The 281,667-nt window shown below is 47.9% G+C and overlaps 8 protein-coding genes, 2 long non-coding RNA genes, 2 other non-coding genes and 1 pseudogene across 53 annotated transcripts in view; 9 read left to right on the top strand and 4 right to left on the bottom strand.

Annotated features, from left to right (window-relative positions):
- The window catches only part of Osbpl5 (oxysterol binding protein-like 5), a 68,247-nt gene extending 8,666 nt beyond the window's left edge, over positions 1–59,581 (top strand). Inside the window, exons 1-22 of one of the 6 annotated variants that reach the window (NM_024289.2) lie at positions 6,380–6,670; positions 32,521–32,677; positions 34,765–34,847; positions 38,490–38,570; positions 38,703–38,804; positions 39,132–39,335; positions 40,913–40,997; positions 43,203–43,374; positions 43,641–43,833; positions 45,008–45,192; positions 45,572–45,653; positions 47,053–47,151; positions 47,533–47,629; positions 49,011–49,109; positions 52,731–52,828; positions 53,214–53,303; positions 53,398–53,534; positions 53,960–54,145; positions 54,445–54,571; positions 55,359–55,485; positions 56,353–56,455; positions 58,386–59,581. In NM_024289.2, coding sequence (NP_077251.1) covers positions 6,620–6,670; positions 32,521–32,677; positions 34,765–34,847; positions 38,490–38,570; positions 38,703–38,804; positions 39,132–39,335; positions 40,913–40,997; positions 43,203–43,374; positions 43,641–43,833; positions 45,008–45,192; positions 45,572–45,653; positions 47,053–47,151; positions 47,533–47,629; positions 49,011–49,109; positions 52,731–52,828; positions 53,214–53,303; positions 53,398–53,534; positions 53,960–54,145; positions 54,445–54,571; positions 55,359–55,485; positions 56,353–56,455; positions 58,386–58,524 — 2,697 coding nt within the window. In that variant the 5' untranslated portion in view covers positions 6,380–6,619 and the 3' untranslated portion in view covers positions 58,525–59,581. Of the gene's footprint in view, positions 1–6,379; positions 6,671–7,814; positions 8,074–25,270; positions 25,296–32,520; positions 32,678–34,334; positions 34,848–38,489; positions 38,571–38,702; positions 38,805–39,131; positions 39,336–40,912; positions 40,998–43,202; positions 43,375–43,640; positions 43,834–45,007; positions 45,193–45,571; positions 45,654–47,052; positions 47,187–47,532; positions 47,630–49,010; positions 49,110–52,730; positions 52,829–53,213; positions 53,304–53,397; positions 53,535–53,959; positions 54,146–54,444; positions 54,572–55,358; positions 55,486–56,352; positions 56,456–58,385 lie in introns of those variants that run through there. The other 5 variants (XM_006508659.3, NM_001199227.1, XR_001778018.1 and 2 more) reach the window with 5 other exon arrangements.
- Positions 59,582–61,906: 2,325 nt separating this feature from the next.
- Tnfrsf23 (tumor necrosis factor receptor superfamily, member 23) lies at positions 61,907–82,536 on the top strand. Of its 5 annotated transcripts, XM_006508661.3 has the most exons (7): positions 61,921–62,561; positions 66,793–66,883; positions 68,270–68,398; positions 77,400–77,511; positions 78,288–78,361; positions 78,865–78,908; positions 79,751–82,536. In XM_006508661.3, the coding sequence occupies exons 1-7, from the start codon at positions 62,487–62,489 to the stop codon at positions 79,775–79,777; spliced, it is 552 nt and encodes a 183-aa protein (XP_006508724.1). In that variant the 5' UTR covers positions 61,921–62,486; the 3' UTR covers positions 79,778–82,536. The 5 variants fall into 5 exon arrangements, 4 of the variants coding, with proteins under 4 accessions (XP_006508723.1, XP_006508724.1, NP_077252.2 ...); XM_006508660.4 differs by lacking the exon at positions 79,751–82,536 and having other exon boundaries at positions 61,907–62,561; positions 78,865–79,379; NR_131763.1 differs by lacking the exon at positions 78,865–78,908 and having other exon boundaries at positions 62,468–62,561; positions 77,328–77,511.
- On the bottom strand, positions 77,729–80,096 carry E230032D23Rik (RIKEN cDNA E230032D23 gene; the record flags this gene model as incomplete). Its single annotated transcript, NR_153818.1, is given in 2 exon segments — positions 77,729–78,352; positions 79,998–80,096. It is a non-coding gene; the product is annotated as an RIKEN cDNA E230032D23 gene (long non-coding RNA).
- Positions 82,537–98,667: 16,131 nt separating the features above from the next.
- Positions 98,668–113,535, top strand: Tnfrsf22 (tumor necrosis factor receptor superfamily, member 22). 4 transcript variants are annotated; one of them, NM_023680.4, is made up of 7 exons: positions 98,679–98,816; positions 103,472–103,562; positions 104,939–105,067; positions 107,480–107,591; positions 108,368–108,441; positions 109,054–109,098; positions 109,907–113,535. In NM_023680.4, exons 1-6 carry the CDS (start codon positions 98,712–98,714, stop codon positions 109,083–109,085), a joined length of 543 nt encoding a protein of 180 aa, NP_076169.2. In that variant the 5' UTR covers positions 98,679–98,711; the 3' UTR covers positions 109,086–109,098; positions 109,907–113,535. The 4 variants fall into 4 exon arrangements, 3 of the variants coding, with proteins under 3 accessions (XP_030098979.1, NP_076169.2, NP_001298074.1); XR_003946601.1 differs by having other exon boundaries at positions 98,668–98,816; positions 108,368–109,098; positions 109,907–109,961; NM_001311145.1 differs by lacking the exon at positions 109,054–109,098.
- A 6,962-nt stretch (positions 113,536–120,497) lies between these two features.
- On the top strand, positions 120,498–140,658 carry Tnfrsf26 (tumor necrosis factor receptor superfamily, member 26). Its single transcript, NM_175649.5, has 8 exons — positions 120,498–120,545; positions 128,913–129,000; positions 129,905–130,033; positions 130,391–130,502; positions 133,418–133,494; positions 136,484–136,612; positions 136,710–136,727; positions 138,283–140,658. Exons 1-8 carry the CDS (start codon positions 120,501–120,503, stop codon positions 138,297–138,299), a joined length of 615 nt encoding a protein of 204 aa, NP_783580.1. The 5' UTR covers positions 120,498–120,500; the 3' UTR covers positions 138,300–140,658.
- Positions 140,659–147,484: 6,826 nt separating this feature from the next.
- Gm15579 lies at positions 147,485–148,239 on the bottom strand. The gene is made up of 2 exons (XR_870064.3): positions 148,130–148,239; positions 147,485–147,720 (listed from the first exon to the last, which is right to left on the bottom strand). It is a non-coding gene; the product is annotated as a predicted gene 15579 (long non-coding RNA).
- A 13-nt stretch (positions 148,240–148,252) lies between these two features.
- Positions 148,253–191,113, top strand: Cars (cysteinyl-tRNA synthetase). 7 transcript variants are annotated; one of them, NM_013742.5, is made up of 23 exons: positions 148,253–148,361; positions 155,683–155,931; positions 159,760–159,851; positions 161,150–161,238; positions 161,832–161,928; positions 162,546–162,644; positions 163,546–163,695; positions 171,617–171,757; positions 172,337–172,425; positions 173,709–173,830; positions 176,747–176,859; positions 177,673–177,801; positions 178,194–178,323; positions 178,407–178,510; positions 178,846–178,943; positions 179,221–179,410; positions 179,960–180,028; positions 183,278–183,359; positions 185,302–185,382; positions 186,417–186,484; positions 188,635–188,694; positions 189,132–189,215; positions 190,337–191,113. In NM_013742.5, exons 1-23 carry the CDS (start codon positions 148,337–148,339, stop codon positions 190,469–190,471), a joined length of 2,496 nt encoding a protein of 831 aa, NP_038770.3. In that variant the 5' UTR covers positions 148,253–148,336; the 3' UTR covers positions 190,472–191,113. The 7 variants fall into 7 exon arrangements, 6 of the variants coding, with proteins under 6 accessions (NP_038770.3, NP_001239522.1, XP_006508690.1 ...); NM_001252593.1 differs by lacking the exon at positions 155,683–155,931; XR_378611.2 differs by lacking the exon at positions 186,417–186,484 and having other exon boundaries at positions 148,255–148,361; positions 190,337–190,638.
- Gm15580 lies at positions 151,163–152,138 on the bottom strand (annotated as a pseudogene).
- Mir7064 (microRNA 7064) lies at positions 177,584–177,672 on the top strand. The gene has a single exon (NR_106031.1). It is a non-coding gene; the product is annotated as a microRNA 7064 (primary transcript).
- Positions 191,114–198,460: 7,347 nt separating the features above from the next.
- On the top strand, positions 198,461–234,764 carry Nap1l4 (nucleosome assembly protein 1-like 4). Of its 15 annotated transcripts, none has more exons than XM_030242201.1 (16): positions 198,461–199,316; positions 206,565–206,595; positions 208,097–208,155; positions 210,027–210,126; positions 212,304–212,445; positions 212,606–212,692; positions 213,926–214,057; positions 215,963–216,034; positions 218,786–218,925; positions 221,032–221,177; positions 223,627–223,649; positions 224,063–224,182; positions 226,913–226,942; positions 227,903–227,959; positions 229,458–229,493; positions 233,706–234,764. In XM_030242201.1, the coding sequence occupies exons 2-15, from the start codon at positions 206,582–206,584 to the stop codon at positions 229,461–229,463; spliced, it is 1,128 nt and encodes a 375-aa protein (XP_030098061.1). In that variant the 5' UTR covers positions 198,461–199,316; positions 206,565–206,581; the 3' UTR covers positions 229,464–229,493; positions 233,706–234,764. The 15 variants fall into 15 exon arrangements, with proteins under 15 accessions (XP_030098061.1, XP_030098066.1, XP_030098065.1 ...); NM_008672.3 differs by having other exon boundaries at positions 199,223–199,301; XM_030242202.1 differs by lacking the exon at positions 198,461–199,316 and adding an exon at positions 199,397–199,606.
- On the top strand, positions 216,823–216,949 carry Gm23297. The gene has a single exon (XR_003947160.1). It is a non-coding gene; the product is annotated as a small nucleolar RNA SNORA54 (small nucleolar RNA).
- Positions 234,765–245,197: 10,433 nt separating the features above from the next.
- Phlda2 (pleckstrin homology like domain, family A, member 2) lies at positions 245,198–246,798 on the top strand. 2 transcript variants are annotated; one of them, XM_006508597.2, is made up of 3 exons: positions 245,198–245,247; positions 245,524–246,286; positions 246,527–246,798. In XM_006508597.2, coding segments are annotated over exons 2-3 (435 nt in total). In that variant the 5' UTR covers positions 245,198–245,247; positions 245,524–245,852; the 3' UTR covers positions 246,528–246,798. The 2 variants fall into 2 exon arrangements, with proteins under 2 accessions (XP_006508660.1, NP_033460.1); NM_009434.2 differs by lacking the exon at positions 245,198–245,247 and having other exon boundaries at positions 245,819–246,286; positions 246,527–246,795.
- A 2,210-nt stretch (positions 246,799–249,008) lies between these two features.
- Positions 249,009–274,617, bottom strand: Slc22a18 (solute carrier family 22 (organic cation transporter), member 18). Of its 9 annotated transcripts, none has more exons than XM_006508510.3 (11): positions 274,506–274,617; positions 272,038–272,273; positions 268,961–269,058; positions 268,463–268,623; positions 267,821–267,953; positions 257,419–257,531; positions 256,490–256,597; positions 255,401–255,537; positions 251,291–251,392; positions 250,913–251,033; positions 249,009–249,258 (listed from the first exon to the last, which is right to left on the bottom strand). In XM_006508510.3, exons 2-11 carry the CDS (start codon positions 272,143–272,145, stop codon positions 249,071–249,073), a joined length of 1,269 nt encoding a protein of 422 aa, XP_006508573.1. In that variant the 5' UTR covers positions 272,146–272,273; positions 274,506–274,617; the 3' UTR covers positions 249,009–249,070. The 9 variants fall into 9 exon arrangements, with proteins under 9 accessions (XP_006508573.1, NP_032793.2, NP_001036225.1 ...); NM_008767.3 differs by having other exon boundaries at positions 255,401–255,501; positions 274,506–274,554; NM_001042760.2 differs by lacking the exon at positions 274,506–274,617 and adding an exon at positions 273,105–273,216 and having other exon boundaries at positions 255,401–255,501.
- Positions 274,618–281,667: the final 7,050 nt, after the last annotated feature.

Below are 281,667 nucleotides of genomic sequence, written 5' to 3'. Positions count from 1 at the left end.
AAACGAAGGCAGAATGGATCCAGGTTGTCTGTCTGCAGAGAAAAGGCCAGTTGTCACAGCACCTTTTGTTTGGCAGCCTGCCTTTTCTCCACTGAAATGCCTTTTCTGTCTTTGTGTCTGTGGCCAAAACCAATGTCCCATGGACTCCTGGCCTCAGCTCCATTTTGTTAATCTGCATTGTTTCTTTTGCCAACACTAATACTGCACAGAATTGATTCTTGGATGTTTTCACTTAAGTCAAGTGGCAAGAGCCCTTCCACTACTTTCTTTCAAAACTGTATTAGCAATTCTTTTTAAAAAATATTTACTTTTAGTTTTAATTATGATTACAAGTGTGTGTGTGTGTGTGTGTGTGTGTGTGTGTGTGTGTGTAGGTTTGTGCACTTGAACGCAGGTGCCTGTAGAGGCCAGAGGCATTGAATGCCCTGGAAGTACAGTTACAAGCTGTTATGAGCCCCAGTGACAGTGCCAGGGACCAAGTTCAGATCCTCTTCAAAGCGGTGCTTTGTCTTAACCACCAAGTCATCTCTCTGGGTCTAGCTACCTCAAAAAAATTGTTTTAATTGTCGGGCTGTTGAAGTAGCCTAACAGGTAAATTTGTTTGTCCCTCTCTCCTGCAACCCTGAGAGCCTGAGTTCTATCCATGGAATTCACATAAACATGGAAGAAATTATCTTCTGACCTACACACACACACACACACACACACACACACACACACACACGCTACCACACAGTGCCCCCTCTGCACAGCATACACACACAACAACACTAATTATAATAAAAGTTCAAAAAATCATTAATATACATTACTTGCACAAAACAATGGGTTTCTTTGGGGGTTGGTTTGGTTGCCTAGGTCTTAAAAATGTTTTTTGTTAATAATGTGTGTATCTATGATGTTAATATGTGTATATGTATGATAATAATATTGTGTGTAATGTATGATATTATGTGTATGTATGATGTTAATATGTGTGTATATTAATATTGTGTGTATGTATGTTATTAATATTGTGTGTAATGTATGATGTTAATAAAGTGTGTATTATGATTAATATTGTGTGTATTGCATGTTATTGATATTGTATGTATGATGTTAATGTTGTGTGTATATATGATCTTAATATGTGTGTATGACATATATTTTGTATGATATTAATATTGTATGTATGTATGATATTGTGTGTATTATGAGACTAATATTGCATGTATGATGTTAATATTATGTATGTATGATGTTAATATTGTATGTATGATATGTGTTTGTATGATATTAATGTATGCATGTATGATATTGTGTGTTTGTATATTAATATTGTATGTATGTTTGCTATTAATATTGTGTGTATGTATGAGATTAATATTGTGTGTATGTATGAGATTAATATGTGTATATTATATGTGCTTGTATGATATTAATATTGTATGATATTGTGTATATGTATGAGATTAATATTGCATGTATGTTTTATATCAATATTGTATGTATGTATGATATTATGTATTTGTATGATGTTAATATTGTGCACATATGTTAATATGCATATATGTGTGATATGTGTGTATGACATTGTGTATGTTTGTATGATATTGTGTTGCATTGTGTTTGTATGATATTGATATTGTGTGTATGTATGAGATTCCCCTTCACTTCCCACACCTACTTCTGCACCCTTCTACTTCCATGTCTTTTTGTAAAGATTTTTAAAGTGGTTACAAATAAATGTTTTCGTTCATAGTGGATATAACAGAACTCGATACATTTTAGTAATAAACAAACCCATATGTCCGTAATCTGGGCCAAGCATATATTTCGTGCAGACAGAGGCAACGTCATTTCTCCATTCCCAGTGTGCCTAGCTGCCCCTCATACCCCTTTCTCCTCCCCCTCTTCCTCTTCTTTCTCCTCCTTCTCATCTCCTCCTCTTTCTCATTTTCTGTGCTGGGATGGAGGCCAGATGTGCTGGTTAGGGTTTTTGTCAAACTGACCCAAGATGGTGTCACTTGGGAAAAGAGAATCTCAGTTGAGGAATTTTCTCCATCATATTGGCTGCGGGCAAGTCTGAGGGATCATTATTCTGACTAATGATTGATTGGGGAGGGTCCAGACCACTGTGTGCAGTACCACTGTGGTCAGGTGATCCTGGGCTGTATAAGAAAGCAGACTGAGCAAGCCAGTAATTGCATTGCTCTGTGGTGCCTACTCTCAGCTCCTGCCTCTGGATTCCTGCCTTGAGGCCCTGCTCTTGCCTCCCTTTATGATGGACCGCGGCCTGTAAGCCAAACAAACCCTTGCCCTCCATAAATTGTTTTGGTCATGGTGTTTAGCACAGCAACAGAGCAATAAAGCAAGATGCCAGGGTTTTTGTATGCTGGGCAAGATCTGTGCCACTGAAGATCTGTGCCACTGAGCACCAGTCTCTGCCCCATGAAGTTTTGGGTGTTGTGCTTAGTTTTGCAGTGCTGGGGTGTGCTCTGGTTACATCCTTTTCTTGTCCCACTGAAATGACCTGGACCCCCAAGTGTTGTTGAAGAGCAGTGAGACTGTGGACAGCCTTGCTCTGGTCCTGACCCAAGGAGAAATCTTTGATGTTCCTCTGTCGCCCATGGTATTGGGCATTGTGGGTTTTCTCATGCCTGGAGATACAGGTGGATGGGAGCTGCCTGCTGTGGATGCTGGGAACTGAACCTGGGTCCTCTGCGAGAACAGTATACACTTTCTAAATTTTATTTATTTATTTATTTATTTATTTATTTATTTAAGGTTTTTTGAAACAGGGTTTCAAAGTGTAGCCTTGGCTGTCCTAGAACTGGCTCTGTAGACCAGAGATCTGACTGCTGCAGTCTTAATCACCGAGCCCTTTCTCCAGCCCCTGAGTTCTGCTGAGTGCTCGCTCTGCTCCCATCAGGAGAAAAGAGAGGGCCATGTGGCTTTTCTTCCTCAGTGTGCTGTGATGGTGATGGACGTTGGCAGTTGGATCCTTTCTTCCTCTCTCTCTCTCTCTCTCTCTCTCTCTCTCTCTCTCTCTCTCTCTCTCTCCTCATAAGGGCATGGTATTCACACATGGTTGGATTTGGTTGGCATTTTATGCTTGTTTCTATTTTTCCTCTAATTGTTTTAGAAACAGGGTCTCCCTCTGTAGCCCAGGTTGGCCTGGCCAGTGGTGGGAGTATAGGTGAGCACCAGCAGGTCCGGCAGGCACTGGGTGTGGTCCTTTCTTTTCTTTCTTTCTTTCTTTCTTTCTTTCTTTCTTTCTTTCTTTCTTTCTTGCTTGCTTGCTTGCTTGCTTGCTTGTTTGCTTGCTTGCTTGCTTGCTTTTTGTCACCTCTTTGTCAGGAAGCTCTCAGTCACTCAGTCACAGCATCTGCAGTGAATCCACTCCAGGGAAGGGGACTCCTGGAGAGAAGGGAGCAGCTTTGACAGTGAGGAGATTGTGGTTGGCAGATAAGGTCAAGCGCAGTGCACGTTACAGAAGACAAATGTGAGAATCCAGAGCAGTGGAGACGGTATAAATACAGTCCTTGTATATGCAACTCATAGAAAAATTAATTACAACAAGAAAGAACCCAGACCAGATTCTTACTCAGGCCACGCCCACCTGCAGCAGCCTCTCCCTTCTGTAAAGAAAATGGCAAACCCCTACCCAGATTCTGTCAGTGACTCTGCACCCCTAAGATGACCAAGTGCGGGATTCTAGGAGGGAAAGGCAGGCACAAGGCTCCAAGGACACTTACAGGCTCAGACTGCCAGACCCCAGGCCTTCATAGGGCTATGGGGTGGGACATCCCCCACCCATATAGAGGGTGTGCCACAGCTGGATGTGACCTGCCTCCTTGCCACCCCTTATCCTCACTCCTGGCAGGGAAAGACCCCCTTTCTCTCCTGTGCTGGCCCACCAGAAACCAAAGACAGCCTAATTTCATGAAAAATCCCTTTCCCTGAGACCTGTAAGAAGAGAAACTGCTCTCTTTGTGGGCCTGAAAGCCTCATCAGAAACCCCACAGTGCTGTTTGTTTGTGGCACTGGGACCTGAATGCTCCTCGGAGTCTCACCAAGCTGCTGCTTTCTGTCTGTTTGTCTGTCTGCTTTTGGCATTAGTAACTCTGAATAAATCCCTTACCAAAAGAACAGTCTACCTCAGTATTACCCTTGAGCCTCAAGCCCCAAATCTTTTGACAAAGTGCTCTGACACAGAAAACATGTGCCCCTCATTTACCCCAGTGGAGACTTAGCACTTCTTGAAATCCATATTTGTATTACCTTCAAAGGAAATAGGGAAACTGAGGCACAAACAGGTCAAAGCCATGTGGGTGGGGTGGGGAGCCACCTGGGACCCTAACTCCATCCTAGACACTGTGGCTCCCCCCACCTTAGACGGGGAACCTCCCTCCCTATCCTGAAGGCCACAGGCTGAGTCCTTATCAACCTCAGTCTCTCCATTTTGAATATTTATTTTGCTTTGTTTGTTTGTTTGTTTTGTTGTTGTTTCAAACAGGGTTTTGCTGTATAGCCCTAGCTATCCTGGAGCTCACTGTATAGACTAGGCTGGTCTTGAACTCACAGAGATCCAAATCCCTCTGTCTCCTTTGCTGAGATTTTATTTTACCTTTAGTGTGTGCATGTATATGTGTGTGTGTGTGTGTGTGTGTGCATGTTCATGTGTACATTGTGTGCATGCATGTTCATGTGTACATGTGTGTGTACATGCATGTGTGTGTATGCATGTGTGTGTTTGTGCCCATGAATACAGTTGCATAGTGAGACCAGAAGATGGAATCAGATTCCCTGGAGTGGAAGTGACAGAAAGCTTTGAGCTACCCAGTGTGAACCGAACTTAGGAATTTGGATTCTCTGCAAGAGTAGCAGGTGCTTTTAATCACTGAGGCATCTCTCTAGCTTCTATACAAGACTGGTTCCATTCTTTCATGGGACTATTGGCCACCAATGCCAGGCAGGTGTGCCACTATAGAGCCACATCCCAGTCTCTTGCTGACATTCTTGTCCCCTGTATGGACAGGTTTTTTTTGTTTGTTTGTTTTCTAAACAGTAATAAGATCAATGGGCTGGAGAAACAGCTCAGTTGATTTAAAAAAAAAAGTGTCCTTGCAAGCAGGAGGACCTGAATTTCAGTCCCAGAACTCAAGTTTTAAAAAGAAAGGGTCAAGTATGGTGGCACACACATGTATTCCCTGCATTGCAGGTTAAAGCACAGAGCTCTCTGGTGCTTGCTGGCCAACCAGTCTAGCCTTATTGGTAAACTCTAGTCTCAATAAGAGACTCTGCCTCCAAAAGCCGAGTATGCAGCGCCTGAGGAATCACCCTGGGGTCTACCTGTAGCCTCCATGTGCGCACATACAAATAAGCCCATTCTTTCTCTTCCCAGAATCTCTATCTAGTTCACTTCAGTCGAAATAAAGCCAAAATCCACATATCACCCAGGCAAGATAAGCCTTCCAGCCTCCTTGACCTCACCTCATGCCCTTCTTCCAACTTGGCCGCCCCGACCATCCAATGAATACCAAGGGTGTAGCCTCCTCACTCCTGGAACCTGCTGCTTCTGCTGTCTTGGCTGCCCTGACTTCTGGATGCCCCAAGCTCTCCCTCCCTGCACAGCTGGAGCCGGAACCTGCTCTCATTACTGCAACTTACATGTGAGGAAACAGAGGCATGGAGAGTTGCATAAACTTGCTCTAGGCTTTCCCAGGCCTTAGAACTCATCAGTGTGCCCCTGCCCACATGACCCCTGCACAGCCCCGCTCCAAGACTCTTTCCTCTGGTCTCCATCTTCCACCATGCACATGCTGCTCATTTGTCAAGGAAAAGGAGGTTCATTCAGAAGGTCAACTCGGCTTGGATATGGTTCAGTTGGTAGAGCATAGGCCTGAAATATAGAAGACCCTGGGTTCTATGCCACAGGAAACCAGATGTGGTGGCATATACCTGTAATCCCAGCACTTGGGAGGTAGGAGGCAGGAAGATCGGGAGTTCAAGCTCATCCTCCACTACATAGTGAATTTGAGGCCATGTGAGAGCCTGTCTAAAACAGAGCAGACAAAGACCTTGAAGGAACAAGGTTCTGCGTGACAGTGCTCTGCTCAGCAGCAGAAAGATTAGAGCCTGCCTTCATTCACAAGAATACCTTTTCCAGCCCTGCAAGGAGCAGGATGGAGACTTCAGGGAAGCCTAGCTGCAGCTATGCACCTGTACCTGAACCACACAGGTGGCACTTCCTCAGTCCCCACTTGACCATCTGGCACTGGGGCAATCTCGTTCAGACTGTGTTCCTCAGCCCACCCTTCCTGCTATCATGCACAAGCCTCCCCCATTTGGCCAGTAATCTGGCTCCTATAATCCATATTCAAACAGCAAGTGAAGGCAATTTTGCTGAGACCTTGCCCCAGGGGACAGGGACCTTGTTTTCTTCTTTGAGTCCCTCAAGGACTGGCTCTAGCAACTGCTGATTTACTGGGTTCTAGCAGCCACACCCAGCTTTTTGTTTGAGCTTGGGGCAGACCTAGCAGGCAGGCTGGTCTCCATCTGTGAAGCGGCCCACACTGCACACAGTCCTGCTGGAAGGGCAGAGCCACCCCTCAGACCTCAAGAAGGCAGTTTCACCATGGCCCTGAGCATCTTGTCTGAGCAGTTCTGCATCCGAAGGCCTCGCCAGGTGACTGGGGTTGGGTAGGGATGGTCCCATGATGAACTGAGAATGAGCCCGCCTAAGTTCCTTACCTGTGCACAAGATGCTGGTACTTGCCCACCAGGTGGAACCCCTAGCCTCTGTCTAACAGGGGAGGCATGGCTAAGGCTGAGTGGACAAGGGGTCTACAGAGACTGGAAGTTGTCTATTCCAGGTTTGCACGCCACAGCCCTACCCAGTGGCTTTTAGCAGCAGTGGTTTCCCATAGCCTGGAAGCACTTCTGCTGTCCAGCACCTACTAACAATGTGGGAATCAGCTGGGGCTCTGCCCACACTCACACCGGTATTCCTGGGGTAGAAGGTTCTGCTGGGAAAGCCTCTATACCTTTCTGTGTCCTACCTGATTCCAGCGGCTGGAGGAGGCAGGCTAAACTTCCTGCTTGGGTGGCTCTTGGGAACTCTACAGGAAGGACCCTTACACATACACACACACCCCAAAGAACCTCATGCTGAGGGTCTCAGCTGGAGAACTCTAAGATCAGCCTCTATATATGGGTGGTATCAAATTAGAAAAGTGTCTTCTAAATACAAGAGGATTGAGGAGTCTAGAAAGTTCTTGGAGAGTGGTAAAGGGTGGTAGACACATAGGAGGTCTTGGTTATCAGGATAATTAGTTTAAAAAGTATTATTATTTCTATTTGTGTGTGTGTGATGTCACATGGGTGTAGGTGCTAAGAGAGGTTGTCAGATCACCTGGAACTGGAGTTACAGGTGGCTGTGAGCAGCTTGACCTGGGTGCGGAGAATGGACCTGTGATCTTCTGGAAGATCAGCATATGCTCTTAACCTGAGTCATCTCTCCAGCCCCAAGAGTCAGAGTCTCAGCCAAGGCATCCTGAAAGAAGTGTAGTGGGAATCATGGATGGTGACCAAGGGGTCCCCTTGAGCCCCTGTGTAGGACAAGGACAGTGGGGTTTGGTTTTGGGAGAGAGAGGTCTTATGTTCTGGAAGGGGAAGGGCACCGCACCCAGGTATGCTTCTCAAATAGAAGACCCCTCCCAAGATTAGCGCTGCTTACCGCCACCCTCCCCTCCTTTGGCTATTTGTGGGGCGGTGTCCCCAGCCCTGGCGCGCAGGTGCCACCGACTTGTCTATACTTAAGGATTCCTATGCCCCCCAGCCTGCACCGGGGAGGAGGCTCAGGCTCCGGGCAAGGACTGGGTCCCCAGCGTGCCTCCCCAGCAGCCGATCCGCCCTTGGTCCACCCGGGGTTTTGCGTCTGCCGCGCTCTCCTCCCTCCTCCGCCCTCCGCTCCCTCGCTCCGCCTCGCCTGGATCAGCCCTCTGGTATTTCCTGCTGCTCAGCGACAGCTGAGCCCCTCGCGGGCCCAGGCGGCCCGGCCCGGCCCCAGCACTGAGTACAACCAGCACGGTAGGAGCTCCGCTGCTGGGAGGACCGGGAAGGATGGGGCTGGTGGAAGGCCGAGAAAGGCCAGGAGGGGATTCAGCGGGCCTGAGAGGCTTCAGGGCCACAGAGCCGGCGTGGGGGTCGGGGAGCCCTCAGGGGCTGGTCTGGGGGAGCCCCTGCATAGATCCGAGTAGACCCAAACAGCAGCTTGTATGGGAAACAGCGCCTGGCTGGGGAGTCCAAATGCCTGGGGACTTCTGGGTGGCGGGTGGGGCCCGCGTGTGGGTGCGGCATGTCCAGCCCCGTTTCCCACTTGGTGAGGCTAAAAGGAGTCAGGACTAGGCGAATGGGTGGGAGGGTCTGGCAGCCTCCGACCCAGGATATGGAGGGGTCTGTACCCCAGCCCAGCAATAGCAGGGAAGGGGTGTCTAAGAGGTCCTGTAAGATCTTGGGTCTGAGATCTCAGTTCCCTGGCTTGATTCTCAGGATGGTTCGTCAGGGTCCGCAGAGCAAGTGACTGCTGACCCATCTTGCCCTTGGACTCTGTCCACCCATGGCCTCTCATAGGACTTGGCCCTGAGAGAAAGGGAGGGAGCTTGGCATTGTCCAGATGACTTGAGCTGCACTTGCGGATTTCTACGACTGGGGTGGGTAGGACTTGAGCCCCTCCCAGCCACAGGTCCAGCTGGCTTTGCCTCCCACTTCAGATATCCTGGCTTTTTAGGTCCAAGTCCCTGATCCCAGTTGTGAGTGGCTCCTGGGGTTGTGGGTAGACACCCCCAATTAGGGCCAAGGGGGGCTTTTTCACCCCTCACCCAACCTGAGCCAGGCTGGGCTTGGCTTACTAGAACCACTGATTTGAATTTCTTGTCTTTTGCTCTCTGTTTCTCCCTGGGACTTGTCACCCACTTGTCTGTACTTAAAGGTTCCTATATGTATCAACCTTTGGCTCCAGCCTCTGCTACACACCTCTGTCTGGTCACAGGAGCAGAAGTGGTGGTGTCAGGGCCTAGAGAAGTGGGAAAGACCCTTGGATGGGGTGGATATTGCACTTTTGAGTTTGTTTTCCATGTCCCCATCATCCGTCTGCCTGTCCGTCCGTCTGTCTGTCATTTCCCCCTCTCCCTTGCGATAACAGCCAAGTGGCTGACTTTCCTTACTACATTTCTGCCCCAATATCTTTGCTCAAGCAGCAGCATGGATGGAGGTGGGGGTGCTTGCTGAGATTTCGAACTTGGTGGGGTTCCAGAGGAGCGCAGAGAGCTTTGCAGGTGTCAGACAAATCAGGGTGATCTGGGTGGCAAGTGGTGACATCTGGCTGTCCCTTTCAGGCTCCTGACTGCAGATCTATTGTCTGCCTGCACGTGTATGGGGCAGCGGAGTGGAGCCTTTTAACAAACACAAGGCCTGGGTGCCAAGGAACCAAGTGTTTGCCTCTGTCTGGTTTGCTTTCGCCAGGCGGTGTTTAGAGAAGGGTGAAGCATCTGGGTGAGGCTACTCCCCCACAGTGCTGTGCCTTGTCTCAGGGAGACGGCTGTGCTGAGGCCCAACCTGAGCAGCAGCAAATCCTGGATGTCAGAGGGGTTCTCCTGCCCAGCCAAGGGGTGTGAGTCCTTCCAAGCCTGGCTCTGGGCTCTCTGCCAATACCTAAGGCATCTCTTCCCCCACACCCTGATTGTGTCTGCCATGCTGAAGATATCCAGGGTCAGTTTCCCTTGTCACCCAGGCTTCTTCCAAGAAGCACTCTCAGTACAGTAGAGATCCGGCATGGCACAAGGGGGTGGGGGAGAGACAGAAATGGCACATGCTGGGGAGTATTGTGTCTAGAATTATGTATTGTGTCTGTACTGGGGCCTTGAGCCATCTGTGGTTCACAGCCACATACAAGTAGACACACGCCACTCCTGGCACACCGGTACTGAGCTTGCTCAAGGTAGTAGGGGTGTGTCCCACCTTCATCCCCATTTATTGTTCAAGAAAAGGGTGGGTCAGAGCGTGGGGCTGCTTCTTGGAAACATGTGGGTCTGGGAGCTTGAATTCTGACTCTGAGATACAAATGACCTCAAGCACGGGGGCCTATTGAGTTCAAACGCCTCCCTGGAGGCACTGCAGGCTGTTTGCAGGGCTGTATGCAGCCCAGGTGAGCATCTTCAGTGTTGGGTGGGGCAGGGCAGTGAAGCTGGCCTTTCCACAGGCTGCCCACTAAAAGCCATACTGCCTGTCCTGGGATGATGTCCTGTTGCTATTGAAGGCTGTCCTGTAGGAAAACTACTGTTCTCTGTGAATCCTCATGTGACTTACTGAGCCTTAGCTCAAAGATAAAGAATTCACAACCTGCCCAGATCCCTAAGGGTTTACTGATCACTCATTAGAAAAATATGCATAGATAAGGAATTTTGCAGTGGGGTCAAGGACCCTTGGATTTGGATTTGGGATCCCATTGGGAATGTCTTTGCATTGCAGTTTCCAAGCGTGGGCTCAGGAGCATGCACACATGGGAAGCGGGTTGCCTTGTTCTGCCATCTCAGCTGAGGGGACTGGCACCAGTCATGGCATCAGGAAAAGGCTTGGGATGCCATTAGGGCAAAACAGAGGCTCCAGCTTGGAGTTCTTTGTCCACAGATCTAGCTGGGGAATCTTCATACCTCATAAAGAAGGAAGGATAAGAGGCAGATGTGCAGACGACTGGCCCACAGTGGGATCCTTATGAGGGTGATGATAGGCCTGTGGGATGGGAGGGGCCTAAAAACCATTGAGAAAAGGTGGGGAGCCACCTAGTCAGACCCCTAGGGTCACCCTGGTCAATGTAGCCTTACTAAGGTTATCCAGGTCATTGAGACATAAGAGAAAGCCTTTATAGGTCAAGGCAGGAGCCTGGCTGACCAGTGTAGATTGACCAGTATGGAAGAACCTAGAATATACAATGGCCTTTGATCAAGGCTCAGAGTCACTCAGGCTCTAAGCTCAAGCTTCACATGACTTTCCCAGCTCCCCACCCGCCCAGCTCCTGCATAGGACATCAGTGTTCCCCACCTCACTAGCCCTCCCTTCCTATCACACCTACCTAGTCCTCCAGCCATCAGATAGTGAGCAGCCTCTACACACCTGGACTTAGGGACAGAGCACTTATTCCAAGTCTGTGATGCTCTGGCTTCTATTCCCAGCACAGCCAAGGTGCAAAGGAGTGTGTGTGTGTGTGTGTGTGTGTGTGTGTATAGCCTGACCTTTCACAGCTCTTCTATTCACCATGGGTCTCTGGGTAAGCTCATGGTCCCAAGGGAGCTACACCTGGCTTCTGCTTTCACCTCCCCCCATTCCTCACTCCCAGGGACTCATCCGCATGCCTGGTTTTCTTACCTCAAGGCCTTGCACTGACTGCAATCTCTGTGGTCAGCTTTCCCAGATCTGATCATGACTGACCCAGGTTCCACCAAAGGTGTCACTCCTCCCCAGACACCCTCTGTCCCTGTCCTAAAGTGACTGTTTTAAATTCAGTAGCTCTCATGTTTCCTTCTTAACATAATTTAACTATATCTGAAGTTATCTTGATTTATTTAATTTGACGTCTAGATATTCGGAGAACAGTTGGGCCAGAGGCAGCCTGCGAGAGGGTACTGTCACCTAGCATCATTGTCTGCTCTCTGAATGTGAGCTCTAGGCTCAATCCCCAGGGCTGGGCACATAGTCAGCCTTCAGTACTTGTGTGAGATTAGAAAGGAAATCCCCAGAAAGTGGCAGGTCTGAAGCCAACTGTCCACCTTGCCTTTCCCTCCCCTGCCTTCCCAGCATCAGGAGGTAGGAGACCTACTGTGGCATTGTGTATGACTCTTGCCTCTCAGCCTTCAGCCTCTGAATTAGGAATGACTCCTGCAGATCAGCCTTGGTGCAGAAGACCCCTGTATCCTTATGTGGTATGTGCAGGTGGCTGTTGGCCCTTGCTCAAAGTCAGATAGTAAAAAAGAGTTAACTCACCAGGGCTCATAACTTAAGTAGAGACTTAAGAGATCTCCTATTCACAGGATGCTGGCCTGGTGTGGAGTTACCTTCCCTGGACAAAGGCCTGGGGAGTTTGGAAACCTGTAAAGTCACAGAACCATCTCTCCAGGGGTTGGTGGGCACACGGTGTGCGTGCATAGGGAGAAGCCAGGCCTTCAGGAACAATGCAGAGAATGTTTGTTGGCCTATACCTTTTCCTTTCTGCTGGGGGACAGGTTCTCACACCCAACCTGAGAATGTGAACAGGAATACAGGCAGTGGCACACGGGCAGGCATGCCCAGGGCAGGTGGGTGGGGATCCTGCACACTCTCTGGGTGAGTGCAGTATAGAGAGTTCAGGTCCCTTAGAGAGGATCAGGCCTGGGAAGTGGTCTCCACTCACAGGCTGAGGTGGCTCCTGTCTGAACTCTGCCTCTGCCTTTTTTTTTTTTCAGGCTAGGAGGGAAGCCACCTCCCAGATTCTGGTCCATTGATATAGCCAGTGCTGCTTTCCCAAGTACAGAGGTAGAGGAGCCTGGGCCTGATTAGTAGGCACAGGCCAGGTGGAAGAAGGCAGGCCAGGTTTCTGGTTTACATGACAAACTTTGTGCTCAGCTGTATCACAAAAGCACCTTCATTCAGGGGTTCAGCCTGTGGGGCAGGGACTGGAGTAGTGCTTGTGTTCTTTGTTCTGGAAGGGTGAGCCAGGACAGTGAGGGGCTGCTAAGCTCTGGACCACTCTTGGCCCCTTCAATCAGCCACAATCCCAAATGCTCAAACCACTCAGACCAGTCAGATCCCTGGTACCATACCTGGCTTCTGAGACTCGCAGGGCCCTTGGCGAAATGAGTGGATGGAAAGGCCTGGCCATGGAAACCTTACAGAAATGTTGTATCCCAAGTGTCATGCCATGATGGTTCTTTGTCTTCAAGTTACCTGTCATTGTGTGTATCACTGGACTCAAGTGAAGTCTCCAGTATTGGGTGACATCGGCCATTATGTGCTGAGTGTATTTTATATTCCTTAAAATCCCAGTCAAAGGTGTCTACTCTCTAGCCATCATCTCCCTTGGCACTCCCACCTGCTGTCACCACGGGCCTTCTGCGGGCGGAATCCCAAGTGGACCCTGCTTCTACTCAAGACCTGCCCGTCCCTCCCTTTACAGCTCCTTCTCTGCTTATGACCTTAGCCTCAGTCCCAGCTATCCTAAGCTGTCTGTGTGGGTGGTGGACACCCAACCTGTGAAAGGCAGTGATTCCGTGGGACCCCAGTGTCAGGAGCATGCCTGCTGTCGCCTACAGAGCTGGGATCCCACAACTCAGAATCTTCACGTGGAGCAGGTCCAGAGAGACCCTCTGATCCAAGGCCTCAAGAACTGTGGAGTCTCCTATTTCTGACCCCCATTTGCCTACCAATCATCGCTTGGCTTACAAACCAGATCTTTCATTAGCCAGGCCTGGGTACCAGGACTAGTATTCCGTCTCCAAGATGACTGAATGGCAGGGGTGGTAGCAATTCCCAGGCCATTCTGGCCTCTGGAGCATGCCTGTCCCCTAGGAAGACTTGGCTGTGGGAAGGGTCTGGCAGCTCTGAGTCCTTAGATGCTACCCTCTTGTTCCAGAGTTCCACATGCCCAATCCTGAGCCTTGTTTCTCCAGCCCTTTCCAGGCTTCTCAGGGTAAATTTGGGCTGCTGATGCCCCAGCTCTCATTTAATAGGAATACAAGGTTTCCTCCACCCAGCATCAAGTTCTCTATCCTTAAGGCTCCTTTACCTGACTCTGTCCTCTAACCAGCAGATCCAGGGACTCCTGTAAGTACATGATGTTCAGGCAAGAACTTCTCCAAACAGAGGTTCTCCACAGAGTAACACACACACACACACACACACACACACACACACACACACACCCCACAATGCTCCTTAAACCATTTTCTATCATTAGAGTCACAACATGTTTTTTGCACAAAAAGTTTCTGTTTATTCTAAGGAGTTTGAAAGCTGCTCCTTACCCCTCCCTCCCACAGGCTCTCACACACTGGCACAGACAGATGCATTCAGTGTCACTCAGCACTCGTGTCTAACCTGCAGCCTTGTGTGGCTTCCCCACAGCTGATGTACCTGCTACTGGTGACAAAGCCCACTTTCCCGTGGCCCCACCCTACTGTCCTGCAGTCCCTGGACCAGGACAGAAGCAGCTCTGAAAAGCAGGTACCAGCATGAGCAACAAACCTTTACCTGATGCCCTGTGGCATCCTTTGACCTCTGTGGGCAGAGGGACAGAGCAGCCAGCTTTGAAGGGAGCCCTCACCCACTGTGGCGCTATGCTGGGTTTCCACTTTGGGCCTGGCACCTGCAGGAAAGCGTGGGCCCCAGCTGCTGAGAGGCCTAGATTCTGCCTCTGAATAGCAACAGAATGACAAGTCCCTGGAAAGCAGGTCCCCAAAGGGCAGGCGAGGCTGCTAGGAAGAGGATGGCATTTGGCTACATATCGATAGGGAGTTTGGGATGTAAAGAGGCTGTTGGCTTTGACCCAGAAATTCAACCCCAGAATGTTAACCCAAGGGTGAGGCTGCTCAGGGCAGGGCTTGCTTGCTGGTCTCAACTCAGTGGCCACTGCTAGCTATTGCCAATGGCCAGACAGGTAAGCTGTTGTAGAGGGTCCTGGGGTAAAGGGGATAGAGGACTGATGTTTGACACCTGAGGGACAGATTGGTGTGCACAGCTTGGGTGGGCTTGTCCAGGCTCTGTGAATATAGGTGGTCAGACACACATCCTTGCTGCCCTTTCTTCTCAGTGAGCTCTTTCCCAATACAAGTCCTTCCCGATGGCATCCACCATAACCAGTGTCTACCTTCCCAGGAGAAATTGAACTGGGCAGCCTGGACCACTTTTCCTGTAGTCTCAACTGAAGGTAGAGGATCGAGGTCGCTGGTGGTCAGGAGCACAGCCATCTTCACCCCTACTTCCTTCAGTATGACTCGGGGCAGCTAGTGTTGGTGGCCATATGGCTATCTAACCAGCCTGAGTATAGGCCTGGCTCTGTGGACCTGCCCCGAACATGGCCCTGGCTTAGTGCCTGCATCCCTCTGTCCTCTCAGATATCCTGCCCTGGATGAAAATCTTGTCCCTGTCTCTGTCTGGGACATTGACCCAGTGTCCCCAACAGGTGTGTAGTACATGCAAGATGTTTGGGATGGGTTCAGCACCCAATACCCGGTTCATATCACCCATATCTTCTGGCACCCACATCAGTAGATATTAGCCTGTTTCTTCAGGGCACCTACATTAGTGGAGGCTAGCCTGTTTCTTCAGGGTGGGCCATCATTAGTCTAACTCAATATTCTGTATCTTTCTTTCTTTTTATTTTTTTTAATTTTTTTTAATTTATTTTTTGAGACAGAGTCTCATTACTACATGCCCTGGCTGGTCTGGAACTCCCCATCTAGACCAGGCTGGTCCTGAAGTCTCAGAGCACTGCCTGCCTCAGCCAGTTGGTTTCTAGGATTCAAGATGTGTAGTACTACACCCAGCACTTTCCTTCCTTAAAAAAAAAAGGAAAAAACAAACAAACTTTTGTGGGGCTATAGTGTCTGAGGACAGCTTGTGGGAGATGGTGAGGTCGTTCTTTCCTTCTACCATATAAATTCCAGGGATTTAATTCAGGTCACAAGGCTTGCTGGCAAGTGTCTTTTTTTTTTTTAACCAAGTGAGCCATCTCATAGGCCTCACTTATCCCTCTTTCGGATGTTTAACCTGTGGCTGGTGCACCTCATTAGGCTGAGGATTGTAATGAATATAGCCCAAGACAAAAGCATAAATTTTATTAAAATATTGTATTTTATTAAAATATTGCCGGGCATGAGTCTGGCTTTTGTTATTGTTGTTGTTTGTGATACTGGACTGAACCTCTGACCTGTAAGCTAGCCCCAATTAAATGTTTTTATAAGACTTGCATTGGTCACAGTGCCTGTTCACAGCAGTAAAACCCTAACTAAGACAATGTCCTATCCTATTGTCAAAGGTTGTGTCAAAAGGTTAGACACAACTGCTCTGTGGGCTAGAATCTCCCTGCTGCCTTACTGGTCCCAACTTCCTTCTATCCAAGCTTAGTGGAGCCCACTCTTCTCTCTAGCCAGCAAGTGTCCCACGGTTGCTGTGTGACATGTCTGTGCCATTTAGGTGTCTGCTGAGCACCAAGGCATATAGACTCTGGATTGTTAGCCATGAGGCTCCCACCCCCAGTGACCCGGAATGTGCAGACCTCAGTTTCTCTTGTTCATCTGTGAAATGGGTTGTCCTGTTGCCAGGCTGGTAGGGATGCTGAGAAGATTCGACAAGAGCATGAGCTAGATCTACTGTGAGTGCAAGGTTCAGCCAGGACACGGTTTTGTTTAGAGATGACACGGGATCTCAAAATGGGGAGAAGCCCTTCCTTTCATTAATAAAAAACGTCGATTAATAATCAAGCATTGTGAAAGCTTTAAACTCAGAAACCACATAAACCAATCGAAGCCATGCTGGCCTCAAGAGTCAGAGTGTGCCAGCTTTATCGAGGCATCCATGTTTGTCTGTATCTGTTTCAGGTTGGTTCTGAGAGGTCAGTCATACTGCTGAGGGAGGAAGAAAGGTCCCTGTGCAGTCCCTCCGCTGCAGCACCTTCCCTAGGGACTGCAGCTCCAGGTTGTCCTTGTAGCCATTCCCAGGCCTCCACTGAGTGCCTTTACTGTTGGAGGATGGGCTGTCATGAGTGGACACTATTCCCGGGCTCCAGTTATGCATGGTCCCGTCTCAATCTGGTGTTGTTTTGTTTGTCTGGTTTTTGGAGATAGCGTCTCTCTCTGGAGCCCAGGCTGGCTTGGAACTCACTGCAATCCTCCTGCCTCAGCTTCCAGAGTGCTGGGGTTTCATTCTGCTCACCCCTTCCTTCTGCTTGTGTCTCAGATGCTGTAGAAAGTAGTGCCCAGCCTTGGCAGCTGGCCTCTGCTCTGTGGTTAGAGAGCCTCCTGTTTTTCTTGCTTTGTGTGGAAATGTCTAGTTTGCTTCCATTCTCTCTGGCTGGAGTACTGTGTCCAGGTATCTTTCCAGGTATCTGTAAAGATCTTCTAAGGGATGGGTAGCTAAGGGATGTCCATCATCATTGAATTGGGATGTGGTCACATTCCAGCTGGAGTGCATTCCTGACTCTCCTGGCCTTGGGGGCTCTATCTACCACATGCATTCATCTATTGCTGGAGAAGACTTCAATTCCTCTAATCCATTTAGAGGGAAGATATTATAGGGAGTATGGTTCCCTCACCCCCAGCTTGCAGAATAAAGGCTTGTTCCCACAGATGCTTGCCAGGCCTTCCAGCATTTCTAATTGGCCAATACAGTTTGTTAATTAAAAACCAAAAAAATTGGCCTGACCTTCCCTGAGGCCCTGAGAATCCAGAAGGGTGGAGTCTGGCTGATGGACTGCAGGGTCTGCATGGAGCCAGTGCTAGCACAAGGCCCACTGTTGCCTACGGTGCCAAATGGCCTTGCACGCGTGTCTGTGATGTGATCACAGACTTCTGTACCCATAAAAATATATCAACTTTGTCAGCATTGAGCTGTTCAAACTGTGGCTGTTTTCTGTCAGCCCAGAAAGCTCAGCGGGTCGTAAGTCAAGCTTTAAATGAGCATGGCGACCCCAGCACTAACCATTTAGGACTCACACTGAAAGAGCAAGCAGGAAGTCTGTTGGACAGGTTGTCCTGTATACAGAGCCAGCAAACCTCCACAGTCATGTCCTGCCACTCACTGGTCATTTCTACCTTAGGGCTGCCTGCCTCCTGTCAATCATAGATTCCTAGGCCAGAATCCATAAGCTGGGGAGCAATTAGTGCTGTGTCTTTCCTGAGTGCTTTCTGCCTCCACTGTGTGAGGAGATCACACACCCCTAAGGCCCACCCTCCTGCCTTTCACTGGCAATGAAGGTCTGGGGTCTTCCCTGGGTCTTCTATGCTTCCCTTATCAGGCACTGTCTATAGACCCTGGTAGAGAGCCCTCAGCACCCTTGGGCATTTCAGGCTCCCTCGGTCCCTGGCACTCCTGCAGACGCTGCATATGGAAAAGGGGGAGACACCCCAGGGCTCCCTGCTGCCAGAGCCTGTGCCCTCAGCAGCTCAGCTGAGAGCCCTAATGCAGTGTAAGGGGAAAGCTGGAAGCTCCTCCCAGGCAGCCTTGGTGGACAACAGCCCATCCCTTGTGGCCTGGACACGTGGATCACTCGGGAATTTTTCCCAACTTGGGTCTGTGTCACCCGGCAGCCTGAGCTTTCCGTTGGTGTAAACTGCAGTTTAAATGAACGACCGCACATAAATAACCCCCCTCACCCTGTGCGTTATTTTTAACCTGAGTCTGTTTTCCCATTTATTTGCAAACCTCGCCTATTTGGGGAACAAGCTGTGTATGTCCAGCAGGCGCCTATGCCCACTGACTGTGGTCAGTCATCATCCTTGGGGCCTCATCCCACTGAGGATGCTGGTGTTTGTCATCAGCCATAGTGGGCCTTAGGAGCTTCTGCAGGCCACTGGTGCTTTTGCCAAGATCACACTGCTAATCTTCCTGGGATCCAAGCTTTGAACTCTGTTCTATGCTCAATGGAAATAGATAGATATAAAGGCACCAAGGACTTACCTCCTTGAAACCTTAAGTGCCATGAGAAATGACCCTCTTCCTCCAGGTATGGTGCCTTTGATTCTAGCACTCAAGAAGCAAAGGCAGGTCGATGAATTTAAGGCCAGCTTAGTCTACATATCCAGTTCCAAGCCAGTCAGGGCTAGCTGTACAATGCCTCAAAAACAAAAAACAAACAAAAACAAAAAACAAAAAAAAAACAAAAACAAAAACAAACAAACAACAAAAAAAACTATTTCCTGTGACTAAGTTCATTTTGTAGACCATTTGGCCCTTTTTAAAAAATTATTTTCTTTTTTTCTTTTTCTTGAGATAGGGCCCCAGGTAGCCCAGATTGGTCTCAAACTTACTACATAGCTAAAGATGGCCATTAACTGAATTCTGGGATTGCAGATAGGTGCCACCTCACTTGGGTTATGAGGTGCTAGTGATGGAACCCAGGGCTTCATGCACTCTGGGTGAGTACTCTACCAGCAGCCAAATCCTGAGCCCTGAAGGCCTTTTAATGGCTAACATCTACTCATGCCCTCTTTACAGATGGGGACACTGAGGTTCAGAGGTGGCAAGATCTTCCCCAGGTCACCACTGAATACAAGGCTAGAGTTAGAACCGGCACCCAAAGTGATACTTGTGCCATAAACCCAAGGTGTAGAGAAATGGTGCGGTGTTCTAGGATTGAGCCTCTGCTGCTGCTGGGCTCCAAATTCCTTAAACTTCCTGTGGGAGGGGCTATGTTCACTGCTGCCTGGAACAACAGATAAGTGGTGGTGTTAGAAATGTGAGCAAGACTTATTTGGAGGCTCGAACAAGGGAGCCTCAGCCCAAGACCCATACTTCTCTATTCAGGAAAGGTTATCCTCTAGGATTGAGCACTGTAGCTTCCTGAGGGACATACTTAGAGCCATGAGGAAGGATGGGAACATTTGGAATATCTGCCTATCTGGCCAGATCAGCTGAACCCTGGCACTCCATGGAGTGACAGATGTTGGAGAGATGGTTTGGTGATCAAGAGAACTGGGTGCTCTTGCAGAAGACCTGGGTTCCGTTCCCAACACCCACTTCGTGGCTCACAACCTTCCATGACTCCAGTTCCAGGGGTTCTGACACCCTTTTCTGACCTCCATGGACGCCAGGCGTGTATGTGCTACACAGACATACCTGCAGGCAAAACAGTCAACACATAAAACATTTAAAAATTAAGAAACACAAGCAAGCCAATCATGTTCTAACAGGTGTCAGCAGGAAGCCCTGGGACCTCTCCGTGGGGAGCAAGACTCCAAGGCAGCCTTGGCTGCTTCCAAACCTTGTCCTTCCTAGGGTCAAGACTGAGTATCATATTCATGACCGTAATCCAGCATGAGCCACTGTGGCGAGGGACTATGGCCCCTGTTTAGCAGATGTCCTTCCTGGCATAGAACAGATTTCCCAGAACCCAGTCTAGGAGACCTTCCCTGCCTCTCTGAGAAAGAGTTCAGAGATAAGCAGTATGGAGATAGAGAGCCACTGTATTGAGATGGGCTGAACCTAATGAGGAGCCTTGGAGCAGTGTGACTGAGCACTGTGTGTTAACCTGAGAGGACCATGGGTTGCTACTGAGTCCTGGTCAAGGTGGCCCAACGACTTAGGTCTCACTGACTAGCCCAGGTAAGCCTCACACACAGGATCCTCCTGCCTCTGCTTCCCAAGTACAAGTGTGTGCCCTTGTGCCTGGCTAGTATCTGCTATGCTACATGGCTAACTAAAATCACATTCAAGAACAGAATGCCTGCCTATACTGTAGCCACTGAATGCTTTACTGTCTGGTTTTGGTTTGTCATTTTTGAGAGTTGGTGTTTGTTGGTTTGTTTGTTTGTTACTATGTAGTCCAGGATGGCCCCAAACACTCCTGAGTGCTGGAATGATCTCCTGACCAGAGTTCAACCACCACAGGCTTTGCCAGGGTCATTGTCTCTAACAGATAGACGGGGGAAGCAGATTTGGAGGTCTAAGAGCCAGACCCTTTTTCCTTGAAAGCATCAAGAGACCAAAAGTGCATCAAGACACTCTCATGCTTCTCCAACTGGTCTGGACAAGACCACCCAAGCTGCCAGTTTCATCAGGAAACACAGGTGACAGGAGTTCATCTAGTCTGTCAGGGAGCAAAGCAGCGGCTTCAGGGGCAGGTTCTGAGTGTGAGCCTTTCCCCAGGAGCAGGCAGGGGGCCCACGAGCTGATCCGACCCTGGGCCCTACACATGGGGACTGGAAGAAAACAAGTTGCATTCCAACTGCTAGGCACTCAGCCATCCAGTCGCCATGCTGCCTGGGACCCATCCTCACTTTCGGGCATGGGATGGCACCTGCAGCATCAGTAGCTCTCTGCAGAGCTTGCTTTCCCTCCTGGGTTCTGGCAGACAGGTGCGCAGCAGTGGATTAAAGAGGAGCAGGAGAATCAGGATAGTACTGGGTAGGGAGTCAGGATGAGAACTCACCTCCGAGCCCCTGTTCTTTGTGTGGAGAGGACCAAGGCTGTTTGGGGGCCCATGAGATGGGGCAAGCCATGCAGCTGGGTTTAGATGCAGCAGCAGGTCACCTTGAACATCGACTTTCTAAGGCCTTTGGGTTGCTGAGAGCAGAGATTTCTAATGTCACATACGTGGGTGGGGACCACCCACTCCCTTCAGGTCCCTCTACCTGGTATGTTACCATCTTGGGCCACCACCACAGAGGACAAGACAACAGAATTTCTTCTGTGTAGTCTTTCCTCAGGCTGGAGATGAGGGCAGACTGCTTCTGTGGACCACCAGGAAGTGATCTTTCTACTGCCTTGGAGACCCGAGCTTGCTCATCCCTCCTGGCCCACTCTTGTGTGTTAATGTTAAGCACATGTTGCATGTGCTCTGGGTGCCTGGATCACTCCTGGCCCCCTCTTGAGATCTGGAATACTTAGTCTAGTCCTCTGCCCCAGAGGACAACCTGAAGGAGCCATTGCGTCAGCATGTTTACTTGGGGACGGAAAAACAGTCTTTGAAAAGCCCTTGTCCAAACAAGGAAACCCAAACTGCACTGTCTGCTCCCTGGGGACCCAGGACTCTACTCCTGAGACCAGGTCTTTCTGTCTGGGGAAGCTGCCTCAATTGCCTCTCACAGCCCTGCAGCGCCCCCTGCCCTGACAACAGCATCAGAGGCCTCTAGCAGGGGACCGCCACCCTGAGAAAAATGCAGAAGCTTGTGGCTCAGGTGCTTTGACACCTCTGACCTGATGCACATACATAGGCTTGTGTGTCCGTGTGTCCGTGTGTCCGTGTGTCCTTGTGTGTGTGTGTGTCCGTGTGTGTGTGTGTGTGTGTAGTCATGACATTGGGAGAGCAGGTGCAAGAGAGGAAGCAGGAAACAAGGACCTTGTGCTACCATACAGAGCTAAACAGTAATGACCATAGCCGCCCATTAGGCTCCCAGTTGCCTGGCACCAACCATCTCTTGATAGTCATTGGGAGACAGATTGTTTGATGATCAAGAGGCAGCTAGAGCAGGCACAAGAGACTATCTATTCTGGAGTATACCTTTACTCTAGGGTGGGGCCTCCAGAACCAGAGAAAGGCCACAGCTTTACCCCTTTATGTTTATACACAATGGGCATCCTGGCAGCACCTACTACTTGTGGTCTTAGAAACAAACGAGGGCCTACGAGCCTAGGTTAGCCATGCACCCTTAGTGAATGAGACCTATGCTGCTGCTACTTTGGCTGTGACTGCTGTGCCTGCTGAGGCTGCTGTGGCTGCTGCAGTGGTTGCAGTGGCTGCAGTGGTTGCAGTGGCTGCTGTGGCTGCAGGGGCCGCTTGCTACTTGTTCTCTCGGCTGGTCCCAATTCCTGAAAAGCCTACATCCGAGGGATTGTGGAGGCTGGTGGAGTGGACATTTTGGTAATATCATTTCAGGGTAGACATGCAAAGACGGACCTTGAGCGTAGGTGCCCTGGGACCGTGACTCTACTACATTCAGGCCTCAGGAGCCTTTAGCAGGACATGGCCCAGGCCTGGCCTGGGTAAGGTGAAGTTGGCATAATAGTGGAAGCAAAGAAAATGGGGTCCTTGACAATAAGAATCCAGACTGTGTCTCCTCCTGCACCTTCTGGCCATGGGCTCCCTGTTTTTCCACAGTTCCTGCACCCCTCCCTCTGCCTTACTGAACCTGGTGCTGATCCTACAAAGTAGTTTTCCAAGCTTAGCTTCTAGCCTTTCAGCCAGTGTTCTCCTCCAAGGGTGGGTGCTGAATAATGAGCTGACCCCGCACCCCGAGGCTTCCAACATGCCCCAGATGTTCCTTATACGGTGTCGGGTAATGCCCCCACCCCCGAATATACCCAAGCCCTCATCCCTGGGGCCTGTGAAGGTGCTCTCACTTGGGAGGGCCTTTCCATGTGACAATGAGGGTCTTAGTAAGAGATCTGCCATGGAGAACTAATGAGTCGTATAGAAGATGCAGCTACAAGCCAGGAGATGCCTGGGGTGCACAGAAGGCACAGAAGCAAGGCAGGTCCCTCCCTCGGAGTCCTTGGGGGCACTGTGACTCAGCTGGCACCTTGATTTTGGACTTGGGGCCTCTACACTATGAGCAAATAAACCTTTAAGCCATTGTGTGTGCTTCTTTGTCAAAGCTATGCTGGGGAAGAATGCATCTCCTCTTGGGGGAAGCTGATGTCAAAGGCCAAGGAAGTCCCCCCCCCCAGCTATTTATTTCCATCAGTAGGAGGCTGCATGCAGTGTGCCTGGAAGGCTTCAGTTCCTGAGGAGGAGATCCCCCAAAGACGAGAGAAAAGCAGGAGTAGTGGGCTGTTAGCATCAGACTTCATGTGCAAGTGGAGGTGGGGGCTTGAGTGGGTGCACGCGCTCGCTGCATCTCCCCGATGCGTGCCCCTTCTCTCTCTTTTCACCTGTCACCTGCTGCTCACGGGGCCTGTGGCTGTGCTTCTGGTTTAGAACTTGTCATTTCAGAGTGTGACCAGCATGTCAGTGTACAGATCCAAATTTAGGCCTGGGGACATTAAGGACAAGCCAAGCTTTCTCACCACTCCTCTAGAACTGTTTCTTAGTCCTGATGGCTCTAGGACTTAGGACCAACCAGGGGGAGAGGTCTCTGGACCCATCTGTATCTCAGTACTAGTGAACTGGCCAAGCAGCCATAGCAGAAGACTGAGTGTCCCTTGTGGTTTCCTACGGTCCCTGGGATGGGTGGTGGGATGGCCAGTGGTGTGTCCTTGTGATGAGGAGGGAGTAATCTTTGCTTTGATCCATCTGTGTAATGGGAGTAGGGGAGGAGCTTCTCAGAAGGGGTTGCCTTAAGATTTCTGGTGGGTTCTGACAAGGAGGAAGAGCTGCTACACAGTGGTCTCTGGGACCCCCGCCAGGGAGCACACCAACCCCTCCATGGAGATAGTCCAGAGTGGGCAGGTTCTCTGGTCAATCTACTCTTCCACCTGAAAAGCTATGCACCCACCTGTGGGCCTTTGGTGCCAGGGAACGGGTTCAGGGGCCGTGAAGAGAGAAACCGAAAGCAAGGCCCACAAACACTACTCCTACCTTGGTAGGGTGTGGTGGAGAAGTGGCACCTGATAGTAGTGGGCCCCACCCACTTGTCAGGACTGCCTGTAGCTCTCACTGTGGCTCTCACCTGACTGACAGAACCAGTTTCTCCACAAAGCACAGGGAAGGGCCAGCCAAGGTAGTAATAACCCACAGCATGAGATATGGTGGCGAGAATTGTCACAGCTACTTATCCACAAGCCCCCCCCCCAAGTGTAGTCACCCTCCTGTACTCACAAGCCCATGAGGCTGCCAGTTAGTAACTGGGATAATGAGATCTGCTGAGGTCCGAGGCCACAGCGTCCTGAGACCCTGGCCTCGGGTGAGTAAAGGAGGTAGGGCTGGCAGGGCAGGCTGCTCCCAGCTTGGAATCAAACTAGGAATCAACTGGCTTCATTTTTCCTCATGTTTCAGTTTCCCTGTGCCTTTTGTTTCACCATTTGTAAAATGGAAAGGAGCTAACAGCCTAGGGTGAAGTCTGGGGGAGGAATGTAGGTGGGGTACCCTAAGCAGTGAATGGGAAGGGGTCCTGGGTTCTTGGAGGGGGCAGAGCAAGGCAAGGAGAGCAGTGGGTTCCCAGGTGTCTCCACCCAAAGCTCTCCTCCTGGGCTGTCCTGGTTTGGTGTTCCTCACAGACACTGGCGGTCACTGTAGAGCATGGCAGAGTCCAGTAAGGCCTGGCCTGCCCTGACCAGCCACATGATCCTGTGTGATTCAGTGGTGGCTTGTGCCCCAGATGCCACATCTGTTGAGTGACAGAAATTAGAAGAGAGTGCTAGAAGCCTTTGGACCTCTTTCTCCCCCCCCTTTTATGTGTTGTACACATATGAGCATATATGATCTTTCATATGTGTGGGTACATGTGAATATGTACATGTGTGCACTTACATGTGGAAATCTGAGGTTGGTGTCAGGAAACACCCTTGACTGCTCTTCTACCTGTTTTTTTGAGGGAGCGTCTCAATTAAACCCAGAGTTCCTGAGTATGGCTAGTCTCCAGCTTTCCGTGCGATTCCCCTGCCTCTGCCTTCCGAGGCTGGGATTGCAGGTGGGTACCACACCCATCCGGCTTTTACATAGATTTCTGGGGGACCCAAACTCTAGTCCTTATGTTTGCATGGTGAATACTCTTAACTCCTGAGCCATCTATAAATCTTCAGGGTCTTTGTTACTTCAAGCACCCAGGATCCTGCTGGCCCTAGGCAGTGGGGAGGCCGAGAAAAGGAGGAGGGCCTGCTGCCAGCCTGGCATCTGCCATATTCAGCAAGCAGGGGCAGGAACACAGGGTGGCTCCCGAGAGAGCTGTTGATGAGACTAAACTTGCCAAACCTAGATACCCAGAAACAGCTTGGCCTCACAGGCAGCTCACTTTCAACAGCGTCACTCTCTCCCCTTGCCAACCAAGCTGCGGTGAAACTCCTTGGTCCTGTGTCCACTGGTAAGAATGACCGGGCCCTTTGGGAAGGCTCTCATGGTATGGACAGCAGAGGGGGCTGTGTGGTTGACCCCACAAACTAGGGCAGAAGGACATGTGGGGTCTGAAGCTTTGCATGGAGGAAGCCAGGATCTGGCAACCCCCAGGTGAATGAGCCCAGGTGGGGAGTGGCTTCTCAGGTACAGAGTCACACTCCAGCCTGGCAAGGAGCATATGTACAGGGTTATAGCTCATGGGACCAGGGGGCTCAGTTCACCACCCCAGCAAGTGAGGAAGCCATTGCTCATTTCATCAGAGGGAGGAACTCCTCCATCTCCAGATCTAGAACCTTGTTTTTTCCTGAAGAGGAGGAAGTCTTGGGGAGGTGGAGGGAACAGTTTGTCCCAAACTAGGACCAGGCCAACAAGTAGTTAGGGAGTTCTTGAAGCCAGGTGGACACAAAGAGGGGAGCTGCGTGGCTGAACCCCAGAGGGTCGTGTCCTTGTCCTTGGGAGTTCCCCTAATGCCTTTGGATAGTTGGTTATTAGTTTTAAGTTCCACTGCAGTCCAAATACACAACTCAACCCTCTTAAGCCAGGATGCCTCTTGGCACCAGAGGACAAGGGAGGGTAGGAGGTAACCTTGGGATACCCTGTAGTATATGGTGCAAGCCTTCCTACCCTGATCCAGAGCTGGGCCTGGCCCAAGACTAGAACTTAGTATTTAGTGTCCACCAGTCCTGTCCCCCAAGTTCCACTAGGGCCTGAGTGGGCACATCTGATGTGGGTGTTGTGTGGTGTTTGACATTGGGTCTTCCCCACAACACTTCCGGGCTCCCACATCTGTGTCCTTTGTCACTCAGCAGGTAGGGTTGAAGTAACTGTGGGATGTCTGTCTCCAGTAGTTACTTGATCTAGGGTTTTCTGGCAGGGACTACATGCCAAGGTCAGTACAATATGGACCTGCCACAGGATCAGCTGCAGCCACGTATGGAGGGGTAGAGAAACGCTCACCTCGCCATCCTCTCTGACATCAGGCCGGTCTGGCTTTGTTGCATCTCACCTGTGTGGTAGCTCCTGGCCATGTGGGTTAGCTCCTGGCCACGAGGGGCAGCCAGACAGCCTTAGATCATGTGGTGGGGCTGGTATGGCGCAGGCAGCAGAGGTCCCTCTGGTGACCTCCTTGGTCTCAGACACCAGATTCACACAGCCAGCCAGCCAACCTACCATCTTAGAGAACGTGGCTTGCTGGGTCTTTAGGACCCATCCTTCTTTCTGATTGAGAGGTAGAAGCCACACCCAGGATCCAGAACGACCTACCATATCCAGGAAGCATGAGCCTCTCTGGGGCAGAAGTCCCCAATGGGACTGCACAAGATTCTCAGAACCAGCAATGGTAGTCACTGCCCTTTGGACATCAGGTCCCTGGTGCTATTAGGGAGGAAGCAAGAGAGACTATGGCTACCTTGTCTCCTCCAGTCTTCTTGGGGTCTATCCAAGTAGTACAACCTACATGGGGAAAGTGAGGGGCTAGACCAGGCAAGCAGGTAACTCCGGGCAGCACCTAGCTTCCCTGATGGGTGACCCAATGACAGCTTCTTGTCTCTCAATCAGTCCACACCTAGGGTAGGAGTGACCTGCAGAGCCATCCCACTGGGGGAGGCATGCTGAGTATTATAGTGGGAGAGCTAAACTTGGGGTGTCTCTGCAACACCAGCCCTCCCCCCGTGGGAGCCCCTCAGGCATGCCCATTTAGTAGAGCACTGGCCTTGACTGCAGTGGCGCTTTCCCCAGAAACATGTCTGGTTGTCCCTGGGAAGCCAGGTTCTCTTCCCATCTATGTGTGGAGGCACATGGCAAGTCTGGGCTGAAAGTGGGACAGAGTTCTTGACCCCTGGTAGGCCCCTCTTCCTGGCTGCACTAGCCCCTGTCCTTCCTCTAATCCTTCATAGTGTCCCATGCCAGCTTATGTAACCACCAAGAGCATTGTCCTGATTGCAGTTTGTATCCAAAATCAAAGACTCCTCTCAGTTGGAGGGGGGCAGAAGAGACTGGGCAGGCCATGATGTGGACAGGGCTTTTTGGTGATAGCTGCTGTCATTCTATAGAGTCTGCCAGTTCTCCAGAGGATCTGCAGAAAAGTTGGGCTTGCAGGCCACGTTCCTTCATTTCTGAACTGATTTCAAGGGTTTGCACCCCAATAGCTTTTAATGAACTCGGACAAAAAACATCAGCACATACATAGAGAGGGAGGCCTCTACCAACGATAGAAAGTCCCAGCAGCTAGAGCCTCACCTCTCTCCAGGCATCCTGGCCTGTCTGCCCCCAGCAGATCCTCATGGCCTGTGAGTGAGGAAGCTACCCAGAGTCCACAGTGCCAGCCATGGGCACCCTTGGCTGCTGAAGGTACCTCATGGCCCCACTCTGAAAAAGAACCTCTACACATAGCTGCAAAATGAGTGTGGCCTCGGGGCTGGACTTCTCATGGTCCCCAGTCCTCTGCAGGATGACAGAATGGACTCAGATCAGAGCTGCCCCATCTGCTTGAGTGCATGCAGGTGGAATGGGAAGGGAGTGTGGGAATGGACAGCTTCATCGATTCCTTCTCTGAGGCTCAGACAAGCCTGGGCCCGGATTTCAGATCTCTGCCTCTTTGTGTGTGGCCTTGACCTTTCTCCACAATGATCCCATTGTTTTGGCCAAAGGTGGGCGTCTGTCAGCAATGGAGGGAGTTGTGCATCGATGGTCAGTCAGATCCTTGTTTGGAAGCTAGCTGGAGGGCAGTGAGCTAGCGCTTACTTGGAGGGGTGACCCAGCTGGAAGGGGTATTCTCCTTGGGGATTAAACTGCTAAGATGGAGGAATACATTCATTAAGAGGATAACGTAGGTGACAGTGTCTCCACTCTGTGTGAGGTGGACCAGCTGGCCAGGGGTCCTTGCCCACTTTCCAGACCTTTGTCCACAGGGACATGGGATTAATGGATCAGAGACAGTGCTGGCTCTGCCTTGTCTGCTCTGGGAGGCAACATCACCCCTGGTACCACATCAGGCTTCTATGCCTGATGGGAACCTGCGTCTGAGGAGCCTATCTGGCCCCATGTGGAAGGCAGGGCCAAGGTAGGAGTTGGAACTGCCTTCTCCCCTTGCTCTTACCCTGACACCTTCCTGTGTCCTAGGTGGCCTGTGATACTCAGCTGGGCGGGAAAGAGCAGAATTCCTGAGGAAAGGGACGAGGAGGTGCCTGAGGTCAAGGAAAGATGGCCGCACAGTGGGCGTCATAAATCTGGCCAAGCCCCTGCTTCTCCCGGGCTCAGACACATGGATGTACCTTGCCGTGAGGTAGCAGCACAGTGGAAGCTACAGATACTGTCACAACAGCAAGGATCCCAAAAGCCCCAGGCCCATGAGCCTGGGGTTCAGATAGGGAAGGATCCAGAGAGGGTCTGGAAGGGGGTGTCAGGGTCTCAGGAGGGTGTGTCTATCCCTGTTGGAAGGGAGGAGTACTGCTTTACCAGGAAAAGCAAGACGGGTCACTTCCCACAGCCTCAGGGATGGGTCTGGCCACCTGCTAGACCTTCAGGAACCTTCCTTAAAGAAGCAACTCCCGCTTTTTCTGAGCCCTCTTTCCATCCATGAGCTAGTACATTATTACATGGCCATGGGTATACCCAGTTCATGGAGTACGGAAGGGTTAAGTAGTCAAATCAGCACATGATGTGTGCCTCATACAAGCCCAATATGGCATGGCACAGATTCCCATAGGAACTGTAGGAGAACACAGGTACCAGAACAGTGGCCTGAGGAAGTGTTCTGTGGAAGAGCTGATTCTCTAAGGAAGGAGAAGAGTACCATGGAAAGTCCTGTGGAGGCAGAGGCACACTTCAGCTACCTAGGTAGAGAGAATGGGCATAGGCCAACTGGGGTGGATATGGTGACACACCTCTTTCTCTTAGCAAGATGCGGAGCCTGCAAGCCCCACACTCACCCCCATTTCCATGGGCTCGGCCAGCGAACAGGCTCTGCCTGGGCCTCATGGTATCCACACTGTCTCTGACTTGACACCCAGCTTTCATTCTCTGTGGATCAGGAGTTCAGCCACATGCCCCCTACTTCTCCCACCACACCTCAGGGTTCCAGGTACACCCAGCCCATCCTCCATTCAGAACATTGTTCTTCTAAGAGTCACATATCTCCATTCTGAAGCCAAATTCAAAATGTCCCTTTCTGATGTGTGTATGTCCCTGTCTTCTGTGGACTCTGACAGAGCAAAGACAGAAGGGTAGCTGGACAGCCAGGTCAGGTGGCCATGTGAGTATGGCCCACCAAAGCCACTCTGTCAGCACCAGCAGGAGGAAGAGAGGTGGCTGCTTCCCCTGCAGCCTATGTAGGCTAAGGAGCAGGTCTGGCTGACCCTGAACAGGAAGGACATCTATTGTAGGCAGAGTCTACCCCAAGCTGAGTTAAAGCTTTTACTTCTCAGCATTGGGATTATAGGCTATAAGGATTGAGCTCAGGCTCTCATGCTTACACAGCAAACATTTTACCAAATGAGCCATCTCTCCTGCCCCAAGAGTTTTAACAAAGAACTGCCAGGGAGGGTTTCTAGGAGCCTCCAGTGCTATGCAGAGAATGTGCAGAGTTGCAGCCAAAGAGTGGTCACCCAGAGGACACTTCTGAGTGGAATGTGACAAAACCCAGCCTGTGCACTAGGGGTGGGGATGCAGGACAAGAGCAGAGCAGAGCCATACAGAGGTCCTTCAGCAAGTTTGGGTTCAGCATTTGCCAGGACTGTGAGGAAGCCCACTGTGGTTGGCTGGAACCCAGTAGGTGAAAGAGCCAGTGGCACAGGGTGGGCAGAGCTCGGGACTAGGAGATGCATCACCTGGGCTGTGAGATGCATCTCCACCACACCTAGTGTGTGACAGTGGCATCTCTAAAGGGCACGGTGGGGCACAAAGAGGGACGGTGGAGTTAGGGTTTCAGGATAGCTCTGCAGGGCAGATTGAGAGAATCTGCTGGGCCACCAGCTGGTAGCTGTTCTGGTGTATACCTGAATTGCATTAGGGCTGGAGGTTGGGGTGTCTGTTCATGTTGACAGAGTAGTCACTGCCCTTCTCACCTCATGTGTCTGAGTATGGGTGAATGAGAAGGAAGTGGGAACCAGGCTGGTCAGCTGAGTGACTGACTGGAAAGATTTAGGGAGAGAAGAGAGAATGAGAGGGTGGATGAATGGATACATGGATGGATACATGGATGGATACTTGGATGGATGGATAGATAGATAGATAGATAGATAGATAGATAGATAGATAGATGGGTAGATGGGTAGATGGGTGGGTAGATGGATGGATGGATGAATGAATGGATGGATAGGTAGATGGGTGGGTGACTGGCTGGCTGGCTGAATGGATGGATAGATGGGTGGGTGGCTAGATGGATGGATGGATGGATGGGTGGGTGGGTGGATGGATGGATGGGTGGATAGATGGATGGATAGATGAGTGGGTAGATGGATGGATGGATAGATAGATGGGTGGGTGGATGGATGGATGGGTAGGTGGTACATAGACACTAATGAAGGGAGAAATGATGCCTGGATATGTAGGTGGGTGATGGATGAATAGGGGGAGAGAGGAGTGGACAAACAGATGGGCAAGTGAACGATTTAGTGGAGGGAAGGAGGAAGACAGAATAGTGTGTATGCTAGTGAATGATGGGGTGCACTTTCTGAAGAATCCTTCTAGATACTTACACACACCCTCCCCTGACCACACTTACTGCACGTGGGCAGATGCCTGATGGGACGGCTGACAGGAAGCTGTGAACTCTTCCCCAAGCCTGTGTCACTCAATCCCTAAAGAAAGTGAAGCTTCCAGTAGGAGAGACCAATTATGTCAACACCCTTTGTCACACTGCATGACGCCCTTTCCCTATGCAGGTCCCTAAGGGCCCAGCTTGCCTTAGTTGCCCTGGGCCTGGAACTACCCAGTTATCTGGAAATCTTAACTAAGTAATGAAATGTGCATGGGACAAAGATGGGCTTTGGGCTGTGAACAGAAACCTCTGGAACCATTGACATTCCAGGTACCTGCCCATTCCCGAATCTCACCTGGTCCCCAAGTTCAGCAGGAAATGCTATGCGTATTTGGGATCAGGCCATTGGAAAAAGAGAAGCCATTGGCCAACTACGGAGGCTCAGGCTATGTCCCTAGAAAGCTGGGCAAGAGGGGAAGCTGGTCAGTGGACTATTGAAAAACCTGTCCTTGAAAGCAGATAGATGAAGCAGGACAAAAAGTCTCTGCTTGCCAGCACCTGCCAGGAGACTCCAGAGCAGAGCATTTGTGATTCTCTTATTTATAAAAATAGCTGAGATTGGATGGCTTCTGTCCGGTGGACAGGGAAAGGCTTGGGAGGTGGCTGACCAAGCTGTTCTCAGCTGGCAGGCTGTGTTTAGGGTGAGACTGTGAGGACCTGTCACCTGCTGAAGACATTGCCAGTGGTCAAGAGTGTGGTGAGGCTGCCTATAGTTCCTCCTCTGTAACCTCCCCTGGTCCCAGAACTGCTTCCAGCAGGTAGGTGATATCATGGGCTAGTATGACCTGTGAGAGCACTCCTGTACCTTCTCACTGTTCAGGACTTTGAGTCTTGGGACCACAGACACTCAGGCAGGGCCAGAAACCTCATATGTCCTAAAAATAGAACAAGCAGACCCCAGGGACACCCAGCCTCCTGTTATCTTGCCTCCTCACTCTTCGGGGCCACCTGGTCTGCCCTCCCTTGACCTCTCTGTGGACATACCAGAACACTCCCCCTAGCCTTAGATGAGGTCTGACCATATGTCCCTGCTTCTTCCTTTCAGAAGCCCCCCAGCACCCACACCATGAAGGAGGAGGCCTTTCTCCGGCGCCGTTTCTCGCTGTGTCCACCAGCTTCTACTCCACAGAAGACTGACCCCCGGAAAGTCCCACGGAACCTGCTTCTGGGCTGCGAAAATGAGCTTGGTCCCATCACCCCAGGTTGGTACAAGCCATGGGGATCTGGGGTCCTCCTGGCTCTGCAGTTTGAGAGTTTAGCTAGTGTTCCACCCCATCTAGTACCTTCATGGCCAGTGAGAGAGTCACACAAATGGGACTATGATTGTTGTGGGCAAAGGGTTCACAGCACACTGAAGGACCATGTCTGCTGGTGAGGTTCTAACTTAGAGATGATAAAGATCAGTTATCCCAAACACTGGCTGTGGGGACAGGCACCTGACCCTAGCCCTGCTGTCATGGCTAAGTACCTGCAGACCACTTACTGGGGCTCAGTTTACTTGTTAATAAAATGGAGACATCAGCACCTTCCCAAGCAGTCCTGAATCCTAGGAAGAAACATTTCAGTCCATGCTACTTCCATGCCACTTGTGGATAAAGTTCTGGGTCCTGGAATCTGGGCCCCACCACAAAGAATGTTCTGATGGACTCCAGGCCCGTCCACCCAGGTTAGAGCCCTCTCTAGCCTGTGGGTGGCAGTGGCATTAGAGAACTTAGCCCTTCCTTTTGGGAATGGAAGATGGGATTATACTGCTCCAGTGGACTTCAGCCCTGCCTTCCCCTCTTCCCTCTTCTACCTTCCACTGCTGGATACCCAGTGTGGAGAAGACACCAGCCCTCCGTGAGGACAGGCGGAAGGCCGTGACAGGGAAGGAGAGCTAGAAGTCATGTCAACAATCTCAGCCACCAGAAGGGGAAACTGAGGCTGGATGGGGAGGGCACTCTGGACAGTCACTGGGATACAAGGAAGGTTGATACCTAGTGGCCCGTGGCCCTCACTCACCTAGGCTGCAGGAACAGGCGAGGAGAGGATCGATTGATCAATTGATCGATTGATCGATCGATGGGTCCCAGTAGGGGAGGTGGGAAGGAAAGGTGGGAATGGCAAGCTTCAGTTAGTGATCATTTTCTGGAATCTTGAGCTGTAGGACAACTGGCTGGGCCATGTAAGGACTGGGAGGCTCCAGGCCTTCTTCAGAGAATGGAAGCGATGACAGGTTCCCGGAGCAGGGGTGTGCACAGGATATGTATGGTGGAAAGAGCAGAGCTAGTGCTGGCCTGTCTCACCTGACGTGACACCTCTGCTCACCCCTCCCTACCCAGAGTCCACCTTCCCGCATGTGGCCTCTGAGAGTGGACAGCTGCCCATCCCCACCCCAGCTCCAAGGTCTGAGTCAGGGGGCTGTATGGGCAGAGAGTAGTAGTTCCTGAAACTTGGTCACATGGGGGGGTCACCAGACTGGGATGTTAGGTGACCTCAAGTGGTTGCTGCTCTCTGACCTGTAGGTAGAAATACTTTCTTGGGTCACCACCCTGGCTTTTCCGGAGAGAATATCTCTACTGCTCAGCTCCACCCAGCCCTTCCCAGAGCTCTTGGGAAGTGGTTTGCAGAGCCCCCAGCCTCCCAGCTGTTCCTTCCCGTCATACCCATCCCTGGCCTGTAGCTTCAACAGGAAGAGTTACCACCACCACCACCACCACCACCACCACCACCACAGATTCATGGCCTCTGTTCTAAATCATAGGCCCTTCACCCGCATCAGCAAGGGAGAGCGGTCAAATCACACTTGGGACTGGCTTTGGACCACCCCACTATTCATTCTCTCTCTCTCTCTCTCTCTCTCTCTCTCTCTCCTTTAAGCTACAGAGAACAGGGAGGCCAGGCAGGGGTCCTGGTGCCAAGCCTTCCTCCCACCTCTTCATCTAATCTGGAGCAAGACTATGGAACTGCCAGAGTTGTGTATTTTGTGCCTCTGAACCTGGGCGCCATGTTTCCTTGGAGATCCAAGAGCCTAAGTCTCTCTCTCTCTCTCTCTCTCTCTCTCTCTCTCTCTCTCTCACACACACACACACACACACACACACCCCTGGCCCAACTGCCCTTGTTTCCTCTAGCTCCTCCCCTGTTTCCTCTCAGTGGTTGTGAGTGCTGACCAGAGCCCCTGGGACCCTTTACTGAAGCTCACTCCACCTCTCAGAGCCACACCACTCTTGTGGCTTCCTGCCCCTCCCAGGCAGCCTTTATAGTGCACTTTTGCCTCTCTGAGTCCTGCCTACCCACTGTCTTCCAGGAAGGGACATGGAGTCCAACGGCCCATCACAACCCAGAGATGAAGAGCCCCAGACCCCAGGCTCCGCCACGAAGGTGCCACTGGTAAGAGCCAGGCTGAGGGAGGGCCAGGAGGCAGGGAGCCTAGGTCAAGGGACAGCGGGGTGCTGGCTGAACCTGAGGTCCCCATACTTAGATGAGGAAAGGCGTCAGCTCTCAGGCTGCCCGCTATCTGCATGGGGTTCAGGCAGCTGTGTCTCTTGTTTTATTAGGTGCTTAGCATAGCCCAGTGAACCTGAAAATGGGACTCCTGCCAGCCAGGACTATTTGGGGAGAAGGAAGCCCCTCTGCTTAGGGAGACCTTCCAAGCTATTAGATTTCGTTCTTCCTTCCACACTCTGCTGTCCCCTCTGCTGCCACTTCCCGGTGGTTTCCACTCTTCAGCTGTAGTAAACAGCTGCTGTGGGTACCCATGTGCATATGTATCTGGGCTACAGTCCTTTGTGAAGTTGCCAAGTACTAAGGCAATTATGGACTTCTAAAACATTCTGTGTTTAATTTTTGAAGAACTGTTAAACTCCCGTGCACTTAGTGAACACCGGCACAACACAGGTTGCCCTCCCTCAGTCCTCCCCAGCCAGCACTGGTGGTTTCTATTCTGTTTTGACTCTAGCCTTCCTGATTGGCATCTCAGTGTGGTTCGGTTTCCGGGTTGACTCAGCTCAGCATGGCATCATGTGCATCTGCAAATCTTTCACTTATCTCCTGATCGGGTTGTCCATTTTTTTCTTGTTGTGTTGCAAGCGTTCTTTATATATTCTGAATCCTCAGCCCTTCTCAGATGTGTGGTTTGTAAATGCTTTCTCTCATTTGGAGGTTGTTTCAATTACAGTTTCTTATCTTATTATAGGTATGTGTGGTATGTGTAGTTTGCATGGTATAGGTGGTGTGTGTGCATGCACGGGGAGACCTGAAGCCGATATCAGGTTGTTCTCTATTGCTTTCCATTCTATTTATGGAGGCACGATCTCTCCCTGGTAACAATTCTGGCTAGTCTTGCTAGCCAGCCCACTCCAGAATCCCGACTCTACCCCTCAATTGTTGGGATTACAAGTGGTCACAACATCTGCCCTGCTTTTACACGGCTTGTTTCTAGGGATCCAAACTCTAGCCTGCACGCATGTATGGCAAGTGCTTTACCCACTGAGTCTCCAATTTCAGCTTTTAAGTCATTTTTATAGGCTGCGGAGTTCCAGGAAGATTTCAAAATCCCCACTTCTGAAGGACCGTCCCATTTCCTAAGTGTTCCTGTGTTGCCAGGGATACATGAGGACACACAAGTGTCTGGGGGTCTCTGGTGTGCAGGCAACATGCCAAGCACAGCCTGCTGGGGGAATCCCTTCTGCAGTGCCCAGCAGGCTCTCTGCTGACTTGACCACTCCCTCAGAGCGGCCTTGGCCTTGCCTCCCAGGATGCAGTGGCTGCTCTGCCCCAGGCCCCTGGCTTGCCTTCCTTCTTCCTCTGTGGCCTAAAACAAGCACAGCTGGTTCAGGCCAGTCTGGTGAAAAGCTGGCGGCAGAGGTCAGTCTCACGGCTGTAAATAGTGTAAATAATCAGATTGACTTATTCTATGTGTGGATGTTTTGCCTCTGTAGCACCTGCATGCCTGGTAGTCTAGGAGGCCAGAAGACAGCATCAGATCTCCTGGAACTGGAGTTACAGAGGATTGTGAGCCACAAAGTAGATGCTGGGAATCGAACCTGTGTCCTCTAAAGGGCTCTTAACCACTGAGTCCTATCTTCCTGTGAATAGTATTATTGGGCCGAAGACATGGCTCAGGCACTGAAGGCTAGGCTCACCATCAGACTAGTGTTTCAAGTGAAACCATCCTGTTATTTGTCCATCTCTTCATAGTTCTTGACAAACACCAGCTGCTAGTCTGAGCAGGAGCTGAGTTAGCTGCCCCACAAGGGTGCTCGGACAAACAGCTCACCACAGAACTGGCTGTGAGCTTGAACTGTCTAAACCCTGAGCATGTCACCACCCCTGTGGTCAGAGCTGTCCTCGTTCTGGGCAGGCCACTCGGGGACTGAGGAAGAGAAATGTGGAGAGAGAGGATCGGGTCAGGCTGAGGAGCAGTCCGCAGAGTCCTAACAGGGCCTGTCCCTAGAGGCCTGCTACCTGACACATGCTCATCACTATTCTCAGCTCGAGACTGCTTCTGCGCAGCCCCCAGCCCCCAGCACTCCCTCTGGCCATCTGTAATGTCCCTATGTAGCTAAGAGGATGCTGCTCTGAAGGGGGACTACCAGGTTCAGTCCCAGCTTGGCTTCTTATTTGCTACATTGTTGCTTCTGAGCCTTGCTGTGCCAGCCTCGGGTAATACCAGTGACTTGAGCTGCTTGCTGTGATTGGTTTGTTTGTCTCTGAGACAGGGTCTTCTTACTGGGTAGCCTTGGCTGGTCTGGAATTCATTATGCAGACCAAGCTAGCCTTCAGCTCACAGAGATCAGCCTCTTTTTGCCTCCTGAGTGCTAGAATTAGAGGCATGTAAGCATTTAATGTGCATGTATAAGCCAATGAGACAGCTCAATAGGTATTGCCAGCATGCCCGATGACCCGAGTTCAATCACTGGAATCCACACTGTAAGAGAGAGCTTACTCCTGCAAGTTGTCTTTGAGTTACACACACAGCTGCAGTTCCCAACTGTGCCTTCTGTCCATAGCTGAGTTCTGGGCCTTTGCTCTCACTGTAGACACTTATGACATTCAATAACAGTAACCTCCTCCGTTAGAAATGGTCCCCTTCCAGCTGTTCTCAAAGGCACAGCACTTGAATTCTTTAGGGCTACTGTCTTCCCACCCTGTCACAGAGTTGGGGAGGGAGCAGCCATCCACAGATCAGGGGCCTTGGTAATACCGAGGCAAACACACATGGTCTGAAATGGGGGTAGGGTGCAGCCTCATTCCCAGGGCCAGCTTCTCAGTGAGTTCAAACAGCATGTGTCAGCTTGCCAGGATCACATACATTACACCTGTAGAACCCAGGGACACATCAGCAGGTGGCATGTGGGGTTTGGGGCACAGTTTGCCATCCCCAAACTGTGGCTTTTAGACCATGTTCAGGCTCCACACCCTGGACCTCAGTTTCTCTGTCTGTGTGGGGTTGTGGCTCCTTCCAGCTCCATGATTTATAGATTACTCTTCTGGGTCTGAGAAGCGAGCCGTGGGCCCAGGTACAGATGCTTGGCTCCCATCTGTAGCTGGCCTACGCACTGACCCTCGAGACATACCTCCCCCAGAACCAGTGAACCTCTCTACCACAGTCTCCTAGAGATGAGCCCTTGATGGTGGCCAAGGAGTGTCCATTCTGATCATCGTGGGAGATATGGGTGATACAGCCTAGGAACTTGACACTACCATGTCCTAGCTGCCACCAAAACTCTGTTAGTTTTCTCGATGCTGGGATAAAACGGCTGATAAAGTCACCTTAAGGGAAGGAGAATGTATTTTGGCTCATAGTTCAGGGGCACAGTCGATCATGGTCAGGGAGGAGAAGATACGGCTGCCAGGGCTGAGGCAGTCACTCTTATTACCCCCACAGTCAGGAGGCAGAGGTGAATGCTGGTGTTCAGCTCACCGTCTCGTTTTTTGGTCATTCTGGGACCCCTGCTTTCTGCTGCCCTGGTCCTGGCAACCCCAACCATACCCTAGCACCTCCAGCACCATGGTCTGTCTCTCTTGCAGGCTGAGTACAGGCTATGCAATGGATCTGACAAGGAATGTACCTCTCCAACGACCAGGGTCTCCAAGAAGGATGCTCTCAAGGTGGGCCTGGCCCAGGGTGACGACGGAGGGGATGCCCACACCCCCTATATCCTCCTTTCCCTGTGCCCTGCTGGCGATGGGGGAGCTGGGGCAGTCCATGCACTCCATGACCCACATATTCTCTGGTTGCAGGCACAGAAGGAGAACTATCGGCAGGAGAAGAAGCGGGCCACGAAGCAGCTGTTCAGTGCCCTGACTGACCCCAGTGTGGTCATCATGGCTGACAGCCTAAAGGTAAGCAGGTGCCACTCCCAGAGACTCCTATCGACTGGGGAATCCATGGCACTTGGGAGACAAGTCTAAGTGTTTGTCACTACACAGTTTGAGTGGACCCTGACTACTGTAACTAATGACCCCACCATAAAGCTGGCTTCTCATAGGTCTGCAGAGTCCCAAGTCAAGATGCTGTTGAGGACCTCACTAACTTCAGAGCTCTGGGATAGTTCTCCCAGTTCCAGGGGCCTCCAGTCCTTGTCTCTGCTCCTCATCCCCCCACCAAGCTGCACAGATGGCCCAGGGGGCAGCTCCCATGGGTGACCCTGACCATGAATCCTCCTGCAGATCCGAGGGACCCTGAAGAGCTGGACGAAGCTGTGGTGTGTACTGAAGCCAGGGGTGCTGCTCATTTACAAGACACCCAAGGTGGGCCAGTGGGTGGGCACGGTGCTGCTGCACTGCTGCGAGCTTATTGAGCGCCCCTCCAAGAAGGACGGCTTCTGCTTCAAACTCTTCCACCCGCTGGACCAGTCTGTGTGGGCTGTGAAGGTGAGCCGATCCACAGGGCATCCAGGTGGAGACTCGGGGACAACGGAGGCTTTGCCTGGGACTGCTGTCCCAAAATGGGACCCCTAGCAAGGGATCCCTGGAGGGGTGGCTATCCTCAGGCAGGCTGCTAGAAGTATGGATGAGGCACAATGAGCTATACATCAAACCCCTCATCCAGTGCTGTCTGGAGAGGAGGAAGGGACTGTCTCAGGTGTCATCCATCACCACCAGGACTGCCAGGCAGAACTGATCAGGATAGGGGTGGGTCCCCAGGAGAAATCTTGATTATATGTGGGTTTCAGAGAAACAACAAATTTTAGGGTTGTTCTGGATTTGGGATGGGGGTGAAAGACAGACTCACTATGTAGCTTTGGCAGGCCTAAAATGTATATAGACCAGGCTGGCCTCAAACTCATAGAGATCTACCTGCCTCTGCCTCCTGAGGCTGGGATTAAAGGAGTCTACTACCTTGCCCAGCTTGGGTTTTGTTGTTGGTGGTGGTGGTTTGTTGCTGTTGGTCTGGTTTTGGAGACAGGGTTTATCTTACTCTACGGCCCATCCTAACTCATGGCTCATTCTGAGGCTCAGACTTACCTACAACCTGTGGCAGCCTTCCTTCCTCATCCTTTCCGTTGCTGCAATTACAGGTATAAACCACCATGCCTGGCTGCTGCTGTTAGTTTTAAAATTAATATTCTCCCCCACTTTATAAACTATAGCTGAAAAAAACCCATTGTGGATTAAAAATACCCACTTCGCTGGGCAGTGGTGGCTCACACCTTTAATCCCAGCACTCGGGAGGCAGAGGCAGGCAGATTTCTGAATTCGAGGCCAGCCTGGTCTACAGAGTGAGTTCCAGGACACCCAGGGCTATACAGAGAAACCCTGTCTCGAAAAACCAAAACAAAAAAAACAAAAAAATACCCACTTCAAAAAATGAATTAACATGACCGACCTGGCACAGTGCGGCCTTCTTCAGCGCTCTGAGGATACTCGTATCACACAAGGTTGGGCAGCACTTGGGTTGGAGGCAGGAGGATCAGAGGTTCAAAACCATCTTCAGCTACATAGAAAGTTCCAGGCCAGCCTAGGCTGCAGAGTGAGCATAGCCCTGCCTCTAAACAAACTATCTGAAAAACCAAAAATGGGAAAAATAAAACTGTTTTATATGAACATTCTGACTGTTTACATTTATTCCAACCTGACCATGATAGGTCAGACCTTTAATCCTGGCACTCCAGAGGCAGAGGCAGGCAGATCTCTATGAGTTTAAGGTCTAGTCTAATCTACATGGCAAGTTACTGGCCAGCCATAACCATGCAGTAAGATCTTGTCTCAAAAACAAAACAAAAGGAAACACATTTATTCCAAGTAAGACAAATTTACTTACACTAAACTGCCCTTCACTGTCTCGCTGAAGTTAAAATTCAACTGTGAGTCCAGGATTCGCCTTAGGCGAATTATTAGCCATAATTGAGAAGCTAAGTGGAAGGAAAGGCTTCTGATTAGAAGGGATAAAGAGTGTACCACAGCCTTCCTGGCCCAGTGCCTGACCCTGCAGATCTCTGTCTCTCCAGGGCCCCAAAGGCGAGAGTGTGGGCTCCATCACTCAGCCCCTCCCTAGCAGCTACCTGATCTTCAGGGCCGCTTCTGAATCAGACGGTAAGTGCTACCTGTCCTGTTTCTCCCTCCCCAGGGTCCCCTAGAGTCAGACACAGACTGAGCCTACCTTACAGTGATACCCCTCTCTCAGCTAAGCCTCAGATTTCCCACAGATTAAGTGGGACTAGCCACACTTGTCAGCCCAATGCTATAGGAATCCCAGGGCTGTATGGAAGCAAGCAAGTGACAGTTGTGAATTTAATAGGTAAATTAAGTCACAGGCAGCCTAGAGGTATTCTGGCAAAAATAGGCTACAGATATTAATGTGGGCTTCCCCGAGTCCCAGATTCTCTGAACTAGGTAACAGAATCCAAGCAGCAGCCCCATTCTTAGAAGTCCTTCAAGTGACAGCTTCTAGCCAGGCTGTGGCTCCTTAACAAAGCCTCAGGACTGCACCCCCTGCTGGAAGTCCAAGGCCCTGACAACTAGGATCCAACTGTCCAGACTTGGAATCCTGCAGATAGCTTAACTGCTGGTGCTATGGTGCCTCCTGGTGGTCAAAAGTTGCATTCACACGCCCTCATACGTTGTTTTGACTGTTGTTCACTCATTCTGTCATTGAACCTGCTGGGCTCTAGGGTAAACAGGCAACCTATGCCCTCACAGAGCCTGCACACGTTGGGGGTCTGTGACCAGTAAGCCAGCCACCAGATGACAAGTCAGAGCTGAATCCCTGATTGTCAGGGGGCCACAGTCAAGGAAGAATGTTACCTGCATACCATGTATATCAGGATCGGCTTCCTGCAAGAAGAGGCAAAGAATTTCAAATGGTTCCCAAAGGCTGTGTAACATTCAGGATGTCAAGTCTTTTGTGGCAGCCACAAAATGCACATTTGGGCCCTAAGTCTAATTCTACAACCAGCTCTCATCCTGGGTTGCATAACCTCCAGAACCCACTCACTGTCCTTACAAATGTCCAGCCTCACAGGAGGTAGCACTGTGCTCAAACCAAGCCTACAGTAAGTCCAAGATCTCAAATATCCCTCAGCAAGAGGGGCAGCTCCAGGGTACCAGGTGGGTTCCCATGAATGTCCCAGTGTAGCCTCAGGGGCTCTCAAACAAAAGTCTCTGCAGCTTTAAGTTAGGGAAAGAAATCCACACTTCCCAAGGACACCCAGCATGCAAGCTTAGGAATCAAGAACTTCATCTTACCTTGAGCTGGGACCCTCACTCATGAGTCCTTTGGGCATGCATGGTATCATTTATAGATGACTCTGAGGCGTGGACGGAAGCGCTGCTGTTAGTGATCACACTGAGACATTGGTGTCACCTGCATGGGTCCCTCTCCCCCATAGCTCTTAACAGTGCCCTCCTATCACCCCGCCACACCCCTGAGAACAGTGGTATGACACAGGTCTAACCCAAGTTCTACACTCATGCACACACACTGTCACAAAGCAAGCAGAACCTCAGGGCCAAAGCAGAGGCCCTGCCCTGTCTGTCATCCCCTCCCCCACTATCCCTCAGCCCTAACTATCTCTTGCTACCTCTTGAAGTTACCTGGTCAGTGACTTTTCACTAGCACGTAAGACCCCTGCCCAGCCTCTGCCCTCCTGATGTCTATCCTACACTGTGTCAACCCCAAGGACATACACATGTGTATGCACATTCCCAGAGCTGTTGACTCACTCCAAGGCCTGGCAGGCCCAACAAGATATATCTCAAGTCTTCAGGGTCCTGATGTGAAATTGAGGTTTAAACAGAGGGCAGGAGGAGTACAGAGCTAAGAATCCTAGTCAGGGTGTGGTCCTGCCCATCACTGTCTCAGCGCCAATCTCTCCTGCAATCTCTGACACGTTCTCAGAACTCCGTGGGGTCTCTAAGAGACAAGCTCCCCTCTGTCTGTCCCCAGACTTCAGCCCTTCTCTCCCCCAGCGTGAGACTCCTGGGGCAATTCCAATGCCTTGGGGTCCACTGTTTCAATAGTCTAATGGCCAAAGGGAGGGCACACCTGTCTCTTTAGTACATATTCATTCCTGCCAGGATGGCTACATGCAAGGCTGGGGTCTGTGGAGGAGGCAGATCTTTAACTTGGCCCTAGTGAGGTGGAGTAAGGTGTGGGACTAGAAGTTTCATGACTAAAGGGCAGGGTTCCTTGGCTGGAGATTGGTTTTGGAAGGCTATTTCAGACAACAGGCAGATTAAGGTTCCTTGGTGGGGAAATAGAAGGGAAGCCACCCACCAGTCTCCCTCTGTGCCCCTTAGGCCGCTGCTGGCTAGATGCCCTGGAGCTGGCCCTTCGCTGCTCCAGCCTCCTGCGACTGAGCACGTGCAAGCAGGGTCGAGATGGGGAGCAGGGGTCCTCGCCTGATGCCTCTCCCTCTTCTCTCTACGGACTGCCCACCTCGGCCACCATCCCAGATCAAGACCTGTTCCCGTGAGTGAACGGGGTGAGAGGTGATCAGCATGGTGTCCCCTAAGCAGCAGGAGATGGGTCAGCTGGAGTGATGGACTTGTTCTTTCCGGTGGGAACCAGTCTTTGCATCCTTACTGATAAACAGGAGCAGTGGTGCAAATACAGGTCACGTAGTGTTAGGCAGTGTGCAACTTCCCTGCAGGAAAAGAGGCTGGGTACCCAGGTGGGTGTCCTAGGTCCTAGGTGTTGCCTGGAATTGGGGGCCCACTGGCATTTCTACTCTCCAGGCTGAATGGGTCTGCCTTGGAGAACGATGCATTCTCAGACAAGTCAGAACGAGAGAATGCAGAAGACTCGGATGCCGAGACCCAGGATCACAGCCGCAAGACCAACGAGAGTGGGAGCGACCTGCTAGACAGCCCTGGTGGGCCATGGAGGGGAACTACCTATGTGGAACAGGTCCAGGAGGAGCTGGGAGAGGTGAGAGCCCTGTTAACTCGGAGGGGAAACAGGACACGGCAAGGATCTGAGTGATGCCTGCTCAACTCTCCCCTGCCTGCCTAGCATGAGATGCAAGGGTGATGTGAGGGTCCAGCCCCAAACAAACAGCCTCCCTGGAGTGGAGTGTGGCCAGAGTGGACAGGCAGCTCAAGAATGATCCCCCCCCCCCCAGTCCTATACGTGCTGGGGACCTACATACACCTAGAATGACCCTGCCCCTGGGAGCTCCTCATCCCAGTCAGGCACCTATGCTGTCATGTGAGTATTGTCATGTGCATGGTGAGTGTGGATGGTCTGATCACCAGCTTGTCACAGCTGGGAGGTGGTAAAACCTTGGGGAGGTGGGGCTCAGCAGGAGGAAGTTAGGTTGCAGGGGCTATGGCCTCAGAGGGGTCTGATGGTCGGATATTTCCCTCTTTCATGTCCTGGCCATGAGCACTTGTGCTGCCAAGTGCTTCCTCCATGATGTACCGCCTCTCCAGAGGCCCAAAGCAGTGAGGCCCAACCATCCTGTGTAGCCCTGGTTGGCCTAAAACTTACTCTGTAGCCAAGGCTGGCCACAAACACCAGTTCTCCTTAGTGCTGAGATTGGCTAAAACCTTTCTTATTTTTAACTTGACTGCCTCAGGTATTTCTTATAGTAGCAGAAAACTGCCTAGCACACCCATAAACACAGAGGACTGGGGAAACCGGATTCCTGCAGCTAGAACTTCTAGACAAGAGGGTTATTTAACTCAGGGTTTTGGAGGCCAGACATACAGGATCAGGCAGCCCTGTGGATCTGGCCTCTGGTGAGGGTCTTGTGGATGTGCCATGTGGTGAATAGTACCATGGCAGTTGTGCATGTTAGAGGGAGAACCAGGATGCCAGAGTAGAAAAGCTGGTCTTGTCCCAGACCTGATGAGGAAGCTGCTCACTCCTAAACCCAGTGTGGGTGGGTGGTGACACCCATTCCACCGAGAAACTCTCTCACTCCCAAGCTCAGGATGGGGGCTGGTGACACCTGTTCAGAGTGGACATGCATCCAATGGCATCCAGTGGGCAAGGGTCAGATGTGCTGTTCTGGATCCCTGTCCCTCAGCTCCCTTAGGCAGCCCAGAGCAGGGGCTTTACAGCCCAGCTCATGGGGTCTGGTCATGTCCCTCTGCCGCAGCTGGACGAGACTTCCCAGGTGGAGACAGTGTCAGAGGAAAACAAGAGCCTGATGTGGGTGCTGCTGCGACAGCTGCGGCCAGGCATGGACCTGTCCCGTGTGGTGCTGCCGACCTTCGTGTTGGAGCCTCGGTCCTTCCTCGGCAAGCTCTCTGATTACTACTACCACGGAGACCTGCTCTCCAGGTGCACCTTCCAGCAGGAGGGGGTTCCACAACCCTATGGACTGCAGAGGCAGGGGATGGGGTGGAGCCAGGAAGAGGGAAATAAGGGTGTGAGCATCCAGGGTTCTTCCTAGAGGTGGGGGCACCAAACAGTGTGGAGTGTGCAGAGCCCTTCTGCACTGGTGTGGAGTTGGCCTCAGCACTATTCTCGATATGTGGTGAGCCCACTTGCCTACTTCTGCCCTACCTGGGAGGATGGAGCAGGGTGCCCAGGTCATCTGGGGTGAGACTGCCTCTTTTAGCCAAGTAGATGGAGGTTGGGATGGTTGGGGAAAGAGGTGCGTGCTGAGGAGGGTAGCCAGGGACCCTAGCCTGAATTAGAGCTCTCCACCCCATCACAGGGCAGCAGCAGAGGATGACCCCTACTGCCGCATGAAGCTTGTGCTCCGGTGGTACCTGTCTGGCTTCTATAAGAAGCCCAAGGTGAGAGGGGCCTGTGGGAAGGACAGGATCTCAGCCAAGGGGTTTGTGAGCCCACCATGAGTGGGACCAACTCTTCCACGGCATGGGAGAAAGCCAGCCATCTCCACCATGGCCCCAGATCCAGAGAGGTGGAGGGCAGCTCTTTGGACTTCCTGTCATACCCAGCCCAATGCTGGTCCCCATTAGGGTCCCCATTAGCTTGAGCCTTGCTCAGTGTTTGAGGAAACAGCCTTAGGCTATGTGACAAGCGCCACCACACACAACAGTGTTAGGAAAGGAGCATTTGACCCTAAGTTGCAAGGCACCTGTGGGATTTCTGAGGAACCCCCTTTTGAGAACTCAAAGCCGGACTCTGCTGGTAACAGAGCCTCCCTGGTTATGGAGTGACCTGCAGGCCCACATGGAGCTGGGGTTCCTTAGTCCATAAACTTGGCAACCAAGATTCTAGCCAGACATGGCGGTGCACACCTGTAATCCCAGCACTAGGGAAGCACAAACAGGAAGATTTCCTGAGGTTCAAGGCTAGCCGGGACTACATAAGTGAGAACCCATCTTAAAAGGGGAAGGGGGATTGGGAAGAGCTGAGTCAGTAGTTAAGTGCTTGCCATGCAAGTATGAAGACCTGAATTTCATTCGGAAAACCTCACAAGGGCTAGGTATGACAGCAGATGTTTGTGATCCCAGTGCTGAGGAGGCAGAGACAGGAGGATACCTGGGACTCACTGACTGGCTTAGCCCGCTTAGCAACTTCTGGGCTAGTGAGAGTCCCTATCTCAAAGACAAGATGGAACAGTATGCAAGGTTGACTGCCAGCTTCCACAGGCATGCACACACATGCACACACGCGCACGGATGCACGCATACACACATGGTGGGGGAGGGAATGGTTGGGGACAACTCACACGTATAATGCTAGCACTCAGGAGGCAGAGGCAAGAAAGGTTGCAATGAGTTTGATTCCAGATCTGTGTCTCATTGTAGACAGGTGAGCCTGAGGCCCAGACAGAAGAAACCAACCTAGAGTCATACAGTAAGCTAAGCTAGACCAAAGTCTCCTGGAAGCCTGGTACCTCCCAAGCTTAGCTTTGACCCAGTTATGTATGGTCTGTGCCCCAGTCCAGGGACAGTCAGATCTAGCTGTGGTCTTGAGGCCCCTCCAAGCTGAATAGAAGATAGGAATTTAGGAATTCTTGAGGCAGTACACACAAACACACACACACACACACACACACACACACACACACACACACACAACTGTAAGCTACCAGCAAAAAGTAGTCACCCCAAAGCAGAATAAGGGAGACAAAACCTCTTCTAGAGGCAGGAACAACCCTAACTGGGCCCACAGAAGTGGCTCTCTCCTCTTGGTTCCTCCAGTGCATCTTTGTGCTCCCCACAGGGCATCAAGAAACCCTATAATCCCATTCTGGGGGAGACTTTTCGCTGCCGCTGGCTGCACCCTCAGACCAACAGTCACACCTTCTACATAGCAGAACAGGCAAGACCCCACCGCCCAGCTTGCCTTCCAGCTCAGTATGTGCAGTGGGTGGTGGACAGGGGCTTGTGGGACTGAGAGTGGGGTTTTCAGTGGCCTGTACCTGCCATAGGACAGGCTTCACACCTGCTCACCATCCATGGGGATTCTCCCAGAAGGGAGGGCAGGCGTGATGGTGCTGTAGGATTTCCTGAAGGAGGGCGAGCAGCCTGACTGACTTCCCCGTGAAGGGCATCTTTGGATGACTCAGACCCCAGGATCCAGGCTCTGCCCTGGTACTTGTAGGAATGTGCCCCTCACCTCCCACTTGCCCATGGAACCCAGATGTCCTTTCTGGGATTGTCACTTCTGGAGCCTTCTTTAGACCCATCTCTCTTCACACAGGTGTCTCACCATCCTCCTGTGTCTGCCTTCTATGTCAGCAACAGGAAAGATGGCTTCTGCATGAGTGGCAGCATCACAGCAAAGTCTAAGTTCTATGGTGAGGAGACTCCTGGGGATGAGGACGGGATGGCCGGGCCTGGGCCTTGTGGAAGTGGGTGAACCCCAGAATACTGGTGGGACAGTGTATGTGGGTGGCCCTAACTCAGTTGAAAGCAGACACCTGGGGAAGCCAGGAAACAAAGGAGAAGCTTGTGGGGAAGCACTTGCTCCTACAGAGCTGCCTGACTTTATAGCTGCCAGCCACATGTGGCTGCTTGTACTGATTAAAGGGGGGTTGGACCAGTGGGAAGTGTGCACCCAACATGCAGAGGCTGTGTGTTCCATCCCTAATACTGCAAATGGATGATGATGGATATATGACAGATAAACAGACATAAGGTAGGTAGGTAGATGGATAAAGTGATAGATTAAAAAGTCAGAAAGTCAGTTGATAGATAGAAGGTAGGTAGATAGGTAGATAAGATAGATAGATAGATAGATAGATAGATAGATAGATAGATAGATAGATAGATAGATAGATGGATGGATGGATGGATGGATGGATGGATAGATAGATAGATAGATAGATAGATAGATAGATAGATAGATAGATAGATAGATAGATAATATGTAGTTTGGTAGAAAACAGAGATAGATACTAGGTAGATAGATAATAGATAATAGGTAGATGGACAGAAAATAGAGAGATAGGCTAGGCAGATAGAAGGTAGGTGTATAAATGGGAAGTGGAAGGTGGAGAGTAGATAGACAGACAGACAGACATGGGTGGGTAGATGGGTTATAGGTAGATAGATAGAAGGTAGGTAGGTATATAGAAGTGAAATCAGAGTATGAACAGTGTCCCATTGCATGTTCCATCAAGTGCTTTGGTAGCTACACCTGGCTGGTGGCAAGCATTTGAGTATCCCAGACTGGAGCAGCCATGTTCTGCCCTGTGCTGCTCTAAGCTTGAAAATGGCACTGCCCAGGAACCTCACCAACACACTTTCCCAGCAGGCCCCTGTTTGCCCTCATCTCTAGTGTGCAGGTGTGTGCTCAGGGCCTCTATGTGCCTGGCAGCAGCAGAGGGTAGCATGTGGCATCTGTGCCCAGGTTCCATTCACCCCTCCCACCTATGCTCTGGCCTCAGGCTGGCTCTAAAAGGTTCATGTTGTCCTCCCTGAAACTCCATGGTGTTGTGAGATAGACCACTAACGTGCTGCAATTCAGACGACTTCTCAGGATGCATAACAGATGCCAACTAGACAAGAGTTTTTATAATACCCAAGGCTCAGAGGTTGTGTGTCTCTCCCTCAGTGCCCCAGTTGAAGGTGCTTGGAACTCTGGGACATGTTCTAAGGACATTCAGACCTTGGGGTCCTGCAGCAGCCTGATGCTAAAGGTCTGTGCCCTAAACAGTCCCTACTCTGTCCTTGCAGGGAACTCATTGTCGGCGCTTCTGGACGGCAAGGCTAAACTCACCTTCCTTAATCGCAAGGAGGAGTATACCCTCACCATGCCCTATGCCCACTGCCGAGGTGAGCAACTGAGCCGATCCCCGTGCCCCCACCTTTTGCCCAGGCTAGCCCTCAGTTGTGGCATAGGGGGCTGAATTAGTTACTTCTCTGGTAACTGTAATGTGTTGAAAACAAAGAAGGAAGAAATTAGTTTATTTTGGATCACAGTTTGAGGGTACAGCCCATGGAGAGCGGGGGGCAGGTAGGTGACTCCAGTGGTCGTATTGGATCCATAGACTGGAAGCAGAGATGTGAACTCTGGGGCTCAGTTCATTTCTCCTTTTTATTCAGCCACGGATGACAGGGAATGCCACCCATATCCAGGGTAGGTCTTCCTTCCTCTGTTAAACCTCCTTGGAAGCACTTGCATAGGTACACCCCAAGGTGTGTCTCCTAGGTGATTCTAAATTCAGGTGGAGCAGACCAACCAGAGCAGATGCTAGGCACTGTCTGCCTATTTGAAGATGTTCCAACCTCATGGGTGACTTTTCAGAGCTGAGTGATTAACTCCAGGTGGATTGCCAGTTTCACCTCTTTGATTTTGCCTCTGGCTCCTCTTGTATTAGTGATCAATCCCAGCTATTGAGGAGGCTTAGACAGGAGGATTGAAACTTCAGGGCCCGCCTGTGCTGCAGAATGAGTTCAAGGCCACTTGGATAACTAAATAAGACAATGTCTTAAAATTTAAAGATAAGAAAGGAGCTGTGGCCATGGCTCAGCGGTAGAGCACTTGCCTATCTAGTATGTATGAACCCCAGCACCACACACCACCACCACCACCACCACCACCACCACCACCACCACCACCACCACCACCACCACCACACCAAACCAGTCACCCAGAAGTATAATGCCTGTGGACTCCTATCCACCCTCAGCCTCCAATCTCAGGCATCTTCCATGGCAAATCCAGATTAAGGCTTAGCTTTTAGCTGAAGTCCTCTGTTTCCTCTAAAGCCCACTCTGTGTATATTCTATAGATTTTAAGGATAGTGACATAGAGTTACCACTGTAATGTCAAATGGAAGAGCTTCCCTGCCTTAAAAATCCCTCTGGTGGACGCTGAGGCAGAGGCAGAGGCAGAGGCAGAGGCAGAGGCAGAGGCAGAGGCAGAGGCAGAGGCAGAGGCAGAGGCAGAGGCAGAGGCAGAGGCAGAGGCAGAGGCAGAGGCAGAGGCAGAGGCAGAGGCAGAGGCAGAGGCAGAGGCAGAGGCAGAGGCAGAGGCTGAGGCTGAGGCTGAGGCTAGTGTCCAACCCCCAGGACTTGCGAGAGAGAGAGAGAGAGAGAGAGAGAGAGAGAGAGAGAGAGAGAGAGAGAGAGGGAGAAAACAAACAAACAAACAAACAAACAAACAAAAAGAGTCTATCTTAAACCTGGTACAGTGTTTCATATCCTTTAATCTTGGCACTTGGGAGGCAGAGACAGGCAGGTCTCTGTGCGTTCAAGACCAGAGCTACATAATAAGGCCATATCTTAATACATACATACATACATACATACATACATACATACATACATACAACCTCACCTTTGACTGGGCATAGCTCTGACAACCCAAAGGATGACCTGGACAAGTGCAGCTTGATTTAGAGAGCAGAGATTGGCTTATGCCCCTGTCTCCACCCTGCCTGCCAAGTTCCTGCCTTAAGTGTCTCTAAGTCTGTGACAGAGCTGATGAGAACTTGGCCTGAGAGAGACAAGTGAATCAAAGCAGCAGGGCGATGCACACTCCGAGAAACAAGCACAGGAATGCCAGAGTCCAAGAAAGCACACGACTGTGCGTGCTACATCCCTGATCTTAGCGGGATTCTGGCCATGTGTTTTGCAGCAGTCTGGCACTCAGCTTGCTGTGAGGTAGTTACTCTGGTAGGATCTGCAGAATTCCCCCCAGTACAGTTTTAAGTGTGGTTGCTTTATCTTCCCAGTCTGGGAGCCTCATGCCCTGTGTATGAATTACATACATGTATCTCCACGGCCCACGGCAGTACCTTAAAAGATGCTCAGTAAAACTTATTTAGTAACCCATGCCTTTAATGACTCTATGGGATCTCTGTGAGTCTGAGGCTAGCCTGGTCTACAGAGTGAGTTTCAGGACAGCCAGGGCTGTATAAAGAAACTCTGTCTCGAGAAACCAAACAAATTTTTTTTTAAATTGTTTTTGTTGCTGTTCAATGGATGATTCTGGGGTCTAAGGTCTAGAGACCAGAATATGTAAGTGTCATAGTCCCATAGAAGGAAGCACTCAAAGATTTAGAGAGCAGACAAAACCCAGGAGCCAACAATGGCTGTCTGTGATCCTAGATAAGATGTAATTTTGCTGGGAGTCTCTGCCAGCTCTACAAAGCTGGATGTTCGGGACCACACAGAAAGTATCCATTGAACCCCCCAAAGCCAGGGGTTGGTCCTTAGTGATTCCTTGGCCATGGAAGGCATTCTGCAGCAATCTCTTATGACAAGAGACAGTTTCTAAGAGTCTCTGTGGTATGGAAAGCTCTGGGGACAAACTGCTAGCTATCAGGACCTGCCAAGGTCTCAGATCCTTAGGTCTGCCTCTTCCTCCATCTCATCTCTTCAGCCCTCTCTGTCTTCTTCCTGGTCCTTTTCTTTATCATCTCGTTATCCTTTTTATCTGTTTGTTTGTTTGTTTGTTTGTTTGTTTTCTAAGTCAGGGTGTCATTGTGTAGCCCTGGCTATCTTGAAACTAACTCTGTAAAACACGCTGGTCTCAAACTTGCAGAGGTCTACCATTCTCTGCAAGTGCTGGGATTAAAGGTGTATGCCTCTACTACCAGCTATCATTTTTACTTTTATTTGTCTGTGTGGTCTGCATGTATATGAAGCATGTACTTGCAGTACCTACAGAGGCCAGAAGATGGCATCAGGTCATCAGATTCCCCTAGAATTGATCTTAGATGGATATGATCTGTCACATGGGTGCTGAGACTTTATCTCCAGTCCTCTGGAAGAGCAGCCATCTCTCCAGTTCAAAGGTTTAGTCCATTGCCATCATGGCAGGAAGCATGGCAATATGCAGGCAGATATGGTGTTGGAGAAATAGCTGAGAGTCCTACATCTGGATCTGCAGGCAAGAGTGACACTAGCCTGGCTTGGACGTTTGAAACCCCAAGGCCAACCCCTAGTGGCACACTTCCTCCAACAAAGTTGCACCTATTCCAATAGGGCCACACTTCCTAATCTCTGTCAAATAGTACCACCCCAAAATGAATTAGCATCCAAATATATGAGCCTACAGGGGCATTCCTATTCAAACCACAATTATGGTGGTGGTTTTCAAATTTAGATTATGTTTTCCATATGACCATAAGAGAACTGAGGAAAAAGGCAGTTTTCAGACACATTTGCACAGTCCTGTGGGAATATGGAGAGTAGACACATCTATTCTCTAGTTCTAGGGCTGGTGCAGATGTGGTTGGTCAGACCGTGGGATCAGGGCTCCTGAAGGAACTGACCCAATGAAGTGTGTAGCATCTCCAGGCCAGAGCAGAAGCCCCTTCCTGGGACACAGTACTGAGGAACAAGCAGGGTCCTGGCTCCATCTTAACAAACCCTTCACACACTTTTCCTTGCCTGCCCTGTGATGCAGGCTTTCAGGATTGAACCCCAACACCAGTTGTATTTCAGGGATCCTCTACGGCACCATGACCATGGAGCTGGGAGGCAAAGTGAACATCGAGTGTGAGAAGAACAACCTCCAAGCTGAACTGGACTTCAAGCTCAAGGTAATGTGTACAGCTTGTGGGAGGGAATGCATGGAGCTCGAGTGGGGTTCCCCCTCCTTCTGTGTCAGGCAAAGTGCTCCAAAAGAGAACAACTGGGGTAGATTGCTTTGCATCCCCATAGGACAGACAGGGCCCAGAGAGAGAACGGTGTTGCCCGCAGGCTACACAGCACAGCCTGCAAGTCTAAGTCCCCTTGTCCTAATGGAATGGTGGCAGACTCTATAGGTTTGGGTCCAGGTCAAGACAGTAGAGTGAGGGCACCTTTTTCTAGTAGTGAGCCTCGTCTAAGCCACAGTCATGAGAATGACCACTCTGTACCTCTGAGGATGTGCCTCTGGGTAGAGCCCCCTCCTCCCTATTCATTGGTTTCCATCTGCTCTTGTAGCCTTTCTTTGGAAGCAGCGCCAACATCAACCAGATTTCCGGGAAGATCATGTCAGGAGAGGAAGTCCTGGCACGCCTCACTGGACACTGGGTAAGGCGTCATCCCTTAGGGAGAGCCTAGTTGGGCCCTAGGGTGGTCACCAACTGGGCCAGCAGCTCTGATGCTGCTATGCCATCTGGGCCAGGACAGAGATGTATTTATCAAGGAAGAGAGCAGTGGAGGCACCGAGCTCTTCTGGACTCCGAGTGAGGAGGTCCGCAGGCAGCGGCTGAAGCGGCACACAGTGCTGTTGGAAGAGCAGAGTGAACTGGAGTCTGAGAGGTGAGGCCCTGTACCCAGGAGCCCTGGTGACCACAGACGATGATGGCCAGGTGGAGGGTTGTCAGGGTCACGATGCTGGGAGCACATTCTAGGGTGTCATTGGCAAGGGCAGCCCCAGAATAGATCCCTCATGCCAGATCACCTGCCCTGCTGGGGACAGCTGGTGGGAGAGGGCCCCATCATTGCTAACAAGTAGATCCCTGCAGGTGGCAGGCAGGAGCCCTGCTTAGGAAAAAATACAGCTCATACTGTAGAATAAAAACCTGGGAGACACAGGCTTCCTGCAAGATAGCCAGCCCCTTGTCACGGAAGGCAACCAAGCAGGGAACACTCTAAGCCCCCCTTCCAAACTAGAGGGAATTGATTCTGGGCTGCCCACAAGTGGAGCCGCCCTACTCTGAGCTCATTGGTCCTTTGACCTACAGGCTGTGGCAGCATGTCACCAGGGCCATCCGTGAGGGTGACCAGCACAAAGCCACACAGGAGAAGTCTGTGCTGGAAGAGGCGCAGCGGCAGCGTGCCCGTGAGCACCAGCAGAGCCTCACTCCATGGAAGCCACAGTTGTTCTTACTGGACCCTCTCACTCAGGAATGGCGCTACCGATATGAGGAGTGAGTAGCAGGTGGCCTGGGGCCTGTGTGGTGGGGCGGGAGCTTGCAGACTGAGTCCACTGTGCCTGCCTTGGTTTGGAGAGACTGTAGAATCTTTCATCTTCTCTCCCTGCCTTCAGTAGTACCTTAGGGACGAGGCATAAGGAGAGATGGTCAGATAGACCCCCTAATCCTTCCTTGTAACCCCTGAATGGTGGTTATCCCTTGGGACACCATGAGAAGCTGGGTCTAGGCTAGGACAGAACCCTCTCCCATAAGGGTCATCACCTCTACTGACGGTCACCATCTGGATCCTCTAGCCTCAGCCCCTGGGACCCGCTGAAGGACATTGCCCAATATGAGCAAGATGGGATTCTTCATACTCTACAGAGGGAGACTATGTCTGGCCAGACAACCTTTCTGGGGAGTCCTGACTCCAGGCACAAGGTCAGTACCCCTCACCAAGGCTCCAGCCCAGAATTGATCTCAACTGTGTGTGTGGGCACCCCTGGGGCCCTCATACCCTCCACCCTGCCACCTGGCCTTTGTCCCTCAGTGCCCATCTCTGTGATAGCTCAACCCTACCTGGCAATGGGCCTTCACTGTCACCAGGCTCCTTCCTCATTGCTCCTTTTTTTCTTTCCAGTGGGGGACCTGAGATGCAAAATACTTGGTTCATGGGCACCCTGGGCCTCACAGGTCAAGATTCTGTGCCAGCCTGTCACCTCCTGAAGTCACTTTGTCCCATTCTATAGCTAAATAAACCCAGGCTCAGGCTAGCCCAGGAAAGAGGAGGAAAAGCCAACGTCCATCCCTGCATGGGGAAAGCAGGAGGGATGTCAAAGGGTTGGGGGAGTGCAGGGAAATAGAGGGAGGGTGGTGCCCGCACACAAGGTGGGACTATGAATTGCTCCGCCAGGTTGGCCTAGCCACAGGCTCTGGGTTCCAGGTGTGAATAGCATGCTGACCATGTGCCAGCCTGGTGGCAGGGCTGGCTGGTCCTCATGCCTCCAGAGGAGGTCAACGGTTTTATGTTCCTGATAGGAAACTGAGGCCACTGAGATGGAATGGCTTCAGTTCAGGGCAGGGGGAGGTTCAAACCTCCTGTGTCGAACTACAAAGCCTCAGTTCTGTCCTCCGCACACTGCCCTAATCTAGTGCATGAACGGAACACCATGTCCCCAAAGGGTCCATGGGAAAAGACACTAAGTATAGTAACTTCATCTCTTTACAGAGGCCTAGCTCTGATCGGCGGCTCCGCAAAGCCAGTGACCAGCCCTCTGGCCATAGCCAGGTCACTGAGAGCAGCGGCTCCACACCTGAGTCCTGCCCAGACCTCTCTGATGAGGACTTTGTTCCTGGTAAGTGGCTCCTAGAGTTTTATACATGCTGGTTAGTCCTGGCCCTGACTAGTGAACACCTTGGACCTTGACTAGCAGGGAGAACAGAAGGAGAGAGCCGGTCCCTACCTGCAGCCCCTCTGCAGGATAAGAAGGGCCAGGAAGTGCCTTTCAGAGATGAGCACACAGGGGCAGGAATTCTCATAGTACATCTTTGCGCATCTTACCCTGCTGTCTCCCTAAGAGATCTGCCTTCTCAGAGCCTGATGAGGGCTGTAGCCAGAGGTTGGGGAAGAGAAGAGACTGCGAGGTATGTTGCTCAGTGGTAGAATGCCTGTCTAGCACATATGAAGGCCTGGGGTCAGTCCTAGCACAGCATAAACACAGCATGATGGTACACACCTATCACCCAGTACTCCAGAGGTCACATGAGAGATGAAGAGTTAAGGTCATCTTCTGCTACATTAAGTTCAAGACCAGCCTCACATACTTGAAACCTACTCTAAAAAAATGGGACTAGGAGGAAGTGGTCCAAGGCTAGGATCTCCCTGAGCTGCAAGGATAACATGAGAGGTTGGTTGGGTTCTGTCCATTGTCCAGCCCCTGACTCTGACCCTGCCTCTGCCCTGGTGAGACTCTTGGCTCCTTTGCTCTTACTGAGCAATCTTGTCTCCCAACATTGTTCCCACATCTGCAGTGGATCATGTCTTGGTGACTCATCTCTAAGGCTTACAAGCTAGCTGAGCCTGCATCCCCTCCTAACCTTTCCCTGTCTCTCTTGTGTCTGTGCCTGGCTCCTGAGAGTGGTAAATCAGGAGTTGGGTCAGCTAGGACATCCTAGCTTACCCTGGTCTGTTTCTCCCTGCTTTCTCCACCCTGGAAATTCAGGTGGTGAGAGCCCATGTCCTCGGTGCAGGCGAGAGGTACACCGGCTAAAGATGCTACAAGAGGCCGTGCTGTCCATTCAGGAAGCTCAGCAAGAGCTGCATAGGTAAGAACACGGGAGGTGGAGGGAGCTGCCAGCATAGGGCACCACAGCCCCCCATGAAGGCGCTATTGAGCACAGGCAAGGAGCTTAGAAGAATGTACAGGGCCAAAGAGCTCCTCAGAGCCAGGGAAGCCTCCCAGGTGTGTGGAAGCATGTAGCAGCCCTCCCAGACACCTCAGGCTCCCTGTAGCTCACCAGCACCCTGCATAGAGGATCCTCAAAGCAAAGTGTCTGGAAATCACGCTACGTGACCTCAGTGGATTTCCTATCAGCACATGGTATCATGTGAGGGCGTCATATACCAAACCACTTGCTTCTCTGTAAAATGGGTTCATAGCAGACAAGAGGATCGGGAGCCGAATGAAGAGGATGTGGGGACCAAGCTTTGGGCCCATCCTCCAGACACCTCCTGATTGCCCTTGCCTAGAGGACTGACTGGTAGAGACATAAAGCTGGAAGGAAGTGAGTCAGAGCTGGGACACCCAGGAGGGTGGAGACAGGAGTGGAATGTGGTTGTGTACCTTCTGGGTCACGTAGGCTCCAGGCAGGCAGAGGTTTAGATACCTGACTGTGCGTTGGCTGAAGTCAACTGCTCTAGGTTTGGATGTTGGGAAGTCTGTTGGCTAGAGACCCTTTGGTCTGTGCAGTGGCCTGAAGGGAGGCGGTTGAATAACAAGACCCTAGGGCCAGAAAGGCTGGAGTCAGTTCCTGAGGCCAGAAATGGTACCCTGGTCCCAGGAAAGGTCATGATTCTGCCAACCTTACAGCCACCCATGCCAAGTGCAGGTTTTTCCTGCTTTCCCACGTCACAGTGTCTTCTAGAGGTCTAAAAATAGCCTCATTAACTCATGGGAGAGTGTGTGGAAAATTGACTAACAGAGGCAGAGGGTGTGGGAGATGATTGGAACATGACATCTTTCTGTGGGCTGTACTTGTCCTGTGCTTTGCCTGTAGTCGGCCATCAGTGAAGCCTTGAGTCTCAACACTTGCTGGCCCTATTTGATTCCTGCTGCGGGTCACATACATATACATATCAGCTAATGAGAGTGGGGATTCTAGGGTCTCTGGAGTTCTTCTAATGCCACAGTGGGGAGTCCCAGACCCAGAAGGCTGACCCAGGGCTAAGGAGGTGTGAAGTGGGCTGTGCCTGCTGAGAATGGAGCTAGCTCCCTGGAGGTGCTAGCCCAGGTTTCTAGGAATCCTTAAGTCAATCCAGGTTGACTCCTCTAGTCAATGTCTCAACAATACAGTCACTTGTCTTTCAAGCTACTCCTTTCCCAAGCTGTGGGGGCAAAGAAAGGGAAACCTGGTAGCTTCCCCCCCCAAAGGACTTCTGCACCCAGGAAACAGAGAGAACAGACATCAGAATCCAGGTTTGGTGGGCTTGTTCCAATGTCCCTGGTTGACACTCAGCGTAGGATGCCAGCAAGGCACTGAGTGTATCATACTCTGGAAGCTGCAAGCCTAAGATGGAAGTTTTAGGCCTGGCTCTTCTCAGTGACTCCATCCTTGGCTTTCAGACATGATCATCCTCTGTCTGTCTCTGTCTTGATCCCCTCGTCTTAGGATCCCAGACTAGATTAAGGGCCCACCCTAGTGAGCCTTTTAATGTGGCCACCTCTTCAGAGATCTTATCTCCAAATAGTCCAGTGGTCAGGACGTCAACACAGGTTTGAGGAAGTGGGCACTGTTCATCGTCACCCCAGGGCTGGCAGGAAGGATACTAGAGGCCTAGTCCCCAAGCCCAGATCCTCCTGTCCCACAGTTGACACACAGGAAGTGCAGGCCTGGGACTCCTCTCCCTAAGGAGCTCCCACCCACACTTGTAGCCATGTCCCCAGCTGACAGATATGCCATCTTGTCCCAGACTAGCCTCTCACTGGGGAGGGTGGTCATACTGGTGTTGACACAGCCTCTACCCCTTTCATTGCAGGCACCTTTCGACCATGTTAAGCTCCACAGTGCGTGCTGGGCAGGCGCCAGCCCCCAGCCTCCTGCAGAATCCCCGCTCCTGGTTCCTGCTCTGCATCTTCCTGACGTGTCAGCTATTCATTAACTATATCCTCAAATAAGAGCCCTTGGAATCAGCAAGGTGACGCCTGCAGAACTCCCTCCTAGGCACCCAGCACTTTACACCGGCCTGCAGAGGCAGTGGGGCCCACAGGCATGGCCAGTGGGACAGAAGGGTCCTCGCACAAGAGGATGACAGGTGGGGCCTGGGGCTATGAGGGTGCTGTGACTCCAGCTGTAGGACCCTCCAGGGAGCACTGGCCTCTTCTTTGGAGCCCTCCACCTAGTACCGGCCTTAACGCTAAAGCCAAATGCAGTTTCTGCCCTGCAGTGTGCCCCTGGTAATCTCAAGTTGCACTCCCAAGCCAGCCCCCACTTGCCATACGGCATCAGATCTGGGGGTCAGGAGGGCCTGTGCAGGCTTTGGACAGCCACTTACCACAGCACAGGAGAGAGTGAGGTTGCCAGGAGCAGCAGGAAGGAAGACTCCAGGATTCCCCGGAGCTCTTTGGGTGGTAATGTTGACTTCTGGACAATCTGCCCACCTTGTGCTCACACAAGCATGGACAGGCTGTAGCTACTCTGGTGAGGACACTGGGACTTTTATCCTGTTGTTAAGCTGTTTCCACAGAAGCCTGTTCAGGTAGTTACTTCACCTACATCTGCCCTACAGCCAGAGGAGCCCACCTGTGCCACAGGAGTGCCCTGGCCAACTGCAGTGTGAGTTTGTAAGCAAGAGAAGTGCCCAGAGGCTGACCCCAAAGGCCAGGGAGGCCCAAGCTTGCCACTCTCCCTGACCAATACAGTCTTCCCATTCTGTTGACATTCTGACTACATAGAATTGCAATATCTGAGGCAGCTATGTGCAGTGAGCAGCCTCTGCATCCAGCCCCTGATCCTATGTGGATGACGCTCTTCGTGTGCGTGTGTGTGTGTGTGCGTGTGTATGTATGTGAGCACCTATGCGTACTCACATTTGGAGCCTTAATACTTAGTTGGTGCCATCTCCATTGTATCTGATCCTTTCATTTTCCAAGTTTTGTATCCATTTGTCTCTGTCCTTCCCCAATCCTGGGGGTATGTCTGCTCCATGCCTTGAAATAAATGGAAATACATGTATTTCTCTTTTGGGGGAATCCTTGGGAACAAGAGGAACTTCTGGGGAGATGGAAACGCGGTGTAATATGGCTGTCTTAAGCTGGAGGTGCCAAGTGAGGGGTTCAGAAGGTGGGTGCAGGTTCACAGTGTTGAGTGAGAAGATAACCCACCTGGAGCCATTGGGAACTGGAGTCCCATCAGTCAGCCAGTGAGCAACTGTGGCATGGGAGGGATGTGGCCTGCCAGGGCATTCCAGGCAGCTTGCTTACTTGTCAGCCTCCTATAGCCAACACAGCCTTGCTGAAATGCTTAATGCTCTGTATTCTGACATAGCTCTGAGGCATCCAGAATATCCCTTGGCATCTGACAACACACCCCACACCACCTCAAAGGGAAGCTGTAGCGCCCCTCCCCAACAACCCATAGAAGATAACAGAGACCAGAGGGAATGAAGGTGGCCAAACAACACCCATGAGAGGGGACCCCAAGAATGCCTCCCTACCTCAGATGCCAGGAGAGGGTGAAGTAAAGAAGAGCCAAGTGGCTGTGCATCTACCTACCCCAGGAGTTCTCTGGAGGACCCTGCTCCTGGAGCCTCCATGAAGCAGCCAGTCACCCTGGAGCATGGATGTCTGCAAGTAGCCATTTTCTACCTCAGACATCTCTGTTTCCAGTATAGACAGGAAGCTCTGAACTCCTCACCTTCTCTCCTGCACCCTGGCCCCCATGCAGAACTAGGTCCTGTCCCTCACAACACCATCATACATCTGGACATTTGGAATGTCCTCATGAATTCTCTTTTTAACAGTTCCAAGGTCCTTTGCAGACCTCTGTTACTTTCTTGCACACTAACCTAAAGGACGTGGCTATATCTCTCCTTTTTCATTGCACTGCAGAAAGAGCAGAGAGGGAAAAAACCCCAGAATCCTCACATATTCCCAAGCAGCAAGCTACCCAGAAGCAACCTGAAAGTATCCCAAGAAAGGGTATGATATATACATATTACAATAGATAATACATCTATTCTAGGGGTGAGAAGATTCTCCTGGTATTGAATGAGTCCAACTCTTCCATTGTGGGCACCCTTCATCTCTGCAGGAAGACCATCAAGGGTCACTGGGCTCATGAGAATGTCACCCAACTGCTTTGAACCATTAGGGGCTTCCTGGAACAGTATGACATCCCACTATCCCACCTTAAAGAGCAAGGGTAGAGATGGCTGGAGAGATGACACAGCCAATAAGAGGATATGCTGTTCTTGCAGAGAACACCAGTTTGATCTCCAGACTCATATCAGGCAGATTACAGCCATGTGTATCTCCAGCTATTGGAGATATGTCACCTCGAGCCTCTGGAGGCACCTGTGCGCATGGACACGCACGCGCGCGCACACACACACACACACACACACACACACATGCACACACACACATTTTAAAATAAATGTTTTAAAGGAGCAAAGGGCAGAGGGCAGAGAAGGACCTGGAGCACAAATATCTAGCCCAGGGTAGACAGGCCTCTTCCTTTCACCTCCCCTCCACCTACAGTGTGGGACAAGGCAGATCTGTAAACTGTATGCAGAAAAGGAAAGCCACTAGCCTCCCCCTGCTCCCGAGCTACTCAGAGACTGGTGGGACAACAGCATCCACAAGTGCACAGTCCTCTCCTCTTCCCTTCCTCTACTTTCCCTCTGCTTCCCAAGGGTGAGGGACAGTTCAGCGTGTTGAACTAACCAAACTTTCTAAACACTTGTTTGTGTTTTGATTTGGTTTACTCCTGAGCAGACACCAGCCTGAGGGAAGACAAGAAATAGAAGAGCATCAGGCTGGCCAAGGAATTGGCCCCTCCCACTCCCCAGCCTAGGTGAGGGCAGATGGGCACAGGCTCCACTCCCTGGCCCTAGGGAGAGAGGCAAGAGATGAATTAAAGAGTACCAGGTGCCTGGAGCCAGGCTCCTCTTCTTTGGGGCAGCCATTGAAATCCAGGTCTCTGAGTCCTCCCTCATTTTAAAGAGGAAGTGGCATTTGGAAGGGAGATGGATGGGGCTGGTAGTGGGCCACTTTTTCGAATACCTGGAGGGGGCGGGTGGAACAGATGAACCAACCCAAGTTCCCTAGAGAAATAAGCATTCTACTTCCTGTGTTAGACTAGTAGACTTGGCTTAAATGTCCTGTGTCCCATGAGCTTGGATTGGCACACACAGTGGAGCTAAACACAGTGAAAGGAAGAAGAGGTGAGGGACTCACAGTCCAGGGATGTTCATACAGCCCTCCTCCCCCGACACACCCCCCCCAACCCCAGCACTGGAAGAGTGCCTACGAGTCCTGGATATTTTGAGGTCCTCAGAGTCAGCGAGTCCCACACAGCCCCTCAGACTCTGACAGTGAAGCCTTCAGCTGCTGCTCCAGACCATTGACCAGTGAACACTCACAGGAAAGCTACAGGGATAGAGTTACTTCAAACTTCCCCATGTTGAGCTAAGACAGTGTGTGTTGTAGCTTATCTTCCTCTTTTTGTTTGTTGCTTTTGAGAAGGTTTACAGTCTGCTGCAGTCTGACTTTTATAACGATTCCAGCTCTAGTTCATGCCTCTCCCTCCACTCAGGTCCAGGAAAATTTTTAATTAACTTATAATAAAGAGCAGTATACTGTAATGGAAAACAAACGAAGGCAGAGAATTCGACTTTAGCTTGCTGCTTATAACAAATATGATTCTGTTAATAACGTCACAGGCATTTAAAATTACTGTATTTATAGAAAACTAGATATTACTGAGCACTGATGGTGGTGGGAAGGCAAGAGTGGTGGCGCTGGACCCGCCCACGAGATTAGGCAACCATACAGAAACCAATCCGCTGACAAGAGGCGTGGCCACCAGCTTGAAATAGAGCTCCTCCAGCTGAGTGACACCATGCTAGCTCACAGCCATGGTTACCTTCAGCCACGTCTCCAGTCTGAGTCACTGGTTCCTCTTGCTGCTGCTGCTGAATCTGTTCTTGCCGGTGAGTAGATATGGCCCTGCGGAGCTGAGATTCGCGCTGGGCACCGGATCCCCGGGCTGCAGAGGAAAGCTACTGCGGGCGGTGAATTGGCTCTTCCGCCAGGGTCAGCCTTGGCACCGCCAACCAACTCCTCAGAACTTCGTCCAGAGTTAAGTGGTCCAGAGTTGGGGAATTGTGGAGGTGAAGCAGAGGCAGGGGAATGGCCAAGCGGGTAGCCAGAGAAAGTGTGTCCGGTTGGTCCCTGAGCTCCCGGACAAGACGGACACGCCTCTCCTCGCTTTCTCATCTGAAAGCGGTCCTTCCGAAGGTGACTCGGGAAAGTGCCATTGCGGACTGCAGTGGCCCGCGCGACTGTGCGCCTTGGGTGGGTCCGGCCCGGCTCGTCTTGGGGTGTAGTACTAACTACTACAAAAGGATCTGTGTGGAAGGCCTGGCTATGCCTTTCCTGGGCCTTTCGGGTCTCTGCTAAGTTCGTCCCGAGATCGCTTCTTGTCTCTTTAATCTTAAACTGCAGTTAAACCTAAGTTAGTGGGCAGCCTGATCTACATAAGGAGTCTCAGAACAGCCAGAACTACACACAGAAAGGCTGAAAACCAAAACAAACTAACGGAAAAAAAAAACCCAAAAAAACCAAACAAATAAAAAAAAAAACCAAAACCAACCAAACAACCAAACAAAAAACCTAGACAATCCTGTAAATGACATTTTAGTTACAGCCAACTTAATTTTATGTCAATTTTCTCTCATAAGAGTCTTCAAACCCAAAAATAGGCAGAAAAAGGTTTATGTTTTATAACCTGTAAGGATATCCATTTTCTAACACATTCAGATCTTTAGTTATAACAACAACAACAACAACAAAATAACCCTTAGATTGTTCTAAGATAGTATCTGAGCAGTCAGAGACCACTTACATGTAATCAGCATTTCTTTAAACCATCTAGGAGCTGGTTAATAGTAATTCTTTGCTAGCTGCTGGTGAGCAGCTTTCACAGAAATGGACCTAGAGGGCATCCAGCTTCCCTGGGAATCTCCTGGGCAAGGGGCCAGAGGATATGCAACTCAGAGGTGACTTCAAAGTTCCCAGCACTTTGAGGGACTTCGAACATATTTCACAGGCAGGTTTCACATGGGATGGCCCTTGACCCTGAAATCTCTTCCCATCCCTATTAGGGCTCTGGGGCTCCATGCCTGCCCAGGCACCGCCTGAAAAGTGGTGCATTTTGTCGTCCAGAAATCCCCAGAAACAATCTAGACAATATTAGGCTGTTTTTGTTTTTGTTGTTGTTTTAAGGTTGTTGTAAAGAAAAAATGGTGATCGTCTCAAATAATGCCACAAAAAGAAGGTACTCCAAAGAAAGACTGAGGGTGAGCTGGGCGGGGTAGTGCACGCCCTTAATTCTAGCAATTGAGAGACGAGGTAGACATGTTTGTGAATTTGGGTTTAGTCTGATCTTTATAGTGAGTTCTAGAACAGCCAGACTGTGTATGAGACACTGTCCTGTAAAAGTCAAAAATAAAAATAAAAGACTGAAGATAACATCTCTTTCAAGAATATTTTTTAAAAAGACTATCCTCAAAGAATATTGAAATTTTAAAAAATAGGGTATGTGTGTAGATTTTTGGTCTTTTGAGACAGGATTTCTCTGTGTAGCTCTGACTGTCCTGGAATTTGCTCTGTAGACCAGGCTGGCCTTGAACTCAGAGGTCTGCCTGCTGGAATTAAAGACATGGGCTGTGAAGATATCCTACTAAATCCACTGTCTAACCTGTGGTCATGTCCTTCCTAAGTGTAAGTACAGGTGAAGCAGGCCATCTCCAAGGGGTAAAATAGTATTGCCTTCAGGGCAGTGATGAAGTGTCAGCTTCAACATATAATAATGGTGACGATGAATCAAGATGAAGGTATTGAACCTAGGAACCCTAAAAAGAAGACTCCTGCCTGGCGAGTTAAGGGCAGAATTCCTGACAAAATAAATGGGCAGAGAATACCAGAAAGATAGAGATAGATAGATAGATAGATAGATAGATAGATAGATACATAGATACATAGATATATAGATACATAGATACGTAGATACATAGATACATAGATATAGATAGATAGACAGACACAGACAGACAGACGGACAGAAGACAGATACATACATACATACACACACACACAAACACACGGACAGAGAGAGAGAGAGAGAGAGAGAGAGAGAGAGAGAGATCCTATCTATGAACCAGGAAAATCCTGTGGCCAAGGAATTTCTCCTGAAGGCTGGACAACACTGGCTAGCTATGAGATCAGAACACAGTGGTAAGGATGAATGATGATGGCTCCCACAAATGTATAGATGGGCCCTAAGGGTTGATGCTGTGGAGAATTTTTTTCCAGAGTGTGTACCATAAAAATGCAAATATAAAGAAGTGAGCCTCAGTGCTCATTTTTTTTGTAAAGAGCTCAAGTGACTAGAGTAGTAAGTATATTAATATCTCCATTTAACAGATGAGAAAAGTGAGACATGGGGATGGTAAATAGTGAATATCCTATTAATCCATAGACTCTGTTAGCTTGTGTGATATCATGGCTCCACACATGTTCTTTCAATCCCCTATAAATGATCAATGATCACTACATCAAACTTTGGGGTTTTTTATGGTTTGTTTTTTGTTTTTTTGTTTTGTTGTCTTTGTTATTTGCCTCTGTTTCATGTAGCATGTATCAGTATCTGGGGTGCATTAAGTAATGGCTACTCTTGTAGAGTAACAAGGCTCAGTTCCAAGCACCCACACATGTTTGTAATTCTAGTCCCAGGAATCTGCTGCCTTCTTCTGGCCTCCTCAATCACTGCACACACATGGTATATATGCATTCAAGCAGGCACACACTCATAAACACAAATATAAATCTTTAAAGTCATCTGTTGCAGAACTAGAAATATAGCACATTAGCAATTAATTAGTGCCTAGTGTGAGCCCTGGGTTTAATCCTCAGTACTACAATAAAATAAAGTAAAACCAGTTATTTACTTACAATTACTTGAGGCTTTGAGTAATGAAAGACCAAACAAAATTAGATTTTACTTATTTGTTGATTTATTCATTTATTTTAGTATTTGATTTTGTTTATTTGTTTAAGTGTTTCCTAAAGGGTTGTTAAGTATGTCACTTGTCTGCAATTCCTGAGGCCAGAGAGGACATCAGATTCTCATGAACTGGAGTTACAGGTGACTGTGAGCCTCTTGCATGGTTGCTGGGAACCAAACTCTGGCCTTCTGCAAGAACAGAATATGTTTGGGTTTTTTTTTGGGGGGGGGGTCTTGTTGTTTTAAGACAAGCTCTGACTATCCTGGAACTCAGGAGATTCACCTTTCTTTGCCTCCGGAGTGCTTGGATAAAGATATGTACCGCTCTGCCTGGACGACATATGCTCTTACCTGCTATCTCTCCAGCCCAAGAAACACATCTAAAGCTTTGGTGTACTTAGAGAAATAGTATGTGAAGGAGGTAAATTAAAAGAAAAAACAGGGGCTGGAGAGATGGCTCAGAGGTTCAGAGCATTGACTGCTCTTCCTGAGGTCCTGAGTTCAATTCCCAGCAACCACATGGTGGCTCACAACCATCGATGCCCTCTTCTGGTGTGTCTGAGGACAGCTACAGTGTACTCACATACATAAAAAAAAAACAATTCTTCAAAAAAAAAAAGAAAAGAAAGAAAGGAAGGAAGGAAGGAAGGAAGGAAGGAAGGAAGGAAGAAAGAAAGAAAGAAGACAAGAAAGAAGGAAGGAAGGAAAGAAAAAACAAAAAACAAGGCAGAGCTCTCACTCCTTTGTCCTTTTGCAAGTTGTTCCAACTGGTGTCTCTATCTGCAGCCCCAGCATAGGGAGCAGCCATCAAAGCTTGAGGTTCAGATTATAGGATCCCAATAGGTCACAAGTTGTGCTAGAAAATTTGCTGCTGCTGCTAGAAGTGAACTAGGGATGGAGTGGAGTGGGCATGATACTGCTGTGCAAAAAGCCAAGAGCCACTAGACTTGGCAGTGGTGTATTGTACAACCTTCCATGGGCAACTGCAGGCTTCAGAGTTCTACAGCATAGCATCAGCCACAGCGTAGCATCAGATAGTCCCTGCTGGGCTCTGCACAAGGAGGCCCTGCCTTGGTACTTCCTTTTCCACCATTATCCAAACCATCCTCTGCAGTTACCATAAGTATGAGCTGCCCCTTGTCCTTTTCCACTCACAGGTAATATTTGCTATGCCTGAATCATACTCCTTCAACTGTCCCGATGGTGAATACCAGTCTAATGATGTCTGTTGCAAGACCTGTCCCTCAGGTGAGTTCTTCAATGAGACCCAGTGCCACAGCATAGACATGGGTGAGCTTTGGGGCACACCAGTGGCTATACAAGATGAGGAGGGTGTGGATCAGGGAGCTCAACTCAGCCATTGCCTACTCTTTCAAACTCTAGGAGATGCTTCCTAACCAAGGTACACAGACTGTCACCCCTAAAGGAGGCCCTCTGTCTGTTCAAGAGGGTTGGTGTGAGTATTCATTGCAAGGCCTCACTAATATAGGGTCACCCAACTCTCCATCCTTCAAGGCATGAGTTCTATGCCCATATCCAAAGGCACCCAGCTAAGAGGAAGGGTCAAAAAAGCGAGCTGGGAGGGTTAATTTCATCTACCTGTACTTGTCTTGGGTGCCAGGGAACCCTCAGCCCCCACTGCTACCACTTCCAATGGAGAAAGTGGCTTAAGTAGCTTGCTATGGTCACACTCTACCTTGGTGGCAATGTCAATCCTTGCTCTTCTGCTCCCAGTTAACAGCACATGTGCTCTGTATCAGGAACCCTGGTTCTGTAATTATTTCTGGGGAGACATAAACACCAACTGTTCACTCCAGATAACAGGAAGTGATAATAGTCACTGAGAACAGACCAAAGAAGCGATTTACCCAAGTGTGGTTTGGTGAACCATTGAGTTTATTGGGGTCGCTTTCACACCCATAGGTGACTAATGCAACTACATATTGTAATATTAGCCTAGCATGGGTGACAACTTTTTAAAGCTGTATGCCAAAAGCACTCTGCACAACTTACAGGGAGCCAGAGTCTCTTTTCTAGAGATTGTTTAAAGTGTTCTCTGGCTGTGAAAAGACACCGTGACCACAACTTTTATATAGGAATGCATTTTACTGGATTACAGTTTTAAAGGTTTAGTCCATTATCACAATGGCAGGAGGCCCGACTGCAGGTAGGGTTGAAATAGATAAAAATGGTGCTGGAGAAGTAGCTGAGAGTTCTCTGTCCACATGCAAAGGCAGCAGAAGAAAAAAACAAACACTGAGCCTGACTTGGACCCTTGAAACTTCAAAGCCAAGCTCCAGTGAAATACTTCCTCCAACAAGGCCACACCCCTTAAGCCTTTCAAATAGTGTCACTCCCTGGTGACATACATGGGCCTATGGAAGCCCAGTAGGGAGTCAGGATCTCATTCTACTCACCCTAGGCTACCTTGGTTCCTAGTCTCCTGAGGGTAAGATGTCTACAGGACTGAGTGTAGATCAGGGAACCAGCAGCCCTCATAGATCCTCAAGCACTTTGTGACAGCCCAGAGATTATTTTGAACTTGTAGTAAAGATGTTAAGCCTACCTAGAGCAAGATAGCCCCTTATTGCTGTGTGCCTGAGCAAGACTGATCCCATCTGCCCTTATCCCCAGGTACATTTGTCAAGGCGCCCTGCAAAATCCCCCATACTCAAGGACAATGTGAGAAGTGTCACCCAGGAACATTCACAGGGAAAGATAATGGCCTGCATGATTGTGAACTTTGCTCCACCTGTGATAAAGGTGAGTATGTGACTTAGCAGAGGCAGACTAGCTGTGAAGACTGGCATTAGAGTCAGAAGTACCTGGATGGAGTAGTCATGACTAATGGATGCCAGAATGCAGCCACAGAATCCCCACTGGCATAAAACTTGTTTCCTGCCGATGGGCATGGTTGTACAATGTTTAATCCCAGCACACAGAAGGCAGAAGCAGCTGGTCTCTGACTTGGAGGCCACCCTGGGTTTTGTTGTTTGGTTGGTTGGTTTTTGGTTTTTGTTTCTCGAGACAGGGTTTCTCTGTGTAGCCCTGGCTGTCCTGGAACTCACTTTGTAGATACGCTGGTCTCGAACTCAGAAATTGGCCTGCCTCTGCCTCCTGAGTGCTGGGATTAAAGACATGCATCACCACTGCCCTGCGAGGCCATCTTGTTTATACAGTGAGTTCCAGGGCCGTTCCACAGGCTACACAGTGAGACCCTGTCTCAAAATAAAACCAAGGCAAAAATTATTCATTATGAGTTAAAAAGGACTCCGTAAAATCAGTGTCAGAAAAAGCACAATCATAGCCTTCTGCCTTTTTTTGAAGATAATTTTTCTTCTACTTGTCAATTGAATGCAGAACCTAGTAAAACACATGCTGGTACCTAGAAAGATCATACCTCTGTGGATAAGCAATCATGTGTGCTTCCCAGACACACAGAGAAGAGCTAAAAGAGTAGGTCAGAGGGCACACAGATCTGGGGAAGCAGCAGAGAGACGAGGGCCACACCTGCAGAAGTCTTGACAGGATATAGAAACATAATAAAACCTTTTTCACAAACTTTAAGCAGGCAGAGCATGGTGGCAAATGCATATAATCCAAGCACTCTGAAGATAGATCTTTGTGAGTTCAAGGACAGCCTGACCAACATAGTGAGTTTAAAGACAGCCAAAGCTACATAGTAAGACTCAATCAATACACAATAAACATACAAACTTTAAGCATTTGTTGGAGGACTGGAAGCAGCTCACAGAGTGCCTGCCTAGTATGCAGAAGAAGGCCTGGGTTTGTTCTCTGACGTAGAGGGGAGTGGGGGCGAAGATTCTGTTTTGTGTGTGCATGCATGTGTGCCTATGTACACACTCCTATGCCACAGAATCATGTTAAACTAAGTGGCAAATACTACAATATCTCATGCTTCAGCCCTGTCATTTGCATCTACTAAACATAGAGATGGAAACAGGCTGAGTATAGCAGCACATATCTCTGGTCCCAGAGCACGGGAGGCAGATATAGAAAGGACACTTTAGTGTGCAGCCTAATTGTAGAAATTAGGTTCTGGTTCTTCCTCTCAGCTCCATGCACCCTGAAATAAGACTTGTACTCAGAATATATTTATAAATACCTTGGCCATATAGCTAGGCTCTTCTCTGACTAGATATAACTTTGAATAACCCATTTGTCTTAGTCTACAATCTGCCACATGGCTGGTTGCCTGTGCTCAGGTACCATGTGTCTCCTCACATCTTCCTGGACCAATCTCCTGCCTGGCTCTATCCCAGAATTCTTTCTTTCTCTCAGTTGTCCCACCTCCTATATCTTGCCTAAGCCATAGGCCATCAGACTTATTGACAGATGCCACATCCATACAAACATAAGATATTCTCTCTACACAGCCTGATCTATGTTGTGAGTTCTAGGACATCATGACTACACAGAGACATATTGTCGCAAAAAAAAAAAAAAAACAACAAAAAACAAAAACAAACAAACAAACAAACAAACAAAAAAACAAGGGCTCCAGACAACCGGCCACCTTCCTGGTGAGAGCACAGGGGTCCGCCCGGCCCTGAGAGGTTTCTGCCTCAGGCTCAGGCGGGAGCCACCTTGGTACCGGGATTCCGTGGAGGGCAGGCTGCACGGGTGAGGGTATGGAATACAGAGGCCAGCAGTTTCTGGGACAGGCGAGAGCCAGAGAGCTTCTGAGGCGGCGACATCTTCGGCACCAGACAACCAGCCACCTTCCTGGCCAAAGCAACACAGCTTCTGGGACAGATCCTGTTTTGGGCCTTCATCTTCAGCCAGGAGGAGGTCCAAACACCAGATAACTGTGCACCTTCCCTGAAAGAGGAGAGCTTGCCTGCAGAGACTGCTCTGACCACTGAAACTCAGAGGAGAGAGCTAGTCTCCCACGTCTGCTGATAGAGGGTAACAAAATCACCAGAGGAACAATCTCTAAACAAAGATAACTATAACAACTAACTCCAGAGATTGCCAGATGGCAAAAGGTAAACGTAAGAATCCTACTAACAGAAACCAAGACCACTCACCATCATCAGAACCCAGAACGCCCACTTCGCCCAGTCCAGAGCACCCTAACACACCTGAAAAGGTAGACCTGGATTTAAAAGCATATCTCATGATGATGGTAGAGGACATAAAGAAGGAATTTAATAACTCACTTAAAGAAATACAGGAGAACACTGCTAAAGAGTTACAAGTCCTTAAAGAAAAACAGGAAAACACAACCAAACAGGTAGAAGTCCTTATAGAAAAACAGGAAAACACATCCAAACAGGTGATGGAAATGAACAAAACCATACTAGACCTAAAAAGGGAAGTAGACACAATAAAGAAAACCCAAAGTGAGGCAACGCTGGAGATGGAAACCCTAGGAAAGAAATCTGGAACCATAGATGCCAGCATCAGCAACAGAATACAAGAGATGGAAGAGAGAATCTCAGGTGCAGAAGATTCCATAGAGAACATTGACACAACAATCAAAGAAAATGGAAAATGCAAAAAGATCCTAACTCAGAACATCCAGGAAATCCAGGACACAATGAGAAGACCAAACCTACGGATAATAGGAGTGGATGAGAATGAAGATTTTCAACTCAAAGGGCCAGCAAACATCTTCAACAAAATTATTGAAGAAAACTTCCCAAATCTAAAGAAAGAGATGCCCATGAACATACAAGAAGCCTATAGAAATCCAAATAGACTGGACCAGAAAAGAAATTCCTCCCGACACATAATAATCAGAACAACAAATGCACTAAATAAAGATAGAATACTAAAAGCAGTAAGGGAAAAAGGTCAAGTAACATATAAAGGCAAGCCTATCAGAATTACACCAGATTTTTCACCAGAGACTATGAAAGCCAGAAGAGCCTGGGCAGATGTTATACAGACACTAAGAGAACACAAATTCCAGCCCAGGCTACTATACCCAGCCAAACTCTCAATTACCATAGATGGAGAAACCAAAGTATTCCACGACAAAACTAAATTCACCCATTATCTCTCCACGAATCCAGCCCTTCAAAGGATAATAACAGAAAAAAAAGCCAATACAAGGACGGGAACCACACCCTAGAAAAAAACAAGAAGATAATCCCTCAACAAAACTAAAAGAAGACAGCCACAAGAACAGAATGCCAACTTTAACAACAAAAATAACAGGAAGCAACAATTACTTTTCCTTAATATCTCTTAATATCAATGGACTCAACTCCCCAATAAAAAGACATAGACTAACAAACTGGCTACACAAACAAGACCCAACATTTTGCTGCTTACAGGAAACTCATCTCAGAGAAAAAGATAGACACTACCTCAGAATGAAAGGCTGGAAAACAATTTTCCAAGCAAATGGTATGAAGAAACAAGCTGGAGTAGCCATTCTAATATCTAACAAAATCGACTTCCAACCCAAAATAATCAAAAAAGACAAGGAGGGGCACTTCATACTCATCAAAGGTAAAATCCTCCAAGAGGAACTCTCAATTCTGAATATCTATGCTCCAAATACAAGGGCAGCCACATTCATTAAAGAAACTTTAGTAAAGCTCAAAGCACACATTGCACCTCACACAATAATAGTGGGAGACTTCAACACACCACTTTCACCAATGGACAGATCATGGAAACAGAAACTAAACAGGGACACAGTGAAACTAACAGAAGTGATTGTGGGGAGCGGGTGTGGCGGCAGTCCCAAAGGCGCCAGGGACTGCAGCTAAGTCATATGACTTGCACCTGACTTCCTCATATAAGACACAAACATCTTGAGTGCTGCGCAGGTGTACCAGGATACAGGTGAATCCAATTTGGTGGAGATTTACCCCTGCTGCCCTGATTAGCTGAAGCCTCGTGACTGGCGAGGGGGCTTGCCCTGCGGTGCGTGGATGAGAGAGAGTATAAAAGGAGTGAGAGGCCCAGGGTTCGGGGGAGATATAAACAAGAAGAATCAGGACTGAATAAACTGCTGTTAGAAGGACTGGTGGTCGCGTCGTTCTTGCTGGTCGAGAGCGGGCACGACAAGTGATGAAACAAATGGACTTAACAGATATCTACAGAACATTTCATCCTAAAACAAAAGGATATACCTTCTTCTCAGCACCTCATGGTACCTTCTCTAAAATTGACCACATAATTGGTCACAACACAAGCCTCAACATATACAAAAATATTGAAATTGTCCCATGCATCCTATCAGATCACCATGGACTAAGGCTGATCTTCAATAACAAAATAAATAATAGAAAGCCAACATTCACGTGGAAACTGAACAACACTCTTCTCAATGATACCTTGGTCAAGGAAGGAATAAAGAAAGAAATTAAGGATTTTTTGGAGTTTAATGAAAATGAAGCCACAACATTCCCAAACTTATGGGAAACAATGAAAGCATTCCTAAGAGGAAAACTCATAGCTCTGAGTGCCTCCAAAAAGAAACTAGAGAGAGCACACATTAGCAGCTTGACAACACACCTAAAACGTCTAGAAGAAAAGGAAGCAAATTCACCCAAGAGGAGTAGAAGGCAGGAAATAATCAAACTCAGGGGTGAAATCAACCAAGTGGAAACAAGAAGAACTATTCAAAGAATGAACCAATCAAGGAGCTGGTTCTTTGAGAAAATCAACAAGATAGATAAACCCTTAGCCAGACTCACTAGAGGGCACAGGGAAAGCATCCTAATTAACAAAATCAGAAATGAAAAAGGAGACATAACAACAGATCCTGAAGAAATCCAAAACACCATCAGATCCTTCTACAAAAGGCTATACTCAACAAAACTGGAAAACCTGGACGAAATGGACAAGTTTCTAGACAGATACCAGGTACCAAAGCTAAATCAAGATCAGGTTAATGATCTCAACAGTCCTATATCCCCTAAAGAAATAGAAGCAGTCATTAATAGTCTCCCAGCCAAAAAAAAGCCCAGGACCAGACGGGTTTAGTGCAGAGTTCTATCAGACCTTCAAAGAAGACCTAATTCCAGTTCTTCACAAACTATTCCACAACATAGAAACGGAAGGTACTCTACCCAACTCATTCTATGAAGCCACAATTACTCTGATACCTAAACCACAAAAAGACCCAACAAAGATAGAGAACTTCAGACCAATTTCCCTTATGAATATCGATGCAAAAATCCTCAATAAAGTTCTTGCTAACTGAATCCAAGAACACATCAAAACAATCATCCATCCTGACCAAGTAGGTTTCATCCCAGGGATGCAGGGATGTTTCAATATACAGAAATCCATCAATGTAATCCAGTATATAAACAAACTCAAAGACAAAAACCACATGATCATCTCGTTAGATGCTGAGAAAGCATTTGACAAAATCCAACATCCATTCATGATAAAAGTCTTGGAAAGATCAGGAATTCAAGGCCCATACCTAAACATGATAAAAGCAATCTACAGCAAACCAATAGCCAACATCAAAGTAAATGGTGAGAAGCTGGAAGCAATCCCACTAAAATCAGAGACTAGACAAGGCTGTCCACTCTCGCCCTAACTATTCAACATTGTACTTGAAGTCCTAGCCAGAGCAATTAGACAACAAAAGGAGATCAAGGGGATACAAATTGGAAAGGAAGAAGTCAAAATATCACTTTTTGCAGATGATATGATAGTATATATAAGTGACCCTAAAAATTCCACCAGAGAACTCCTAAGCCTGATAAACAGCTTCAGTGAAGTAGCTGGATATAAAATTAACTCAAACAAGTCAATGGCCTTTCTCTACACAAAGGATAAACAGGCTGAGAAAGAAATTAGGGAAACAACACCCTTCTCAATAGTCACAAATAATATAAAATACCTTGGCGTGATTCTAAGGAAGTGAAAGATCTGTATGATAAGAACTTCAAGTCTCTAAAGAAAGAAACTAAAGATCTCAGAAGATGGAAAGATCTTCCATGCTCATGGATTGGCAGGATCAACATTGTAAAAATGGCTATCTTGCCAAAAGCAATCTACAGATTCAATGCAATCCCCATCAAAATTCCAACTCAATTCTTCAACGAATTAGCAAGGGCAATCGGCAGATTCATCTGGAATAACAAAAAACCGAGGATAGCAAAAACTCTTCTCAAGGATAAAAGAACCTCTGGTGGAATCACCATGCCGGACCTAAAACTGTACTACAGAGCAATTGTGATAAAAACTGCATGGTACTGGTATAGTGACAGACAAGTAGACCAATGGAACAGAATTGAAGACCCAGAGATGAATCCACACACCTATGGTCACTTGATCTTTGACAAGGGAGCTAAAACCATCCAGTGGAAAAAAGACAGCATTTTCAACAAATGGTGCTGGCACAACTGGCGGTTATCATGTAGAAGAATGCGAATTGATCCATTTCTATCTCCTTGTACTAAGGTCAAATCTAAGTGGATTAAGGAACTCCACATAAAACCAGAGACACTGAAACTTATAGAGGAGAAAGTAGGGAAAAGCCTCGAAGATATGGGCACAGGGGAAAAATTCCTGAATAGAACAGCAATGGCTTGTGCTGTAAGATCAAGAATCGATAAATGGGACCTCATAAAATTGCAAAGCTTCTGCAAAGCAAAAGACACTGTCAATAAGACAAAAAGGCCACCAACAGATTGGGAAAGGATCTTTACCTATCCCAAATCGGATAGGGGACTAATATCCAATATATATAAAGAACTCAAGAAGGTGGACTCCAGAAAATCAAATAACCCCATTAAAAAATGGGGCTCAGCGTTGAACAAAGAATTCTCACCTGAGGAATACCGAATGGCAGAGAAGCACCTGAAAAAATGTTCAACATCCTTAATCATCAGGGAAATGCAAATCAAAACAACCCTGAGATTCCACCTCACACCAGTCAGAATGGCTAAGATCAAAAACTCAGGTGACAGCAGATGCTGGCGAGGATGTGGAGAAAGAGGAACACTCCTCCATTGTTGGTGGGATTGCAAGCTTGTACAACCACTCTGGAAATCAGTCTGGCGGTTCCTCAGAAAATTGGACATAGTACTACCGGAGGATCCAGCAATACCTCTCCTGGGCATATATCCAGAAGATGTCCCAACCGGTAAGAAGAACACATGCTCCACTATGTTCATAGCAGCCTTGTTTATAATAGCCAGAAGCTGGAAAGAACCCAGATGCCCCTCAACAGAGGAATGGATACAGAAAATGTGGTACATTTACACAATGGAATACTACTCAGCTATTTAAAAAATGAATTTATGAAATTCCTAGGCAAATGGATGGACCTGGAGGGTATCATCCTGAGTGAAGTAACCCAATCACAAAGGAACTCGCACAATATGTACTCACTGATAAGTGGATATTAGCCCAGAAACTTAGGATACCCAAGATATAAGATACAACTTGCCAAACGCATGAAATTCAACAAGAACGAAGACCAAAGTGTGGACACTTTACCGTTTCTTAGAAATGGGAACAAAACACCCATGGAAGGAGTTACAGAGACAAAATTTGGAGCTGTGACGAAAGGATGGACCATCTAGTGATTGCCATATGCAGGGATCCATCCCATAATCAGCTTCCAAATGCTGACACCATTGCATACACTAGCAAGATTTTGCTGAAAGGACCCAGATATAGCTCTCCATTGTGAGACTATGCCGGGGCCTAGCAAACACAGAAGTGGATGATCACAGTCAGCTATTGGATGGGTCACACGGCCCCCAATGGAGGAGCTAGAGAAATTACCCAAGGAGCTAAAGGGAACTGCATCCCTAAAGTGGAACAACAATATGAACTAACCAGTACCCGGGAGCACTTGTCTTTAGCTGCATATGTATCAAAAGATGGCCTAGTGGGCCATCACTGCAAAGAGAGGCCCATTGGACTTGCAAACTTTATATGCCCCAGTACAGGGGAACGCCAGGGCCAAAAAGGGGGAGTGGGTGGGTAGGGGATTGCGGGGGTGGGTATGGGGGACCTTTGGGATAGCATTGAAAATGTAAACGAGGAAAATACCTAATTAAAAAAATGTTCATTGATATGAAATAAAACATCAGATTAAAAAAAAAAAAGACAGAACCATTTTCCACATTCACAGATCCCTGATGCTGTAAGACATCTGCAGAGAGCTGGACTGAGAGTCCTCCCTGCCTGTGCTCCCTGCTGTATTCTGAGAAAGGACAATGCCTAGATTCAGAGAATTGTGAGAGGTGACATTTATAGCTTGAGTGTTTATGGTGTCCTGAACTATAAGCACAAGGTTAAAATGGAACACCCCAATGGGAAAGCCATCTTCTTTTATAAGCCACTGAGTAAGTCTCACTTAAGGAAGGTATACACCCAGAGCCCAAGGGCCCACTAGGGCTCTGGGTACAAGGTCACTAGGTGCTCTTCATAGAACAATAAGGTGATTAAACAAAGCATCTTCAGAGATGTCTGATGGAGATGGTGGCTTCTGGAGAGGGAACTTTGTGGGGCAGAGGTGTGCCTACAGATCAGGACCACCCATGTTGGAGTCCTCAGGGCAGTGTGATGCTATTGCACAGGATGCTAAACAATGGACCTCCCAAGCCATCATCTCTGGTCTGGGTACCACCCCAGAGGCCCGAGGATGAGGATACTCCCAGTAGTGCTGCTTAGCACTCAGTACATCTGTGATGGGAATGTGAAGGTTTACCAGGACACACTGTGTTCCTTTCAGGTGACAGTGGGGTCTGTGTGCATATGTAAGCGTTTGCACCACAACCTGACCCTATTCTTCCCTGGATTGCAGACCAGAATATGGTGGCTGACTGTTCTGCCACCAGTGACCGGAAATGCGAGTGCCAAATAGGTCTTTACTACTATGACCCAAAATTTCCGGAATCATGCCGCCCATGTACCAAGTAAGTACCACTGTGGCCTGGGTAGGTGGTAGCTTTATATGTTGCCTGAATAGCCTCTAATGTCCAGGGAGAGGGACAGTCTGTCTCATACTTTGGCAGATGACATTGTGTGATGAAGACTTTGTGGTCTGGGTGGTACAGGACTTCTTGCTGGAGATCTCCATGGCTAATGTCCCTTGAGAGAAAGTAGACAACACCGGGTAAAGCACTAGGTTTTCCTGAGTTAGGTCTTCCAGAGGGTTCTTAGTGTATTTGGCTTTGGAAGGGCTGGGTAATGCCTCATTCATTATCAGCAAGGTAGTACTGGGTTAACATGGGGGTTCAGGGATGAAACTGCTGGGCAAGGTTTGGGAAATCCTGTGGTTTCACCCCTCAGTAAGAGTGTTGCTTCAGTCAGATGGAGTTGTTGAGTCCTAGGGGCACCAGCACAAGCCACTTACAAAGGACTGTTACTTCTCTGGGGAATCTAAACTCTGAGTCTCTTGAGAGAGGCCAGGCAGGCCTCTCCTTTTCCTCACTGCAAGTCCACCAAAGAAGCTATGGACATCAACGGAGGAGGAAAATGTAGTAACTGACGTGTATTAAGTAGTAATAACACGATACTGTCTGAGATGCCAGTGGGTCTGGTGGCAGCTGTGTGGCCAGAACACTGTTGCAGATCTTGGATCAGGATGCTGCCTGATGTGGTTTGGAGGGGCATCACGCCTTGCTGGACATCTGCTGCTGATGAATGCAGGAGGGGTCTGGCAGGATGAACTGAGGGTGTCTCTCTGCAGGTGTCCCCAAGGAATCCCTGTCCTCCAGGAATGCAACTCCACAGCTAACACTGTGTGCAGTTCATCTGTTTCAAGTAAGACAGATATATTTTTAAATACTATGGCTTTCTCCTCCTCCTCCTCCTCCTCCTCCTCCTTCTTCCTCTTCTTCTTCCTCCTTCTCCTCCTCTTCCTCTTCTTCTCTTTTTTTATTTTTTGAAAATTTTCTTTATTTACATTTCAAATGTTTCCCCCTTACCAGGTCTCCCTTTCAGAAACCCCCTATCCCATCCCTCCTCCCCCTGCCTCTATGAGGGTGCTCCCAACCATCCACTCCCATCTTTCCTCCCTGGCATTCCCTACACTGTGGCATTGAACACCCTCAGGCCCAAGGGCCTCTCCTCCCACTGATGCCCAACTAAGCCATCCTAGGCCACATACGCAGCCAGTGCTATGGTTGTCTTCTTATTGAATGACAATGTACATACCATAGCATTAACAGTTTCAAAATGGACATCAAAATGAAACTGAATACCAGCTCCTCTATCTGTTACAATGTCTCCCAAACATATGTCTCTCTTTGACCCACCCTCCCAAGAAGATCTGCCTCAGTGGTCTGGCCTACCTGAATGGTTCATGGAGGTAGAGTCGCCGTGTGTGGCTTTTGTGTCTGGGTTTCAGCATCATGTTTCTCTGCATGGATGGGGGTTTGCTGCACGTATGCCAGTGCCATGTGTGTGAAGAAGCGTCAACTTACCTGGGACTGGAGTTCCCCGTTGTGGTTATGAGCCACCATATGCATGCTGGGAAGTGAACCGGGGTCCCCTGCAAGAACGCCTTAACCACTGAGCTACCCAACCATCATGTATTAAGGCTGATCTAGGCTGAAGCTCTGTCATCGCCTCATGCCTTGTCACGGTTGAATCATCATGTACCACCCACGCTGTCTCATTCCCATGTTAATGGCATTTTTAATAATTCCTTATAATATGTAGACCCTTACACCAAATATTCAGTGGGGAAAGGGCAGCCTCTTCAATAAATAATGCTAGCCTGGCATTAGTGGCGCATGCCTTTAATCCCAGCACTTGGGAGGCAGAGGCAAGTAGATTTCTGAGTTTGAGATCAGCCTTGTCTACAGAGTGAGTTCCAGGACAGCCAGGGCTACAAAGAAAAACACTGTCTTGAAAAACCAATATAATAATAATAATAATAATAATAATAATAATAATAATAATGCTAGCAAAAGAACCTATACCTATGAAAGAATGAAAGCTGTAACTGTATTTAACAACATATGAAAAATTGAGGGTTGGGCTAAATCTCAGTGGTAGGGTATTACCCTACATGCATGAAGCCCTAATTTAATCCCCAGTACTGCCAAAAATACAATAAATTCAACCAGGGCACACTGGCCATGGCCTATAATTCCAGCATTCTGTTCTTGAGTTGACCAAAATATTTCTTGTTTTTCCCACTTTTAGATCCCAGAAACTGGCTGTTCCTACTGATGCTAATTGTCTTCTGTATCTGAAGAAGATAAAGGTTCTACAGATGGTGTCTGTAGCTTCCTTTTATTGCTGTGAAGAGAAACCATGGAGGCAACTCTTTCATTTTATTTTATTTTTTAATGTCTTGAACTTGATTTGAAGACCAGGCTGGACTCAAACTCACAGAGATCCGGACTAGGCACCTCTAATATAGGAAAACATTGAATTGGGACTGGCTTACAGTTTCAGAAGTTCTGTCCATGATTATCATAGTGCGAAGCATGGAGGCACGGAGGCACACATGGTGCTGGAGAAGAAGCTGAGAGTTCTGCATCTTGATCTGCAAGCAATAAAAGGAGACTGTGTGCCACACTACACATAGCTTGAACATAGGAGACCTCAAAGCCTGTCCCCACAGTGACAAACTTCCTCCAACAAGGTCATACCTCCTAATAATACCATTTCTTATGAGGCAAGCATTCAAACACATGAGTCTATGAGGGCCAAACCAATTCAAACCACCACAGGTTAACAATTGCCCTCTGCAGCTCTCTGGTGGAGGCCCTCCTTGAGAGTAAGTAACAATTTAGATGAAGGCAAGTCCTGGTATCAGGTCCAAAAGAAACTCAGGATGAATGGTCCACTGTGGTTCCTATTAACATACTGAAGAACATGACCTCACCTTAGACTTCTCCACCTCACTGGCTTCCCTTCCCCTAGCTTCTCATTCCCAGGTAACCCTGCCATTTTTTGGTAATGTGCCTTCTTGGTTCTTCCTCTCCTTTCCCCCTCTCTTCTGGTCCTTATTTCTCTTCCTCTCCCACTCTCCACCAGCCGCCTCTTAAGGCCTGAGTCAGTCTGCAGGCCATGTTTAATCTACTACTTTCTCTCTGCTCTGGACTCATCCAGATGTCTCTGGCTGAGCTCTCCCTCCTATCTACAATAAAACCCTTCCCCCTAACCAGAAATGGAACAGTTTTGTCCTCACTTTGTACATCTGGTGCCTGAAACCAGAGAGGAATATATATGACCCCATCCAAGAGACTCAGCCTCTCCTAGCCAAACCATGCTGTTGGTTTGACGACTTCCTAAGGTATGCATGGATGGATCACTTGTTCCTGCAGGCTTCTGCAACCTACCATAGTGAACTCCAAACCTGGAATTCACCTCTTCAGCTGCTTCTCCCCTCTACTTGCTCTAACCATTTGCTTCTCCTCACCATAGCAGGAAATTTCCACTTGCCTAGGGGTGTGGTCAATGCCTTGCTATCACTACTCAGAAATTTCCCCTTGGCTAGAGGTGTGGTCAGTGCACTGCTCTCACTGCTCAGTAAATTTCCACTTGCCTAGGGGTGTGGTCAGTGCCTTGTTCTCACTGCTCAGTAAATTTCCCCTTGGCTAGGGGTGTGGTCAGTGCCTTTTTCTCACTGCTCAGTAAATTTCCTCTTGGCTAGGGGTGTGGTCAGTGCCTTGCTCTCACTGCTCAGTAAATTTCCACTTGCCTAGGGGTGTGGTCAGTGCCTTTTTCTCAATGCTCAGTAAGTTTCCACTTGCCTAGGGGTGTGATCAGTGCCTTGCTCTCACTGCTAAGTAAATTTTCACTTGCCTATGGGTTTGGTTAGTGCCTTGTGCTCACTGCTCAGTAAATTTCCACTTGCCTAGGGGTGTGGTCAGTGCCTTTTTCTCACTGCTCAGTAAGTTTCCACTTGCCTAGGGGTGTGATCACTGCACTGCTCTCACTTCTCAGTAAATTTCCTCTTGGCTAGGGGTGTGGTCAGTGCCTTGTTCTCACTGCTCAGTAAATTTTCACTTGCCTAGGGGTGTGGTCAGTGCCTTGTGCTCACTACTCAGTAAATTTCCACTTGCCTAGGGGTGTGGTCAGTGCCTTACTCTCACTGTTCAGTAAATTTCCTCTTGGCTAAGGGTGTGATCAGTGCCTTGTGCTCACTACTCAGCAAATTTCCACTATCTAGGGGTGTGGTCAGTGGCTTGCTCTCACTGCTCAGTAAACTTCCATGTAACTAGGGTGTGGTCAGTGCTTTGCTCTCCCACCATGACCAGCTCTCCTATGATTTCCAGATGAGGAGTGGGGTCAGTTGGACAGAGCCCTCAAACATTTATGTGTCCCCAAGCAGAAACCAAGACCAGGGGTGTCCACCTCGATTTTGGTAGGAGTCCCCTGCTGCCACAGGACCAAAACTGTTACCTATAGGTGCTCCAGCCCAGCCTCACAGAATCCTTCAATTGGGTGTGTGCACTCCTAGCACCAGATGGTCCCACAGCCTGGACAGCAGGGAGACAGCCAGCTCCTCCCAGAAGTAGCCAACAATCAAGCTTTTTGGCCACCCCCATAATGATGCCCCAATGTCAGCAGGAAGAAATCATAAATGAATAAATACATCACCCCTTATTCTTTTATTATCAACAGAAGGCTGGAATGTTTGGTTTCAGAGCCCTGGACAAGTTGCTTAGTTGCATATTTTACATACCAAAGCAGACCTGGCCTCCAGGTTCTCCCAGCATCCTTCTGTCCTTACCTGGCATAACCTGCCCCCAATCCTGAACTTCCCACCTAGGGACTGGGCTGCCATTCCCGCAGAGGCTCTTCCCTATATAATCCAGAGGATTTTGGTCTTCCTGTTCTCTCTCTGCACATGGGCACTTTCTCTTCCCCTTTGCCTTTTACCCCATACCTGTGGTAACTTCCCTCACCTTCTTCCCTGGGTCAGTGAACTCAACTGAGAGCAATATTCCAATAAAACTGTGTTTAATATAATCTAATCTGGCTTGAATTGGCTCATTTCACTGGTGGAAAAATAACTTATCATCAGGGAGTATTTCTAACTCTTAAAAGGGCAAAGGGGAGGGTATAGTTCAGTGCTTACCAGTTTCTATGGTTAATTGAGTTAAGGTCTCCTTTAAGATTGGACTCAATCTTTCTACCTGTCCTGAACTCTGAGAATGATGTACATGGTGTAATTTCCAATTGACTCCCAAGGCTCAAGGTATACCTTGTACAACCTAAGATATAAATGCTGGCACATCGTCAAATCCTAAGGAACACCATACCTGGGAGGAATTCTTCTAAGAGTTTCTTTGCCACTATATGTAAAGTTTTCTTTTTTCTATCAGGAACATTTCAGTCCATCTTGAAAAGGAATCTACAAAAACTAGCAAATATCTATCCATATTGACTTGGTTGGATCTCAGTGAAGTCCAATTTCCAATATACTCCTGAGGCAGTTTTTCTTTCTCTTTTACCCTTGGCACAGGACCTCCCAATAGGGTTGGTACCCATGAGTTGAGACATCTGGAGACTGTGTCTTGCAGAATCTGGTCCAGACCAGGGATATAGTAGTTCCTGTTGAGTAAACTGGTCAATTTAGTCATACCTAGATGACTCCAACTATGTAATTGTGTCAACATCCTTTCAGGATCCAGGGAAGGATTCATCTCCCATCAGTGGTGAGGTGCCATCCTTCCTTGGTATAGGTGTTAGAGAGCCTTTGAATGGTATCCTCAGACCTTTTGGTGACTTCACCTAAAGGTCTACCTAATTCAGCAAATCCAGTAATCCAGAGCTTCACTTATACTATCCTGCTGACCCCCAAAATTCCCTGAATCAATTTTTCACTGATAGGATGGGAATTCCTAACATTGTTTATGGGACTTGGATAAGGACTTCCTATCTTCCTGGAGGTCAAATCCCAGGTACATGGCCTTCTTGGTGCAGAGTTAGGCCTTCTCCTCAGACAACCTGTGTGCTGGCTGATTTTGTGTGTTGACTTGACACAAGCTGGAGTTATCACAAAGAATGGAACTTCAGTTAAGGAAATGCTTCCAGGAGGCGTTTTCTCAATTATTGATCAAGTAGGGAGTGCCCATTGTAGGTGGTTCTATCCCTGGGCTGGTTGTCTTGGGTTCTATAAGAAAGAAAGCTGAACAAAGCAGGAGAATCAGGACAGTAAGTAGCATCCCTCCAAGGCCTCTGCATCAGCTCCTGCTTTCTGACCTGCTTGAGTTCCAGTCTTGATTTCCTTTGGTGATGAACAGCAATGTGGATATGTAAACTGAATAAACCCTTTCCACCCCATCTTGCTTCTTGGGCATGATGTTTGTGCAGGAATAGAAACCCTGACTAAAGCACGTTGGTACCAGGAGTGGGGTATTCCTGTGACAACCTGGCCATGTTTTGAGGAGGACTGTGGAAGGACTTTGGAACTTTTTGCTAGAAGAGTCAATGGGATGTGAAGAGCTCTGTGGGATGTTGCTTAGGAGCTTGGAAGATAATGTGAGAACAGTGCAGAAAATGGAGATCTGACTTGTGAGATTTCAGAGGGAAAATTAGAGACTTTTATCAGGGCCGTTGCTGTTTTGATTACCAAGTTTCTGTGGTTTTGGTTCGCTGCAGGTGAAGAATCCGCTGTGATTAACAAGATGCCAGAACTACTAAATCAAAACCTTTGCATTACTGGGAATATTGATTCTGGTTAGCTGGAGCCAAGAAATTAGTGGTGATTAGGAAGATACCAGCATTACTGAGGTGAAATATTCTGGGAAGAGTTTTCTGAGAGCACAAACCTCAAAGTTTGTGTAAGGCTGTGTTCCAGAGAGACCCTTGACTTAGTAACATGTAAGAGTCACCCAGGTGGTACAGGTTTTGAAGGCATGAAGGGGTCATGGAGAGCAGCTGAGGCTCAGCACTGTGAGAGGCTGTGGAAGGTCATTAGTGAAGGTGCAGCCTCAGTCTCAGTTGATGGCCCAGGACTGAAGGGGTCATGCAAAGAAATTGAGGCTTGGCACAATGAAGAGAGCCTATGAGAGGCTATTGGTGAAGCCCAGTTGCAGGAGAAGACACCAGTGTTTTGGAGATGCCAATACCATGAGACGACCACCAAGAATAGGAGCAGCAGTAGAGTGCAGGCAGCTGAACGAACAGCTGCAGTTTGATTTTGCTTTTGATTGTGACTGGGCCCTGGTATTTTTCCCTCTTGAAGGAAGAAGGTATTTTAGTGGAGCCCACATTTAAAAGACTTTTCATTGTAAAAAGACTTTGTATTTTAAAAGAGATTGGACATATTAAAATGATTAAAATTTTAATATGTAAGAATTTGTAAAGACTGGAACTTTTAAAGTTATTTAGATCTTGGGGATGAATAAGAAAATAAGGATTGAGACTTAACAGTGATGTGTTTGTAGGTCAAGTTGAGAAGGGCTGTCTTCCAAGAAGCGAGAGAGCTCATGCCCAGGTTTAGATTTCAAAAATGTTGGGCCACTTTTGGAAGCGGTTTTCACTGTGCCTGCATGGCCTAATTGGTAAACAAGCAATGTGCACATGTGGGAGAGTGTTTTCGTGCCAAGTCATGGCCCATCCCGGGGTGTGGTGATGAGGCTCTGGGAGAGCAGCCAATCAGGTGTGGACATGCCACACTAAGGTGTATACAAGCAGCACCTTTTTGGTGCTTGGGGTCTTCCTCTTCATCTTGAAACTGGTGTAATAAAGTTGCTGCAGAAGGATCCGGTTTCTCACGCGTGTGTTCTTGCTGGCGAGACAATAGTGCGTGTGAGAGGCCACTGGTAAAGAGGAAGAGAAGCCTACCACTTGGGGCTGGAGAGATGGCTCAGTGGTTAAGAGTACGGACTGCCCTTCCAGAGGTCCTGGGTTCAAATCCCAGCAACTACATGGTGGCTCACAACATCTATAACGAGATTGATGCCCTCAATACAGGTACAGTGTACTTAGATATAATAAATGAATAAATAAATAAATAAAGGGGGAGGGGGAGGAGAAGGAGGAGGGGGAAGAAGAAAGAAGAAAGAAGAAGAAGAAGAAAAAGAAGAAGAAGAAAAAGAAGAAGAAGAAAAAGAAGAAGAAGAAAGAAGAAGAAGAAGAAAGAAGAAGAAGAAAGAAGAAGAAGAAAAGAAAGAAAGAAGAAGCAGCCTACCACTTGCCACCATAGGCCTAGATATTTCAAGTGTGCACCCGACATAAAGATTTTTCCCATAAGGTCCTTAACTTTACCTTCTGACCTTAGTCTATATATGTCCAGTTCCCAATCAACTGACGACTGAAAACTGCTCCAAATCAAAGCCAGTTAGCCCTAGACTAGAACCAACATTTCCAGACTGACTCAAAGCTGCCTGCTCTAGCCCCATGTGGTCCCACAGAACTTGGCTAGGCATAAACCAGATGTCCCCAAGCCTGAACTCTTTCTCTCTTCCCTGTCTTTGACCAGCATTCCAGCCTTTCTGTGTCCTGATGATTACATCATAATCTCAGCTAAGAAGCAGTTACAGATGAGATTATGCAGGCCTTTGTCATTAACAAAAAGTTAGAATTTGGGGTTTAAAAAAAACTCTGGACAAATGGCGAACTGTGGTTCCTATTAGCATATCAAAGAGCATGCTGACCCCAGGCTCACTCAGTACCTGAGGCTCTTCTCACCCCACCAGTACCTTAAACTTCTCAGCCTCTTTGGGCTTTCCTTCCTCCAGTTTCTCATTCCTATATAACCCAGCCATTTTGGTCATGGACCTTCTTGGTCCTCCCCCACCCCCCCACCCCCCCACCCCACCCCCCGTGCTCCTTAAGCCCCGCCTCTCTTGGCCCTCCTTGTTATTATGTTTTATAAAGCAATATAATTGTAGCAGCTGTGGGGATACCTTGGTGGGCCCATGCTGAGGTGTCCCTCCCACCCCCCAGGAATCACTCAATGCAATATGCCTAGTATAAAAGTAAGTTTATTGGGGGAAGGGAGGGAATAAGGACCTACAAGGAGAGTAGGGACAGTGCAACAGAGAAAGGGAAAGAAGGAGTACAGAGAGGAAGAACAGAGAGAGAGAGAGAGAGAGAGAGAGAGAGAGAGAGAGAGAGAGAGAGAGAGAGGTAGCCAGCTGGGAGCATGTGGGGACAGAGAAAGAGTGAAGAAGGGCAAGAGAGAGAGTGGGTAGCAAGTAGTCTTACAGGCCTGGTTCACACCTGGCAGGCCCCTAGTAAGCTGTTTCTAGGTAGGTGGCTGGTGGGTGGGGACTAGAGGAATTGTCTGTAAACTAACACTCCTCTCTTGTCGCACCCCTCCCACTGTGGTCTGGGTCAGTCTGCTGGTCATATTTAGTTTCCTACTTTCTCTCTCTGCTCTGGACTCTTCCAGATGCCTCTGGCTGGACTCTCCCTCATATCTAAAATTAAAAACCTTCCCTTCAAACATACCTTGGAGCAGGCATGTCCTTGCTTGCCTTACACTGGGGAGATTGTTGTTATTTTAATCCCCCACCCCAGACCCAGTACTCTCTCCCCACCCTGGAGAAAGCCTTGGATTGCACTGTGTTGGATTCTGGACCCGAGTCACCTCTTGAAGCAGCAGGGCAAGATGCTTGCTTCCTCTAGAGGTCCACCAGTCAGGTTTACTTGAGCCAGGCAGGATTATTTCTTGAGGGGCTGTTAGATTCATGAGTAAAGCTGGATTTACTCTCTTTTACCTGTTTTACACCCATACTGACAGATCTGGTGGCTTAAAACAACAACAACAAAATATTTTTATAGAGACTATGATAGAAGTCTGAAAAGAAACTGTGGTTGATTGTGCAATCCTGAAGATGAAACCTGTGAGTTCCTGGGAATTCCAGGCCAACCATTGCTACATATTGAGTTCCAGGCCAGCCTCAGTACAGAGAGAGACCCAATCTCAAAAGAGAAAATGAAAAAGAAAAAAACAGGGCTGGAGAGATGGCTCACTGGTTAAGAGCACTGACTGCTCTTCCAAAGGTACTGAGTTCAATGCCCAGCAAACACATGGTGGCTCACAACCATCTGTAATGGGATCTGATGCCCTCTTCTGGTGTGTCTGAAGACAGCTACAGTGTACTCATATAAATAAAATAAATCTTAAAAAAAAAAAAAAAAAAAAAGAAAAAATAGACTTAAGCAAACACGAAGGTCACAAGTGTGTCAGAGAGAAATACTAAGTCAGAGAGACAACAAAGCAGTTAAGAGCTCTTGCTTCACGCAATAGTGAGCACTTTCATCTGCATCCCAGGCACAGTCCTGCACAGGCTTCCTTCTCAGAGCTACAACTCAGGCACCAAGTAAAAGAGAAACAGGAGGACCCCCTGGGATGTCAGCCTGCTGAAAGAACATAACTTCCAAGTTCAAGGGCCACCCTTGCTTCAAAGGATCTGATACTACTTAAGAAAACCTCAACTTAAATTCTTTGTTTTGCATTTATGAATTTATTTGAGTGGTGTACGTGTGCCTGTGTAAGGATGTCAGAGGACAGACAACCTGTGGGAATTAGTTCTCTCCTTCCAATATGTGGATACCAGGGATTCTGAACTCAGGTCATCTGGCGAGGCAGCAAATGTGGGAGGTGATACCTGGCTTTCTTTGATTCTCTTAACTTTTTAGCCTGAATTTTAAGTGCATGTTTCAAGGTAAATTACAGTTTGAGTTTGTGCTTTTCCGATTGTAGTTTTATGATAATCCCACCAGGCAAGAATAAGACCACTCCCACAATTTTTAAGCCAAGTTTGAATCAAGCTTTATTAAATACTGGCTAGAAATGAACACAGGTCCATTCCTAGGCTAACAGAAAATGTCAACAAGTCACATTTTTCAGAAGCTTAAAAAAGCAAACTCGAGGGAGACATGTGTGAACTGGAGGCACCCAGAAGCCTGTACTCTGCCATATGGCCTCCCTGTGATGGTTTGTATATGCTCAGCCCAGGGAGTGGCACTATTAGAAGGTGTGGCCCTGTTGAAGTAGGTATGTCACTTTGTGTGAGGGCTTTAAGGTCTTCATCTTAGCTGCCTCAAAGCCAGTATTCTGCTAGTAGCCTTCAAATGTTGAACTCTCAGCTCCTCCTGCACCATGCCTGCCCAAACGCTGCCATGCACCTGCCTTGATGATAATGGACTAAACCTCTGAACCTGTGAACCAACCCCAGTGAAATGTTCTTTATAAGAGTTGCCTTGGTCATGGTGTCTGTTCACAGCAGTAAAACTCTAAGATAGCGCCCCCTGCAGTGGGAGCCACTACCACATGCAATTATGTGATAGAGGGATAGGAGAGAATAAGAAGCACTATGAACTCGAGCCCCGAGGTACCTTGCCAGTGGAGGCACCGGACACCCGCAAAGGCCCACACGGGATTCCCCACGGGATCCTAAGACCTCTGGTGAGTGGAACACAGCCCCTGCCCCAATCCAATCACGCAGAACCTGAGACTGCGGTAAATAGGGAAGCGGAATACCCGGGCCTGACCTGGGGCACAAGCCCCTTCCGCTCCACTCGAGCCCCAGGTTACCTTGCCAGCAGAGTTGCCCGACACCCGCAAGGGCGCACACAGGATTCCACACGGGATCCTAAGACCTCTAGTGAGTGGAACACAACTCCTTCCAGGAGTCCGGTTCAAACACCAGATATCTGGGTACCTTCCCTGCAAGAAGAGAGCGTGCCTGCAGAGAATACTCTGCCCACTCAAACTAAGGAGAGAGCTACCCTCCCAGATCTGCTTATAGAGGCTAACAGAGTCACCTGAAGAACAAGCTCTTAACAGAGACAACTATAACAGCTAGCTTCAGAGATTACCAGATGGTGAAAGGCAAACGTAAGAATCCTACTAACAGAAATCAAGACAACTCACCATCATCAGAACGCAGCACTCCCACCCCACCTAGTCCTGGGCACCCCAACACAACCGAAAATCTAGACCCAGATTTAAAAACATTTCTCATGATGATGATAGAGGACATCAAGAAGGACTTTCATAAGTCACTTAAAGAATTACAGGAGAGCACTGCTAAAGAGTTACAGGCCCTTAAAGAAAAGCAGGAAAACACAACCAAACAGGTAGAAGTCCTTAAAGAAAAACAGGAAAACACATCCAAACAGGTGATGGAAATGAACAAAACCATACTAGAACTAAAAAGGGAAGTAGACACAATAAAGAAAACCCAAAGCGAGGCAACACTGGAGATAGAAACCCTAGGAAAGAGATCTGGAACCATAGATGCGAGCATCAGCAACAGAATACAAGAAATGGAAGAGAGAATCTCAGGTGCAGAAGATTCCATAGAGAACATCGACACAACAGTCAAAGAAAATACAAAATGCAAAAGGATCCTAACTCAAAACATCCAGGAAATCCAGGACACAATGAGAAGACCAAACCTACGGATAATAGGAATTGATGAGAATGAAGATTTTCAACTTAAAGGGCCAGCTAATATCTTCAACAAAATAATTGAAGAAAACTTCCCAAACATAAAGAAAGAGATGCCCATGATCATACAAGAAGCCTACAGAACTCCAAATAGACTGGACCAGAAAAGAAATTCCTCCCGACACATAATAATCAGAACAACAAATGCACTAAATAAAGATAGAATATTAAAAGCAGTAAGGGAGAAAGGTCAAGTAACATATAAAGGAAGGCCTATCAGAATTACACCAGACCTTTCACCAGAGACTATGAAAGCCAGAAGAGCCTGGACAGATGTTATACAGACACTAAGAGAACACAAATGCCAACCCAGGCTAATATACCCGGCCAAACTCTCAATTACCATAGATGGAGAAACCAAAGTATTCCACGACAAAACCAAATTCACACAATATCTTTCCACGAATCCAGCCCTTCAAAGGATAATAACAGAAAAGAAGCAATACAAGGATGGAAATCACACCCTAGAACAAACAAGAAAGTAATCCCTCAACAAACCAAAAAGAAGACAGCCACAAGAACAGAATGCCAACTCTAACAACAAAAATAATAGGAAGCAACAATTACTTTTCCTTAATATCTCTTAATATCAATGGACTCAATTCCCCAATAAAAAAACATAGACTAACAGACTGGCTACACAAACAGGACCCAACATTCTGCTGCTTACAGGAAACCCATCTCAGGGATAAAGACAGACACTACCTCAGAGTGAAAGGCTGGAAAACAATTTTCCAAGCAAATGGTCTGAAGAAACAGGCTGGAGTAGCCATTCTAATATCGGATAAAATCGACTTCCAACCCAAAGTTATCAAAAAAGACAATGAGGGACACTTCATACTCATCAAAGGTAAAATCCTCCAAGAGGAACTCTCAATTCTGAATATCTACGCTCCAAATGCAAGGGCAGCCACATTCATTAAAGACACTTTAGTAAAGCTCAAAGCACACATTGCACCTCACACAATAATAGTGGGAGACTTCAACACACCACTTTCATCAATGGACAGATCGTGGAAACAGAAACTAAACAGGGACACAGTGAAACTAACAGAAGTTATGAAACAAATGGACCTGACAGATATCTACAGAACATTTTATCCTAAAACAAAAGGATATACCTTCTCCTCAGCACCTCATGGGACCTTCTCCAAAATTGACTATATAATTGGTCACAAAACAGGCCTCAACAGATACAAAAATATTGAAATTGTCCCATATATCCTACCTATCAGACCACCATGGCCTAAGACTGATCTTCAATAACAGCATAAATAATGGAAAGCCAACATTCACGTAGAAACTGAACAACACTCTTCTCAATGATACCTTGGTCAAGGAAGGAATAAAGAAAGAAATTAAAGACTGTTTAGAGGTTAATGAAAATGAAGCCACAACATACCCAAACCTTTGGGACACAATGAAAGCATTTCTAAGAGGGAAACTCATAGCTCTGAGTGCCTCCAAGAAGAAAGGGGAGAGAGCACATACTAGCAGCTTGACAACACATCTAAAAGCTTTAGGAAAAAAAGGAAGCAAATTCACCCAAGAGGAGTAGACGGCAGGAAATAATCAAACTCAGGGGTGAAATCAACCAAGTGGAAACAAGAAGAACTATTGAAAGAATTAACCAAACGAGGAGTTGGTTCTTTGAGAAAATCAACAAGATAGATAAACCCTTAGCTAGACTCACTAGAGGGCACAGGGACAAAATCCTAATTAACAAAATCAGAAATGAAAAGGGAGACATAACAACAGATCCTGAAGAAATACAAAACACCATCACATCCTTCTACAAAAGGCTATACTCAACAAAACTGGAAAACCTGGACGAAATGGACAAATTTCTGGACAGATACCAGGTACAAAAGTTGAATCAGGATCAAGTTGACCTTCTAAACAGTCCCATATCCCCTAAAGAAATAGAAGCAGTTATTAATAGTCTCCCAGATAAAAAAAAAGCCCAGGACCAGACGGGTTTAGTGCAGAGTTCTATCAGACCTTCAAAGAAGATCTAATTCCAGTTCTGCACAAACTATTTCACAAGATAGAAGTAGAAGGTACTCTACGCAACTGATTTTATGAAGCCACTATTACTCTGATACCTTAACCACAGAAAGATCCAACAAAGATAGAGAACTTCAGACCAATTTCTCTTATGAATATCGATGCAAAAATCCTTAATAAAATTCTCGCTAACCGAATCCAAGAACACATTAAAGCAATCATCCATCCTGACCAAGTAGGTTTTATTCCAGGGATGCAGGGATGGTTTAATATACGAAATTCCATCAATGAAATCCATTATATAAACAAACTCAAAGACAAAAACCACATGATCATCTCGTTAGATGCAGAAAAAGCATTTGACAAGATCCAACACCCATTCATGATAAAAGTTTTGGAAAGATCAGGAATTCAAGGCCCATACATAAACATGATAAAAGCAATCTACAGCAAACCAATAGCCAACATCAAAGTAAATGGAGAGAAGCTGGAAGCAATCCCACTAAAATCAGGGACTAGACAAGGCTGCCCATTTTCTCCCTACCTTTTCAACATAGTACTTGAAATATTAGCCAGAGCAATTCGACAACAAAAGGAGATCAAGGGGATACAAATTGGAAAAGAGGAAGTCAAAATATCACTTTTTGCAGATGATATGATAGTATATATAAGTGACCCTAAAAATTCCACCAGAGAACTCCTAAACCTGATAAACAGCTTTGGTGAAGTAGCTGGATATAAAATTAACTCAAACAAGTCAATGGCCTTTCTCTACACAAAGAATAAACAGGCTGAGAAAGAAATTAGGGAAACAACACCCTTCTCAATAGTCACAAATAATATAAAATATCTCGGCGTGACTCTAACTAAGGAAGTGAAAGATCTGTATGATAAAAACTTCAAGTCTCTGAAGAAAGAAATTAAAGAAGATCTCAGAAGATGGAAAGATCTCCCATGCTCATGGATTGGCAGGATCAACATTGTAAAAATGGCTATCTTGCCAAAAGCAATCTACAGATTCAATGCAATCCCCATCAAAATTCCAACTCAATTCTTCAACAAATTAGAAGGAGCAATTTGCAAATTCATCTGGAATAACAAAAAACCTAGGATAGCAAAAACTCTTCTCAAGGATAAAAGAACCTCTGGTGGAATCACCATGCCTGACCTAAAGCTTTACTACAGAGCAATTGTGATAAAAACTGCATGGTACTGGTATAGAGACAGACAAGTAGACCAATGGAATAGAATTGAAGACCCAGAAATGAACCCACATACCTATGGTCACTTGATCTTCGACAAGGGAGCTAAAACCATCCAGTGGAAGAAAGACAGCATTTTCAACAATTGGTGCTGGAACAACTGGTTGTTATCATGTAGAAGAATGCGAATCGATCCATACTTATCTCCTTGTACTAAGGTCAAATCTAAGTGGATCAAGGAACTTCACATAAAACCAGAGACACTGAAACTTATAGAGGAGAAAGTGGGGAAAAGCCTTGAAGATATGGGCACAGGGGAAAAATTCCTGAACAGAACAGCAATGGCTTGTGCTGTAAGATCGAGAATTGACAAATGGGACCTCATGAAACTGCAAAGCTTCTGCAAGGCAAAAGACACTGTCAATAAGACAAAAAGACCACCAACAGATTGGGAAAGGATCTTTACCTATCCTAAATCAGATAGGGGACTAATATCCAACATATATAAAGAACTCAAGAAGGTGGACTTCAGAAAAACAAATAACCCTATTAAAAAATGGGGCTCAGAACTGAACAAAGAATTCTCACCTGAGGAATACCGAATGGCAGAGAAGCACCTGAAAAAATGTTCAACATCCTTAATCATCAGGGAAATGCAAATCAAAACAACCCTGAGATTCCATCTCACACCAGTCAGAATGGCTAAGATCAAAAATTCAGGTGACAGCAGATGCTGGCGTGGATGTGGAGAAAGAGGAACACTCCTCCATTGTTGGTGGGACTGCAGGCTTGTACAACCACTCTGGAAATCAGTCTGGCGGTTCCTCAGAAAATTGGACATAGTGCTACTGGAGGATCCAGCAATACCTCTCCTGGGCATGTATCCAAAAGATGCCCCAACTGGTAAGAAGGACACATGCTCCACTATGTTCGTAGCAGCCTTATTTATAATAGCCAGAAGCTGGAAAGAACCCAGATGCCCCTCAACAGAGGAATGGATACAGAAAATGTGGTACTACACAATGGAGTACTACTCAGCTATTAAAAAGAATGAATTTATGAAATTCCTAGCCAAATGGATGGACCTGGAGGGCATCATCCTGAGTGAGGTAACACATTCACAAAGGAACTCACACAATATGTACTCACTGATAAGTGGATATTAGCCCAAAACCTAGGATACCCAAGATACGAGATACAATTTCCTAAACACATGAAACTCAAGAAAAAAGAACACTGAAGTGTGGACACTATGCCCCTCCTTAGAAGTGGGAATAAAACACCCATGGAAGGAGTTAAAGAGACAAAGTTTGGAGCTGAGATGAAAGGATGGACCATGTAGAGACTGCCATATCCAGGGATCCACCCCATAATCAGCATCCAAACGCTGACACCATTGCATACACTAGCAAGATTTTATCGAAAGGACCCAGATGTAGCTGTCTCTTGTGAGACTATGCCGGGGCCTAGCAAACACAGAAGTGGATGTTCACAGTCAGCTAATGGATGGATCACAGGGCTCCCAATGGAGGAGCTAGAGAAAGTACCCAAGGAGCTAAAGGGATCTGCAACCCTATAGGTGGAACAATATTATGAACTAACCAGTACCCCGGAGCTCTTGATTCTAGCTGCATATGTATCAAAAAATGGCCTAGTCGGCCATCACTGGAAAGAGAGGCCCATTGGACATGCAAACTTTATATGCCCCAGTACAGAGGAACGCCAGGGCCAAAAAGGGGGAGTGGGTGGGTAGGGGAGTGCGGGTGGGTGGCTATGGGGGACTTTTGGTATAGCATTGGAAATGTAAATGAGCTAAATACATAATAAAAAATGGAAAAACAAAATTAAAAAAAAGACACTAGAGAAGACAAGACACTACGTAAATAAAGTGATTCAAGAGCCACACACAAAAAAAGAAGCACTATGAAGTAGGTAGAGAGGAATAGCCTGATGTGAGTAGTCTGCCCTACCATCTGAGGTCATGGTGAAATCCTGGCCAGTGCTGCTGCTGAGGGCCATGCTTTGGTCTGTGAGCATGCAGTAGCAGGGAACTCTGGCTCATATCTGTGGCTCATGTGGTTACCACCAAAGATCCTGCAGATGTGCCATAGGCTGGCACATGGAACCATATTGATGTCCAAGGCCTGGGCATAGCTTTCCCTGCCCTTCACTGGCTGCAACACACAAGAGAGTAGGCATTATACCTTGCCTGGACAGCACAGTTCAGCTGGCTCTGGTGGTAGGGGCATGGGAAAGCTGCCCTTGCCACCCATATTCTGTGTAGTATCGTGGGTCAGGGAAAGATGTCCTCCCCCCATTGCCCCTTCCAGCTGCTAGTAGAAAGTCCAGTCCCACTTGCTTGCTCCCACTGCCTTCTCTCAGGTATTCCACACCACCACCCCGACCCCTGCAGCTGTTCAGAGGTTCCGCAGCCCCTCACTACCAGGGGTATGCATACTGTTATTGTGAGTCTTTGCAATCAGTGCCCTTCAGGCTGTGTGCATCTAACAACCTGGCCTGGGCGTGCCCCTTGTACCTCAACTACGCATGAGTACGTGTCTGTCTCTTGCTTCTTCGTCTGGTCCAGGTCAGAAATGGAAGGGGTCAATGCTCTCATGCCCGAGGCCTGTTCCCACGTTCCCACAGCCTGCCTGCCTGCTCAGTTCATTGCCATACCCACTCCAGGGGAGTCAGTATGACAAGTCCAAAAGCTTAGCCGAAGTTCTGAGGCACAAAGTTTCATGGAAACTGGTCTCCTGGAGAGTCTCTGGCATCCCATAAATAAATATGGTCCACAGTTGTGCTTGCGATAGTTGGTGGAGGGTTCTGAGTGCTTTCCTTCAGTATTGTTTTATTATAGGTGCCCCAAAGGAATGATTTGACAAATAGCTAAGTTAGATTGAACATTGCTTTCTGGCCTTCACTGGTGTCCCAATATCCTAGGCAGTCGTTGAGCCCAACATGGGATTGGGATTTCGTAAGAACATTATTCATTCAGACAAAATGCCTCCAGTGTTGAAAGAGAGATAGTGAAAGAAATCAGGCATTACAATTTACTGGATAGAGTTAGAAATTTCGGGGCAAGTTTAACAAAGAAAGCTTAGAATTCTTATTATAGTCATATTAGACAGACTAGATTCCCTAATAGAGGAAAGTTGCTGGGCTCCTCTGGTAAATGGAGGTCCCCCACAAAACACTTAGAATGACAGCCTAGTCACTCCCATATGCAGGAATTTACAATGGTCTAGGAAGAAGGAGGGTTGTAGTTTAAGGATGACTAGAGTATTGCATTATTCATGAAAAGGTTAGCAAGAGTGAAAAACCCCTGGTGCAAGTTTTCACAAGGCTCAGAGGAATACCACACTTAGGTGCTTACTAAGGGACCCCTGGTGGTGGGTTATACAGTAGACTAGAATTGTGACTAGGGTGTGAAATCTTCACCTGGCTCCTAGAATAGCTGACTTTAGATAGGGCTGCTTTTATCTCAGTTGTAATCACTGCCTGGTTCCTGCTAGTCTTTTATGTATGTATTTCTCTGTTTTTTGTCATTATGCATCAGATGACTTCAATGTACCTTGGCTGATGTGTCCCCTAACTTCCTTGTTTTCTTCTGTAATATAAATCTGTTGGTCACTTTGAGAAATTACATTCAGATACAAAACTCTCTTGTGTTTGTGTCTGTTTGCCACTGGCCAACTTCTTGCCCACCTGAGTACCGGGACCCTGATTTTTCCCCTAGGTTGAGGGACCAACTGAGTCCAGCCTCTGGCACCTCCATCCCACCTTAAAGAGCAAGGGTAGAAATGGCTGAAGAGATGATACAGCCATTAAGAGGATGCTATGATCTTACAGAGAACACCAGTTTGATCTCCAGATTCATATCAAGCAGATTACAGCCATGTGTATCTCAAGCTATTGGAGATATGTCACCTCGAGCCTCTGGAGGCACCTGTGCGCACGGACGCTCGCGCGGGCGCGCGCGCACACACACACACACACACACACACACACGCACACACACATGCACACACACACATTTTAAAATAAATGTTTTAAAGGAGCAAAGGGCAGAGGGCAGAGAAGGACCTGGAGCACAAATATCTAGCCCAGGGTAGACAGGCCTCTTCTTTTCACCTCCCCTCCACCTACAGTGTGGGACAAGGCAGATCTGTAAACTGTATGCAGAAAAGGAAAGCCACTAGCCTCCCCCTGCTCCCGAGCTACTCAGAGACTGGTGGGACAACAGCATCCACAAGTGCACACTCCTCTCCTCTTCCCTTCCTCTACTTTCCCTCTGCTTCCCAAGGGTGGGGGACAGTTCAGCGTGTTGAACTAACCAAACTTTCTAAACACTTGTTTGTGTTTTGATTTGGTTTACTCCTGAGCAGACACCAGCCTGAGGGAAGACAAGAAATAGAAGAGGATCAGGCTGGCCAAGGAATTGGCCGCCCCCACTCCCCAGCCTAGGTGAGGGCAGATGGGCACAGGCTCCACTCCCTGGCCCTAGGGAGAGAGGCAAGAGATGATTTAAAGAGTACCAGGTGCCTGAAGTCACGCTCCTCTTCTTTGGGGCAGCCATTGAAATCCAGGACTCTGAGTCCTCCCTCATTTTAAAGAGGAAGTGGCATTTGGAAGGGAGATGGATGGGGCTGGTAGTGGGCCACTTTTTCGAATACCTGGAGGGGCCGGGTGGAACAGATGAACCAACCCAAGTTCCCTAGAGAAATAAGCGTTCTACTTCCTGTGTTAGGCTAGTAGACTTGGCTTAAATGTCCTGTGTCCCATGAGCTTGGATTGGCACACACAGTGGAGCTAAACACAGTGAAAGGAAGAAGAGGTGAGGGACTCACAGTCCAGGGATGTTCATACAGCCCTCCTCCCCCGACACACACCCCCCAACCCCAGAACTGGAAGAGTGCCTACCAGTCCTGGATATTTTGAGGTCCTCAGAGTCAGCGAGTCCCACACAGCCCCTCAGACCCTGACAGTGAAGCCTTCAGCTGCTGCTCCAGACCATTGACCAGTGAACACTCACAGGAACGCTACAGGGATAGAGTTACTTCAAACTTCTCCGTGTTGAGCTAAGACAGTGTGTGTTGTAGCTTATCTTCCTCTTTTTGTTTGTTGCTTTTGAGAAGGTTTACAGTCTGCTGCAGTCTGACTTTTATAACGATTCCAACAATAGTTCATGCCTCTCCCTCCACTCAGGTCCAGGAAAATTTTTAATTAACTTATAATAAAGAGCAGTATACCGTAATGAAAAACAAACGAAGGCAGAGAATTCGACTTTAACTTGCTGTTTATAACAAATATGATTCTGTTAATAACGTCATAGGCATTTAAAATTACGTTATTTATAGAAAACTAGATATTACTGAGCACTGATTGTGGTGGGAAGGCAAGAGTGGTGGCGCTGGACCCGCCCACGAGATAAGGCAACCATACAGGAACCAATCCGCTGAGGAGAGGCGTGGCCACCACAGCAGCTCCTCCCAGCTGAGCAGCAGCGGCGTGCTTGCACTCGGCCATGTTTGGCTTCTTCTGCAGCTTGGTGTCCAGTCTGAGTCGCTGGTTCCTTTGGCGGCGGCTGCTGCTGCTGCTGCTGCTGCTGCTGCTGAATCTGCCCTTGCAGGTGAGTAGATATGGCCCTGCGGAGCTGAGACTCGCTCTGGGCACCGGATCCCCGGACTGCAGAGGAAAGCTACTGCCGGCGGTGAACTGATGGCGGGCTGTGCCATCAGCCTGGGCATCGCCAACCAACACTTCAGAACTTCGTCTGCTCTTAAGTGGTCCAGAGTTGGGGGATTGAGGAGGTGAAGCAGAGGCAGGGGAATGGCCAAGCGGGTAGCCAGAGAAAGTGTGTCCGGTTGGTCCCTGAGCTCCGGGACAAGGTGGACACGCCTCTCCTCCCTTTCTCATCAGAAAGCGGTCCATCGGAAGGCGACTCCGGAAAGTGCCATTGCGGACTGCAGTGGCCCGCGCGACTGTGCGCCTTGGGTGGGTCCGGCCCGGCTGGTCTTGGGGTGTAGTACTAACTACTACAAAAGGATCTGTGTGGAAGGCCTGGCTATGCCTTTCCTGGGCCTTTCGGGTCTCTGCTAAGTTCGTCCCGAGATCGCTTCTTGTCTCTTTAATCATAAACTGCAGTTAAACCTAAGTTAGTGGGCAGCCTGATCTACATAAGGAGTCTCAAAACCAACCAAACAACCAAACAAAAAACCTAGACGATCCTGTAAATGACATTTTAGTTACAGCCAACTTAATTTTATGTCAATTTTCTCTCATAAGAGTCTTCATCCCAAAAATAGGCAGAAAAAGGTTTATGTTTTATAACCTGTAAGGATATCCATTTTGTAACACATTCAGATCTTTAGTTATAACAACAACAACAACAACAAAATAACCCTTAGATTGTTCTAAGATAGTATCTGAGCAGTCAGAGACCACTTACATGTAATCAGCATTTCTTTAAACCACCTAGGAGCTGGTTAATAGTAATTCTTTGCTAGCTGCTGGTGAGCAGCTTTCACAGAAATGGACCCAGAGGGCATCCAGCTTCCCTGGGAATCTCCTGGGCAAGGGGCCAGAGGATATGCAACTCAGAGGTGACTTCAAAGTTCCCAGCACTTTGAGGGACTTCGAACATATTTCACAGGCAGGTTTCACATGGGATGGCCCTTGACCCTGAAATCTCTTCCCATCCCTATTAGGGCTCTGGGGCTCCATGCCTGCCCAGGCACCGCCTGAAAAGTGGTGCATTTTGTCCTCCAGAAATCCCCAGAAACAATCTAGACAATATTAGGTTGTTTTTGTTGTTGATGTTTTAAGGTTGTTGTAAAGAAAAAATGGTGATCATCTCAAATAATGCCACAAAATGAAGGTACTCCAAAGAAAGACTGAGGATGAGCTGGGCCGGGTAGTGCACGCCCTTAATTCTAGCAATTGAGAGACGAGGTAGACATGTTTGTGAATTTGGGTTTAGTCTGATCTTTATAGTGAGTTCTAGAACAGCCAGACTGTGTATGAGACACTGTCCTGTAAAAGTCAAAAATAAAAATAAAAGACTGAAGATAACATCTCTTTCAAGAATATTTTTTAAAAAGACTATCCTCAAAGAATATTGAAATTTTAAAAAATAGGGCATGTGTGTAGATTTTTGGTCTTTTGAGACAGGATTTCTCTGTGTAGCTCTGACTGTCCTGGAATTTGCTCTGTAGACCAGATTGGCCTTGAACTCAGAGGTCTGCCTGCTGGGATTAAAGACATAGGCTGTGAAGATATCCTACTAAATCCACTGTCTAACCTGTGGTCATGTCCTTCCTAAGTGTAAGTACAGGTGAAGCAGGCCATTTCCAAGGGGTAAAATAGTATTGCCTTCAGGGCAGTGATGAAGTGTCAGCTTCAACATATAATAATGGTGACGATGAATCAAGATGAAGGTATTGAACCTAGGAACCCTAAAAAGAAGACTCCTGCCTAGCAGTTAAGAGCAGAATTCCTGACAGAATTAAATGGGCAGAGACCACCAGAAAGAGATAGATACATAGATAGATAGATAGATAGATAGATAGATAGATAGATAGATAGATAGATAGCAGAGACCACCAGAAAGAGATAGATAGATAGATAGATAGATAGATAGATAGATAGATAGATAGATAGACAGACAGATAGATACATGGATAGATACATAGATAGATACATAGATAGATAGATACATAGATAGATACATAGATAGATACATAGATAGATACAAAGATAGATACATAGATAGATACATAGATAGATAGATAGATAGATAGATAGATAGATAGATAGATGATAGACAGACAGATACACACACACACACAGAGAGAGAGAGAGAGAGAGAGAGAGAGATATCCTATCTATGAACCAGACTCCTGCTGAAGGCTGGACAACACTGACGAGTATGAGATCAGAGCACAGTGGTAAGTATGAATGAGGATGGCTCCCACGAATGTATAGATGGGCCCTAAGGGTTGATGCTGTGGAGAATTTTTTACCAGAGTATGTACCATAGAGATGCAAATATAAAGAAGTGAGCCTCAGTGCTCAATAGTTTTTTGTTTGTTTTTTTGTTAAAGAGCTCAGTTGATTTGTGTGCTTAGTTTGAGCTCCTTCCCAGTGTTTGGGTATCAGTCAAGGTAGGTTACTCAGAGAAGGAAGTGGGGAGGAGATAGAACGTCCTGGGAACATATGAACTGTTCTATATGCATTATTTAATTTCACAACCCTAAATAGTAAGTATATTACTATCCCCATTTTACAGATGAGAAAAGTGAGACATGATGATGGTAAATAGTGAATCACCTATTCATTTATAGGCTCTATTAGCTTGTGTGATATCATGGCTCCACACATGATCTTTCAATCCCCTATGTGATCAATGATCACCACATAAAGTTTGGGGTTTTTATGGTTTTCGCTCTTGTTTTTTTGTTTCTTGGGGTTTTTTGTTGTTGCTGTTTTGTTTTGTTATTTGCCTCTGTTTCATGTTGCATGTATCAGTGTCTGGAGTGCATTAAGTACTGGCTATTCTTGTAGAGGAATAGGACTCAGTTCCCAGCACCCACACGTTTGTAATTCTAGTCCCAGGATTCTGCTGTTCTCTTCTGGCCTCCTCAATCACTGCACATACATGGTGTATATGCATTCAAGCAGGCATACACTCATAAACACAAATATAAATCTTTAAAATCATCTGTTGCGCCAATGGTGGCACACACACTCAGCACTCAGGAGGCAGAGGCAGAGGCAGAGGCAGAGGCCAAGGCAGGTGGATTTCTGAGATCGAGGCCAGCCTGGTCTATAAAGTGAGTTCCAGGACAGCCAGGGCTACACAAAAAAACCCTGTCTCGAAAAACAAAAACAAAAACAAAAAAAACAAAAAACAACTTTAAAATCATCTGTTGCAGAGCTAGAAATATAGCACATTGCTAATTAATTAGTGCCCAGAGTGAGCCCTGGGTTTAATCCTCAGTACTACAATAAAATAAAGTAAAACCAGTTATTTCTTTACAATTACTTGAGGCTTTGAGTAATAAAAGACCAAACAAAATTAGATATTATTTATTTGTTTATTTATTTATTTATTTTAGTATTTGCTTTTGCTTATTTGTATAAGTGTTTCCTAAAGGGTTGTTAAGTATGTCACTTTTGTCTGCAATTCCTGAGAAGGCCAGAGATGACATCAGATTCTCATGAACTGGAGTTACAGGTGACTGTGAGCCTCTTGCATGGTTGCTGGGAACCAAACTCTGGCCTTCTGTAAGAACAGCATATGTTTGTTTTTTGGGAGTTATGGTCTTGTTGTTTTAAGACAAGCCCTGACTATCCTGGAACTCACAGAGATCCACCTTTCTTTGTCTCTCGAGTGCTTGGATAACGATGTGTACTGCTCTGCCTGGACTCCATATGCTCTTACCTGCCATCTCTTCAGCCCTAGAAACACTTCTAAAGCTTTAGGGTTCTTAGAGAAATAGTATGTGAAGGAGGTGAATTAAAGAAAAAAAAGGGGGGCTGGAGAAATGGCTCAGAGGTTCAGAGCACTGACTATTCTTCCTGAGGTCCTGAGCTCCTGAGTTCAATTCCCAGCAACCACATGGTGGCTCACAACCATTTGTAATGGGATCTGATGCCCTCTTCTGGTGTGTCTGAAGAAAACTACAGTGTACTCACATACATAAAATAATAAACAATTCTTCAAAAAAAACAAAAAAAAAGAAGGAAGGAAGAAAGGAAAGAAAGAAAGAAGGAAAGAAAGAGAGAACAAAAAACAAAGCAGAGCTATCACTCCTTTATCCTTTTGCAAGTTGTTCCAACTGGTGTCTCCATCTGCAGCCCCAGCATAGGAAGCAGCCATCAAAGCTTGAGATTTGGATGATAGGATCCCAGTAGGTCACAAGTTGTGCTAGAACATTCGCTGCTGCTGCTGCTGCTGCTGCTAATGATGATGATGATGATGATGATGATGATGATGATGATGATAAAAGTGAACTAAGGATGGAGTGGGGTGGGCATGATACTGCTGTGCAAAAAGCCAAGAGCCACTAGACTTGGTAGTGGTGTATTGTGCAAGCTTTCCTGGGCAACTGCAGGCTTCAGAGTTCTACAGCATAGCATCAGCCACAGCGTAGCATCAGATAGTCCCCGCTGGGCTCTGCACAAGGAGGCCCTGCCTTGGTACTTCCTTTTCCACCATCATCCAAACCATCCTCTGCAGTTACCAATAAAAATAAGCTGCCCCTTGTCCTTTTCCACTCATAGGTAAAATTTGCTATGCTAGAATTACACTCCTTCAAATGTCCCGCTGGTGAATACTGGTCTAAAGACGTCTGTTGCAAGAACTGTTCTGCAGGTGAGTTCTTTGCTGGGACCCAATGCCACAGCATAGACATGGGTGACCTTTGAAGCACACCAGTGGCTATACAAGATGAGGAGGGTGTGTGCCAGGGAGGTCAACTCAGCCACTGCCTACTCTTTCAAACTCTAGGAGATGCTTCCTAACCAAGGTACACAGAATGTCACCCCTAAAGGAGGCCCTCTGTGTGTTCAAGAGGGTTGGTGTGAGTATTCATTGCAAGGCCTCACTAGTGTAGGGTCACCCAACTCTCCACCCTGCAAGGCATGATGAGTTCTATGCCCATATCCAAAGGCACCAAGCTGAGAGGAAGGTTCAGAAAAGGGAGCTGGGAGGGTTAATTTCATCTACCTGTACTTGTCTTGGGTGCCAGGGAACCCTTAGCCCCTACTGCTACCACTTCCAATAGAGAAAGTGGCTTAAGTAGCTTGCTATGGTCACACTCTACCTTGGTGGCAATGTCCATCCTTGCTCTTCTGCTCTCAGCTAACAGCACATGTGCTCTGTATCAGGAACCCTGGTTCTGTAATTATTTCTGGGGAGACATAAACACCAACTGTTCACTCCAGATAACAGGAAGTGATAATAGTCACTGAGAACAGACCAAAGAAGCGATTTACCCAAGTGTGGTTTGGTGAACCATTGAGGTTATTGGGGTCGCTTTCACACCCATAGGTGACTAATGCAACTACATATTGTAATATGAGCCTAGCATGGGTGACAACTTATTAAAGCTGTATGCCCAAAGCACTCAGCACAACTTACAGGGAGCCAGAGTCTCTTTTCTAGAGATTGTTTAAAGTATAATGTGGCTGTGAAAAGACACCATGACCACAACTTTTATATAGGAATGCATTTTACTGGATTGCAGTATTGAAAGTTTAGTCCATTATCACAATGGCAGGAGGCCTGACTGCAGGTAGGGTTGAAAAAGATAAAAATGGTGCTGGAGAAGTAGGTGAGAGTTCTCTGTTCATATGCAAAGGCAGAAGAAAAAAACAAACACTTGGACCCTTGAAACTTCAAAGCCCAGCCCCAGTGATGCACTTCCTCCAACAAGGCCACACCCCTTAATCCTTTCAAATAGTGTCACTCCCTGGTGACTTACATGGGCCTATGGAAGCCCAGTAGGGAGTCAGGATCTCATTCTACTCACCCTAGGCTATCTTGGTTCCTAGTCCCCTAAGGGTCAGATGTCCACAGGACTGAGTGTAGCTCAGGGAACCAGCAGCCCTCATAGATCCTCAAGCACTTTGTGACAGCCCAGAGATTATTTTGAACTTGTGATAAAGATGTTAAGCCTACATAGAGCAACATAGCCCTTTATTGCTGAATGCCTGAGCAAGGCTGATCCCATTTGCCCTTATCCCCAGGTACATTTGTCAAGGCGCCCTGCGAAATCCCCCATACTCAAGGACAATGTGAGAAGTGTCACCCAGGAACATTCACAGAGAAAGATAATTACCTGGATGCTTGTATACTTTGCTCCACCTGTGATAAAGGTGAGTATGTGACTTAGCAGAGGCAGACTAGCTATGAAGACTGGCATTAGAGTCAGAAGTACCTGGATGGAGTAGTCATGACTAATGGATGCCAGAATGCAGCCACAGAATCCCCACTGGCATAAAACTTGTTTCCTGCCGATGGGCATGGTTGTACAATGTTTAATCCCATTACACAGAAGGCAGAAGCAGCTGGTCTCTGTCTTGGAGGCCACCCTGGGTTTTGTTGTTTGGTTGGTTGGTTTTGGTTTTTGTTTCTCGAGTCAGGGTTTCTCTGTGTAGCCCTGGCTGTCCTGGAACTCACTTTGTAGATACGCTGGTCTCGAACTCAGAAATTGGCCTGCCTCTGCCTCTGCCTCCTGAGTTCTGGGATTAAAGGCCTGCACCACCACTGTCCTGGGAGGCCACCTTGTTTATACAGTGAGTTCCAGGGCAGTTCTAAAGGCTACACAGTGAGACCCTGTGTCAAAATCAAACCAAGCCACAAATTATTGATTATGAGTAAAAAGGACTCCGTAAAATCAATGTCAGAACAAGCACAATCATAGCCTTCTGCCTTTTTTATAAAGATAATTTTTCTTCTACTTGTCAATTGAATGCAGAACCTAGTAAAACACATGCTGGTACCTAGAAAGATCATACCTCTGTGGATAAGCAATCATGTGTGCTTCCCAGACACACAGAGAAGAGCTAAAAGAGTAGATCAGAGGGCACACAGATCTGGGGAAGCAGCAGAGAGACGAGGGCCACACCTGCAGATGTCTTACAGGATATAGAAATATAATAAAACCTTTTTCACAAACTTTAAGCAGGCAGAGCATGGCAGCACATCTGTTTAATCCCAGCACTCTAAAGGCAGATCTCTGTGAGTTCAAGGACAGCCTGACCAACATAGTGAGTTTAAAGACAGCCAAAGCTACATAGTAAGACTCAATCAATACACAATAAACATACAAACTTTAAGCATTTGTTGGAGGACTGGAAGCAGCTCACAGAGTGCCTGCCTAGTATGCAGAAGAAGGCCTGGGTTTGTTCTCTGACGTAGAGGGGAGTGGGGGCGAAGATTCTGTTTTGTGTGTGCATGCATGTGTGCCTATGCACACACTCCTATGCCACAGAATCATGTTAAACTAAGTGGCAAATACTACAGTATCTCATGCTTCAGCCCTGTCATTTGCATCTACTAAGCATAGAGATGGAAACAGGCTGAGTATACCAGCACACATCTCTGGTTCCAGAGCACAGGAGGCAGATATAGAAAGGACGCTTTAGTGTGCAGCCTAATTGTAGAAATTAGGTTCTGGTTCTTCCTCTCAGCTCCATGCACCCTGAAATAAGACTTGTACTCAGAATATATTTATAAATACCTTGGCCATATAGCTAGGCTCTTCTCTGACTAGATATAACTTAGAATAACCTATTTGTCTTAGTCTACATTCTGCCACATGGCTGGTTGCCTGTGCTCAGGTACCATGTGTCTCCTCACATCTTCCTGGACCAATCTCCTGCCTGGCTCTATCCCAGAATTCTTTCTTTCTCTCAGTTGTCCCACCTCCTATTTCCTGCCTAAGCCATAGGCCATCAGACTTATTGACAGATGCCACATCCATACAAACATAAGACATTCTCTCTATACAGCCTGATCTACGTTGTGAGTTCTAGGACATCATGACTACACAGAGACATATTGTCGCAAAAACAAAAACAAAAACAAAAAAGACAGAACCATTTTCCACGTTCACAGATCCCTGATGCTGTAAGACATCTGCAGAGAGCTGGGCTGAGAGTCCTCCCTGCCTGTGCTCCCTGCTGTATTCTGAGAAAGGACAATGCCTAGATTCAGAGAATTGTGAGAGGTGACATTTATAGCTTGAGTGTTTATGGTGTCCTGAACACAAGGTTAAAATCGAACACCCCAATGGGAAAGCCATCTTCTTTTATAAGCCACTGAGTAAGTCTCACTTAAGGAAGGTATACACCCAGAGCCCAAGGGCCCACTAGGGCTCTGGGTACAAGATCACTAGGTGCTCTTCAGAGAACAATAAGGTGATTAAACAAAGCATCTTCAGAGATGTCTGATGGACATGGTGGCTTCTGGAGAGGGAACTTTGTGGGGCAGAGGTGTGTCTACAGATCAGGACCACCCATGTTGGAGTCCTTAGGGGCAGTGTGATGCTATTACACAGGATGCTAAACAATGGACCTCCCAAGCCATCATCTCTGGTCTGGGTACCACCCCAGAGGCCCAAGGATGAGATACTCCCAGTAGTGCTGCTTAGCACTCCGTACATCTGTGATGGGAATGTGAAGGTTTACCAGGACACATTGTGTTCCTTTCAGGTGACAGTGGGGTCTGTGTGCATATGTGAAGGTTTATACTGCAACCTGACCCTATTCTTCCCTGGATTGCAGATCAGGAAATGGTGGCCGACTGCTCAGCCACCAGTGACCGGAAATGCCAGTGCCGAACAGGTCTTTACTACTATGACCCAAAATTTCCAGAATCGTGCCGCCCATGTACCAAGTAAGTACCACTGTGGCCTGGGTAGGTGGTAGCTTTATATGTTGCCTGAATAGCCTCTAATGTCCAGGGAGAGGGACAGTCTGTCTCATACTTTGGCAGATGACATTGTGTGGTGGAGACTTTGTGGTCTGGGTGGTACAGGACTTCTTGCTGGAGATCTCCATGGCTAATGTCCCTTGAGAGAAAGTAGACAACACCGGGTAAAGCACTAGGTTTTCCTGAGTTAGGTCTTCCAGAGGGTTCTTAGTGTATTTGGCTTTGGAAGGGCTGGGTAATGCCTCATTCATTATCAGCAAGGTAGTACTGGGTTAACATGGGGGTTCTGGGATGAAACTGCTGGGCAAGGTTTGGGAAATCCTGTGGTTTCACCCCTCAGTAAGAGTGTTGCTTCAGTCAGATGGAGTTGTTGAGTCCTAGGGGCACCAGCACAAGCCACTTACAAAGGACTGTTACTTCTCTGGGGAATCTAAACTCTGAGTCTCTTGAGAGAGGCCAGGCAGGCCTCTCCTTTTCCTCACTGCAAGTCCACCAAAGAAGCTATGGACATCAACGGAGGAGGAAAATGTAGTAACTGACGTGTATTAAGTAGTAATAACACGATACTGTCTGAGATGCCAGTGGGTCTGGTGGCAGCTGTGTGGCCAGAACACTGTTGCAGATCTTGGATCAGGATGCTGCCTGATGTGGTTTGGAGGGGCATCACGCCTTGCTGGACATCTGCTGCTGATGAATGCAGGAGGGGTCTGGCAGGATGAACTGAGGGTGTCTCTCTGCAGGTGTCCCCAAGGAATCCCTGTCCTCCAGGAATGCAACTCCACAGCTAACACTGTGTGCAGTTCATCTGTTTCAAGTAAGACAGATTTATTTTTAATTTCCAAGGCCTTCCTCCTCCTCCTCTTGTCCTCCTCCTTCTCCTTCTCCTCCTCCTCCTCTTTCTTCTTCTTCTCCTCCTCCTCCTTCTTCTTCTTCTTGCTCTTCCTCTTCTTCACCTCTTCCTCCTCCTCCTCTTCCTCCTCCCCCTCTTTCTTCTTCTTCTTCTTCTTCTTCTTCTTCTTCTTCTTCTTCTTCTTCTTCTTCTTCTTCCTCTTCTCCATATTTTCTTTATTTACATTTAAAATGTTTCCCTTTTTCCAGGTCTCCCTTTCAAAAAACCCCTATCCCATCCCTTCACCCCCTGCCTCTTGAGGGTGCTCCCACTCCCGTCTTCCCTTCCTGGCATTCCCTACACTGGGGCACCAAATACCCTCAGACCTCTGGGTCTTTCCTCTCACTGCTGCCCAACAAAGCCATCCTCGGCCACATAGGTGGCCAGTGCTATGGCTGTCTTCTTATTGAATGAAAATATACATACCATAGCATTAACTGTTTCAAAGTGGACATCAAAATGAAACTGAATACCAGCTCCTCTATCTGTTACAATATGTCTCCCAAACGTATGTCTCTCTTCGACCCACCCTCCCAGGAAGATCTGCCTCAGTGGCCTGGCCTATCTGAATGGTTCACAGAGGTAGAGTTGCCATGTGTGGCTTTTGTGTCTGGGTTTCAGCATCATGTTTTCTCTGCATGGATGGGGGTTTTCTGCATGTATGCCTGTGCCATGTGTATGGGACTGGAGTTCCAGATGGTTGTGAGCTGCCTTGTGTATGCTGGAAACTGAACTTGGGTCCTTTACAAGAAAGCCTTAACCACTGAGCTTCCCAAGCATCATGTATTAAGGCTGATCTAGACTGAAGCTCTGTCAGCGCCTCATGCTTTTTCATGACTGAAGCATCACATTGTCTCATTCCCATGTTAATGGCATTTTTAATAATTCCTTATAATATGTGACCCTTGCACCAGACATTCAGTGGGTAAAGGGCAGCCTCTTCAATAAGTAATGCTAGCCGGGCAGTGGTGGCACATGCCTTTAATACCAGCATTGGGAGGCCGAGGCAGGCAGATTTCTGAGTTTGAGATCAGCCTGGTCTACAGAGTGAGTTCCACGCAGCCAGGGCTACACAGAAAAACACAGTCTTGAAAAACCAAAATAATAATAACAATAATAATGATGATGATGATTATAATAATGCTAGCAAAAGAACCTACACCTATGAAAGAATGAAAGCTGGAACTGCAGTTAACAATGTATGCAAAATTGAGGGTTTGGGCTGAAGCTCAGTGGTAGGGTATTACCCTACATGCATGAAGCCCTAAATTCAATCCCCAGTACTGCCAAAAATACAATAAATTCAACCAGGGCACACTAGCCATGGCCTATACTTTGAGCATTCTGTTCTGGAGTTGACCAAAATGTTTCTTGTTTTTCCCACTTTTAGATCCCAGAAACCGGCTGTTCCTACTGTTATCACCTTTGAGTGTGCTAATTGTGTCCGTTGTTGTCTTCCGTATCATAAGAAGATAAAGGTTCTACAGATGTTTTCTTAGCTTCCTTTTATTGCTATGAAGTGATACTATGGAGGCAACTCTTTTATTTTATTTATTTTATTTTATTTTTTAATGTCTTGAACTTGATTTGAAGACCAGGCTGGCCTCAAAATCACAGAGATCCAGACTAAGACAACTCTAATAAGGGAAACATTTAATTGGGACTGGCTTACAGTTTCGGACGTTTTGTCCATGATTATCATAGTGGGAAGCATGGCAGCATCTAAGCAGACATGATGTTGGAGAAGGAGCTGAGATTTCTGCATCTTGATCTGCAAGCAATAAAAGGAGACTGTGTGCCACACTATACACAGCTTGAACATAGGAGACCTCAAAGCCTGTCCCCACAGTGACAAACTTCCTCCAACAAGGTCATACCTCCTAATAATACCATTTCTTATGAGGCAAGCATTCAAACACATGAGTCTATGAGGGCCAAACCAATTCAAACCACCACAGGTTAACAATTGCCCTCTGCAGCTCTCTGGTGGAGGCCCTCCTTGAGAGTAAGTAACAATTTAGATGAAGGCAAGTCCTGGTATCAGGTCCAAAAGAAACTCAGGATGAATGGTCCACTGTGGTTCCTATTAACATACTGAAGAACATGACCTCACCTTACACGTCTCCACCTCACTGACTTCCCTTCCCCTAGCTTCTCATTCCCAGGTAACCCTGCCATTTTTTGGTAATGTGCCTTCTTGGTTCTTCCTCTCCTTTCCCCCTCTCTTCTGGTCCTTACTTCTCTTCCTCTCCCACTCTCCACCAGCCTCCTCTTAAGGCCTGAATCAGTCTGTAGGTCATGTTTAATCTACTACTTTCTCTCTGCTCTGGACTCATCCAGATGTCTCTGGCTGAGCTCTCCCTCCTATCTACAATAAAACCCTTCCCCCTAACCAGAAATGGAACAGTTTTGTCCTCACTTTGTACATCTGGTGCCTGAAACCAGAGAGGAATATGACCCCCATCCAAGAGACTCAGCCTCTCCTAGCCAAACCATGCTGTTGGTTTGACGACTTCCTAAGGTATGCATGGATGGATCACTTGTTCCTGCAGGCTTCTGCAACCTACCATAGTGAACTCCAAACCTGGAATTCACCTCTTCAGCTGCTTCTCCCCTCTACTTGCGCTAACCATTTGCTTCTCCTCAGCACATCAGGAAACTCCCCCTTGCCTAGGGGTGTGATCAGTGCTTTGCTCTCACTGCTCAGTAAATTTCCACTTGTCTAGGGGTGTGGTCAGTGCCTTGCTCTCACTGCTCAGTAAACTTTCCCTTGCCTAGGGGTGTGATCAGTGCCTTGCTCTCACTGCTCAGTAAATTTCCACTTACCTAAGGGTGTGGTCAGTGCCTTGCTCTCACTGCTCAGTAAATTCTCCTTGCCTAGGGGTGTGGTCAGTGCCTTGCTCTCACTGCTTAGTAAATTTCCCCTTGGCTAGGGGTGCGGTCAGTGCTGTGCCTTGTGCTCACTACTCAGTAAATTTCCACTTGCCTAGGGATGTGGTCAGTGCCTTGCTCTAACTGCTCAGTAAATTTCTTTTTGCCTAGGGGTGTGATCAGTGCCTTGTTCTCAATGCTCAGTAAATTTCCCCTTGGTTAGGGGTGTGGTCAGTGCTGTGCCTTGTGCTCACTACTAGGTAAATTTCCACTTGCCTAGGGGTGTGGTCAGTGCCTTGCTCTCACTGCTCAGTAAATTTCCACTTGCCTAGGGGTGTGATCAGTGCCTTGCTCTCACTGCTCAGTAAATTTCCACTTGCCTAGGGGTGTGATCAGTGCCTTGCTCTCACTGCTCAGTAAATTTCCACTTGCCTAGGGGTGTGATCAGTGCCCTGCTCTCACTGCTCAGTAAATTTCCTCCTGGCTAGTGGTGTGGTCGACTATGTGGTCAACTATGTGGTCCCTATGATGGACTGACCGAAGAGGAGAAGACTAGAGCCTGGTTTACTGATGGCTCTGCGCGTTATGCAGGCACCACCCAGAAGTGGACAGCTGCAGCATTACAACCCCTTTCTGGGACAACCCTGAAAGACACAGGTGAAGGGAAATCTTCACAGTGGGCAGAACTTCGGGCAGTACACATGGTATTACAGTTTGTTTGCAAGAAGAAATGGCCAGATGTACGATTATTCACTGACTCATGGGCTGTAGCCAATGGATTGGCTGGATGGTCAGGCACTTGGAAAGATCACAATTGGAAAATTGGTGAGAAAGACATCTGGGGAAGAAGTATGTGGATAGATCTCTCCAAATGGGCAAAGGATGTGAAGATATTTGTGTCCCATGTAAATGCTCACCAAAAGGTGACTTCAGCCGAGGAGGAGTTCAATAATCAAGTGGATACGATGACCCCTTCTGTGGACAGTCAGCCTCTCTCCCCAGCCATCCCTGTCATTGCTCAATGGGCACATGAACAAAGTGGCCATGGTGGTCGGGATGGAGGTTATGCTTGGGCTCAGCAACATGGGCTTCCGCTCACCAAGTCCGACCTGGCTACAGCTGCTGCTGATTGCCAGATCTGCCAACAGCCGAAACCAACACTGAGCCCCAGATATGGCATCATTCCTCGAGGTGACCAGCCAGCAACCTGGTGGCAGGTTGACTACATTGGACCACTTCCTTCGTGGAAAGGACAGCGTTTTGTTCTTACTGGAGTAGATACCCTTGGATAGGGGTGTGGTCAGTGCCCTGCTCTCACTGCTCAGTAAATTTCTACATGCCTAGGGATGTGGTCAGTGCCTTGCTCTCACTGCTCAGTAAATTTCCACTTGCCTAGGAGTGTGGTCAGTGCCTTGCTCTCCCACCGTGACCAGCTCTCCTATGATTTCCAGATGAGGAGTGGGGTCAGTTGGACAGAGACCTCAAATATTTATGTGTCCCCAAGCAGAAGCCAAGACCAGGGGTATCTACCTGGACTTTGGTAGGAGACCCCTGCTGCCACAGGACCAAAACAGTTACTGACAGGTGCTCCAGCCCAGTCTCACAGGGTCCTTGAATTGGGGTGTGCACTCCTAGCACCAGATGGTCCCACAGCCTGGACAGCAGGGAGACAGCCAGCTCCTCCCAGAAATAGCCAACAATCAAGTTTTTTGGGCCACCCCATAATGATGCCCCAATGTCAGCAGGAAGAAATCATAGATGAATAAATACATCACCCCTTATTCTTTTATTATCAACAGAAGGCTGGAATGTTTGGTTTCAGAGCCCTGGACAAGTTGCTTAGTTGCATATTTTACATACCAAAGCAGACCTGGCCTCCAGGTTCTCCCAGCATCCCTCAGTCCTTACCTGGCATACCCTGACCCCAATCCTGAGCTTTCCACCTAGGGACTGGGCTGCCATTCCCCCAGAGGCTCTTCCCTATATAATCCAGAGGATTTTGGTCTTCCTTGTTCTCTCTCTGCACATGGGCACTTTCTCTTCCCCTTCCCCTTTCTCCCCATACCTATGGTAACTTCCCTCACCTTCTTCCCTGGGTCAGTGAACTCAACTGAGAACAATTTCCCAATAAACCTGTGTTTAATATAATCTAATCTGGCTTGAATTGGCTCATTTCACTGGTGGAAAAATAACTTATCATCAGGGAGTATTTCTAACTCTTAAAAGGGCAAAGGGGAGGGTTTAGTTCAGTGCTCACCAGTTTCTATGGTTAATTGAGTTAAGGTCTCCTTTAAGATTGGACTCAATCTTTCTACCTGTCCTGAACTCTGAGGATGATGTACATGGTGTAATTTCCAATTGACTCCCAAGGTTCTAGGTATACCTTGTACAACCTAAGATATAAATGCTGGCACATCGTCAAATCCTAAGGAACACCATAGCTGAGAAGCTGGGAGGAGTTCCGCTAAGAGTTTCTTTGCCACTATATGTAAAGTTTTCTTTTTTTTAAATCAGGAACACTTGAGTCCATCATGAGAAGATATCTACAAAACCTAGCAAATATCTATCCATATTGACTTGGTTGGATCTCAGTGAAGTCCAATTCCCAATATACCCCTGAGACAGTTTCCCTTTCTCTTTTACCCTTGGTACAGGAACTCCCAATAGGGTTGGTACCCATGAGTCGAGACATCCGGAGACTGTATCTTGCAGAATCTGGTCCACACCTGGGATATAGTAGTCCCTGTTGAGTAAACTGGTCAATTTAGTCATACCTAGATGACTCCAAATATGTAATTGTGCCAACATCCTTTCAGGATCTAGGGAAGGATTCATGTCCCATCAGTGGTGAGGTGCCATCCTTCCTTGGCAGAGGTGTTAGAGAGCCTTTGAATGGTATCCTCAGACCCTTTGGTGACTTCACATAAAGGTCTAGCTAATTCAGCAAATCCAGTAATCCAGAGCCTCGCTTATAGTATCCTGCTGACCCCCAAAATTCCCTGAATCAACTTTTCACTGATAGGATGGTAATTCCTAACATTGTTTATGGGACTTGGATAAGGACTTCCTATCTTCCTGGAGGTCAAATCCCAGGTACATGGCCTTCTTGGTGCAGAGTTAGGCCTTCTTGTCAGACAACCTGTGTGCTGGCTGATTTTGTGTGTTGACTTGACACAAGCTGGAGTTATCACAAAGAAAGGAACTTCAGTTAAGGAAATGCCTCCAGGAGGCCTTTTCTCAATTATTGATCAAGTAGGGAGTGCCCATTGTAGGTGGTGCTATCCCTGGGCTGGTTGTCTTGGGTTCTATAAGAAAGAAAGCTGAACAAAGCAGGAGAATCAGGCCAGTAAGTAACATCCCTCCAAGGCCTCTGCATCAGCTCCTGTTTTCTGACCTGCTTGAGTTCCAGTCCTGATTTCCTTTGGTGATGAATAGCAATGTTGAAATGTAAGCTGAATAAACCCTTTCCACCCCATCTTGCTTCTTGGTCATGATGTTTTTGTAGGAATAGAAACCCTGACTAAGTTGGTACCAGGAGTGGGGTATTCCTGTGACAAGCTGACCATGTTTTGAGGAGGACTGTGGAAGGACTTTGGAACCTTTTCCTAGAAGAGTCATTGGGATGTGAAGAGCTCTGTGGGATGTTGCTTAGGAGCTTAGAAGATAATGTGAGAACAGTGCAGAAAATGGAGATCTGACTTGTGAGATTTCAGAGGGAAAATTAGAGACTTTTATCAGGGCTGTTGCTGTTTTGATTGCCAAGTTTCTGTGGTTTTGATTCGCTGGGGATGAAGAATCCGCTGTGATTAACACGATGCCAGAACTACTAAATCAAAACCTCTGCATTACTGATACTATTGATTCTGGTTAGCTGGAACCAAGAAATTAGTGGTGATTAGGAAGATATCACCAACATTACTTAGGTGAAATCTTCTGGAAAGTGTTTTCCAAGAGCACAAACCTCAGCGTTTTAGTGAGGCTGTGTTCCAGAGAGACCCAAGGTTGTACCTCGTGCTGCGGCTTGACTTAGTAACATGTAAGAGTCACCCAGGTGGTACAGGTTTTGAAGGAATGAAGGGGTCATGGAAAGCAGCTGAGGCTCAGCACTGTGAGAGGCTGTGGAAGTTCACTGGTGAAAGTACAGCCTCAGTCTCAGTTGATGGCCCAGGACTGAAGGGGTCATGCAAAGAAATTGAGGCTTGGCACAATGAATAGAGCCTATGAGAGGCTATTGGTGAAGCCTAGTTGCAGCAGAAGACACCAGTGTTTTGGAGAAGCCAATACCATGAGGCGACCACCAGTAGAGTATAGGCAGCAGTAGAGTGCAGGCAGCTGAACAGTTGGAGTTTGATTTTGCTTTTGATTGTGACTATGCCCTGATATTTTTCCCTCTTGAAGGAAGAAGGTATTTTAGTGGAGCCCACAGTTAAGAGACTTCTAATTGTAAAAAGACTTTGGATTTTAAAAGAGATTGGACATTTTAAAAGGATTGAAATTTTAATATGTAAGAATTTTCAAAGACTGGAACTTTTAAAGTTATTTAGATCTTGGGGATATATAAGAAAGTAAGGATTGAGGCTTAATAGTGATGTGTTTGTGTGTCAAGTTGTGAAAGACTGTCTTCCAAGAAACTAACTTCCTTGTTTTCTTCTGTAAAGTAAGTCTGATGCTTTGAGAAATTACATTCAGATCCAACACCCTCTTGTGTTCGTGTTTGTTTGTTACTCGCCAACTCCTTGCCCACCTGAGTACGGGGACCCTGCCTTCTTCCCCAGGTGGAAAGACTCCGACTGGGTCCAGCTGGTGGCAGTTCATGTCACAGGCCTGAACCCACCTGGACACACTCACTTTCTGTTAGCACAGTCTCATGCCACTGCTGCCAGCACTCTTACTCCCTTACATTCTGGTCCTCCACACCAGCTCGAAGGCAAGTGATTCTCTGCTAATACAAAATACATTTTTCTCTATGCTCTATTTAGTGTATATATTCTCAAACAAGTAATTTAACAAAAACAAGTTTTCTAACTCAGATATGACCAATTGATATAGCTCTCAATCTTGTCAGAAGTTGCCAATTATTAATATCTTTAAGTTTATGACAGACAGAATCTCCCAAAGCCTAACAGCTTACCCAACAAGGTCTCAGAAGATATAGACACATCTACAAGAGGCTGTTTGGATTGTGGTATGATAACCATTGAGAAACACTGTGGACAAGACTGGATATCCTAAGAGTCAACTGACTCATATTGCCTAAGTCAAGGTGAGTCATTTCTCATTTCACATGTTATCTGTTCCACAGAGAAAAGGCTCTTTGTCTTCTGGGCTTGAAAGCCAGACTAACTCTACCCAAGTCGCCATGAGACCACAGGGAACTGTTTAGGTAGTGGATTATAGATGAACTCTGTCATTTTTAATTAATACGTGACTTCTAGATTATAATTTATTCATCCCCACATTTCTGACTACATTGACAGATAACGTAGCTGTAGCTTGACAGCTAGAAAACAGACCTAGCTCCTTACCCTAAGGCAATCTACAACTATATTTACTCATTAATAAATTCATTAACTATCTAAGATGCCAGATTTCTTACAGACTTCATGATAAATGATATATAAGTTCAGATACAGGCTTTCACAGATGTAATCTGTTACTTCCTTACCTAAACTTTGTTTCCATTGACAAAATGTCTCATATTTCCTCTCCTTGCTATACCACTGCCCTAACATTAAATATCTCCACTATACAATCCAATTGAATAGTCACAAATTCAAATTTTAAGTTTTCTTTGGTTGTCTTTTAACTAAATTTAAAGTGATGTATATTCAGTCTCCTAGACAAGAGGAAAAGACCCTTGATCCTTCTGCTCCAAAAATGGCTCTTCTTAAGGATTCTTCATGTTGTTAGCTCATGTTGTTATTTCTTTTGTAAACTTATAAGCTACAGGAAAACCACGCAGTTCTATCTCTCATGGACCAAATAGACTCCATCCAGATAAGTACATCTGCTAATCAATAGCCTAAAGTTCCCACTTATTACCTATTCTAGAGGGTGGGATTCCTCTGGGTTTCAATGTACATCTAAGAAAAAAAAATCTCTTTTTCCCAAACATACGTAATCTTTTTCTCTACCTATAGTGTGTGTGTGTGTGTGTGTGTGTGTGTGTGCGTGCTTCAGCATCTTGTCAAGTCCAGGTGCTTACTACATCTAGGACAGCTCTAGAGAAGCAACTTCCAGATGCTCCAATCTCCTCTCACAGACACAGATCCTTCTACTAGACTTGTTTCTTCTGATCTATCCACAGACAGTCCACAGACCCTGGACAGCAAGGAAAAAGTCAATTCTCCTAAGACTGAACCAACATTCCCATACCCTCTTTCCTAGGTTTCCTAGAGATACATGGCCCCAAAATCAGCAGGAAGTAGATAAAGATCACAACAACCCTATTCCTGCTCCACCATCACCTCTTTCTAATTTTTTCTTTTTAATTAAATCAAAATGGGGGAATGTTAGCATTTTGTCTAAGCTCTACCCCACAGTTACTTAGCAATGGCCAGGTATGCCTGACTCATTATAAAAGGGGCTGCTTGCCCCCTCCACTCTCTCTTGCTCTTTCCTTCTTGCTCCTTCTCTGTTCTCTTGCCCCTTCCCTGCTCTCTCCCCATTCCTCTTCCCATCTCTCTCCACATACTCATTGCCAGCCCCCCTCCCCCTTTCTCTGTCTCTACTACCCTCTCATCTCCCATCCCCATGCCCTGAATAAACTCTATACTATACTGTCATGTAGCTGGTCTTGAAGGAGGAAGAGATGCCTCAGCATGGGCCTGCCGAGGTACCCCTTCCCCCACACCTGACTACATACCCACCAAAACATATTCCTCCTCTATTTATCTTTTTATAAACACAACAATCTTCTGTAAATATTAGTTTCCAGCATTTCTGGAGGCATCTGTCCTTAGGCAGGGAGGGGCTTACAGATTAGAGGCATTTTTGTTTCACACACCTCTTAGGCACAGTAATAAAAACTTAAAGCATAACTCTGTTTCTCACATAACCTGAATAAAAAGCAGTTTATCTGGGATGGCTGAGAACTAGCCAACTATTTTTCTCCAGACACTGTATGCACCTATGTGGCTTTTTGGAAATTACCATAAACCTAGCTGATGTCAAGTGACTCATGACTTCCTGGTAGCTCCTCCACTCAGCACTCATGATTGCTGACTGGACCAGCCTGCTCATTCACTGAGCTTCTGATGAACCGTTTCCTTTACTCTTTTCTCTCTTTCTTTTTTTTTTATGCCCTAGAGTTCTGCATATCCAAACATCAGGCCCAGCCTTGCCACATCCTCAGTCATACCTGTGAGGGTGTCACACCTGTGGTACTTCATCAGAGCCAGTGTGTGTGTGTGTGTGTGTGTGTGTGTGTGTGTGTGTGTGTGTATAGAGGGAGGCAGGGAGGGGGAGAGAGAGAGAGAACAGAAAGGGAGTTGGATGTAGTAGTCCATGCCTTTAATTCCAACACTCAGAGGCAGGAGAATATTCATGAATTCAAAGCCAGTTCAGTCTAGGTAGTGAGCTCCAAGACAGCCGGGACTATCTTGAGAGAACCTGTCAAAAAAAGAAGGAAAGAGCCGGGCAGTGGTGGCTCATGCCTTTAATCCCAGCACTTGGGAGGCAGAGGCAGGCAGATTTCTGAGTTCGAGGCCAGCCTGGTCTACAAAGTGAGATCCAGAACAGCCAGGACTATACAGAGAAACCCTGTCTCCCCCTAGGGCAGCTCTAGGCTTGTGTGTGTCAGAGGGGGTCGTCTCTGCTGCCTGAAGTATTGGTTGTTGGGGGTCTATGATGCCTATATTGATTGATTGGTGGAGGTCTCTGCTACCTGCAGTATTGATTTGTGAGTGTTGAATAGCAAACTCAGGACCTGAGGTCCCTCTCCCCACATGGCCCAGCTCAGTCTGGTCCACTCTGGACTCTCTCAGCTGTCTCTGTGCTCTCCCACATACCAACCATAGACTTTCTCTTCCACCATACCTAGGAGTTCTTTTCCTTTCCATTTCTTTTTTTTTTTTTCATTCACTTCATAACAATAACTACTGAAGCAACTCTCTAGCACTAACAGTAAGCATTTTTAACCACTGAGTTCCTCCACCTTGTTTTGTTGAGATATGATCTCTGGAGCATGCTGAGTAGGCTAGGTTTCTTGGTTTTTGTTTCATTTTTGTTGTTTGTGTTTGATCAGGGTTTCACATAGCCCAGGCTGGTCTGGACCTCAGCTGAGGATGACCTTGAGGTTTTGAGCCTCCTACAGACATTTCCTTTGTGCTAGGATTACAGGTGTGTACTATCAGTGACTGGGTAGCCATGGTAGGGGTGGAACGCAGGGGATGCATGCCAGGTATCATTCTACCAACTGAGTCACATCCCTAGCCACCAGCTCCCAAAGACATATCATATAGACTTTTGCAATCAAGCCAAGTCCACCCATCCACCTTCAGAACTTTCCAATCTTACTGAAATAAAACTGTAACCCCATGAGCTACTTACTCACTGTCCGTCCCTCTCCAGTCTAGGTGTTTCATTCTGCTTTCTGCTTCAGTAGGCCTGAGACTCTAGGGTTCTCAGAAGTAGATGCATAAGCTCTTTGTCCTTTTGAGACCATCCAGCTCCTTGTGGCCTAGGGCTCTGTAGGGACGCCTAACGTATATGAGGCTCTCCTTCCTCTTTATGGCTGACCCACAGTCCTGGTCTAGTTCATTGGTCAATGCATGCACGCATCGCTTAAGCTGCCTCAGCTTTCAGACTTCTTGACGCTGAAGTGCCTTTTGCTGCTGCTTAGTGCCAGTGGAGCCCTGAGAGATTTTGAAGAACTTCTCTGTAAACTTTCAAAACACTAACAGCTCAATTGAGCAAGGAAGTCAGTCTTTCTTTGGACCGGAAGCAGGGGGTGGTTTTTTTTTGTTTTTGGTTTTTTTTTTTTTTTTTTTTTTTTTGCCTCGCTGGCAAGGCAGCATCTGGACTGCAGCAGGCTAGTCCTCACAACTCCTCAAGCATCTCTCTCGGCTCTGCCTTGTCCTACCTTTTTTTTTTTTTTTTTTTTTTTTTTTATCATGACCAGGCTGCGACTTCTGCTACTGCTGGGGCTGCTTCTGAGGGTGAGTAGAGGCACAAGTGTGTGGGAACCATAGCGGAGCCCCAGCAGGCTATCATGGTCACAGCAGTACACAGGATCTTGTTTAGTGATAAGGCTGGGTCTCCTTTCTCAGCTCCTTTCCTGTATGGTGGAGGTGGAGAATGGGGTGAGGGGATTTAACAGAGAAGGAGTTGGTTTTATATCTTTATCTTTTCTTGTTACAAAGCAGTGGAACCCCCCCCCCCCATTTAACTTTTCTCTTTCCTCTTCTCCTCTCCTCTCCTCTCCTCTCCTCTCCTCTCCTCTCCTCTCCTCTCCTCTCCTCTCCTCTCCTCTCCTCTCCTCTCCTCTCCTCTCCTCTCCTTCCTTTCTTTCTTTCTTTCTTTCTTTCTTTCTTTCTTTCCTCCTCCTCCTTTCTTTCTCTCTCTCTCTCTCTCTCTCTCTCTCTCTCTTCTTTGTTTTTTTTCTTTTTTTGAGACTAGTAATTCTGGCTGTCCTAGAACTCACTGTGTAGACTAGCCTGTCCTCAAACTCAAATTCACAAATACCCATCTACATCTGCCTCCTGAGTACTGAGATGAAATGCATGATCCAACATGCCTTGCTAACTTTTCTACAAAAATGGTTTCATCATTTTCTGAGAGTCTCTTGTTCCGTCTTACCTTATAAACATTTGTCTTTTATTTTAATTATATGTATGGTGTGCGTGTGTGTGAGAGAGAGAGAGAGAGAGAGAGAGAGAGAGAGAGAGAGAGAGAGAGACTGTATACCTATGTAGAGTGCCTGTGGAAGCTAGTGGGTATCAGACTCCCTAGATCTAGAGTTACTGATTATTGTAAGCTACCATGTGGGTGCTGTCCTTTGCAAGAACAAGTGCTCTTAACTACGGAGTCATACTTCCAGCCACTAGTTTTTATTTTTAATAATTTTTCGTTATTTTACTTATTTATTGGGGGGTCAAGAGTTGGTTCTGTCCTTCAACCATGTGGCTCCCAGGAATCAACGTTAGGTTATCAGGCTGGCTAGCAAGCACCTTTCCCTCTAAAGCATCTTGCCAGTCCATTCCTCCTCCCTCTTTTGAGGCAGATATTATATAGCCCAGACTGGGCTCCCAGCCTGGTCTTCATACCTCAGCTTCGTGACAATTGGAATCCCAGGCCTGAGCCGCCAAGCCTTGACTACAAAAGTTGGCATTTTTCAAGTGTGAGGTTTTTTCCCCTCAAAATTGTGCTGTCAGCCTGGTGTGGGATGCATAGGCCTGTAATCCCAGTACTTGGGAGGATAAGTAGTTCAAAGTCGTCCTCAGCTACATAGGGAGCCCAGATTATAGAACACTGTCTCAAAATTGCTGTTGTTTTGAACTGCTAATGTAGCTGGTTTGTGATAGAAGCTGACAGAAGCAGTCTGACTCTCGCTTAACCTCACACCAAACAAGAGTGAAAGTAGCCTGAAACAGTGACACCTTCCTCCCACTGTCTGTTGAGAAAAAAAAAAAAAAAGAGAGAGATTCTCTCTTCTAGAAAATAGTGCCTTCCAAGTGGCTGGCCTTCAGTCAGTGGTCCTCAGCTACCTCTGGGTTTTTGTGAACCTCCAAAGGTGTCAAGTGTCCACAGGCTAAGAAATGTGCTCAGCTCTCTCCCTAAGGGACTTGCATGGATGAGCATGTGATTCTGGGCACTTTCTCAGGCTTATGAAGTTCCTGACCTCTGGCGAAAGAGCACAGAGTCAATACAGCTATAATTAAAATATTTATTGATTAATGTTAACAGGAAAACAATCTCTAAGATTTCCATGCAAACTGAGTGGTAAAGAAAGGGTATATATAGCCGGGTGTGGTGGTGCATGCCTTTAATTCCAGCACTTGGGAGACAGAGGCAGGCAGATTTCTGAGTTTGAGGCCAGCCTGGTCTACAAAGTGAGTTCCAGGACAGCCAGGGCTATACAGAGAAACCCTGTCTTGAAAAACAAAAACAAAAACAAAAAAAAAAAAGAAAGGCATACACACACACACACACACACATATATGTATGTACACATATGTGTATATAGGTATATATGTGTTTGTGTATATATATATTGAATTTTATGTTCATTTAAAATTTTTTTTGACTGCATGTATGTCTGAATGAGGGTATCAACAGCCCCTGGAACTGGAGTTCCAGACAATTGTAGCTGTCATGTGGTCACTGGGAACTGAACCCAGGTCCTCTGGAAGTGGTCTTAACTGCTGATCCATCTCTCCAGCCCCAGAAAGAAGGGCTTTTAAAGGCAAAAATTGCGAGAAGTCTTTGAGTATCTGCACTTGCAAGCCTAGAGATGTTTTGATCTGCTAAGATTAGGTCGTCAAGGTGTCCTGAACGTCTGCATGAGCAGATTACAGAGGCCAAGAGCGAGTTAGTAGGAACATGCCAAGTAGAGATGGTTACTGTATGTGTTTGCATGGGTGGTCACTGAGTCATGTTTGTCAGGATGTGATCAAAGAAGAGAGCTATGTGAAGATTCTGAGTACTTGTGAGAAAACTCCAAAAAAACAAGACAAGAGTCTTGTGACCCCAGTTTCTTCAAAAACAGGAAACTGGTTTTGGAATGTATTTTCATGTCCCTCCCAGGTATAGCAGATAGGAGTGAGCTCGCTTCAGACTATTCATCACAATGACTGTTACTTATTCATATGCCTCTGTGGATAAATAAGTTTTTGCCACATGCATCTTGCCCTTGTGATTGTACACTTTATTCATGTGCCTCTTCTTAATCCTCAGAGTATAAATTATCTGATGCTCTGAATAAAGTTGGCTATTGCCTGAGATTTTAGTCAGCCTCACGTATCAGCTCCCACTCTCCCAGGTCCCACTGACTCTAGAGCACAGGGTCACTAGGAACTTATCTTCCAGGGACAGATTCAGAGACAAAGAGCTAGTTCGTACGAAGATGGATGCCTAGTATAAAGTAGAGTTGGGTTTTTTTTTTTTGTTTGTTTGTTTCTTTTTATTTCTTTTCCTCTATCACATGAGAATTTGAAAAGCCGTATTGTCATTTCCTCTCCTGTGGCTTCCCTTTCATCAGAGCAGAAGCTTCAGTGAGTCACTGTGTTTAATTCTAATGTTTATAAAACCAGGGAAAAGAAAGTATTGTTCTTTTTCAAGTTATGATTTTCCCTGGTCAGGCTGCCCAGTGAGCCACCTCTGTTGGATTTACCAGGAAGTACTGGCATGTTCAGCTTTCTACCTGGCTTCTGAGGATCTAAACTCAGGTCCAGGTGCTTGTGAGACACATGTTTTACCAACTGAGCCATCTCCTCATTTATTATTAATTAATTAATTAATTAACTTACTTATTTGGTGCTTTAGACTGGATGTGATGGCACAGACTGTAACCGCAGCATTTGGGGCAGTAGAGGCTGGAAGATCACTACTTCAAGGTCATCCTCCGCCACACAGTGAGAGCCCATACATGAGAACAGGAGATGATGGTTCAGTGGATAAGTCTCTTGCTATGCAATCTTTAGGACTGAAGTTCCAATCTCTATAGCTTATATAAAGGCAGTTGGGTATGGTAGCCCATCTGTAACCCCACCCCTTAGGAAGCCCAAAGTGGCAGGGTTTCCTTCAGGCGAGCCCTAGATTTAGTGAGAGACTGAGTCACAATAAACAGAATGGAAATAAATCAAGGGTGGAAGACACCCAAAATCATACTCTGGTCTCTACGTACACATGCATAAAAATGCACAGGATCTATACATGTGCCCACACCTGCACATGTACCATAAACATATACACATTAAATAGATAGATAGATAGATAGATAGATAGATAGATAGATAGATAGATAAGAACATTTTTGAGGGGCTGGAGAGATGGCTCAGCGGTTAAGAGCACCAACTGTTCTTCTGAAGGTCCTGAGTTCAAATCCCAGCAACCACATGGAGGCTCACAACCATCCGTAATGACATCTGACACCCTCTACTGGTGTGTCTGAAGACAGCTACAGTGTACTTACATATAAGTAATAAATAAATCTTTAAAAAAAAAAAGAACATTTTTGAATGAAAATGAGGACATGACCACTCCTGGGTACAGCTGAGGAGAAGTTTTTTATTATAGATGTGAGAAGCTAGGACTTTGTCACAGGTCCTTGTGATGTTGTAAGAGCCTGGTGGCCAGCAGAATGCTTTAATATGTTAAATAGGCACCACAGCCATTTGTCCTGTTTCTTTGGAACCTGACAAACATTAGGGCTGAGGATGTAGCTTCCTTTGGTGGACCTTGAACTAAGAATCCTCCTGCCTATCTATCTCCAAGAGCTGGGAACACAGGTGTGTGCCATGATATCAGTGCTGTATGGGGCTGAGAATGGAAAGCAGGGTCTCATGCATGCTGGACATACATACACTCTGACTCAACCACATCTTCAGTCCTTTGATTTCATTATTTTATTTTAAAAAGTTTGCCCATGCTAGAAACCATACCCAAGGCTTTGTCCACGGTAGGAAGGCAGTCTAATGCTCTGCTCCATGACCAATCCCCTTTTCAATTTCAGAAGGCATCAGTGCCCTTTTTAAAATAAAATTAAAGCCTGGGATGGATGTACACACCTGTAGTGAAGCTATAGAAGACCAAGGTAAAAGAATGACTTAGCCTGGTGTGGTGGTTTGAATAAGAATGACCCCTAGAGTCTCATACATTTGAATGCTTGGTCATTGGGGTGTGGTGTTACCTGAGAGGGATTAGGAGGTGTGGCCTTGTTGGAGGAAGTGTGTCACTGAGGGGAGGGCTTTGAAGTTTCCAAGGCTCAAGCCAGACCCAGTAGTTCTCTCTTCCTGCTGCCTGCATCTGGATGTAGAACTCTCAGCTACTTCTCTAGCGCCAAGTCTGCCATGCTCTGAGACTATAAACCAGCCCCAATCAAATGCTTTCTTTTATAAAGAGTTGGTTGGTCATGGTGTCTCTTCACAGCAATAGAGCACTGACTAAGACATCTGTGCAACTTACCAAGAACCTTTCTCCAAACCAAAACCAACTAGATGGGTGGTGGTAGCACCATGCCTTAATCCCAGCATTTGGGAGACAGTGGGAGATGGATCTTTGTGAGTTTAAGGCCAGTCTGGTTTACAGATAGAGTTCTAGAACAGCTATGGTTACATAGAAAAATTCTGTCTCGAAACCCCTTCACTTCCCCCACAAAACTAAATATGGGCCTGGTGCCCAGTCTTGTAATCCTAGCTACGCAGAACAAGGCAAGAGGATTGCAAGTTCAAGCCTTCCCTGAGCTACAGAATGAGTTCAAGGCCTGCCTGAATATTTAATGAGACTCTGTCTTAAAATAAAAACTACACAAAAGACCAGGCATGAAGTTCAGTGGCAGAATGTTTGTCTAGCAAATATGAAGTCCTGGGTCTAATTCCTGGGGATCTGGGGGAGCAAGCCAGAGGCTCCAAACAACCAAACAACCCCAGCTGTCAAACTTGCCAGTATTTAGCCACCACTCATGCAGGGTTAGATGCTCTTTCCCTCCCTCCCACCTCCTTCCCTCTCCATGTGTAGATGAATACACATATATACATGTAGGTCCAAACAAGAGGCTGCTGTCTCCCTAGATTATTCTTGAGGTGGGGAATAATTTCTTTTAAAAAACAACTTTGTTTTTATAAAAGCTGGCTGTGGTGGGTTTCCCAGCACTCGGGAGACAAAGGCAGGAGGATCTCTGAGTTCAAGGCCAGCCTGGTCTGCAGAGGACAGCTGGGACTTCACAGAGAACCCCTGTCTCCAGAAACAAACAAACAAAATTTAAAGGTATGGAGACTTCCACAGGTGTGGGGCGCATACATTCAGTCAAAACACTCATATACATAAAAATAACTAAATTTTCAGATTAAAAAATACATTTATGTGTTAAATAAGTTTATGTGTACTGTGTGCATTCCTGGTGCCCACAGAGGTCAGAAGAGGGTGTTGGGTCCCCTGGGACTGGAGTGTGCATGGATCTTTGCCTCCATGTGATTACTGGGATTAGAACCCAGGTCCTCTGGAAGAGTAGCTAATACTCTTAATCGCTGGAGTCAGGATCTTTCAGTGAACCTAGAGCTAATCCATTCATTTCTGCTGGCTTCCAATGGCCTTCAGGAATCTGCCTGTCTCCATCTTCAGGGCTGGAATTAGAAGTGTTCAGCATGTCCAGGGTATGTGAATGGTACTATTACAAATTTAGGTCCTCATGCCCAGGGATGTGTTCTTGCAAGTGTCTGCCCACCTTGAAAAACTGCTCAGTAGATTATTTTATGTGTTTGTTTAAAGGCATTTTATGTAATCTATGTTGGTTAATATTCAACCCATGCTCCACAGTCTGAAATTCATGCTTCTGGCAGGTTCTCCAACACGAGTGTTTTATCTATAAGGGTTTTAGGGCATCCTAGTTCTTGGGGGCAGGAAAGAGTTCTGCCTTTCCTGCTCCAAACACCTCTATGTTTGGAGCCATTTTAAACAGCAAGATAACCCATGCAATACAATGAAAAAAGATTCAGAAACAAGGGTGACTGATATCTGGTAAAATTGGCATACTAGAGATAAAGCATGTCCTTGCTTGCCTTCAGCTGGGAGGATGTGTCAAATGACTCAGAAAATCTTAACAGCCCAGTGTGCTCGCCAGCCTGGATACATAGCAGGTTCCAGGCTATTGAGACTACATAGTGAGAGGATGTCTCAGCATGTGTGTGTGTGTGTGTGTGTGTGTGTGTGTGTGTGTGTAATTAACTAATTTAGTTTACTGAGTCCTCCAAAAGAACAGCAAGTGCTCTTCACTGCTGAGCCATTTCTCCAGCCCTAGGGAGCTCAATTTTTTTTTGACACTTTGTGCATATTAGTGAATAGCTGAAAAATACCACTAATTTTGATATAGGAATAAATACTAGGGAATAGTTGTATTGACAAATACACAGTTTTGAATAATGAGGATCAAATATACTGATTAAATAAGCAAACATGAAACTGTGTCCAAGATTAAAAAAAAAAAAAAAGGCTGGAGAGACAACCTCCAGCATCCTGTAAAAGCCAGGTATGGCAGCATGTGTCTCTAACTCCAGCACAGGGAGAGGTGGGGGCGTGGATTCTGTGAGTTCACTGGTAGCCATTCTAATCAAAACTGAACTCTGAGTTCTGTCTCAGTAAGACCTGGGGCCAGGGTGTGGCCCCGTGGGTAAAGGCGCTGGTCATGCAAGCCCACCAGCTTAACTCAATCCTCAGAACCATGTGTAGAAGGACAGAATGGACTCCACGACATTGTCCTCTCATTTCCAAATGCACACCATGGCACAGGCACATGCTATAATAGTGAATAAAAGAAGGCCAAGCCCCGGTGGCACACATCTTCAATCTTAACCCTATGGAGGCAGAGGCAGGCAGATCTCTGAGTCTGAGACCAGTTTGAGCTACTTATTAATTTCCAGAACAGCGAGGGCTACATCTCAAACAAACAAATCAGTAAAGTTATAAAAAACTGAGGCCACATAACGAGCACACTTTGTATTTATACAAATGTACATACATGTACAATATGTGAGCACAGATACACACAACTTTACAAACATACTTTCTGTTTTGTTTGTTTTGTTTTTTGAGACAGGGTTTCTTTGTGTCATCTTGGCTGTAACTTTCTTTCTTTGTTTGTTTCTTTGTTTCTTTCTTTCTTTTTTTTTAGAGATTTATTTTATTTATATGAGTACATTGTAGCTGTCTTCAGACACATCACAAGAGGACACTGGATCCCATTACAGATGGTTGTGAGCCACCAGGTGGTTGCTAAGAATTGAACTCAGGACCTCTGGAAGAGCAGTCGGTGCTCTTAACTGTTGAGCCATCTCTCCAGCTGTAACATAGGTTCTTAACATGTAGGTTACAGCTGGAGAGATGACTCAGTGGGTAGGACCATGGCTGCTCTTGCAAAGGTCCTGGATTGGGTTCCTAGCACCCACATGGTGGCTTACAACCATCTGTAACTCCATTCCTAGAGGATCCACACCCCCTTCTCTCCAAGGACATCAGGCATGCATGTGACTTACGTATATGCATACAGAAAAAAAAAACAGTTATGCATATAAATGAATCAGAGGAAAAAGTGTAAAGTGTAGGTGTGGCCTCTGAAATAAAGATAAACTAGAACATAAACAATTCACTGACATCAAAGGCTCATAGTCGCACAGGCCACACACCAATGGCAAAGACACAAAACTACCTGAATTTAGAGCCGGAGGAACCAGACGTGAACAAAATTGTAATATATGCTCTGCAGGAAGGTTCCATAGGGGAACCAGGCTCAGGCTGGGGGCCACTCACCTCCTCTGTGCTGAGAGTCACATAAGGATGGCTTCTGAATGTAGCTTTCCCCTTTCTGATTCTAGGTAGCAGTCTGCAGTGTAAACACTATAACCCTGTGTAAGATTGGTGAGTTCAAACATGAGAACCTCTGCTGCCTACAATGTTCTGCTGGTGAGTCCTAGGATGTTTTGCAGAGGTCTGGCCTTCTGACTGGGAAAAGATGCTACAGGCCTTTAGCTAGGGTTGAACCAGAGACTGCACTGAGAGAGGTGGAATCTGACTGAAGAAGGGAAATGGGTGTCACCTTGGCAACCAGCTGCTTCTTGTCCTCCTATCTACCCTTCCCCTACCCAAGCACTGCCCCTGGCTTTGGAGGGTAGAAACCAGAGAGGTGGGTGTGGTGTATTCTGCAGAAACAGCAAGGAGCTACTGAAGAAAAGGCATATGAGTGTCTGCACCTGGACCCTGCCCTCATCCCACACAACTATCAACGCATATCTGTATGCACACCTACCTACAAACACATTTACATGTGCACTTATGTGCAGATGAGTCAGTGGACACCCACTGTACACACACTGACCTGCACACACTTACGGGCACACAGCCATGTGTGGGCACATCCCTACAAGCACATTGCAGAAATGAGATGGGACTGACTTGACTGACCAATGCAGAAGCCAGCATGTGTGCAGAGCTCATATTGTTAGGACTGTGTGTCTCTCCTGTGCGTCTGCCATAGGCTGAGAACATGGCCACTGTGTCACTAATGTGCTGGGTACCTTGATCAAGGACTTCATCTTTAGAATTTGGAGTTCTGCGAAACCATCCTGGGCAGTCAGGAACCTAGCATGGGAGGGGGAAACGGACATATAGGCTGATTGTAGACCCGCTCTCTGGAACAGTGGGGTAGAGAGGAAGAACCTTACACAGACACCCTGGAGGACATCAGTCTAGAAAGTTCCAAGGAGATTAGGAGCTCAGGAGTGGGTAGTGTGAGAGGTCTGGCCACCAAGGGTATCAGGGAATTGGGTTTTTGCTGAGCCTCTAGACACTTCTTTTTCCTCTCACATAGGCACTTACCTCCGGAATCCATGCCAGGAGAACCATAATAAGAGTGAATGTGCTCCATGTGATTCTGAACACTTCATAGACCACAAAAACAGAGAATCTGAATGCTTTCCCTGCTCTGTGTGCCGGGACGGTAAGTGTGGCCATGGGGGCAGCCTCCTCACTGATGGTTAAAGCATGCAGACACTTAGGGAGAGGGGCCACAGGTAGATAAGAAAGATGGCCAATTCTGGCTTCTTCACACTCCTTACATGATATGAAGGCCTTGATGGGCTTTTTCTGATCTCCACCCCACCCCTCCTCTTATGGTAGAGTCCTTGATAGAAAAAGTTGGGGGCTGGATCCTCCTTAGGTGGGCCCTGCTCCTCTCCTAGGAGGCTGTTAGGGTTATGTGTCTGGGGTGAAGAGCTTGTAAAGGTGACTTTACTGTGTCATAGAGTGGTGTACATTAGGACAAACTTCCACCGTGATGACCGACCTGTTTCCACAGACCAAGAAGAAGTGGCCAAATGTTCCCGTACAGCTGATCGTGTGTGCCAGTGTAAGCAGGGCACCTACTGTGACTCTGAAAACTGTTTGGAGAGGTGCCACACATGCAGCAGGTACCAGCTAGGGGGAGGGATAATGAGTGCAGATCTCCGCTTCTGCCCACTAGCCCCCTAGCCTCCGAGTCCCTGTCTGTAGAGGGGCGCCTTAGGGAAGCACCTGCCACACAGACGAAATCAAAGGATGTTTCCTCCTGGAAGCGGCCTGGAGTTGGTGCTCATTCATTTGCTATCTCATTCATTCACTCAACAAACAGCCTTTGAGTCCCAACAGTGAGACATAAAACATAATGCTACGTAGGTATCTCCACCACCATTAGTGGTGAACCGGGGATGAGGCTAAGTTGGTAGTGTTTACATGTATGGCATGTACAAGGCCCTGGGTTCTGTCCCCAGAGCTGTACCTACCAGCTATGGTGATCCTGGTCCTGGAGAAGTAGAGACAGGAGGATCGGTAGCTCAAGGCTAACTGCATAGCAAGTTTGAGGTCAGCCTGGGGTAGAGATGCTGTTGCAAAAACAATACTGGTGAGCGAGTTCATGAGCATGGGGGCCACAACACATTTGGTTTGGAGGAATCACTCTGACAAGATTACCTTTGAGTAGAGACTCAGTGAATCAGGGAAAGATGGAGACAGAAAGTTTTAGGGGAAAAGAGCTCTAGGCAGACAGGGTTACAAAAGTGACTCACTGCAGGGAAGGAGAGCGAGGGAGGTTCCCCAGGGAGAAGCATGTACTGCTTTCCTAAGGACCTGAGCTGAGTTCACTGCACCCACATCAAGAGACTCACAATTGCCTATATATAGCTCCAGCTCCAGGGACTCCAGTACCCTCTTCTGGCCTCTGTGGGCACCTGCACTCACAGACACAGACACACACACAGACACAGACACACACACAGACACACACACACACCACACACACACACACATACATGCACATATGTAAACATAAAATAAGTCTTTAAAAGAGGAATTCTGTGGGGCCAGGGATGTAGCTCAGTTGGTTGGGTGCTTTTGTGGACTGGGATTCAACCCCTAGCACCACATATACCGTGTGTGGGTGGTGTGCCTTAATCCCAGTATTCCTGGAGGCAGTGAGCAGAAGTTCAAGGTTATCTTTGGTTACATAATGAATTTGAGGCCAGCCTGGGCTACATAAGATTCTGCCTTAAAAAAAAAAAAAAAAAAGATAGGGCTGGAGAAATGGCTCAGCAGTTAAGAACACTAACTGCACCAGGCGTGGTGGTGCACGCCTTTAATCCCAGCACTCGGGAGGCACTGGCAGGAGGATTTCTGAGTTCGAGGCCAGCCTGGTCTATAGAGTGAGTTACAGAGAAACCCTTTCTCGAAAAACAAAAAACAAAAAAAGAAGAGAAAAGAAGAGAAAATAAAAAGAAAGAGAAAGAGAAAGAGAAAGACCACACTAACTGCTCTCCCAGAGGTCTTGAGTTCAATTCCCAGCAACCACATGGTGGCTCTCAACCATCTGTAATGGGATCTGATGCCCTAGTGTCTAAAGACAACAACAGAGTACTCATATACATAAAATAAATAAATATTTTCTAAAAAGATAAAAAATTTTGGTGACCACTTAACAAAACTACAAACAGGGAATGAAAACAGGAATTTATTCTTGTATGGTTCTGGAGCCCAGAAGTCCTACATCAAAGGTACCCCCTGGTCCTCACGCCATCTGCAAGCTCTGAAGCAATGGTTCTTAACCTTCCTAATGCTGCAGTCCTTTTTAACACAGTGTGCTGACCCCCAACCATAGTCTATCTATTTTGGTTTTTTTTTTTAAGATTTATTTATTTAATATACGTGAGTACATTGTTGCTGTATTCAGACACACCAGAAGAGGCCACCAGATCTCATTACAGATGGCTGTGAGCCACCATGTGGTTGCTGGGAATTGAACTCGGGACCTCTGGAAGAGCAATCAGTGCTCTTAACCACTGAGCCATCTCTCCAGCCCTATTTTGGTTTTTCAAGATAGGATTTCTTTGTGTAGTCCTGGAGATCCTGGAACTTGCTTTGTAGACCAGGCTGGTCTTGAACTCACAGAGATCTGCCTGCCTCTGCTTTCTGAGTGATGGGATTAAAGGGCTGCCCTAGAACTACCCAGCTCAAAAAATTATTTTTGTTGCTACTTCATAACTGTAATTTTGCTGCTGTTGTGAGTCATAATGTAAAAAAAATCATAAAATATGTAAATATTTATTTTTTTATGTGCATAGGTGTTTGCCTGAATGTCTGATGCCCATGGAGGCCCAAAAAGGGTCTTGGATCCCCTGGAACTATAGTTGTAGCTGCTTGTGCACCACAATGTAGATGTTGGAAATAGAATCTATGTTCTCTAGAAGAGCAGCAAATGCTCTTAACCACTAAGCTATCTCTCTACTCACATGCACCCTTCTTTTATTTAAGTCAGGGTCTTACTGTGCATCATTGGCAGGCCTGGAAGTCACAATGTAGACCAGATTGGTTTGAACTCACAACATTCTGTCTCTATTTGCTTCCCAAGTGCTTTGATTAAAGGCATTCACCACCACACCAGGCAATGGCTCACACCTGTGAGGCAGGTTATACACGCATAAACATAATTCAGAAATCACTGAACTGTGAGATCGGGAGCCTGATGTGAATAAAGACTGCCTTCAACTCCAGTATGGTAGAGGCTTTTGCTTGTTTACGCCTGCTTGCCTCTTCCTTATTCACAACATCTTTGCCTCTAGGCAGACTTTCCTCTATGTGGTCTTCATAGCTAGGTGCTCTAGCCAGGAGGAGAGGGGGTTCTTCCTCCTAAAAATCACAGATGCCCCTAAACTCTAATCTCCTCAGAGTGCTTTTGCCAGAATGGCAAGGTATAGTAGCTGCGTTGGAGCTGATTCTCCCTAACCCTGTGGGAAGTGAAGAGTGAGTTCTGGGCTGCCTGGGTGGGAGGAAGTAACACACCCTGTTTTCCTTCCAGCTGCCCTGACGGCAGAGTCGTCAGGAAATGCAATGCCACAATGGACACTGTGTGTGACAAGTTTGACTCAGAGCCAGGTAAGGACATTGAAAATGTTCACTGCTGTACTGACTAATTTTTATGTCAACAACACAGGCTAGAGCTATTTAAGGAAAGAGAACCTCAACGGAGAAAAACGGCACTGGGCAGATTGACTGCTAGCCATCCCTATGGGACATTTTCTTAATTAGTGATTGATATAGGAGGGTACAGTCCATTGTGGGTGGTACCACCCCTGGGCTGGTGGTCCTGGGTTCTATAAGAATGCAAGTTGAGTAAGCCAGTAAGGAACACCCCTCCATGGCCTCTGCATCCGCTCGTGCATCTAGGTTCCTGCCCTGTTTGTGTCCCTGCCCTGACTTCCTTGATGATAGTCTCAAGCTGTAAGTCGAAATAAACCTTTTCTTCCCCAAATTTCTTTTGGCCATGGTGTTTTATCCCAACAATAGATACCTTAACTAAGACAGTCGAGAAGGTAGCATTGACATCTATAGTCATTACTAAACTCTACCACAGAAGGAAAAATACCCAGTGACTATAACAAATGACTGGCCACGTGCCAATAAAACTTTACAAAAGCAAGCAGTGGGCTGCATTTTGTCTTGAGGCTGGAGGTCAGGAGTCTCATCTTTGGGCTGGAGAGATGGCTCAGCTGTTAATGTCTAGGCTCATAACCCAAAATACAGAAATCTTGTCTTAGTCAGCAAACAGATTCCCTTCTCAGACCTCAGTCTCAAACCAACGTTTGTGAGTCTGGGCCTTCTGTCTGTGTATCTGTCACTGGTTCTGTTTTCAGGGAGGGCCCTGATGTCTGAGGGCTGGAAATCTCTTTGTCCTCCATCTGCTGTGTAGTGTGAACACCTCTGAGAGCTGAGACATGTTGGTTTACCTTTCAAAATCAGCTTTTCCACTTCCAAAGAAGTTCTGTGTGTATATATGTGTGTGTGTAGTGTATGTGTTTGTGTATGTCTGAGTGTGTGTGCACATGTGTGCACCTGTGTGGGGAGGCCAGAGGGCAACATTGGGTGTCTTCCTCCATTGCTTTCCCCTTTTTAAAAAATGTATTTTATGTATGTATACATGCATATACATATATAATATATACCATATATTACATACAGTATATAGTATACATGTATATGAACGTGTCATGTGTGAGCAGGTGCTCACCAAAGCCAAAAAAGGATGCTGAATCCCCTGGAGCTGGAATTAGAGGTGGCTGTGAGCCACCTGACTAATCTTGGGTCCTCTGAAAGAGTAGCTTGTGCTGTCAGCCACTGAGACGCTAGCTCTCCAGCCCCTCCACCATTTTTTTTTAAGACAGGGTCTCTCACTGAATCTGGTGCTCACCAGTTTGGCCGGAGTGGTTTTAGGTAATGAGCTGCAGAGATCTGCCTGCCTCTGCCCTGCCATCCCAGTGTTGAGGTTACAGATGTGCACTGTGTGGGTGCTCAGGATACAAACCCAGATGCTCACGTGTGTGGCTAGTACTTTGCCAACTGAGTCGTGGCTCCAACTCAAAGAAAGTTTTCGTTAAAAAAACTACAAGCAGAAAGGGGCTAGAGAGGTGATTTTGGGATTTTAAAGCCTTTGCTCTTGCAAGGGACCTGGGTTCAATCCTAGCACCTATATGGTGGCTCGCCACCAACTCTTAGTCCAGCTTCATGGCTTTGAACACTGTCTTCTGACCTCTTTGTGTATTAGCCACACAAATGGTGCACATATGAACATACAGGCAAAATACTCATACACATTTTTTTTTAAAAATCCTACAAGCAGCAGGCTGATAAAAGCACTTGCCGTGTGGATTTCAATCCTGAGAAGCCAGAAACCAAAGTGGAATGGAGAGAACTGAATGAAGCTGTTTGTTTTTTTTAAATGGGGCCGGGGAACTCAGTGGATAACCGTGCTTGCTCCCCAAGCATGAGGCCCTGAGTTCAGATCTCAGAACTTTGTGCAGTGTGCTTCCTTCTCTGGGGCTCACTGGCTGTCAGCCTGGCTGCAAGTTCAGGGAGGGACTGTGCTGTCTCAAGGGAATAAGGCAGAGAGTGATAGGAAGGACCCCCAACATCCTCCTCTGACGTCTGCATGCATATGTGTGTGCGAGAGCACACATGCACACACACACACACAAAGAATGTAATAGTGAATAACTAAAAATGGAATTTAATTAAAAATTAAGTAAAAATAAACACCCAAGTGTGACAGGTCTGTAACTCCATCTCGTAGGCTATTGAGGCAGGAGGACCTGTGAATTGAAGGCCAGTCTGGGCTGTATATCTAGTCCTAGACCACTCAGGGCTACATAGCAAGATCTTGTATTAAAAAAATATGTAAGTAGGAGCTGGAGAGATGACTTATTATTTGAGAGTATGTGTTGCCATTGCAGAGGGCGTCTAGCACCCACATGGCAGCTCACAACCAAAAGTAATGCCTATGTAACTCCTGGTCTAAGGGATCTGGAGCCCTCTTCTGGCCTCCACAGGGACTGCAGGCACACAAGGGGTAGACAAAACACCTATACACATACAAAGAAATATTTAACACTGAAAATAAAGTAAATAAATTATAAGCAAACGTTTTAGAAAGATACTGAACACCAAAAACAATAAATAATAGCATAAAATATAGTACGGTCTTATCTGAGACTAAGAAAGCCTTTAGGTTGAGTTCTGTGTGGTGTGTGGAAGAGACTGGCTTCACTGACCCTCAACTATTCATGTTGCAGCTGACAGAGCCTGGGGTCCACAGTTCCCTCTAGCCTGTTCTCTCCCCCATGTATCTGCATCCTGGGCTCTCCCTAGGCTGTGATTTCACAAGGAGCCAGGCCAGGACTCCTGAATGTTCTCAGCAGTCTGTGGGCAGCAGAGCCACCTGCTGCTGTTCTAGTGAGGCACACCCATTGCTCCTTCCAAGGACCTCATCAGGAGCCCATGGGCTCAGAGCCTAGACATGAAGCAGGAACTTCTGTGGTCTGTTACTCTAATGAAGTCTGCTCTGCCTCAGCTGTCTTCTTTCTCGTTCCAGGACAGTCAGGCTCTCAATGTTTCTGCTTCTCTAAGCCTCTGGGTATTGTGGTTATCATAGCTGCTTTCATCATCATCATTGGCGCTGTCATCATTTTGATTCTCAAAATCATTTGCTATTGTAAAAGAGGTGAGTGAATGCCTGGCAGTGGTGGCACACAGACAGAGGAAGCCACTGTACCAGTAAATCTAAACTCACTGTGTCTATCTTTTTTTTCTGATTTCAGGAGAGAATATTCAGCTCTGTAAGTAGTGTGCTGGGAATTCTTTGGGGCGGGGGGGGGGGGGTGTGCGGAGAGGTGTCAGAATCTCATATAGCCAAGGTTAGCCTCAGACTTGCTATAAAGCTAATGATCTTAATTTTTTTAAAAAAGGTTAAGCCGGGCATGGTGGTGCACACCTTTAATCCCAGAACTTGGGAGGCAGAGGCAGGCGGATTTCTGAGTTGGAGGCCAGCCTGGTCTACAAAGTGAGATCCAGGACAGCCAGGGCTACACAGAGAAACCCTGTCAAAAAAAAAAAAAGGTTTATTCAAAAAGTATATGCATGAGGTCCCTCCCACCCCCACTATTTGTATGTTTGTGCAGTGGCTGGATCCCTTGGCACTGGAGTTACTGAGCCACCATGAGAACTGAGTCCTTAACACTGAGCCTGACCAAGAGCTCCCGGTTCTCTTTCCTTTACGTTAAGTATTACTACACCTAGTTTCCCAGTCATTGTGAGTACGATGTCTGTAGTCTTTTCCTAGAAATTCATGATGGTGGCTCCTGACCCTCCCATTGCTGAGGGCTCAGGTCTTGTTAGGGTGGCGATACAGTTCCAGAATGCTGGAGATGAGGCAGCCCAGGCCTCCCTACCCGCATCGTGCAGTTTAATTTGTGCCATGATGTGTTTGTGTTCTCTTTATGAGAGCTGAAGTCTGCTCTGAGAATAAACAGAGTAGAAATTGAGGCACAGAAAATCAAAGGGAGGTGTGTTATCTTTATAAAGAGTTCCTTGAGATGTTGTAACAGATGACTGCAAAGTGGGGGTCAGCTCATCAGGGATGTACTGTCTCCTCATTCTCATGGCTAGAAATCTAAACCTAGAGCTAGTCAGTCCTTGGCTTGAGGCAGCTTAAACTGTGTGCCATCATCTTCAGATGGCCCTCTCTCTGCCTGACCAGTCCTTGGAGTATGTCCTCACCTATAAAAATCTATCCAACTAAGACCCTAGCTACAGGAGACGGGTCAGGACATGGATTTATCTTTTGGAAGCCATAGATCACCCCAGGGTAGGCTTGTCTTAGAATCTCTCTGGTCAGATCCTGATGTCACATGGTGTATCTCTCCCTGGCTGGCCCTCCAAATACACGGCATCTCATCTTCTCAACATGCCTTGGGTGGGGCTAACCACCTTGCCAGGCACTTCCCTGAATGCTGGAGGCTTCATTAGGATAAGGAAGGGCAAGGTCAACCTCCATAAACTATTCACCCGGAGCCTCTGGCCTTCCTAGAAGACACCAGAAGTTCTTTCCATTAGGCTTCCATTAGACACCATTAGTTCTTTCCATGTCAGGCTTCGCTGCTTTCTGCCACCTGAGTAACAGATGGATAATAGGTTAGTGACAGTCTTGATCAGCCCTGTCCCAGCCTGGGTCTCCTGACCACTGGGTATTACTTGAGGACACAAAGAGCCTCTCCTATCCTGAGAAGCAGAATCACAGAACCACTGCAACTTTCCTCCTCAACATTCAAGAGATATAAATAGACCGACCCTTGGTTGTGTGTGTGTGTGTTCACTTTGTGTTTTATTTTCCAGCCTCCACTATGCTATGAAGCTCCGGAAAGTAAGCAGATGGCATTCCTGAAGATCACTGGATTTAAGGAAGTCGAGGAAGCAATGAACACTATTGTTTCTAAACTGGAGACTGACCTTGCAGGAATGTATTTGCAAACTGTGGCAACTTAGCTGCTAAAAATTGTGTTTGCTTCACCCTCGAGCTAGAGTCAAGTGTCCTTTGATACAGGACTGAAACATTCCAAATAGCCCATCTGAATTTGGAGCTGACATTCATCCCACTGCATACCCCGTGGACCCCCAGATATATGATGTGCCCTTCTCTCTTGTGAAGACCAGAGGGTTTCTCTCTGTATGCAGCCAGAGGGCTTCTCTCCTTGAAGCCTGCCTTGGCTGGCCTCAGAGTTAGGAGGTTTTGTGCTGTGAACTCGTAAGCTAAAGTCAGTTTGGGTTCATGGTGCTCAGTATGTTTTCCTAGAAGGCAAGGATGGGAGGACCCAAAAATGTTGTCCTTTGAGCCCACATCAGGATGTGGCCCAGACAAGGTGCTTTGTTATCCATAAAAACCCATAACAAAGCCCCTGGCAGGCCAGCCTGAGCAACTGTGGACTTTGCCACATCAGACACTGGGAATAGTGTCTGTGTTTTTAGGCTCTCCATCCCCCAGGCATCTCAGAACTAGCCTTAGTCTTTAGTCCTCTCAACCCACAGTGAGCAGATGGAGGTGTGAATGGGAATTTCTCAGAAGCTATGTCTACATAAGTTAATTGATTAATTTATTATTATTTTATTTTATTTTTGGTTTTTAATAAGATAGGATTTCTCTATGTAGCCTTGGCTATCCTGGATCTCCCTTTGTAGGCTAAGCTGACCTGGAACTCACAGAGATCCACCTGCCTCTACCTCCTGAGTGCTGGGATTAAAGGCATACACCATCACTGCCTGGCTTAACATTTTAATGATGTAGAGAGGCATAGCTTAGGCTGTTCCAACCTAAGCAATGTCTTGCCTCCCTCTGGGTCAGAACTAACATGCTGTAGAGGGCACAAGGTTCTTGTGCTCACAGAGAAGTAGACCTGTTTTCCACCCAGATGTCTGGGAATGGATATAGTTAACATCCTGGTGTTCTGTGCTATTTGTAGACCTAGCACACACTTGAACAGACTATTGTCTTTGTTTATCCCAGACTCTTCCTCCATAGGCCTTTTGCCTGCCAATAGGCCCTTTTCTTGAATACTGTTGCTCAATAAATCTCATCCTTATAGGAGATGTCACTGTCACTTGTATATTAGAAAAGCCTAGGGGACCTCTGTGCTACCTGTAGGGCCAGGCCACTCTTGACTGCCACCGATTTTTATATGTGTTTATCCCAGATTTTTTCTTCTTAGACCTGTATCTCCAGCACTGTTTGTGAGTCAATAGACCTCTACCTCTGCCAAACTTATCTTGTTTTGTTTGTTTGGTTGGTTTGTTTTCTTGGTGTAGCCCCAGATGTCCTGGAACTCACTCTGTAGACCGGTCTGGCCTCAAACTCAGGAATCTACCTGCCTCTGCCTCCCAAGTGCTGGGATTGAAGTTGTGCATCACCATGCCAAGCTAACAGATCCCGTCTTTACGGAAGAGGCCATAAGTACTTTGTAAACTGTGTCAATGTCAACCTGTCTTAAGCATTATTGTACATAAGTGACCGAGTTAATTATCATCAAAAAACTTCCCCCGGAAATTTGTGCTGTGCTTAAATACAGCTAAAGTAAACTGCTGGGGTCAGACTCTAGAAGTTTGACCTAGCATAGGCTAAGTTGTGTTGAACTGGATTTCCTTTTGGCCTCAAATGGATCATTAGGCTGCCAGCCTTGGTGTTTGCAGAGATCCCCAAACATCCTGACAACAGATTTAAACCAAACCAAACCAAACCAAACCAAACCAAACCAAACTAACCAACACTATAGAACTATTCACTTGATAAAACTATTCTCCACCAGTCCAAGTACTGTGAATGCTGTCATATATCTGAAGCCAGAGCTGAGATTATCACTGTGCTGTAACGTTTAACCCTTCCTCTAGTGTGTCTGAAGAACGCCTTACTTTATAACTTTTTGTTCTGTTCTACAAAACTCCATGGAGCCATGAAATTGGGGTACCTAAATCTATGCTTCTAGGGCCATGGTCACTGAAATTTGGGTACGAAATAAAGTATTTCTAATTCCTTTTGAAAGCTGTGTTTTTGCTTCTACTTCAGGACTAGGGATGATGTCAGGCCCCAAGACCCGTTTGTGTGCTTTGAGCTTTTTGAAATATTAATGCTACCAAGGTGGTGCTTCTGCTCAAAGTTGTACAATATCACAGTATGTGCTTTGACCATTTCCTTTTTCTTTGTATTATGTGATGGTTGATTCTTAATTAAAAAACATTTTACTTGATATGTAATGATGTGTTTTAGTTAGGTTTCTATTGCTGTGGCAGACACTAAGACCAAAAGCAGCCTGGGGGAAAGAGTTTGTTTCGTTGTACACCTTGTAGTCCATCACGAAGTAAAGTCAGGGCAGGAATTCAAGCAGGAACCTGGAGGCTGGAACTGAAGCAGAGACCACAGAGGAAGACTTGCTCCTTATGGCTTTCTCAGCCTGCTTTCTTGCATACCTCAGAACCACCTGCCCAGGGGGTGACACCACCCACAGTGGGCTGGGCCCTCCCACATCAATCATTTTTTCAACAAAATGTAGCCAAGTGTGATGGCCCAAATCTTTAATCTCCAAATGGAAAGCAGGCAGATCTGTATGAGTTCTAGGCCATTCTGGTCTACATATAAGTCCCAGAACAGAGACTAGAGAGACCCTGTCTCAAAAAATAAAAGGTCCCACAGGCTTGCCTATTGTCTTATGGAGGCAATTTTTCAAATATGGTTGAAATGTTGAGATAACTCAAGCTTTTGGCAAGTTAACAAAACAAAACAAAACAAAAAACAACTAACCAGGACAAGGGGTTTTGCCCTGCATGTGCCTATGTACCACATCCATGCCTGGTGCCATGCAAGCCATAAGAAAGCCTTGGAAACTCTGGAGCTGGAATTATAACTGGTTATAAGCTACATGGATACCAGTAATTGAACCCAGGTTCCACTGAGTCATCCATCTAGCCCCCTGAGGGTTAATTATGGTTTTCAGTACAACATGATCTCTTGTGCATGCCCTGGCTCGCCAGCAAGAACGACGCTGCAACAGGATCCTTCTGCACATTGGGAGAGCTTGATTGCAGAGGCGAAGAGACCCTAATCCCAGAACTGGTGCTGCTTATATAGGCCTAGGAGAGGCGTGTCTCACACCCGGATTGGTTATGCATGGGTTATGCTTACCACCTCATTTGCATGTCTCACATCTGATTGGTTAACATGTCTCTCATCTGATTGGTTAACTTCTTTCTCATCTGATTGGTTAACTTGTCTCTCATCTGATTGGTTAACTTGTCTCTCATCTGATTGGTTAACTCTCAAAACCTCATCTTGGCAAAAAAAACTTTACTGCCTATGTATGCGTGGTGGCCAGCGGTAACCAGCGCCACCCTGCAATGGCACATGTGGCTTCCCACAATGATCTAGAGTCGCCCAGGAGGTGACTACAGGCATACCTCTCAGGAAATTTCTAGATCCAGTTAATTAAGGTGTAAATAAACTGTGAGCCCAAACACACTTTCCCTGCTTTTGTCAAGTGTTCCCCCTGTCCCCTCTCTGAGACTCAATCATACTCTGTAGATTAGGCTGGCTTTCCTCTGCTTCCTGAGTGCTGGGATTAAAAAAATATACACCATCATACCCAATAGGTCTTTTGTTTGTTTCTGTTTTGTTTTGTTTTTAGACAGGGTTTCTCTGTGTAGCCCTGGGTGTCCTGGAACTCATTCTGTAGACCAGGTTGGCCTCAAACTTGGGAATTGCCTGCCTCTGTCTCCAGAGTGCTGGGATTAAAGGTGTGCACCATCGACAGACACTTTTTTTTTACCTTTTTTTTTTTTTTTTTTTTTGGAGACAGAATTCCACTCTGTAACCCTAGACAAGTGCCTTTTAATAGTGTGCACCACTACATTTGGCTGTTGTTTTAATATCATATTAATGTGTGTTTGTGGGGGGTGGGGTGGGGGCATATCCACCTGAGTGCAGGTGTCCTTGGAGGCCAGAGAGGTCGGATCCCCTGTAAATTAGAGTTAAAAAGCAACTGTGCGCTGGGAACTGAACTCTGGTCCTCTGAAAGAACAGCATATGCTCTTAATTGCTGAGGCATCATCCCAGCCCCTGGGGTTGATTTTTCAGACAGGATCTCACTCTTTGCCCAGGCTGGCTATCTGTGCAGTCCAAGCCTCAGACACACAGTCATTTGTAAAAGCCACCACATCAAAAGTTAATGCTTGGAGTCCCGAAGAAAGAGCAGTGATATGCACAGAGAGACACATGGACTCTCTGGGTTCCTTATACATGGAAAAGAGAACCCTATCTTACATTTTGGTATATTAAAAGGCTGAGTGGGGTTACTGGGTTACTGCGAGTGTAGGCCTTATCTACAGCCTTAGAGGTCAAAAGTGGTCAGAGCTTCCTGTGAATATACTTCCCTAAAATGGTACAGCAAAAGGCATTTCCTTTGGGAAATCAGACTACAGTGGTTTCCATTCGGAAGAGACTTGTGATCACCAAACAGAGATAAACTGAATCACAGATTACCTTTGAGTTTAGATTTACCCTTGTTGGAGTCCACTGAAAGACCCTCACTCACAAAGACCTGAGACAGAGATCACTGCAAACTGCAAGAGGTTTATTGACCAAACGTGTTGGGGTCCCTCAGCACTCAGGCAAGAGGAGACCCCAAAGGAACAAAGAGCACACTTTTTCTACCTTGTAAGGGGCAGATTTAGGCAACAGAGCTAGCTGGCTTGTTCTAATTAGTGTAGCAAGTGACCCTTTCAGGCATTGGTTGGTTTGCATGGGGTGACTACCTTTGGCCTAGTGCCTCACTCTGCCTGCCCTTGTTTTTTTTTTTTTTTTTTTTTTCTCAGCATTGTTTAGTCGGCCAGCTTTCTTATCTGGTTCTGCACTTGGCCTGCTAATATAGTTTGGAAAGTCCCTTCAGAGGGGAAAGGGGCTGGGTGGTCTTGAATTTATTTTGGATTCTACACTCTCAATGAAAGCTTTACAGGCTGTCTGTATAGCAAATCATCCTCCTGCCTCAGCCTCCAAAGTGCTGGGATCACAGGTACGTGACCATCGCCTGTAGCTCCTGCCTTACGCTTTTTATACTTATTGGTAGTGTTAGGAATGAATTCAGGGTTGAAAAGAGACCAGCACACCAATGAGAGCAAAACTTTACTTCTGACCATAGGGCACACAGGGGCAGAACAGCAAGCAAGCATACAGGGATAGAAAGTTTACTCAGTTCTTATTCTAACACAGGTGGTGATTGTGACTTTTCCCCATTGTCTGCGGTTTTTTAAGGTGCACAGGTAGGGCTATAGAGTTGACTCACGGCTTGAGAAGTTGAGAGCACTTGTTGCTCTTGCACAGGACCTGGGTTCAAGTCCCAGCACTAGGGGATCTGATGCCCTCTTCTGACCTCTGTTATACTGGGCATACTTATGATATACGTGTATACAAGCAGGCAAAACATTTGTACTGGCTAGTTTTGTGTCAGCTTGACACAAGCTGGAGTTATCACAGAGAAAGGAGCTTCAGTTGAGGAAATGCCTCCATGAGATCCAACTGGAAGGCATTTTCTCAATTAGTGATCAAGGGGGAAAGGCCCCTTGTGTGTGGGACCATCTCTGGGCTGGTAGTCTTGGTTCTATAAGCGAGCAGGCTGAGCAAGCCAGGGGAAGCAAGCCAGTAAAGAACATCCTCTGCATTAGCTCCTGCTTCCTGACCTGTTTGAGTTCCAGTCCTGACTTCCTTAGTGATAAACAGCAGTATGAAATTGTAAGCTGAATAAACCCTTTCCTCCGCAACTTGCTTCTTGGTCATAATGTCTGTGCAGGAATAGAAACCCTGACTAAGACAACATTCATACACATAAATCTTAAATGTTTTTTTTTTTTTACAGGTGCTAAGGAAATTAAGGAAATTGCTAAGGAATCAGAAACTTAATTCACTTACATCCCAAGAATGCAACTGGACCTATGTATGTGACTGTGTGGAGGGGATTAATACATTTGCATAAAGGTTCTTTTTTTACAAGATGGAGGAGATAAAAAGACTGGAACATTTTGTCCTAAACAAAAGTTTTAGGAGCTTGAGAGATGGTTTAGCAGTTAAGAGCACTGACTGCTCTTCCAGAGGTCCTGGGTTCAATTCCCAGCAACCACATGGTGGCTCACAATCATTAGTAATGGGATCTGATGCCCTCTTCTGGTGTGTCTAAAGAGAGCAATGGTGTACTTACATAAATAAAATCTTTTAAAGACCTGTTTGACAGAAAAGACTAGTATTTAATATTTCTTATAGTATTATACACATGACATTCTTCCACCCAAAATTGTATACTTTGTCAATATGTGCCTTGGTAATTTTAGTAATTTTTTCTAGACAGAGTCTTATATAATTCCTACTGGCATCAAATTCACTTATAATTGAGGATTAATTTTTAAAAAGATTTTATTTTATTTATACGAGTAACTGTAGCTGTCTTAAGACACACCAGAAGAGAACATCAGACCCCATTATGGATAGTTGTGAGCCATCATGTGGATGCTGGGAATTGAACTCAGGACCTCTGAAGGAGTAATTGGTGCTCTTAACCTCTGAGCCATCTATCCAGCCTTGGAGGATGATCTTAAATTCCTAAGCCTCCTGTCTCAATCTCTGGAGTCACAGGTATTCACCACTATTTTCCCTGGCAAAAGTTACGAGTTCTTTTTGGTGATGGTTGGTAGTTGTTTTTTGGTTTTGTTTTGTTTTTAATTTGTAAAAGAGAATCCCGCTCTTAGCTGATGCTATACTGGAACTATGTAGCCTAGGCTGCCCTCAAATTGTGGTAATTCTCCTTCCTCAGTTTCCCAAGTGCTAGGATTGCAAGCATGTGCCACCATCCCGCTCTCTGTTGTGGGATTCACCAGAGAAGACTGCAAAGACATGGATTTAAGACAACAGAGAATCTTTATTAGCTGGCCAGCCACTACACTGGGTGTTCAGAGGATCCCAATGTAGCACTGAGCCTTTCTCAGGGTAAGTTTTTAAGCACAAAAACCATGTTTTCAGTTGACATAGTTAACAAAAAGTTAGACAGAAGCAGAAATACAGAAGTTGTAAATCAAGGCTAATACATTTAGAGACTTTCCCAAACTTGTATGGACTTTGACGGATTAAGTCTTTGTTTTAGTTTTGGCCAGTGTACTGTCTACATGCTGAGTTTTACAGCCTGAATGATATTTTCATCATGGAGTCATTTGTGATAAGGTCTGAGGCCCTGTTATACTCTGGGCTTTAGTTTTTAAAGTACTGGTGTTATAGGGCTGGAGAAACAGCTTAGCAGTTGTCTTAGTCAGGGTTTCTATTCCTGGACAAACATCATGACCAAGAAGCAAGTTGGGGAGAAAAGGGTTTATTCGGCTTACACTTCCATACTGCTATTCATCACCAAGGAAGTCAGGACTGGAACTCAAGCAGGTCAGAAAGCAGGAGCTGATGCGGAAGCCATGGAGGGATGTTCCTTGCTGGCTTGCTTCCCCTGGCTTGCTCAGCCTGCTTTTTTTTTTTTTTTTTTTTTTTTTTTTTTTTTTTTTGAGATAGAGTTTCTCTGTATAGCCCTGGCTGTCCTGGAACTCACTTTGTAGACCAGGCTGGCCTCGAACTCAGAAATCCGCCTACTTCTGCCTCCTGAGTGCTGGGATTAAAGGCGTGTGCCACCACGCCCTGCTCAGCCTGCTCTCTTATAGGACCCAAGACTACCAGCCCAGAGATGGTCCCACCCACAAGGGGCCTTTCCCCCTTGATCACTAATTGAGAAAATGCCCCACAGCTGGATCTCATGGAGGCATTTCCCCAACTGAAGCTCCTTGTTCTATAATAACTCCAGCTTGTGTCAAGTTGACACAAAAGTAGCCAGTACGGCAATTAAGAACCTGGCTACTCTTCCAGTGGACCTGGTTTTGGTTCCCAGTAACCATGTGACAGCTCACAACCACTGGTGTCTCTAGTTCCAGTTGTTGGGGGTCTGTTGCCCTCTTCTGGCCTCCTCAGGCACTGAACAGATGTAAATGCCGGCAAAACATTTCTACATGTAAAATAAAAATTATCTCAAAAACTTTAAAAAGAAAGTACTGGCAGCAAAAATACAGTATTTTTGAGAAAGTTGTGAAGTTAGCAATATATGCTCTGATCACTTTAATATGTTTAATACTTTATGTATGTATATAATGGGTTTGTATATGCTTGGCCCAGGGAGTTGCACTATTAGGAGTGCCTTGTTAGAATAGGTGTGTCACCGTGGGTTTGGGCTTTAACACCCTCATTCTAGCTGCCTGGAAGCCAGTCTTCTAGCGGCCTTCAGCTGAAGAGGTCTAACTCTCACCTCCTGCCTTGATGATAATGTACTGAACCACTGAACCTGTAAACCAACCCCAATTAAATGTTGTCCTTATAAGAGTTGCCTTGGTCATGGTGTCTCTTCACAGCAGTAAGACCCTAACTAAGACCTATGTGATACATTATTTCTCTGCTGCCCATGAAATGAACCAATTCAAGCCTGATTAGAGTACATATAGGCAGGTTTATTAGGAAGCTGCTCTCAGGCGAAAGTTCACTGGCCCCAAGGACTGAGGCCAAGGAAGTCACCATGGTGGGGGAGGAGAGAGAAAGAGAAAGGGTGTGAACATAGAGAAGACAGGAGGAGCGATGAGGAAGACCAAAACATCTGGTTTATATAGGGAAGAGCCTCTGGGGGAAGGGCAGTCCAGCCCCTGGGCTGGAAAGTTCAGGGTTACAGCAAGGGTATGCCAGGTAGGGACTGAGGGATGCTGAGAGAACCTGGAGGCCAGGTTTGCTTTGAAATATAAAATTTGCACCTCAGTCCCTTGTCCCAAGGGTACATAACCAAACAATACATATTACCAAGTATCAATTATTTTTTAATTAATTATTTATTTATGTTGAGACAGAGTCTCTTATGGAGCCATGGCTGACTTGGAACTCACTGAGAACTGCCTGCTTCTCCCTCCTGAGTTTCCAGGAATTAAGACCATGGTTGCCAGAATATATATATACCAGAATATATAATTGTATTTATTTATTTCCCTGCACACACACACAACACATGTCTTTTTCACCACAGGCATGCAAAGCCCACAAGGATCAAAAGAGGGTTAGGATCCCATGGAACTGAAGTTACAACCGGTTGTGAGCAGTTGTGAGTGCTAGAAATCAAACCGGTGTCCTCCAGAAGAGCAGCCGTGCTCTTGACCACCGAACCATCTTCCAACCTCAAAACGGAGCTTTTAAAAAAAAAAAAAAATTGTGAGACAGGGTCTCGCTATATACCTGGCTATGTTTCTAAAATAATACTTTCCATTTCTTCTCATAAACCTCCCTCTGATGGTGTGTCTTGGGAGGCGACATCAGGAATTAAGGAACACACAGGAAATAAAAGGATTCAGGAGAGAGTGTAACAGGAACCACCTGTTTCCAGGCTTGTGTGGCCTTTTGGAGAGTGTCTCAGAAAAAGGCGTCTTCCTCGCCCCTCTCCTCCAGTCGCTGAGTCCCTTGCCCCACCCTTTCCCTTGCATCTCTTTAATCTCTACTCGTTTTGCCCCGCCCCTCTACCCAGCTCCTCGCCCCTCCCACTCCCCCATTTCGTCCCGCCCCTCCCAGCCCTCTTCAGCAGCCCGGGTTTGCGCTTCTCACTGTCTTAGCCCTTTGGTGTCTATTAAGTTCCGCGCCAGCGTAAACCATAGTATTCTCCCATCATGCCCCACGTCGGCGTCAGTTTGCAGTTGCCTAGCTACTGGACATGCCCGGAAGACGACTGGTGGGGCGGGACTTCCGGCGCCGCGGTTGCATCAGATTCTGGAAGGCGTCTGTGGCGGCGGCCGCGGGTCTTGATTCCCAGTGATGGCAGGTTCCTCCGCGGAGCAGGGTGAGGTTTGCGGGATGACTGTGGAGCTCTGGGTACAAGCATGGCCCGAGTAGGCAGTACCGGGCTGGGGCTGTGTGGGCAGCATGGTCCAAGGAGGCAGTGCCCAGGCCAGTGCTGTGGCGACAGCGGTGGAACGAGTGGGTAATGCCAAGCGAGCCAGGGGTTGGGGGCAGCAAGACCCAGGGACTCAGTGCTCAGGTCGGGTCTGTGGGGACAACCATGGACTAAGTGGGCAGTGCCCAGACCAGTGATCCGAAGATAGTAAAGGCTTAAATGGGCAGTGGCAGGCAAAGGCTGTTCGGCAGAGGATCCCTGGGCGGGAAGTGACCAGCCAGGGCTCTAGAGTGGAGGCTATTGGGTTGGGCAGTGGCTAGGTCAGGGCTCTAGGAACAGTGCATGCCCAGGTGGGCAGTGACAAGCTAGAGATCTGGATTAGGCAGTGACTGGAGTGGGCAGAGATGGATCCTCAGGTGAGTAGTATCCAGTCCAGGGCTCTGGGATAAAACGTTCTCCGGTAAGCCTGTGGGGACAGCCGTGGCCCAAGTGGGCAGTGCAAAACCAAAGCTCTGGGGATGGCCAGCGTCTCAATGGACAGTGGCAGGCCAGGACCTGGGGGTGGCTGCCATGACTCCCTGAAGCTAGAGTACTCCTTGGTGGGACCTGACTCCTGTCTTGTAAGTGCCTCCCTTCCTCAGCTTCAATTTTTTGATTGGGTTAAGGCTAAAGTTTCCTTGGATACTCAGCAATAGGAGAGATGGTCCTGTTTCAAATAGCCTGACTCTAGTTGGTACCTGGATGAGACCTCACCACTCCCCCTCCTGCCCTGGCTGGACTTTGGGGGTAAGGCAAAGGCCCAAAGATTGTTTTGGTCTTCTGCCCAAGCAGGTGGGCGGAAGGGCACATGAGGTTGGTACTTAGGGAAGTAGGGCAGAGGAAGCAGGGACTCCGTGTACGCATACATGAAAGAGCTTGGGGATTTATGAAGGCTTTAATCTCCAGTGTGGTCAGCAGTCACCACAGAGACCTGTCCAGTCAGAGCATCACTGTCAGAGCATCATTGGCAATCTACTTTATTGCCAATTGGGAGATTCCCTCAGAAAGCAGTCACTTACGTCACCCCAGGGTAGACCTGGGCCTTGGCAGATCGCTGAAGAGCAGTGTCTTTTCTCATCTTTTTAGCAAGTGGGTTCTAGAAAGAGCAAAGGCCTTGGCCCATATCCTGGAAGGTGAGAAGCAAGCCTTCAAAGGCAGAATGCTTAGTGTAGGTTTTAGTCTCTGTGATGAAGCCAGAAATTAGATGTGAGCTCTGACTTCTCAGTTACCTGTCTCCAAGATCTCTCAGGCATCCTGTGGTGCTCTGTGGTTACTGTGGCCTTGCTGGATTCTGATCACCTGAGTACCCAGATGACAAGACTGCTTAGCATGTGCCTAGTGACAGTGGTACCTACCTTTGTATTCTAGCATTCCACTCAACTGGCATGCCTAGTTTCTATCTGCTTCACCCACAGCAGCTTTTGTAAGTCCACCTAGACTACTATAACACAGAAGCATGGCCAGCAGCTCCACCCTGAGCTGCCCAACAGGTCTAGGATCACAACTATGCCCATACTCACATTACAGGAAATGGGTCCTGCCACTGAGGGTGGTGTAGTCATAGGAAGAACTTGGAACAGTGCCAGGTGTGTAAGGACCAGGTCTGTCAAGAATGGGACTCTGCGACTCCATCCATCCATCCATCCATCAATCCATCCAATTAGACAGGGTTTCATATAGCCCAGGCTGGAATTCCCGATCCTTCTGTCTCCTATAGGGATGGCAGGTATCACAACACCATGTCTAGCTTCCTCTTTGGCTTTTAAGTAAAAGTGTATACATGATGTGCAGATCTCAGGGGAGATCACAAGTCCTGAGGGAAGATGATCCAGGAGTCAGAACTTCCATGAAAATCCAGGAATGGGTGTGTGGTGGCATGTGCCTGTCACTCAGTAATTTTAGTGCTCCAGAGGCAGAGGTAAGGGGATCTCTAAGAATTCAAGGCCAGCCTGTTTTACATAGTAAGTTCGAGGCCAGTCATAGATAATAGATACATAGTGAAACTTTGTCTCAAACAAATTAACAAAAAAACGAAAGAAAAAAGCAACTCAGAGAAGGTAGCCACTTTTAACAAATCCAACAAAGCTATGTGTGGCTACACATCAGTAATTCTTACACTCTGGGAGATGAGGCAGGAGGATTACCAGTTTGAGACCAGCCTGGACTACATGGGATCCTGTTTTAAACAATATAAAACCACTCAGGAACTGGAAAGCCACAGTACAGAGATGGCCTTTAGTTGCAACTTGAGGGCACTGGGGTGATTGCTTTTCCCTTCCTGTTTCCTCAGAAGATGGCCGAAGCTCTGAATGACGTGGGACACAATGTCACCCAGAGTATGGGATCGCAGGCTTATTTCAGGCCCTCTGATAGGTGGAGCTCATCTCAGGTGCCAGATTTTCCCCATAGCTTAACCACATAGTCTTCATAATCATGCCTAACATGTAGTCTGCCACAGTACAAGTCCCAGGGCAACTGCAACGGTGCCTGTGTTCCTTGTGACCCTTCCTGTGCAGATGAGCACCCTGAGGTCTAGAGAAGTAAAGTGTTCAGTCTGCCATCACCACAGCTAGAGACAGGCCAGGTACCCCTGGGTGCAGGGACTTCAGCTACCATGTAGCGACCCTTTTTCAGAATCTCTTAGAATGACCAGGTTGGTTCCAGTTGCCAGGTACAGGAAGTAGAAAACAGAGCAAAATAGACCTCTCTTTTTTTTTTTTTTTTTTTTTTTTTTTTGTTTTCTGTTTCAAAATGCTTTATTTTTACTTGGTCCAAGATGTGGGAGAGGCTCCAGGGCAACTGTCTAGTGGCTTGAGAAGTTCATTCAGGTAGAGGTCCTGTGGCGGGTTGGTGCAGAGCAGAGGAGGGAGCCCCTTGGAAGGCACAGAGGCCTCCTAGTCGTGCTTGAGAGTGAGGCGCTCAGATACTCGCCCAGAGATCCCTGGGGCGTGCCAAGTCTGCGCTGGTTGTGGCCCTGCCAGCCTAGGGAGGTCAGCCAGGTGGTTGCCCATCTTCTTGATGAGCGTCACCTCCTTATCCAGGAAGTGGCTTTCCAAGGTGTCACAGAGATGAGGGTCTGTGCGGGCAGAACCCAGGGCATGCAGATCCACGAGAGCCTGGCTCTGGTTCTTCTCCAGGGCCAAGGCAGCTTCCATGGCCTCCTGGGTTTTACCCCATTCATCTTGGGGTGGTTTCTGCACATCCTGGAAGGGTGCACAGCTCCCACGATTCTCCTGCAACTTGAGGAGACACTCGGTGCCCTCACTCTTCTCCTCAGCCAGTTTGAAGAAGAAGTGGCCTACGCCCTCCAAAACCACGTCATCCCGATCAAAACAGCACAGAGAGAGGTAGGCATAGGAGGCCTGCAGGTGCAAGTTGACCAGTGCAAGTTCTCAGCAGCTTCCACTTTGGTGGAATAATGGCTGATTCAGAGTATGGAACTAACCTCGAAGACAGTGCTAGCTGGTCCTAAGAGCCGAAGGCAGCGAGGAGATGGTCCTGGAGGCTGTGACTGGAGAGACTTGTAAGGTGGCTGGAAGCTATTAAAGTGTGAGTCCCCGGATCTGTTCCGTCCAAACACGGTTGAAGCAAGACACAGAACCATGGGACCTCCAAGGCACTGCCAAAGTGGACCTTTTTGAAGGATGCAGATATTTGCTTATCTTTGGCCTTATGTTCATTCATGGCAGTAGCCTCTGAATATATGAATGTTTTCTGGCATCTTGAGCAGCAGCTCCTGGTGGCAGTAGAGTGGGAACCCCATAGGGAACATATGGGAAAGGAGAAGCAGGAGCAGCTAGAGGGCCCGGGGGTGGAGGGAGGGGGTGCCCGGGGGCGGGGGAGGGGGTGCCCAGGGGTGGGGGTGGGGTGCTTTTGCAGGGAGGAAACAATCTGCAGGTGTGGTTACTTTTGGGACATCTGCAAGGTGAGGGCTTTGAGGGACCCTTAGCAATAGTGACAGTAGTAGACAGAAGTCAAGAGCAAGTGACGGTATAGCCCCGTGTCAAGTCAAGGCTTACCCTCTGGGAGCTTAGGGGGCTGCTCCAAGAAATGCTCTCTTCCAGTGTACTTGAAAGGGGACAGGGCCAGGTGCTGAGAGCGGTGTGAATGCTGATGGAAAGAGCCAGGCAGGGTGTGAATGCTGAGCGGGTGTGAATGCTGATGGAAAGAGCCAGGCAGGACGCTGCTTCCACATGTTAGGACTATGGATCATTGGAAGTGATTTTTGCTTCTTCGTTGTGCTGAGTGCCAGCTCCTGTGTAGTCTCAGTGGCTGATTGGTCTGTAGCTGTGTCAGTTACTGTCTACCTCTGGGACGGTCCCACCATCAGAGCGCTCTGCTCTTTGTAAGTTCAGGGGATGAGCTGCAGGTGTGCCCTTCTGTGGAGGCAGAATAGTTTGACCATGATGTTCGAAGGGTCCTGGTGACATCAAGTTTGCCGAATGGGCCTGGGAGGAATTTTTTTGTTGTCAAGCAATGAACAGTCAGGGAATGGCTTAACCGACTCCCCTGAGAAAGCTGACCTGTTCTAGGCGTTTCCTCCAGGAGTGTCTGCACAGCTCCAGCTGGAGCACCTTGCACATCCTCAGTTCCCCTTCTCACCTGCAGGCTTTGCTCCCTCACAGTGGTCTGGGCTGTGCTACCCAGAGCCTTTGGGATCCTGTGGTCAGGCACATTCCTCCAGGGAGCCTCTGGAGTACTTCAGTGATTACAATCATCGTAATGCAGGAGCAATTATAGTAATGACAGCAGCAAGCCTGGCGCTGGCTCTTTGCCAGAGGTTTGTAAAGCGTGTTAAGTGTAATTGCACTTAGAGCTCCAAGGCTTTATGAGGCTGGTGGTATTAAGTGTGCTTCCTTCTGAAGAGGGCAGGTGCTTAGCCTGCTGGCAAGGCCCATCTTCCAGAGCTCTCTGCAGCCCAGTGCTGTCTCCCAATGCTGGCCATAGCAGTTATCATTAGGGAACCTCGTGGGTACTTAGAGAGGAAAACAAGCGATGAAGTAAATATTTGGAGTTTTCCTGGCCATGGCTCAGTGGTCTCGGGGACTGCTAGGCAGGGACTGCCTTCCTTCTTGGGTAGCCTCTTTATCTGGGAAGAGATGTCCTGTTAATTTCACCCAAGTGGCCTAGAGGCAGGGTCATGAGAATGCAGTTGGAGGGCCCTCTTTGTAGAGCAGAAGGCCCAGATCTAGTTCTGTCACCTTGGCTGAGGGGCTGGAACAAGGGGTTCTTCTTCAAAGCCTACAACTGGGTCCTGAGAGCCTCTTGCTTAAAGAAGGAAAGGAAACTGAAACTGGGAATTGTAAAAGTAACTTTTATTCTCCTGTAATAATTGTTACCCCGAGGCTTACTGCCTCAGTCTACTAATCTAGGCCTAGAATGCTTTCAGCCTCTGAGACTTACTGCTGAATAAGCTCGCCCTTTCTAGTTCCTTCTGAACTCTAGTTGGCTGGTTCAACTCAGCTGCTCTGGTTCAAACTCCTCTCCAAGCTGACTGATTCAATCTGCTTTCTCTCTCTTGGCCTCTCCTGAACAGCTCTGCTTGGCCTCATATTAACTTTGGCAATATGTTCCAATCTTCTGGCCCCTTCTCATTCTCTGGCTCATTCTGTCTTCACCTGTCTCTATAAAACTCTCCCCATAAAACTACCTCCTCCCTTTTTCCTCTCAACACTGCCCCTTAAGTAGCTTCTCTTTCCTCTTTCTTCTTATGAGAGTCGAGCATATTCTATTCCATCAAATCTTTGTCTGCTTCATCACTCTGTCTGCCACACAATTTGACATCATTTTCAAACATGGGTGCTTCTTTCTACAAACTAACTCTACCTTCATTGTTTGGAATTAAAGCTGTGTACTAAGGGCTGAGTACTGAGGAAAAGATACAGGGCTTGCAGTGTCCCATAGGGTTTCTACTGCTATGATAGAATAAATACCATGACCAAAAAACACCCAGGAAAAGAAGGGTTTATTTTTTCAACTCTCAGGTGACATTCTGTATTGCTAAAGGAAGTAGGGTAGCAACTCAAAATGGGGCAGGAACCTGGAGGCAGGAGCTGATGCAGAAGCCATGGAGGGGTGCTGTTAACTGGCTTGCACCTTAGGGTTTGCTCAGCCTGCTTTCTCACACGTCCCAGGACCACCAGGGATGACACCACAGTGGGCTAGCTCTCAATTACTAATTCAGAAAATATGCCACAGGCTTGCTCCTAGGCCATTCTGGTGGCAGAATGTTCCCAACTGACGTTCCCTTTTCCTAAATGACCAACTTAGACCTAGTTGACATAAAACTAGCTAGGACATGATGTAAAAGTCCAGCCACGATAGAAGCTTAGACTTCTCTCCTCCTGGAGCTCATGCAGAACACTGCCTGGAGACTGTCCACTCTCAGGGGTGTGGGTGATGGCAGTCATAGCTGTTATATACCCTTTGTAGCAGGTGCCCCAGTGGAGGGGTCAGGTGTCCTCAGAGCAGTTCCTCCTGGCAGCCCTGAACACTCTTAGTGGGTTTGGAGAACTTAGGAAGGGATATGGTATTTCGCTTCTGGAAGCCATATTTGTTCCAGTCTACAGGCTTATGCGTGGCTATGTCATGTGCTGAGGGCTCTTCAGCTGCTACCCTCTCCGCAGCATGCAAGTAGCCATTTCATTAATTGATTAGTTTATTTTGTGGTGCTGGACATCAAACCCAGAGCCTTATACTTGCTAGGTGAGTACTCTGAGCTACATCTCCAAGAGATTTGCCTGCTTCTGCCTCTGCTGAAATTAAAGGTGTACATGAAAATGCCTGACCCAAGTTAGCCATTTTAAAGTACACAATCCCTGGCATTAATCCCTGGCGTCACTCACGGTACTGCAGACCACCTCAGTATACATATGAAGCCTTTCCTTAAGGCTTTAGGAGGGAACCTGACCTGCCCCACTGTCACCCTGCCATCCTTCTGCATGCCCACCCTGTGGTCCTTCCTCTTCTGGATGTCTGACACGCAGGAAAGGGCTTTGACAAACACAGCTGTCTGGCTCTTGTACCTTGGAAGCTTTCTGTGCGCATACCTGACATCCTGTGACCTATTTGTTTTTTTCTATCCTGTGCCCTCTTGCCTGCCCTGTCTGATGTTGCATCTCCCCTACTCGCTTGCCTGACATGTGCTGTTCTGCCTGCTTGCCTGCCTGCCTGATGTCATGGGTTGTCTGCCCTCTGGCCTGACATCCTGTGCCCTCTGTCTTTGCAGCTGCCGACTACAGGTCCATTCTGAGCATTAGTGACGAGGCAGCCAGGGTGCAGGCCCTGGACCAACACCTCAGCACGCGTAGCTATATCCAGGGGTACTCCCTATCCCAGGCAGATGTGGACGTGTTCAGGCAGCTCTCGGCCCCTCCCGCTGACTCAAGGCTCTTCCACGTGGCTCGGTGGTTCAGGCACATAGAAGCGCTCCTGGGTGGCCCCCAAGGCAGAGACGAGCCCTGCAGGCTTCAAGCAAGTGAGTAACAGCAGTGAACCTCTGCTTCAAGGTCAAGGGCATGAGGTGCTACAGGGCAGTGGATATCCTGCTGGAGACTCACCTCCATATTTCAGTCAAGTGTTCCTGTGGGGCAGAAGCCATGCTTGTTGGGTCTGGTAGGATAAAGTCATGTAACCAACATGTAGCTCAGCGCCACCTTTGGGACCACTTCAGGGCCATACTAGATGCTGTTACAGACCTGTCTTGGGGTTCCACTAATGCTTTGATGGGAGTGGCTCTTGGTTCTTGTCTTTAGTCCCATAGGTTACATTTGTTTCTCTTCAGATGCAATGTCACTAAATATTGGATCTGTATTCATTGACCAAAAAAATGCATAAGTCTCCTGTCTGCTTTGAAATGAAGTCAGTCATGCCTGTGGGTGCTGCTGGTGTCACTGGGCACAATTGTTAGGATGAGGAGGCAGGACTGGGAAGGCTCTGGCTTGGGACTCCAATGGTTTGTCATCTTGATCTGGCCATATGGGAAAGCTCCCTTCTGTGGGTGCTCCTTTCTGACGTTGCCTGAGGCCCTTGAGCCCCAGACTCCCTTGGCTGTAGTACACGTTTCCTTTATGTGGAGAGGGCTGAGTGCTGACTTATGGTAGTCCCTGCTATGGCCTCCTTGAGGCTTTGCAGGCTTGGGTTGGGAACTTGGAGCATGTTGAAGAGTCTCCTAGGGTCAGGAAAAGTCTTGACTTTTCTGGATTATCCCAAGTAAAACCCTGTCCCAGCCTAGGTGGGAGGTGTGGCTGCATAGTCTCGCCTAGACCTCTGCTGTTCCTGTATCCAGCACTGTCCCAGGTGTCCACTGTGTTCCAGATGTCATATATAACACCAGGTGTCTTCTCCAAAGATCTCAGGGAGTCAGACTGAACACTGTGCCCCAACTCCAAGTTAAGGCAGTAGGAAGGGGGGCCAGGGATGGGCCCTGGCCTCAACAGCCAGCCATCTAGGCTTCATTTATGGTTCTGGGAAGAACCAAATAGACATACCACTATCTGTGCTAGTGGACACAGCAGAGCATTGCTTCTCAGGGGCCTTGTGACCAATGAAGAGAAGGGCCTCCCACTACAGGCAGCCACTATCTACTGAGGCTTCTCTGAGGGATGCTGTTGAATGGAAGAGGGACCAAGGACAGCACTAACGTCCTCTAACAGGGTTGCCCTGCTTCCTCTAGCACCACAGTTGCCCACAGGGCCATGAGGTCCTTGTAATCTTGTGAAGAAAATGCATTAGGTCAGATCCCTAATGTAGAAACATGCAAAAGCTGAGAGAGGAGGAGGCTGGAGCTGGGCTGCCCATAACTGTTCACTGGCTTTTGGCAGGCCCAGGCTCCAGAGTCCACATCATGTCTCTGGATTAATGGTAGCTCTGTCTGCCTCCATACGGCTATGAGGATTAGAATTCTCCCTGTCCTGGGTGTCTTCTAAAGCATGCTCTCCAAATGAGAAAGAACACTTCCTCACTTCAAGCCCACAACATAGCCCACCGTTCTTACTGCTTGCTGTTCTATACATAAAGCATGTCCCATCTTGTCTTCACCACCCTTGCCTTCTCAAGGCTGAGGCCCTAGCAGCAAAGTATCCTCTCAAACATGGAAAATGTATGTGTTCTTTTTAGCCTTCATAGTTCCCTTCCTGAAGAGCCAGCCCACTTGTCACCATCCTTCCCTCTGTCACCCTGTGTGGTTCAGCATGGAGGTCCACTCCATCCTCGGGCTTTGAGCTTGCTTGGGGGCTCTCACCTGGATGTGGGCTCAAGCTCCTGCATTACCTCACACCCTTAGAGCTGGCCGTTGCTTCCCAGCAGCTTCTCCATCCTTGAACCTGCAGCCTCTTGCATCCTATTTTCAAAGTGTAGCTGTCTGCGTTACAAAGCTGCCTGTTTTGTAGTCAGTGACACTTGCAGTACTAGACCTGTGCCACCACAGGTGCCTGGCCCAGAGTGGGACTGTTTCAGAAGAAACCTAAAGAGGCTGACAACACCTAGGAAACTGCTGTGGGTCCTTAGACTGTGGGTTCAGGGAGAACCTAAGAACCTCTCCTGTGTGCCCTGTTGACCCAGAGAACCTGTGAAGGCAGGCTGTTGTATATCTTGCCCTGTTGCACCCTTTTCCAATCCAGAATGTGTCTCTGCCGGATGAGCTTAAAGCCTGTCACTGGGCTGTGGGTCTGTGGCAGCGTTCAATGTAGCAGCCCTTGGTAGTGTCTCTTCTTGTGAGAATCCAGCAGCATCTCCATTTTTGGTGTCACCTCTGGGTCTTTTGAGGAAGTACAGTTTCAGAATCCTCCCATCACATTGAGATACTTTCTGGTCAGGTACTAATGTGCTCAGGGTAAGCTGAGACTGAGCTTGGTGTCTGGTGAAGAGTTGGAGTTTCCTCCATCCCAGCCTCTGTCTGCCCGTGATGGGACCCCACACCTGGAGGAAGGAGCTCCTGCTTGCTGCTGACTGCTGTCTCCCCTCCCTCATATACCCCCACACAGTGATGGTCCTCCCCTTCATTCTCGTTAATAGCCTGTTAATTACCAGTCTCCTTTATTCTGTCTAGTGTGATCTGGGCAAGGATGGAGCCTGGGGATGGCCCGTGCCCTTAACAGATTTCTCTGTGACTTAAAGCAGAATCAACAGGTAGACCTATTGAGGTGTGGTGTCACTTATAGTCAATTTTGCATAGGAGTCAGAGGTGGCCAGAGGCAAGAGAAGTGTCCATGGTGAGGGAAGACCAGGACCAGGTCAGCTCAAGACCTTCCACCTTGCTCAGCAGAGGTGAGGGGGGCAGAGGGACTGGACACCAAGGTGCATTAAGGTCTGCCACAGGTGGTCCAGTGAGATCCATACTCGTAGACCTGCATAGGGGAGCAACACAGGGCCTGGCTGTCAGCAGGACTAAGGAGGAAGGCAGGTATGCCCGACAGAGCATGGGCAGGCTGTGGATGGTCATATGGTTTCCTGGTGGGTTTCAGTCAGCTTTTCTAGACTGAGATTGTGAGGCTTGAAGCATCACCCTTGTGACATCTCAGAGTACCCAGGCATGCAGATTAGGGACGTCCTTTCTAGAAACAGGTCTGTCTTCAGGGAAAGACCTTCAGGCCTCAGATAAAGAGGCCTGGGTCATGTATCCAGAGAGCAGGCACTGCCTGAGAGAAAGAGGCTAGGCTGTGGAGCCTGCCAGTGTGGACCGGCCTGGGTCAGGGTGGGAGTGCAACAGACTTGTATCCAGAGCTTAGGGTCAGTCTAGCTGTGGGCCAAGCCAGATATGATGCCAAGGACAGAGACAGGAGGGGCTGGAGGCTATTCTTACCTTAACCTTTGTTGCACCCGGTGACTTGGAGGTGGCCTGTGTATCACAAAGTGTCCACAGACTGTTACCTTGCCCAGGCAAAGGATCCTGAGAGCTGGAGGCAGCAAGGGCAGCAATGACACTGCCATGTCATAGTCAGAGCCTATGGAGACCCAGAGGCATGGACAGCATTGTGTGGGGATGGGTGCACGGCCAAGGGCTGGTGGGAGGTGTGTGGCATATCATGAGGGTGTTCTTGAGTCTCTCTGGAGGTCTTGTTGGAATGCAGCAGCAGAAGGTGAACTGAAGATCACAAGCCACATACATGCCTTTAAGCCTAGCACTGAGAAGGCAGAGGCCAGAGGAGCCTCCGTTTGAGGCCAGCCTGAACGACATGAGAAGTTCCAGAACAGCTGGGGCTACAAAGCGAGAATCTGTCTCAAAAGCACAAGTGCCATTGCTCAACCCTGGCGTTGAGAGCCAGAGGTGACCTGCCATGTGACCCATCTGTTCTTGTGCTTCCAGGTAAAGGCCGGCGAGTGCAGCCTCAGTGGTCCCCCCCAGCAGGGACTGAGCCCTGCAGGCTCCGCCTCTATAATAGCCTCACCCGGAACAAGGTAAGAAAGTTTGCACATGACTCCCATGTTCCCTCAGTTTAAGCTCAGAGTCCTTCTGTTACTCCAATGCTGGGCTATGGCCTCTGCATCTTCTGTTTCTCCTCTGCCTTGGCTTCTGCAACCCAGACAGAGCTGTGCACTGAAACAAGGGTGCAGATGCCTTGTACACGACAGTACTTTGGGGAAGTCTGCCTGCTGGCCTCTCAGCATTGGCCAGGCCTGAGCGTTCAAGGTCCTAACAGCCAAGCCAAGTGCTGGCAGCTTTCAGGAGGACTCATGGCTATCATACACTGTCCTAAGCGAAGCAGATTAGGCAAAGTGGCAAACCCGCCAGGTGGTGTTGGAGCCCAGCATGTGCCAGGAAGCCACTACAGCCTCTTAACCTGATAGGCTCATCATGGTTTGCTATACTTAGCTCACACCCATAGTGGCACAGGCTTCAGAAAGCTCTCCAGTTGTGGGATGGTGATTATTACTTTTTTATTGTTTTACTTCTAATTATGTGTATATGTGTGTATCTATGTGGTGCTATGAGCATGTGAATACAGTGCCCACCGAGGCCAGAAGCTTCAGGTTCCTTAGAGCTGTGAGCCACCCAGCATGGGTGCTGGGAATTGAAATCAGGTCCGTCAAAGCAGTATGCATTCATCTCTCCAGCACCCTGGCTGAGTGTTTGATCACATGCTCAGCAAGCAGGAGACATGTCTGGGACAGGTCCCATCGACTTACGTAACTCACTGGTAGTGACACCTCCCAGAGAAGTCTGTGACTGTTTGGATGCTCTGGCCCCTAAGCCGGGCTCCTCTGGGAAGGACAGACCTTGGCTAGCTGCTCTTAGCCCTTTGTTCTTTATCTGAGGAAGATGGCATCTGTGCCAACCTCCTGAGGTGGTTATCTAGAGCAGTTAGGATCCAGGCTGGTATTTGTTAGCTGCAATTCTTGCTAAGCCGACATTTTCACAACAGCAACTTTGTTCCCTTCTCCACTCTGAGGAAGAAGAGGAGGAGGAGAAGGAGGAACATTCCAGGGAGGGAGGGGGTGAGGACACCTCACCAGGCTCTCACTACACAGCTTACTGAATGCTATGACTTTATCAGTAAAACAGGAGACAGGAGGGTCTTGCTGGTTGTGGCTTAGGCCTTTGAGGTGGAGGTAGGAGGATTGTGAATTCAAAGCCAGATTCTGGCTCACAAATAAATGGCCCTCAGCCATCAGTTAGTGTGCTGTCTATGGCTCCTCTTGCTGTGCTGTGGAGTGTCTTGAGTTTCTGGTGATGGCATTCCTTGTTTTTTAACAAGGATGTATTTATACCTCAAGATGGGAAGAAGGTGACGTGGTACTGTTGCGGGCCGACTGTCTATGATGCGTCTCACATGGGACATGCCAGGTGGGTCTGATGCTGGGGATCGGTACTACTGGAGAATTAAAGAGCCTGTGTTGCCATCCTGGAGTCTACCCAGTCACTGTCTCTACCCCGGTGGATATGTGATGTATACATGCAGACCTAAGGTGTAGTGGGCCACGATCCCTTCCCTGACACACAGACACACACGTTAACGGTGTGACTTTTCGGAGTTAATGGCTGATGGGGTAAAAGCCATGGAGCCTGTCCCTAACACGCTGAATTTCCTTAGCCTGGGTGTCTGGTCCAGAAGTGCTGAGGGTCGCAGGTTTTCGGATTTTGGACCATTTTCATCTAAATGGGAGGTCTTGGGGATGGAACCCATACTAAAACCCAGCATTTACCTATGTCACGTGTATCCTATGTACATATTCTAAAGGTAATTTTAATTCTTAACAGTTTTGTTGATGAAATATTATAGCATGGAAGTTTGTCTTTGTGGCATCGTGTGGGTGCTCAGAAAACTTGGATTTGGGGGTGTTTTCAGTTTTAGGGTGCTCAGTTTGTTCATGTTCTTGCAATATCAAACTAACAGGCACTGTGTGCCAACTGGGGAACTGTGCTTTCTGCTGCTTCAGGTCCTACATCTCCTTCGATATCCTGAGGAGGGTGCTGAGGGATTACTTCCAGTATGATGTCTTTTACTGCATGAACATCACAGACATTGATGATAAGGTAAGGGGGGCGCCTGTGTTAACATTCAGACCTGATGGCTAACATGAGAGGAAGCAGGACTTTGAGATAAGAAATCCAGCTGCCCACCGTCACTTAGGAGGCTGAGACTGGATGATTTGAGTGTGAGGCCAGTCGGGACTGCATAAGGACTTACAGGACTGCTGGGCCACATGGATGGACAGATGGGCTGGAGAGGAGGCAGGCTCGTGTCTGGCCTAATAAACAGTGAGTCCCTGCAGTGAACCGATACACAGTTTATGCAGAGGTAGTCATTTGCACAGGTGCCTAGATGCTTCGAGAAATCTGCAGATTCTGAGCATTGGCTAAGTTCCCATAACTCCTGGTTCTTTGTGGAAGCAGGTCCTCTCTGTATCTTGCTAGCTGAGAAAGTTGGGGCCTCAGTGACCTGTATTTAGATACCCAGATGTTCACAGTAAACCTCAGCCCCACTTTGCAGGTACAGAAGGAATGGTGGTAATGGTGTCTCACAGTGCCATAGTGTTTGGGACCTGTGTCTGTCCCCATGCCTCTTCACCCTCACTCAGCTGCAGTGTAAGAACAGTTCTACACATGGGAGAGAGTGGACTCTGATCATAACCAGTCTCCTACCTGTACAGATCATCAGGCGGGCACGGCAGAACTACCTGTTTGAGCAGTATCGGGAGCAGAAACCCCCAGCCACCCAGCTCCTGAAGGATGTCCGTGATGCCATGAAGGTAAAGGCCATGGATACCACCCTTGCCTCCTCCTAGTGCCTCTTAGGCCCTTTGTAGGACTCAAACCAGCTTCACTGGGGACCCAAAGCCACAGCAGATGTTGCCCCTGCCAGGCCTACAAGACAGTCACCAGATCAGAGTTTTATAGGCTAGGGTGTGGGATAGGTAGTGTTCCTATCGCTTAGGGGAAATACCTGATGCATCTCCATCCCTCTTGCTGTCTGGTCCTCAGTGTTAAGGTCGCGAGCAATCCGACGACCAATTCTGACCACAAGGCAGACCCTTGATCTGTAAGTTCTCATTGTGTTCATGGTGCTGTGACCTCCACTGAGGAAGTATGTTCTCCACATCCACACCTCTGCTCTGAACGAGCCTCCTTTCAATGTGTGGTTCCTAGATACGTCTTAGTTATTTTTCTATTATTACAGTGATTAAACACTGACTGAGGCAACTTACTGTTTATTCTGGCTTATGGCTCCAGAGTCATGAGCCCATCATGGCAGGGAGGCACTGTAGCAGGTGCAGAAAGCCAAGAGCTCACATCCTCAGGCACAAGCACAGAGCAGGAGGAGCAGACTGGACGCGGTAGGGCATGGCTTAAGATCCCAAAGCCTGCATCCTCCAAGCCTCCCCAGAGACAGCACCACCACCTTGGGACCAAGTATTTAAATACCAGAGCCTACAGGAGCCTACAGCCTCTTTTAAACCATCACACTAATGGTGAGACTAGATCTGTCTGTTTCCTGTCACACACCACCCTTAGCAACTGCAGTAACAATCTGGGATGCTCACGGCATTGTCCTGGGAAGAAATTAGGCCTGAAATTAGAGCATAGCTATCTTTGGTCTGACAGGACTGGAAACTCATACCTGATGTGTTTGATGTGTTCTTATGGTTGTAGCCATTTTCAGTCAAGTTAAGTGAGACAACAGATCCCGACAAGAGGCAGATGCTGGAGCGGATCCAGAACTCTGTGAAACTTGCCACAGAACCACTGGAACAGGCTGTGCGATCCAGCCTCTCTGGAGAGGAAGTAGACAGCAAAGTACAGGTGAGCTCTGGCAGGTCCTGGACGGCCCATTTGTATGAAAACGTCTTACTGTGCACAAGATTGATCCACACTCAAGGTGACCCAGGCCTGTGGCGCCCTTCTTCGATGTTTAATCACTGTCCCATCCCATCTGGGATCCCAGACTCTAGTCCCATTCTGCAGGCATGGAAGCTCAGCACCACTGGGCTTGAACCTGGGCTAACCTGAGAACCCATATCGCAGCTGCCTTCCCCCCATGCTCCCTCCTCCCTCTTCTACTTGGAATGCAGGGGAGCAGCCGTCTGTTTTCCACAGTTATCCACTGGCTCTTCCCCTATGTTTCTTGGTAGCAGAAACAGAGCCAGCAGTTGAAGGTGAAGTGAGCAGCAAGTCATGGCTGGGTGCAGCTGGGGCTGTCCCTCCCTCTTGCCAACTCTCCCCTCCTAAGAAAACCTCCTTAAGATAAAAGCGAGGGCATCTTCCTGCTCTCTGTCCTTCCCCTTCTGGCTAGCACCCCCTGCTGGCCACTCTTTAGCCCTAGCAACCAGACACAAGGATCACGGCTGTAGGTCATCAAGCAGAATGAAGGTGTACTTGGGAGAGGTTTGGCTTCAGTGTTATAGATTGGGTTCCATTTTGCCCCCACCCGAGCTGACCATTCTACCTTTGCTGTCTTTTTCTGTTCAGTTTTCTCTCTTCTGTGTTCTCATAAGACAGTCTGGTGTTAGGCAACTCCATGAGTCCATGCAGATACTCTTCCTTTTTTTTTTTTTTTTTTTTTTTTGGGTTTTCGAGACAGGGTTTCTCTGTGTAGCCCTGGCTGTCCTGGAACTCACTTTGTAGACCAGGCTGGCCTCAAACTCAGAAATCCACCTGCCTCTGCCTCCCGAGTGCTGGGATTAAAGGTGTGCACCACCATGCCCGGCTCCATGCAGATACTCTTAAGGGCCATGTTCTTTCCCTCAGCTGTGTTTTTGAGATGGGTTCACATGAGGTCATTGCCATTCCTCTGGGAAGAACCTCTCTGATGCTTCTGAGGTGACCAACAAGCTCACCATATGAAGCACTGGTTGCCTCGACCCTGGCACCATATCCTGCCTTCTGTGTGTCTGATGGTTGAGGGACCTTGAGCAAGTGCAGTTTTATTTCTTGTGGTTGGCATCTCTCAGCACAGTGTCTTCCGGGTTCATCCATGTTGCAACGTAGGCCAGCATTTCTGTCCTACCTAAGGCAAGTGTCCTTCCATTGTTTGGTGGACCCTGGCTATCCACTCCCAATTCTCTGTCTATTTATGTTGTTCTGCTGTTTGCTGTTGCAGTGCTGAGAGCATGGTATACAAATCTCGGTTCTAGACTCTGCTTTTAGAAGCTCTTTGCATATGTCAGAAGTGGGATTGCAGGATCCCACGTTCTGCATTCTGTTTACATCATGGTAGTCTGCTGACACAGCACATTTGCGCGTTTTCACCAGCATTTGACCAATACCTTTGGTGATAGCTGTCCCTGTGAGTGGGAGGCAGTCCCACCTGTGGCTTATGTTTGCATTTCCCAAATGCCTGTGTGCATCCACGTGTGAGCTGTGGTGTGGCATCTGTGGTGCAAGTTTCTAGGAGTTTCTTTAGGCCATATTCTAACATGGAATTGCTGCTGAGTGTTACACCATATATTTGGGTGACTCTTCGGAGTCCCCAACACTCATCATACATCCCTGGGTTCTCTGAATGACCTGTGGAACTCAGTGCGGAGTTGTATTGTTCTCTGAGATTGGTCACAGTGACACAGGTGGGACACCAGGTTGAGAACAGGCAGATGCTGCAGGATTCCACACCCCTCTGAATCGGCCTACACCCAGGACAGAGCACGTGCTGTCCTGGAAAGATCAGCCATGAAGGGAAGCTCACAGGAGCCTCAGCAGTCAGGGCTGTGGTTTCTCCACTCAGCACAGTCAACAGCTATCCAGAGCGTCCCAACCATGTCCTTTGGCTTTTTTGTGTTGGTTTATTTTGTTTATTGAGATAGGGTCTTTTCACAGTCTAGTCTGGCTTCAAACTGATTATCCTCCTGCCTCAGCTTCCTAAATGCTGGCATTATACATGTGACTAACACTGTGGGTTCTTGTGAACCTTTGTGACACTAGTTTGATTAGACTGTTGATAGCCATTGGTGATCAGCTTAGCCTCTGTCCTTTCCCTTTGTAACCTTGGTAGTTGGAACTCTCTTGACAAGCAGACCCATTCCAAGGCTGTCCCCTTATGGAACAATAGATGCTCCTTCACCCAGGAAATTCCAACAACTTAGAGGCTTTGTGTAAGGAACCAGGTATCTGTAATTATTTTATAGTGCCACTGCTTCTCATAGAAATACATGGTTTAAGTTTCCTCCATTCCTTTCCATGGCCTCATAGCGCCTGTCTTTTTAGCACTGGCTAATACTCTGTATCCCATTGTCTAGATAAGACCCACTTGTTTATCTGAAGGGTATCCTGCTTCCAGGTCTGGCAGTTATGAATAAATCTGCTATAGACAGCTGTGTGTGGGCTTTGTGTGGACATACGTTTTCAGCTCTTTTGGGTAAATAATGAATGTAATTGCCAGATCATATGGCGAATGAATGCTTATTTCTAAAGTCTCTGCAGCGTTCTGCACTTCACTGGCCTTAAAGGAGTCCCCACTGAGGTGCCATCAACAGAGTCCTGAAGACTCTGTCACTATCATAGGTGTGGGGCTTTTGGTAATTGGGATGGGTTTATTTATTTGTTTGGTGTGTGCATGTGTGTGCAGAGGTCAGAAGAGGGAGTCAAATCCTCTGGATCTGCAGTTACGTGGTTATGTGTATCTATACTAGGATCCAGATTTACCTTGCCATGGCTGAGCATCAAAGTGCTCCTAACCTCTGAGCTCTCCAGCCCCTGTAATTGTTTATTTTATTTTATTTTATTTTATTTTATTTTGAGACAGGGTCTTTCTTTTATCTCAGGCTAGCCTGGAACTCATGTAGACCAGGCTGGCCTTGGATTCATAGAGATTCCCCTGTCTCTCTCTCCTGAGCGCAAGGATTAAAGGTGCCTGCCACCATGCCTGGCTGTGCTGGGTTTTAATTAGTATTTCCTTGATGGCAAGTGTTGTCAAGCACCTTTTCATGACTGTTTTGGAGCTATTTTAAGGAATGGTTTAAAAAATGTTGATCTTCATTTGTTCATTGCTACTTGTAGCAGATAAGTATCTGTTCTTGTGATAAAACTCCAGGGACGGGCTGGAGAGATGGCTCAGTGGGTAAGAGCACTGACTGCTCTTCAAAGGTCCTGAGTTCAATTCCCAGCAACCACATGGTGGCTCACAACCACCCGTAATAAGATCTGATGCCCTCTTCTGGTATGTCTGTAGTCAGCTACAGTGTACTTATATATAATAATAAATAAATCTTTGGGGCTGGAGCGAGCAGAGTTAACCAGAGCAAGAGGGGCCGACCAGAGCGAGCAGAGTTGACTGGAGTTAGCAGAGGTCCTAAAAATTCAATCCCCAACAACCACATGAAGGCCCATAACCATCTCTATAGCTACAGTGTACTCACATGCATAAAATAAATAAATAAATCTTTAAAAAAAAAAAAAAAAACTCCAGGGACAAAGGCAACTTAAGGAAGAAGGAGTTTGAGGGGGTGGCTCCAGGTGGTGGCTCATGGTTCCAGAAAGAGTCCATAATGATGGGGGAAGCATGGCAGCAGGAAGCCGAGCGAGCCAACAGCAGATGGGGAAGGCTATAGACTCTCAAAGCCCACCCCCACTGATGTACTTCTGCCAGCAAAGTTCTACCACCACCCCAAATAGCACCACTATGAGGGACCAAGTCTTCAAATATTTGTACCTGTGGGGACATCCTCCTCCTAACCACCACACTGCTATACCGATTCATTGAGTGATTTTTTTAAGATTATATTTTTATTAATTTGTCAGGGTGAGAGCACATACCACCACATGAATGAGGAGGTCAAAGGACAACTTGCAGGAGTTGATTCTCTCCTTCCACCATGTGGGTCCCAGTGATTGAACTCAGCTGTCAACCTTGGTAGCAACTGCCCTTATCTGCTGAGCCCTCTCACCAGCTCATGCTGAGTAGGTTTCTGTCTTCTCTTCCTCTTCCTTTCTCCTTCTCCCTCTCCCTCTCTCTCTCCCCCTCCCTCCTTCCTTCCCTCCCTTCCTTTTTTCCTCCCTCTCTTTCTCTCTCTCTCTCCCTCCCTTCCTTCCTTCCTTCCTTCCTTCCTTCCTTCCTTCCTTCCTTCCTAGGGTGGTTGTTTTTTGTGTTACTGCAACAAATTCCTGAGGCAGCCAACTTAGAAGGAGAAGTGTTCTATTGAGTCAGCCTCAGGGGTTTGCGGCCTTTGTTGGCCCTGATGCTTTGTCCTGGGGTGAGACTACACAGCATGGCAGCAAAGTGGGATGGAGGATGCTGCTCCTTTTGTGGCTTTTGGAAAGCAGAGGTGGGAAGGGCCCACCCTAGTGGCCTGACTTCTGCTAGGCTCTACCCCCTCTCTTCACAGCCTGTCAACGCTGAGAGGCAGCCCTTTGATAGACACTGACATCTTGGCCTACACTGTGACCCTCACAAGTGGTCCTCGGTTTCCCTGCTTGTCTGGAAAAAGCTGATTAGAGCTGGCCAGGGTTGGCCATTTCCTTCTCCAGTATTCTTTGCTCTATTGAAGCTTTGGCAGGTTCCTCATTGGTTAAATAGCTTTCCTGAAGTCAGTGTCATAGGTCATGGAGAGTGACTATACCAGAATAGTAAACTAAAAATTATAGAGATGTATTCCTTATAGTTCCTGAGGCTGAGAAGTTAAGGATCAAGGGATTCTCCATCATCCACTGTCAGAGGGCAGATTGGGAAGAGAGGGCATGTGGGAAGGTCACCTCTGGCTCTTACACGGTGCACACTAATCCATTCACTGAAAGGCAGTGACCTAAACACCTCACTTTCTCACACAGTATCAGCGGTGAGTCCGTGGCTTCTGGGAAACATGAAGCCCAGGGCAGTTGGGCAGGCAGGCTTTCTGTACTTCAGAAAGGCCCCTTCTCCTCGTGTCCCACAGGTATCAACCATGAGAACCTGGTAAAGCATGGTGACTGGCTTGGGAGTTGACCCTGGCGAGTCCCTCCAGGCTTATCTGTCACATTGCTGACTTTGTTGCCCAAATGGCTCCATGAGCTGTCTGCTGTCAGGACCTCATGTTGTTCCCTTAGAGCTAAGAAGAGCCTGTGCTTTTGTTTCTACCCCACACCTGCTGTGTGAGTGGCACAGTGTTTTTTACACTCCCTGCGTGTCCTCACTGCTGGCATTGAAACTAAAATCCAGTCTTTTTTTCTTCCGAATTTATAGATTTGGAGGTCATCTGATTAGGGGTCAAGTAAGGTTAGTTTTTTTCTGAGGTATTTCATCTCCTGTCATGTTGAAGGCAACTTAGTCTCTAGAAGTACTCCAGCCCACTGTCCCCTGCACTGAATGGCCAGCATGGACTTGAAGACCAGCCTACCTCTATCCCTAGTCAGTGGCCTGTTTCTGGGGCAGCTGTTGAAATCTAGCCTCCTGCTTCCCGTTTGCTGAGCGATCTCTGGCAGGCTATCTTACAATCAGTATAGCCTAGGCTAGCCTTTCTCCCCGTTCCTTGGTTTCCTGAGTGCTGGTACTGCAGGTGTGAGACCCAGTGCTATAGTGTCTCTTGGCCTCTGGTTGCTGCCTCATGGGCTCCTTCTCTGAAGTAGTCCAGTTGTACACACCCATCCTTTCCCAGCTCGCATTTGAAGCAGTGCTGAGTGGGAGTTGTCACCCAGCACACATCAGACTGCTCACCTCTGAAATAGTGCTGCGTGTTGTAACTGAATAAATGGCCTAAAGTACATGCTCCCCCTCTTGTCCAAGTAACCCCGGGAGGTCAGAACTCAGCTCCTTCACAGTTCCCAACTGCATGCTGTAGTCTCTTGCTTTTAAAGCTTCTGTTATGTGTCTCAGCCCTCTGCCCTTTCACCCCAGTCTCTTCTCGCTGAGGTCAGATGCACTTTCATGACTTCCATTCTCTGCCCAGCATTTCCTGAGCATCCATTGGTCCTGTCGCCTGTAGCTGTTAAATTCAGGTTTCTGGGCTGGGGAGACAACTCAGTAGTTAAGAGTGAGTGATTCAAACGACTTGTATCTCTAGTTTCAGAGCACCTATTGTCCTCTTTAGCCTCTGTTTATACTCACGCTCAAGTGGAAGACACATATGAATACTCATGAATAAAAATCTTTTTTAAAAAGTGCAGGATAATGGTACCCCCTCACCCCCCTTGCTGGTGGATGCTGGCTGGGCTCTGTAGCCTATACCTTTCCAGAGCTCCCAAGAACACTCACAGTATAGATCAGGCTATACTATGGCTTTGGTGCCATGACCTTTGAATGGACTAGATTTTGATGGTACCCACTTTCTTAGGGATTGGATCCCCGTGGAGCCAGCTTTCCCCTGGACGAGACAGTTCCTAGTCGCGCCTGGATGGGTTGTCCCTAGGCTCTGAGTCTTCTCTCTTTGGCAGTTTTGAAGAAGCACTGCTGAGAGTGGGGAGTCCAGCTGTTGGCGTCCATTCCAGTGAGGTCTCAGGGGTGGTTTGCAGGATGTGCTGCGTGGGTACATTTTTCTCCAAGCCCCTGGGCTGCCCTGCTGACTCCCAGCTCCCAATGTCAGCAGTAGCTAAGGACAGAATGCTGTCCTATGAATTATTGTCTCTCTTCTGCCTAGCTCCTTCTAAAGACTCTCTTGCGGCTTCTTGCTATCTCATAATATGACCAGATACGCATGTGCTGCCAGCTTGCAGGCTGTCACCTGAGTTCTGAGAAGTCCTTGGGCATTCTCCTGGATTCCTGCGGCTTCCCTTCCTCTCTCTGGAATTCTTGTTAGAGGCCTAGCTCTGTTCTACCCTTCTGGTCACATTCCATTTTAGGTGACTTCAAGTCCCAGTCACCACTCCTCTCCAGCCACCCTGCCCTATCTCTGGAGTATGTAGTGGTTAGTAGACTGTATCTCAAAGTTTACCCTCAAAAACAGAGGGTTTATTCCTCTGTTCACACTTGCCTGGACTATCTCCATGGCATCTGTGGCTCGCTGTTGCCTGTCATCTAAAGGTTACATTTTTCTAGACATGACACTTGTACTCAGTACTTATCTGTAAACTCGGTCACTACTCTTTTCTTTTTTGAGATAAGGTCTCTCTATGTAATCTGGGCTGTTCTAGAACTCTCTGTGTAGACCAGGCTGGCCTCAACCTCTACCTCTGCCTTCCAGGTGCTAAGATTAAAGGCATGCCACCACACCTGGCTTCCTTATTTATAGCCCAGACTGGCCCCAAATTCATAGTAGTCCTGCCTCAGCCTCCCAAGTGCTTCAAGTAAAGGCATGAGCCACCAACCCAGCTTCCTTTTGCCTTTTCTGTGTCCCTTACCCCTTCATGTGGGGAAGAATGTGAGCGCCCTGGAAAGGTCTGCCTTGCTACTTCCAGGAACACTGAGAGCATTGCTGGCCTGCGAGCTTCCCTGCATCCTTTCATGCCAGTGTGCCAGACCTTGTGACCTCCCTAGTGTCCTTGCTGTGCCAGGTCATCTGCATGTTGTCCTCTGTTCCTTGCTCTTGGCTTTGTGTCCCTGTGATGGAGTACAGACTGCCTGTATGGCCTCACAGCCCTGCACTGCTGAAGGCAACATGCTCAAAACATTCTTCCTGGGACGGTGAGGACAGGCATTTTCTCACCCAGCAAGAGCACACACAGTTGGTACATGTTTCACACTCACAGTGGAGCATGTTTCACACTCATGGATGCTGTTCTGCAAGACTGCTTGTGACCTCAGGGCACTGATTGGCTGCTGGCATCTTGCTGGTTTTGCTCGCATGAAACCTAGCCCATGTATGGTGGGTCTCTTTTCTCTTAGGTGTTGCTGGAGGAAGCAAAGGACTTGCTCTCTGACTGGCTGGATTCCACAGGTGGCAGTGAGGTGACTGACAACTCGATTTTCTCCAAACTGCCCAAGTTCTGGGAAGAAGAGTTCCACAAAGACATGGAAGCCCTGAATGTGAGTGCTTTGTATTGCCTGGTCCTTGCTTTCTCAGGCCAAGACCTGTGGTCCAAGTTCTTATTTTGGTAAAGCCACAAAGCCTGTGGTCCACAGCATCTTCATTTTGCAAGCTCAGTGAGTTGCTGACTAAGCCTTGAACTTGAATGAAGGGTGAGATGCTTCTCCTTATTTTTGTGTTTTCATGCGTATTGTTCCCATGACTGACACTTAGGACTTTCTTGAAAAGGCGTCAGAAACCCAGGGTCATAGTCTTCATGACTGTACAGCGGCCATACTCAGGTATCAGCCACCTCCCCTGCCCCAGACAGGGAGGGACTAGGTCTCTTGTCTACCTTGTGTCTCTTTTCCTGCTGAAACATTTCTCTGTCCCTTACCTTTTATTTTAAAACAGGGTTTCTATGGAATATCCCCGCAGGCCATAAACTTGGGATCCTTCTGCCACAGTGTCCCACGGAACAGGGATGCCACTTCTTTGCGGGCAGTTCCAACAGTCATGTGCTTTTCAAGGAGTGTGCTTAGCAAAGGCTGAAGTTTTCACGCTTGTCAGGAGAAAGTGCTGAGACTCTGTCCCCACAGGTTCTCCCTCCTGATGTCCTAACCCGTGTCAGTGAATATGTGCCAGAAATTGTGAACTTCGTCCAGAAGATTGTGGACAATGGTTATGGGTGAGCATGAGAAACCTCTCCTTCTGTGCCAGGCCGCACAGCTCCATGGGGAGAGAGTCTGGGAACGGGAGCCACACCTTCTCACCGCCCGGCCCCGCACCTGACCTAACTCCTCTTCACTCTAGCTCCCCTGCAAGAACTTGCACTACATTACGGATGAAACCCTTGCTTCATACATACATAGTATGCCGTTGTCACAAGCATTTAACTGGGAAAATGCCACTTTGCTAATTGAGTCAGGAAGCAGGCTGGAGAGGCAGATCTGACCACAAACTAGCACCCAGCAGCCATTCTTTGGAAACTCTGTTACAGGCTTCATGACTGCCCAGAGGCCTGTGCTCAGCTGTCCTCAGCCTCCTCTTCCTGCCGACAGGGAAGGACCAGGTTTTTCTGTCTACTGCGTGTTTGTTTTCCCACTAAACCAGCCAGTGTGGTGGGCATTATGCTAGCAGAGCAATGAGAATCCTTCTGAGTGGCCCAGTGGCCTCCCCTAGGTGTTATCAGGAAGACCTGCCTGAATATCTGTTTGGCAGCTTGACAGTGATGACCGTGTCAGTTGGGGCCATGATAGTGCACTTGGATACTGCAGGGCCCCTCGAGACATTGGTACCATTCAGACACTTGAAGAGTGTGTCTCCTGTTGCTTGGCTGTGATTTTAGTGTAGACATTACCCAGCTCACTGCTACTGCTTTAGCATGTCTGACAACTGCAAACTTTCCCATGTCACTCAAGTTAGCCTTTTCAGAGGAGTCTTAACAGTGAGTTTCGGACAGAATCCTGGTGTGCACCTGCTGACTGCATCACTGGACCTGGTCTCAAGTCCCTTCTCTGCTTGCTGGCTGCTCAGGCTAGAGAAGAGAGGACTCTATGCACAGTGTCTGCTGCAGCTGCCTCTGGAGTGACAGTGCCATTCCACTCCACGTGACCGATGGCTGCAGGGCAGCAGGAGACACTGGTCTAGCCAAGTGGCAAGCTGGGTCAGAGAGGACATTCTTCTGTGCTGAAATACAGTAGAGACATAGAGAGAGTCATGACAGGATTACACAGTAGAATGCAGACAGAAGAGAAGGTGTGTCACATGAGGTTATGCCATCGTTGGGCTGTTGAGTAGGGATGCCTCGGGAGGCATCCCTGTTGTTCCTACTCGGCCCATGAAACTGGCTTCTGACCAACTGCAGAGAGCAGAGGATTGGTGGCCTCAGGCCTTGGCAGTTCCTAGCCCTTTATGTTCTCTCTCCAGTGCTTTGTGTGTGGCTGAGATCTCTTTTCCTCCTGTTTCCAGTTATGCTTCAAATGGATCTGTTTACTTCGACACAGCCAAGTTTGCTGCTAGTGAAAAGCACTCCTATGGGAAGCTGGTGCCTGAGGCCGTTGGGGATCAGAAGGCACTTCAGGAAGGGGAAGGTAAGAGCCCACGGAGCCCATGTGGAAGTAAAGCTAAGCTGTTCTTCCTCATTCGTGGCCCGCGCCAGGTTTCTACCTCCTGGTCATGGTGGAAACATGGTGGTACATGGGCATCCGTGTACCCTGCACAGGCACATGGAGAGCAGGCTGCTTCCCCTAAAAGGAGTGCCAGGAGTTTTCTTCTCAAGACAGCATTGCTTAAGAAACAGAGAAGTCAGCACTGCACTGCCCTGACACAGAGCTCCTGGGTCTTCAGCTGCTGTAATAGGCACTTGTCAGAGAGGCCCCGAGCCTGACCCTAATCTGTTCTGATGGAGCCCCTGACACAGATGCCCCAGAGCCTGTGACAGAGTGTGTTGCTTAGATGTATGTGCAGCGATGTGTGTTTGGTGATGTTGTTCTAAGTATTTTAAACACAGGTGTCAGGGTTTTCCTGGATCAGGAAGAGCCATGTGAAAACACTTTTCAGAAGTTTATCCCACAGTAAAGCTAAGTAGAGGCTCACAAAATCCAAGGTTTGCAAAGCACGCTGTCCTTAAGATGAGGAATTACCTTCATGCCAGGTACATCTCCTGATGACCTCTTGTTTCTAAGAAGTCAGTCTAGCCACTAAAATTTAGACTTTATAAAAATATCAGCTTTGGGGCGCTATTCTAAAGAAATAGCAGAAGTGAAAAGCTCAACAAAATAACATGGGAACCTTGGCAAGAGAGGAACTAAGCCAGGTCATCACTGATGTTGGGCCCAGTGGTGGCTAGATGAAGTGTTTGGTGTTAAAGAGGTGACTTCACAGTGATAAAGCTGAGGGCTCCAAGACCACATGCTGACATGTGCCGAATGCCAGCCTTGCATACTTTGCAGAATCAGAGAGGTTGGGTAGGCAATGGTTAACAGAGGACTAAAAGCTTTGAATATGCTAGGTGTGGTTGAAGGAATCAAGTAACACCTTTCCCCTTTGACATTTTGTTTATATTGTGTATAGTATTTGCTTGCCTGTATGTCTGTGCACCATGTGTGTGCCTGGAGCCCGAGGAGGTCAGAAAGTGGGGGTTTCAGATGAACCCAGATCATGTCAAAGAGTAACCAGTGCTCATAACCACTGACATCTCTCTAGCTTCTAGGATCTTTCCCTTTTATGTTCCCAGACCACAGGCCAGGTGCAGAAAGTTCTGAGCTACTCCCAAACAGTCCTTTTATTGTCTGGCCAAGGTGCAGGTATGCAAGGCCTTCACACTATAGGGATGGGAGACTGGAAAGCTACCTGAGTCCCTAGGAGGAAAGGAGACCACAGAGCCACAAAAGGCGGGTATAATGCTGACCGCCAGGTACATGTAGCTGGGAATAAACAGAGAGGAAGGAAATGAGCCAGGCAGCGAGGCAGGAAACTAACAAAGAAAGAGCAGTGCTTGGAGAACACAGAGGAGTGAAGGTAAAGGCAGGTGAATGAGAGCTGAGAGCTGACTCTCCACACTCACAAATAACACGGAACCCTGGCTGCCGGCCTAGATTGGCTGAAGAGCATGTTGATAGCTGTGGTTCTGGGTGCTTCTTGCTGGCAGAGAAATGGCAGAAAGGAACAGGAGCCAGGCTAAGGTTTGTCCTGGGTGCTGTGTGTATCTGCATTTCTCATGAGGAGATTATTTTCATCTGCAGATGAGCACACCAAGACGTAACAGTAATTGTCTCTGGGCCAGGAGGTGGCAGCAGGAGTCGTGCTCAAGCATTCTGCATCCAGTGCATGTCCCACATCTGGAGCTTGTGTTTCAGGATGCCCTAGCACTGTCTCCCTCCCACCACAGCTCAAAAATGGCTCCTCCGAGTTCGCTTCCTAGAGTAGCAAGGGTTCTTCCTTTTCCAGGGCTTCCCACGGGCTCCATGGATGGAAGAACTGGATAGGCTTCTGTAGTCCAGGGCCTGAGCCTGAGGTAGAAGGAAGGCATTTACTCTGTCCATTCATCTAATATACACTTGATCCCCAGTGGGGTCCCTATCTCCTTAGCAGCTCTGTCTGCAGGTCTTTTGTGTACTTGGAGACAGTGCTATCCCTCTTGGGTCTCTAGTCATCTGATACCTGCCCAAGTGCCTCTGGCCAGTGGTTCCCTCCACCACCGCTGAGAGGCCTCAGAGAAGCTGGCCGGAAAGCCACCTAGCAGGCACCCTCATCTCTCTCAGCCGTTTTATCTGCTGCTTTGTGAATTCAAGGGGGAGTGTCACCATTCACCTCAGCTTCCACAAAGTGGTGCACAGCAGCTCGGCCACACCTTTGCCCCTCTGAAAACCAGCATGCTGGCAGCTGAGTGTGCTCTTGACCCTGGGCTCCCACCTGCATGAACCAGATTCCCCGAGCTGTACTCCAGTGAGCCACACATCCACTTAGCTTCAGCCCAAAGTGCAACAGCCTCCTACAGACAGGGCGTCACAGCTCAGGAGGCAGGTGTATCTCTAGAACCAGCACAGTAGCTGAGACTCTGGCTCAGAGTCAGACTTAACTGCTGATAGGCAGTGATCGGTACTCAGGTCTGTCACAAGTTAATTGACTAATAACAAGAAAGTTCGACTGTGGGCTGGTGAGATGGCTCAGCAGTTAAGAGCACCGACTGCTCTTCCAAAGGTCCTGAGTTCAAATCCCAGCAACCACATGGTTGCTCACAACCATCCTTAACAAAAAGCTGATGCCCTCTTCTGGAGTGTCTGAAGACAGCTACAGTGTACACTCATATAATAAATTAATAAATAAATAGATAGATAGATAGATAGATAGATAGATAGATAGATAGATAAATAAAATCTTTAAAAAAAGAAGAAGAAGAAAAGAAAGAAAGTTCGACCATGGACACACAGAGTGGCTTTGAGTGCTGACACTCCTATAGGCACCTGATACTAAATGACCCTCCCAATGCCTTTAACCATTCACAGGTGATCTGAGCATCTCTGCTGACCGCCTTAGTGAGAAACGCTCTCCCAATGACTTTGCCTTGTGGAAGGCCTCCAAGCCAGGCGAGCCATCCTGGCCTTGCCCCTGGGGAAAGGTAAGTAAGCCACTGGTGGGAGAAGGGGCAATGAGAAAAGATGGTGTCATAGGCTGCTAGCATAGCTCCTTTAGTCCTCTAATGGGCAGCTCTGTTGGTGGAGTGGGTGCTGAAAAAGGGTGGGCAGTGCTGCTGGGACCAGAACCTAGTTCTGGAGCAGTGAAGAGCTGCTGGGCACATGGGAGCTGGGCCTCTGGGCAAGCAGCTTCTCTTCTTAGGTCTCAGTTTCCTGATCTGTTTAGTGGGGTGTAGTCAGATTGGCTGCCTTGGAGACTTCTGCTCTGGGTTTCTTTTCTTTTCTTTTTTTTCTTTTTTTTTTTTTAAAGATTTTATTTATTTATTATATGTACATATACTGTAGCTGTCTTAAGACACACTAGAAGAGCGCATCTGACCTCATTACAGATGGTTGTGAGCCACCATGTGGTTGCTGGGATTTGAACTGAGGACCTCTGGAAGAGCAGTCAGTGCTCTTAACCGCTGAGCCATCTCTCCGGCCCTGCTCTGGGTTTCTATGCATGTAAGTTGATGTTCTTGGTGCCGAGGTCCAGATGAGTATGTGACATCCTTGACTTGGGTATATGTGGCTATTTGCCACTTGTTGAATGCTTGGGGATCTAGAAATAATTTCGAGACTCTAGCTCAGCCACAGCACAGACTGACTGAACCATATAAACAGGTTTTCCCTTGGTTTATTCCTCTGAAGATTTTGAGCTGGTGCAGTGAGGTTCAGAGGCATAAAGGTCATTTGCTTCAGTAGTAAAGGCCTGGGCAGGTTTGGAATGGTCAGCAGGGCCCTTTATGTCTCTCTAGGGTCGTCCCGGATGGCACATAGAGTGTTCTGCTATGGCAGGCACGCTCCTGGGAGCCTCAATGGACATTCATGGTGGAGGGTTTGACCTCCGCTTCCCCCACCATGACAATGAGCTGGCACAGTCGGAGGTAGGTAAAGACAGGTTGCCTTGCTAGAAAGGGAGCTGATGTCCTCCTGCTCAACTGGACAGACATCAGCAGCACCCTCAGGAAGAGCCTCCTGATAAACTTGACAGCAATTTTGGGAGCCAAGGGAGGGTTGAACCCTGGTCATTTTGTCTGAATCCCAGTGATAACAGCCTGACCTTCACTAATAGGCAGGCTTAGGTTCAAGCAAGTCCTGCCCGGCTGGCAGGTCACCAGCACATTGCCTCCAAGCCTCAGGTGCTCCACTTAAGAGAAGTGGCACCTACCTCATGCACGGTGCATGCACCATGCATTAAGTACCCAGCACCTCTTGACAGGTGAGATCTCACCCCAGGCCCCAAGCCTTGCCTTCCTGTCTCTTTCTTTGTACTCAGGCCTACTTTGAAAATGACTGCTGGGTCAGGTACTTCTTGCACACGGGCCACTTGACGATAGCAGGCTGCAAGATGTCCAAGTCACTGAAAAACTTTATCACCATTAAAGATGCCTTGAAGAAGCACTCAGGTGAGCACAGCTGCTGCAGGAGCCCGTGGCGTGGGTACCAGCAGCTGCTTGGGAATAATGGCAGCCATGTGTCTGCTCCCCAGCACGGCAGCTGCGACTGGCATTCCTCATGCACTCATGGAAAGACACACTGGACTATTCCAGCAACACTATGGAGTCTGCTCTTCAGTATGAAAAATTCATGAACGTGAGTGCTCAGTTCTTGCCAGAGGTGGGAGGGGCATTGTGGGTGGTGTGGGTCTTCTGATGTAAGCCAGGGCACAGTGATGGCCACTTGGTGCCTCTTCTTAAAACTGATAGCTGCAAAGGGAAGACCATGTTCACATGCAGACCATTTCATTCTGACTCAGGCTTCCTGCCCAGGGACTATGTCACGTTTCTGTCCCAAGGAATAAGTGTTCTTTTAGAACTCTGCATTGTGCTGACAGATCTCCCCTCAAGTAACATCATGTCAGTAGGATGACAAGTCTTGGTAGGTAGAAGCTTGTTCAAATGCCATTAACCTGCCTTTTATAACTTCAGGAGTTTTTCTTAAATGTGAAAGACATCCTCCGAGCCCCTGTAGACATCACTGGCCAGTTTGAAAAGTGGGAAGCTGAAGAAGTGGAGCTAAATAAGAAGTAAGGTGGAGCTTTTTCCTTGGTGGGGGGTGGAGAGAGAGAGAGAGAAAGAGAGAGATTGTGTGTGTGTGAGTGTGTGTGTGTGTGTTTGTTCTGGGATGGCTGGCTGAAGATCTCTCTCCATCATAGCCTGTCCTGGGTAGCTGATGAGGCCAGGCCCTGTCACATGTCACAAGTGCAATACTTGCTGATGGCAGTAACTCTGGTTGCTGGGCTCCAGAGAGCTGTGCTGGAGCATCAGGCCTGACTGTTGCTTCCATTCCTCTTCCTTACTCAGCTTCTATGGCAAGAAGACCGCAGTTCACGAAGCCTTGTGTGATAACATTGACACCCGGACTGTCATGGAAGAGATGCGGGCTTTGGTCAGTCAGTGCAACCTCTACATGGCAGCCAGGAAGGCTGAACGGAGGAGGCCCAACCGGGCTCTGCTGGAGAACATTGCCATGTACCTCACCCACATGCTGAAGGTGAGCCTGGCGATAGGGCCATGATGGAACTTAGCTCCTGAGTGATACTTGGAAGCTACCACGTGCTAACCAGAGTAGTCATCCTGGTTGGAGGCCTCCCTGAAGTGTGAGTAGATCCTCAGAGCCACCTATAATCACAGCTGTTGGTCATTGCTCTTCTCCCATCTTGGAGTTTGAAAGCAAAAGCCAGTGAGTGACAAGGCCTTGGCTCTGAGCACATCTGTGCAGAGCAGTTCTGGCTCCAGGCCACCATGCCCCAGAGCAGCTCTTCCCTCCTAGGCCAGTGGGACTTTCCCTGCCTCCTCTACCTGTCCTTGTTATGGACCTTCAGGGAAGTGCACCATGGATAGATGCAGGTACCCTGGGATAGGGTTAAAGGACTTGATGTTGCTCTTTCCTGCCTCAGACAGTTGGGACCACCCACCTGGCTCCCTGTCCCCAGAGAAGTCAGGACAGTTCATGAGCTACTGGTCATTGGTGACACCTCACCTCTGTATATATCCTGTGCGTTCTACACTCAGTTTGAGTCCTATCTGTTTTTTTCCTCAGATCTTTGGGGCCATAGAGGAGGAGAGCCCCCTGGGGTTCCCAGTTGGTGGGCCTGGAACCAACCTGAACGTAAGTAGAGCACACTGAAAGGATTCTCACGTGTCAGCTGATGCCGCCATCTTTATGCCTTGAAGCCACCTAGGCCCTTTCACAGTAGCTCCTCCTTACATCTCCATGCCTGCTTGCGTGTATGTAGAGAGGTCAGAGGTCAGCCTCCGAAGCCTCCTACTTTGTTTTTTTTTTTTGTTGTTGTTGTTTTTTTTTTTTTTTTTTGAGACAGGGTTTCTCTGTGTAGCCCTGGCTGTCCTGGAACTCACTTTGTAGACTAGGCTGGCCTCGAACTCAGAAATCCGCCTGCCTCTGCCTCCCGAGTGCTGGGACTAAAGGCGTGCGCCACCACACCCGGCTCCTACTTTGTTTTTTAAGGTGGATTTCTCATTGACCTAGGACTCTAATTAGGCTAGGCTGGCTAGCCATCAAGCGCCAGTGATACCTGTCCCTGCCCAGCACTGGGATCATAAGTGGCATGTCCTGTCACCCTGGCTTTTTTATGTTAGGGATCAAACTCAGGTCCTCATGCTTGTCCAGTAGCACTTTACCAACAGCTCTCTCCTCAGTCCCCCTCTATAAGTTTTAAGTCACCTCTAGGTTGTATATAACCCCCCCATGTTATAACTGTTGTGCAGATGGTTACATTGTGGGGTTTAGGGAATGACAGTACATGTTCAGTGCAAACACACAATTTCTTTTTCCTCGAAATACTTCAACCTGAGTGTCTTAGTTAGGGTTTCTATTTCTGTAAAGAGACAACATATAAAGGAAAATATTTAATTTGAGGCTGGCTTACAGTTTCAAAGGTTTGTCCATTATGGTCATCTCAGGAAAGCATGGCTGTGTGCAGGCAGAGAAGGGGCTGAAGCTCTACATCTTGATCCACAGACAGCAGAAGGGACTGTGAGCCACACTGGGCATAGGTTAAGCATAGGAGATTTCAAAACCTTCCCCCACAGTGACACACATCCTCCAAAGGTCACATCTCCTAATAGTGCCACTCCCTATGGGTAAGCATTCAAACACATGAATGAAGCCATGTTAGTGATTCCTATTCAAACCACCTCACTGAGAATTTGGAGTGTGGGCACCCTAATCAGTGGACTTTTTTCCCTAAAGGTCATGTGTTCACATACCACAATGCTATCCTAGGGGAACTCCCACTATTTGTCTTTTCCCCACAGAGCTGGGCAGAACCTCATGTCAGGCCAGGTTCAGCCCCTGTTCTAGCAGCCAGTGCCAAGAAAATGGAAAGTGGTGGTCTCATAGAGCATCTGTGTACCAGTCTAAGCATGCAAAGAAGCCCAGTTAGAACAGACCCACGGTCCGCAGCTGACTTCAGTACTTGTAGGTCTAGTGGGCTGATGGACACATATGACAGTTATGTTCCTGTGCTACATAAGGAAAGCTTGTTTAAGATTCCCGCCCCCTTCTTCTGCAGAGAGCACTCTTTAATTAAGAAACTAAGAAAGTGTATATAAATATTTAGATGGAGCGTCTGCTGTGCTAATGCAAACAGTAGCTCAGTACAAATGGAAAGACAAAGCTGTCTCAGAGCTGCTTCCTACTGATGAGCAACCCCAGAGGCCCCCTCCTCCACACTGGGCTGTCAAGTCTAAGCCAGCTCAGCGCAGTGAAGGAAGAAACTGTCAGTGAGAACTGTTGGTGTGGTGGCTTCTAGACTTTGCCAGATAGGAATCACTGCTGGGGCTTTTTAAAAATCCACACAAGGTTCCTCTGTCCTCCTAACAAAAACTCTGCCAGCTTTCTTTTTTTCTTTCTTTTTAAACATTTTATTTTTAATTGTGTGTATCTGGGGGGAGGGGTATTTGCAGTGAATGCAGGTGACCTCAGAAGAAGGTATCAGATTCCCTGGAGCTGGAGTTACAGGTGATTGTGAGTCACCTGATATAGATGCTAGGAACTGAATTTGGATCCTCTACAAAGCCACCAAGTGTTGAGCCATCTCTCCAGCACTCCCTCTTTTTTTTGAAAACACACACACACACACAAAAACAAGACAGAACTCATAGGTGAAAGTTGTTTTGCCTTTGAACTTAAAGGTAGCTTTTAGTCTTCAGCAATGCTGATCTTGGGGAGGCATCTTAAGATATATCATATCCTGCATCCCCAGATGGGTTCATTAACCCCTTAAAGTTGGCTTGTAGGAAGAAGCAGCCACAAATGAACATGGTAAGCCTGTGAGGCCAAGTATCCTCTATCCCACGACTCCCATACTTTGAAGTTAAAAGGTTCTGTGGGAACCAGAGAGGCAGACCTGAGCCTGAACCTCTTGTGCCCAGGTAGAAGCTGGGCAGCAGGATTTCAGCCCCAGGACTCTTGGAGATAGACTCTGCCCTCTACCAGGGAGCCTCCTTGAGTACTGGAAGCCAAGGTTGGCTGTATGGTGACTAGCCTATTTAAGCTGTCCATAAGGGTTGGAGATAAGATCTAGTTCACTCTGGAAGTCCAGAGCCTCTGCTGCTTTGAGACAGTTTCCCTTCAGTTTGTCTGGAGGAGGGCCAGGCCTAGTTAGCTCAGACTTCATCGGTCTCTTATCTTCTAGCCAATGCTTCTCCCACTTCCTTATCTTGGCTCTCCAGCTACTGTGTAACTGAGACATAGGAAGACCCTATTCAGAAGTCCCAGACATTTTCGGTCCGGGAGATAGAGAAATACACTGTAAGATAGTTCTAGATTCAGACTCCTGTTTGGGTCTTGCCCAGTGTGGTTTTGGGTTCCCTGGCTTTATTCTTAGTGTCATTGTAGGTGGTGACCCTTTGTTCAGCTATTCATGTGCATGTAAGTTATAAGATGACTTAGCAGGCCCACATGTGACCACAAGCAGTCAGTGCATCCTGACAGCCCATTGAAAATGGTGGTATGGACAAGTTTCTGACAACTGTGTCTGTTCTGAGGAAAACACATCGTGTCAGCAACGGACAGAATAGTGTCTGCCGAAGTGTATCCTATTGGAAGCCCAAATGTACCTTTTGCTCCCTGACCCACATCACCTATATTAGGTACTTGGAGCTAAGGTTGACGGTGTGATGGCTAGCTTCTTCAGGCTGTCCAAGAAGGGTGGAGATAGGGCCTGGCTGCACTCCAGCACATGCTGCTCCCATACCACTTGGCATGAAGAGGACCTGTTGGCTTCAGGACATGGGGTCCAGCAGCATGTATCCTGTGGCATATCCACTGAACTGTTGGGTATTCAGTTATAAAACAGCAATGGCTCTTGTGACTCAAATCCGTTCTTTCCAACAGCTCGAGTCAACAGTCATGCCCTACCTTCAGGTGTTATCAGAATTCAGAGAGGGAGTACGAAAGATTGCCCGAGAGAAAAAAGGTAAGGCCCCATGCTGTGCGCCCCACCTTCTGCTGGGTTACCTGTGGTGGCTGTCAGTGGTGTGTAGGCGTATAAACCCCATGCCAAACTGGACCTCCCCTATTCCTCAGGACTTTCAGGGCAGCATTGTATTGGGTCAGAGTTACTTTTGACACATCTCAGGCAGAACTTTTCCTTGGGCCGAGGGCCAGGTGTCTGCGCAGCTCTTGTTCTGATAGAGGCCAGAGAGAGGGCCCTATGCACAGCCAGCATGCCCTTTGGTTTGCACTGTATCTCCTTTCTGTTCCTGGTCACCTAGGCTTGAGACACTGGAGAGTGGCTTGTCCTGCTGAAGTCTGAGGGTGCTTGGAGAAGCTCCTTCTGGGGCCAGAGCTAGAGTCATGCTCTACTTTGTGCATGGTGGTGCCAGGTTGCCTGTGCACACCAGTTCTTCATCCTCCAAAGTTAGGAGGTGTATGATTTGAGAGAGAGAGGATTACTCAGGGTGTGGAGAAAGACACCATGATTTGTGCCAGGTGGTTCTGGGGAATCAGCTGCTGCTATCACAGGTATCCTCAGGAGGCACTCTGTCTTGGAGGGGAGCCCACAGACTGCAGATGTCCATATTTCTAAGCAGAGTTTGCTTCTTAAGGAGATCCTGCGAACACCTGCAGTGCTGTGAGGTTGTGGCTATGGAGGAGCTAGCCTGATGCCCTTGGGTATGTTTCCTTCAGGGAAAGCAGAGCTTTTATGTCCAGAAAAAAAAAATCTGGGGTAAAACAAAACCAAAAACTATCAATGATCAAAACCTTTAGGACTCTTAGTTCCTAAATGCAAGGGGAATTGGAGTCTCAGTCTGAGCAGTTGAGAATCTGTGTTGTATCTGCTGTGGACCATGGTGCTGGCGTAGCTTTCCAGAATCTATCCCTTTACCCTCCACAGAGAAGGGTAACACAGCTGGTCATAATAAGTACTAGCACCAACAGAGAAACCGACTCAGAGGTTAGGAATGTGCTAGCTTTCAGAGACTGGTCACACCCGCAGTCCTCTGATTCCTACCTGCTCTGTTGGCTCGGTTCAGCATCCCTGTCTCCTGCTCTCCTGTGTGCTCTCGCTCAGCCTTGGGGCAGCCACTTCTTGTGGTGACAAGGCCAGGTCTGACCAAGCTAACCAAGCTCCCTGCCAAGTGACCCTTCCATATCCACACCTGTGGTCAGACCAGACTGACATCTCCAAGTGAGATAGGCAGCAACTGGGGGACCACTCAAGCCACCAGACCCAGTCTGAACCCCAGAGACCCTCCAGTCCGACTATATTCTGATTTAGCGGGGCATTCAGAGCTGATTGGGGGCAAGGTGGGCATCTTGCTGAGCAACCAAGGAGTTCTTAGCCCTCAGACATATGAACAAGACTGCTGAGGTGGGCCTGTGGCAAGTGTGTGAGGTGACAATGTTAGGAAAGGGATAACCTCTTCAGGACATCAATATGACTCAGGCAGAGTCACTGAATAAGTATATCATTGGTCTGGGGACATGCTTAAAGGGACATGGCCTCCGTGCTGAGCCAGGTTGGCAATGACCATAGCTTTGGGTATTATGGAGCCTTGTCATTATGGTACAAAGTTTGTCTGTACCAGGCTCTGGACAGCTGACTTCTCCCTGCTCAGCATCTCTAGGGGCAGTCCACAGAATGTTATCAGACAGGTCCTGGCTCCCAACCACTAGTCTGCAGTGCTAGAACAGCCAATTGTCCTTCTTGGACCCTAGGTGCTTGCCACGAGGGTGGCTGTGAGCCTGTGCTCTGCCTTGGACTTGTGTGGCAGTGGTGGCATGGGTAGCTTCCTGGCTTCCCTGGCTTCTCTCCATATCCAGCAGCCAGCACCCACTCAGCAGCCCTGTAGGAAGCACAGGTTTGGGACCTAGGCCTTCTGCAGTCTAAAGGAGCTGCTTTCTCTTGCCCACAGTTCTTGAGGTTCTACAGCTCAGTGATGCCCTCCGGGATGACATCCTGCCTGAGCTTGGGGTCCGGTTTGAAGACCATGAAGGTAGGTGATTTCCTTACACTCTTGGGGAGATAAACTGCATGTACCCTGGTCTCACTGCAAGCTTTCTGACTTCCTGGAGCCTTTTGCTACACAGGACAAAAAAATTCCAAGTCTTTAATATTCAGAATTTCATGGGGTAGGAACAAAAAGCTTGTCCAAGACCACCTGTGCCTGTCTGAAGGTGACTGACAGCAGTGGCTGACTTGAGCAAGCTACTCATTTCCTTCCCACTGGGGTTAGGAGCCCTGTCTGCTCTTCTGAACGTCCTGAGTTCAAATCCCAACAACCACATGGTGGCTCACAACCACCCGTAATGAGATCTGACGCCCTCTTCTGATGCATCTGAAGACAGCTACAGTGTACTTATGTATAATACTAAACAAATCTTTGGGCCAGTGCAAGCAGGGACTGAGTGAGTGGGGTTGACTGGAGTAAGCAGCGGTCCTAAAAAAGTTCAATTCCCAACAACCACATGAAGGCTCACAACCATCTATACCGCTACATTGTACTCACATACATAAAATAAATAAATAAATCTTCCAAAAAAGGAAGGAAAAAGACAATGGACATTGGACAGTGCGCTGTTTTTAATCTTGACTTTTGAGACAGCATTTTACTAGGTAGCTCAGGCTAGGCTTGAACACATGGCAGTTCTCCTGCCTAGCCTCCCAAGTACTGGGATTTGCAGGTGTGAGCCACCACACCTGCTAAAATGATTCCAGATAGTCAAGGCCTTCCTATTTTACCATGGTTTTGTGTTTTTGTAGTGCTGGGATGGAATCTCAGGGCCTCAAGCAGTGCTACACAAGCAAGCATTCTACCCCTGATCTGCAGCCCGGCCCTGTTTTATAATCTTTTTACCAGTTTTCTTTTCCTGGTGCTGGTTTTTGTCTGTGTGAGCCAGAAGGCAATGTCCTGGATCCCCGTGCGGGAGTGCTGTTGGGGCCTCAGCTAACACCTCAGGGTTACAGCCTGGCAGCCTGGCAGGCAGGCTAGTCCATAGTCCCTGGGTCTCACCAACTGTCTGCTTTCAGGGCTGCCAACAGTGGTGAAGTTGGTGGACAGAGACACCTTACTGAAAGAGAAGGAAGGAAAGAAAAGGGTTAGTAAGTCAACGCGATGGACCTTGATTTTGCTGAATACGAAAACACTGTTGGATTTTTATGTTGTTTTAAGAATGGATGTTTGGGCTGGAGAGTTGTGGCACATGCCTTTCATACCAGCACTTGGGAGGCAGAGACAGGTGGATCTCTACGAGTTTGAAGCCAGTCTGGTCTACAGAACGAGTTCCTGGTCAGCCAGGGCCACAAAGAAAAACCCTGTCTCGAAGCCACCCCCTACACCCTCCCCCTCCCCTCAAAAAAAAATCATAAAAATAAGTTAACCGGGTAGGTTACTAATTCAGAAAAGGGACCCTTTGGCTGAGTGTTGTGGTTCATTCCTTTAATCTCAACACTAAGGATGCAGACAAAGTATATCTCTCTGAGTTTGAGACCAGCTGGGTTTACATAGTTCATTTCAGCCTAGCCAAGGCTACATAGTGTGACCTTGTCCCCACAAAATGTAAAGGGGTTGGTAGTGGAGTTAGCAGTTTATTCTGTTGTGTTTTGTTGAAACAGGGTCTCCTGTATCCCAAGCTCAGGATTTAGCTAATTGAATTCTTTTTTGTTTGTTTGTTTGTTTGTTTGCTTGTTTGTTTGTTTTTTCGAGACAGGGTTTCTCTGTATAGCCCTGGCTGTCCTGGAACTCACTTTGTAGACCAGGCTGTCCTCGAACTCAGAAGTCTGCCTGCCTCTGCCTCCCGAGTGCTGGGACTAAAGGTGTGTGCCACCACGCCCAGCTGCTAATTGAACTCTTGATCCTACTGCTGTTACCTCCCAAGTGCTAAGATTACAGGGGTGCACCACCATCCCCTTTCAAGTGTTGGTTTTGTTTACGTTTTAAATGTTTTATCTATTTTAGTGTAGTGTTAGTATTTATTGGGGAGTAGCAGCAGGGAGGATGGTGGCTCAGCCCTTGGTGCAGGTTTCTCATGGCTTCTGCTGGTGTTGCTCAGCCCTTCCTGGTTTCTCTTGGTTTTACATCCCAACCCCTTAACATTTTTATTTATGTGTATGCATATAGATGAGTGTATGCCACAGACGTACAGGTACCTATAGAGTCCAGAAATGAGCCCTGGGTCCTGACATGGGTGCTAGGATCCTACTTGGGTCCTTTGGAAGCACAGCAAGTGCTGTTCAGCACTGAGCCATCTTCCAGCCTCCATCCCTTTTTAAAGATTTGTATTCTTATTTGTGTCTACCTGTGTGTGAGTGTATGCACATCATTTGTGTGGGTACTCACAGAAGCTAGAAGATACCAGACCCTCATGGAGCTGGAGTTACAGGTGGCTGTGGCCTACCCGAAAAGGGTGCTAGGAAAAACTCTGTTCCTTTGTAAGAGCAGCGAGTGAGTTGACTCTACTGGTCCCCACCCTCTTCTTGATTCACTTGAGTGCCCACTTGGCCTTGATCAGCTCCAGGGCATGAAGCTATATGACTCTAGATCATGGCTTGCACGAACTTGGTGTGTCCAGTGAGGTGCCAGCTACGCCTCGGCTTGCTGGAGTTCTTTTTCACCTTGTTAAGGCCCACAGCTATGGAATAGATTCATGGCTGTTGCCCTCAGTGGGAGCCAAAGGACAGTCCTGCCTGGAACAAGTGGATCCCTCAGCTAAAGTGAAGCTCATCACTTAGGAAGTGTGTGTGTGTCACCTGGCTCCCACCTGATGCCAAGTGTCCCTCTCCTTGTCCCCACTCTCAGTGATACCTGTAAGAACTTGGGTGTCAAGATGGGAAAAAGAACATAAGTGTGTTTTCATAGTAAATGTAGTGATGCATGTCTATAACCAAGAGGCTGAGCCAGGGCAATAACTATGAGTTGCAGACTAACCTTGGCTATACAGCAAGACGCTGTTTCAAACAGAAAAAGGACTCACTCTCTCTCTGCTCACTATCATAACTCTGGATACAGTGCATGAGTGAATGGCACCTTGGAGTCATTGTGCTCCACGAACTGGGCACAGGCAGGCACAATGTTGGGTGGACACCAGCTTGGGTAGGCCCAAGGCAGCTCTCTCCTGGGGACTTTTGAGAAAGGAGAAATGCTGATAGTGACATTCAGGGCCATGGTCAAGCACCATGGAATTGGTAGGGCCTGACAGAACAGCAGGGTGGCTCAAGAACACATCTCAGGTGTGTGCTGCTTCCCTAGGCTGAAGAAGAGAAGAGGAGGAAGAAAGAGGAGGCGGCCAGAAAGAAACAGGAGCAAGAAGTAACTATTTTACTTGTTTATTTAGGGTGCAGGGTCTCCTGGGCAAAAATCCCACTTTGAGCCCTGCCGCACAGGTCTCTGTGTCTTCTTTGGGCTTAGAACAAGCACCCTTTGGAGCGGAGCTGGCCTCTGCCTCCATCCCTCAGATGGTGTCCTGGCATCAGCAAAGGACAGATTGCCCTTAATGGGCCCCCAGCTCCACTGTCCTGCCACCTGAGGATTACTGCAGCCCCCAGGCCTCTGGAGTGGATGCTTAGGTGGTCTTTCGCTCCCTGCTTTTGGTTTCCATCCCAGTTTTTCTGCTGGGCTTATTTTGAGTTTAAGGGCATGGAAGCCATGTGGTAGAGGACGTAGGGTGGGGAGCATGGTTGGTGGGCTGGTCTGTGTGCTGCTCTGGCTGTGTCATACATTTTGCCTGTGTGTGTTGTATCTTCCAGGCAGCAAAGCTGGCCAAGATGAAGATACCACCCAGTGAGATGTTCCTGTCAGAAGTCAACAAGTATTCTAAATTTGATGAAAATGTAAGCCAACCCCTTGCTCTTGAGACTTTGGTAGCCCACATCATCCAAGCTGGAGTCCAAGGACTTTCAGCCTTTGGCCAGTGGGTCTCCAGTTTGGAGTAGGTCTCCAGTAAGGACAGCTGGGACCATCCATCTCCTGTTGGGGCAAAGGCTAAGCTAGGCTGTCTCTGCCAGTTCTGTAGTGAGCTCTGGCCTCTAGCACTGTAGACTCTGATCCCAGGCCCAGTTAAGGTGGCAGAAAAAGGAATTTGTAGGTTATGCAGGCACCCTCCCAACCGCCCAAGCTGCTAAGGCCACAGCCTTGTTCCTTAGGTGTCTCTGCAGGCCCTTGGATTCATTGCTGCATCTGCCTGGCCACCTCTGAGCTGAGAAGTTATAGGTCCTAGTGGGACTCTGCTCCTCACCCTAAGAAGAGTGTTCCAGTCGGGCAGTGGTGGCACACGCCTTTAATCCCAGCACTTGGGAGGCAAAGGCAGGCGGATGAGTTCGAGGCCAGCGTGGGCTACATAGTGAGTTCCAGGACAGCCAGGGCTACACAGAGAAACCCTGTCTCAAAAACAAACAAAGAAAGAAGAAACCAAAAAAAAAAAAAAAAAGACGTGCTCCAGACTTTTCTCTGTTCTCAGCTGCTAGAGCTCCACCGCCAGACCAGCACACTGGACTAAGGACACCAGTCCAGACAACCAGAGGTGTAGACTCACACCAGTGATGGTGTCCAGACAACCAGAGGTGTAGACTCACACCCGTGATCCCAACACTTTAGAGATGGAGGCAGGAGGAGCTCAAGCTTGAAGCCAGCCCCATTTTTTTTTTTTTTTTTTTTTGGCTTTTGAGACAAGGTTTCTCTGTAGCCCTGGCTGTCCTGGAACTCACTCTGTCCTGGAACTCAGAGATCTGCCTACCTCTGCCTCCTGAGTGTCAGGACTAAAGGCATGCGCAACTACTGCAGCCAGCTTCTGTCTTGAGGTGTATCCCCCGTCTCAAAAACGCACTAGATAAATAAGGGGGTGGATGCTGATCCTGAGTAAATCCAGCCAAGTCAGGGAGAGAGGCATCTCCTGCCAGCAGGGATGAGGACCAGAGGGCAGAGGGAACTGATGGCATCTGTGTGGTCCTTGCAGGGTCTGCCTACCCACGACACCGAAGGCAAAGAGCTGAGCAAGGGCCAGGCCAAGAAGCTGAAGAAGCTCTTTGAAGCCCAGGAGAAACTGTACAAGGAGTATCTGCAAATGTTACAGAATGGCAGCCTCCAGTGATGCCACGGCAGCCCAGGAGGGGCGCACCTGCCAGCCTGGCTGCTATGGACTAGGCCACAGCTACTGAGGCTCCGTGCCCTGATCATGTTTACAGCTGTTCTCACACCTGAATCAGGCAGAGTGGTAGCAGCTCTGGGACACTGATAATAAATTCTTCTGAACGGTGAGGTCTGGTCTGCCCTCTCAGCACTTGGAGAGCTGACCTACAGGCGCCTGGTCAGCAGCTTGCAACTTAGGCCTCCTAGTCCATTGAGCCCCTTCAGCCAGCCTGCCCGAGGAATTTCCCTCACATTGGCAAGCTGAGCTAATCTCTGCTGTGTTGGCACATTTGGTGGTATTGGAGTAGGGAAAAGGCCGACTCAGCCTAACGGATCCCCCTGAGTCCCAGACAAAAGCCACTCAGTTGGCTGTCTGGCTCTGATGAGCACACACTGCGGGTTTCCCAGAGCAACTGGCCAGCAGGACCGTTGCTGTGTGGGGTGGGGCTCTGGCAAGCTGCCTGGGACTGCCGTTATGACAGCAAGCCCAGTTCAGAACCACTGGCTTGTAAGATAAAGTGTGTCTAGGTCCAACCCAAGTGTGTTCCTGTCCACCTGCTCCTGCCTGTTTGCTCTCAGCCCTGCTAAGAATCAGCACCTAAGATGAATGTGTCTAGCCTTCGCTGATGATTTAAAAAACAGCAGCCAGAACCTGCCTGGTACCTGTAAAGGGTATCTTCAGAGAGTTCAGGGGCAGGCATGGATCCCAGTTGCCACAAAGCCCATGTGACAAGTATGTTAGTGTCTGCTGTAAGTATCCTGCCACTCTGTCCCTGTACCAGCCTGGGGTACCATAGGCATGTATTGTCGAGTTTAATAGTGTGAGACCACAGGAGGCCATACAGTGTTTTTAAAATAGTCATCAGACAGGATCATCTGAGGTACGTACCTTATATCTCTGGTCTCATGAGGCTTCAGGGTGACTGCATGTCCATTCTGGCAGCTGTGGCTCCATAGGTGTACTTCCTGGGAGAGAAGACACCAGGTGGCTTTCTAGGATGGAACCTCACAGGTCAGCACAATCCCTCCTTGGGCTTCTGTTTAGAAGCATCTCAGGCCTACCTATGTCACTGTGAGGAGATGAGACAGGTTCCCCGAGGGTGGAGGCTAGAGAAGCCACAAAGCCATAAGTCAGCCTGTAAGAAGTAGTTCACTGTGTGTCAGCTGCAGAAGTGCAGAGGGATGCATGGGCTACAGCAGCTTTGCTCTTAGCATTTCCAGGTATTGAACATGTAGGTAAGACCACTGAGTGGAACCCCAGCTATTCGCTGAGGCAAAGCAAACCCAAGAAGGAAAGGAACAGCAGTGAATTATGGGTTATACAGATTGGGACAGAGACGCTAACATGGACCCTCCAGGCAGTACAGATGGGCAAGCTGGCAGAGTGTGGCAGCAGGGCATTCTGGGCCCTAAATGCCCTCCCTCTCCTACAGCAGTGGCCATAGTCATGAGAAGTGGTCTGCCCACAAAGGAATGGGACAACCTAGAGACACATAGCCATACGCTAGGTCTCACGGCCATTATGCTAAGGGAGAAAGTAGCAGATCTTCAAAGGTCCCACAAGTCTGATTCCCAAGCTATATTTTCAGATCCAACCTGCAGAGATGGCAGTAACGGCAACCCTGCCTGTGTAAACATAATATAGAACATGATATAGTAACTACGCTTTCTGCCCATGTCTGCCTCTGGCATTGATTTCATGTTCTGATCATGCAGGATGGAACATAGTGGTGTAACTTATTACAGCTGGTATTGCTGGAAGAGAAGACACAGACACCCATACATGCAGAGAAATGGACAGAGGAACACAGGTAGAGACTTCTGGGGAGTGCCAGGCCCTGCCACAATCCTGGTTCTACACAGCCAGTGAGAATGTGTTTCTGGTAATGCAAGCTCCTGGTTTGTGATACTTTCTTACAGCAGCCACGGGAAGCAGACAGACAACCATTTGCCACCCCTGCTCTCTGGAGGAGAAAAACAGGCATGAACTAGTGTTTCATTTAACAAGCAGAATTCAGAAGTTAAACAAGGGTCCAGCTAGCGTGTGGAAAACAACCACATAGCATAACTTAGGCTGGGGAAGGTCATTATTTTCACATACCTACTAGGACTGGAGAGATGGCTCAGCAGTTAGGAGCAGAGTCTGCTCCTCCAGGTAGACCCACTTCAGATGGCTCACAACCTTCCCTAAGTTCAGCCCCAGGGCATTTGATGCTTCTGACCTCCATGGGCACTGGCACATACATAAAGTTTAAAAAATATTTAGAACAAATATCTGGGGTAACAGATATGTTGGTCCAATTGCTACACAGTAAACATACATAGAAATACCACTTTCCACCCTAACTGTACAATTACCAAATCTATTAAAAATGAAAACACTATAAAGAATATGCTTAAAACCAGGCACGGTGGCACACACACACACCTTTAGGATATCTGTAAGTTCCAGGCCAAGAGCTAAATGGTCTTCCTATAGGCAAGTGAAATTGTCACCTAATTTTGTTTGTTCTGAGACAGATCCTCACCCGATAGCTCAAGCAGGCCTGGGACTCACTGTGTAACCTCAACTTCCCTGGAACTTGTGGTGATTCTCTGACCTTGGCCCTGAGTTACAGGATTGCCACCATGAGCCACCATAACCAGTTTGCTACCTGATTTCACAGCAGGCCATTGCACTAATGACAGACTAGAGTGAGAGACTCTACTGGGTCTAGCTTAACGAGTCAAATGAGTTCCCTGGGCTTGCAGGAGCATGAGTGAAGCATGGGCAATCCCCAAACAGTCGCCATCACTGGCTCACTCCAGCATGGCTTCCCCATACATGGAGTCTCACCCTCCACCCCATCGTTAATGCTTTCTATAGACCAGCATCTGCCAAGCTGTGTGCCAGCTGAAGCACAATTACATACAGCAGGGAGGGAGGTGCAGGAAGAAGTGGTTCTAATGACCTTCACATCTTATGAAGAAACAGTAGACTCACTCCATCTGAGGCTCTTGCAGAAAATCACAGCCACTCTGTTGAAGATGGTAATGGCTTTCTGTTGTAATTTCAGGCAGATATCTTGAGGGGTTCACAGAACTACGCTTCAGGGAGGTTGATGTTACAGGGTTCTTCAAATTCCTGCTGGGAAATTCCAGGCCAGGCACTCAAAAATCAGAAGATGCCAGCATACCCAGAATCACTAGGTACCAGCATGATCCTTGCTAGAGTTACAGTCTGACATTACCTTCACATCTAATCCCTGTCACATCAGTGGACCAGAGGCACCTGCTCCTGAGGACACTCCCCTGCACTGGGTAGGGACAAGAGCCAACTTAAGATAATTATAGGCTGCTGGCTTTATGGCTACTGTACTGCCTTAGCCATTACCAGCCCTAGAATCCTTTCCTCCAAAACTGGACACTCCCAGAGGCAGGGAGGTAAGGGCAAGGAGCAGGTGTTGAGAACTGCATAATCCAATGACTTGAAGCAGACAGCAGTGATTGTAGGAGTTCTGCTGGAAGCCAAGGGCTTGCTTGGGAGGGTACTGTCAGCCAGACTTAAATCATAGGAGAAGGGTCTGACACAGGAGCAATGCAGACAGAAGGGACTTTGACATTATTCTCAACTTTCTTTGAAACTCTTAAGAGATCTAGAGGGACAGCCAGGGCATGGACAGCTCCAGATGCAGGCAAGTAGACTTCAGGTGGCATCTAAGCCTTGAGTTAACCTATGAACTCAACAGGTCCTTCTATCCACTCAAATGGCTGTTAGAGATAGGTGTGGTGGGGCATTCGGGTTATATAATCCCCAGCTCTTTGGGAGTCTTAAGACAGGAGGATGGATCATGAGTTCAAAGCCAGCTTGGGCACTTTGATGAAGCCATTGAAAAATATAGATCAGTGTTTGAGTTCTTGCTTAGCATGTGCCAAAGCTCTGGCTTTAATTGTATTGGGAGAGGGGGGAAGCTTCCAGAATTGGTCTTCAGCTTAGTTTATAAATCCCACAGTTCTGCTGGGCGGTGGTGGCGCACACCTTTAATCCCAGCGCTTGGGAGGCAGAGGCAGGCGGACTTCTGAGTTCAAGGCCAGCCTGGTCTACAAAGTGAGTTCCAGGACAGCCAGGGCTATACAGAGAAACCCTGTCTCAAAAAACCAAATAAATAAATAAATAAATAAATAGATCCCACAGTTGCATTACTGCTGGTTCCCCTCAGCATTCGACTTCCTGAGCACAGGGCTTGAGTGAGATCAGATGTCCCCCATGGGCTTGGTGTGGTCTGAGGGTTATGATTAAAGGGATCTGCTAGGCTGCAGTTTCTGACTACTGGGACATTGGATGGTTGGATTCTTTCTCTTGTTATTACTACATAAGTGGACAGGAGTCAATGAGAACTGCTAACACTGGCCTCAAGCTGACAACTCACCTGGTGCTGCTCTAAACCCATCCCCAAGCCTCTTGAAGTAGGCACATGGGGAAACAGGCACTTATCCCAGGGTCACCAGCTAGTTAGGGGGTCTCACCCAGGAGTCCCTAACCTTTAACCTCTGATGATAGCATCCGCACAGCCAGACAACTAGGACAACTACTAACACCCTGCTTTAACATCAGGTGAGCTGCCCTCGTAGAAGAACCACTTCCTGGTGCCTGTGCGCCGGACATCTGGAGATGACCCTAGATGTGTAATCTCATCAGGATGAAATCATGAGAGTAGGCCTAGGATTTGGGCCTAAGGGAAAGCCATGTGCAGACAGTAGTTAAGATTACAGTATTGCAGTCACCAGCCAAGGACAGCCTGGAGCACCGTGCAGAGGAGAGTGCAAGGAGGGAGGCCCCATCTGAAACTTCAATGGAGTACAGTTTCCATGTGTGCACTTCAGTCTGCTAATTTCCAACGGGCATTTCTGGTTAGTAAGCCACCAATTTGGGCTGCTTGGTCGCAGCAACTCAGAAAAGCAGTACAGCCTTCTCTTAAGTCTTTGCAAACAGGAGGTTTGGGGAGAATGTTGCCTACCTGCCAGTTAAGTCACTGCAGGGAAAGACTTAACACACCTTCATCAGATTCAGGAGCCAGGACCACTTACCACGGTGCCTCCCACCTTCTTGTTACCCACAGTAACCCCCAGGAGGGATAGATGCCATGACAAAAAGTAGGCTTGAGCGGGGCAGTGGTGGCACACGCCTTTAATCCCAGTACTTGGGGGGCAGAGGCAGGCAGATTTCTGAGTTTGAGGCCAGCCTGGGTCAACAGAGTGAGTTCCAGGACAGCCAGGATTACAGGATTACACAGAGAAACCCTGTCTCAAAAAAAAAAAAAAAGGAGAAAGAAAAAGGAAAGAGTTGGTTTGAGACTGTTAAATAAATAGATGGGACTTGAATTTGAAAATGCTGGCCAAAGCAACCTTTACCAGGCAAAAGGACTAATTTCTTTACTTTCCTTTTTTTTTTTTTTTTTTAAATTTCATGTGCATTGGTGTTTTGCCTACATGAATGTCTGTGTCAGGGTGCCAGATCCTCTGGAACTGGGGTTATAGACAGTTGTGAGTTGCCATGTGGGTGTTGACAATTGAACTTGGGTCTTCTGGACAGGTGGCAGTGCTCTTAACCACTGAACTATCTCGCCAGCCCCCCAAAAGACTCATTTCTAAGAAACGAAGACAATTTGTTCATTCCTGCTTGGTAACCTTATTTGCTAGCCAAACTAAATGCTTTTTATAAATTGACATGGGGAGGCTGGGCTGGTACTGCACTCCCTGCTCCAGCCCCAGGCTACATTGAGGAAATACCTCCCTGCTACCCTTGTCAGCAGCAGTGAAGGCACATAGCCCAGCCTAGTACATTTCCTCCCTCCACAGAGACCTCCAGTCAGGTAAAATTGGAACCTTGATTGTACCACAGTAAAGAATTTCAGGACAAGTCATAGTGAAGCAAAGTTAGCAAGCTTATTAAGCAGAGATAAGAAATGGTGCATGCTTTGGATTTAAGTATAGGCATAGAGTAAGAGACAGTCTTAGATGAAAGATAGTTCATATTTAAGACATGAGTGCATGCTGCTGAGAGAAAGCCAGGCTAACCTGCCTACCTTAAGATCAGCTGTTGATGTGAACTTGTGGCTAAGTCAGAGTGCTCAAAGAATGTAATTTACAGTGATAGTTAAAGATTAAGTTTAAACTGGGTGATGGTGGTACATGCTTTTAATCCCAGTTCTTGGGAGGCAGAAGCCTCTGAGTTTGAGGCCAGCCTGGCCTACAGAGCAAGTTCCAGGACAACCAGAACTATACCAAGAAATCTGTAGATAAAAAACAAAAAAAAATGACTAAACATTTTATTAATGTTAAAAATTAAGTAGTGTCGGGCTGGAGAATGGCTCAGCGGTTAAGAGCACTGACTGCTCTTCCAAAGGTCCTGAGTTCAAATCCCAGCAACCACACGGTGGCTCACAACCATCTGTAATGAGATCTGATGCCCTCTTCTGGGGTGTCTGAAGACAGCTACAGTATACTTACATATAATAAATAAATCTTTAAAAAAAAATTAAGTAGTGTCATGCTGTAGACCTCCCCCCCCACACCTTCTGAGCACCTCTCTTAATCCCTATGCTTCAGCCTGTATTCAAATAGCTTTATTAACCCAGGCATGGTAGTGAATAACTTTAATCCTAGGAGGCAGAAGCAGTCAGATAGATCTCTATGAGTTAACAGGCTAGGGCTACATAGACCCTGTCTTAGAGATAATAAATAATGAAATACCATTATTAAACTTATTACCAGTTATTGGGGTCTGAGTGTTTTATTCAAGGAATTGAAATAAAGATACACACAGATTGTAAGGTAGCAAGGAAATAGTATCCAAAAGTGAATAGTACAGATCAGAAATACTCTGTGACAGGCCCACGAGGCTGGCCTTGAATTTCTAGAGATCTGTCTGCCTCTTCTTCCTGAGTGCTGGGATTAAAGGTGTGTGCCACTACTGCCTGGTGTCTTACTTAATATTAAAAAGGGGGGTTTGGGCTGGAGAGATGGCTCAGCGGTTAAGAGCACTGACTGCTCTTCCAGAGGTCCTGAGTTCAATTCCAGCAACCGCATAGTGGCTCACAACCATCTGTAATGGGATCTGATGCTCTCTTCTAGTGTGTCTGAAGACAGCTGCAGTGTACTTATATACAATAAATAAATCTTTTTTAAAAATATGTTGGGGGGACTTTTACACTGCCCAGAGCATTATTAGAAAAGCATTATGTGTAGTCCAAACCAAATAAGTCCCTGGCTACCAAACTATTTTCTATACTTGTCTGATTTAACCACATCCACTCCCCAAATAAAAATGAAGTAAAAACCTGGTGGTGCTGCTGCACGGCTTTAATCTCAGCACCGGAGAGGCAGAGGCAGGTGGATTTCTGTGAGTTTGAGGGCATCCTGGTCTACAGATCGAGTTCCAGAACAGCTAGGGCTACACAGAGAAACCCTGTCGTGGAAAAGCAAAACCAGCCACTAACCAATCAAAATGTCAGGAAAAAAAAATGTATGTCAGAAAAAAATGTAAGTAAAAACATACGAGCTTATTTACTTTCCTTAATTTTGTAAGCGAAACTGTTTATACATAGTTCCAATTTAAGAATGAAAGAGAAGTAATACAGAAAAACAATGCTGTAGACCTTCTGGCCTTCAGTAACCACACTTCATTTTAAGTTTTTGTTTTTCAGACAGGGTTGCATGTTGCTCAGACTGGCCCCACACTGGCTACATAGTTGGAAGTGACAAACTGCTCATTCTGTCACCTGTATCTCTTATCTCAGAAGTACTGGGATTGAAGGCATGCATGTTGCACCATACCCAGCTTTGTTTCCAACTGCCCTGTTCGTAGAATTTGTTAGGAAAACACACATTATCTGCAAGCAAGTTATTTATTCTTATCAGATGTTGTCTATTGCTTCAATGAAAACACCATGACCAAAAAGCAAGTTAGGGAGGAAAGGGTTTATTTGGCTTACACGTCTATATTGCTGTTCATTACTGAAGGAAGTCAGGATAGGAACTCAAGCAGGGCTGGAACCTGGAGGCAGAAGCTGATGCACAGGCCATGGAGGGGTGCTGCTTACTGGCTTGTGCAGCTTGCTTTCTTACAGACACCACCAATAAGCCCAGGGGTGGTACTACCCACAATGGGCTGGGTCCTCTCCCACCAATCATTGAGAAAATGCCTTACAGTTGGATCCTATGGAGGCATTTTCTCAAAGCTCCCTCCTTTCAGATAACTCTAGTTTGTATCAAATTGACACACAAAACCAGCCAGTACAGATGTGCTGAACTTTTCTATCAGAAGGGTAGTCCCATGCCAGGCAGGCACTGTAGACAGAGGGTCAGAAGGCCTTGAGAAGTAGGCGGTGCTTTTCCCAGGCCGGGGGAAGGCAGGGAGTTGTAAGTAATCTGGAAAGAGCGTTGCCGATGTGGTCCAGGAAGCTCAAACCCTAGAGGTTGTAACAAGCCCAAAGTCCTACACGCGCGCCCAGCAGCCCCTTTAAAGAAGCACGAACTGCGCGTGCGCCGGAACACACGTCACTACTCTAACTACATATAGCTCGCGGGCTTAGGCTGGACGCCGTGCTCCCTCAACAGATTTTGATTGGATACCGCCTTTCCTAGTGCCTGGTGCAGTTGATAAACAGCTCTATTGTCCATTCGTCGCCCGTTTTGCTCGCAGAGGGTGGAGCCCGGCGATACGGCCAATGGCAGGTGGTTTTGTTGGCGACCACGGCGGTGCAGCCCCGGAGCGAGCTTAGGACAGGCGCCACTGCCGCAGGAGGCGCGAGGTGCGGTGCTGGCGGGTAACGGCGCGGCGGGCGGCTGGCGAGGGACTGGGGCGGAGGAGGCGGAGACGGGGAGGAGTGGGCGGCGCGGGCAGGCCGACGCGCCATGGCGGCGAGCAGAGGCGGGCGGCGACCGGGTCAGAGGTCCGGGTGGCGGGTGGCGGCGGATGGCGGGCCGGTCCCTCCTCCGTGCAGCCCCGCCCCCGGCTGAAGGTCAGCGCGCTTTGTTCCCGCCGCCCGAGAACCCACGCGAAGCGGCGCAGGCGGTTCCTTGAGAGGACAAGGCCTCCCCAGCGAGGTGGGCCTGGGTACGCCTCGTCTCAGACCGCGCCTGGGAAGGAAGGGGTCTACTGGGCCGCCGCCTCGCCCTTCCGGGCTTTGCATGCTCTCCGCACAGTGCCCCGGTCTCTGAGCCAGACCTCACTCTCTGAGCCTGCGGTGGAGGCGGAGCCAGCCTAGTGACACACACTGAGCCTTCAGACCCGGGCGCCCCTAACGGGTTCAGGGTCGTCAGCAGTACCCCTTCTTCCGAGGGTATCCTTGGGGCAAGTTGGCCCGCACTTCCTCCAACTCTGCTTCGCTGCCTCTTGGAGGAATTTCCGCGGTAGCTTCCGGCGCGTGCGCTGCGGTAACGAGCATATGCATATTCCACAGCAAAAAGACTCAAGTTTAAGTTTTTGGTCCAAAAGTTAAATGCTTTTAAGTTACTGCCGCCTTCCTGTCATAGTAGTTGCTTCCTCTCGGTGACTAATCTCCGCTTACTACACACCAGGGGCTCCTTTAAGCTCCTGACGTGTCTTAACTCATTCACAATAGTACGTGATGTAGGTGCAACAGGCTGACTGTGCATTAGCAAGAAACGCCTGGGTTTTGAAGTGGTTCGGTTTGTGGAATATTTGTAGGTCTGACAGATGAGCGTACCTAATCTGGAAATCCAAAATGTGCTCGAAAAGAAGTGGGTTTTGGGACGTTCTGATTTCTTTTCTTCTTCTTCTTTTTTTTTTTTTTTTTTTGGTATAGGAGTATTCGACCTGTATTGCAAATTAAGTCCCTGATAGGTTAAGTGTGATGGTACCTTGCATCTAAATTCAAATAGATTTAATCTGGCTCAGTTTTAATAATAAATGTTTATTATTAAATAAATAACGTATTGAAACAAATATTCAGATGAACAGTAAGATTCAGAGAAAGCAGGGCTTTGATAGGACTAGAGTATAGTTCACCTGTCGGGTAGTCTACAGCTGTATCATTTTAACTAAAGTAGATGCTGTAAAACTCAGTTGTCGGTCTCAACCCCCCCCCTTAGTTGACCAATATTGGTTCACAGTGTCATAACATTTAAACACATTTTGATGTTTTAGCTTTAAATCCCGAACTGTTTTTCACAGTTAATATAGAATAGCTGGTGAAAATAATAGTGATTTTATCGTTTTTTGAAAATTCTGGAATTGTATTACCAAAGTTCTGGGGGAAAATGTATGTATTTTGGGATCTTCTCAGAAATCATGGCTTGTGAGCTGGCCATTTGGCTTTGTGTAGTTGAGTATATAGAATATACCAGTGGGCAATAAATCTCCTGCAGGGGTGGTATTCTTAGAAATGAGGTAGTTCACCACTTTGGTCTGACTTTGTACTTGAGTCTTAAAATGCCCCAGCTAAGATAGATATGGCAGTATACACCTAGATTCCCAACTGCTCTGGAACTGTTTAAAATCTGTCTTGGAAAAACAGCAAGATCCTATCTCACTTTTTTTTTCCTGTTTGCCTCTTGTTAGTGAAAGTATACTGTCCCTGCTAGCTGTCTTTATGTTGTGTATAAAAGTTTATGTTGTATTTGTATAAAAATTTAACTGCCAGTACCTAAAATTTTGGTTTTTGGAAGAAAAAAAATCCTAGACAAGAGAGTTAATTTAGGGGTGGTTAAGATCATTGTGTGCTTTTGCAGAGGACCTAGGTTTGAGTCCCATACTCATAAGGTGGCTTCTAATAGTCTATAACTTAAGTCCCAGGGTTCCAACAGCCTCTTCTGGCCTCTGCAAGTAGTGCACAGACAAGCAGGGAAACCACCCATACACATAAATAAGTTAGAAATTTAAGAAAGGGTAGTTTAAATCTGAAGGTCTAAGGGCAACTCTCAGTGTGAAATAGGCACATCAGTGAGTTCTTTGCTGCTTGCATCCAGCCCCAGGTGACCTGTTTTGAAAAAGAGGCAGTAGTAATGAGCTGTTGGGGACTTCTAGCCCGTGAGTACAAGGTTTTTTTGTTTACTTAAAAGGAAATGTAAGTGGGTGTGTTGGCTTGTATCTGTATTCCAGCTCTTAAAAGGTAGAAGCAGGAAGCTCAAGGCCAGCCAGCGCTACTGCAAGAAAGATGAAGTGCATTTAGGCATTTAGAATTGAAGCTGATGTCATCTTCATCTTGCTGCACCTATTGCCAAAGTAGAGGAAGGTACTAGGGAAATAGCAGGGACTTCCTTCTACCCTCAGCCTTTGCTAGGGACTACCTGATAGTGGTAGTATGGAGGCTTCGTAGACTACACTTGGGACCTGTTATTAATCATAGATCAGTAAGCCTGTTTTGGTGGGTAAAAATGGGTAAATAGCAGAGTCTTGGAATGGATTTTTAGGCATTTTGAAGACAGTTGATGGTAGCATAGATTTGTTTTCATCTAGCAGTCAGGTCTCCTGTCTCCTGAGAGGAAGCTCATCTGCTTTACTTTGCTCTGCTATTGAATTTGACAGTAACAGGAGGCATGTGGTATTTTTATAGTGTGAAAACTACAGAAGCTGGCTTTGTGAACTTTACCTTTTGATTCTAGCTGCTTGCTGTACAGCCTTAAATTCCTTTTTTCTGTGTTCTGTCAGCTGTTGTAACAATGTGCTTCCATCCTGTGTCCAGGAGACTCAGTCTAGTGAGGTAAGATTAGCTCTGAGCTTTATGTACAAAAAGATAATTATTATATTTATGATTTAAGTCACATTCAGTTGCTTCAGAGTAACGTGTATTATTCATGCAAGATCTCCAGCCTAGGGTCTCCAGTGTAAAGCAAATAGTGAATGGCCTTGCCCTTCCTGCAGCGGGAGCAGGTGAGAGTCAGATGTGGGAGGATACTTTTGAGACACTGGAGTCTTGGAAGGTAGTTTGTAATTTCAAATATGGGGGAAGAAAATGCCTCTTAGCAACAAGAAGAGATAGCCAGTGCTGAATTAAGAAAATTGTCCTAATATCTGCTTGTTCATATTTTCATAACTTTTCCAAATGCTGCCGAGGTACTTCGTCTGCCAGAGGAGCATTTTGCTTGAGGGAAGAAAAAAAAAATCATTTTGTCCTTTCTTCCTGAAGCCTGGTGGTTTGGCTTCTAGAAATCTCTGGTGAGATGACCTGCTGTTTTCTGCTGGAGGTGTTTCAGTACATGTTGTAAGCAGATGTGACTAAGGAAATGTCCTCATCTTGTGTCTTCCAAAATTGCTTAGGATAGGCCAAGATGTTCAAAGGGAGTTCAGTACCGTGGTTCTTACATGCAGGGATTAACTGAGACAAGATATCTGGCTACCTGTTTCATGCCAAGTCCTTTGCTAAGCCCTGAACTCTGCATTGAGTCAGTGGACATGCTCTGCCCTCCTGGAAGTTTTTCTTCTTTGGTCCTTGGCCTCACTAATGAGAAGTTTCAAAAGCAAGCAGAAAAGCACCACCTAGCACCTTCAGTGACCAATCTAATGTATATCTGATTGCTTAAAAATATTACAGGCTAACAAGATGGCTCAGCTGGCAAAGATGTCTGCTGCTGGCTTCACATGGTTAAAAGGAGAGAACAGACTCCTGAAAATTGTCTTCTGACCTCCATGTGTATAGCATAAACAACCTCCCCGGGGAGTGGGGGTGGGGAGGCCTTTCCTGATTCCTTCTTAAAACATGTCATTCCTTTGTCCCTTTGACATGATCCTAAGTTGTAAGTCAGTACTCCTGTAGGACCTGGTTACACGTCCCCAGCTTCGCTGGGTCAGCCTGCCATCTTTCAGACTGAACCAAGTTACTGTGTTTTAGATCCTTTATATCCGTGCACATACTTGCATATGTGCTGGGAGTAGAAGTCAGAGGATAATTATGGGTGTCTGTTCTTTCCTTCCATATGGGACTCAGTAATCAAACTCACATTATCGGGCTTAGTGGCAAGCACCTTTATTCACTGACCCATCTCTCCAGGCCAGTTTAGGTTATAGTAATCATGTGCTTATCTTGTGTTAAGGCTTTGAAGACCTTTGGCTTTTATGAAGACAGATAATATATAAAAGTGTGGGTTTTGTGAAGTGTGATGCCACTCCACAGTTTATGCCTTTCTTTGTCTTTCGGGAGTGGCAGTTTAGGTGTTCATGGTTAAGAGCACTGGCTGCTCTTGCAGAGGACATGGGTTTGGTTCTCATTACCTTATGTGGTGGCTCAAAACCACCCATAACTCCAGTTGCAGGAGGATCTAGTGCCCTCCTCTGGCCTCTTTGGGTATTGCACATATATGCTACACATGCAGTCAGGCATTCATATGCATAAAAAGTTTGTTTGTTTGATTTGGTTTTTTTAATCTTTAAGAAGTGGCCAGTTTAAAATTTGCTATAAAAATTTAATGTTTTCCTTCCGAAAGTTTTTTTGTTGTTTGGAGCAAAAAGAGGAAATGAACCTAAAGTTCTGTATTCTAGTAGTATCACTGATGACTGTCATGATCTAACTTGATCGTTAGGGTTTTTGTATGTTTTGTGTTTTAAGACAGGTTCTTTTGTAGCCCAGGCTAGCCTCTAGCTTCAGCATAACCATACCTTCCAAGTCCTGTAATTACAGGCGTGCATCATTATGTCTGACTCTTGATGCCTTTTAAAAGTAGTTTGCCTAATAAGGCTTTGTGCTATAGAGTCATAAAACCGGTATTAAACCTGTCATTTTAACCTTAAAAACAAGATGGATGTTTCTCTCGACACCTGCATAACTCTTTTATGACTTTCAGTGTTTGGTAAACACAGTAATGGATGGTGCTGGAGCGTGTGCTGGCACTTTGCCTTGGTTTCAGTGTGCAGAGGATAGACTCACGGGGCAGGATAGTCTATATGAATGTATCAGAGATGGGCTGACTTGCTGTACCACTGTAGTGCTTCAAGTGGGCGTGGCTTCTCAGTCTTTGGTGGTGAGACTGATGTACTGAGGATTGCTGTACAAATGGGAAAGGGTGATGGGCTGGGAATGCAGTCCAGAGAAGCTGCTGTTAGCCATAGGTAGGTAATGGGGTACTGTAACTGTGGAGCCAAAGTGTAAGGAATGCTTGTGTGTAACCAGCTCAGTGTTTATTGCTCATTCTTGTAACCCAGAAATGTTACATGAAAATCTTGCCATCTAAGTTAAGAATAGCAAGGGGTGGCAAACCACATTTGACTAAGGCGTTCAATGGAGACCTCAAACAAAAGTATACGGTAGAAAAGCCTTGTTGGACATCTGGGCAAGTGTTTTCTGGAATTGAGAATGGTTCACTTTGTAGGGTAGATGTAGGAATGTACATCAGTGGCCAGTGAGTTTGGACTGCAAAGATCTAGGGTGTGAGGAAGGTTCGTTGAAGGTGAAGCTGAGTGTGGGAAGCTGCTGTGTTGCTCTGGGTTTGGTCATGTGCAGTACTGTTGTTGTCTTACTCTTTGTGCTTTCATACATTACTTAAATTTTAAAAAACTAGTCATATGTACTGGCTGGTTTTGTGTGTCATTTTGACACAAGAGTTATCAGAGAGGAAGGAGCCCCAGCTGAGGCAATGCCTCCATGAGATCCAGCTGTAAGGCATTTTCTCAATTAGTGATCAGTCGGGGAGGGCCCACCCCAATGTAGGTGGGATCACAAGTGAGCTGGTGGTCCTGAGTTCTATAAGAAAGCAGGCTGAGCAAACCAAGGGAAACAAGCCAGTAAGCAGCATCCATGATGGCCTCTGCATCAGTTTCTGCCTCCAGGTTCCTGCCCTGCTTGAGTTCCCTGTTCTGACTTCCTTTGGTGGTAACAGCAATGTGGACATGTAAGCAGAATAAACCCTTTCCTCCCCTTGCTTTTTGGTCATGGTGTTTCATTGTAGTGATAGAAACCCTACCTAAGACATGTGACATGTTTTTGTGCATTTTGAGTTTGTTTTGAGACAGGATTTCCTGTGTATCCCTGGCTGGCCTGAACCTCAATATGTAGACACTTGCCTGTGCCTACCAAATCCTGGGATTAAAGGCATGAACCACCTGCACATATTTTATTTTGAAACAATGAAAACCTAATAGAAAATTCAGCTAGTTAACTGTGAGACAGTTGCCCATCACTCTTGCTGGAACTGTTTTTCCTGTCTCCTGTTTTCCTAGCAGGAGTATAGCTTTCAGAAGGTCTCATTATGTACACTTGGCAAGAGTGAGGGGCTTTGTATGGTTGTCTTTTTCTCATTCATCATACTCTCTTGAAGTAAGTCGGCTGCTAGAGATCAAGTATTCTTACAGAGTGGTCGTGTTGAGTGTCTCGTAGTGTTTTTACAGTGTAGGTGGCATAAAAGATAGATTAGCATTATTCTGTCTATGTGAGAGACAGTTCAAACAATGTGCTTTTGAATTGTTTGAGGAAGTTGCTGTGTGGATCTGTCGGGTTTACTGTAAAGAGAAGGCAGATTAGGATTCTGTTTTCTTACTGTGAAGTCTGGTCACTTTAGTGTCAGTAAGAATGTTTTGGATCTAGCTCAGTTTGTAGCATGCATGGAGCCCTGGATTTTATACCAGCCCTGCATAAGCCTAGCATGCTGGCATATACTTGTCATCCTAGTACTGGGGATGTGGAGGCTGAGGGTCAGACATGCAGGGTCATCAACTACAAAGCAAATTGAAGGCCAGTCTGGGCTACATGAGACCTTGTCTCAAAAAAATTTCCATTTCATTTTAACTTTGTTTTTTCACATGGTCTCACTGTGTAGCATTATTTGCCAAGAACTCTTTATGCCTCAGACTCAAGTGATCCATTTGTGTCTGCCACCCAGTGGTTGGGATTAAAGACATGCATCACCATGTCTAGTGAAACCTAGATCTTAAGTGTACCTGTCTATGAGATTAGACATGTACCTGCTCGTATAACTTCAGGTCACATCAGGGCATTTCCATTTCCTTCACCTGCAAAAAGGTCTCAACTGCCATGACTGGTGGAGTGCCATCATGATGCGGGAAGAGTAATAGAACATTTGTGTGTGTGTGTGAATGTAATTGTGAACTTTCTCATTTGTAGGGGACAAAGGCGTTCAGATGGCAGAAAACAGGTAAGCCAAAATGGACTTTGTTTACTAGATTTCAAAGTTTAGGAATTGAGCTAGAGCCCGCTATATTTCAGAAGCTAGGATTCAAAGTTAACTAGTTTAAACTTCAAGTGGTAATGTCCTTTTTTCTCCCTTTTGCTGGCAAAGAAATTGATCTCACCAGCTGTCTCAGGTGAAGTTTCTGTGCTCCCTAGCCTTTAATCCCTGTTTCCCCACCCTTGGTGAAGTCATGTCATTAATCTGACATACCTGCCAGGGATCAGGGAAAGGATTGTTAGTGGGATATGCAAGGTCAGTGTTGGTTGAGTGTTGTTTTGATTTTTTTTTTTTTAGTTCGTATATAAAATAATAAATTTTATTGTGCCATTTTCATACATGTATGTCATTAATTTTGTTCATAATTGCCCTTCATTTTCCCATAGCTCCCTCTGCTTTCATGTCCCAGAGATGCACTGGAAGGGCTTGTAGAACTTTGTCTTCAGGAAGGTATACATGGCTCTTTGGTAGCCAGTCAGGCTTGTGTTTGTGAAGCCATTGTTTTAGTGATGCTGCATGGTTGGCAGAGCACTGTGACCGTTGCATCTGCTGTACAAGGCCACTTGTGTGCTCTGCTGACCAGGGGGTAGCTTGTTGTTCCAGTGAAGTGGCTTAAGCACTATAGACCAGTTATATCATCAAGAGATTGACTGTCAGAATAAAAATTAGCAGGCTGGAGAGATGGCTCAATGGTTTAGAATATGTACCACTTTTGCAAAGACTTAACTTTTTGTTCCCATCACCCACATTAGGCAGCTCACAAACTCCAGTTCGGAGGATCTGATGTCCTCTTCTGGCCTCCATTGGCGTTGCACATATCCACATATGACATACTCATAAACATAATTTTTGTTGTTGGGTTTTGTTTTTGTTTTGTGTTTAGGACAGAGTCTCAATGTGTAGTAGCCCTGGGTGGCCTAGAACTCCCTGGGTACACAAGCATGGCTCAAAATTCCTAGAAATCCACCTGCCTCTGTTTCCCAGGTGTTGGGATTGAAGGTGTATATCACCATGCATGGCACATACAAGGTATTTTTTTTTAATTTTAGAAATTAAAAATGAGGCAAGGGTTATAGATTAGAGCAGCCTTTGTATTGGGTGTGAGGAAAGGGAGCTGGGTGGGTGTGATCTGTTTAGATGGGAGGAAGTCTCCCTTAAATAACACAGGTGTGACCATGTTGTCTTGTTTGTTTGTCCGTGGGGGACAAGGTCTTGTGTAGCTCTAGCTGTCCTGCAACTTACTATGTAGAAAAGGCTGGCCTTGAAGTCACAGAGATAAACCTGCTGTTGCCTCTCAAGTGCTAGGATAAAAGGCATGGTGCAGCATGCCCAGCTAGTGTTGTCTTCACCTGACCTGGAGTCTCTTGCTGTACAGACAGACCCTAATACATTGGATAAACACTGAAAATGCCAATTGGTTCTATCTCTGAGATTCTGTTCATAATACTTTGTAAACTTGTTGTTTTAGTCTTTCAGATGGAGGCCCTGCAGATTCTGTGGAAGCTGCTAAAAATGCCAGTAATACAGGTCAGTGCAGTGGATGAAGCAGTGATTAGAGAGGGTTTCTTCTCCAGAACCAGTTTGTTACTATAAATGACCTAAGTGTCAGAATGTTAACCAGACTAGCACCCAACTTTCCTCTCCTGCTTATTCTGAAGCAAAACCTAGAAGTATGTTTGTGTATGTAAATTCACATGCAGTCATGTTCAGTGCACATTTGATTGAATATATACACACACTAATAATGATAAAATGGAAAAAATCTTAACTGTCTCTGAGCAGGCTGTGTAGACCATCATATAATTCTAGCACTTGGGAGTCCAAGCAGGAGAATCTTAAGTTCCTGGTGGGCCTGGATTGTATAAGAGAGGAATTGTTCAACTCCATCACCTAGTGAAGGACAGTTCCTATTCTCTTGGTGTCTCCTTTTATGGGGGGTGGGGGGCAGGTTCTAAATAATAGTTCAGTGTTACAAGTTCAGAACAAAGGCATGTGAGAAGGTCAGAGTACTTTTTGCAGGTAGGTTTGGGTGGGGAAACGGCTTTCTAGGGAAGAGGGCAGTCTGGGGAAAGCCATCTCTTTGAACTAAGTGGGTGAATGCTTTAGAAGCTAATCTTGTCCTTGTCCCTGGCTTCCAACACCAATGGGACTGGGGAGCAAGGTGTAACCAGAGTTAATTACCAGCCCCTGAAAGTTGGTAGTCAGTGATCTTGGGGACCTAGGCTGGCTACAGGCAGGAGCCTCTGTCGCCACCTGCCCACTAGGGTGATTAACAAAGATACTTTTTGTTTTGTTTCGAGACAGGGTTTCTTTGTGTAACCCTGGCTGTCCTGGAACTGGCTAGATCAGGTAGACCAGGCTGGCCTCAAACTCAGAGATCTACCTGCCTCTCCCACCCTGCCCCCATTCCCCCATCCCAAAGATACTTTTTTTTTTTTAAAAGATTTATTTATTTCGTGTATGTGAGTACACTGTTGTTTTCTTCAGACACACTAGAAGAGGGCATCGGATCCCCATTACAGATGGTTGTGAGCCACATGTGGTTACTGGGAATTGAACTCAGGACCTCTGGAAGAGCAGTCAGTGCTCTTAACTGTTGAGCCATCTCTCCAGCCCCCAAAAGATACTTTTAAGATACAAGTCTCTAAACAAGTATTTTACTATATTTAGAAATTTAGGAGCAAAGATAAGTAAACATGTGTTGGGGATTTTTATATTTGTTTATTTTAAAGCAAGTGTGGTCTGAGATGCTACAGTTTCTTCTTATCTGGACCCAACACAAGCCTCTTTTCTTATACGGAATTCTGGCTTAAAAGCACTAGGTGATGTGTACTACTTTTTTTTTTTTTTTTTGAGATATCTCTTTGTAGATCTCTGGGCATCCCTGGCTGTCCTGGAACTCATTATGTAGTTTAACCCCAGAATTCAGATTGTCCTCCTCTTCTTTCTGAGTGCTGAGATAACAGCCTGTGCTGATATTTCTAACAGACATTTGTGGTAATAAGGATTTAGCCCCAGGGCTTCATATGCTAGGCAAGTAGTATACTATTGAGTTACAGTCCAGCACTCTTGTGGGTTTTTTTTTTGTTTGGTTGGTTTTTTTGGTTTTTTGAGACAGGGTTTCTCTGTGTAGCCCTGGCTGTCCTGGAACTCACTGTGCAGATCTGGCTGGCCTCGAACTCAGAAATCCACCTGCCTCTGCCTCTCGAGTGCTGGGATTAAAGGCGTGTGCCACCACGCCCAGCTTCTTGTGGGTGTTTTATTTTGAGATAAGGAAGGTCTGGCATGGCATTTCCTTACTTAGCCTTTTGAGTAGCTGGGTTGACCAGCCTGAGATCCAGGTTGGTGTTGGGGTTCTAGGCTGCTAAATAATTATTCTCATTTCCAACTCCTCATAGAAAAACTCACAGACCAGGTGATGCAGAACCCACAAGTGCTGGCAGCTTTGCAGGAACGTCTTGACAACGTCTCTCACACTCCTTCTAGTTACATAGAAACGTAAGTCCATAGCCAGTTAAGCAACAGAACAAATATCTTTGTGTCTTAGAGGAGCAGCAATTGTGTTATTCATAACTCAGGAGCAGCTCCTCTTGTCTGCTTGGTAGTGCACAGTACCACCACGTGGCTGGTAGACGACTCAGCTAAGAAGCTAGAGTGCTATTTGGCCAACTGTGGGACACTTGTACTTTTACCCTTGTCAGGAAGCCTGTGTCCTGTGTCCTGGCTCTGTTGTATGGTAGAAATGAGACATTGCTTCTCAGGGCCTCCCTGTTTGCCTTCTGGAAGAAATGAGCCACCTCAGGCTCCATGTCCAGTTGGGTAAGGCTTAGCTGTTACAATAGGAGGAGACATTCCTTGTGTCCATTTAGAAACCTTTCTGGGTTTACTCTACTCAGTGGGTACAGTTCGTTTTAGTTCTGTTTGGCATTCCTTGTTTGTTTGTTTGTTTGTTTGTGGAGTAGGTGGTAGGATATAGTGAGGGGTTTGAGAATGGTGTCTGGTTTTCTGGTTTTGCTTACTGAGACAGGCACAGGGTGATGATAGCTTGTGAGAACATGGCCTCACATATCTGTTGGGCCAGCACTGGCTGTTTATGTGGACCTGTATTCAAATTTACTGTGAACATGTTTTCACCTGGTGGCATTATTTTTCAGGTTTTAATTGAAACAATTTTATAGGTTAAATTCCTTTTTCTTTCCTTTCATACTCAAGACAGGGCTTCTCTGTGTAGCCCTGGTTATCCTGGAACTTACTCTGTAAACCAGGCTGACTTCAGAACTCAAGAGATTCACCTATCTCTGCCACCTGCAAGCTGAGGCTAAAGGCATGTGCCACCACTTCCCCTGCATGGTTTTGTTTTGTTTGTTTGTTTGTTTTCCTTTTGATTTTAGGAGTGCTCATACAAAGAAAGAAAAGAAACTGTGGAACCAAGGCAAAGAAACTCTTAGCTGGTACGATTAGGAGAGAGAATTCTATGAGGTTGTCCATAGACTTCATGTTCAGTTCTAGCATCAGGGCCTACATGCCCGAGTCCTTGTCAGCCAGCCTGTGTCTAGTCCTTGTGTGGGAGTTCTGCTTTTGCTCTTTATTATTATTTCATCCCGTTGTACGTATGTAGCGGTCAGAAGATAGTTTAAAAGAGTTGGTTTTCTCGTTCTACCTTGTGATTCTCACGGACCTAACTTCTCAGGTCATTAGGCTTGGTAGCAAGCGCCCTTACCAACTGAGCCATCTCTTTGGTGGGCTTTTGTTTTAAATTATGAGTGTATGTGTGTGTGCATGCACGCTTGAGTACAGATACACATTGACACCAGAGGCATCTGATTTCCCTAGAGCTAGAGTAATTTTAAGTCACTCAGCGTGAGTGTTAGGAACTGAACTCGGATCTTCTGTAAGAGTGGCAAGTACTGTTGAGCCATTCCAGCCCCAGTCTTTGCTTTTTTTGAAAGATAAAATCTTGCGTGGTAGCCTAGTCTGAGCTTGAATTTACTATGTAGCCAAACAAGCCTTGAACATCTGATCCTTCTTCATCCACTTTTCAAGTGTTAAGATTATAGGTGCATAACACCATGCCCAGAGCCCCACTTGTTTTGTTTTTCGTGTATGGTGCGTGTGTGTGGTGTTTGTGGGTGTATGTGCCTGTGTGTGGTGGGAATTGGACAATATCTGTATATTAGGTTGCTGTGCTACCTTTGACCTACACTTTTCCTCCTTGGTCTCTGTGTATCCCAGAATAGCATTCAACTTCTGCAACTCTTATTGTTGTAGCCTCCCACGTGATTGGGATTGCAAATGTGCTCTTTGCTCTGTTTTTCATCACCAGTTTGGTTGGGACAAGAGAGCAATTTTGTAAACTGATACCCCATTTCTGCTTTTGATATATTATGGGATTGATTTTTTTCTTTTCTTTTTTGATATGGTCTTTCTATATATCCCTGGCTGTCCTAGAACTTGTTAAGTTAGGTAGATGGGCTGGACTTGTGCTCACAGAGAATCCACCTGCCTCTGCTGGAATTAAAGGCTTGTACCCACCTTGCCCAGCAAGCAGTCCATTCTTTTCTGTTGGCTTGTTTGCAAGTAGGGTTTTAGCAGCTCTTTCTAATCAGGGTGCTTATTGTATGTGTATATTTAGTTGTTTGCTGGTACTAGGTGTTTTATTTCCTGTTCTCTTGTAGTTTACCTAAAGCTGTCAAAAGAAGAATTAATGCCCTGAAGCAGCTCCAGGTGAGGTGTGCGCACATAGAAGCTAAGTTCTACGAGGAAGTTCATGACCTGGAGAGGAAGTATGCAGCCTTGTACCAGCCTCTATTTGACAAGGTGCGTGCTGTTAATGTGCTTGCTTCATGCAGTGACTCTGGAGTGAGACACGGTACCACCCAGGGAATTTGACTGTCTTGGCAGAGGTCCGTGTAAACATCTTAGCTTTTGAGTTTGCAGAGAGCCTAATGTGCTGATGGACTCTTGGCTTTTTATGTAGAGAAGAGAATTCATCACTGGTGACGTGGAGCCCACAGATGCAGAGTCAGCGTGGCACAGTGAGAATGAGGAGGAGGACAAGTTGGCTGTAAGTTTCTGCTGTACACTGTTGTTTAATCCTAGTTATTTTTGTGGTATTAGGAGATGACCTCAAGGGCTTGCTCTGCTTCATGGTTTCTGTCCACAAAGCTTTGTAGAGTGGGACTATAGTAGTTCCCTTCTCTCCACTGGGTGCATGAGTTTATGATGACACTGTGGCATCTGAGGCACATGGCAACTGTGCTTAGTTGCCATGACAAGTGAGTTACTACTCTTTCTTAGTGGTCTGTGCAGCATAGGGTTGAAATACAGATCAGGCAGGCAATAATTGGTTGTAGTGTGCAAGGCATGGTGGAACATGATTTTTACCCCAGCATTAGAGAGTTAGGCAGACAGATTCTTGAGTTCCAGGCCAGCATGGTCTACATAGTGAGACTCTGTCTCTAGAACAAAGCTAATCAATGAGAGTCCAAGGCTAGAGGAGGTGGGGGTTACAATGGGTGGGAGCTATACATCTTCCTCCTCAGTGGGGAGGAAGGCACGTGTATCGAGGGGCCATCTGGAGCCTCAGGCTGCTCGTCCTCACTCTGTCTTTAGACCATCAGGTAACTGATTGACCAGCATCATGACATTGTATCCACTTTCTGTGACAGTCTCATCCACATACCATGGAAAGTTCTAGCATGGTACAAGGTTCATTTTAACTTGTATTCTGGAGGTTTGCTTTGCTTTTTTTTTTTAAGGTACTAGGGATGTAACCCAGACACACACATGCAAAAGACAAGTGTTCTACCACCGAGTTACACCAAAGCCTCTGTCTGCCTAATTTTGTGTTTAGATAACAGATAGCTTTGGTTCAATAGAACTATCTTTCAGTGATCTTTTTGGAAATATGTTTAATTTTTATGGATATACGTAATGCCAGCTGTTTGTTTGTTTTTGAAACAGGGTCTCATTATGTAACTTGGGCTGACATGGAACTCATTGTTAGACTAGGCTGGTCTTAAACTCACATAGATGGCATATGCTACCACACCCAGCCAGTGTTCTGCTTTTAGACATTGGCAGAACTTGGTTGAAGCTGTGGTTTTACATTAGTTTGTTCCTAATGATCCAAGAAAAGCCCATTTTGATGATTTAAAGATCTCTGCATGTTGTTCTGACTTACCAGGCATCATGATAAGCATTCAGAATCCATTTGGTTCAGCTTCCTTTAACCTACCTTCCTCCTGGGGCTGTGTTCCCTTCCATATTTCAAAGACTTTTAAAATCTGATTTGTAGGGAGATATGAAGAATAAAGTAGTCATAGCTGAGAAAGAAGCAGCAACAGTGGAAGAGCTGAACCCCAAAGGCATCCCTGAGTTCTGGTTCACCATCTTCAGAAATGTGGACATGCTTAGTGAGCTGGTGCAGGTGAGGTGCTTCTACCTGGTGAGCAGGTGGGTTGGGGGAGACTGGGGTGATGCCCGATTCTTGTATGTTGAGAGCTTGGCTGGTGGTGGTTACTCGCTGCTTAACTGGGTGCTGCTGGGATTCTTTTTTTGGTTTTTCGAGACAGGGTTTCTCTGTGTAGCCCTGGCTGTCCTGGAACTCACTCTGTAGACCAAGCTGGCCTTGAACTCAGAAATCCGCCTGCCTCTGCCTCCCAAGTGCTGGGATTAAAGGCGTGTGCTACCACCGCCCGGCGGGATTCATTTTAAGATGAATGAAAAGTCTCCTTTTGGGGGCTGGCACTTGGGCAGTAGCCCTGATCCCTCGGTGCTCTAAAGACCTTTGTTGAAGAAGGCTGAATTTTCTTTGGCATTACTTGGCAAGGCTTATAATTCTGCCCACACAAGAGCTTGAGAGGTTTCTCTCCTATACCTCCTATAGAGCCCAGAACTGCACACCAAAGCCTTGTTCACAAGGTTCCTCCTGTGAACACAGGGAATCTGGGGAGAGGTGTTTTCAGAATCTCCTCACATGATCAATGTATGCCCCAGGTGGCTCATAGTCCTGTTTGGCTTTATGGGATGGGAAGTATGCATAAAGGGGGGGGGGTTGAGTCAGGTTGGTGGGACAGTTGTATTTTCTTTTGTGCTCCTGGGTGTTGTTGCTCACACTGCTAGGTGGGGATAAACCAAGTAAAACTCAGTTGTAATGAGGGTATAGCTTCCAGTATAGCATTTAGGTACTAGGCTGCTTATCTCTTGGAGTCACTCTGTTGTATGTGTGGTCTGGTCAGCTTTCTGGCAGCTCTGATAAACGTGAGGGATGGGGGCATTAGGACTTGTTGGTAACATTGCTTTGCTTTGCTTTTGGAGAGAGTGCTGGTACTTTAATGGGAGTGTATGTGCATGTATTTATTCTCATACCTCCATATTGGTTCTCGTCTGATGTTCAGACATCCCATTTGGGGTGGCAGTAGATGCATGATAGGCTGCTGGGATGGCCATTCAGATCAGATGCATAGCATGGCAGGCATATTAGTGTAGGTTCATGCACCTTTATTGGTGTCAGACATGTGACTGCTTTTGGTGTGGTCTGGTTTTTTATTTTGTTTTTTGTTTGTTTTGTTTTTCTAATAGCTAATAGGTATGATTTGTTTTTATTCTGTAATGTTAAAAAAAAACAAAAAACAAACAAACCTCAAAATTGGGGCGTGGCCTTTAGTGGGCTTAGTTCTTAGAGGTTTGGAACTTTAAATTCTGAGACTCAATGTCAACCTTAGGGTGAATGAATTACCATTCTAACCTGTAAGTAGTATGTCATTTCAGGTATCCAAGTCTTCATTCCTTTAGCTTTTTCTCATGTAGGCTCTTTACTGTACAAGTCTAAGCAATAGTCATTGTAAGTCATAGAGCAAAGGGAGCTGTTGGCTCCTATATGTTAGGCTTTGACATTTTCTGTGTTCTTACAGAAGTGGCATATGCAGATTTGGGATATTAATTGTCCCTAGTTAATACTGTGCAGGAAGACCAGCAGCTAATTTAGCCATCTCCCCTGATGCCAAGCCTTTTACTTTGCTATTTTAGATGTTGGAGGCCAGAAGTCTTGGTTGGTGGCACTGTGCCAACTGTAGGGTCAGATGGTGGCAGGAGAGCCTGGGACTTCCCTGTAGCCAGCATTGATGACACTCTAGAGACAGGTGGCAGCTGATTCTTGGTGTGTTACTGCCGCCACCAGAGATACATAGTGAACAAATTGGCATTGCTTTCCAGAAGTTACTACAGGACAGAGACAGGATGCCAATAGAGACAACCCAGCATCTGGGGCACATGCAGCTATGACTGCCATGAGGGGTGGACTGTTGTTCAGGGTTCTCTCTTTCTTTGTTAGGAATATGATGAACCGATCTTGAAACATCTGCAGGATATTAAAGTGAAGTTTTCAGACCCTGGACAACCTATGGTGAGTAGTGACCAAGCTCCTTACTAGTTGACTAAGGTGCAAAAGATCTGATTTTTGTTACTCAAGAGTTGGGCAGCCCTGAGGATGCCTGCTCATCAGACTTCTCTTGTTGCTGCAGTTGGTAATGGGCACATTTAGCCAATAACATGGACCATATCATGTCCCAAAGCTGAGTAGCCAGCTGAATACAGGCTGGTGCCACGCTGACCTTGCCTTGACTGCTGGGCTGTGGTTATCACCTGGTCATCCTCTGATTCAGTTGCTGGATTTTCTTGTTTGGTGGAGAAGATTGACATACCATACTTTTCCTAGGAGTCACCTGGGAAGTAGCAGGATATGGTGACATGGGCTCATAATCCGAGAAGGGAGGTGGATTACTTGAGTATAGGAGTCGGGATCAGCCTGAGTCACAGCACAGTGAGGTTTTTTGGTTTTTGTTTTTTTTTTTTCGAGGCAGGGTTTCTCTGCATAGCCCTGGCTGTCCTAGAACTCACTTTGTAGACTAGGCTGGCCTCGGACAGAAATCCGCCTGCCTCTGCCTCCGGAGTGCTGGGATTAAAGGCGTGTGCCACCACACCCCGCTTGAGGTCTCTTCTTAAAAGAATGGAAACAACATAAACAAACATGGACAACACTGGTTCAGAAATCCAGATTCTAAGAAAAATACTTCCTTAAAATGACCAATGTAGATGTGACTGAAACTACCCCAAAATGGCTTCAAACATGGGACGTGGTCTGGCCTCTGGGAAGATGGGCTTACTAGGATGTGCTGGGCCTCACCTTCTACTCAGCACTGTTCGTAACCTGTCAGCCTTGCTGTGGCTGGTGGGTTCCATTCCAGTGCTACAGGATTTCCAGTGACACATGACTGACTGGCTGGCTAGTGGCTTTCAGTTTCAGGTCTTGGAGACACACTAAAAGGAGATAGGCAAGGGATCTTGACGGAGGAAGCTAGAGGTTTTAATTTTCTCATTTCTATCCCAGTCCCTGGTTAACAGGTGGAGATAGGACAGTGGGTGGGATTTCTTTATCAGTCCTTAGGGGCAGCTGTATACATCCCATCCCACTTTCCTTTTATAAACGTTAACATTTGGCTGTCTACTCTGAAGATTGCCTCTTGTTCACGTGGCCACAGGAGCTCTTTCCCACCCAAAGCTCTGGCTGTGCTACCTGATCTCTACCTTTCCTGGATGGGCAGATTGGAGATGCTCGGTGGGATTTTACTTTCAGTTCATCCAGTCTCAATTGTACTTTTACCTTCTTATGAATTATTTCATTGTTGTGAAATAGGGTCTTGTAGTGTAGCCTGGGCTAACCCAGAATATAGACTAAGCTGATTTCAAAGTTGTAGCCCTCTTGTTTCTGCTCCTCATGTTCTGGAATTACAGGCGTATGCTACCTTGACTGGTTGGGTTTTTTTTGTTTGTTTTTGAAATAGACTATTCACACTATATCTCAGGCAGGCCTGAAAATGATGGCACTCTCCCTCTGCCTCAGCCTTCCAGGTGCTTAGAATATAAAGTACAAGCTCACCTACTCTCAGCTAGATCAGGTTTCTCTCTCTCTCTCTCTCTCTCTCTCTCTCTCTCTCTCTCTCTCTTTCTCTCTCTCTCTCTCTCCTTTTTTTTTCTTATTAGTACCTTGTTTGATTTCTGATGATTCCATCCATTCCCAGCCAATCTTATCTTCCTCTGCATGTTAGTTGGGGCTGTACTCCTGCTGAGGCAATGGTTACTGTGAGCATGATCAGCTAGGCTAGAGTGCATTGAAGTTAGGCCCAGTTCTTCCTTCCAGTCCCATGCTCCCAGAAGTAAGATATAGACTCAAAATATATTTACAAATATCTTTACCATATAGCTAGGCTCATCTCTGACTAGATATAACTTAAAATATCCCATTCATTCCTGCTTACATTCTGCCACGTGCCTGGTTGCCTATGCTCAGGTACCATGTGTCCTCACATCTTCCTGGCCAGTCTCCCTTCTGGCTTTATCCCAGAATCCTTTCTCTCCCAGATGTTCCACCTCTATTTCCTGTCTAGGCCATAGGCTTTTTAAGTGACAGGTGATGCATCTATACAACACACAAGATATTCATTCTCTCTATCAGAGTGGACTGTTCCCCCACCCTCACCTCCTCCAAAAAAATCACAGATGATGATTATGGAGGTCAGACATATTTAATTATTTTGGTTGCATGATATGTCCGAGAGACATTGCCTAATCCCACAGAGGTTTTTGTTTTGGTACATTTTGCCTCAGAAAATCATCTTGCTTGTTTTGTTTTTGTTTGTATGTTTTTGTTTTTGTTTTTTTTAAACCAACTTTCTCTGTGTAGCCTTGGCTGGCCTTGAACTCAGGGTTCTGCCTGCCTCTGCCTCCCAAGTAGTAGAATTAAAGGTGTGTGCACCACCACTGCCCATTTCCTTTATTTTTTTGTTTATATATTTGTGAATTGGCTAGTTTTTTTCTTGATGCCATTGGACTTGATATACCTGTCTTTCTGCAAATATTGACTCCCTGTGTACTCTGTGAGTTACTGTGCAGCTTCAAGGGAGCAGCTAACACTGTCTTCTCTATTTACCTCCCATGAAGGATCCTGTTTTCACTCACTGCAAAACACAAAATCTGATCCAGATTTCATACAAGGTGAAATAGCCCATGTTGAAGGGCTATGTAATGCGTTGTGAGTTAGTTCCTTAAGTTCTTTGTGCAGATGTTAGGTAGTTCTTACTCTGGATTTTTGCTTCAGTCTTTTGTGCTAGAGTTTCACTTTGAACCCAACGACTACTTCACCAATCCTGTCCTGACGAAAACGTACAAGATGAAATCAGAGCCAGACAAGGCCGACCCGTTTTCTTTTGAAGGTCCTGAAATTGTGGACTGTGATGGGTAAGAACATGTCCTTCTGCAACAACAGCAGTAATGGTTTTGAATTTTAAAATAGTCAGATGTAGGGGTGCATGAGCGTTCAAGGCCAGGCTAGGCTATATACAGGAAGATCTCTGTAAAACAAAGAAAAATATCAAAAACGAGAATGATGTAAAAAAAAAAAAAAAAAAGTCTTAGGGGCCAGAGATGACTAAGGATCAGAGATCAAACTCCAGCACTTATATAACAAGCCACATGTCTGTAACCCCAGCTTTGAGGGTACAGAGGACAGAAAGATTGCTGGGAATTGTGGGCTTTCAGCCTAGTCAAGAAAACAGGAGCCCTGGGTTCAAGAAGACCCTGCTTCAAAGGATTGGGTGAGAGTGTTAGGAGAGGACGAGAACAGCTGATACCCTCTTCTGTCTGCATCTGGCCTGTGCATGTATGCAGAGTCAAACATACACACGCACACACACACACACACACATACACACACACACACAGAGTTTGTACTTAGAACTATACAGAAATATTTTTCTGTTTGTTTTTGAGACAGGGTTTCTCCATCATGGAATTCCCTCTGTAAACCAGGTTGGCCTCGAACACAGAGATCCACCTGTCTCTGCCTCTCGAGTGCTGGGATTAAAGGTGTGTGCTATCACTACCCAGCAATAATTTTTTTAAAAATATATTTTAAAGTCTGGAACCACTTAAAAGCCCTTCAGAAGTTGTCTGCCGTAGCTTATAGTTGGGACCCTGCAGTGTGGACATGGCTAAAACTGGAAGGTGTGTCGTGCCTTAAGGTTCAGATATACTTGGAAGCCTATCCTCAGTTGCTGTTTGAATGGGGCCAGGCTTTGAATTCTTTAGACAACCAGGAATTGAAGGGTTTTTGTTTTTTTGTGACACTGGATATTAAATCTAGGATCTTTACGTAGAAGACCAAGTGTCCTTGGGGCTTGTGTCCTCAGCCCCAAGTTTCTTTTTAAGATTTATTTTTATTTAATGTGTATGAGTGTTGCGTCTGCAGGTGTATCTGTACCACATGCATGTGGTGCCCACAGAGGTTGAAAGAGGGCATCAGATGCTCTGAAGTTGGAGTTGAGGGTGGTTGTGATGCCACTGTGTGGTTGCTGGGAAGCAAAAACTGGTCTTTTGAGCTATTTCTCCAGCAGAAGTGGTTTTTTAGTCAGGGTGTCATTAGGTTGCTCTGGCTTGCCTAAAGCTTGCTCTGTAGACTAGGCTGCACTTAGAGATCCACCTGCCTCTGCCTCCAGAGTGCTGGGATTAAATGCTATGCTACCATCGTGCCCAGCAAAGCCCCAAACTCTTACGAGGAAAAGTATTTGTTGATTGATGAAGTTTAATCCATGTCACAGTTCACTTACAGCTTTGGAATATGGCACCGAATTTGCTACCTGATAAATGACGGTGTTAAGTTTCTAGATCACTCAGTGGAGATTCAGCTTGAAGTTGACTCCTGTGGTTGTGTCTCACTGTTTGGAAAATTAATTGTTGAAGTAAAACACTCACCAGAACCAGCTCAGTGTTGTTAATGTCACGAAATGATTTTGGGCTTCATTCAAGTTCTACTTGATTTAAAGGCTTGGAGTACTCAGGGTTAGGTTAGGGGAGATCTTTTTCCAGGGCCAGTCTGACATGTAGGAGAGGGCTTAGCTTTTTCATGTTTTCCTGAGCAGATATCATTCAGCTGCCACCAGAAGTGAGACAGTGGCCCCTGCTGTCCTGTTCACTTAGTTGATTTCTGAATTGGAGTGCATGAGTGGTAACCCTAGGTGTGCTCAGGCATAAGGAGTGGTGATGAGTTCTTGAGCATTCTGTGGACTTACAGTGTCTTGCACAGAAGACATTTCAGAATCCTTATGGACTATTGTGGAAGAATGCTGTTGTCATTTCAGAGCTGTAAGGCTTTTGAGCATTGGTTATTCAAGGATGATGGGACCAGGCTAGCTCTTGTAAGCTGTCATACAGATGGACTTTGGGGTCCTTTTCCCTGGTTTGCAGATGAGTGGTGTCAGATGTTACATATGGCTCTGGCTTCCTTCCTGGACAGTAGTGGGGTTTCTCTTGGGGCAAATGTCTATAACAGTTACCTTGTCTCTGCAGGTGTACAATAGACTGGAAGAAAGGAAAAAATGTCACAGTCAAAACCATCAAGAAAAAGCAGAAGCACAAGGGCCGGGGCACCGTACGAACCATCACCAAGCAAGTGCCCAATGAGTCCTTCTTCAACTTCTTCAGCCCCCTGAAAGGTGGGCAGGGGCAGCTCGCTCTGTGTTCTCTGTAAAGTTGTTCCATTCCCTCATACTTGCTTAGCTCTTAGAAATAGTGTGTGCACCTCAGGAGAAGATGACCACTTTTTTGGCATATGGAAGGGATAGGCAGGACCGTTCCTGGCTCACGCTAGTCACAGTTCCAAACCTGAGTCACCAGTCCAACTTCTTTTTCTTTTTTTTTTTTTTTTTTTTTTAAAGATTTATTTATTTATTATATGTAAGTACACTGTAGCTGTCCTCAGACACTCCAGAAGAGGGCATCAGATCTTGTTACAGATGGTTGTGAGCCACCATGTGGTTGCTGGGATTTGAACTCTGGACCTTCGGAAGAGCAGTCGGGTGCTCTTACCCACTGAGCCATCTCACCAGCCCCCAACTTCTTTTTCTTATAAATTCAGTTTTCCCTAGTCTTGTACAGTTCGACAGAGCACAGGGCTTTACTTGGAATTTCTATGTGATAACATTTTTAAAGACTAGAAACAGAATTATAACATTGAAGCTTTTTGCTAGTTTTCTGAGCTATATAATAAAGATGGGACATTGAGCCTAGTAATAACTGCAGTCCACTTGGGGACTCCTATCTTGGCAGTCCCACAGTAATTGTATGATGGGGAAGGTGCTTGGCTAGACCTTTCCTTAGTGTTAGAGAATGGGTATGAGGCATTTTCTTGTCGCTTTCCATGAAGAGACCATCTTTGGACATAAATATTCATCCCTGCTGCCAAGATTATCCTCCAATGTAGAGTTGTTTGGGGAACCTTAGGCAGGTCCAGTCCTAGATCTGGGCACTTGGCTTTGCTTTGTCTTAGAGCTTGCTGCTGTTGTCCACCATGTGTGCCTCATGGGACATTTGGGTGATGTCATTGTAATGGCCATTTTCTATGATTTAACTTTGAACCTACAAAACACAAAGTATGTTCTGTTAGCAAGTAAGAGCTTAGTGCTCAAGTTTCCTGTGTGAGGAAATTCCTTTAGAGTACACACTGACATACATGGTGGACCAGGCTGGCTGTGTGGGGCTCAGGTGGAGGATCCCTGCCTTTAAGAGTTGGCTTCTTGATGGGCATAGTGCACACGCCTTTAATCCTAGCATTTGGGAGGCAGAGACAGTCGGGTGTCTACATAGTAAGTTTTAGAACAGCTAGAGTTACATAGTGACACCCTATCTTAGGAAGTTCCCTAAAACTACTCTTTTTTATTATTATTATTATTTGTTTTTTTCGAGATAGGGTTTCTCTGGGTAGCCCTGGCTGTCCTGGGACTTGTTCTGTATACCAGGCTGTTCTGGGACTCACAGAGATCTGCCTGCCTCTGCCTACTGAGTGCTGGGATTAAAGGCAAGTGCCACCATGCTTAGCTCCCTAAAAGTGTTCCTAAAGCAACAGTGAAAGTGGAATTCACTTATAAGCAGATGTGATTTTTAGGGGTGATGTTTTATAGTGGCACAACTCTAAAATTAGCTTATTCAGTTTCCAGCCTGCATTTTAAAGGGAAATGAATATAAAACTGTAAACAGTGCTTTCAGGAAGTTGAAGAGGAGAAAATAAGTGGCTACAATTTCAGTCAGGCAACATGTAACAGTGATGAGTTCTAGGACCAGGAAAGGAAGGAGGATGGTGCTCAGGGGCTGGGCTACAGATTTTAGGATGGAGACACTACTACATTGACCTTCAGCCTATAGAATTGGCCTGGAAGGCATGTGTTGTGGTGCTTGTCACTTGGGAGACGGGGTCCAGCCCTCAGACTGTTCCTTGCCTACATGGTAACAGCCTCTTGTAGGTGGTGTTCATACACCCAATACTGTGGTTTTCTACCAGTGAATGCTGTCAGGCTGTAACAACAACTGACATGAGCCCTGTGAGAAATGCTGACACCACAGTTAAACAGAGAGCATTAGATCTACTCCAACCTATTGCTAGTCAAGGTCCAAATTATCTGTCAGGTAATGGTTGTTTGGTTTCATGGAGGTGTGGCAAGAAGCCCACATCTTCTTTTTGACCTGGTGAATATCAGCACCACTTTGATGGTCTTGCATGTAGACCCCTATGGATGCATCATCTTTGGGTGAAAGGCTGCAAACCCATCTGCAGGATCATCAGCAGAATGTACATTCTTCTCTTTGCCCCATAGCAGATAAACATGTACCATTCAGCATTGAAGGGCATACAGGATCAGTCTCTGTATGGTCCAGTAGGGCAGCTGATTCACCTACCTCCTGCTCATCCTTTAAACTCTCAGCTTTTTTGACCCACTGCCTTATCTAAATGAAATAATTGTAACAGATGGAGCTTGTGAAATGTTCACAAGGTGTCTCGGTGCCTTGTTGGGGTCTGAGAGAGCTGCTTGCCAGCTGATTTCCCTTCAGTGTGGATGTTAAAACATTGGTGTCGTTGTAATATAAGTGTGTTTTCTTTTCTTCTTCTAGCCTCTGGAGATGGAGAATCTCTGGTAAGATGTATTGTCAAAAGCCCTGATTTTCTGTCAAGTATTTCTTGAATAAGCACTTGCTCTTTCTGATCCGTTTTCTCCTTTAGTTTCTGTAGTTAAAGTGAAGTCATTATACCTTGGACCTCATGAGAATGTTTTTTTCCATGCCTGCCCTTTAGTCCTCAGTAGAGACCCCAACCCTGTACTCTGAAGCATAGGACATGCAGCAGAGCTGCCACCCACCTGCCTTATTGTTTTCATGGAATTTTGTAGTGTAATTTGAACATTAGCTTTAAGGCCATTGTAAGTGGCTTTGAATGTGGTGACTTACTCAGCAGTGCAGATCATTCAGAAGCAAGGGTGAAGAAGAGGGCGGGGTGTACTGAACGTGTCTTTAACCCACTGAAATGAGTTAACTATTGGTTTCCTCTCAGGATGAAGATTCCGAGTTCACCTTAGCCTCTGACTTTGAAATTGGGCACTTTTTTCGTGAGCGCATCGTGCCACGGGCTGTCCTCTACTTCACTGGGGAGGCCATAGAGGATGATGACAATGTATGTGGGGCAGAGGGGTGGTTACCTGGGTGCTTAGACCTGTGGGTGCTTAGACACTCTTACCTGGAAGGCCCAGAGCTGTGTATTCATCCAGACCCAAGGCCCTACAGCTCTCCTGTGCTTACGACAGTAGACTAAGGGGAGGAGAATCCTAGAAGCTGTAGGCAAAGGGGATTTCCCATGAGGCTGTCAGTCCTCAGTAACGTGGGAAGCTAGAATGTGACTCATTTAACCTTGCCTTCTTAAGACCCTGAGGGTCAAACTGTTCTGTGGAAAACCTGAGAACTTGAGCAAACTCCAGTATGAAGAAGCCCTTCCTTATGGAGATTGGGCCATACCAGACAGTTACTAGTAGTGGATATACTAGCATGTGTCATAGTAGTGCCCAGCACCAGAGCCTCCTACCCTTTGTGATGTGTTCCAGGTATTACTTAGTAGGCTATACTTTTAATGTGACCTGGCACAGGATCTCATCGTGGCTAAGGCTTGGGTTGTTGCCAAGTTATCACAGTCTATAGATGTCAAGTTGTTAACCTTCATTTGAAGAGCTCATGAGTCTGTTGGTGCTTTAGATGGGGAGTGAGGTGATCAGGCCGGTCTAATGGCCTGTCTCTGATGCATGGAGGGCTGTCTCTCCTGATTGTTCTTGTGGGTGTTAGCTTCAAAAAGTCTTGCTTGTTCCTTAGGCAGAGATACTTGTGGATACTGCTTAGCATTGGTTGTTTCCTGCAGTGCAGAGGCATAGGTTTTAGGACAATCTAGTTGCACAACAATTCTAAGGCAGCATTCTCAAGATGGTGGGTGGCAGTAGGGCTAACTGTGTGCACCACTGACATGTGCTGCTATAATGGTAGAACTGATGTTGAAGTTAGCCAGAGTCATTGGAAAGTTTGCCCCCAATTCAGTGGTCTTCATACTTGACATGGGGTCTGAAAGGCCTAAGCCAGCAGTGTGAGCATGTGCATATATGTGTGGATTTTCTTGTTCAAGCCAGAGAGTGTGTGATACTGTGAGCTTATGCTTTAAGGATAGCAGGTGAGGGTCTACATAGTCTCTTCTACCCCCAAACTGAGGAGCTGGCTACAGCAGCCTTACTCACCAGGCACTGAAAGCAAGTGTAAGAAACCTATTACTGCTGGGCATGGTGGCGCACGCCTTTAATCCCAGCACTCAGGAGGCAGAGGCAGGCGGATTTCTGAGTCTGAGGCCAGCCTGGTCTACAAAGTGAGTTCCAGGACAGCCAGGGCTATACAGAGAAACCCTGTCTCAAAAAACCAAATTAAAAAAAAAAAATAAAAGAAAGGAAAGGAAAAAAAAAAGAAACACATTACTACTGGGCACAAGACCAGAGGGTTGTTAGTGGGGGAAGCAGCTGACCCTGTCAGTGTGGGAGGTGCACTTGGTGTGGACCCTTTTTACCCCACCAGATGATTTTTTTCTCAAGCTCCAGAGGAAAGAAATGGACTTGAATCTTAAGATAATAACACTGGGCTAGTTCAGATGTAGCTTCTCCCTTGGATTCATGCAGTACAACTGTCACCCTGGCACTCAGGAACTTGAGATAGAATTGAGTGTTTTGAGACTAGTTTGGGCTATATAGGGAAGCCCTGATCTTAAAAGAAACAAAAGGCCTGTCTTTTAGAAACCGGCTTAGATGCCATGGGGGAAAGACACTACTTTGTGACTCGGTCCCTCCTTGCTGCTTTGTAGTGCCAGGAGGCCAGTGGGTTCTGGCTTTTTGAAGTTGCACTTTCATACTGTCTCAAAGGAATATGCGAGTGGTCTTCTAAGTGGCAAATCAGGGGCCTTCTCATGCTAGTAATCACTGGTACTAGAGTGACCAGCTTAAGGAACCGCTCGTGTTTGGAACTTGAAATTGTTTGATCAAAAACTATTAGACAGAGAAATTGACACAGAGCCTTGGTTGTGGTTTCACATTAGTTTTGACTAAACACCAAGATTTTATAAATGCTTATAAAATAAATATATAAAAAAGAAACCTAATAAAGGCCATCCCACTCCACTATCTGAGGTGTGAAATGCCAAAGTTTTTGCATGCAACTAAGCAGCTGATTAACTTAGTTTAGCCTTGGTTTTAGTTGGGTATCTGTTGCTGTGATGAAATACCATCACTGAAAGCAACTTCGGGATGAAGGGTTTGTTTGATCTTACCTGGATCTTCCATCATCCAGGAAAATAAAGTTAGGAACCTAGAGGCAGAAACTGATGCAGAGACCATAGAGGAATACTGCTTACTAACTTACTCAGCTTGTCTTCTTGTAGCACTGAGGACCACCAGCCTAGGGGTGACACCACATACAGTGAGCTGGGCCCTACCCCAGTAATCATTAATCAAGAACATGTACTACTGGCTTGCCTATAGGCACATCTCATGGAGGCAATTTCTCAGTTGAGAGTCCCTCTTCCCAAATGACTCCTGTTGCCTCTGTTTCAGTCTGAAGATAGAAAGGGAACTATTCCAGCATGTTCAGTCACAAGTCATCACCCCTCCCCATCCTTAACTCTTGAGCAACTTTCAGTCCCAGGACAGTGCTGACTGATCTGCTGGGCCTGCAACAGCAGCATGTGCCTCACGGGTACCTGGAGCCATCACTGCTTCTGTAGCAGCACCAAACTTCATGCTACCTTTAGCCTAGCAGGTTGCTTATCAGCTTGGCATTGGGGCTACAAGTTCTAGAAGTTTAAGTTGTTTTTCTGTTTCCTCTGCAGTTTGAAGAAGGCGAGGAAGGTGAAGAGGAGGTAAGGAAGGGAGTCATGCAGTGTTGTGTTGTTACTCCAGCCTTGTGTGGTTTTCCCTTGTCTGCTTGAAGTTAGGAAGTCCAAGGATCTTGCTTGGTTTCAGTGGCGATTTTGAAACCATTTGGTTTTGGTGCCCATAGATTTTGATCCTGTAATTGTGTATAAAGATGTATATTAGAGCTGGAGAGATGGTTTAGCAGTTAAGAGCACTGGCTGCTCTTCCAGAGGTCCTGAGTGCAATTCCCAGCAACCACAAGGTGACTCAACCATCTATAATGGGATCTGATGTCTTCTTCTGCTGTGTGTCTGAAGACAGTGACAGTGTAGGCATGTTAAATAAATAATTTTTTTTAAATGCATATTAGTAGCCATTTAATAAGGAATGTCTGAATTTTTTTTTTTTTTTTTTTAGAAATGTTTCAGAATTATCTGTGAAAACAAAAAGATATAGAGTAATTGTTAGTGCCTGTGGCCCTAATGCAGAACTCTGCTGTGATTTGCCTGTGGGAAGGAGACACCACAGGAAGCTGAGCTTCTAGATCAGCCTATTCAACTACTTTTTTTTTCTTTTTAAAGAAATAATTTGTTTTTTAAGATTATGCATGTCTGTCCTGGTATGCATGCATATGTGCTGGTTCCTGTGGAGTGCAGAAGGCATCAGATAGATCTCCTGAAACAAAAGTTTGCAGTGTCTGTGAGCTGCCTGACATAGATGCTAGGAACTGAATTCATTGTCTCTGCAAGAGCTGTCTGTGCTCTTAAGCATTGAGTGTCTGCTCTAGTGCAGCCATACTTTCCTGTGTTTGACAGTGTGGAGTCTGTTAGAGTGCATCCCTACCTGGCTTCTTTTGTAAGAATTAGCAAGTGTTGTGCAGAGTAAGCTGTGTGTTACTTTGTACAGGTTCAGGTGATGCTCTTTGGTCACACCCTAGTCATCATTTTTTTGTCTCTCTAATACAGGAATTGGAAGGTGATGAAGAAGGAGAAGATGAGGATGATGCTGATGTTAACCCCAAGGTTAGTAATTTGGGGACGTCCTGAGCCTACCAGTATTGCACGGTGGGACTTTTGAAGCTGTTCCCACTTTGAGGCAATGATGCTAAGAATATACATGTCAGAAAATCCACAGTTGAGGAAAGGCAACTCATATGCCTGGAACATTAGGCGTCAGATCCAACCAGGTGTTACTAGTTCTCTGTAGACTTGAACATGCATTGCTTCCAGCTCTTCCCTAGAGGGATGTTGTGACAGGAAGCACCCGTGTGCATCAGCAGAGCACCTGGTATGGATTGTGTGCGATAGTAAAGAAAATTAGCTTGTAATCAGAATTTTTGCTTAGGAGATTGACAAAAAAGCATCGTATGTACATATACATATGCATAGTGATTGTTGCAGGACAGGAAGACTGGCAAAAGAAACGACAATCTGCACCACCAGTTTCACCTGGAAGCTTGGGGTTTTCTCTGTGGTCTCAGGAGACTCTTCATTAGGGGGCTTTGGCACCCGATGGCAGGATGCCCTGAGCTGCTCTAGTGCAGCCATACTTTCCTGTGTTTGACAGTGTGGAGTCTGTTGGAATGCATCCCTGCCTGGTGTCCCTGTGCCTTGCATCTCTGACTGGCTAGTGTCTGTCTGTTGTCCTTGTTTTCCCTGGGTGGAGTGTGTGCTAAAAGCTGTCAGTGCAGCGACTTGGTGGTGTGACTGCTGTGCTGCTGAGAATGCATGCACACACTGGGAAGTTTCCAGAGGGAAAAATGGGAAAGCTGCCACCACCCACACGAATGCCACTCCCCTCTAAAGGTCACTCATGGGTCATGGAGACTATACTACCTGGTGAGCCTCGGGGTGTTGGCTATTCATGCTCTGTGAGCAGAGGATGGACACATGGTCACAGTACAGTTGGCAGGGACCAGGGCAGCTTGTCACATGCATGTTCCAACTTGGTGCACCTTGGCTTCTGTGCTGTGCTTGTCTCACATAGCCTCCATTGCATCCCCTCTCCCATTTATTTCTTCTTCCTGTTGTTTTCCCTTTGCCTTCTGTCTCCTCTCATATCCCCGTTTTTGAAGAGAGCCTCTCACCCAACTTATCATGAGATTAGTAGAAAACCCCACAAACACTTGACCTTTTGCATTGTCTAGGGGTGGAAAGAAGCTTCAGAAGTAGGCAATGGGGGTACAGTGTAGAGCTGTTGTTGCAGGCAACCCAAGGGGTGGTCCTTCTGTCCTTAGGTCAAGGTGTGATTGTTCTGTGGCTTCATGTGCACCCTCCAAAGTGGAAGGTAACTAGAATCATCACTAAAAAACTGCACACAGTGTTGTCTGGGAGTTGTTTATTGTAAGAGGGAATAAAGTTTGACCTCGGGAAGGCATGCAGCTCTGGTGCGCTGAAGCTGCTCCTACCCCTACTGGAAGCTCTTGTATCTTGAGAATGTGGCTGTTGCCTCCTGTATAATTTTGTGCATTTCATTTTCTTTCATGCTGACAGTTCCTTTTCAATTTTTTTCCCCATTTAGGTGTAATTTTTGTGTTAATCATTCATGCGTTTCTAGGTAAGGTGGAATCTGTTCATACCTAACTTCCAAATTGCTGTCTGTAATTGATTCGTTGATTATTTTGACTTCTGGGACATTGAAAGATGTGATCCATTGCATCGTATAGGAGCTGGGGCTGCCTCTGGGCCTTGTGAGTGGCACTTGTACTGGCTCCACAGTTAATGCATTTGTAAAACCAGCAGAACAGTGAGACTCAGCTCCTACCTTCAGGGCCTGGTGTTTTTGATAACTGCGCAATGAGCTGTGCTGTGGGGAGCATTGTCACTGGTAACAGAACAAGAGCCTCAGGGGTCACCCTGGACAAAAAGCCCTGATAGAAAAATGCCTGTTGTCTACACTGCACCAGGCTTAAAGACACTATGTGACTGTAGTCGCTCTGGATTTGTCTAGGTGTCTACCAGGCATTGGGTAGACCAGTAAGTGAACAAAACGATCATGTCAGGTGGCCTGGTGTACCTGCCAGCATGGCCACTATAAAGCCCCATCTCAAGATTTGTTTGGAGGATGACAGAGCCAGTTGTGGACACAATGTAGGGCACCTTGTTTTCCCTGTTTAGTTTGGAGATCACACTCACCTATAAGTAATTAGCAGCGAGGGGAGGCCCTTGTCAGTGACAGAGTCTTCCCTGTGGGGTGCTCACAGCTTTTGCACATATCTAATGCAGTAAGAAAAGGAAGAAAGGCCAGGCAGAGTGGGAGGCACCACAAGGATCTCATGTGTAGGCTCCTGCCTTTTTTTATTTGTAGGCAACAGTTTATAAGGAATTGTCCAGAGTGACAGGAGTCTGACAGAGCCTAGTCCTGTTGTCTTTGATGGGCTCACTCTGGGCCTTCTTCACTCTAGCTGTTAGGTACAGTTGACTGTCAGTGTTAAAACATTCCTCTTTATCGAGGCCATAGTAGCAGAACTATGGTGCATGTCCACTTGCTGGTAGCTTTGGTGTGGGCCTTGCCCTCTAGTGCAGCTGACATAGTGGAGTATATAAGTGACCTCAGCTCCACCTTTCTCAGGCCCACCATGCTTTTGATAACCCCACCTCATGTAGGCCTGTGGTGATCGAGGTTTTGACCGACTTAATGCATTTTAAGTGCTAATGTTGAGGGGCCGGCCAATTTGTCATTAAGATTTGTGATGTAGCAGAAGCTACAGTTCAGTTGGCAATTTAGTTTCTGACTGTGTCACAGGCCAAAGCCAGTGTCCCGTTTGCAAAATCCCCTTCAAGGGCTTGTTATCCCAGTAGTAGCATAAGTGGACACTGCTGCCTACTGCCTGGCATGGGTGGGGTGTGGAGCTGTGGTTTCCTTGTGTAAACCTGCTGCCTCACTGTTCTTACCTTTCCAATGGCCTCTTCTGCCACCCTAATAAAGATTATTCTCCTCGGTAGCTTCATTACCTAAACTGCTATGGCTTATGTTTTGGATTTTTACATCCTCGAGTTTTGGTTTTTTTTGAAGACAAAAAATTTTACATTCCTGTGGTCAAAATACCACTTCCTTTAAGTAACAGGATAAAGTTCAGGATGCCTATGTTCTGAGGCCGTGGTAGGGAGGCACCTAATCCTTGCCCACTTGTTTTTTACCTGCAATGCCTTTATTTTTCTGTGCTGGGGGAGACCCCCGTTGCATCCCAGCCCCTAGAGCTCCCACTCCTTCCCTTGTGTGCATTGCTTGCCTTCTTCTCTCCTATCCCTGCTGTACTCGCTTGGGACACCCTGCCTCTGATGCTCTCTAGGTCAGTAGGTTAGTGACCATGACCACTGTGTTGACTACCTCTAGATCTAGCCTTGGCTGTCTTTTGACAGCTCTTGCTTGATTGGCATCTGAATTGAGCTTCTCTAGAGAAACAACTGATAGAATGAATCCATTATAAATGGGATTTATTAGAGTGGCTTATAGTCTGTGATTCAACTATTCTAGAACTGACTGTCTCCCAATGGAAAGTTCAAACATTTGATCCTTACTTGGTCCACAAAGTTGGGTGTCTCAGCTGGTTTTGTGTATATGTCACCATCCCAAAGAAATAGGCTCTAACGCCAGTGAAGGAATGGACTTGCCTGACAGTGAGGGCAAGCAGGTAAAGAGCAGAAACTTTCTTTCTCCATGTCCTTTACATAAACTACCACTAGGAGCTGTGGCCTAGGTTTAAGGTAGGTCTTTCCACTTCAAATAATCCCATCAAAAAAGTCCCCCACAGGAGTGCCCAACAGCTTGGGTTTGAGTTAATTCCACATACAGTGAAGTTGACTGCTGAGAATAGCACAGCATCTCTGGGCTTGGGTTCCTTGTTGACTTACAAGGCCCCTGAAACACAGGGGTGGGAACCATAACCTGGAGGGCTTAGTTATATCCCTGTGTTCTTCTCAGGCTGGAGAGATGGCTCAGTGGTGAAGAGCACTAGTTGTTCTAGAGGTCCTGGGTTCACTTCCCAATATCCACACAATAGCTTACAACCATCTGTAATTCCAGTTACAGGGGATCTGATACCTATCCTCACACAGACACAGCATACATAAATAAACTTAAATTGGAAAAAGTAGAGGTCTAACCAAGCCAAGATTCTCTCGTGTGCCTCAACATTGTATTTTTGCCCCTGAAGTGTGATGCTTCAAGGTGGATTCTGGTCTCATACCATAGGTACTTCTGGTGTTAACATACATGTGATGCAGGTTTTTCTTAGAACACACACAAACTCCCATAGCCATAGTCAATCTTTTTTTTTTTTTTTTTTTTTGGTGGTAGTGGTGGTGGTGGTGGTTTTTTGAGACAGGGTTTCTTTGTGTAAACAGCCCTGGCTGTCCTGGAACTTGCTTTGTATAGAGGCTGGACTCAAACACCAGAGATCCAACTGCCTCCACCTCCTGAGTGCTGGGATTAAAGGTGTGTGCCACCACACCACACAGAATAGCTTTTTAATAAATGTATTTTATCAGGGCTAGAGAGATAGGCTTAGCTTAAGAGCACGGGCTGCTCTTCCAAAGTTGAAGTTCTTGGCATCCACATGGCAGCTTACATTCAGCTCTCTGTAACTAGTTCCAAGCAGTCTGACCACCTCCTCTTCTGACTGCTGATGGCACTAGGAACATACATGGTGTGTAGACATACATGTAGGCAAAACACACATTTTATCTTAGCATTCAAGATGCAGGAACAGGCAATTTCCTGTGAGTTCAAGGCCACTCTGGTTTACAAAGTTCCAGAACAGCCAAGACTACATAAGTGAGACCCTATCTCAAAGCAAAAGAGTAATTTTTTTTCCCCAGCACTTGAGAGACCAATGCAAGCAGATCTTTGTGAGTTCAAGGTCAGCCAGGGGTTCATACACAGTCCTTCTCTAAAAATAATAGATTTTTTGATGTGGTGCTGAGGACCAAGCCCAGGGCCTCGGGCATACCCGACAAGTGCTACGCTGCTAGGCTGCATTTCTAGTCTTTGTTACTTGGAGACATGAGCCTTGCTGTGTGGGTCAGACTGGCCTTGAGCATGCATTGCTCTGCCTCAGCCTGGAACCACTGTGATTTGAAGTTGTAGTTCCCAGGGATTCTGGAAATCAGGCGAGTTGAGTACATATTTTAGCTCTGAGGCAGCAGTAAGGTCCTTGTCTGTCCTCAGGCTTTTATTGTCCTACATACAAAGCTCCCAAATCTTGGATGTGTTTTAAAGACACCAGGTTTGTGTGTTAGGTTAGATTGAAGTCACCTTGTTCTTCAGACAGGTGTGATCTGGACTCATGCTCTGTGAGACTGATAGACATGCTCTATAGGAACTGGCCTCTGACCATTTACTCCTGCACTGTGAACCACTGGAGTTGAATCTGTTTGGGTATTGCAGAGAGCACCAGCCGGCTCGGAAGGACTGCCTTCACTGCGTGAATGCCCAGGACTGGGCTGCCCTAGAGAGAGGAGGTTGCTGGCACAGCCGGTGTGATCTATACCTGCAGCAAAGACTCTCATGTGGCTAGTTCCTTGTAGTGGCCCCAGCAAGTGTCTGCTAGCACATTCTAAGTTAGACTTTACATTATTAGAACAGGAAAGCAGACACCTGGGACTCTCTGGGGAGCTGACCTATTTCTGGGTCAGCTCTTAAAGTCCATTTGTGGGAGCCATCTTTTTGGTAAGAAGGAATGAGCTCATTGGGTCTTGGTTCTTATGGGAAGGGGAGGCTTGATGAGTGATACTTGTTTTATTCTCTTCAAATTCTGTATTCTTGCAGAAAGAACCCAGCCAGCCAGCGGAGTGCAAGCAGCAGTGAGAAGCAGTGACCCTGTGGGGCCGCCTTGTGGATGGCTGTCAGGACCGCAGGCCGCAGGCAGGGGCCTCAGTCCCTGCCAAAGCAGAATTTTGTTGACAGTGCTGTGACATCTAACCATTTCCAAGTGCATGATTCCTCTCCCCTTTCCCTTCTTACTTTGCTAAACTTGTACAGTGGAGACTGCTGCAGTTCAGAATAGGAGATTAGTTGTAGCACCTGCAGCTTTGGTGCCTGAAGATCACTTGGGGTGGACCGAGGTTGTGCCTGGGATTGACAGAGCCTGTGATTGTGTGCACCCGGCCCTCCCTACTGGCAAGGCCCCATGATTTCCAGCTGCTGAACTGCGTGGGAAGCTGCTCCAGCTGCTGTGCCCTAGTCATCGCCCAAGCACTGTAGAGGAAGCTGTGCTCGCCTTAGAGCATTTTTTTTCTTGCGTTTTGGTTTTAGGGGTGGGTGGGTTGTGGCACACACCTCTGAGGCCAGAGCCATCGGGTTCACCCTCGTACTTATTTATTTACTTGTGCTTGGGGAGCTTTGGACTTCACTGTCCTCCCACTTACGAGACCATGTTGCTGACTTGATCAGGAGGATGTGACACCAAGTGGAGGGAGGCTCATGGAGGAAGCCCTGCTGCTTCCTGCCACCAACTGCTGTGCTGTGCTGTGCTGTGCCATGCAGACTACATGTTATTGCCGCTGGAAGTTGGCAGGCTGTAGCCAGGGGACAGAAGTTCTCCTTCACTAGGGATCTCTGGCCTGTGGAGTACAGCTTCAGCTTGTACTGTGCACACCAGGGCCACACCTGGGTTTGGTGACCAGTTGGTGGTTGGTGTGTGTGGGGGGAGGGGTGTTTCTGAGAGTATGGTGGTGTCTCTGGTAGCCAGGACAGCCATGTCCACAGTGACCAGCCATGTAGAGTGTGCTCAGCCTTACCCAATAACACATTTGTAACTGAATACGGTGTTTTCAATTTGTACAGAATAGTTAGGATATTCTATTAAAGTTGTGAAACACAAACTGAGATTGGTTTTTTTGTTGTTTGATTGGTTGGGGTTTTTCTGATAGCCCACTTGCTCCTTCTGACTGCCCACAACCCTGCTGGACTGAGCTCTTGAGTGGCTGGACCAAAGATTCCAGTCTGCAGACTTTAACACTTGGTTTTGAGGCTGTGAAAACCCATTCTTAGGAGCAAGCTGTTTGACTGTGGAACCAGCCTAGGGCTCTGGAAGCAGTTAGCTACTGTAAGAAAGGCCTTAGCAAATGATCATAGGGGGCTTGAGCAATAGCTCAGTTCACAAACCCACATGATGGCAAACAACCTTCTAGGTTAACTTCTAGGGGATCTAACACCCTCCCCTAGCCTCTCTGGGTACTGTATGCATGTGGTGCACAAATCTGTGTGCTGGCACACACCCGTACAATAATTAGGAAAACCCCTCTGGATCTGAGACTCTGCCTTGTAAGATTAAGATATAGGAGAGGTACATTTAGAAAAACAAAAAACAATCGTCTAAAAAATAAGGGCTTGGGATGTTTGGTGCGGGGAAGAATGGCTCCGAGATGATGTTGCTATATACACGCCTCCTGCCCTAGCCTCCCAAATGCTGGGAAGTCAGGCTGGTGGCCATTTCTGACTGAACTTAGTGGGGGAAGACCTCATCTCTGGAATGCCTGCTTTGCAGGCTCAAAGTTAGCTACAAAAGTGACTGCCTTCCCCTACAAGCCCAGTGTCCTGCCCTGCCTTCATGGCTGCCCTGTTCCTTGTGTCATAAGTGCTACATAGGACAAGGCTGTAGGAGAAGTCAGGCTTGGAGGTGGGCATACATTAGGTGTTTGGACAATAGTGCACACCCTTCATCCTGTGTCCTCCCCTAAGGAATTCTGCCTCATCTGTGATGATAGACCTGCCTACTGCTCCTATTCCCAGCCCAGTGTAATGGGAATCACCTGAGCAATGGCCACTTAGTCCATCTGAGCCAATTAGATTCATTTATAAATGTGCATTTCACACATCATTAGGTAACTGCACAAAATGATGTGCTTGGGTAATTTTCAGGCACATTAGCCTGACGACCCAGCCAACCTCATAGCTACATGAAAGGGTCACTTTCTGAGCTGGCCTTGCCTTTGGCTCCTAGTTTACCACTTCTGGCCAATAGGTCTTAGTGAAGGAGAATCAGCAAGGGCCACCAGCAGTGTGTTTGGTGTTTCACACCAGGGCATCTGCACTCAAGAGAGGCAAGTGCCTTTGGTAGACATCCAACAGGTGAAAAGTGCGGTTGGGCCCAGTGTTGTGGCAGACTACTTAGTGATGAGCCATGACAGTGCCACCTTTGATGTGAGAGGACACAGGAGGAGAGCAGCTTGGGGGGTGACCCAGAACAGAGGTAGGTTTCTTTTCCTTTCTGGACGTGAAGTGTTCAGGGACCCAGCTGCTTGCGACTGAGACATGTAGCTGTGGTCAGACGTACCATGCTGTTACTTGCCCTCTAGGGTCACAAGATGGGGAAGGTGGGCCCTCGTTGGCATGGAGCCCAAATCCTTGACTGGCCACTGTTAGGTGTTCAGAGACCCCCTAGTATATATTTAATCTCAATTGGAGGTTTCTACCCTGCCTTTGATCTTGCAGTTCCCAGATAAAAGACACATTTATATTTATAATAAACTTTTAAAGCACCAGAGCTGGGCAGATATCTATATCCTCTATGTTATTGTGTCTACTTCCCTGCCAATAACTCCAAATATGACATGGACCCTTATTCTGACTGACCAGCCCATGTGGCCAGTTTTATAATTCATCTACTTCATTATGTCTTCTCCATCTTCTCTCTCCCCTTGTGGTCCTCAGACTCCGAGCTCCAGAATTGAAACCCTCCCTGCCTCTCTTCTGCTCAGCTATTAGGCTGTCAGCATCTTTATTCAACCAATAGTTTTAAATCAAGGAGCAAGGTCACATAGCATTACTTTGTGTATCTGCAGGTTCTCTCAAGGCTTTGGGAGTTAGTATTTAGCATTACAATGCATAGCAAAAAAAAAAAAAAAAACCCTGACAGACCTCAAGGAAATTTATTATCACTAATCCCAGCAGTAGACATGGGATAGCTAAGCCTCCATACCCCAGACACTGGGCTGACAACTGGAGTATTCCAAATGAGGCATCTAATCAGCCAAAAGCTGTGTCTTCTAGCTTCCTCCTGCACAGCATCAACACCCCACAGGCTTCTGTGATTGGGAAAGAGCCAGAACCCTGACAGTTCTTCTGTTAGCTGGGAAGGCAGTGGCTGCATCTATGTGGTAGACCTTAGGCCATGGAAAGGGTGAGATGGCATTTAGCCCCAGGCTAAGAGATGCTATGTTGCCTAGTTGGTCTTTCTCACCTACTGAAATGTCTAGCCCCAGCTCCTCCCTGGGTGGAGCTAGACAGGGTTATCTTGCCATGGTCTACCCTGGCCTCTGGTGGTGAAGGTTGGGTGTTAATGCATGGAGGAGGATCTGGCTTCCCTACATGGGTCTGCCTGTTACTTCTGTCCCCAGATGTTTGGCTCTTGAGAACTGGCTCAGGGCTAAGCTCCCAGCGAGTGCCACCGCCAGCTCCAGTCTACTGGAGATCTTGGCCTGCAGAGGGTTTCCTGTTAGTGGGTCCAGGCCATCAAAACAGTCTCCAACATTGCCCCAGGTTTCATGCCAGCTACCTACAAAATGTGAATGAGTCTCTTTGGCCCAGGCTTGCCAAAACCAGTGGTGACTTTCCAGGTCTTCCTCTGCAGGCAAAACCCACACATTCTTTCACCCCAGACTGGCCCTGACCCCACCCACAAGCTGGCACTGGCAGGTGTTCTAGAGCCCTAGGGCGCACCTGGCCTGCTTTCCAGAGGATGTGGAATGATTTTCAAACATGGACCTTGAAGTCCTGACAAGAAGCTGCTGCCCAGGGCACATAGGCCATTAACCTAGAGAGAGCCCTTGGTCTCCAGTGGCTGAAGAATGAGGCTGGAGAACACCTGCCAAGTCCAAGTCACTTCTATGCTCCTGGTTGGAGGCTTTGTGCCAACAGTTACCTGTCCATGCTGACTCGTCTCCCACAGGTGGAGACCGGATGTTGTCCGTGACAACCTGATATGTGGTGCACGAGGCAGATCACACTCTCCCTATGGGTGCCTCAACAACTCCAGTTCCCAGGACTCCCAACTTCATCTGAGCCCCTGTTCATCTGGGGAGCAGAGAGCAGGTGACTTCTGTGGCTATTTCATGCAGAGACTCAAACAAGCCTCACCCTGCTGGCCATCCATTCCCAGTTCTACTGGTCAGGTCCATTCTGTGTAGGAAGGTACACAAGGACAGGTGCTCCCAAGCTGGCCCCCAGGTATGTAGAGATGGCAAAAAGAGTCTTTGCATATGTACTCAGGTAAGGCAATGAATGACCCTGGGTCCAGAGGCAGGCCCTCAGCCTGCCTTGGACGAAACCTAGGGGCCTGCTATGCTGACAACCCTTCCAGCTTGCTTCCCTGACACTTCAGGACCGAGGCAGCCATGAGCTGGATGCCAGGGCTATCAGACACCTCCATATCCTGAGTCACTGATTCCACACAGCTTTTGAGTGAGGCCTACCTCGGGCTTGGCCTTGGACCTGACAGAGCTTCTATCAGAGCCTCCCACCAACATCTGAGGAACACCAGTGAGCCTTTGCCTGTGTCCCAGAGTGCAAATGGCTATAGACTTATGTCTACAGTAACTCTCAAGTCCTGAAGAGTGTCCCTGAGAAACACTGCTAGCTATTGCACCTGCATGCCTCTGGGGGTGGTCACCCAGACTGCCCTTAGACCCGCTGGTCATGTGACTGCCCTTAGACCCACTGGTCATGTGACTCCTCACTGTGCAGCTTAAAGCACAGTTCCACAGATATGGCAGGGCTTTGTTCCTGCAGACTTTGGAGGGTCTTTCTGTTTACTCTCAGCTCTGTGGGCCCCCTGTGTCCTTGGGTTGTCACCCTGACACTGCTATCTGCCCAGTCTGCACCTGGACTCTTCCTCTCCATGTGTCTTAGAGGAGAATAGAGATGTTTTGGTATTTCTAGCCACCTGAGAAACACATCTTTAGCCTATAAGGGCCACCACTTAGCCAGGGAACACCCCATAAATATCAGGTGAGATTGGAACAGAAGTGCTCACAGAGACCCCAATTTGGGAACTCTTTTTGTTGTTGTTGTTTTGTTTTTCAAGACAGGGTTTCTCTGTTTAGTCCTGGCTGTCCTAGAACTCACTCTATAGACCAGGTTGGCCTCGAACTCAGAAATCTGCCTGCCTCTGCCTCCCAAGTGCTGGGATTAAAGGCATGCACCACCACTGCCCCACCAGTTTGGAAACTCTTTTTTTTTTTTTTTTTTTTTTTTTTTGGTTTTTGGCTTTTGGTTTTTTGAGACAGGGTTTCTCTGTATAGTCCTGGCTGTCCTGGAGCTCACTTTGTAGACCAGGCTGGCCTCAAACTCAAAAATCCACCTGCCTCTGCCTCCCCAGTGCTGGGATTAAAGGCATGCACCACCATGCCCGACCGCAGTTTGGAAACTCTTAAACAGTTAAATTGTGATGGTATGCACTGTGAGAGGGATCCCCTGTTGGGCCCCTCTCAGCTTATTGGTTGTTGGTTTTTTTTTTGTTTTTGTTTTTTTTTTTTTTTTTTTTTTGGGTTTTTGAGACAGGGTTTCTCTGTATAGCCCTAGCTGTCCTGGAACTCACTCTGTAGACCAGGCTGGCATTGAACTCAGAAATTGACCTGCCTCTGCCTCCCGAGTGCTGGGATTAAAGGCATGTGCCACCACAGCCGGCCCCTCTCCGTGTGCCACCCTGCATGAGCTGCAGCTTGCTCTAGCAGAGCCTCACACCTGGCCCATGCTTTTGGCTAAGGACTCAGATGAGCTTTGACTACCCGTCTTCAGAATCATCTGAGTGCCTTGGCTGATTTTGGCAGACATTTCTACGTGCAAGGCTGATGATCTCTGAACAGGGCCCTGAGAACTTGCTCAGAGCAAGGTGACTGTAGGCGGCAGCACTCACCTGTATTGGTAGCACCTGTTAGCCAGTACCTGTAGCTTCAGACTCCAGAAAAATGGGAACCAGGGACAGCTCTGGGAGGCTGAGGTCGGGATGATGGCTAAGACCTGAAACCAGGAGGGGCAGGTAGATGAACCTCTGCCCCAGACCTCTGGCTTTGTTTAGACTGTAGCTTGGGAGGAAGAAGAATCCAAGGCTGACCTAACTCAGAGGTCCTAGGGGCTATGCAGGCCAAAGACAGGTGGTACCAGGTACTGATTCAGGCTTCTACTGTGCACCCAAGCACCCACACTTGAGAGGGAAGCCTCAGATACCCTAGCAATCCTAGAGGCAAGGTGAAAATCTCCAAAGCAGGAGAGCTATTCCCAGGCTTCCGTGAGTTCATAGCACAGAGGAAGAGCGTGGCATTCCGTCCCTGGCACCCCCCCCCCCAACATGACACACAGTTTCTTCACAGGCTGGCTGCTTCATCAGGCTGACCCTGCAAGTGCCTATCAGGCTGTCTCGTCACCACGAGGAAGGAGGTGACCTTATTCAGGGAGTTTCAAAGAGGTGCCTCATTCCTCCCAGCTGAGCCGGAGCCTCACACAGTTTCAGCTCCAGTGCCAAGGGGCCAGACAGCTGGGCAGGACAGCAAGTTTGGGGACACATGACCCACTGTAGCCACCTGCCTGGGTGGCTAATGATGTGTTAATCCAGATACTGCCCCAATAAATATTAGTAATCTTGGCCAGGACCGACGTGAGAGACTTAGCACTCCTCCCCAACCATCTAGTAGGTCCTAACCTAGCACCCTCCCCACATCAAGTTAAGGGCACTAGGTACAACAGAGCTATGGTTTTTTTGTTTTGGGTTTTTTTTTTTAAGTTACTATTTGTTTGGGGAGTGTGGGGGTGTGCGCTCTTGCTCTGGGGTGTGTGTTTGTACATATGGAACTCAGAGGACAGCCTGTGGCAATCAGTTTTCTCCTGTACCATGTGGGTCCTAGGGATGCACAGATTGTTGTCAGGTTTGATGGCATGTACTTCAACTTGTTTAGGCATCTCACCAGCACCCTCCTCCCTTCTAAAAAGATTTGTTTTTTATAGACATGGTGGCACACACCTTAAATCTCAGCATCCGGAGTCAGAGGCAGGCAGATCTCTGGGTTCAAGGTCAGCCTGGTCTTATATCAATTTCCAGGACAGCCTATTTCAAAATTAAACAAATGGGAGGGGGCTGGATGGCTCAGAGGTTAAGAGCACTGACTGCTCTTCCAGAGGTCCTGAGTTCAATTCCCAACAACCACATGGTGGCTCACAACCATCTGTAATAGGGTCTGACACCCTCTTCTGGTGTGTCTGAGGACACTGACAGTATATATAAAAGAAAAAAAGGAAAAAAAAAAACCAGATTCTATTACCAGCACCCACATGGTAGTTTACAACTGTCTAAAAGTCCAATCCCAGGGGATCTGACATCCTCTTATGGCTTCTATGGGCTTCTATGAGTACCGTGTGTGGCATACAGACATACATGTAGAGTAAGCATCCATACATATAAAATAAAAGTAAAGGAAAAAATAAAAGATTTCATTTATGTACATTCATGTGAATGGATGCCACATGTATGCAGTTCCTATGGAGGCCAGAAGAGGGCATCCAATCCCCAGGCATTACTGGCAGTTGTAAGCAGCCTACCTACTGTAGGTACTGTGAACCAATCAAATTCCTAGGTTCTCTGAATAGCAGCCAGCGCTTTAACAGCTGAGCCATCTCTTCAGCCTTTAATTAGACTTTTGGGGTATGAATCCTATGCACTTCTGTGTCACACTAGTTGAGTCGTTTCGCTTCTCTGAGCTCTCTGCCGCGACCACACCGCTACCTTGTAGTGTAATCATAATGGAAAGGAGAGGACCCCAGCTTGAGCATGGCGCAAGGCCACACTGGACCCTCCTTGGGTGTTGGCTGACCTAGAGCCCAGGTGCAACATCCCTCCCAGGAGCACAGCCCAATCCACAGCAAGGCTTATCCTCGCAAGAAACTGAGGTCTGGTCTTTGCACTAGGGTTGCTCTTTGCTGTCAGGAACCTGAGTGGTACAGTTCAGTTGGTAGAGCGCTTGTGTAGCATGCGTGCTACTGAGTTCAATCCCTAGCCCTGCAAAAGAACAGAAGCAGTGCCGTGCACCTGTAATCCTAGCCCTTGGCAAGTGGAAGGAGGATGGAGGCTCCGTTGAGGGTTGTGCTTCCTGAATCCCAGGCCAACCTGGTCTCCAGGAGACCGTTTCAGAAAAGAGTAGCAGGTCACAAGATATATCTCAGCAGTAGGTAGAGCTCTTGCCTGGCACTCAAGGCCCAGGATTTGATGTCCAGCATCATCTAATCGATTAACGAATTAATTAAATAAAATTTAAAAGCTTTTTAAAAAAAAAAAAAAACTTGATTCTTTGATTTTACGAATGCTTGCTTGTATAGACGTCCGTGCACCACATGCATGCAGTGCCCGAGGAGGCCGGAAGAGGGTGCTAGATCTCCTAGAACTGGAGTTAGCCGGCTGTGAGCTGCCATGTGGATGTTGGGAACTGACCCCGCCCCCTCCTCTACAAAAGCAGACTGTTCACTTAACCCATCTCTCCAGCCTTTAATTTAAAAGAGTTGTTGTTGGGGGCTGGTGAGATAGCTCAATGGGTAAGAGCACCCGACTGTTCTTCCGAAGGTCAGGAGTTCAAATCCCAGCAACCACATGGTGGCTCACAACCATCCGTAATGAGATCTGACTCCCTCTTCTGGGGTGTCTGAGGACAGCTACAGTGTACTTTCATATAATAAATAAATAAATAAACCTTTCAAAAAAAAAAAAAAGAGTTGTTGTTGTTGTTGTTTGCTTTTTAAGACTTTATATAAAAGGAACTGGGGGGTGGGACCTGCAACACAGCTCAACCAGTAAAGACAAGTAACAGCCTGATGATCTGATTTGGTGCCCAGAATGCAAAGGGGAGGAGAGAACAGTCTCCTGAAATTCATCCCTTTCCCTCCATGTCCTGTGGTACAGGCACACATGTGCACATACAGAGACAAGTATAAATAGTGTAAAAAAAATTAAGAGGGTATTGGGCATTGTAACTCGATTAGTAGAGCATTTGCCTAGCACGGTCCAAGGCCTGCAGTTGGTCTGAACTGCAAAAACCAGGATGGTCCCGCACACCTGTAATACAGGTGGAGGCAGGAGTATCTCTGGGATGGTGGTGGAAGCTAGGTCAGTGCCTGGTGCTTGGATAGCAAACCCCGCCCTTCCTCCCCATGATCTTCTGGGGCCCCTTCCCAGATCCCCATAAGCACCAGATCCGTGCCCCCCGCCCCCATGCTCGTGCTACCATCTATTACGGGGGTTCCCTCCTGCCGCCCCAGCACGCAGGCTGCTCCACTGAGCTGTAGAGCATGGAGAACGGTTAGAGGGTGTTGAGGAATGGGGGCCCAGGGCAGCTGTAGAGAGTCTCCATTCCTTCTAACTCTCCTCTTTGTAGAGTGGCCTCTTGGCTTGGGCTTCCACTCCTGGAAACACATGAAAGGGCAGCCCAGGCCATGATGTGCCTAAGCAGCCTGGGAAGGGGCACTAGGGAGAGCTGGCCTTCTCCAGGAGTTTTTCTGGTCAGGTTCCTGGGATACCTCCAGTGTGAAGTTACTACCAATCTTACCCAAGGGCTCCAAGAACACTCTCCCATCCACTCTTTGGCCTGCTCTCATCGTCTGAGGCAGGCGGGGCTGGCTGGCTGCCTGGCTCCGTATTGTTGCTCCCTTCTTCCACAGGTATCCTGGACACTTCTGCTCTTCCACACAACCCTCAGGGCCCCGGGCAGAGCTTGCAAGGCTCATTTTTCCTAAGGGACCCTGAAGGTCAGGCCTCTGTGTGTATTGGGAACAGGAGTGGGGGGGTGGGGGGGGTGCTTGTGGAACACACAGTGAGAGCGCGGGGGGGGGGGGTTCAGCATGTCCTTGTTCATTTCTTCATTTAAAATGTTTTAAACAACATTTTTCTTGCTCCCCCCGCCCCCGTGTGTGTGTGTGTGTGTGTGTGTGTGTGTGTGTGTTTGCACGGTCACATGTGCGCAAAGATCAGGGAACAATTTGAGGGACTCAGGGTCTCTCTTTCCACCATGTTGATACCAGGAATTACACTCTATCCATTACAGTGGAAAACATGTGCCTTTACCCATTGAACCATCTTGCCAGCTCTCTTTTCGTGGTTTTATATTTACATTTTGTGTGTGTGTGTGTGTTTGAGTGCTTTACCTGCATGTAATGTACGCATGTGTGCCTGAGGACCTCAGAAGAGGACTTCCTTTCCGGCCATGAATAACCGTAAGCCACCCTGTGAGGACTGGGAACCCAACCCAGGCCTTCTGAAAAATCAACAAGTACTCTTAACCCCGGAGTCCATCGGTCCAGTCTCAAGTTTCTTTTTATTTTTGCCTATGTGTGTGTGTTCTGGGGGGAGGGGAGGGGAGAGCAGGAGAGAGCTCCCTGGAGCTGGAGTTACAGATGGATGGTTGTGCGTTACCCAACTGTGAGCAGGAACCAAACTTAGGTCCTCTGCAAGAACAGCAAGCACTCTTAACTGAGCCACCTCTCCAGCCCCTTTACTTCATTTTTGCTTTGCGGCTTTGGTTACTCTCGGGCTCACTGTAAAACCCAGACTGAGCTAGATTGGTCCTTCCTGCCTCAGCCTCCTTATTGTGGTATAAACCTGCCTTAGAACAACACTAGGCCACCGAACTGGAGTTTTAGGCTGTCTCAATTGTTTAAATGGAGGAACCTGTGTTTTCACTGGGAGCCAGTCCACCTAGAAGCATGGTGTCTGGTTTTCCAACAGCCAGGGGTGGAGGTGGCGGTGGGGATGGGGGAAGGGGTGGAGGTGGGAGAAGGGGTGGGGGTAGGGGGAAGGGGTGGGGCTGAGGGTTTCCTTGTAGCGCCTCTGTCCTCCATCCCACCCCAGCACCCCTGCCCCCATCCCACCATAGCAGGGGACTCCTGGGGTCCCTAGGCCAGTCCCTCCCCCATCCCTGGGAACCCTGGAGGAGCTGCGTCTGCTTCCTACTACTATTAAACCTTTAAAGGCAGAGGGTAAATAAAATCTTGCACTGAAAGGCGATGACTCAGCCGCCCCCGCCGCCCCCGCCGCCCCCGCCGCCCCCGCCGCCCCTAGCCCTTAGGTCGGTCCCCTCATTCCCCAAGCTAGCTTTGCTAGCTCCCGTCCCCCCCCCCCGCCCCCATCGTGAGTTTCCAGCACGTCGAGGTTGTACAGTCGCAGCCCGAGGTGTCTGTAGCCTAGATTGGGGCACACGGGAAAGAGGCAGGCCTTTCTCTTCACGTGGCTGAGCACTGCAGGGTGCTGTTCCTCCTCCACTTCTTCACTGTCTAACTTACTAAAAGGTCATTGTCCCATTTTACAGAAGGGAAAAGAAACTGAGATAATTTCGAGGTACAACTTTGGGGAGCAACTTGGGTGATAAAGCCTGTTGGGGCAGGGCTACTTCCCAAGAAAGTCTAGTGGGTGGCCTTTGGATGCTCGCCCAAGGTGGGAGGAGACGGTGGCCAGGGCTTGGAAAGAACCCGTGAGTCCACGACCCGCGTGTTCGGTCTCCCCGTGAGTGGGATTCTGAGCGCGGTAGTTCAGTCTAGGGGTCGGGCGCTTCCCAGGTCTTCCCGGCCCGTGAGTCACGAGGGGCAGGGACCGCTGAGGTGCATTCCTCTGCAGGCAGGGCCGGAGCCTGGGCGGGGAGGGGACCACAAGTCACTCCACCTGGCAGCTGGGACGTTGGGGCTGGAGGGAAGGCTCGGGGCTCCCGTCAGAGAGGCGCCAATCAGTTCTCGCCCCCCACCCTCCGTCCTCCGATAAGCGGTAGCTTCAAGCAATGGGTAAGGGGCAGCCTGGGGCGGTTGGTGGGGGGCAGCTCCGAGAGCCTGCTTGGGATTGAGAGTGCCCGACTCCGGGGCGTGTCTGGGCTGCGGGGCGGAGTCCTTATAAAGACCACGCCGCGGCCGCGGCCCGCAGCAGAGCGAGCGCATTTGGTGCAACCTTTCGAAATGGCTTCGAAAATCGTGATGTCTTCGAAAACCGTGAAGACCTCCGACGAGATCCTTTGCGAGGGCGAGCTGGAGAAGCGAAGCGACAGCCTGTTCCAGGTATGGAAGAAGAAGCGCTGCGTGCTCACCGCCGACCGCCTGCGCCTCTTCTCCGGGAAAACCAGCCCCGCCAAGGAGCTGTTTTTCCACTCCATCCTCAAGGTGGACTGCGTGGAGCACACCTCTAAGTACGTGTACTTCACCATCGTCACCAACTATTACAAGGAGATCGACTTCCGCTGCACGGTGGAGAGCTGCTGGAACGCGGCCATCACCATGGCGCTGATCGACTTCCAGAACCGTCGGGCGCTGCAAGACTTTCCCCGCTACCGGTATCAGCGCTCTGAGTCTGAAATGCCTTCCGAGCCGGGAGAGCAGAGCGCTCTGGGTCCGTGGTGAGTAACAAACTTGTCCACGGCGTCGGAGTACGGGGCATGGGGAAAGTGAATGGGGGTCATGCCTCCCAGTGGGGAAAACTTCGATTTTAAAAGCCACGGGGAGGGGGAGGGGGGAATCCTACGTCTTTGAAAACCCTTTGGAGAGGGGACCTGGAACGCATGGCAGGAGCTGCTCGGCCCACCTGGAGACTTAAAAGCTGCACCCGGGCAGCTCCTGACTCAGTCTTCTCCCTACAGAAACGCACGGGACCAGTTGAGCCGGGAACCAGCCCACGCTGCCGCATCAGACAGGAGCCCAGGAGCCCAGGGGATGCCCCGGGTGACGCCGCCGCTGCTCTTCACCGAAGATATTCCCGTGCTTGCTGAGCCTTGCCCCGCTGTGCGGGTGCGCTAACTTATTGGACCGTATTTATATTGGTTACCTGCTTCCAACCCACCATTCCGTGTTAATATTTTTTATACCATATTTTCATTCCAAATAAACAATGTCACTTTTCTTTTTTTAACAACTGTGTGGTCTGTGTAGTTCCTGCTGGGGCGAATGTGTGGAAGGGTGGGAGTGAAAGGGTCTCCTATCTGGTGTTATTCCCTCTCCACATCCCGGGAACCATTCAAAGTGCCTTTGAGGGCTGGAGAAATGGCTCAGCGGTTAAGAGCACTGACTGCTCTTCCAGAGGCCCTGAGTTCAAACCCCAGCAACCACATGGTGGCTCATAACCAACCATCTGTAGTGAGATTGGATGCCCTCTTCTGGTGTGTCTGAAGACAGCTTCAGTGTACTTACATATAATAAATAAATCTTGAAGGAAAAAAAAAGTGCCTTTGAATGAACTGTCATCTGCCAGTGGGGCTCAGAGCCTTGCCAGGTCAGGAAGTAGGTCTGGGTGTGGTTTGGCCACCTTTTGCTCCTGGGTGTGGCTTGAAAGGATACTGCTGGTGGCGGGGATTGCTCAGAGTTCACTCACTAGTTAGCACCTCCTGGACATCTGAGAGGTTGCTCTGTTCACTAGGGTGGCTGCCCTCATTGTCCCCTCCCACCCACATACCGTGTGTCCAGCAGTGAATTCAAAGGCCCATTGATTGTTTACTCATTGACAACCTCCATCACTGGACCACAGTGGTTTGAGACAGCCCTCCTGTCCAGGGCCCAGGAACAGGGACAGCACACTGTACACATTTTGTCACAGACGGGAGGCAGGCCTGGCTGTCTCTAATGATGGAGCATTGAGGCCCAGAGTTGTTGCCCTGGTGTGAAGCCTGAGAGCTCCCCAGACATCTGTCCTACCTCTACCCCACTTCTTGGGTCACCTGCCAGGTATCAACTCTGGCTCCTCACCTGGCTGTGGTCCTGTTAAGGGGCTCAAAGTCTGTGTCAGGTGGGCAGGCAGCCAGCCAGGTGGTAGGGCCTAGGACAGAAGTAAATCTCTTCCTCCAAGGTTTTATTGGAGGACAAGCCCCAAAAGGCAGAGTGACAGACACCGAGCAGGTATCATACTTCCTGGGCCTCTCTGGCTATGGGAATGCCATGAAGATGGGGGTGATGATGGGGGTGCCACATGACTTCCAGCTTGGCCTTAGAAACCAGCACCGGGAGGACACCCCCCCACACTTTCTCCTTAGAAAGGAAGGCTTCATCCTAGCGTTGTTCTTTCTTAGGAATTGTCTATTAGAGCAAATGAGGGAGGAGCTTTCTAAGAGCAGAAGTGATAGCAGGTCCCAGGACCCTTCCATTCCATCTAAGGACATCTAAGGACGCCCTCTCCCCCACATCTTTATGTGATCAAAAGAACCCCCGATGCTGGTGTGGTTTAAATGAACAGACATTGTGTCCTGAGGTGGTAGGTGGATAGTAGATGGATCTCATGGTTTAGGGACTGTGGAGTTCTGAGGTTTGAGGATTCTAAGGTCATTGGGGGTTTGTTGTTGTTGTTGTTGTTGTTGTTGTTGTTTGATTTTGTTTTTTAGAGACAGCATTTCTCTGTGTAGCCCTGGCTGTCTTGGAACTTACTTTGTAGACCAGGCTGGCCTCAAACTCAGAGAACTATCCACCTACCTTTGCCTCTGGAGTGCTGGGATTAAAGGTGTGCACCACTAAGCCCAGCTTGTTTGTTTGTTTGTTTGTTTGTTTGTTTTTAATACATTTTATTAATTGTGTGTGCATGTTTTGTTTGCTTGTTTTTTGTTTGTTTTTGTTTTTGTTTTTGTTTTTTTTGGTTTGTTTTCAAGACAGGATTTCTCTGTGTAGCCCTGGCTATCCTGGGCTCTCTCTTTAGCAGGCTTGATGGGCCAGGCCAGTGTCCCTGGTGCAGCTTTAAAGCTGGGGAAGGTGGTGGTGGGGTTATATGCTTGGTTTTTGACAGCTCCCTCTCAAGCCTCATTCCCCTCCTCCTCCTCCTCTTCTTCCTCCTCTTCCTTTTAAAGACAAGGTCTCACTATGTAGCCCTAGCTGACTTGGAACTAACAAGTTAGTATACAGACCAGGCTGACCTTGAACTCAGAGGTCTGCCTGCCTCTGCCTCCTGAGTTCTGAGATTAACGGCTTGCACTAGCACAACTGCCCCCAGTCTTTTAAACTGACCTGGATTAATGACCTGGGGCTGTGCTCCCTACACAGAGCCTTGGGCCCAGCTGTAGTTCCTCCTCCACAAAGCCCTCTCACTTGGCTCCATCCTTGACCGCCAGGCTTGCTACCCACAGATCTAGGCAAAGCCCAAAGAACTTTTAAGAGGAAGAGGTTCTTAAGTTTATTGCCGGACTGGGCCAAGTCACTGGGCTTTGTGGTCACCGGGCTTTTTCTCCCTTCTGGGACAATGGCTTCTTCCAAAGGACCAATAGGACAAGCAAGTTCACCATGAGCTGCACATGGCCAAAGATGGGGACACCATAGCTACGGTACAGCAGGCCACCTAGGGTGGGTCCTAGAGTTCGGGTCAATGGTTGCACAGATGCAGAGAGGCCCAGCATGGTCCCTGGGAGAAAGAGGGGATAGCAATCAGACTCTGGGCAGGTCTCTGGACAGGGTGCCTACCTTCTGGCTATAGGCCAGCCTTCTGCCCATCCCAACCTGCCCTGCACATTGTTCACAGATGGCTTGAGATACTTTTCAGAGGGCCCGTCCATCCTCCTCACAGCTGCCCCTCGCCTGCTGCACCCTTCTATTCCAATCCCAGATCCTCCTCCTCCCACAAGGTCAGTCAGTTTCTCTGTGTGGATGGGGCTGAGCCTCTTTCCAGCTCTAGCTATTTCCTAGGCAGGGGAGGAGTCTGAGAAAGGGGTCAAAGGTCAGGAATAGGCCACACCCTTCCAGACCTGTTCCTGTAGACCTGATCTGCATAGTCTACGCTCCACATCCATCCAGTGTGCTGGCTCTCACACTTTCTCCAAACGGTACTGAGATAGCCAGTGAATTTGGCTAGGGAGGATCCTCTGAGCCATTGTAGGGTTCTAGGGCTGATGTTCTAGTTGGGCATGGTATCCCTACTGCCTCTCATATGGCCTTTCCTCTTCTTGTCCCTCCACCATCCTCCTGTGGATTCAATGGCTCTCAGAGGGCAGGGCCAGGGTTTTGGGCAGGCTAAAGAGATTTGTACAGGTTCCAAGCTAAGAGCACCAGTGTTCTCGCCTGAGCATGTGAGCCCACATCTCCACGCCTCTGGTCAGCTTCTTAGTGTGGACATGCCTGCACAGGACCTTGTTAAAGCCACTGTAAGTGGAGGACTTCAGTCACTGACACGGAGGACCCATCTCACCTCGCATCCCCAGATGGGAGTCACAATCTGCCTCACCCTGCTCCAGAAGGTGACCAAGCTTTGCTGCTCACTGGCCAGGGACTTCCGAGACCAGGCTTTTAAACTTGGCAACAAGACAAGGGCCTGTAAGGCTCCACCCACACCTGAGAGCCTGCTGTGGGGAAACTCAGGCGCAGCCTCTCTCACTGCCCACTCGCCTGCAGACATTAACTGACAGGGCAATTACAGCCTCCTCTGCATCTCCTGTTCCCAGGTAAACCAGGCTGGCTCTTCCAAAGCTAAGGGGTGGTGCCACAGGCATGACGTGGCCTTGGTGGCTTGGCCTGCTCCTCCTGGTCAGGCCCGCCCTCCACTCCCCTGGTCTTAACACCCCCTTCCTCCTTCCAGAGAGATGTCTCTTCCAGCCCTTTGGAGCTGCTGCCCTGGTGGAGTAACTACCACTACCCTAGACGGCCTTGGAGGTCAGGCCCAGGAGACATCCCTGGCTGTGTGGATTCAAACCCTCTCTTCAGGAAGCTCTGACCACTGTGTTGTCAAGGACTGGGAAGTCTCCCTTCTGTTCTCCCTGTCTGGCCTCTTCACCACTCCAGCTCCAGCTGTCTTCCTAAGTGGCCCCTGTAGGTCCATTTCTTTGCTCATCTGACCCGTCCTTCCTGGACAAAACCTCTGAACTCTGTTCTTTTTAGTGAAATTCTGGAATGGATTAGAGCCAAGTCAAATGCCTCCTCCAGGAAGCCCTCTACCTGTGCCCCTGCCTGACTCTGGACTGTCAGAGGAAGGGGGCAGGATCTTTGCCAAGACTCTTTTTTTTCTTGCCACCCCCCATCTTATCTGGCCCAGTCTATTGGGAGGAATCTTGGATGTTGGGGCTCACCTGTGTCTGAAGCGGACACAGCCTTGGTCAGCATGCTGTCTGTGACTACGTTGAGAGTACAGAGACTGAATACCAGCCCAGGCATCAGAAAACAGAAATGGAGCACACTGGACATCAGCGCCTGGCGGAACAATGGGCAGGGCCATGCTGAGCAGGTTACAAAGCTAGAAGGCAGCCCACCCTGAGGTCCCACCCACAGTGCTCCACCATGGAAGATGTCTGGGCTGGGGAGGAGAGACAGTGCCTGAGGCAGGCCAGGAACATGGGCACACACAAGACATGGATGGAGGATGGCCCGAGACCTGCTTCACAAGACAGCTCTGTGTGTGTGTGTGTGTGTGTGTGTGTGTGTGTGTGTGTGTGTGTGTGTGCTCTCACCATGCCCAGTCCCACAACAGCAAAGACCAGCACACTGGATCGCAGCAAGGCTTCCTCTGGAAAATGGGTGCTCAGCCTCCCAATGACCAGGCCTTGGATCATCTAGGAAGAGTGGTGTGGGGAGGGAAAGACAGTCTAAACCAGCAGTTCTCAACCTGTGCATTTCAACCCCTTTGAGGGGGGATGTCAAATGACCCTTTTAAAGGGGTCTCCTAAGACCATTGAAAAACACAGATGTTTACATTACAGTTTATAACAGTAGCAAAATTACAGCTATGAAGTATCAAGAAAAAAAAGTTTTTTTTTTTTTTTTGTTTGTTTGAGACAGGGTTTCTCTGTGTAGCCTTGGCTACCCTGGAACACACTCTGTAGACCAGGTTAACCTCGAACTCAGCAATCAGCCTGTCTCTGCTTCCCAAGTGCTATGATTAAAGGCATGTTTCACCAACAATGAAAATAGTTTTATAGTTGGGGGTCACTACAACATAAGGAACTAAATTAAAGGGTCACAAACTTAGGAAGACGAAGAACCACTGGTATAGATAGACCTTGGCCTGGTCTTCTGAAAGAGTTCTGGAAGGAGAGACAATATCCAAAAGAGACACATGTGAGCCTCTCTTTGGCAACCAGACCACAAAAGCAACGGACCCCAAGGCATTGGAATTGCCCCAAGAGTCTCACGCTGGGGAGGGAAAGGCTGAAGTCTGGAGCCAGACAGAGGGGAGCTTGTCTTTTAGAGACCCCCCCCCCCCAGAGCTCTGAGAACGTGTCAGACCACCTTGCAGGAGAGACTGGAGCTGAGACGGTGATGGGTCAGTGACGGGCAAGACCACACCCTGACCAGGACTCTTAGCTCTGCACTCCTCCTGCCCTCTGTTTAAGCCTGAGCCTCATCTCTGGACCCAAAGATAAACAAGAGGGTCATTGAACCTCTTTGTTTCTCTTCCCGCTGTGGTTGCACTGAATGAATCTCCTCTCTCTGCTTTTAACTCTTTAGCCAACCTATTGAGGATAAGCAGCTGAGCCAAAGTTGTTAGGGCTCCAGGACCTTAGTTAGCTCTGACACTGACAATTCTGATAATACCTTCCTTCAAGGGAAGGGGACTTCTGGACTGGTGACTAGGTGACCCTCACCATCTGCATCCCTTGAGAGTCCCTCCACCCCCAGCAGGCACTGCAATGCTGAACCACGTGGTTCCTAGAAAGCCACAAGATCACAGAGCAAAGGTTCCTCTCAAAAAAGAAAAAAAAAAAAAAAAAAGAAAGAAAGAAAAGAGAGAGAGACTCAGGGACACCAGAGACGTGACTCAGCAGGCCAGGTAGCCCGGGTGAGGTTCCCTATCTCCTTTCTCAGATAGGAAGTGCCTGTTTCTATGGGAGAAGGAAGTGTGTGGGCCCAAAGAACAGGATTGAATAAAGTCAGAACAAGGTGCTGTCAGGCTGCTAGGGCCAGTGTGGTTGTCAAGGTTCATGGGGGTTGGACCCAGGCTTCTAGAGCCCAAACCGGTCCAGCCACAACCACTACTTATGCTGGGCAGAACCTGGTTGCTTCTTACAGAACCATCAATGTCTTAGAAAAACAAATCCTCTCTAGACTGGTTTTATGGAAGCATTTAATACTGGCCTCAGCCACTTGGACCTACATCCTGACTAACCGCCCCAGTCTCAACTTCCCCATTAAGTTGAAAATAAGCTTCTAGACGCCATGCGAACCTCACCGTTATCTCACAAAACAATGAGTTAGTCAGCCAGCCAAGAAGGGCCACTTTCCCTCAGTCCTCCCAACTGTACCCTCTGGCTTGTCACATGCCCAGTCACCTAACCAAGGCAGTTGCTGCTGCTGCCCCTCTACCAAGCAGCTAAAGCCTATGGTCCCTGCTCCTTTACTCAGACTCCCTACTATTCCCAGTAGACCAGCAGGCTACCCTTCCCTGTGAATGTCACCAAAACCTTGTGTGGTCCTCCCAGGGTCTTTGTCCCCATGGAGCTCACATCCCTGACCCTAACCCATCCATCATCCACTCCTCCATTCCTTGCTGTTTCTTCTACCTGTGTTCTTCCCCTTTTTCTCTTTCTTACTCAGGATCTTATTTGCTATCCTAGTAGCACCGTACTGTCCCCACCTCAGCGCCCTCTGAATGGCTAGCATCCTAGAATAGCGCCGGGTGACAATGAGGTATCAGGGCTACCATAGGAGTCTCTCTTGAGGGGTCCTTAAGAGATATGGTCTGCTAGCTGGGCAGTGGTGGTGCATGTCTTTAATCCCAGCACTTGGGAGGCAGAAGCAGGTGGATATCTAAATTTGAGGTCAGCATGGTCTACAGAGTTCCAGGACAGCCAGGGCTACACAAAGAGAAACCCAGGCTTAAAAAAACAAACAAACAAACAAACAAACAAAAAAACAAAAAAACAAAAAAAACAAGGTGGGAGGGGTGTCTGCAAACCTGCTGGTGCCATGATCCTGATTCCATACCTTAGGACTCATTGTATGCCACTCCCCAGAGCCCCCAGACTCTGGGAACCTGTAGGAGCATATGAAGTAGGCATGATACGGCTTGAACGGCATCTTTCTTCTTCCCGATGTACTTGGGACATGCCTGGCTCTCAGTCTTACCCTCTTCCCAAGGGCACAAGTCTACCCACTCCTTGCTGGTCATAGGGCCCAGCGCTCTGATACCTGCTCTTCTGCTCCCCTTCCCTGCCTTGTGCCAGGTTCCTAAGCCATACTCTTCTTTTGAAACCTCTGCAACAATCCTAGATTACCACACTAATGTGCCACAGTCTCAGGTGACCATAACCATAGATCCTAGAAGAGTCTGTCCCCAAAGGTCTCCAAGGGCTTAGACTTCAAATGAGTACAGGCTCATGTGGTCTGGCTGCAAGCAAGTGACGAGCAGCTCATTCATTCGTCCGTTCATTCATTCATTCATTCATTCATTCATTTTTGAGTAAGGGTATTTTGTAGCTCAATCTAGACTAAAAATTGCTATGTAGTAAAGGATAGCTTTGAGCTTCTGATGCTCTCCTGCCTCTGTCTCCTGAGGGTTGGGAATCACAGGCTTGCAGCACCATGCCTGGTTTATGAGGTGCTGAGGATGGGACGCAGGCTTTGCACATGGCAGGCAGGCATTCTACCCACTAAGCTGTATTCCTAGCAAGCAATCCATCTTGAACGAAGGTCTGCTTAGTCATGGGTCAGTATTGTGGGTTTTGTTTATTTCTTTTTATCTCCAACAGTGTGTCATTTCTTGCTGGTGCAGATTAGAGACTTTCCTTGTCCTTGGTTAGGGGGGTTGGCCAGGGAGTAGACCAGCTCTGGGCATGGACGGATACTCAGGGAACAGATGTCCCAGAGGTGTCAGGAATGCCACTAAGCTTCCAGAGTAATCTGGACCCCTTTCTCTGCTAGTCGCAGCTACTCCTGTGCACCCGCGGTTAGACAGTCAAGCCATACTGGGCCAGGGCCGCACATCACCACTTGTCTCTGCCACCCAGGGTCGGTCAAATGCCAATAGGAACCATAGCTGGCTTTGACTATGTTGGCCTTGGGTTTGGAGCTAGGAGGCCCTGAGGGGCTGGCTGAGAGGATACTCAACCCCCTACTTCAAACTAGCCCAAGGGTATCCCTGAGTCCCCAGCAACCAGAAGCTCCTAGCTCCTAAAAGGATAGTATATTAGATGACTATGCTTTGCTCCTGAGGAAATCCTCAAGGGCCCAGGATCTGCCTAGGACATCCCAGCCACCTCATGGGACATGTATTGTAGTTAGTATCACTTGACTAAGAAAGGAAAGGGAACCTGGAAGCTTGCTATGTTACCCAGCTAGGGAGGACAGACGCTAACCCCAGGCAGAATCCCGTTATAAGTCCTCCATTCTCTATCTTCAGTCCCTCCAAGTCCTGTCTACCGCCCCGCATGGAGGCACGCACTGGATCGACATGTTGTAGGATGGAGAGCCAGGAGCTGAGTGTTTTCTCTCTGTGTGTGTTTCTCCACAGGTACTTTGTCACTCAAGACAAGACACCCCAGGTGGTTAAGGAGGAAGCCAGGGTGGCCGCTCCCAGAGGCTGATGCTGAGAAACTGAGTCCTCCCTGCTCATGCCCACTTACCATCTGGAGGATCCCGAAGAAGGACATGAGGTAGCCAGCCTGTGCAGCCTCCAGCTGGAAGAAGTCCATAGAGATGATGGAAAACATCACCAAGAAGAGTCCTGGGTAGAGGAGCAGACCAGCCGTGATGCCAGGCCCTGGTGAGGCACACAGCTCCCTTCTGTGACCTGGCTAGGGGACTTGCCTGACTATCGAGGACATGTAACACCACCTGGGACTCTATAGAAGGTGACTCCCTGGGGGACTGCTGGTAAGTAGTCCAGGTGAGCTACAAGGTGCCAGGATGGAGACCCAGGGAGTCATAGGAGCCCTCAGAGGCCCCTGACATGTAAGTATGTGTGTTGGGGGTTGGAGAAGGTGTGTTTCTCAGGTTCCAGACACTGTAGCTGAAATGCACAGCCTGGATGGGTGGACCCTTTCCCAGCTGTCAGGGGGAGCAGCTTCTTGGTGGTCCCTTCCAGCCCTTCCAGGGGCTTCAGTCTGGTGTTTCATAGCCACAGAGCTTCCGGGTGAGGAAGGAGCCGAACTTGTGAAATTTTAGTACCTCTGAGCCGATAAAGAGAATAGACTAGTGGTGGGGGCCCTTGCCTGGATTTTGTGAAGCTCTGGATTCTATTATCAGTACTACAAACAAAACCTTCAGACTGTGGTGGTCTCTGAACAGTGGTGTCACTATGGCAATTCAAAGCTGGGCAGACTGTATATGGGGTCCTGTGTTCCTTCATCAGATGGATGGTTAGAGCAAGAGTCTCTAGAATCTGGGTGCCTCTCAGACCTATGTGGTACCCTCTGGAATCCAGGCCTGAATGGTGAGGCTTAATGATGATTAGGAGTCTGTGGGCTGTGTGTGAGGCCCTGTGGTAGCAATTCAGAAGGGGACCCAGAGCACAGCAGGGAGGACTCAGCCTCCCTGCTCCCCCTTTGTGCTAGCATATAACTAAAACCTTCCCACAGGGTGTGCTGGAAGCCCCCACAGGTGTAACTGGACAATAAGGACTCAGGCAGAACAAAGCATCACCTAGACCTGGGTCCCCAGCCTTGGTCATCTCAGACCGGAGACACGAGTGGGGGTGGGGGAGTGTGACTCACCTGAAGGGAGGCCAGAGATTACCTTGACCAGGAATACAGGCAGCACTCTAGGCAGCAGTAGCAGGCGGGTGATGGCCTTCAGGTCAAATACACTGGCCTTGGTTCCACCTGGCCACCAGGGGATATCAGTCAGAACACTTGTTGTGGGGCTCTGGCTTCCAGCCTTGTCCCTCATGCTTAGAGCTGACTACTCTCTTGGCAGCTTTCTCCCGCAGCCTCTGGAGGGTGGGGCAGTAGGCCACACGCTGGCCAAGCAGGTGTTCAGGAGAAGATGCACCTGGCATCAGGTAGTTCTGTGCATTCCTAGATCTTCAACCTTCTTGATAAGGGCTGTGGCTCCCAGCCCAGTTGGAAGGCAGTAGTAGTCAGAGAGGCATGCCTTCACACCCAGGACACTCTCAGCCACCGGCTCCCAGTTATGCCTAGGTGTCCCCTGGGGCCCTAATCTTTCTTCTTGAATTATAACCTCCTGTCCTAAGGAGTCTGCCCAGTTTAGTCTCCATGTTAGTCACTGGGCAGAGGCACAGAGGTGACTGACCCTTCTGAAGAGCTAGCCTGGCCTATATTTGCTTCCTCTGTGCCTCACTTCCTTCTCACCCACTGAGGCAGTAACCTCACATGGCTCTGGACACTCAGCACCTCAGACACTAGTAGCCACCCCATCCCCCTGTGTCTCCTGTGTATTCCCTGGCTTTTCTAGACTTGCCTCCCTGCTTAGGACCTTGGCTTGCCTGATTCCCATAACTGTGCTCAGCTTGACTTACCAGGAATCAGCAGCAAGAAGTGCAGAGGAGATCACATTCCCTCTTTGAGTCCCTTGAACCCCATGTCTGTCAGGTCTTCCCTCCATCCCCAGTAGAGATACCAGGATACTGGCTTCTTGGGCAAGGTGGTGCCCATTAACCCAGTTGTGGGCAGGTGGGGCTTACCCTGAGGAGCTGACTGGACACTGGCCTCCTTGGTGGTAGCAGGGACACAGGTAAAGCTGAGGACAGCTCCTAGGAGGGTGACCACAAAAGCCAGGATGGCAGGACACTGGATCCTAAGGACACAGCCAGGGTCATATGGTATGCGGTTGTATGGATTCTCTCTGAAGCAACTCCCCACCCCCACCTTGCTCCTTTGGCTCAATTAAGACCTCACCTACTAAGGGTGCTCAGTCCCTGCTACTTGATCCCTTAAAGCACATTTAGCAAATGGCAGATGCCTCAGCATGCAAGCCCCGCAGGCTCTGGGAGGTGGGGGTGGGGTGGGGTGGGGGGTGGAGCAGTATGTGAGCCCGGGGAGAATTGCGCGGCACTGCTGAGGGAGGTAAAGTGGCCTTGCTCAGGGCGCAGTTGCTTCCCAGGTTCCTCAGAGTCAGATAAGCTTGTGGGTATCCCTGAGGAAGGCTTTAGAGAACCGAGACCAGGTGCAGAGTCCTCTCCAAGTGAGGACAGGCTGGCCACTTGGTAGCCTCTAAGAAATCACCTTTCTTCCTTCAAAAGACCCTTGTCCATACTCTAGGAGGCAGGGCATGCCAGGATCGGGGGAGTTTGGGTTCTGTGTCTCAGGTCCCTAGTAAATGATTTTGTAGGAAACCCTCTTGCCTGCCAGAGACTCACTGCTCCCTTGGTGCCTTGCTAGGAGTCATGGAACAATCCAATATGTCCAGTAGAACCTGCCCCTCTGGGAAACACAGGCACCTGGGAACTGGTCCTTCAGACTTCATAGTCTCTTCTAGCACCCAGCTCAACCTGTCCTGAGTGGGGATTTCTCTAGGCTAGCCAAGGACCCTAGCCTGTAACACTCTTTCCTTCTTAGATGCGTGAGCTCCTAAGCACTACATGGACCCTTTCCCCCAGCCAGTCCCTGGTTTCAGCACGGTACTCTTTACCAAATGTTTAGACTCTGGACCTCATGAGCAGATAGACCTAGGCTGGACCTTGCACTGAAGGTCTAGCAGGTAAATTTGAGCAGTTGTTCACACAGACTGCCAAAGTACTGCCCCAGACCTCCGCAGCATCCCATACCGGCCCTGTTCAGGCTTCTGAACAGACGTGAGTGCAAGTCAGGGCCTTGGAAAAGCTCTGAAGCTACCAACGAAGACCAGTTCAAGCTGCCTGCACTCCTCCCCAATCATAGCCAGAAGTGTGTGTACATGGGCACATGCACACACAGACATGTGCTTCCCAATACAGAGCATGTCTCTCTCACACAGAGGCACACCATATTCAAACACAGGCATACACAGGTAGCTTTGCAATAATTATGATGTACATCTGTAGGCAGGAGGTAACAAGGAAGCTATCAGGGCCATTAACAGAGACTGGATCTCAACAGCTCTCTTTGGTGTGGGGCTGGCACATCTCTCTTGGGTGTTTCCCTACCTACTCAGGGCAATTGCACATCTCATGCTGGTTGTTTTGGTTCCTCAGTGGACCCCTTCCTAGACCTCAGAGTGAGACCTCTTTCTGCCCAAAGGACTGGCAAGAAGTGATGGCTGACATTTGAAGGAACACCCTTCCCAGTGGTTCACTTCAGAGGCCTTTCTTTTGGCTGCTGGTCTCTAAGCCCCACCAGCACTGCAAGAGGCCTGGCCAGGTGAGGATAAAACTTTCCTCCTCCTCTTCTTCTTCCTCCTCCTCTTCCTCCTCCTCTTCCTCCTCCTCCTCTTCCCCCTCCTCTTCCTCCTCCTCCTCTTCCCCCTCCTCTTCCTCCTCCTCCTCTTCCCCCTCCTCATCTTCCTCCTCCTCCTCTCCCCCCTCCTCCTCCTTCTTTTAAAGATTTATTTATTATATTTATATGAGTATAGTGTAGCTGCTTTTCAGACATACCAGAAGAGAGCATCAGATTCTTTTACAGACGGTTATGAACCACCATGTGGTTGCTGGGAATTGAACTCAGGACCTCTGGAAGAGCAGTCAAAGCTCTTAACCGCCGAGCCATCTCTCCGGCCCTAAAACTTGCTTTTTTAATTAGATGCTCTCGAAGCTCCCAGGGGCAGGTGGGCACCCACAATACTATTTTAGGAAACATGACCAGCGAGGGTCGTAATAAGTGCCTTCTCAGATCCTGTCTTCTGAGTGGTGGCCAGAGAACCTAAAGGCCAGTACTTCCCTGGAAAAGCAGGTCCTGGGTCTAAGGAGAACCTAAGCCCACAAGTCTCTCAGAGCCTGAATAGACTGCTGCCCATGAAAGCTGGTAGCCACTGTCTCAGGGTTCAGGGCTCCACAGACACAGAACACTGAAAGCACAGGCAAGAAGGAAAACCAGCACTGGAGGTGGGGCTGTGTGGCTCAGTGCTAATGTTCTTGCCTAGAGTATGCAAGGCCCTGAGTTCAATCCCCAGTACTGCGGCCTGGGGAGTGAACCCCTGAGCCAGTGAGATGGTTCAGAGAGTAAAGGTATCTGGAGTTTAGGCTTCAGACCCCACATGTGAGAAAGAGAGAACTGTGACTCCTGCAAGTTGTCCTCTGACCTTGACAAGCATACCTTAGTACATGCTCACTCCTCCTGCCCTCTCTCTCTCTCTCTCTCTCTCTCTCTCTCTCTCTCTCTCTCCCTCTCTCTCTCTCTCTCCCTCTCTCTCTCTCTCTCTCCCCCTCCCTCCCTCCCTCCCTCACTCCCCCCAGACAAACACAATGTAATACAAAAAAGTCAGGGGCTGGAGAGCTGGCTCAGCAGTTAAGAGTCCTTATTGCTCTCTCAGAGGACCCAAGTATAATTTTGAGCACCCAAATCAGGCAGCTCACAATTGCCTAAAACTCCAGCTCCAGGGATTAGGACACCATTCTCTAATTTCTTTGGCTTCACACTCACACGTGGCATCAATACACAAATAAAAATAAATAATTGTACTCAGGAGATAGAAACAGGCAGATTTCTGAATTCCAGGGCTACACGGAGAAGCCTTGTCTCAAAACAAAACAAAAACTTAAGTAAGTAAAGAAATCACACACACACACACACACACACACACACACACACACACACACACACACTTTAGTAATGGCTGACTATAGAGCCCTGGCTGGTGTAGTACTTGCTGTGTAGACCCAGTAGGCTACAGACTTGCGGAGAGCCACCTACTTCTCTCACCTGCTTAAGACTTGTCTGGATAAAATTACATCTTACATTTTTTTTCCTAAAAAAGAAGTAAAATTGTAGAGCAGCTGAACCCTAGGGCTTCCAAGATTGCGGGGTATTGTGACACCACTCCAGGGCCTTGAGATTATTGCACCCCAGAATGTAACTCAGCAAGCTTCCCTCAGGGTCCCTCTTTTTGACTTGCACAGGTGCAAGGCCACACTGCACAGGATGCTCTTTGTGCCTCATTTTCTACCTCTTCTCTCTCTCTCCTTCTTTTTCTTTCTTTTCTGTTCCCCTCCCCTCCTCTCTCTTCTCTCCTTTCTTTTCTCTTTTTTAAGACAGGGTCTCTGCGTAGCTCTAGCTGTCCTGGAACTCACACTATAGACCAGGCTGGCCTCAAAAGCAGAGATTTGCCCGCCTCTGCCTGCAGAGTGCTAAGATTAAAGACATGCGCTACTATGCAGGTCCCCTTTTTATGATTAATTTATTTTTATTTCATGCTGTTTTGCCTGTATGCATGTCTGTATGGGGTGTTAGATCCCCTAGAACTGGAGTCACAGTTATGAACTGCCATGTGGTAGCTGGGAATTTAACCCAGGTCCTCTTCGTTTATTTGTTTCTTTCTTTCTTTCTTTTTTCTTTTCTTTTCTTTTCTTTTCTTTTCTTTTCTTTTCTTTTCTTTTTTTTTCTTTTGAGGCATGGTCTTGCTATGTAGCCCTGGCTGGCCTAAAACTCACAGAGATCTTCCTGCTTTTGCCTCCCAAGTGCTGAAATTAAAGGCATGTACCAGCCGGGCATAGTGGTGAAGAGGCAGAGACAGGTGGATCTCTGTGAGTTTGAGGCTAGCCAAGGATACATCGAAAACAAACAAACAAACAAACAAACAAAAATAAAAATATAAATATAAAAGCATTTGCCATCATACTTGGCACATTTTATTTATTCTTCTTTCTAAGTTGAGCCAAGACTTCAAGGACATCAGCTCAGCCTCTCATTGCCCCTGGTTCCCTTCTTTCCATCCACTGGACAAGTGGAAACTGAATGTGTATACATATGGATATCTCTGTCAGAGAACTGCAGTCCTCCATGGACACTTCCCGTCTTTGCCCTGGCTACCCGACTGCATTTCCTCAGTTGCAAATGAAGGTTGGACCACATCCCTGTCTATTCCTGGCTTCCTACAGTACCCCTGGCTTCCTACAGTACCCTTTGCTTCCTACAGTATCCCTGAACTTCCTACGGTACCCCTGGCTTCCTACAGTAACCTTGGCTTCCTACAGTACCCCTAACTTCCTACAGTACCCCTGGCTTCCTACAGTACCCCTGACTTCCTACGGTACCCCTGGCTTCCTATGGTACCCCTGGCTACCCACACTGATCTGCCAGCTCTGGGGGCTTCTGGCACTGCGGCCATAGCTCAGCAAACAATAGTCACTGCTCTCTTCTCCAGGGCCTGTCTTGAACGCTGAGGGTAGCCACAGCCCTCTGCCTGGCCTAGACTCTGCCCAACCGTATCTGGGTTCCTGCTGTGTTCTAGGATGGTAATTCCTTCCTCACCACTCTGGACCCCTGCCCAATGTCTTCGAGGCTCTGAGAGGGGACGGTAGAGCCAAGGTCCTTGGTGCCAGGAGCTAGCATGCAGGTGTGACTTAAGGCCTTCAGCTACACATTTTCTCTTTCGTAACTCAGAGGAGAGTGTGCATATGGTGTCTTTCATAAGAAGTGGGGCAGGGGACTCCAGAGCACCATTGAACACCCAGCCTGGGGCTCAGTGAGAAACCCACCTGCACCACCTGCCCTGTATGTGCCAAGCACTCAAGCCCCATGGCTAAGATATATCTGAAAACAAAAATCCTCCAGGTGGGACGCTCTTATAACCCCCAAACAAGTTTCCAATCACATTACCCTAGCGCTTTCTAGCCTGGGGCTCCCTCCCAGATCCTTTTCCCACCTCTCCATTGTGACATAGGACTCCAACCAAATGACCTTGCCTGGAGCCTTTGAAGACTTGATGGGTGAGGGGCCTTTGAAGACTCCAGGGGTAAGGAATAACTCCCCTCCTCCCTGGATTTGAAAGGCCTATGCTCTAAGGCCTCAGGGACCAGATAAGGTTTTGCAACCAAAGTGTGGTATGTCCTGGGTATGCGCAGGGGTCACAACACCATTTGGTATCCAGGAGGGTTTGCAGGTGGCCACTGTTATCTTGGGCAACCTGACCCTCAGGGTCTGTGGGCTTAGATATTTTGCAGCCCTACCAGACCTGGTGGCGACTGCTCAAATTCCTGCTCTTTGTGGGTGACTTAGAGCCCAGACTCTTAGGCTACAGGCCCAGCTGGGCCAATGATGGGCTAGATGGCCTTACTGGGACAGGTAAAGAAAGTCTCCTTTTGCTGTGGACCTGGGTCACTTCCCCTTGGGTTTGCATGATTCGTCAGCAGCTGTCTTCTATGTGCCTCCTTGTCTGAACCCCTTTGGGATCTGCAAGCTTGGGTCTGGAGAGGGTACAGTTGAGGCTAGTTACCACCTCAGCTTTGCTTCAAGCAGTGATTTTCAACCTGTGGGCTTCGACCCCTTTTTGGGGTGTGTGTGTCAAACAACCTATTCAGATATTTGCATTATGAATCATAACAGTAACAGTTTCAAAAGCTTCAAAACTTACAGTTATGAAGTAGCAACAAAACAAAGTTATGTTTGGGGGGTCACCACAATGTAAGGAACTATATTTAAAGGGTCACGGCATTAGGAAAGTCGGGTACCACTGGCTTACAGGGACCACTCATGGGCGGTCATTGTTTGCCAGTCATTGTTGTCCCAGATCTTGGTCACTGACTTCACCTCCACAGCCCTCAGGATTGAACTTAGATATCTCATATTGTCTCTTAGGGTCTTCTCCTGATACCCATCAGTAAACCTGATGGCTCCACCTTCAAAAGAATGAAATCTGACCCTCTTGGGCAGCCCTCACTCCCAACCCCCAGGCCTGATCCTCCTGAATCACCGAAGGCATATCTGCTTCCAAATGGCTAGTACCCCAAATAGCAGGGGTTTTACAAAAATGGCCATTGGGGACTACAGGACTACATAGGTCTTGTGCTCCATACTGATGGTGGCTCCTGAGACAATATGAAGGGTATATTCATCACACCCAAATACTCGGACCTTGCTCCCATCTTCCTGGCTCTGGCTACTTTTAACCCTTGGATCTTTTCAAATAACCTGGTCATTTTGTTTACAGGACTCTGCCTCCATTACCAGGCACCCAGCTCCTCTCTGGCCCTGTACCTGGTCATCCCTCTGGAATCCTCCCATCCCTCTATGAGGGTGCTCCCCCACACCCACCCTAGAGCACATTCTTAATACTTAAACTGGGCCCTGAGGGCCAATGGCTCACAACCCTCTCTAAGTCCAACCACAGGCTGTGAGATGTTGGGGTTCAGGGTGATAAGTCACAGGGCCACCCCCATATGCTGATGTGTGGGTAAGTGGCTCTGAGCTCAGGACCCTCTTTGGGCAGCTCAGCCTCCTGGTCCTCAGCAGTAGGCTGTCTCAAACCAGTTACACCAGTGCTGAGTCTACTTCCTCCTCCTCCCTGCTGCCCCAGGCTTCAGAGATGGGCATGGTTGGGCTCTTCCAAGGGGACAGGCTCCCAGAAGTGGGCAGAGAGACAGGGGACAGGGAGACCCCTATGTGGGCTTGATTACCATCAAGGAAGGGGAGGGTAAGGTCTAGGTGTCTTTTGCCTGAGGTAAAGTCAGGTGTCAGGTACAGAGCTTAGGGTGTGGAGTGTGGGGTGGAAGGTAGAAGGGTAAGATAAGGAAGTCCGGGTCTTAGGGCTGCCTCCCTGGCCTCTATGGGAATGAGAAGTGACTGCAAATGGGTTAAATATCTAGGCCTCCATGCCTTCACAAACACACGAGGGACCATCACACAGCTGTGTGAATCCCAGAGGGCTGCTTGGCTATGGGTGTGACGAGTCACATCTGAATGGGACAGATTCCCCAGCCATAAGCCACAAGAGAGATCTTTCCATGGACCTCCTGCAGCTTTGCACAGCTTGAGGTCTGATCATGAGGGTTCCGTCTTACATGTGACAACTTGAAGTCCCCCGCTGTCACTGTGCACTGCCCCCAGGTCTGGGCACTGGACTGCCTCCTTTCTTAGATCTCAGTTTCCCAACTCATCAAATTAGATGCTGAGGTCGATCGCTTTCTATAGAAACGTCTTGATTTATAGAGGGATCTTGGGATAAAAGGAGCCAGTGCGGCTGATAGACTATTCTGGGTGGGGTGGCAGAGAAGAGCATCTTGGGAGCAGCTGAGAGGGAAGAAGGAGCGAGCGGTGTCCTCTGAGTCAGTGATGGGATGTAGGAAATGCACCTGAGGACAAAGGGTGTGTAAGGGGCTGGACAGACAGGCAGACTGCTGGACAGGCAGACTGCTAGTGGAAAGTGTGTGGTTGACAGTGCCTGTGCCCCATCAGGGCTGCTCAGTGTCTGAGGGTGAGGTCAACCCTGCAGTGCCCACACCACAGGTAAGAAAACATGTGGAGGTAAGGGAATGCATCCCTGCCTCTGGCAGCAGGAGTGTGGCCCCATGAACGTTGCCTACCCCTGGGTACCTACATCTCCTCTGCACAACCATACTCTGCTTTTTCTGACCCCTCTGTTCTTTCCTCTTTCCTGTGGCCCACCTATGAACCCCAACACAGAGGACATGGGAACAAATCCTTGTCCCCTTCTGGGTCTGAGCTGATTTGCTATTGCAGCTTAGGTCCCTGTTTTCTGCAAGGCACACAGCCCTCAGCTCCCCTGCCTCCTAAACTTGAAAGGCCAGGAGCATCCAGGGCACCCCTGGGGACGCAGTGTTCACTGTCCACCACTGGAAGGGGTGCTCCACAGTCCTTTGGTGCTCCACAGTTCCCATGGGACTTCCAGCTGCTCAGACCCTACTGGGCAAGCCCAGTTTGGATTGCATAATTAGTGCTGAGACTTGAGTTTGCATTTCCCTCCCACCCATGGGCAGAAACAGGCCAGAATCTGTTCTTTGTCCCGGACCTCATGACCGTCTCTGGTTCAGTCACTGTTCTTACTCAGCCGTCCCCATTCCCACCCCACCCCCACCTCCCTGTGTGTGTTCTTCCCTGCTCCCTCCATGGCTTGACTCCTCCCCTTCCTCAGCCCCTGCAGCCACTGGGCCACCTCGGTTCTCTGCACGTTGGGGTCTGTACACCCTCACTGACTTGCTTCACTCCTTTCTCGAGTTTCTACTCAAAATTCACCCGCTTAGAAATCCAGGTGATCACCTATCCCCCTCCCCCCACACCCCAATCCTGAGTCCTTTCTTTCTGTATCTCACATAGCTCAATTCAACTTTATAACATCCATGGGAAATGTACCATCTTTTCTATCAATCCATTAAATAAAACAAAACTTCATAAAAAACCAAAAACACTGTAAAAGAGCTGGATGCCTTTAATCCCAGCACTTGGGAGGCAGAGGCAGATAAATTTCTGTGAGGCTGAAGTCAGCCTGGTCTACATAGCAAGTTCCAGGCTAGCCAGGGCTCTCCATAGCGAGACCCTGTTTTTTTTTTTTTTTTTCGTTTTAATAGAAAAGATAAAGAAAAGAGTAGAGAAGCTGCTTGGCCCAAACCCAAATCCCCCCCAGGGTAATCGCTTCTTGAAATCAAAATATGTGCTCAAGTTCAGGAATTCTGCTCAAAATTGCATTGTGCTTATCAACTACACTGCTTTAAACCAGCCAATCATGTATGAACACTGAGTTCGACGTAAAAACACCAGATGGAGGAGCTCTGAGCACTCACAGTGAGGCACAGGGCCCCTTTGCATTAGGAGGAAAACCCTAGGAAGGTCCCAGTGGTGGGTTTACCTGCTTGGCTGGCTGTGACTATGACCCCTTCCACAGAAGTGAAACCTTTTTTTTTTTTTTAATAGTATAGAATAGAGTTTATTCAGGGTATGGGGAGGGGAGTTGAGAGGGTAGTAGAGACAGACAACGGCAGCAGCAAGAAAGAGAGAGAGTGTAGAGAAGTAGAAGCCGGCCATGAGCACGGGGGGGGGGGGGGGATGTGTGTGGGGGGAAGGGACCAGAGGACAGAGCGGGAGCAAGAAGAGCAAGAGCAGAAATGAAACAAATCTTTTGCCTTGCTGGCCATTTTCTTAGGACCCTAGACCTATTTCTAAGACATTCTAGAGACTTGGACTGTCTTATTTTCTATTGTGCCCCAGAATCTTAAACCCCAGGGACACTTATTAGATGTTCAATTGACACCGCTGAGCAGAGAAGCTCAGGCCCCCACTCACATGCTAAGAGGACATTCAGAGCCATGTCAATGTGCCCTGCCATGTGTCCCTGGAGACCTTCTTGCCAAGCTGTGTCTGTCCCCACTGCAGGGACAGACAGACAGGAGAGTCCACCACAGATCATTCCTGGAACCATGCTGTAAGAGGGTCACGGAGTCAGCCCATGCCTGGATGTCTGAGCTCAACCATGACCCAGATACCTCTACTGTAATTGGGGTAGGTCTGAGGAAATTTGGGAGCCTAGGTTACAGGCCTTCAGGAGGCCCTGGCTTGGGGAGTAAGTCAAAACTCTGAGAACCTACGACTGGCATTGTTTATCCAAGGTAAGAAAGCCTTGTCATGACAGAAGTGTCCCTCTAAAAGCACAAAAATTTAGGCTCTAGGAAAGCTCTCTCCAGGAGCACACACCCCTGCCAGATGAGGCGCCTGTCCCAGAACCACAGCTGATGTGATTTTGGGGTGATTGACAGGCAGGTAAGGGCGGTCTCTTAAGGTCTGACTCAGAGTGGTGCAGGAGGCTTGGGGCAAGGAGCGAGGGAGCGTGCTAAGTTCGGGGAGGCTTTTCTCCCAAGAGCCTCTCAGCTACTTAAAGATATTTGGGCCTGTCCCCTGCAGTGGGACAACCCACACAGACCATCCTAGAATCATGTATTGGGGCATCTTTCCAGCACTCTACACATAGCTAGCTAGGGCTCTACTGGGGAGCTTTCCCCGACGCGGCACTTCTGGGCTCACGGCCGTCACTGTAGCGCCCCCTGGTGGAACTCCCTCTTGGCGACGCCACCCCAAAGCCCCATCCACCCTGCATGCTGGCTGGCCCCCCAAATGCTTGTTATTTAGGTGGGGAAACCAAGTTTCAAGAGGGGTGGTTGCTGCTGGGCCGATTGTCCAAGGTCGAGCCACCTGTCCAATGACTTCCCATCTTGCTAGGTCACTTACCCGTATGCGGTGTTAAGGGTCCCGCCAAGTAGGGAGCCGAAGATAATTCCAATGCCAAAGCAGAGGCCCAGCCGGCCCAGTGCTGCGGGCCGCTCTGTGGGCGCTGTCAGATCAGTGATGACCATCTGGGCGGCTGTGGGTGGGAGTGGGGCTGAGCTGGACACGACTCCTCACTGTGGAGAGCCCACCCAGGGGTTCAGCCCACGCTCCCAAGCTCCTTCAACTTGGCCACGCCCCACAGCCCCTCCACCCAGACCGTATACCCAAAGCCCCTTCCACAGTACCTCCATTCAGGCCACATTTCTACAAACCTCTCTACTCTTTTTTTTTTTTTGGTTTTTCGAGACAAGGTTTCTCTCTGTAGCCCTGGCTGTCCTGGAATTCACTCTGTAGACCAGGCTGGCCTCGAACTCAGAAATCCACCTGCCTCTGACTCCCAAGTGCTGGGATTAAAGGCATGTGCCACCACTGCCCAGCACACCTCTCCACTCTCAATCTGGCCTGCTCCCGACCATACACCACCTCTCCATCCAGAGACCACCACTCTTATCCTATTCACCGGCTACCTGCCCCCTACCTGAAGCCACATTCTGGTCTCTTCCCTCTACCGGCTTAGAGCTAGGCCTGCCCAGCAATCCCTACCTGGAAGTGTGTGCATGAGGGCAGAGGGTATGCGTGAGGCGAAGAGCAGGAAGACACCAGGCAGGGCTGGGCTACAGGAGGCCACCAGGAGCAGGTACAGAGCAGAGGCCGCCAGGAAGGAGAGTGAGAGTGCCGCTCTTGCCCCGCACTGGTCTGCGAACCTGAGGCCACAGGGCTGGTCAGTTCCCAGCAGGGAGGGGCCCCTACCCTCACTCCCCACCCAGGCCTGCTGGTAGGCTGAGATGCTGGTGAAGGACCACCCAGGGAGTATGTGGTCACGTGCGTGGGCTTAAACCAAGGCTGTAGGCCCATCAGTTGGAGTGGAGAGGTCCCACTAGTGTGGCACCAAGGATGCTTGGAAGTCTACCAGGGGCTGGACCTCTCCTGCATTGAACAGGGGCATTGAACAGGGATGCTGAGGACCTGTTAGGACGCAGGCTTTTAGGGGTGGTAATGGCTCTTGTGGGCTGAGAGACCTGCATCCCTCACATACTATACCTGCCGAACACAGGCCCACCCAACAGCTGAAGCACCCCAAAGGTTGTCTGTAGGTAGCCAAAGGAGACAGAATCTAGGCCCAGTGTCCGAGACAGATACTGAAAGACAAAGAGGGTCTGGAGTTAGGTCTCCTTAGACAGGCAGGGGTGGGAGGAGCAGTGGGTAGTGTCATGGGAGAGGAGGCCTTCCATGGGGACTCTGCTACTCCTCCCTAGCCAAAAACTTCTGGCTTACCCCCTGTGCAGGACACACTTCAAGTGGGCCACAGAGCAACGTCCATCCTTAATATTTTGTCTTCAAAGCTTTATAGCATTGTCCCCTGGCCAGCAAGCGACTGCCCCCAAACCCCTTCATAACTTCTGAGATGTGGCCCACTGCCCAGCAAGACAGTCTGCTCTGTGAATTCCTTAGGACTCAACCCCTCATGTGTGTGTGTGTGTGTGTGTGTGTGTGTGTGTGTGCGTATGCGCGTGTGACTATCTGATAGGAGAAGTGAGGTGACAGAGCCTCTATAGAGGACCCAAGCAGTCCTGGAACCCCAGGATTTTATCCCCACCTCAGCTGCATTTCAGAAGCCCGAGGTACTGTCTCCCTCCAAACCTGTGCCTCCGCCCAACATCTTGGCCCACCGTCTTTTACCTGAGTCTTCAGCCTCATGCCAAGGATAACACTCCTTCAGTCCCCCTCTCTTCTCTTGAGGCCTTCCTGGTAGGCCTCCTTTCCAACAAGGTCATTAAACAAAGACTCTTCCTTAGTGCCTCCCTGTTCAGCCCTCCTTAGCGCCTGTGTCTGCTCCAGCTGTGTTCTCTCTCACCTTGCCTGAAGCGGCTGCTTTCCTCATTCCTCTCTCCTCACGAGGTCCAGCTCAGGGCAACTCCAACAGGCCCCTCTGATTGGCACCTGACTCAGGTGGCTTGCTTCTTTCTCTGTGACCCTGTGCCTAGACTGCCCTGGGTCTCCTACCTAGGCTGTCACTGAGAGAGCCCCAGGCCTCTTCCCACTGCCAGCATGCCTCCTTTGCTTTGTACCATGCCTGAAATCATCTCCAGGAAAGCGAGTGTAGCAATCGCCGAGCACTTGTCCTCCTTAGTCCTGATTGGCTCCTTGACCACTGTTTCTTTTATTTATTTTTTTCTTTCATTTTATTTTATGTGTATGACTGTTTGGCTGGCATATAGTCTGTGTACCACATACATGTAGTGCCCACAGAGGACATCATATCCCCAGGACTATGGTTCCAAGTGATTGTGGGGCATCATGTGGGTGCTGGGAATCAAACCCCCATCCTTTGTAAAAGCAACCAGTGCTCTTAGCTCCCGAATGTTTCTTCACCGCTGGTAGCATCTTTGTCCTCCTGGGATTGGGTCCAAAGTCCTAGTGTCATCTCTGAATTCCTTTCTCTCACCGTCACATGCCAAAGATCTGCCACCTTCTCGCCTTTCCACAGCTTTCCCTAACCACTCTGGGATCTCTTCAGCATCTGACTGGTGTGGTCCTGGGACCTCAATGCCTCCTCTGTAGCCGCAGACTCAGCACTACCCCCAGGGCCTTTGCACTGGCAATGCTTTTGTCTGCCTCCAGTCCTCCACTCTTACGTTGCCTTCTCAACCAAAATTTCCTGACCCCTCAAATCTGCCATGTACCCTCAGACCCCCAGTACCCTCACCCTTTTTCACTCCCAACCGTTTCTTCCTGCACTGCACAGTGTAACCATTAAGCCATCACCACTCAAACCCCACCAGCCATCAGCTCTGAGGGCCAGCTGTAGGTCCTTTGTGCCCCCGCTGCATCACAGTCCAGTGTCCGCTTACAGGACTTAATGAGGATAGGCTGGCCAACCGGGGCCTTCTCTGGGAGCCACTCTAGGTCCTGGTACCAACCCTCCTTTTATGAGAAGCACGGTAAGGCTCCTACCCAGGCTCCCTCCCACATTTCAGGAAGGAGGCCTGCATTGGTGACCCTTGCTATATGTGAGTGAGCAGAGCTGTACATAGGTGGGATGATGAAGGGTGGGGTCCTGAGCTGGAAGTATCTGCCACTCCCAGAATGGTTACAAAGGCCAGAGTTACCTCTAACCCATATCCCCAGTTGCCTGCAAGGTCGGCTCTGCTCCTCTGGGCTCCAGGGAGCAGGGAGTGGGGGACCAGAGAGCCAGGATTTAGATTATCCCTTTTGGTCTTAGCAGACCTTTTTCTCTGTTTCCTGAACCTTGGACTTTTGGGTATAATAATGTGAGCAGAGTTTGGTTTCAATCCAAATTCCTGTGTGCTTGGGCATCTCACTTCTGCCTAGTCTGGCCTGCTGACCATACTGAGGGCCAGGTACATACACTGAGTGGGGTCCAAGCCTAGCCCCAGAACCAACCTCAACCCAATACTCCAGCCAGCTTGGGCTTTGAGAATCTCTGAGGGATCACTTAAAGGTGGTCTGTGGACCCAGGTTAGATGGGAAAAGGAGATGGACAGTCATCCTCTGATTTCTAAGCTCTCTTAGATGCTGCCACCTTGTGGGCCAACCCCATAAAGGCTTGTTGAGTGACTAAAAGATAGTGAAAAGTAGGAATGAACCAAAGGGTGTGGGTGGGTGTGACTCTGTAGTCAACAGTGAATATTCTGCCCCACCCTTCCCTGATCCAGGTGCTGCTCAGCAAGGCTCTTGTGGGATCGAGTCCCGGTCCTCATATTTTGGTGGGCGAGAGAGAAACCAATGGAATGGGTGATATGGAATAAGCTATCTAGGGTGGACATAAGAACACAGAGGGGATGCCCAGCAGGACAAAGGTATGGACAGACATAATGTCAGAAAGAACTGGGACTGCATTCATCCCTTTGGGACAAGAGCTGAGCAGGTGTCAGGCAGATGTGCTCTGAAAGAACAAGATGGGAGGTAGCAAATGAGGGTGGCTACAGGAGGAGGGTACTTTCTCAAGAAGGGCAGAAGTGGTGATGATGGGTGATCAATGGCCCCAGTTCCTAGGATCCTTAATGTATCCAGTATGGAACCCCTCCTCACTCCCTGCCATTGCCCAGCAGGAAGGCAGTGTGGGGCTTCTGGTGAGGAGTATGGGTGTTACTCACTGGTAGGATGGAGAACTGCATGAAGAGACACGTTAGCTCCAGGGCTGCCAGCACATAGGTGAGTATGATGATCCCCTGCCGGGGCAGAGCAGCCATGCTGCCAGACATCCCAGGCAGACAGTATCCAGAGTCCTGGAGGGACCTGAACCAGAGCAGGGCAAGCCTTGCCGCGGGCAAGGGGCAAAAGTCCTGTTGATTCTGGCCGGGTGCTGACTCACCAGGGTGGAAGGGGTGGCCTGTGCAAGGAGAGGGAGGAGACAGTGGCTGACTGTGGAGCTCACGGGCTTCTCCAGCTACCTCGACCTTCAAGAGTGGGTCAGCTGCCCTCCCCACCAGCGGGCATCCGACCCTGCAGGGGTGCACCTCCACCTGAAAGGGACATCCGGACCAGCCCTGGTGTCTTCCTCGGGGACACCCCATGCCTTATTTCTAGAGGAAATGCAGGCAGGTGTGGTGTCTGGCTATTGCTTTTGGTGGCTACAGGGATGATGTAAAGTCATTATGCAGGGGCTCTCTTGGCCCCATCTTCCTTCTTCAGGGACCTGCCTCCAGCTCTGGAGTCTGGAGCTGCAGTGGAGTAGAGACTGCGGGGACAAAGAGCTCAGTTCTTCAGACCTCATTCTTGCAGAGCAGCTCAGCCTCACAGTAGTGTGTTTTCCCCCCTCCTAACTTCCTCCACGGGTGGGAACCAGATTTTGCGGCCAGTATGAGCCCCTTTGGAAGTTTTGCCTTGGGCTGGAGAGATGACTCAGCGGTTAAGAGCAGTGACTGTTCTTCCAAAGGTCCTGAGTTCAAATCCCAGCAACCACATGGTGGCTCACAACCACCTGTAACAAATTCTGACACACTCTCTCTTCTGGAGTGTCTGAAGACAGCTACTGTGTACTCACATACAATAAATAAATCTAATATATATATATATATATATATATATATAGAGAGAGAGAGAGAGAGAGAGAGAGAGAGAAAGTTATCCCTGGTTCCACCGTTAGGGCCCCACTGCCTTCGCCCGACATCCCATCAAGGGCCCCGAGCTGCACCCAGGTAGGCATCTTGGGTTCGGGTACCTGCTTTCTCCGGGAGAGAGTGGGTGTATTCCTGCTTTCTCCGGGAGAGAGTGGGTGTATTTCGGGTGGATGAGCCCTCCCAGGTGTTTCTTGATAGAGGCCCTTCCTTAGTGACCCGGAAAGGTCCCACCCCACAATAGCTTGGGTCCTCCCACTTCACCAGGGCTAGTTCTCCCGCCCCGGAGCTCGCTCCACCCACCCTGGGATCTGGGCTAGCCCGCAACACAGTCTCTGAGCATTCATTGGCCAATCAAGACACGCCTCCTGAGGCTCCCCCCCCCCCCCCACGGGGCTTGCGAGGTTCCCAGTGTTAAGCCTCAGCCCTGCCCTGGACTCTGGTTCCAAGGAAGTTGGAATTCTGACCACTCAAGCACCACAGGGTGTTCATTTAGGGTTGGAGAGTGAAGACTAGGAGAAGAAGGAGGAGGAAGAGGAGGGGGTATGGCTCTGGGATCCAGAAGAAGGGAAAGCAGAAGCCAGGAGAGGCACAGTGATACTACACTTGTGTGGGCAGTTCTTGTGCTCCAAATCTCTCTCCACTGACCAAAAGGCTTCTGGAAGCTATAGAAATGCCCCTCCCCCTGTCTGTCCTGTTCTCACATTTCTGGAGGGTCAACACTCTGGCCCTGACCAGTACTATCCATATTCATTCATCTTCAGACAGATTGATCACTGCTAGGAAACCAGACGCTCTTTTACACGCCCACCCCACCTCTCTACCTTGCAGCCGAGTAGGGTCAAGTCACAGGCCACAACATGAAAATCAGATCTCCTTTGCTGCATGCACACCCCAGCTCAGCAGATCAGAAAAGGGAGGAACTGGGACAGGGTGCCCAGGGATGCCCAGTGAGAACATGTCTCAAACTGGGCAGTTAGAGGCATGGCTATTGGCATTCTAACCAATGGATCAGGCCCAAGGCTCTGTCTGTCCCCAGGTATGTGCCGTATGCTTGGGGTAGATTCCACCTTGAAAATTGGGATGGGAGATGTGTTGCAGGTGTGGATGTTAAGTGTTCTCAGTTCCTCTGCCAAGAGGTTGTAGGAACCCATCCCAGCTCCCGGAGGGTTGGAGGAGACCCAGTTAGCCAGGGCTTCCATGAGGGATGAGAGGGAGGCTGATTATGGAAAGGAGAGGACTCTGAGGCCAGGAATCTCAGGACTCCTGGGGTCCAGAGTCCAGGCCCTTCTGAAGTCCATGGGGGTAGAAGTGAGGGATAGTTCCTGTCAGGTCAGCTCCCTGATGGGGTTAATTCTTACCTAGTGTGCAGGTGACATCTTTATTGGTGTCAGGGTTTTGGGGGCAGAGCTTGGGGGTTGAGTAAGACTGCCTCAGGATAGTTTGGGGAAGGCCAAAGGTCCTCCAGCGTTCATAATAAACAGCAATGGGAGCAGGCTACTTACCCACAAGCAGAGCTTGCAGTTGTGGGGGAACCGGCAGGCCAGGCCGAATGATTCTAGCTTTTGTGCTTGTTCTGAACAGGCTCCAGAGGGGTGGGGCACTTCCTGGTTGTGAGGGAGTGTGGTAAAATTGCCCTTCTGGCTAGAGAGGAACAGGGAACCCTAGAACCTGGGATCACCTCCTGAAGAGGAAGTAGCTTTCTCTAGGGATCAATATCACTCACATGAGGCCACTGTTCTGCCAAGGGGACCAACCCAGGCTGCTGTAGGAAGGGCTGATTCTTATCTGGAGCCAGGTTGGGAGGCAGCTTCCCAGTGGGGTCCTAAGGAGAAGCACAATGTATCAGGTGTAGGAAGGGTAAGTCAGGCAGTAAGAACAGTGTGGCAGGGCATAGGGGTGAGCTCAGGCAACTGAGAACACCTGATAGGGCTTAGACTTAGGGGGTCCTGCGGGGTTAGGGGCAAAAATAGAGGGGTGTGAGCATGGCCACAGGTGCAGAGAAAGTGACTACTGTGTGCTGGTGTTCAGGATAGCCCGGAGCTTCCCCAAGAAGAGAGATGCTGCCTATATGATTTCCTGGGCCTAATGATGTGTCTATGAAGCAGGAACCTCCTTCATCCATAACCATTGAGTACCTACTGTGTGCAGGTGACCTATTTAGTGGATATCATTTGTTTATTTTTGCCAATTTCATACATGTATACAATGTATCTTGTTTGTATGCACACTTAACTTTCTCTTCCCATTTCCCCTCTAATAACCTCCAATATACCCCTTTCTTCTTTCATTCTCTCTGTCTCTGTCTCTCTCTATTTCTCCTCTCTCTTTCACTTTAGAGTTCCGTGAGTGCCACTTGTTAGACTGTTGACTGATGCTATTGCCTTGATCTTGTTGAGGTAGCTATGGCTACAGTGAATTCCTTCCCATCCTCTGGCTCTTACAGTCTTTCTGTCCCCTGAACCTTGGAGGTCAGGTTGATGCAGATGCCCCATTTAGGGCTGAGCTGTCCACAGTCACTCATTCAGCACTGAGTTATGAATTTCTTCCTCAACTGTTGCTCACTGCAGAGAAGCTTCCCTGGCTAAGACTAAGAACAGCACTAGCCTTTGTCTACAAACGAACATTTAGAAGGGAGTTTGATGACATTCACTTAGCAAGACAACAGGAGTAGATTCCCTAGAGCCTATGACCGCCCCCCCCCCCCACGCCATATTTTGACTGAGTTCACAGTACCAGGGATGAATTTCCTGCTGTAGAGCAGGACTTGGTCCAAACCAAGAGTGATTGGTTACCCCCAGACCATTTGCACTGAATCTGCACATCTTGCTTGGTGGGTTGGTGTTGTAGCATGCAGGGTTGGCTGCTGGGTAAGACCACGGATGGCTTTTCTCTCCCTGTGGCCTGCTAAGCACCATCCAGCACTGTGAAAGCCAGCCAGCAGGCTTTCAGGCTAGTTCCGGCTGGTTTCTCTGATGTCCTGGAATCAAAATGCATTGAGCAATGGGTCTATGCCCTTTGTGTGTGTATATCCATGTATGTTGGTGCCTGTAAAGGTCTGAGGTCAATAGCAGGTATTATTGATTCCTCAGCAGCTGTCCAGTCTCACTGGGACCACAGGGATTGTCAGTCTCCACCCACCTCCACAGCACTTAAATATCAAACTGCTACTGGAAAATCACTCTCCTGATTGAATTGTTTTCCCAGCACTATGCATCTTTTTTTTTTTTTAAATTTATTATTATCATTATTTTGGTTTTTTGAGACAGGGTTTCTCTGTGTAGCCCTGGCTGTCTTGGAATTCACTCTGTAGACCAGGCTGGCCTCGAACTCAGAAATCTGCCTGCCTCTGCCTCCCAAGTGCTGGGATTAAAGGCCTGTGCCATCACTGCCCAGCAACACACAGACACTTTAAACAAGCTAATAAAAGATGCACAGTTTTAGGACTGGAGAGATGGCTCAGTGGTTAAGAGCACTGACTGCTCTTCTAGAGGTCCTGTATATTAGTGTATATTAGTTACTTCTCTATTGCCATGATAAAACACCATGAACAAGACAACTTAGGGGAAAAAAAGAGGCTATTTGGGTTTATGTTTCCAGGGGGATAACTGTCCGCCGCAGAGCTGAGGCATGGGAGCTGGGGCTGGAAGCTGAGAGTGCATGGTCTGAACTGTGAGTAGGAAGCCGAGAGCATGAACCTGAAATTATGTGAGTTCTCTCCAGCTCTCCCCCTGTGACACACTTCTCCAGGAAGGCCACGTCTCCTAAGCTTTCCTGAAACAGTATTACCAAATGGGAACCAACTACTCGAATGCCCAAGCCTATAGGCGTACATCTCATTTAAATCACCACTCTTTGACCTCCACAGGCTTTGTGGCCATATCCTAATGCAAACTTCATCCAGTCCAGCTTCAAAGGCCCCCACAGTCTCTCAGTCTCAACAGTGTTCAGGAGTCCAAAGTGTCTTCTGAGACTCAAGGCAATGTCTTAACTGTAACGCCTTGCAAAATGAAAAAAAAAAAAAGCAAATGACATACTTCCAACATACAATAACACAGAATATATATTACCATTCCAAAGGGCTGTATGGGGACACAGTGAGGAAATCGTGTGAGTCTTGGATCAAGTAAGATTGAAACCCACCAAAGCCAACTCTAAAACCTAGGACTCCAGTGTGTCATGTCCACTTCTCTAGACTTTGCTTCTTGCAATCTACTTTTTTCTCTTGGGTTGGTTCCACTTCCTGCATGCAGCTCTCCCTGACAGATATACTACGGCTCTGGCCTTTCGGGGCCTCTTGGCTTCTCAGTGCTGCCAGGCAGGGCCTTTCCTGTCATACATTGCCTGGGGTTGGTGGCTCACTGAAACCGTGGAGAAAGATTTCATGATTCCTCCTTTTCTGTGACTTTAAAGCCAGAGCCACATGGCCAGTACCTCAAAGCTCGGCTACCAGCCTGTGGTAGGTCCCTGATCCTGTGCAATGTGTTGGCAGCAGCTTTGCTTACACTTGTTTTCCGGGAACAGAAAATGCCTTATGCTTCTCTTTTTCAGATTGGAAGCTTAGCTTTATTCCAGTGTATATGAGGCCTCTCCTGATGGTGTTCATCTGCAGTCTTTGAGAACCTCAGCCCTTCTTTCAGCACCCACCTTGCCTGTAGTGTCAATCTGGCCAGTGTCCTTCCCTTTCCAAACCACCTTTCACATTTCTTTCTGTCCGCTTGTTATTTTTTCATTTAGATCTGCATGACAGTAATTACTAATAAACAATAGCATCAATATTAGGCCATCTTGAGGTCTCCTCTGTCAATAGAATTAGCCCATTATTTTTGAACCTAGCCTCAGGCAGGCTCTGAAGACAAGGACAGAAAGCAAATTCATTCTTGTAGTCAAAATATCACAGGAACCATCTCTAGCTCAGTTGCTAGTTATCGTTCCCTTCTGAAATCTGTCAGGCTGCCACAGTCCCCATTTCCAATGGAAGTAATGTTTTCCAGGATGCTAAGATGCACAATTCATTTGAGAAGTCTGGAATCACCTCTGTGTCTTTGGGAATAACAGGGTTTTGGTTGGGAGTGGGCACAGAGAAGGGGGCAGGAATCGGGGTCGTTGTAACAGCTCAGGCTTGTTCCAGGTTCCTTCTCTGCCAAAGAGGGTGAAGCTTCAGACCTTGGCCAGCAGGCGGCGCCCAGGTCTACAGCTCTCTGTCTCCTGCTCTCAGGAAGCTGCAGCTTCTCAGGCTGCAAGGATTGGCGTTGGCGCCAGGAAACAGCCTGGGGACTGACTTGAGGAATCAAAGCATGGGATCCAGACTAGGCGTATGGGTTCCCATCACCCACTAAGCCCCACTGTAGGCCTAATCCTGGGGAGTTTATATGGTCCGGCTGACACTGATAATGGAGACTGACTCTGGCTTCCCCAGAAGTCTATAAAAGTGTCTACTGAGCAGCAGAGTGATAGTGCAGTCTGCAGAGCCTGGTCCCATTTTTCCAAGCCAGACCAGATGACCAGACATCAGGGTAGGAGCTGGCAAAGCTCATAATTGTCTTGGTGACACTTGGCTTTACTGGGATGGAGGGCCCTCCTGTCTCTTATCTCTGGAAGCGACACAGACCACTGTGGTATCTCAGTTGGGCTCCTAATCAGACCAGAGAGCAGTGTCGGGGAGCTCTGGTACTCAGTGCTGAATCCCCTTTTGGATGCTGATCGCTGCATCTGGATTCTCACCCTCTCCGTCCCAAGTGTTCCCAAGCTTTGGTCTCCATGTGGCAATAATTTCATTTAATCTTTGGGAGAGTCAAGAGGGCAGAGATCTGCCCTTGCACCCCAGTGAAGAGGGACAGGGTTTATTTTTTGTTTGTATTTAAAAAATATCTATTTTATTATTTTAAGTCAGGGGTGCGTGTGTGTGAGTGTGTGTATGTTTGTGTGTGCATGTATGTGTGAGAGTGCCTCTAGAGGCCAGGGTCATTGGCTGTTGGGTTCTAGACAGGTATGAGCTGCATGATGTGGGAACCAAACTCAGGACCTCTGCAAGAGCAGTGTGTGCTCTTAACCACTGAGCCATCTCTCCAGCCCTGGTATTTTATTTTATTTTGAGTCAGGGACTCACTCTGTAGCCTAGTCAAGGCAATCCTCCTGTCTCTGCCTCCTGAGTGCTGAGATTATTGGTATGAAGAGTAGTTTCCAGGGTTTCATTCCCTTTCCACCCTCTTCCTCTCTCTTTTGAAACTGGGTCCCACTGTGAGGTTCTGGCTGGCCTGGAACTCACTGTGTAGACCAGGCTGGCCTTGAACTCACAGAGACCTGCTTGATGCCTCTGAAGCACTGGGATTAAAGGTGTACATCACACTTGGTTAGCTGGGTGGGTTTCTGAGACCCCTGCTGCCCCTGGTCTAGGTCCTCAGATACAACTCTTCAATCTAGGGAATGATCGCCGAGGACAGAAGTCTTCCTTTTCCCCCTGGTTCTGGAACAAACATTTCAAACCAGGGCAGCCTATCATAGCCTAGTCATGGGTTCTACCCTGGATTCTGCTTGTCACAGTCATATATGGCACCTCTGAGTGGGTCTATCCTTTGTCCAGCTGCCTGCAGATCCCTTTAGTCTTATCAGTGTGGCACAGAGTAACACCTTGAAATCCCTTCTGTCTCCAGTCTTGCTGGGCCTTTCCTGGGGCTCCTTCTCTCCCTGCCCACCTGCTTGGACCCCCCCCCCCCCCACCGCAGGGCTCCCCTTCTAGGCATGCTTACTCCAAAGCAGGTGCTCCTCCTCCGTGCCCTGCTTTAACATGCAGGGAAGAACATTGGCTTGAGACAATCGGGCACAAGCTCAAAACCCTCCATGTCCTCTTCAGTGCCCTGGGCACTAAGGTTGACATCCAGGAGCAGCTAAGACTCAGCATCGGCCTGCTGGGAACTGGGCGTGTTGTTGACTCCAATTTTAGCACTCTGGAAGCTAAGATAGAGTTGTAAGTTGGAGACCAGCCTCAGCTTTACAGGAGATCCTGTCTAAACAAAATCCCACTCAAAATAAAAGTCTGGGGTAACACAAGGAGGTGGCAGAGCAAGTTGGGGCTCAGCATAGGGACTGCTATGATCAAGTTTAGATAAAGCTCTTGTCCTCTCTAGCCTCAGTTTTCCCATCTAGGATGTGGGGGTGAACCCTGCTCTCTGCCTCCTCGATTCTCTCAAAGATTAAATGCAATTATTGGCCCATAGAGACCATAGCTTGGGAACACTTGGGACAGAAAGGGTGAAATTCTACAGGCCATGGATCAGTGTCCAGTAGGGGATACAGCACCAAGTGTCTGCATGTGTGTGCAGAGACTGAAGGAATTGCACTGCTGACTTGTTGGGGGAGGGGCTGTGTTGTCAGAGCTGGTAATTAGGCTGCGGATTAGGGGACCCCACGTGACTATTGGTGCAAGTGCTTTTGTTGTGGTCTGAGTCTCCCTTAGCGCCACCCCAACCCCCACCCCTGGGATCAAAGGAAATGTACAGTTTTCTTTGCAGCACAGTGGGAGGGGGTCACCTGGAAGGGTCTGCGCCTTCCTCTCCACGTTGTTAGGGGCGACCAAGGGAAAGAGGTAGTGAGGCACCCTGGAGGGGAGGCTTGTTTTGACAGTTCACATGCCTCTTTCTCGGTCCTCAAGCCCTTACAGGAGCTTCACAAATGAAAAAAGCAGAGGCACAGAGAGGGCCATATGCTTACCCAAGGGCAGCCAGTAATGAATGCAGCTTTACCCAAGCCTTCACCTGTGCTTGTCCCCCCACCCCCCCACCCCCGATCAAGCATGGTAGGATACTTCTGACAGCCTTCAGGGATGGAACCTCAGGCCTTCGCTGCCTGGCTCTAGTGGCCTCTTCAGAACCTACCCTCTCATTCTCCCATTCTCTGCCACAGCCAGCTGAAAAGGCTTTGGTGCTCACAGACCTGGGGTTCTGCCCACAGCCTCCTTCCTATGAAGAGCCATTGATTGTGGGGCCCCTGTGTCCTGAGGGCTGTAACCCTTCTCTGCTGTGCCTAGAATCTTAAGGCATGCCTATATCCACACACATGGTCACCTAGGTAGGCCCAAGAAGGGAGTGCCAGGGGACAGGGGGACAGACCTAGCCAGCTCTAAGGTCTGGAGGTTTTGTGCCGCAAATTCAGGGGAGGGAAACAAGCCAGAAGCACTGGAGGCAGGCTAGGTTGGTGTGTGTGTGTGTGTGTGTGTGTGTGTGTGTGTGTGTGTGTGTAGTGAGAGAGCAGGTGGGGCTAGAAAGGAGGGTTGAGGATGGGAAGGAAGGATGGAGATGGGGAAGGCTCGGAATGGTAGACAGACCCATTTTCTTTGCTCTCTCCCTCTTCCTCTCCCTCTTCTTCTCCCTCTCCTTCTCTCTCTCTTTCTCCCTCCCGCCAAGGTCTCACTATATAGACCAGGCTGGGTTTGAACACACAAACATGTGTCTATCTGCTTCCCAAGTGCTGAATTTGATGGCTTGTGCCACCACACAGGACACCTTCAGCTCTTTGCCTCTGTAACTGGCCTTTTTTTCCTTTGTCCTACTACTTACCAGCCTCTGAGGAGAAGACAGGCTCACCAGCTAATGGCGAGTTTGGCTAAGGTGTGAGTCATAGCTCTGGTTCCCCAAGTACCAAGGCTTTTAACAATTCTAACTGGCTCCA

This window comes from Mus musculus, chromosome 7, assembly GCF_000001635.26.
Source record: "Mus musculus strain C57BL/6J chromosome 7, GRCm38.p6 C57BL/6J".
NCBI lineage: Eukaryota > Metazoa > Chordata > Mammalia > Rodentia > Muridae > Mus > Mus musculus.
This window is presented reverse-complemented; position numbering and strand designations above follow the sequence as displayed.

What these genes read in the sequence shown, in the direction of transcription:
- Slc22a18 (XM_006508510.3), bottom strand. Translation starts at nt 272,145, where the DNA reads ATGTCTGGCAGCATGGCTGCTCTGCCCCGGCAGGGGATCATCATACTC. An exon ending in TGTCCAGTCAGCTCCTCAGG is followed by an intron (nt 256,598 to 257,418) that starts GTAAGCCCCACC and finishes CCTGGTGGCCAG; the next exon opens with GTGGAACCAAGGCCAGTGTA. An exon ending in TCTTCGGGATCCTCCAGATG is followed by an intron (nt 251,393 to 255,400) that starts GTAAGTGGGCAT and finishes CACTCTTCCTAG; the next exon opens with ATGATCCAAGGCCTGGTCAT.
- Tnfrsf26 (NM_175649.5), top strand. Translation starts at nt 120,501, where the DNA reads ATGACCAGGCTGCGACTTCTGCTACTGCTGGGGCTGCTTCTGAGG. An exon ending in TGCTGGGGCTGCTTCTGAGG is followed by an intron (nt 120,546 to 128,912) that starts GTGAGTAGAGGC and finishes TTCTGATTCTAG; the next exon opens with GTAGCAGTCTGCAGTGTAAA. An exon ending in CTGCTCTGTGTGCCGGGACG is followed by an intron (nt 130,034 to 130,390) that starts GTAAGTGTGGCC and finishes CTGTTTCCACAG; the next exon opens with ACCAAGAAGAAGTGGCCAAA.
- Nap1l4 (XM_006508508.4), top strand. An exon ending in CAGACCCTGGACAACCTATG is followed by an intron (nt 216,035 to 218,785) that starts GTGAGTAGTGAC and finishes TTTTTGCTTCAG; the next exon opens with TCTTTTGTGCTAGAGTTTCA. An exon ending in CTTCTTCAGCCCCCTGAAAG is followed by an intron (nt 221,178 to 223,626) that starts GTGGGCAGGGGC and finishes TTCTTCTTCTAG; the next exon opens with CCTCTGGAGATGGAGAATCT.
- Phlda2 (XM_006508597.2), top strand. Translation starts at nt 245,853, where the DNA reads ATGGCTTCGAAAATCGTGATGTCTTCGAAAACCGTGAAGACCTCCGAC.
- Cars (NM_013742.5), top strand. Translation starts at nt 148,337, where the DNA reads ATGGCAGGTTCCTCCGCGGAGCAGG. An exon ending in AGGTTCCTCCGCGGAGCAGG is followed by an intron (nt 148,362 to 155,682) that starts GTGAGGTTTGCG and finishes CTGTCTTTGCAG; the next exon opens with CTGCCGACTACAGGTCCATT. An exon ending in GGCCTTGCCCCTGGGGAAAG is followed by an intron (nt 176,860 to 177,672) that starts GTAAGTAAGCCA and finishes ATGTCTCTCTAG; the next exon opens with GGTCGTCCCGGATGGCACAT.
- Tnfrsf23 (XM_006508660.4), top strand. Translation starts at nt 62,487, where the DNA reads ATGGTTACCTTCAGCCACGTCTCCAGTCTGAGTCACTGGTTCCTCTTG. An exon ending in TTGCAAGACCTGTCCCTCAG is followed by an intron (nt 66,884 to 68,269) that starts GTGAGTTCTTCA and finishes CCTTATCCCCAG; the next exon opens with GTACATTTGTCAAGGCGCCC. An exon ending in TTGCTCCACCTGTGATAAAG is followed by an intron (nt 68,399 to 77,399) that starts GTGAGTATGTGA and finishes CCTGGATTGCAG; the next exon opens with ACCAGAATATGGTGGCTGAC.
- Tnfrsf22 (XM_030243119.1), top strand. Translation starts at nt 98,712, where the DNA reads ATGTTTGGCTTCTTCTGCAGCTTGGTGTCCAGTCTGAGTCGCTGGTTC. An exon ending in TTGCTCCACCTGTGATAAAG is followed by an intron (nt 105,068 to 107,479) that starts GTGAGTATGTGA and finishes CCTGGATTGCAG; the next exon opens with ATCAGGAAATGGTGGCCGAC. An exon ending in TCGTGCCGCCCATGTACCAA is followed by an intron (nt 107,592 to 108,367) that starts GTAAGTACCACT and finishes GTCTCTCTGCAG; the next exon opens with GTGTCCCCAAGGAATCCCTG.